Here is a 264,554-nt window from a genome sequence, read left to right on the forward strand (position 1 = left end):
CCCTGAAGAAACAGAGCTGGCAGCCTTTGGATTTTGAGGCCTCTGGGCGTTAATTCAGAGAAGCCATATTTAAAGAGAGACAAATATCAAAGAATAGCAGAACTCAGCTCACAGGGCAATGCTTATGAAATTAGAAAATATTTTTTGAGTACTTATTGTGCTCTAGTCACTAGAGAAAACCTTGGGAATACAAACATAAATACTGTATGTGTGGATGCTACAGTGTGCCACCTAGTTCTCTATTCAGGAATGAAGGATTAGTACCCCGGCTGCCTGGAGTGCTGTTGGCAGAAAGCCCTCAGTGGCCAGGCCCCTGCAGGGACTGCCTGATCACAAAAGGCCACACCTCATTCTCAGAGAAGCCCACATTGCATAGCTGACCAAAAGAAGGGCCCAGCATTCTCACCCCAATATGGAACAAGTCAGAAGTCATTCCAACCACAGGACTGCCCATAGGTGGGACTGAGGCCTCCATTCAAACTACATTGCAGCCCTGGCTGATGCGGCACAGTAGACTGAGTGCAAGCCTGCGAACTACAAGTTCCTGGTTCAGGCACGTGCCTGGGTTGTGGGCCCAGTCCCCAGATGGTGGTGTGCGAGGGGCACCTGGTTTATATGTTTCTTGTACATTGATGTCTCTCTCTCTCTCTCTCTCTCTCTCTTTCTCCCTCCCTTACCCTCTTTCTAAAAATAAATAAATAAAATCATTATTAAAAATCTGCATTGCTGTGCAACTTCTCCTTCTTCCCATTCTTCCTGTCCTTCTCTTCCCTTCACGCCTATAGGAATTGACCCTAAGAGAACTCAACCAGTCAACCTGTTATTGGAGGAAACACGTTCTTTGGAGGTGTTTCAAGAAAAGAATTTCTGGGCCACTCATATAGGAGGCATTTTAAGAAATAGTGACAAGATTTATCAGAGCAAAAACTGAGAGGTGGCAGTACGTTCCCGGAGAGGCAGAGAAAAAGCAGCCTACAGGTGGCAGCTGCACTTCAGTCAAGATGGCAGCATAGGCAGACATAACTTGCCTCTTTGAAAAACCACACCAAAATTACAGCTAAAATACAGAACAATCATCACTCAGAACCACCAGATATCAAGCTGAATGGGAGTCTGACAACTACAAAATTAAAGAAACCATACCCATTAAGACAGGTAGGAGGGGCGCAGATGCAGAATGGACTGGTCTTTCACCCACATGTGGTAGATAAAAATTTGAAAGGCATATCTCAGGAGCAAGGAGTTCCAGCCCAGGGTTCCAGTGCCAGGAAGACAAGTCCCCACAACTTCTGGCTGCAAAACCAGTGGGGATTGAGTAGGCTGAAGAAACTTCTGGAGTCCCAAGCAGTTCCTCTTAAAGAATGCACACATGGACTCACCTATTCAGACTCACTCCCTCTGAGCTCCAGCAATGGGGTAGCAGCTTGAAAGGTGCCAGTAACATAAGGGGAGAAACTGAAGTGTCTAGCATCAAGGTGAGCAGATGCTATTATCCATTTTATAAACCCTCCCCAAACAAAGCCGACAAGGTGGTACCATATCTGAAATTCCATCAACCTGACTAGCACTGTTTGACCCACCTTGGAGATCCCCAGACACTCCGCTCCACCCATATTTTGTACCCACCATGTGAATGGCTGGTGTTAGCTCATGCTGTACAGATTCCTAAATCCTGTCATAAAAGCAACAGCTGGCCTCAGTGAGCACCAGGCCTGGCACTAGCAGCAGCCAACCTAGATTTACTGCTTGGCTTTACCTAGGAATCTCCAAGCTCAGCACAAGTAGCAGCCATCTCAGATTGCTTTATAGCTCAGGCAGGGTGGCCCTGGGAAGAACACAGGTTGGGGCTGACCTTGCCCAACACCATCCAGGAAACCCGCGAGCCTGCATATTCAGTAGACAGCTATAGACCATGTCAGAGTACTACCACCCTTCCCCTGCACAGCTGATCCTCCATGGAGGGTGGAGGGTGGTGGTCAGTGGTCACAGCCAGTCCTTGCAGTAGACTGGTCTGGATGAATCCCTCTCATTGACCTGCCAACAGCAACCAGGGCTCAACTACAAGAGGAGGGTGTACTCAGTCCACACGAAGGGCACACCTTGAGTACCCAGCTTGGGTGATAGGGAAGGCTGTGCCACTGGAACTTATATGACAACTACTATATTAGGCTACAGTACAAGATGGGAAGTCATAGCAGCTCTACCTAATACATAGAACAAACACAGGGAAGCTGCCAAAGTGAGGAGACATAGAAGCAGGGCCCAAATGAAATAACAGATCAAAACTCCAGAAAAAGAACTAAGCAAAATGGAGATAAACAAAATATCACATGCAGAGTTCAAAACACTGTTTATAAGGATGCTCAAGGAACTTAGTGAGGACCTCAACAGAATAAAAAATATCCAGTCAGAAACAACGGATACATTAATTGAAATAAAGAACAATTTACAGGGAAACAATAGTAGAATGGATGAAGCCAAGAATAAAATCCATGACTTGGAACATAAGGAAGCAAAAAACAATCAATCAGAACAACAAACTGATAAAAGAATCCAAGGAAACATGGATAGTGTAAGTAGTCTCTGGGACAACTTCAAGCATTCCAATATTTGCATCATAGGAGTGCCATAAGGAGAAGAAAAGAAGCAAGAAACTAGACATCTATTAGAAAAAAATGATGAAAGAAAACTTTCCTAATTTGGTGAAGGAAATAGACATGCAAGTCCAGGAAGCACAGAGTCCCAAACAAGATGGTTGCAAAGAGACATACTCCAAGACACACCATAATTAAAATGCCAAAGATTAAAGATAAAGAAGAATCTTAAAAGCAGCAGGAAAAAAGCAGTTAGTTACCTTCAGGGGAGTTCCCTTAAGATTGTCAGCTGATTTTTCAAAAGAAATTTTGCAGGCTAGAAGGAATTGGCAAGAAATACTCAAAGTCATGAAAAGTAGGGACCTACAGCCAAGATTGTTCTACCCAGCAAAGCTACCATTTAGACTCGAAGGACAGATAAAGAGCTTCCCAGACAAGAAAAAACTAAAGGAATTCATCATCACCAAACTATTTTATATGAAATGTTACAGGGGCTTATTAAAAAAAAAGAAGATCAAAACTATAAACAATAAAATGGCAATAAACACATACCTGTCAACTGTTGAATCTAAAAACAAATTAAGTAAATAAGGAGAACGAAGAGCATACAGAGAGCATTTTGATGGTTGTCACATGGGAAGGAAGGTGGGGGAATGGATCAGAAGGTGAGGGGATTAAAAAGTAGAAATAGGTAGTTATAGCACAGCCATGGGATGTAAAATACAATATAGAAAATGGAGTAGCCAAAGAACTTATATGCATGACCCATGGATGTGAACAATGGTGGGGGGGATTGCCTGAGGGAGTTGGGGTGCTGGGTGCAGAAGGGCAAAGGGGAAAAATCAGGACAACTGTAATAGTATAATCAATAAAAAAGGAAGTAAATAAAAGGTAGCAGCTGCTTGGGTTCATGAAAGGAAGTTACAGAGGAAAAAGGAGACTCCTATGCCTTTGCTCCCTGCTCCCCTGGTTGTTAAGTCTCATGGGGACCCTTAGAGTTTAGGAGAAAAGAAGGCAAAAGTTAAATGCCTGTGAGTAGGAAGGGCATGGTATGCTACAAGGAAGGTGCTCCCTGGGTTCTTTGTCTAGTTTCTATTTATTTCCTTGGGTTGGGGAAAGAGCAGGCTTCTTTCAGACTGCCCAGTCTCTTTCCTGTCTTTTTCCTGGCTTGTGCTGGTGCCCTCCCCCAATCCAATCACTTTCCGGGGCTCTCTGGGGCTTGTGACATTCCCAAATCTGATCTTTTCCCCAGACTTCTGCAGGTTAGTCTCCTCCCCCTTGTATGGTCACCATTTCGGCTTCTACTTCACATGCCTCACAGTTCTGCTTGTAATTTGACTTCTATGGATCACGGACTTAGTAAAAGGAATTCCCCCTTCTCATTTTCTCCCTCCCTCATTAATGAGGCTGAATTATGTCTATTACCCACCACCAGGGTGGGTGTAAATCTCTTTCCTACCTAGCTGACTAGGCAGGATTTTTTTGTTTGTTTGTTTGAGTGCTAGCTTAGTAACTCCTACTGTTTTGTTTTTGTTTTTGTTTTTTTGCACAATTGTTTTATTTATTGTTTTTCTCTATTACAGTTGTCCACTTTTCCCCCCATTGCTTCCCCACCATGCCACCTACCCCTTCTCCCACAGTCAATCCCCACCTCATTGTCCATGTCCATGGGTCATTTATACTAGTTCCTTGACTAAACCCTTTCTTTCCCTTCTTTTCCCCTTCCCCCCTCCCCCCTGGTCACTTTCAGTCTGATCCTTGTTTACTTGCCTCTGGTTTTATTTCGCCCATTTGTTTGTGTTGTTCATTAATGTCCTGTGTTAGGTGATATCATATGGCATTTGTCTTTCATTGCCTGGCTTATTTCGCTAAGCATAATACTCTCCAGTTCCATCCAGGTTGTTGCAAATGGTAAGGGTTCCTTCTTTCTTTCTGCTGCACAGTATTCCATTCTGTATCACAGTTTTTTGATCCACTCATTTACTGACGGACACTTAGGCTGTTTCCAGCACTTGGCTATTGTAAATAGCGCTGCTGTGAATGTAGGGGTGCATAGGTTCTTTTGAATTGGTGTTGGGCGCAGGATGTTCTGTTCTGGTGGAATGATATCGGTTACTCCCCAGAGTGACTGAAAAGTTAATCAGGCTTAATCAGATGTGTCTAGCTCTGTTCATTCCCTTTTCTTTGTTAATACCTAACTAACAGCCTACTCTAACAAACCAACTGCATATTGATTTCTACCTCAGAGTCTGCATCCTGGAGAACCCAACCTGCAACAGTGGTAGCAGAAGTACCTACAACCTGGGATGGGGTTCTGGAGCTGGATCACCCACCACCCAGTTAGAAATGAAGACCCTATCACTGGTGGTTGATGGAGTACAGAGAGCCCCAGCACAGGTAGCACAGTAATAAAATGGAACAGTATTTTTGTAGATGTTATGCACTAGCACTAGGTGGTGTATCAGTTATTTGATAAATATGAGGAGAAACAGTAACTTATGGGTATCTCTTGTTAAGGAGGAGTGATGTTTTGGAAAAAGAAAACAAAAGGCCAAAAGTAACTAAGAGTTTAGTGTGGAGACTAGAGGGCCTCCTTTGTAGCATATAAGGAGGTTCTCGTTGCCTGTGGTGAGAAAGCAGAGAAAGCCAAGGTCCAGACCCAAGACTTAATCGTAAGAAGAGCTGAGCTTAAAAAGGGACTTGTCTGCTATGCCAAGATAAAGGGTCTGGTTGGGAAAGGCTAGATCCCTCATATGTGATGAGATTCATATGAGATGATGATCCCCAAATCTGAGCCTTCAGAGGATGCCCACCCATCCTATTAGGAGCTAGCACTCCTCACTTTCTTGAGGATAGTGCAGAGGTCTCTCCCCTGAAGACAATCCCCTCTTGCTTCCCCCTCCCCAAGATCTATACCTACCTAACATCTGGCTTCAAAAGTAATAACTAAATTAAGTCACAACATAACACAGATGGGATCATGTTGATAAAAAGGAAAAGAAACTACTATAAAACAGCTGCAGGTCCTAGTCGGAATATGTTTGCAGTAGCCAGGAGACTGTCCTCGAGATTGAATTAAGGAGACTGGAGCATAAGGATGAGTAAAAAATAGTTTAGAGTTTATCAACTTGGATCAAAATATAGAACTTAACACCCTGTAAAAGACTTCAGGAGGTGTTGAAGATATGCTAATGGATGGCTCCTAGACACATGGAAAAAGTGAAGCCCACACTGAGTGAAGTAGACATGCCAAAAGTGGAAGATGAGATTAAAAGGCAGAGAAATGGGCATGCTGGTGAGGATAGATCATATAAAGCTGAAAAACCTGTCAGAGCACAATGTTGCATGGAAAAGCCAAAGGATATAGCACTTACTAAAGCAATGAGGAATGCACTGGCAATAGGGGCACTAGCATCACTGGAAAGGTCAGAGGTGGCTCTTCTCTCTAGGCCAGAACTGATGGTGGGAGATGTCATTACAGAATAAGGATCACTAACAGCCATGGGAATATTAGGACTGCCTTCCAACAATAGAGACCAGGTGGAAGGGATTAGATATTAAAAAGCAAGGGGATGTAGTTATTGTCATAAGTGCAAGATTGAAGGGGCAGCCAGGGAAGCCTGACCCACAGAGTAATGTAGCTGGTTAATGAAACACAGCCTCCATAGAGGGGGGGAAAAAAAAAAAGATGGGTAGCCAACAAGAGTACTTCTCAATCTATATAACTAAAAGAAATCAAGGACAGATAAAGAGGAGGCTGAGGACAGTTAGCTCAGCAAAAAGTCACAATTCTTTGTCAAGTTTCTGAACCTGAACCGCTTTTCCAACTTGTAACCCACTGACTGAAAGAGGGCTTAAGTCCCTAAGAGGACGAGTCCTGAAGTACCACGGTACATATACATGGTAAAGATTCCCCTAGCCCAAGAGACCAGTAGCCACTGACTCAAGGGGCTGCACACTAGGAAAAGAGAATAACTAGCTATTTCAAGAACCACTGGACACTGGGTCTGATCTGAAATTGAACTCAGAGAATTGAAGCAATGGCATGGATCCCTTTGCAGAGTGAGGCATGTGGGGATGAAGTATAAAATTGAGTTCAACTCACAGTCAGTCCACTGGCTCCGCAGGCCCATTGCAGTGTCCATTTCCCTGTTCCATAATGTATCAGTGGAATAGACACACTTGTAAAAACCCACAATGAGTGTTAGGCCTGTCGGGTAAAACTACCTTAGTGGGGAAGACCTAGTACAAGCTCCTAAAAGTGCCCTCCCTTCACTCCCAACCAAGATACGAAGTCAAAAACAGTATCTCCTAAGTAGGAAAATGGCATTGATTAGAGAACACTCCATGTCAAAGGGACATGAGTGTTATGGAAAATAAGTATGGTTAAGGTGGCAATTTAAAATACTGCTCATAGTCTGGAAAGGACTCAAGGAGATGACATTTGAGCAAAGACTTGAGGAATGTGAGAGCTTGAGGTGAAAGGAAGAAATTGACTCCACTGTTGTTGGTTTGCCCATCTGAAAGGATAGCATTGTTATTTACTGAGATGTAGAGGAGAGAGAATGGGGGTTTTGGTGAGCAGCTAGATATAAAAGTCTGTAGTTCAAGAGAGAATTCTGGGCTAGAGGTAGGAAGTTAGGAGATGAAAACATATACTGGTAGGTGGGACTGAATGTTATCAACAAGAGATTGGAACAAGAAGACCAAAGACTGAATCTTTGTGATGTAAGAAGGGAAGCAAGGAAATTGGGAAAGAGAAGCCAACAAGGCAGGAGGGAATCAGAAACCTTGCAGTGTCTTGGAACAAAGTAGAGAAAGTTTTCAAGGAGTTGAATCTGACTTACTGTGTCAAACTATGCTTATGCATCAACTAAGATGAGGGCTGAAAACCATCTGCCAGATGTGGCAATGTGGAGATTCATTGGTAACCTTGACAAAAGCAGTTTTAAGGCCAAGACCATGATTAGAATATGTTCAAGGAAGAGCCAAATTAATGACAATGAGCATGGACAACTCTAAGTAGCTTTCCTTTACAGAGAAATGGAGCTGTAACCAGGGGAAACAAGGGTCAACAGAGAGTATTTTTATAGTGCCAGAAATGCTCATCCTATTGTTTGTTTGTGATGAGAATGGTCCTATAAAGAGGGTGAAATTGATGATATAGAAAAAAAAGTTGAGGGAAGATTGATAGAGTGATGTGTTTGAGGGATCCAACGTACCAGTGGAAGTGCTGGCTTAGGTAGGAGCGTGGGCAGTTCATGCGGAAAAGCACAAGGCAAGACAGTCTACGGCACAAATGCAGCCACGTGTGTAGTTAAAATTGGTGAATGTCAACATTCTCTTTTGATTGCTTCTATTTGTCCAATGAAATAGGAAATAAGGATATCAGGTTAGAGTCATAGATGTTTAGGTTTTATCCTCTGTGGAATAAGGTTATAGCATGATCAGATGTGGATCTAGTGATTCCTAAGAATGAGGTCCTCATCTGATGATATTAGTGTCCTTTTTAGGAGGAACACCAGAGAGCTTGCTCTTCTCTCTCCACCATGTGAGGTCACAGCAAAAATGCACCTATCTGAAGCCAGGAAGAGCGCTCTCGCCAGAAACTGACCATGCTGGCACCCTGACCTCGGACTTCCAGCCTCCAGAACTGTGAGAAAACTAATTTCTGTTGTTAAAGCCACCTACTCTAAGGCATTTTGTGAGGACAGCCTGAGCGGACTAATACAATACAAAATCAGAAAAATCTAGTTTGTGATCATCACTGTAATGTTTTTATTCCTGGATATGAGCAATACTAGTTACAGCTCCTTCGAGGCCTATTCTATAAAGCTTTCTCACGACTTCTCAGTAGGATGTGTCTCTTTGTTAATATTTCTCTATGGAATACTCAGTTATGACAGCTTTTTGTGTGTAGGTGAGTTATCTCCAACTAAGGCATAATGCCTTTGAAGAAAAGGAATATTTTTATTTTACCCTTGATATTGTGTTGAAAGGAAAAAGCAAGCAAAACAAAAAGCTGAACTTAGGGCTTGCTAGACAAGGCAGAGTGATGCAGTCTCTCCCTAAACAAAGCAGAGACCTAGAATTAAAGATATAGATATATATATATATTGCTTTTTGAGGTATGATTGACAAATAAAAAGTGTATATTTTTCGTATATACACTTTTGATATACATATACATTGTAAAATAACCACCACAAGCAAATGATTTTTAGAACTATCGCCTCACATAGTTACCATTAACTTTTTGTGTTTGTTTTAGAGTTAATTGTATATAGATTTTTGGGAAGTGTGGACTTGAGGGACTAGCAGACTTTTAGAAGTGGAAATGTATGTAGGGATAGATTGATCTTGAGCTGTGAAAAGTGTGGTTACTGGAATGAGACTATAGCTCATTGGCTTACTTTAGAAGCGTGAGGCTCTCACCAACTTATGGTTTTCAGAGGTGTGGTAACTAACATTGTCATCGATTAGTTGAAATGAGTTTAAAATGGTCTGGCAGTTTTGCTGGTGTTAGGACCAAAAAAAAAATTATACCTTTCTTTGAAACCTTTTATTCTTGGTACCTAACATGGTATCTTACTCACTAAGCATTTGTTGAGTGAATTAATAAATTAGTTTTTCTCCCTCATTTTAAGTCCAGAAGAAACAATATACTTTAGAAGTCCACAAGCCCTGGCCAGGTAGCTGAATTGATTAGGGCATCCTCCCCAATACGCCAAGGTTGCAGGTTCAATCCCCGGTCAGGATTGAAATACAAGGATCAACCAATGAATATATATATAAATGGAACAACAAATTGATATTTCTCTCTCTCTTCCTCTCTCTCAAATCAATTTTTAAACTAAAAAATAAATAAAGGTTTATAAAAACAATATCTTAAAAAGATAAAAATAAAATGTTCAAAGCTACGTAAATGTCCAATAATAAGGTAAGAAAAGTATGATTCATTCAGTCACTAGATTACTGTGTACCCTCTGAAAATAATTATCAAGACAGTATCATAACATGAAACATGTTTTTAATATAACAGTAAGTTTAAAAAATATATACAAAATATATAAGAAAGCAAAAGCATACAAATAAAAAGAAAATACACCAAAATAATAACATTCATTGTGGTTTAGGTTATTAGCTGATTTGTTTTTCTTTTTCTATTTTCTAAGTGTTTTCAGGTGTGTCTCTATTACTAATTATAATTACTTTAAAATATTTTAAAGCTGCATTCATTATTTTCTCCTTACCTGTGGTACTTAAAAATAGACCCATAGGGTTGGAAAGAACTTTACACTTCATCTAACTCTACTAACAAAGCTAGTTTCATCACTATCATGCAAGATGTCTCCTGAGTCACTGATACAGAAAAAGAGAAAGCAGATTTAGACAGAAAACGAGGATGAAAAAGAAAAAAATGCCTGCCCTAAATTCATTAAGTCAGATTCTCCCAAGTATGCTAGGGAAGACAAAAAGAAACATTTGCCTTAGTCTTCATCTTATATTCCCCATCTAGTCAAACTTGATTCTTTTCTCCCTCCCTCCTCCTGTTCCCCATTCTCCCCACTGGCGTCCAGACTTAAACAAGTCCCCAAACCAGCACTGGTGCAGCCTGAGTGTAAATTAATAACATCCTCTGTCCCTTCTATTTTCAGAATTGGGAAGACTTAATACTATTACTTGGAAGGCCAATCACACATGCCAAACCTATTATTGTCTGAGTTTCTTATCTTACACCACCCCTTCACCATCCTCCACAGCTTGGGTCCCATGTTTTGAACAAGTCCTGGATGTTCCTCTATCCTAAAAGTCCTCCCCTTTCCCCACCCCCCTGGTGCTGTCAACATAAGAAACATCCAATCCTGTAAGAATTTTTATGAGTTTATTTAAGCCAAACTGAGAACAACTACTGGGAAGCAAAACCTCAATGGATTGAGAAAATGCTCTGCAAAATGACAGTTTTACCACTCATTTTATACATTAGAATCCAAGGGCAAGAGGTAAAGGGGTTACATGAAATTCACTGGTGACAGATTAGGGAGGTGGGAGAAAGCAAAGCAGGGAGATCTCTGGGATTGGATAAAAAGTAAAACAAATAGACACATACTTCTTTTACATATGTATATATGTGATAGTTAACAGTCAATAATTAACATGATAACAATAACAAGAAGAGGATTTGTGGTCTCCCTCCTGGTTTTACTAGAAGGGTCAGAAAAAGGGAAGTTACCTTGACATTCCAAAGGTATGATATAATATTAATGGATGCAAAAAGACAACAGACAGGCTCAGTTAAGTAAGATTGACCTTTGTCAGGGAAGATTCTAGCCTAGGACATGACTATCTTCCATGAATTGATTATAGTTAGAAAGTTTCAGTTAGTCCGTCCCATGTGGTTACTTTGATCTCTGAGTTTGTAAGGGCACCATGCAGGCCTCGCCTGAACTTGCCAGGTTTAGTGTGTGGCCTTCTTTTCATCCACAGTGTCCAACACTAAGGATGCTTGGGGGTCAGAGAGATACCTGACTTAAGCTATGATAATAGCCACTATTTGTGGTGTTAAGCTGAAGTGAGTATAGGAAATTGTCTTACATATATATTTTTATATACAGTAGTCCCTCTCTATATCGTGGTTCACTTATCGCAGCCTCACTGTATCGCAGGATTTTAAAAAATATTATATTTAATTATTTATCACAGATTTTTCTCTGTATCATGGGATTTTGCCATACTCTATATGTATGTTGTTAAAGTTATGTAGGTTTAACAGTGTAGAATATGTTTAAGAACATAAGTAGTGTTTATAAAAGTGTGGAAAAGGTTAATAAGGAAGTTGGAAAGGTTAATAAGGGACTGAGAATGGTTTATAAGTGTGTGGGAAGGGTTTATAAAGCCTTAAAATATATATATAAATACTAAAATAAATGTAAGGTTCCTACTTCATGGATTTTCACCTATCGCGGGGGGTCTAGAACGTAATACCCATGATAAGTGAGGGAGTACTGTATGATGAATATATAAAATTGTTATATATTTATATATGACCATCATGTGCATGATTGATCATCACTATATAATATAGGTACATTTATTTATATAATTCAAATATATAATTTATAAAATAAATAATATATATACTACTTTAATACGGGAAAAGCTACTGCTTAAAACAATGCCAATTAGTAGGCAAAATATATTTTTTAAATGAGGACCATGAGAGACGTATTAGGAAATAAATCTCTTTGGTGGCAGAGTTTACAATATACTAATAATATTCAACACACGGTGTTAGCCATCTTAAATCCTTTTGAAAGAAGGTGCTAAATTAATAAATACGGGAGATATTGGTGTCCAAAATGGCCATAAAGGCGACCAAGTTTTGCTTTTTGGGATACTGATTTTAAGCTCGTTATTAAGAAACAAAAGACTTCAAAAGACATTTTGACACTCCCCTCTTTCTGTTTTTCAAGATTCAGGTGTAAAGGTCTGCATCAGAAAAGAAATCTTAGGACAGTGATTTTAGCCTAAAATTAATTGTGTTTCCGGGTTGCCTGATGAAACTTGCCCTGCCTGGTGTGTTCTGCTCTTCCTCAATTACTGTAAAGCACCCATTCACACTTTTGAAATCTAAGATCCCATTCCCTTCTTTCTCCTTAGCCCAGATGACAAATATACCCAATTTTGCTCATTGTCATTGCTATTTTCATACTTATGTGAATTCCTCATGTGCACATGTTACAGAGTGGGGGTCTCCAAAAAAATCCCCAGAGCCTGCAGATTGGGGGATGGGGAAAAGGGAACAGCTTTTAAGATGCCTTTGTATGACTATGGCTAGTAGCTAGTGTCTTAGTTATGCAAATGGCTTTGGTTCTTCCAAAGCCCCAAGGAGATGGGAGGGGTATTGACCATGGAATGGTGGGAAAGAGCATACAGAGCCTGCGCAAGATTCTGTGAGTGGTCAGAACAGGTTACTGCGCCCACTGCATCACAGAACGCAGTTAGGGATTTAAAAATAGGCGGCAACCATTTTAGAGAAGAAAGAGAGGAGATCTGTGCGGTTTGCAAGGAGGGAAGAAGAGAACTCCATGGGGCTTAGCAAGGAAAGAGAGAACTCCATGCTTCTTTGAAAGGGAGAGTACCGTGTGGCTGTGAAAGGGCAAAGCACATGTTTTCCTGGACTGTTATATGGAGGTTGATGACATCGTACCCCAGATCCTGAAGGAGATAGCTGACAGATAAGGGATGGAGAATTTCTGGGAATGTTTTTGGCTTCTAGCCTTTTGGGGAGCCAGGGAAGTGCTAGGGCCTGTGGGAGAACAGGGCTCTGAGATAAAGTGCTCACTGTCCTCCCCAGGTTGGAATACTGTAAATTAAGATCTGTTTTCCTCAACACTAGTTGTTGGGTTTTACACCAAGGCACCACATGAAAGAACCCCCTTTTGCTCTGTCACACACATAGTAAAATTTTATTTTTTCCTGTTAATCTGTCTCTGTTAATTTCATCATTAGCCCAGCTAGAACTTAAAATGTAGGAGGAGAAATATTTTTTTTAGCCTGCACAGCCACCTAAAATGGACTTTAATAGAGAACCAAAATTTCATAGGAAAAAAAGTTTGCTTTTTATGTTGAAAAACATAATGAAATTATAAAAATAACTATACTTATCTTAGTTTGTAATTCCAAAAATCAAGAAATTACTATCTTACTAGTATCACTTTCTGATGTCCATCATTATGTTTGATTTTTGCAGCATGATTATGGGATCATTCTTACAAAAATGTCAATGAATTTAACCAATTTTTCCTAAAGGTTGCTATTAAATCTTTTACTAGTGTTGACAAGAGGCCACATACTAAAGCTGACAAGCTCAGGGGAAGCCTACATGGTGGGTCTTACAGACTCAGGAACCTAAAGTAACCACATAGGATGATCTGAAATTAAAAGTTCCTAACTAAAAGCAAGTGTGGTGGGTAGTCACATCCTAGGGCAGTATCTTCCTTGATTGATAAAGGTTACTCTTTACTGTAATTTAGCCTATCTATTGTTTTTTGTTTGTTTTTGTTTTTTTACACCTAAGGTGAAATAGGAAGGTCTGGGTAATTTTCTTAGTCCAGACCCTCAAAGTACAATTTTGAACCAGAGCAGAGACCACAAAACCTATTATTGTTATTGTTATTATATTAATTGTTAACTGTTAACTATCCTATACCAACGTAAAAGAAGTATGTGTCTATTTGTTTTATTTTTTGTACAATCCCAGGGATTTCCCTGCTTTGCTTTCTCCCACCTCCCTAATCTACCATCAGTAGATTTCATGTAACCCCCTTATGCCTCCTCTTTTGATTGTAATGTATAAAATGAGGTGTAAAACTGTCATTCTCTGGAGCATTTTCTCAATCCATTGAGGTTTTGCTTCCTAGCAATTGTTATCAGTTTGGCTCACATAAACTCATAAAAATTCTCTCAGGTTTAGACATTTCTTACCTCAACACTAGCTAAATAATCCTCTTTGGAATCACTTGCCTTGTCACTAAAGTTGTTAATGTTTTCTTCAGTTTTTAGGGACTCTGATCTGGTTAACTCCTTGTTTGTCAAAAGCTTTGCCATCTCCAACATTACTTTCCTCAACTTTATGTAATCCTGTATATTTGACAAGGTTTGCAATTTTACTTAGAAATCAATTTGCAAAGATAAGAAGACTGATTGACAGGCTAAGATGTCGGCCCACAGGACTGCTTGAGGAGTGTTTGTTATAGTTTCATGCTTTACCTTTAAATGCAATGGTGCAATGTTACTGGCTGCTCTAATGACTGAACCCTCCTAGAGCCGGAAGGAAACCTCTAACAGTTAGCCAAATTTTCTCACTTTATAATTAAGCCTCAGAGAATGAAAGAACTAATCCCAGATCATGGAACAAATTAGGAGCAGCTCAAAACTAAATTTTAGATCTGCATTGTGTACCATATAATCACCTGGAAAAAAATAGCAGATGTTGACAAGACATTCTCTTACAACTCCCTCACCTGGAGGATCTCTCGGAAGGCAAATAACTCATCCCCAAACCCGCTCAGTCATCCTCCCCAAGCAAGTCTACAGCTAGGTGGAGAGAACCTGAAGTCTGCATTGTGCAATCTAAGATTAAATCACTGTTCACTAGGTTTGAAAGAGGCCTACAGCATGGTTATTAGCTAATCCCGCAAACTGCTCTTTCAAAAGCAATGTTCCTGGGCAAATCACTTAAATTAAAAAAACAAAAAAACCAAAAACCCAACTCACTATTACTTAACAGGAAACAAAGTGAGAGGAACAACCCCACTAACTTGTTTAGGGCTTCTAATCCCCAAGCCAGCCTGCAAGCCTGAGCCTGAAGCCGAAGCCCTACCCAACTCCACCTCTTTTGGCTTTTTCTCCAGGACATCTTCAGGGAGGGGCTGGTCTTATGTAAGTCTGATAACACTTTTTCATTATGCCTTCTGGCTTTTTGATCCCAGCAGCAAGGCACGTGGAGGTGAGTGAAAAAGCAAGTTTATGAAGAAGCAGTTGAAAAATGTAGGTATAAAAGCTTTGATTTTTTTCCCCTACCAAGCAATAAAATTGGCCCAAGCCTGGTACATAGAGAGGATATTAAAACCCAACTCAATCTCACTTGTAGAGAAAGAACTAACAAATCCTTCTAGTCTTTTCTAACTTCTCAGGATTACTTGGCCTGACCAAAAAATCCCAAATAGTTTGTTAGACTCTAGAAGAATTCCTCATTTGGCCCTCTAATGAACCTGCCAATGAAGAGGGATTTGGAAGTTAAATACTACCTTGCTTCTGTGCAATCTCTACTCAGAGGAATCTTTCTAAAATTCAAATCAGATCATGTAAGTTTCTTGGTTAAGATACTTCAGTGGTTTCCCTTTCCTTCAAGATAAAAATCTAGTCACTAAAATTTTATAATTTGGGAGTTCTTTCATGATCTGATCCTCCAGGCAGTATGAACTACTTATAGATTCCACTGTCTGCTCTCACCCTACCTCTGATCTCTGCAACCTCTTCCCCCTCCATTAGTGTAGATAGCTAGATATTAATAATGGAGGGGAGCAAAGGAAATCAGACATTATTAAGCATAATAAAGGGGGAAAGCATAAGCCTGCTTGCTCTTCAGGAAGTTATAGTTTCACACACTCTGCAGGGAACCATAGATCTGTTCCCAGCAGATCACAGGGGCAAAGAATAGAACAATAAAGTGGGAGGTAAGCATATGCACAGTAGGAGCCAAAATGGTGACCTTAGAGTCTATCTTGGGAAAAGGATCAGAAGGATAACAGACACAACCCAGGAAGATCTAGAAAATAGACTTCTGATCAAGATGGCGGCATAGGTAAACACAGCTCCTCTCCTAACACAACCACATCAAAATTACAACTAAATTATACAGAAACTATCACTAACAATCAGCAGAAATCAAGTTGAATGGAAGTCTGAAAAATATGGAATTAAAGATGCCACATCCATCCAGACAGGAAGGAGGAGCAGATGTGGAACGGGCTGATCCCACATACACGTGTGGTGGATAAATTTTGGAAGGAAAATCTTGGGAACAAGGATCCCCAGCCCCACATTAGGCTCCCCCAGCCCAGGGACCAGTGCCAGGAGGTCAGTGATCACAGCCAATCCTTGCAGCTCACTGGCCTGGGTAAATCCTTCATTGACCTGCCAACAGCAACCAAGGCTCAACTACAAGAGGAGGGTGTATTCAGTTCACACAAAGGGCACACCTCAAGTACCCAGCTTGGGTAATAGTGGAGGCTGTGTCACGATACTAAGATGGGGATTCATATAGCAGCTCTACCTAATATGTAGAAATAAACATAGGGAGGCTGCCAAAACAAGGAGACAAACATGGCCCAAGTGAAGGAATAGGTCAAAATACCAGAAAAATAACTAAACAAATGGAGATAAGCAATCTATCAGATGCAGAGTTCAAAACACTGGTTATAAGACTGCTCAACAAACTTAGTAAGGACCTCAAGGGCATAAAAAAGATCCAGTCAAAAATGAAGGATACACTAATTGAAATAAAGATCAACTCATTGGGAAATAACAGTAGAGTGAATATAGCCGAGACTCAAGTCAATGATTTGGAACATAAGGAAGCAGATAATAACCAATCAGAACAAGAAAATGAAAAGAGAATAAAAAAGAAAGAGGATAGTATAAGCAGCCTCTGGGACAACTTCAAGCATTCCAACATTCACATCATAGGCGTGCCAGGAAGAGAAGAGAAAGAGCAAGAAATTGGAATCTGTTTGAAAAATAATGAAAGAAAACTTCCCTAATTTGGTGAAGAACTACACATACCAATCCAGGAAGCACAGAGTCCCAAACAAGATGGATGTAAACATGCCCATTCCAAGACACATCATAACACCGGGGAAAACAATTCTCGTTGAGTTAGATCTGACCCTTGTTTTTGACTAACTTTTGGCATCTGAATCCAAAAATGACCCTAGTTTTTCTCTATTATGTCAACTTTTTAAGGTAGAGGATACCCTCCCTGTGTCCCCAAAATTATACAAAATATACATACAAAGGAAAATAAAGAAAAAATTACCTGTATGCACTGTTTATTTTGAGTTACTTTATTCATATAAAAGCTATATATTGTTACTGTAAGTCAAATTGTGTACAAGTAGTAAAGTTTTGCCAGCAAACATACATATTAACATATTTTATTTTTTCAAACAGCAGGCTAGGAAATGCCAAAAAGAGACAATTGAAACAGCCTCCTGCAGTTGTCAAAGCTTTCACAAATTGCTTCATGAGACTCAGTTTTATGTGCAGAGGTGGGATAATAATGCTCTTTCTGTCAACAAGTGACTCATGTAGAATGTTTGGGTTACCAGGTTCGAGGTCAGATCTTGGAGGCCAATTCAACTCCACCCAATGCTTCTCACAAGCTCTGCTGTCCCACATACACAGAAAACAGGGATACTTGGTGTATTCATGTTGCTGACCAAGAAGGAAGCAGACCATTTGAAGGTCAACACAGATGATCCAATGGTGCTTGTGATATTGCAACAGATCAGTGACTCTCTTTATGTCTTCATATTCTTCACAAAAACAAACTGAATGGCCAATTGAGACTGCACCAAATAAATTGCCATTGTGGAGGAGGACACACTTCAAGCTCTGCTTTGAGCTATCAATGAACAGTCGCCATTCAGTTGTGTTCTAGATTGGAATTTCCAATTCCTCCATTAAACCTTGTACATTATGGCAATACACAGAACCACCATCACTATGAAAGTGCTGCAGAAATGCACTTTCTCTTGATTGAAAGTAGGATGCTTTCATTCTTTTTTCAAGTAAATTTTTCTTGTGCAATCTTGATGCTAGGAATTCTGAAGCCTTTTTGGACAGTCCCAAATCTCATGATGAACTGAGTCATCTTCAACTTCAAAATCTTCATCGTTGCTGTCACTTTGTTTTTCACCATACTTCTGTTTTTTGAAAGAGGGTAGTTCAGTGAAAACTGGCACTGGGATTTCAGCTGAATGAGGCACTGGGCATATAGCTGATGGTAGACTAGAATATTCTCTTTTACATTTATTTTTTTTGTTATATCCTGACGTTTTCACTATACAAAAGTAACAGTCACTTGAATGATCTCTTGGCTCTCACCAAACCATAGGTATACCAAATGGCAATTTATCACATGTTCCCTTCATTCACATCCATAAACTCTTGACACACTGCTTGCACACCTTGTGAGGGGCCCAAGACTTATCTTGATCACCAAGTTTTACTTTAAAACATGCAAAATAGGTTTGCCTGACAAATGCGCTGATGTTTGTTGTTTGACTGGGAATGGTGAAACCGCCACAGATATAACAAAATGAATCAGGGTTGTTTAGGCACTTACAACAAGAAATAGCAGAGGCAGACATGATCTAAAGGAAAGGAAATAAGTACATATGTAAATACAAGAATAAATTCTGCTAACACCTTGTAAACAGACAAGAACTCAGATTACACTTCGGAATACAATTCACTACACAGAGCGGCACACAACCTCTCACCACACTGTTTCATGTGTAACTGAATAGCCTAGACAAGTATGAACCTGTTGCTGGTCTCCAAGGCCATGCCCCACTTGTCCCCACTCGAGGGAGGTTTGCTCTCAGCCAAGAGGAGAGCACTAGTGCTTCCCTCGATCCAGGCTCGATCCAGCCTAGATAAGCTGTAGAGAAAAAGCTTTAAGATAAGCTGTAGAGAAAAAGCTTTTTGTGATAGAAGAAAACCAACTGCAGTTTTGAAATCAGCATGTCGATTTAAGTCTAAAACAGCTGAAAAATAGAACTGAACAGGAATTATGTTAAAAATTGTTCCGTTGTGTAATTAAAGTGCCAAAGATTAAAGATAAAGAGAGAATCTTCAAAGTAGCAAAAGAAAAGCAGTTAGTTACCTACAGGGGAGTTCCATAAGACTGACAGCTGATTTCTCAAAAGATATTTTGCAGGCTAGAAGAGATTGGGAAGAAATACTCAAAGTCATGAAAAGCAGGGACCTACAACCAAAATTGCTCTATGCAGCAAAGCTATCATTTAGAATTGAAGGGCAGATAAAGAGCTTCCCAGACAAGAAAAAAACTAAAGGAGTTCATCATCACCAAACCATTATTATATGAAATGTTAAAGGGACTTACTTAAGAAAAGAAGATCAAAAGTATGAACAATAAAATGGCAATAAATACGTACCTGTCAACAATTGAATCTAAAAAACAAACTAAGCAAACAAGAACAGAGACACAATCATGGATTTGGAGAGCGTTTTAATGTTTGTCAGATGGGAAGATGGTATAGGGTAATGGTTCAAAAGGTGAGGGGATTAAAAAGTAGAGATAGGTAGTTATAGATTAGCCATGGAAATGTAAAGTACAGTATAGGAAATGGAGTAGCCAGAGAACTTATACACATGACCCATGGACATGAAGTATAGTGTGGGGATTGCTTGAGGGAATAAGGGGTACTGGATGGAGGGGGGGACAAAGGAGGAAAAATTGGGAAAACTGTAATAGCACAATCAATAAAATATAATAATAAAAAAAGAAAATAGAGGCCCTGGCTGCTGTGGCTCAGTGGATTGAACGTTGGCCTGCGCGCCAAGTGTCGCTGGTTCGATTCCCAGTCAGGACACATGACTAGGCTGCATGTCAGGTCCCCAGTTGGGGGCGCAAGTGAGAGGCAACCACACAGTAATGTTTTTCTCCCTCTCTTTCTCCTTTCCCCTCTCTCTAAAAATAAAATAAGTAAATAAACAAACAAACAAATAAATAATTTTCTTTTTTTTTAAAGAAAATAGATAGTTTAGCCAGTGGACACATCCAAAGCCCATGAAACCTCAGGAAGTTGATTGGTTATTTTGAAAAGCACACTCTCCTTTCCAAGCCCAAGAAAATATTATCCCAGCTAACAAGAGCTCCCCTTCTCTTTCTCTCTCTCCCCCAGTAACAAACACTCGCCACCCTACCTGTTCGCGCATTGTCCCTCCATAGCAGCCATGTGGGACTAGCAGCTGCCTGTGGACTCTGAACGTAGTCCCTAGCCAAGGTGCAGTCAGGAGAAAAGCTAAGCTAGCCAGAAGGTGAGGAAGGATGGACTTGATTAGCTTTGGCATGGCATACAATATCTGAACACTGGCCCTATTCCTGGGCTTGATGAAGGCAAGATTGGACGTTTTCCATGGCGGGATGGATGGAGATGGATATTGGGAACCCAAGGGAATTCCTTTGATTTTGCTTCTGGTGCCACAAATAAATCTTATATCACCAGACTGCATCCTCCCTTGTTGGTCTCCTGGAATGCTTTCCCTGTGACACTGCAAGAACTCTAACCAGCAACACCTCCACAGCCCCCTCTGCCTGGCCATCACCTTCTGGATTTTTTTTTCCCTGTGACAAAGCTCCCCTGATGTTCTGAAACCAGCTTAGGAGCCTCTCTCTAGTGCTTCTGAGGAGACCCAGCAATTCTGCCATCAATGCATTCCCACTGCCTGTTTTTACTTGTTCATCTTCTCCACTAGACAATAAGCTTCTTGAGGGTTATCTTACATTACACCCCCAGGGCCCGTAAACTATAAACCCTCTGTAGCTATGAGTTCAATCAGATTGGAAATCCAGAATTTGTAAAGAAACTAACACTGATGAACAGCTACCAGTTCTAGGCACATAGGTAATTTAAATACATCTTTATTTTAAACCTCAAACATCTCTGAAATGTAAGGATCATTAACCCCATTTTACAGATGAGGAAATTAAGCCTCTAGAGTTCATCCACTTTAGCCAGGTAGACATTGGGTAGGAGTACAGTTGTCCACAGTGAGTCTAATGCTCTTCCAAAGTGAGGTGGCTGCTGCCTGACAGGCTGGGTGGGGACGCTGGAGCCCCAGGGACCCTGAAGCAGGATGCCAGGAGGAATTGGTGCACAGGCCCATCCACCATCACCAGGTGTCCTGCCCAACCTTTAGCTGGTGGGGAGGTGGGACCCCCACACCTCTTCCCCACCCTGGTGTTAGGAGGAGTGAAGCCACAGAGCTTGCCCCAGTAGAAATGCAGTGGGACTCAGGGATACTTTAGTTTCAGGTTGTTTAAGGGGCATGGCAAGTGACAATGTGGGAGAGGTGTTCACTGAAAAGGAGTCACCCACAAATTCAACACCCACCATTTCCCCTCAGTCAAACACGAGGACATAGATTGCCTGGCAGAAGCCAGGCAGTAGAGCTGGAAGCTCCTCAAACTCTCCTCCAGCTTAAGCCTGAGGGTGGTTCTAAGCCCCAACCGTCACGACAAGTTTTTTCCTACACTATTCCAACTCCACCAGGCTGTAAACAATGACTTTGCCTTAGAAGTTGCAGTCAAATAGGAAGAGCTTGGAAGAGCCTTTTGACTTGAATTGCCAAGTCTGGGCTTTTGAAGCTCCTCAGAAGTTGACTTGAATTGCAGCCTGAAATACATCTTTTCACAAGGGCTGGATACGGTTCAGGAATCTGGTGCTTCCTTGGAGAATGTTTTCCTCTCCCTGAACTGGAAGCTGCTCTCCATCTCTGCCCCTCTTTGCTCCTTCCCATCAGTTGAAACTGACCTTGTCTAGGTCAGGCAGAGCCCACCCTGTGTGGAGCAAGCGTGCGGTATGACAGTGGCCAAAGCCAAACACGCTCTTTTCTGATGGCAGCTCAAGATCTCACCAGGACACTCACCAGGGCATTTTGGAATCCAAGGCCTTGGTTCTGAATCTTCTCTGAGTCTGCCTTCTAGGGCACCTACTATTACATTTGGTGTCCTTCTCTGTGGCCCCAAATACCCTGTACATTTCTACCTGGAAGAGAGAACTCACCTTTTATAAACATTTATTGACCCACCTCCTACTCTGGACTGCGAACTCCCTAGGTCGTAGGTGTTCTTCTGTGGTTGTGTCAGCACAGTCCCTGGTGCTCCAAAACGTGCTGTGGGAATGAGTGAGTTCCTTTAGCAGTCCAGGAGGAAGGCTTCCCAAGCTTCTCCTTGGCCTGTGGAGGACTGTGGAAAACAGATCTGAAGGAACCATCAATCCAGATAAAGCATGAGGCATTGGAAACAAGCAGGGAACACTTCTGTAATTTGATATTTTATACAGTGAAGCGACTCAGCCAGATTTTCAGGCAAATGACTACACATTATTGCAATTTTAAATCCACCATCCTTTCCTCCCTCCTCTAACCCACGCACATGTACATATACATTACTCTGGTTATTCTGAAATTAAGTTATATTCAATTAAGAGAGTTTTATCTTTATCAAGTTTCCCTTCTCCACATATTTCAGTGCAGAACTGATATTGGGTCATATAGGGATATTGAGTAGTATAGTTTTCGTGGACATAGAGGCTTCAGTATGATTTTTCATTTTTCAAAAGAAGGAATTCATGCTTAACCTCATCTCTGAGATTCATTCAGTTACAAATTTTTAAATTTTAATTTAAATAATTCAAATTAGTGTTCCCTTTTCTTGGGAGGTTTTATGTTTATTTAACCATGCTGTCATTTAGAACATAAGAAAAGCAGACTTGTTTCCTTATTGTAGCAAGTCAAATACCCCAGAATTCTGAAGGCAATTGAGCAAGCAGCCTTGGGGTTCCCACTGCCCTCCAAATGTCTTAAATTCACAATTAGTGTTTTTTCAACATGAGCAGACTAAAATATCTCAGTTTTCTGCAACAAAGAGGAACAGGATTTATTGACCTTACTTAACCAGAGGAAACACATGGTGTCATTTAGCACTAACTCCAGATTTGGATCAAATTTTTAGAGTGAGCAATGCCTCTGATTGAAATAAGCATCTCTTGCCAGTAAGGAGTCATGCAAAGCTCCGTTTGTTCAACTGAGAACAGAGCAGGCCAAAGTTTAAAATTATATTCCCTGGGTTTCTACAGGTTAGTAAAATATTTGGCTAAATGGCTGAATACACTTAACTGAAAGTCACAATATTTTCAGATACAATATTTGGAATTGAACTAATTGCTGTTCATCTGTTTCTCAGACAGATAGTGCAGCCTCCTTGGAGGTTCCCATGGCAATGGGCCATGGGCTTTGCAAAACCATAGACTAAGAGAAACACAATTTCTGGGAGCACCAATTTTGCTGAATGGTCATTAGCTTAAAATATTTTCTATTAAAAAGACATTATGAATAGAATGCAACATTTGTACAATTTTTAAAAATAAAACAGAAAATGTTGTTAAAGATTTATTTGTGGTGCCAGCATCAGCTCTCCAGTTGCCTGAGGATATGTACTCCCTTTCCTTTTCCTTAAGTTTGTTTGGGAGAACTTTGAGATGCTCTACCTAGTATGTTAATCTCAGAACTCACTAAATGACTGTGAGGAAGGCTAGCTAACCTTGACCTTGGCTGTGTTTTGGTCTTTATCATTTTAGTTCTTCTCTGGCTCTCCCCACCCCCGCCCCCTTCCTTTCTTTGTCTGTCTCCTACACATGCTAACAACAAAAGGAGCTTGTTATACTACTTTTTAAAGGGTGCCTCCTTTCTTGGCTGTACATGAGGACTAAAAGAAGAGGCCAAACTGTCATGAATTCTCTTTACAAAAATGTTGTCTATAAATACCTAAGTATTATGCGCAAGGCTCACAGTTTTGGGCCATGCTGGTTATCTGCTGTTGGGTGCCCCTTTCCTGAGAGTACCAGTTCCCGCACGTCCACCTGCTATCTCTCACTGGACACCTTTACCTCTGACTCAGATCTGTTCCCTTAAATACTCCCTCTGCAGCACCTGTGATTCTCCTGCCACTTTCCTCCCATGAATGTCCCAGCTGCTTCTTCTACTTTCCTATAGAGACAAAATGTGATGGCATGAGTGGTTTTGTACTAAAATCCAATGTGCCATTGCTGTGGTTTTCAAGTTGGCTATGGTGCACACAGTGCATGATACATTTTATTTAACTTTAAAAGTGCTATGTTTTCTTTATTTTTTCCCCAATTATTTCAACTCCTTTATTTTTTGCACAAAGCTTGGCAAAATCTCTAAGGACCATGCTCTAAAATTACTTGGAATATGAAGAGATGATAGTCTGAATGACAAATATATTTCAAAGATACAGTTAAAAACTTAACCACTGCCCATCCTGTTCCCAACATGAGAGAGAGTAACAGGAGGGAAGCCACCAGCCCAACAAGAGAGAAAAGAAAGATACTTACTCAACAGACTTCTCATTATATTCTAGGGAATCAAAAGGCAGGGTCCAGGAATAGAGCAGAACAGGGTGAAGAGACCCATCTACGGATAGATTTATGGTCCCCTCATGTAGTGAAGATGTTATTTATAAGGAACATGCGATCAAGCAAGTGGAGAGTATGAGAATGCATGACTATGGACTTGGCTCTAAACCTCGTCATTAATTACGACACAAATCCTGTTTCCCATTCGAGTACACAGAGACTTAATGCTGGGTCTCAAAGGTGTGCAATTAAGCCATACCAGTGTTGGGCAGAAGTTTTAAATTAAACAGATGTGATGTATATTAATGGCCTAATGTGACATCAAAGGAGCAGTTTAGGATTATTTTCCTTCTCTCTCCAAATAGACTTTGATCTGGCTCTCTCTCATATTGCCAGGATTAGTGTGATGTCTAGAGGCTCAGTGTTAGAAACAGACCACCAGTTAAGGCCTCATTGTGTGGCTGCGGCTGCCACTCACTGAATCCAATTTCCTGCAAAGAGATGGGACCATCATCAGTTCTCCTTGAAACAAAGCAAAACAAACTCAGAAGGCTTATGACATTGTACCAACAAATATCAGGAATAAAACTTTCTTTAGAGAGTCTGTTTCTATTATAATTTTATGACTGGATATTTTTCAAACATAGAAGAGACAAAAAATGGAATTACTCTGTATGAAACTTCATATTTAAAAACAAAATAGGTTCAATATATCAGTAAATTACAAAGATAAAAATCAAATAATTTGATTTTAAAATATCCTCCCATGCTTTATGGTCCTATTCAATGCAAGCAAAGAAAGATGAGCAAATATGCATTCTAGGCTAGTACATAAAATGGAGACCTTGAATGCCCTTTTTTAAATGTTGAGGAGTTTGACAGAGAAATTTCTTTCTTTCTTTCTTTTTTTTTGTAAATGTCAATTGATCTTACAAGCTAAATTGACATTGGTCATTCCTTTGGCTTCCCAGCTTCCAAACACCACTTGCTATATTTGCAGAAACCCCAATTCCATTACAGAAGCTGAAGATGTTGGATGTTTGCATTCGCAGTTGACTCTACATAGTGTGGAGGCATATGACTAAGGTCCTCTCCACTAGGTGCCCCTCTCCAGAACTTTGAATTGGAAGCTAGTGATACAAAAGAGTAGAGACCATACTGACTCTATTCTGGCAAGGATGGCCACAGTGCTGACTCCTGAAGCCACTTCCTGAGGTATCAGGGATGGACATTTAATGTTATTGCCCAACACTGATGTTAGTGGTGCAAATGGCAGTGTGTGTGCCCAACAGACTCCCTCTGTGGCATCAGCTTGGGCAAGGTTTTCAGCTCTTCTGATTTTCTGGTTTCTACATAGTCTTTTTTTTTTCTCTCTCTCTCTCTCCATATATACACACATATATAGGTATATTTATGTATATGCATATATATGTATATTTATCTGTTCTCTGTTTAAAATAGCTTGAGTTTATTTCTGTTGCCTATAACAAAAGCCTCGATTCATATAGAAACCAATGACAGGAGCAACTGCACACAATAGCCTTTCAAGAAATAATCAGAACTTGGGATTCATTCTTTGAAATCTGTAGTAACAGCAATATAAATCCATTTAGTGTTAAAAGACAGAACTCTTGGAGCCCCAATGGCAAACTGTTAACCAGAAAAACATCTGAAGTGCTCATTAAAGGCAAAACTGAGGAAACAAGTGGTGACTGACATGGAACAAACAAGAGCCACGAGGGACTACAGAACTGTAGGAGTGGGCAGTTACTGCTGGACAGCTTAAAGATAAAGAAAGTCCAGCTCAGGGTCCTAAATTGTTGACTAAGGATGAGCTAAAAACAAAAGACTTTCTATGATGATACTTAAAAGAAAACTTGTCTCTTGCAACTATTGGGCTAAAGTAAGTAAAACTGAACTCCAGGCTGGATCTTACTGATTGCCAAATGATATTAGTTGAATTCATAGGTTCCACAGTTATAAAAAATGAATTTCTGTCTGTGAAAGAATGTTGTCCAAATAACTGAAATAGATAATGCCTGGAATCTTCAACATATTCTGAGCCTCCTTTGCTAGAGGAGGTTGCTATGTTTCTCTTCTTATGAATCCATCTTGGCTTACTTGAAGACCCTGATGCAATTTAGCCTGCTTGTAACAGTAAGCCAGCTTCACTTGCTCTCTCCGTTCCATTGTTTGCCACACCATAACTAGAATCAGAGCTCAGCATGCCCTGAGTGTCCATTGATAAAGTCAGACTGAGGGGACATTATTTGCTAATTTATTTCAAAGGGGAAAAAGATGCAATACCTACGTGGTATTCTTATGGTGCTAGATAAAGTAGGAAAAAATGGAAGTATTAAGTTAGACTGAAATTTTCAATGTGGGCTAAATTACCAGAGATTCTGAAATCACTGGGTTGGTTTAAACAGCTGGGAGTAATTCTTGTTGTATGCTCAATTTTTACATTAAAATCTGGTCCACTGAGGCTCACTCTGGCAAACCGTTGCCCAGGCCAGCTACAACAAAGCTTCAAGTAGGCCTGATGATACAGAAAGCAGCAGGAACCAGATTTTCTGCAGTTGACAGCAATTTCTTTTATGGAACTAGGTGGACCCCTGATTAATTATATGAGTTATCATTCTTTCAGCCTAAAATGATATGAAAGACAGCCAGCCACATTTCTAAATGCAGCTGACCTGTGAATTCATTACTCTGTGAGGGCATTGGGACCACCAAATTTAGAGTACACCTCTGTGATTAACAATGAAGATACTGAAGTGTTTGTCTACTCACACCACATATATTCTTAATTATTTGAGTGTATTTTGAAGCAATTGTACAACCAAGTGAGAGAAGTCTTAGCCAGGTCCAAATTGTCATTCTCACCAATGTACAAAGACAAACCCACCTTTGTGGTCTGCCCTAGCTTACCCATGCTAATTGAAGTTGAGATGTTAGAAATTCCTTCGCATAATGTGAAAAAAATAATCAAAGATTTAGGGAGATAGGAATGTTGGAGTAAATTTTTAATGTTAAAATGCTCACTCATCTCCTAGCTATGTTTCTTGAACAGCTAGAAGACACTGTTCACCAAGTGCTTTGAGAAAATGCCAAGACCTTGAGAAATATTGGAAAAGAGAGCACCAGCATCTTTGAATATTGCTATAGTAGCTGTCAGAAAATACCCTAATTGAAATGAGCATGCTGATTTCTGTGGGGAGAAAAAAATATGATCCACAGGTGGCAGAGGCTAGGTAGAAGCCATTAATGAACAAATACAAAGTGGGTGTCATGACAAAAATAGGCAACCGGGTCAGGGTCCTTTACAGGATAGTCTGACCTATAACACTCAGCAGTGGCTGATAATTATTAGTTCCCTATGGTCAAATTATAGGGCAACCCATGCAGGTTCTTGCTCAATCTTTATAATAATAACAAACAAAAAAGCCAAAAATAAAATCTCTAGGCTTGGTGAACAGAGGCCTGACTTGCATCACTCTTACAGTGATTTGTGGATTCATAAGTAATAGGACCTGGTAAGCAGGAAATAGTATATGACCCACATGCCTTGGTAAGATACTTGCTCCCAGAAGGGTAGAAAAATCCCACAAAGACACAGGGGCCTGATACCACTTGAGGCTTCTACTGATCTAGAGTACTGGAGCAGGTTGAGATATTTTCTCCTAAGTAAAGCTTAAAATTATTGACAGATACAACTATAAAAATATATTCAATGTCAACATATTATTTTAAGCAGAATCAAAGGACTAGTGACAGATTTCCAGTCAATGTGTCAGCATAGGTAAATGTAGTATTGGCATCCTCCCACCACCACATCAAAATTACAACTAAATTACAGAACAACCATCATTCAGAGTCACTGGAAATCTAGCTGAACAGAAGTCCTATAAGAATATAAAGAAGAAGCCACCTTGAGACTGGTAGGAGGGGCAGAGAAACAGAGGGAGCTGGTCCTACACCCATATGTGGTGGTTAAAAATCAGGAGGGATATCTTGGCTGCTGAGTTCTGCCCCGAGGAGTGAGGAGTCCCAGACCTATACCAGGCCCCCCAGCCCAGGGTTTCAGTGTTGGGAAGAGAAGCCCGCATAACTTCTGGTTGTAAAAATCAGCAGGGATTATGGCTGAGTGAGATGGAGGACTTCTGGAGTCCCAGATGTTCTTCTTAAAGGACATATGGACTTACTTGAACTCACTTGCTCTGATCTCCAGAGCCGGAACAGTGCTCAGAAGTTTCTGTAGGGGCATATAGAAGAAACTGAATGGTCTAGTTTTGGGGTAAGAGTTGGAGGGTTAGCTTTATTCCAGACAGAAATGCTGGCAGAGGATATTATTCCTTTCCTGAGCCCTCCTCGCCACAGAGCAGTTTGGGGGCCATATCTGAGTCTCCATCAACCTAGCTAACACAGTTCACCTTGCCCTGGTTATTCCCTGAGACCCTGCCTCACTCAACTTACAGAACTGCACAAGCTATTTTTAGTGGCCTTTCCATAAAAACAGTTTATCTTGGCTCATGCTTTAGACTTTCCTAAACTCTCTCCAAGGATCACAAACCCCAACCAAGCAGCACTGAACCTCAGCATACCTTGTACTTCTTGCTAAGTGTCCTCAGGCCCGGCACTGTCAACAGCTGACCTTGGTTTGAAGCTCGGCCTCTTCCAGGTACCTCCAAGTCCAGCAAAAGTAGCAGCCAACTGCAGAACACTTTATAGCTTAAGCATGGTGGCCCCAGGAAAGGCACAGATGAGGGCTGATCTTGGTGTGCAGCCAACTTGAGGTCCCAGGGCCAGTGCACCTGGTGGCCAACTATAGTTGCAGCCAGTCCTTGCAGCCTATTGGACTGGGAATAAATCCTTCCCATTGACATGCCAACAGCAATTCAGGCTTAACTACAACAGGATGGTGTTCACAGCCCAGATGGGGGGAAGAAGAGAGGGCACACCTGGAACACTCAGCTGAGACAACTAGGGAGGCTGTGCCACTGGGCACTACAGGACATCTACTACATAAGACCACTTTACCAAGACTGAGAGGTGTAGCAACTCTACCTAATACATAAAAAAAAACGCATGGAGGGAGCCAAAATGAGAAGACAAGGAAACATGTCCCAAGTGAAAGAATGGAACAAAAACACCATAAAAAGAGCAAAACAAAATTCAGACAAGCAATCTATCCAATGCAGAGTTCAAAACACTGGTTATAAGGATGCTCATTGAATTTAGGGAAAGGTAGATGAACTTAGAAGTTCAACGAAGAGGTAAGAAACATAAAAATGGAGCTATAAAAATTACAAAGAACCAGTCACAAATGAATACAGTAACTCCAATGAAGAATACACTACAGATAATTAACACTGGAATAGACAAAGTAGAGAATTAAACCAGTGATTTGGAAGATAAGGAAGCAAAAAACATCCAATCAGAACAGAACAAAAAAAAATCCCCCCAAATAAGGATGGTATAAAGAGCCTCTGGGATCTCAAACTTCAAACATACCAATATTTGCATCATGGGGGTGTCAAAGGAGAAGAGAGAGAGCAAGAAATTGGAAACCTATTTGATAAAATAATGACAGAAAAACTTCCCTAACCTGGTAAAGAAAATAGACATACAAGTCCAAGAAGCACAAAGAATCCCAAACAAGATTAACCCAAAGAGGCCTACACCAAGACACATCATAATTAAAATGCCAGATTAAAGATGACAGAGTTTTATTTTTATTTTTATTTTAGGCTTCCAGATCTTTTGCTCTTTTTTTAAAAGTATATTTTATTGATTATATTGTTACAATAGTTCCAATTTTTTCCCCTTTGCCCCCCTCTGCCCAGCACCACCCCTTGGCCAACTGGCTCAGTTGGTTGGATCATCGTTCCAAACACCAGAAGTCTGCGGATTCAATTCCCAGTTAGGGCACATACTTAGGCAGTGTGTTTGAAATCTCGTCAGAGTGCATACTGGAGGCAACCCATCAATGTTTCTCTCTCTTTCTCTCCTCTCTCCTTTTCTCTCTCCAATCAATAAACATATCCTTGGGTGAGAATAAAAATTTAAAAAGAGTATTCTTTAAGAAGAAGAAAAAGATAAAAGTATGAATAATAAAATGGTAATAAATACATATCTATCACAATTACTTTATTTACTTATTTATTATTATATTTTTAATTGAAGGGACGGGGAGAGAGAGAGAGAGAAACATTGATTTGCTACTCCATTACAGTATCATAAAGAGTTTATCATCTAGTGCCCTGGCAAGGTAGCTCAGTTGGTTAGAGTCTTGACCTCATACACCAAAGTTGTGGATTCAATTCCTGGTTAGGGCATATACAAGAAGCAATCAATAAATGCATAAATAAGTGGAAAAACAAACTGATGTTTGTCTCTTGCTCTCTCTCAAATTAATCAATAAAAATTTTTAAAAAAAAATTCATCACTCTAAAAAATCCAAAAGTTTTAAAAACAGCTTTTTCAGATATAAATCACATGTAATAACTGTACTTACTCAAAGCAAGTGACATAGTTTCAGACTGGAAATGCATTCATTTACAGGCCTTCAGAAATATGAATCCCCTGAAGGAATATCACCTACTCAAACCCATCATACTTTAGAGATTTATATATCACAAGTCCAAAGATTTTATATTTTTATTCTTAACTTAACAATAGTAACATATGCTCACTATAAAAACAAATGAGCAGAGATAAATAAAAAAATAAAAGCCACATATAATCCTGACACTCACAGATAATGTCTGTAACCACTTTAATATACATATTTTTCTCTAAAAATGTATTTTCCTAGTTTTTCAACAAAAAATATGTATAATATTGTTTTGCTACTCATGGCTGCTTTATGTTAGTCATGAAGTTAGTCTCTAGCAACAAAATTTTGTAACTTTCCTTTTCATCAGAGTATAGAATATTATAAACATCTTTCCATCTCAATCAATATGCTTCTTCAACCTCATTCATAATGGTTGTGTAATATTTCATTTTACAGATACAATGTAATTAATTTAACTGTTCTCCCATTTTTGGAAAATAAATTATTCCCATAGAATTTGTGCCTATTTTGCTAACTTTTTGCACAAATCCTCAATTATTTTCTCAGGATAATGCCCTAGAAGTGGAAGCTACCAGGAATCTTGCTAGACAGCTTCAATTGGGGTCTTCCATCACTTTTCTTGAGGTCTCTGGGCTCTGAGCTTCCCTGCAGTGTGCAGCCCAGAGAAGGTCTGCACACCCACCATCTCACCTCCAGGACTGAAGGCCATTCAGAGTGAGGACAGGGGTTTCATCTTTTGTCATTGGTGACTGGTTTGCTTTCAAATATTCAAAAGACGTCAATGGAAAGGTAGGCTGAAGAGTTTAAAGTATTAGTCAGTTTGCCAAGTGCTTTCAAGTAAAAATTTAACCCAGCATCCTCCTCCCATTTTATTGCATGTGTTAAACAATTAAGTGTATTACACATTGATGTAGTTAGGCCAAAGATGGATTTTATTTATTTATTTATAAACCAAACTCTGGCCAGTTTTATCAAAGAAAAATTTGCTTGATTTCCTTTTCATAGTCTGTTCTGGCTTGCTCTAATGATATCCGAATCACCTGATCAGTGATAGCCAGTGTGCACACTCTGTAGTATTTTCCACATGCTGTGCCCAGTCCAGTATCATTGCCACTGTGGTGATGGGTCCCGGTCCTGGCCAGCATGGCCTCATGCTCTATTTCAGATCTCCTCAAGGCTGGACAGTGGTTGGCCAGGATGACCAGTTCCGTTTTGCCTTCTCTGATCATCTTCAGAGTCTGCCTGTACCGCAGCACGTACTTCCCAGTTCTCATAATGAGTTGGAGCCTAGAATTGATCAACTCCAGCGACTTTTTTGTCTTCTTTGTGGCCACCACCTTCCTGACTTCAGTGTGGGATGGTCCCCAACCAAGAGCAGCAGCGAAGGTGTCCAGGGAGTGAGAAAGGGACAAATGTGGATTTAAAAAAATATATATTTTTTATATTGCATACCCACTTTCTTTATCAGTTCTAATTAATATCTTGGATTATAATGTATACTATATAGACTCAATTTCCATTGCTGGATTATATTCTAAGAGTTCTTTGCCAGTTGGTTATTTGGAACCGGAATGAATTTATGTATCAAAAGCAAATTATGAATAGTTCTCAAGTGCCAAACTAGCTCATAAAATCCATTTCCTCTATTGTGTAGCTATAATATTATTCAGGAATTCTGTGTTCAAGACCCCAAATCTTACCTAAAGATTATGCTGGATTAAGGAAGGTTATGCAAAAAAGAGGAGGTTCTTCAAACAAGCCGGCTCCCTTCTCCTGATTCCCAGTGTTGATCAGTCCCTCCTGGGGACAGAGGCTCCACTGCTGAACCTTGAACCGGGCAGAGAACAGTCACCTCCTCTTGGGTGTGGAAACCAGTGCCTGGCCTCATGGAGAGAAATTTTATGCTCAGAAGTGCTAGTTTGACCATAACTGTCTCAGAGTCTTTTTTGTTTGTTTGTTTGTTTTTAACATTTTTTAAATGTATTTTTAGAGAGCGGAAGGAAAGGAGAAAGAGAGAGGGAAAAACATGGATCGTTTGGTTTCCTCTCATACACTCCCCAACCAGGGACTGGGTTGTAACCCAGGCACATAACCTGACCGGAATCTACTGGCAACCTTTGGCTTTGCAGAATTACACTTAACCAACTGAGCCACACCGGTCAAAGACTGGCTCAGAGTCTTTATAACTGATAGGTTCCATCTGGGACAGGGCCATCTGGGTAGCTGTGAGTCGGAGTCATGATGGAAACAAACTCTCCTTGAACACACCTTGGTCAGTGATAGGCCCAGAGTTACCTTTGTCACATTTCACTTACTCTGTGAATCTCTTCCTTACCCTTCATATCTGGGTCAGGTGTCTCACCTGTGGTCTCCCTTAACAAACAGGGCACACTCACCTGTCACTGCCAGTTTACCTGTCTGCTTCCTTTACCCTGGCTCAGTGGTTCTCAATCCTGGCTGCACATACAAGTTACCTGGAGAGCTTTGAAATAAACCCTGAGGCTCAGGCTCTATCCCTGTCCAATTAAGGCAAAATCTCTGGGATGGAGCCCACACATCACAGTGTTTTAAAATCTCCCCAAGAGATTCTAATATTCAACCATGATTTAGAACCACTTGCCTAAACAAGGAGCTCTTTAAAAGCAGGGCACATGCTTGCTTATTCATCATGGGTATTAAATGACTTAATACACCTCTAAGAATAGTGCCTGGCTGACATACATTCAGCTCTTAATAGTTTTTTATTTCATTATTATTATTATTATTAGTAGTAGTCTGTACAGTTCCTGACCGGTAGGCAACTTACCACTCATTTAACTTACATAAATTAAACTATTTATGCTGAAAACAAAGAGGAGAGGCAGCAAGAGAAAAATACTATTTTAGAAGCCTGGGTGATTCCATGGACAGTCCACTCAGTACTCAAGGGCCCCAGAATAAGCCTGAAACAGGCAATCTGGATCTGCTTTTGCTTCCTAAGTGCCTTCCAAAGTGTGAGCATTTTGCCACAGTATATACAATACAGTTACACCTTGAACAATGCTGGCGTTAGTGGTGCCAACCCTCGCGTAGCAGAAAATCCACATAAACTTTTGATTCCCCCAAAACTTTACTAATAGCCTACTTTTGACCAAAAGCCTTATGGACAACATAAACAATTAACACATATTTTGTGCTATATGTACTATATACTGGATTCTTATAAAGTAAGCTAGAGAAATGAAAATGTTAAGAAAATCATATGAGCCCTGGCTGGTGTGGCTCAGTGGATTGAGTGCCGGCCAGTGAACTGAAATGTCACTGGTTTGACTCCCAGTCCAGGCACATGCCTGGGTTGCAGGCCAGATCCCTAGTTGGAAGTATGTGAGAGGCAACCCATCGATGTATCTCACACATCCATATTTCTCTCTCTTTCTCCCTCCTCTCCTCTCTCTCTAAAAATATATAAATGCAATATTAAAAAAAAAGAAAATCAGACTTCTGGCCAAGATGAAGTGTAGACAGACACTCTGTGTCTCCCTCCACAACTAAGAAGGAATACAACTACCTCAAAACTAGAAACAACCAGAAGTTCCAGAAAATCAAACTACATGGAAGTCCAGCAAACAAAGATATAAAGAAGAAATACTCACCCAGACAGGTAGGAAGGGCAGAGCTGGGGTGGAAAGGATGTGGTATGGTGGCAGCAGCAGCGGCAGCAGCAGCGGACCAGCGGAAAGTGCAGTCACATGTTTTAAAAAGTCAGGAGGGATACCTGGGGAGCGTTCCCAGCTCCTCACTGGACCTAGCAGCTCACAGTCTCAGCACTGGGGAAAAGCAAGCCTCATTGCTTCTGACTGTGCAGACCAGTGTGGGGGTTGGGGTGGAGGCAGAAATTGCCAATCTCAGCAGAGCCTGCTTGTATAAAGGAACTCCACGGTCCTAGAATGTCCACAGACTCACCCACTCTGGGAACGATGGCCAGGGCAGCAGCTAGAGGGGTGCCAGTCTGGTGCGGAAGTGAAAAGGGTGCCTGGAAAAGGGGCAAGTGCTGGGCAGGCGGCATTGTTCCCTCTCAGACCCCTCCCCCATATACAGTGCCACAATGTGGTGAAACAGATCGCCCTATACTGACGAATCTCTAAGGCTCCTCCCCTGACAACATAACAGGAGCGACAGCTCTACCTGGGATGCAAAGGCAAACAAACACAGGAGCCTGTCAGAATGAGGAGACAGAGAAGTATGGCCCAAAAGGGGAAATGAATCAAGGTTCCAGTGGGAGAACTAAGTGACGAGGAGATAGCCAACCTAACAGATGAGGAGATTGACAACCTAACAGATGCAGAATTCAAAACACTGGTGATAAAGATGCTCACAGGCTTGACAGATATGCTTAAATATGGCAAATGCATAAGAGAAGAAGTGAAGGCTATGTTAAGTGAAACAAAGGAAAATCCACACAAAACCAATGGTGAAGGGAAGGAAACTTGGGTTCAAATCAATGATTTGGAACAGAAGGAAGAAAAAAGTAGTCAACCAGTGCAGAATGAGGAAGCAAGAATTGAAAAAAATGAGGAAAACTTCCCAAATTTTACAAAACAGATGGACATACAGGTCCAGGAAGCACGGAGGGTCCCGGGCGAGCTGGACCCAGAGGGGACCACACCAGGACACATCATGACTGAGATGCCAAAGGTGAAAGATAAAGACAGAGTCCTGGGGGCAGCAAGAGAGAGGCCGAGAGTTGCCTCCAGGGGGGTGCCTATAGGACTATCAACTGATTTCTCGGAGGACACTTTGCAGGCAAGAAGGAACTGGCAAGCAGTATTCAATATGATGAAAGGCAACCTGCAACCAGATTACTCTATCCAGCAAAGCTATCATTTGGAGTGGAAGGGCAGACGAAGTGCTTCCCAAACAAGGTAGAGCTAAAGGATCTCATCATCACCAAGCCATTATTATATGAAATGTCAAAGGGACTTACTTAAGAAAAGGAAGATCAAAACTATGAACACTAAGATGACAACAAATTCAGAACTATCAACAACTGAACCTAAAAAATAAAAACAAAATCCAACTATGCAAACCAGAATAGAATAGGATCATAGGTATGGGGATCATTTGGAGGGTTATCAGCTGGGGGGTGGTGGTGGGGGCGGAAAAATGGGGAAATGGTTCAGGGACTAAGAAGCATAATCGGTTGGTACAAAATAGACAGGGGGATGTTAAGAATAATATAGGAAATGGTGAAGCCAAAGAACTTATATGCACGACCCATGGACATGAACTAAGGGGGATGGGATTGCTGGAGGGAAGGGGTTACTGGGCAGAGGGGAGCAAAGGGGAAAAAAATTGGAGCTACTGTAACAACATAATCAATAAAATATCCTTAGAAAAAAAGAAAATCATAAGAAACAAAATACATTTACAGTATTATACATATTTATTGAAAAATACCCCTCTGGGTCCCATTCTTCTACTGAGGGTTCTTCTAGTCTCTGATTTTGAAATTTGGATTAACCCTGTCTTACACCATCTTGTCTGCCTCTGACCCTGATAGATCAGTGTGTGCCTCACTCCTGGCTGCCTGGCCCAGCTGCCCATCAAGGCTTTCACACCACCAATGCCCCATGAAACATCCCCATGCCTGGGATAGTGCTGGGGAGGTGGTTACATCGGCTCTGAATAGTTCGGCCTCTGTGTGTGTTGAGTAAGTGGTCTTGAAAACTGTTGCCATTTACACCTTAGTCTAAAGGAAGAGCAATGTTGTGGTATTCTTTTTTGGACGCTGGTTCTGGGGAATAAAGAGAGCTCTAGGAGTCCAGCTCAGGCTTTGGGGTGTTTCTTTAAGTAAAAAAAAAAAAAAGGACCATCTGACATTTCACTCAGTCTGCCTGGCCTTTGGCCCAATTTTTCCAATCAAGGGAGGTTTCTCAGCCTGGCAGCTCATCAGGAACAGCTGAACTGATGCCAGTAACAGTCTCCCTCCCCCACGTTGTAAACAAGGTGTGAAGTGCTAATCAAACACACATGGCTGTCCAGTTAATTTAAAAATACACAAAATCAATTGGAGAAATGAGGTCAATTCCTGTTAGAGATGAAATAATAGAATTGCCAACATTCTGCTTTTATACTTACATTATTTTAAGTGAGAGTCTTTGGGTAGGACCAGGGATTATTTTAACCATGTACAGATACGTTCTAATGAGATTTGACCTATATTTAAAAATAGTGAAGTGACAAATTTTTAAAATCTAGATTGTGCATTTGAGATTGTTGTATGTTAGTTTTGGTTTCTTTTGGTTTTGTTCTTAATTTTACAGGGGTCATGGACTGGTCTTGTACTTGTGAAGTTTCCTGGGTGTCATGTTAAGAGTTGAAAGAGATCAGATATACTCAAGAGTTGCCCACTAACTTCATCTAAATCTGTTGCCCTTCGTAAAAACACAGGATTGACAGAGCAGCAGCCTCTTTGGACCAGGTAGCAACATTTAATGTCTATCTGCACTTAACAACACATATTTTGTCAGGTATATTTTCCCTCCAAACCTCCCCCTCCTCTATTGTTTTATACCACTCTCTTCTTCTCTCTGACACCTACTCAGTTATCTAGCCTGTTGCTTTTATCTGCTCCCTACACAGCCATAACCCTGGTGCTAGCCACCGTCTCTCCTGGGGATGACCACTGGAGTTTCCCAACTGGTCCCCTGCACCACACTCATGTACCCGCTAGTTCAATGTTACACAGCAGCTAGAGCAATCTTCTAAGCACACTATTGTGATCATATCATTCCTCTTATGTAAAACTTCAATGACTTCCTTTTCTATTTTAATTTTCCATTACAGTTAACCTTCAGTATTATTTTATATTAGTCTCAGGCATACAGCATTGTGGTTAGGTGAAATGATCCCCCAATAATTCAAGTACTCACCTGGCACCATACATAGTTATTACAATATTATTGACTATATTTCCTATACTGAACTTATATTCCTGTGACTAGTTTGTAACTACCAATTTGTACTTCATAATCCCTTCACCTTGTTCACCCAGCTCCTCCAACCTTCCTTCCCTCTGGCAACCATCAGTTTGTTCTCTGCATCTATGAGTCTGTTGCTGTTTTGTTTGTTTATTTGGTTCTTTAGATTCCACTTATAAGTGAAATCATAAGGTATTTGTCCAACTTATTTTACTTAGCATAATACTCTCTAGGTCCATTGTGTTGTTTCAAATGGTAAGATTTCATTCTTTTTCATGGCCAAATAATTTTCCATTGTATATATGTACCACAAGTTTTGACCCAATTTTTTATTGATGGGCACTAGGATGGCTCCTATATTTCAGCTTTTGTAAATAATGTTGTAATTGGATGAGAGAAGTGAAAGAAAAAATAAACAAATGCGACTACATCAAACTAAAAAGTTATTGCATAGCACAGGAAACGATCAACAAAATGAAAAGAAAATCTACTGAGTGGGAGAACATAGTCATCATTAATACATCTGATAAGAGATTCATTTCTGAAATTTATAAAGAACTCATACAACTTAATGCAAAAAAAAAACCCCAAAAATTCAATTAGAAAATGGACAGAGGACCTGAATAGACACTTCTACAAAGAGGACCTACAGATGACCAATAGACATATGCAAAGATTCTCAACATCATTAATCATGAGAGAAATGCAAATTAAAACCACAATGAGATATCACTTCACACCTATCAGAATTACTATCATCAATAAATCAACAAACAAATGTTGGCGAGGATGTGGAGAAAAGGAAACCCTTGTATACAATGGGCAGAAATGCAAATTGGTGCAGCTACTATGGAAAACAGTATGGAGTTTCCTGAGAAAATTAAAAATGGAACTGCCTTGCCCTGGCCAGTGTAACTCAGTTGGTTGAGCGTCATCCCACAAATCTAAAGGTTGCCGGTTTAATTCCTGGTCAGGGCACATGCCTGGGTTGCGGGTTCAGTCCCTGGTCAGGAGTGTACAGAAGGCAACCAATTGATCTTTTTCCCTCCTTCTCTTTCTCCCTCCCTTCAACTCTTTCTAAAAATAAATAAAATATTTTTAAAAATTGAAACTGCCTTAATAATCCAGCAATTCCACTTCCAGGTACATATCCAAAGAAATGACTAAACACTTATTCAAAAAGATATATGTACCTGTATGTTCATTGCAACTTCAATGATATTCCATTGCTGTTAGGATTGAATTGCAAATCCTCAGCATGGCTGAAGAGCCCTGCTGAGCCAACTCTGTCTACCACATAGTCCTCTCACAGCGCTCCACCCACACCAGGCTTTGATTTTTGTTTGTAGTTTCTTCAGGGCTGATAGAAGCTTCTTTCCATCCTAAGATTGTGAGGACATGCTGTTCCATCTACGTGGCATGAGCAGCTCCCTGCTTCAGCTCCCAGCCAGCTGTCTTTCCCTGTACTGTGTCTCCTCCTCAGAGAAGCCTTCCTTCACTCCCTTAACCAGATTAGGTATCTACACATTTTCAAGGCTCCCAAACATGTTATGGGTTAACAATGACCACAATCATAGTTAGATAACTAAAACATTTCAGGTTGGCTTCTCCCCCAAAACTGTAAGTTCCATGAGGGCAGAGATGTTATTCTATTCATTGCTGTAATTCCACACCCTGCAGAATACCTTATACCTAGTAGGTGTTCTATATATTGACTGAATAAAGTACTAGTTTCTCCTAAAAGGGTTGGTTTACTCTCTGGTATATATTTTATTCTCCCTTTACAAATTCATTTCTTTTATTTTTAAGTACATTTTATTGATTATGTTGTTACAGTAGTTTCAATTTTTTTCCCCTTTGCTCCCCTCTGCCCAGTAATCCCCTAGTTCATCTCCATGGGTCATTCATATAAGTTCTTTGGCTTCACCCTTTCCTATATTATTCTTAATTTCCCCCTATTTGTACCAACCGATTATGCTTCTTAGTCCCTGAACCATTTCCCCATTTCTCCCCTGCCTCCCAGCTGATAACTCTGCAAATGATCCCCATACCTATGATTCTGTTTCTATTCTGGTTTGCTTAGTTGGATTTTGTTTTTATATTTTAGATTCAGTTGTTGATAGTTGTGAGTTTGTTGTCATTTTAGTGTTCATAGTTTTGATCTTCCTTTTCTTAAGTAAGTCCCTTCGACATTTCATATAATAATGGCTTAGAGATGATGAACTCTTTTAGCTCTACCTTGTCTGGGACGTACTTCATCTGTCCTTCCATTCCAAATGATAGCTTTGCTGAATAGATTAATCTTGGTTGTAGGTCCTTGCTTTTCATCACATTGAATACTGCTTGCCAGTCCCTTTTTGCCTGAAAAGTTTCTTTTGAAAAATCAGCTGATAGTCCTATAGGAACCCCTTTGTAGGCAACTCTCTGCTTCTCTCTTGCTGCTTTTAGGATTCTCTCTTTATCTTTCACCTTTGGCATTTTAATCATGATGTGTCTTGGTGTGGTCCCCTCTGGGTCCATCTTGCCCGGGACTCTCCATGCTTCCTAGACTTTTATGTCTATTTCCTTCGCAAAATTTGAGAAGTTTTCCTCCATTATTTGTTCACATAAGTTTTCAATTTTTTTCTCTTCCTCTTCTCCTTCTGGCACCCCTATGACTCAGATGTTGGCACATTTAAAGTTGTCCCAGAAGTTCTCAAGCCTCTCCTCATTTTTTTCAATTCTTGTTTCCTCATTCTGTACTGGTTGACTGTTTTTTTTTCTTCCTTATATTTCAAATCATTGATTTGAACCCCGGTTTCCTTCCCTTCACCATTGGTTTTGTGTGGATTTCACTTTGTTTCACTTAGCATAGCTTTCACTTCTTATGTGTTTGCCGTACTCAAGCATATCTGTCAAGACTGTGAGCATCTTTATCACCAGTGTTTGGAATTCTGCATCTGTTAGGTTGGCTATCTCCTCATCTGTTAGATTGGTTATTCCCTCATCACTTAGTTCTCTCACTGGAACCTTGATCCATTCCGTCTGTCTCCTCATCTTGCCAGGCTCCTGTGTTTGTTTGTCTCTGTGTCTTAGGTAGAGCTGTCGCTCCTGTTACATTGTAAGGGGCAGAACCTTGGGGATCTGTCAGTATAGGGCAACCTGTTTCACCACGTTGTGGTGCTGTATGTGGGGGAGGGGTCCGAGAGGGAACAATGACTTTTGCCCAGCACTTGCCCCTTTTCCAGGCACTTCTCCCACTTCTGTATGGGACTGGCACCTCTCTAGCTGTTGCCCTGGTCGTCGTTCCAAGAGTGGGTGGGTCTGTGGATGTTCTAGGACCATGGGAGCCCTTTAAACAAGCGGACTCTGCAGAGAGACCAGCAGTTTCTGCTCCCACCCCAACCCCGACTGGTTTGCACAGTCAGAAGCAATGAGGCTTGATTTTCCCCAGTGCTCAGACCGTGAGCTGTGAAGTCTGGTCAGGAGCTGGGAACACTCCCCAGGTGTCCCTCCTGACTTTTTAAAACATGTAACTGTGCTTTCTGCCAGCCTGCCACTGTCGCTAATGCTGCCACCACCATACCCCGTCCTCTCCACCCCGGCTCCGCCCCTCCTACCTGTCTGGATGAGTATTTCTTCTTTATACCTTTGTTTGCTGGACTTCCATGCAGCTCAATTTTCTGGAACTTCTGGTTGTTTCTAGTTTTTAGTAGTTGTATTCCTTCTTAGTTGTGGAGGGAGACACAGCGTGTCTGTCTACGCCTCCATCTTGGCTGGAAGTCTCATTATCTTCATTATGATATGATTCAGTCTCTCTCCTTGAATGGAGAGGCTGAGACAATTCCTTCAGGAATCAGCCCTCTGTGGGAGTGAATTGTGAAGGGTACTGGGAACTGGTCAACAGTGCACCACTGAGGTCCTGTTCCCTTTGGGATTCTGCCATAGGTAGCCATTTTGAGGTCTTCTGGAACAGCCTGTCTTTGTATTACACCTAACTCCATTGATCTTTCTGTTGCTGCTGGTCTCCAGTGAGCCACACAGAAGCAGGTTAATACTGAGGTAATACTTTAAGATACTTTTCAAGTGTCACTTCTGCTCATAATGGCTCATGGGTACTGCACAATAGCTCAGATGTTGGCACATCACTCAAGTGCCAACATTACATCTCTTCTCATGGACAATGAAGAATAGTTTAGATTGGAATTTTGCTTTAGCACATATGGAGGTACTACTCTTGCTGACATGAGCCAGGCTATGACTTCAGTTTTCTTTAGGCCTTTATTTAGTCCATTCTTGTTCAATGATCACCTAACCCACCACCCTACCCCCAAATGGGCTCACAATCTTTGCATAGCTGCTCTTGATGTGGCCTCATGAGATTAGATTTTCCATAGTTTTTCTTTTCTTGACCCAAGTTTCACAAGTTAAGAATCTGTTCAGATAACAGCTTTCCTAACTTCTTCCTCTATAAATAGAATTATTTCTATTCTATAGTAATTCACTGCCTGAGCAGATGTTTGATTATACTATTGGAGAAATCAATTCAGTTGCCTTCAAAATCATCACCTCCCTGTCCTGTTTTCCATCCGCCAGGTAGGAAAAAGTTGTAGTACTATGAGAATATTATGGGAGCAAATCAGAGGTACCCTGAGTTCACTATTAATGTTTGGAAATGTGTATGAAGATATCTACATATATTTTTCTCTCTCCACTTGTACATCTAGCCCATTTTTGGTAACCCTATAGGTAAGTTCAATCATAATTCCCTTAAAATTTGACTCAATAGCCTGTACTTTAAATATTTTTTGATAGTATTGTCCTCTTCTTTAAAAGACCTTCAAAGATTTCCATTAGATATTCGAACTTCTCATCCAGTACATGGTGGTAAGAGATCGAGTTCTGGAGCCGGACTGCCCAAACTCACTACTCAGAGATGTGTGACCTCTATGCCAGTTCTCATCTGCAAAACGATGACAGTACCTACCTCACTGGGTTTTCGCCAGGATTAAATGAGTAAATCCAGTGAAGGTGCCCGGCACACATGAGTGCTCAGTACATATTAACATCATCAGGAGTGCTCCACGAGGGCAGGGATTTGTGTCTGTTTTGCTCATTATTGTATTCTCAGGGCCTGGAATAGTGCCTGGTACATTAAGACACTCAAATTTATGTATTGAATGGGTTAATCCATTACATGTTTACAGCCCAGCCAAATTGAAATACTCCTCATTCCCACACATTGTTTTCCTGTTTTGTGCCTTTTCCTTCCTCTAATACTTCTTTGTGTATGTTTATTTTTATTAATTTTTCTTATTGTTCTTCTATTACAGTTGTTCCATTTTCCCCCGTTGCTCTCCCCTGCCCCCCCCCCCCCACAATCCCCACCCTGTTGTCCATGTCCATGGGTCATTTATACTGGTTTTTTTCTTATACCACTTCTGTTGGTTAGTCATAACCACTCAATGTCCAGTTTGATACAACCTGTATGAGGCTTTTCCTAATCATCCCAGGAGGAAATCTGTCTGTAAACAATGCTCTCATGGTACATTGCATGGATTACTCTTCAGCAGTTAACAGTTTTATTTCTTCTGCTCTTCAGCAGTTGTCTTATTTCTTCTATATTGTAAGCAACTTGAAGGAGTCATCCTATATTACTGGACAGGGTGTTTGTTGAACATTTTATTAAATGGACAGACTGAATAACCTATTAAAGCACTCTCATTGTTGGGGCCGTCTTTCTAGGATTATCTGCGTGGAGATCAAAGTCCCACTTGCCAAGGGACAGAGGGTAGGGAAGTTAAGAGCCAATAAACATAGTTGAGCCTCAGTGAATATGGTTCGCCTTGTACACTAGTTTCCCAGGTGTGGGCTACCTCCTCAACTTCCTCAACTTCCAATTACGTCACTACTACAGGGTGGGATTTGGACCTAGGTTTGAAGCATACAGTAATAATACCTATATCTTACATAATTTGGTATAATCAAATAAGGTATTAAGTGGAAGTTTTTAAAAAATATATTATTTATTTTTAGAGAGGGGGGAAGGGAGGGAGAAAGGGAGAGAACCATCAGTGTGTGGCTGCCTCTCACACAACCCCGCCTGGGGACTTGGCCCACAACCCAGGCATGTGCCCTGACTGGGAATTGAACATGCGACCCTTTGGTTTGTGGGCTGGCACTCAATCCAGTGAGCCACCTGGCTGGAAGTGCTTTAATATTAGTGAATATTAAGATATTCATTGTTATTGAAATACACAGCATACTTATATAAAATGGGGAAGGTTAAGTTATTGTTGTGCAATACTAATGAGAGCAAGGCACAGCTTTGCCTGAACCTATGCAAATACCGAGCAGACCTACTCAAGTTTGAAGGACAATCTGAATTATCAGTACCAATATGTTTCTAAACAATACTGAGAAAAATCATGGGCATATTAATAAAACAATTTTGCTTTTAAAGTATGTTAACAGTTCTCCAGTTAACTCTTGTATTTTGTTTTGGTCCTTGTAACCAGTGTCAGCTTGTGTATATTATAGTATTTTCACTTTACGCTTAATGCAAGAAGTTTTTGTTTTCAAGTCACACAGTAAAGGATGGCAGTGGGACATCAATCTGTTTGGAATAACTTGCTTCATTTAGCAGGTTACAACAGTGAAACTGCTGGAAATGTTTAGGCCTGGAGAATTTTGCTTTAAGGACTTTGGATGACCGGTAGAGGTTTGGTCTACTTATTTTTCAGTTTGAATCCGTGTTAAATTTCTTAAACAATATTCCAAATTTGGCCAGGACTTGCTACTCCATTCCATCAACAATGTGCCCTCAAAAGGGAGTTCTGAGCTGGTTAACACACACAAGCCTGGTGAGTCATCAGCTGTTTTTCTATTGGACAGTTTATGGGCTCATGCTGTTCTGCAAGTCTCACTGCAGACTTCTGCCCAGATTCCTTTGGCCTAGAATGCAGAACTACATTGTTGTACATGGTTTAGATTGTAAAACAGCTAAATTTCAAGTCCACATTCTCCTCTGGCCAGTCCCATTGAGATTATTTTATAGGGAACAAGAGATTTCATGGTGCCCAGAGAAAACACTTCAGAAAATACTGTACAAGTGGTTTTGCACAGTGTGATTTCAAACTAATCATGATCTGGCTGCTCACACATGACTTTTTGTCTCTCTCATAAAACTAAGGTCTTGATTCATCATCACTCCAGAAATCAGAATCATATAGTTGAGATATTCTGATCCATCTTTTAGATCCTGTCGAAGAGATGCTTCTCTTGAACACTGGCTGCATATGCTTAGCTCTTAATCAGTAAAAGGAGGTGCGTAAATACAAGATGATACAAGGTTTACTTAAAGAGAAAGTATCTTCAGCCAAGTTTTGTACTGCATTCATCACTATGTTTGCTTTGAGTAGCTGCCTTCAACAGCTCACGGGAGATAGTACTGAACTGAAATGCAACAGTGCTTTTTCTCAAATTCTGCCATGTAACCCATAGCTTTGAGAATATGAATTTTTTTTACAATTGTCTAGACAGAGCAGAGCATCATTTTAATCTTGTATAAACCCACTATAACACAATAACTTGATTTGTAATGGAACAAATGGCCTTAAAAGGAACTGAGATGTTTCTATAATATTCCACAAAAAAAATTAAATCCCTAAAGAGATCTTTTATATAAATTCTGTGGAGGTCATGGGAACAATAGTCTCATCATAAAATATACTTGGGACAAGACATGTAGAAATATGGGTAAAGGTGTATCATAACCCTAAAAAATAACTTGGCAATCTTAAATATACCAAGGGTATCATCCTGCTTTTGATTTTATTTTTTTTGTTTCTTAGAGAGGTTCTTTTTACTAAGAATCTAGCTCTGTCCAGTCACTTACTTTTACAAACCATATCAACTTTTCAAAGTTACAGTAACTCGTTTTTAATAGCTTTACATTAAAAACAAATTCCAAGTACCAGATTAGCTGTTCAGGGGTTTTACAGAAGTAGACTCTTTGCTCAGTTATGTCTAAGTACTGTTTTGAGCATCACATAGATACCAGTTAATGTCACAGGATTCTCATCTGATTTCTAATTTGGTAATAAACTTTTAATCATAAGACTTTATCAAGTTTCTCATGGTTATTAGAATATGGCGACTATATGCCAACAGTTTAAAGTGGGATAGGGAAAACATGGCATACATCCTGCTAGAAATGTTTAATTCCAGCAGCACATGAATTTACTTCTAACTGCCAAATAAAGCCAGATTTTCAATATAATTGCATATAAACTTAACATAACTTATGGTTGCCCGGACCAGGAAGGTCTGGTTGCCATTAAAGAAAGTAAGAAAATGTGATGGGGTCCTTGGGCCTGTTCTTCTGCAACCTCATCTGCTGGCAAGATGGAAACCAGGGGGTATTAAACATAACTCACTGGTCTACTGACCATTCTGGCAGTTACCATCTAGGTTTCCTTTTATTATTAGTTGTTATTCTTTCTCTCTCTAAAAAAAAAACATTTGTCTGCTTAGGCAAGCTGGACGATTCATTTACTAAGCTATTTTATTTTAGTTTTGGGTCTAAGAAAAAATTATGTAAATTACTCACTAGCAGGCTCTAGAAAAGACTACTATACTTCTCAAATATTTAGAATGCCACTCCTTGTTCTTTCTAGAGGCTTTTCTTCTCAAATACAAATTAATATACAGGAGTGGGCAAAAGTATTAATTGTTCGGCCACCCGTATTCTTCTGATTATTCTGCTGAATCAGTTGCCTAAAGGTTGTACCATTCTGGCTCACAGGATCCAGAATGAAGATAACTGGGCTTCAAGTTATCCAATATGAGGTGCACTGCTTATAGACATAAGATAGTTTTGAGCTAAGATGTACAACCCTAAATTTTGCACATGATAAGGAAGACAATAAATTTCAAGCTCTACAATGAGTGTTCTTCTATTGAAAAGAAATTATACAGAAGTTTTCAGATTTGCTTTTCCAAAACTGACCTGTCAATAATTGAAGATACTTTATAAACACAGAAATAATTTTCAAAGACAAACGTACTTTTTAATAAAAGTTCAGAACCTACCACTTAAATTTGTGTGTGTTTTTATTTATAAAGAAAACTAATGATTTTCACTAATGTGTTATATCTTGGATACCATGAGACAGTATTTTGGAGTAATAAAACCAAAGGGTATTTTGAAATACCATGTCAACTTCTTCCATTTCTTCTGTCCTTTTACATGTAGTAAGTCATTTAAGAATGGAGACAATTGTGCTTACACACTGCCATCAATGGGGATGATCTACATGACAAGTACAGAACATAAAGTTTAAAGAATTATATCTGTACTTCAGAAGTTCCAAATGCCAAACCAACCTTCAGTTTCATCTGTGTACCAGTTACTACTGTAATCATCTTTTATTTTCTTTTACCACTAGAATTGTTATATCAGAAGACCACTAAGAAGTCAAAAAGTTTTAAATATATTAACCATTAAAAACAACAAAGAAGAGTTTAAAGAATATATTTGAACCACATAAACAAACAAAAAGGTATTACATAAGAAAAAATGTAACAATTTATGTAAGTACCTAACATATGATGAGCATGCTCTTACATCTAAAACAAAAAAGGTAACATTGGTACTATATATATATATATATATATATATATATATATATATATATATATATATTTGACAAGGGTGCATTAAAGAATTCTGTAATATAAAACATTTAAAACGTGGAGAATATTTTTTCAAATACAGAAAACAATTGTTAAGATACGCACACCCACAATTCTTATAAAAACATGCTGGCGGAAGATAAAACTCATTTGAGCACTCATTTCTCAGATGTGCAAAAGCTATGAAGTTGTTAAATCACTGGATATTGGCTCCCACTTTGCATGGTTTGAGTTACAACACTGATTGGTATGAATTATGAATCACACAATTAATTACTGTTATTTTCAGTGTTTCTGCCAAGGTTCCATATAGAATGCATCAACATTATTTGTTTATAAAAGTCACTTCCTTTGTTCTTTTTTTTTTTAAAAAGGCACTAAACTTAGAAAATAGTTTTTATAGCAAATAGCGCTTTGGAAAATCTGAAATTCTAAATCAACATGCTCCATCAACTGTAAGTAGATCTTAGAAGCCCTAACTGAAAAGAACATGAATGTAAAAAGCTGATAAATGTAAAATTATAAAAACTGGTTTATTGTAAAAGCAATTCAAGAATACCCAGTTAAAATCTTATCCCAATGCTACCCAAAACAACCAAGAAGCAGTTAAACACTTTTACATTAGGAACAAAGACATAGAACAAGACCACACTGAGACTGATTAAAACTCAGAAAGGACTCTCAGGTCTCCCCTCAGGTCAGTACAGAGACTGTAAGAACAAGCACTGCATATGTCAGCTACCACAGTGCTGCTACAACATTGAGGTATAACTGGGCAAATGAAAGTTGAGGGGAAATGAAGAACTCCATATTCTTATTTTGTGGGTGTACTTAAGTAATTGAAATTTTTGGAACAACTGCCTGTAATGACAGCAAGATGTAAGATAAGTCTTTATTGAAGAAAAAGAAAGTCACAAAGTTCTCTATCAAAGTCCCACTAAAGTCTTCACAACCCCCCGCCCCTCCCTCTCCCTTACCTAGAGCTACTCTGCTGATATATGACACGATCTTGATTTTTAGCCTACTGGCAAATTATAGGCACTCCTCCCTTTCATCTTGTGCACATTAAAAAGCCAACATGCTCTCGCTTCTCGACCTTTTGGCTAAGATCGAGTATAAAAACCCAACATGCTCTATCATCCATGTACTCAATTACGCATTCTAGGTAGAATTTCATTATTGCTCTTAAAAAAAAAAAAAAAAAATCAATGGATCTGCACAGTGGCCATTTTCCCCCAGACTTGATTCAAGATTTAATCTTTCTGCTGTATTCTTAATAAAAACCTTAAGAGTCAATTATTATGAATGATTGACCTATGAATCATTATATACAACAGTGATTGGTTTCTTTTTTTGAGCTCTGAAAATACTCAATATACAACTTCTTACTTTGAACTTTTTGCACTCTTCTAAATTGAAGGGTCAAAATACTTAATTTTTTAATTAGAAAAAAAGAATCTACCTTCCCAAGCTGAGGCTTTTCATAGCAGTTATAGCCAGGAAGAGATTTTATGCTTGTTATAAACCCTTGAAAATAAGGGCTTACTCTAGAAACACTGAAAGACCCTTAATCACAGAGGTGCTAGCTGGTGCCACTATAATTCACAACTATTACTTCATAGCTTATACTGAAGAGTTGATTCATGCTCTTTTTTTTTTTTCCTTTAAAAAATAGTCTTTGGAAACCATTATTAGTCCTGTAGACACATACTCTAGTTATATCTCTTTCTGTAAAAATAAAAGTATAATCATGATTATTTCTATTTCTTTGCTAAATTCAACTACCAATATACATTTATTAATCTGATCACTTTTCCAGCTAATGCATGACCTTACAGTATTATACTGTCCAGGGTCAATTCTCAGTATACAGAAGTAGGAGCAAGTATTCTAAGAATAGTCTTGTAGGCAATATTTCAATGTAGTCTTTAATGTGTTCATTACAAATGACAACTAAAATACTAGAATTTACTTCCAAAACTAAGGTGAAGGTAAAACTTCCAAAGCTAAAGGAAGGTGAATGACCACATAAAGCTTACTTCTATCATGTACTTTATAAACCTATTCAGTGATTTCCCATCAGTACTTAAAATTAGCCCAAGGGAGTAACAAGGGGAAAATAAAGCCATTTCTTGTTTGCTTCTTCCAAATTCATAAGCTAATATTCACTGTGTGCCCAGAGGGCAGATATTACTCCTCTAGGCACTATCTGCAACAGCTCTTTCTAGAACACTAAACTACCTTCAACATCTGTAGACTGCCCCAACCAGATTTAAACTACCCGTGAAACAGAAACTATTAGTCATGTATTCTAAATGCATACATTCAAAGCTACCATTTTAAAATAAATTGGAAAATAGGGGAGCCTAAAAAAAATACATTCTGCTATCACACTATCATATAAACATTATAAGTGTGTAGGGGTATATATATAGAGAGAACAGATACTCAAGATTTAAATAAGGTAAAAAAAAAAAAAAAAAGAAAATGTAGATTTTATCAAAGAAACTACAATAACTGTCCCAGCTACAACGATAGACAGGTTCACTAATATGGTAATTTGCCTTGGTTCCAGGAAAAAAAAACACCACCACAAAAAACCCCAACCAACCAAGCAAAACAATTCCACAATAAAGCCCACCAAAACCTATACTAGAGTATGTGGCAATAATTAATATATTTCTATGGAAATTGTTTCATGCCTTATTAGATCCTAAAATAAAATCAAGGTCACTATGTGACTAATGATATAGCACTAGGAATTTAAAAAAACACTGACAATAAAACAGTCTTCAGCCTTGGTTTCAGCTATCTCTCCAAATCAGCGTTAAGTACTTAGTATCAGACACAACATTTTTGGCTTGTCAGACCAGTAAGTCATGTTTTTCACTGGCCAAAGGCAGCTTAAGAAATAATTGCTTAAACAAACTAAATGCTGTGACATAAAGCATTTGACTTGCAAGTCTATTTGTTAAAATGACTGGTGAACATCTAACTGGGCAAAAGGAATGGCATCCATTATCCAAACAGGCTCACTTCCCCCAGCCCCCAAAATAAACAGTAGTTATAATAGCAAAAGAAACAAAAAGATTTTTTTTTCTTTTTTTGATTCTTTAGGGCCAACTATGAAAGAGGTCAGCAATATATTAACAGCAGCAATGGACAAGGAAGAACAAAATAGTGGATGAAAGAATCTTGCTGGACGTTTGTTCATCTTTCTCTGTATCAGCCAGAAGATCACAACTGGCTTATTTAAAAATTTCTGGTATGTGTGTCTTAACTCCTTAGATCCTTCACAGATTTAGAATTCAGTCTACCTGAGGGCTCTATAACCATGTAAGAAAACTTTCTTTATCTAGCTTGGTGGCAGCCAAAACAGACTCCATGTCATTAAGGATGTCAGAACTCAAAGCTTCCTGAAGACTTGGCATCAACTCCTCTCCTTCTATGTTCATTCCGTCTCCCTCCAGTGTTCCAAGGTCCACATTTGTCCCGGGAATGGCTTCAAGGTAGTCTGGAAAACGATTCTGCTGTGAGGGTAGGGTGCTTTGGTTGATAGTATCACCTAGTTGGAACAGAGAGACAGAGAGGGAGAGAGAGAATAAGGTTCTTTTGAAAAGCTAACATCAGAGTTGTACCACATGAGAGCACAGAGAAATGCATAAAGCATTCCTGACTGACCTGAAATGATGCCCGGTTTATTTCAGACCAAACAACTCATAAATAACAACACCAAGATTACTTCTGCTTCAACATACATCTATATACTTAACCAACAACTTGATTGCTTATTACTATGTACCAAACGTTAAAGGGAGAGGGAGGTCATAAAAAAGTAAAAAAACCCTGAAAAATTATATACAGCAAGAGAGAAGGAACAAGCACATTACGCAAAAGCATCACTAGTTGATCCTCTTCTAAATATGAACCACCCAAATAAGGTAAAATATGAAAATGAATGGTATAGTCCCACCTTTCCCCTAAGTACACTTTGGAGAGCACTACAATAAAATAAAAAGACTGGATTAAAACTCTATTCCACTCTTAGAGATTCACATTTCATAATAGCAAAACAAGCCTTCCAGAAGCTCTTCAATAAATAAATCTTCCAAGCTTTGCTTTGAGGTTTTTCAAATTTACCTGGCCCTAAAACCCTTTTTTCCTTTGGGTGGGATGGGGGTGGGGGGCACATAACAACATTAACATTCCTTAGAGCTTCAAGGAACATGCTTTCAGAAGAACGAATATAAACCATTAAAGTGCTGTAGGGGTTTGGGGAAAAGGCAAATGGGGGACAAGGGTAAGGAAATATGTTTGAATGAGATAGGTTGAAGTGACTTCTAAGGATGATTTAAGATTTAGATAAGCAGAGACAAAGGGGGATACTAGGAAGCATCAAAGACAAGAGCTGGATGAGCACAGGCACAAAAGACTTGCCAAACACTTCCAGAAGTTGTCAGCTAAAGAACCAGCTAACTGGAGAACTGTTTCATTTCCCTGCCAGTTCATGCCCTGGGACAGTGCCAAGTCCAGGGCAATCAGTGGTTGCCAGGTAAGCCACCGGAGAAATGATTCCTTAATGACCCTGTGAGGCAGGTATTTCTTAGCCCCTGGCAAGACCCCTGTAACTATTCTAACAATAAAGTAGGTGAGCCCCACCACCAAGCCTTTTCCACTTGGGCTCCTGAGACCTGTAACACCTAAGTTGGGCCGAAAATCCTCACAGAAAAGAGGGAGGCAGACACCGAATCACATATAGAAATCACTCCAAAGTTAAGAATATAAATCTGTATTAATAGAGAATTCTAATAGGGTCCTCAATTGTCCTGCCCACTTAGTATTTTAAATGCTAAAATAAGTCATGTCACCAGTTTTGTTCAAGTAGAGCTAAGATTCCATGACATTTAAAAACGGAAGAAAGACTTGAATTACAAACTGCCATATAGAAGCAAAGAAGACACAATATGAATCAAAGTTTATGGTATTTGAATGGCTTTCTTCTAATAGTCTGCTCACAGTGGTTTATTAGACCCGGTGATAAAATGATGGTATCTGCCAGAAAGTCAGACTCCTCAGAGGAATAAAGAATACAAACCTGTATCCATTTCATCAACACTGTTCAGGAAGTCGTCTGGGGTTCTAGGGACACTGTAGCTGCTCATGCTTAGTCCACTGTCTGTACTCTCATCTCGGGAGTGATAGGTGCCACTACAACGAGAGTTAGAGACCAATACAAAATTTTAAAAAATGATTTCAAGGTAAAAATAAATACCTGCTGAATACTAACATGATTCTCAAAGAGGGTCAGTGAAAATTCCTGCCCTGCAACGTCTGCAACAAGCACCCTCCTTCCGGGCCCATGCACAGACAGCCCTTGGTCTATGTAGTGAGATAGACAGGGTAATCCGAATCGAAGCTGGCAGTTCTAAGGGGCCATGATCTCTCCGAGATTTATGGACCTGATGGTTATAAGGAGTGAAAAAGATACTCAGTTTTCCTGGCTGACAGAAAATTTTCTGCGTAGGTCTTCTCTCTGTAATGCCATTTTGAATCTGGGGGTCCACACAGCTCACGTGTTTCGAAGTCTCAACTCCTCGAGTGGTGGTAGCACAGGTGGAGGTCAAAATATAAACTCTAGGTGGGCAGTGAGACATGCCTGCACTAGACTCACATTAAATTCCTAGCTCTTATGCAGAGAGCTTAAGCCAAGAAAAAAGGTAATGCAAAATAAAGAACCAGAATGCCTTTTTGGGCTAGGCCAGAACAGATAAGCCCCTGCCGATAAGATAAGAACTCACATAGCTTGATCTTCTTGCTTCTGTTTAGGAGAAAAAAACCCAAATACCTCAGCATAAGATAGGAGTCCTTTGAGTTCCAACTGAAGAAAAGATTAATTAAAAAGCAAACAAAAACAAAAAAACAAAAAAACTACAAGGCACACACCTGGAGAAAAACAGAAAAACATGCCATGACAGATTTTTACTTTAGGCTAAATGAAGTTTCCCAGATTTACATACAAGGATGGTAAATATATTGAAGACATTACTTTCATAATCAGAACACTTTCCTAGGCTAATAGCACTGTAGATAGCAGCTGGTATTGACGGTAAAATTTTGGGTTCTACTGCCCTAGCCACTGTGGCTCCGTGGATTGGGAGCTGGCCTGCCAACCAAAGGGTCACTGGTTTGATTTCCGGTCAGGGCACAGGCCTAGGTTTAGGGCTGGGTCCCTGGCTGGGGCCGGGTAAGAGGAAGCCACACATTGATGCTTCTCTTCCTCTCTTTCTCCCTTCCTCACCCTCACTTTAAAAATAAATAAATAATTTTTTTTAAAACTGGGGTTCTACTAATTATAGAAAATTTTATGGCAAAGTATGAAATAAAGGCAATTGTTCAAAGCTCTGTGACCATGATGTGAACTTTAACTTACCTCACTGCTTGGACATTTAAGCAGCTATTTAGCTTGCATAAAAGTTAAAAAACTAAGCTTTAAAAGGAAGCTTTTAACAGTTGCTTTAGGTTGAAAGCTCGTCTCTGCCAAACTCCTTCCCTAAACTACTAACACTGCGTTTGCTTTATCCATGTCCCCTCTCACTCCGTATACTGTAGCCACTGGCTTACTCTAAAGCCTCTGCCAGACTCTTTCAGAATAGCTGATTTACACAGTTGTGTGGGGTTCTTACCAAGCCACAGGGGAAGCACATGAGCATTCCTGAGGACAGAGTTCACAGAGCAATTACCCTGACAAGGACCTGCTCCCTGCAGAACCCCACTGCTTGCAGCCCCCACTCAACCAACAAACATGCACTAGCACCTGCTACTACAGTACATGATAGGCATGAGACCGGGTTCAGAGGGTTCAGAGGTTAAAAACCACCACCACCACCTACAACAGATCCTTTCTGAGAGGCTCAGAACCTTAGGAATGGAGATGAACAAAAACATTCAATACATTATGAATCATGTAAAGGGCCATGTGAGCACAGTGCTTTTAGAACAAAGAAGAGAGAGCTCAAAAAGTACAGTAGGAAGGTTTTGTGGAGGGCGACGTCAAAGATGGCCTTGAAGGCTCTCAGGGTAAAAGGGAGATAAGGGATCTTGCACCACTACTAAGAGTCAACTCCATAGCAAGTTAGGGAAACAAGTGTTTAGAGCTTAAGAGATCTGTATGAATCAAGTAACAGGCAATGAGGAAATCACCAAGTTTTTGAAAAAGAAATGTTATAGCCAGAAGTGTGTTTTAGAAACTGGGGGAAATAGAGAGAGTGGACATAGCATTCTGCCCTTACACTAATAACACTGATGATTTACCAGAAATTACAATTTCAAACTGCAGCCCCGCTTTCATCAAAGGTCTTAAGAAAGAATCTTCACAAATGACTATCAGAAGGACACACATTCTATCCATTTTTCTAAATAGCCTAATTTTATACCTGGATTAATATAGGCCTTCAATAGATGAGAACTGGAATTATATTGATATGCAATTCCCCTTGTGGAGAAGAAGTTCTGTGGCTATGACCTTTCCTAATTAACTTCAGTTTAAGTTCAGAACTGTAATGTTGTATAAATACACTCAATTGTTGGCAGAACTTGAAACTGTATGTGTTAGAAGAGTAAATTTTGTTTTTCTTAAGATCATGAAGTTTTCAACTCAACTGGTGAAAACTAAACGAGTAGCATAACAGCTTTCCTAAACCTTTAAACACTGTAAAAACTGCAGTTTAAAACTTGTTAAAAAAAAATCAAAGCAAAAAGACCAGAAAGTATTTATTCTTTACTTTTAAAAATTTAAACTCCAGGGTAGGTAGGATGACGACCATGTCCAGCTTGAAGCAGCTAGAGGAGCTCGAGACCTTCGCCCATTGTCCTTTATAAGATTGTAAAGGGTCTTAAGTCTGAGAGGGAGGGATTGTTATTTTTTATTGTTAAATTATTTATTTATTTATTTAAAAAAAGAAGAAAGGGTGAAGTGGGAGAGCTTGTATGTACGATCCATGGGCATGAACTTGGTGGGGGACTGCTGGGGCTGGGGAGGTGCTGGGTGGACGGGAGCAAAGGGGAAAAAAATGGACTATTGTAACAATATAATCAATAAAATATACTTAAAAAAAATTTAAACTCCAAAATATTTTATAACCTAGAAGAACGAATTGTAGTCCAATCTTAATTATAAATGGCTTTCTAGGCAAAGAATATGACCTGTTTCAGTGGTAACTCACTAACCTGCATCCTTCAGCAATGCTTCAAATGTTGTTGCCTTTAATAACAATGCATTTCTTGAAAAAGGCACAACTTGCCATTTTATCTCCTTGAACTATATAGCCTTATAGTGCTGCTGGAGTGGAAAGCTCAGATTGAACACCTATGTAGAAAATTCCTTCTAATCATCCTTACAATGTAGTCCTAAGTCGGTTTAAGATGCAGTTCATTTGTTTTCATAGAAAGGCATTCATGTGTTTCCTCACAATTCTGTAATTTTAAGTAACTGTTAGTCAACAGTATAGGCAGAAGCAAGCATGTGACTTTGAATTAAGTATCCCCTCTACAAGTCTGAACAGTTCACTTGGTCTCACAGAAACTGACTTTTAGTCCTCATTTTATTGTACTTGCCATTTATGGAAAGATTGCTTTACAACTATGATTTCTGGCCCACCCAGATGTTCAAAGAGCTTATTACAAGTACTAAGGAGAATAATCTCAAAACCAGGATCTTTTTTAGATAACTGGTCAGTGACAACTCTCACCAACCTGTTCAGGAAGGGATCTGAGCTATTGGTCGTCATTGTTCTCAATTCCTGAGACATCCCAGGAGAAGATACTGGATTTTGAGTCCCACCATCCTGCTCCAGTGTTGGTAACTGGCTCCGGAGAGCTAATTCCTAGAAAAAACAAACACAAACAGAATCAGTCTACTGATTAACACATTTATTGTTAGGTTTAAAGATATAAAATGCACATTAGGGTAACCATGTGTATATAAAGTTGAAGTAGTAATATCTATTTCAAAGTGAGTAAGTTCCCAGTCAGAAAGACCAGGTTCTCCTATTTCAGGTGATTGAAAATTAAATCCTATAAATTGAAAGTTTATCTAGTCTTATTAACCCCCAAACTTTATTACCTAATTTCATTTTGTTATTTTCCTTACTTTGGTAGATACTCACAAATCCTCCCTTTTGGGTAGAATGGCAAATCTGGTCTTTTAAAAGGCAACTCCTCTTAAAGTTTACTTTTACTCACCAACCCTCATTATGGTTTTGTGTGTTCAGCACCAATAATAAAAAATAAAGCAGAAGAACATTCGATGATTTACTATAAGACAACCCTCCACCCCACCGTATTGTTTTACGCTTTGCTATCAAGTGTCTCATTTTGATTTCAGGTTTTCCTGTCTTGAGCACCAAACAATTTTTCAGCAGGACTCTTACTTGGAAACTTGAGTAAAGGCTATGGGCTGATGGTTCCGGAAGGCCTGCCTCAACAGGCCTCCAAACATCCCAGGCCTCAGCCTTACATTTGCCCTAGACCCCGAGGCTAGTTACCTCACTGTGGCCAGCCCCTTAACACCTTCATTTCTATTCTGTCCTTTTCCTCACTCTTTCATCAGTTCACCATTCCCCTTCCTGAATTTCCACTGTGTCTCCCCAGCTCTTACAAACATCATCTCTGCTAGGGCACCAGCTTTCTCCTCCTCTAACTTTTTTGGTTTGACTTGAGATAAGGCTTTTTGTCACAAAGGACACTGCAGTTTTTTTGGGCCACATGGTTACCATCTCCAGTCCTCCCACTCCCACAGTCACCACTGGGGCCAGAGGCAGAGGAGACATTCTGAGCTCTGCACCACCACTTCTAAACTGTGAAGTCTTCCTCATGCAAACACCACTTTTAAAAATCTGGGCTTATGCCTTCTGGATATATAGCATCCCTCAAAATGGGGTTTCTTAACCAGAGGATCATGACAGAATGAAGAGGGCCCATGAACTTGGATGGAGGAAAGAAAAATCACACCTTTAATTTCACTAACTTCTAAGTGAAATTTAGCATTTTCTTGAATTACAAATATAAGCAAAAGACAGTAGTATTTAGTATATCATTGACTTTTCATCAATAGACAGCATTTTCATATTACATTGCAGTTGTGTCAAATATCTTAAAATACCATTTATACTCATGACTGCTTCAATGTTCTAGTAGTTGTAAGACATAATGCTCTATCTTCTTATTTACACATTAGTCAGGTGATTCACTCAACATCACAGCTCCCTGACCTTCTGGATTTCAATGACCGTCTTCTACACCCACCTCAATCATCCCCTTGCACAGTCAGGACCTTGCTGTTTAAAACCAAACCTACCCCTAAATCCCTTAACATGCTTGTTTCACTTCACTACATCCATCACCCTGGAATTATCAACATCCATGCACAAAACCTATACAATAATCTAGCATTGAAATTTCTGGATCTCTAAATTGCATTGATATTGACTACTTCACCATTATTCAATTAACTCTTCTCTCTCAGTCACACCCTGGAACTGGCTTAGAAATTTCTCCTCGAGAAATCTTACATGCACTCATCATACTTTCTGGGACCATAATTTTTCTTTTTACTTAGTTTCTTGCACAATGTGATTCCTACTTTTCTAAATCTATAATCTCAGGACTCCCGTTCCTTCTCTCTCCTACTATTGTAGTCTGTTTGCTTCCTTTTGTTTTGTTTGTTTTGAATTGAGATATAATTGACATATAAATATAACATGATATTAGGTTCAGGTGCACAACATGATTCAATATTTGCTTACACTGTGAAATGATCACCATAGTAAGTCTAGTTACCAGTCACTCCCTTACATAGTTACAAATATTTGCTTTTTCTTGTAATGAGGACTTTTAAGATTTACTCTTAGCAACTTTCAGATATGTAATACAGAATTATTAACTAGTCACCAAGCTGTACACTATATCCTCATGACTTATTTATAACTGGGATTGTGTACCTTTTGACTCCGCTCACCCTTTCAAACACTTAATTCACCCTTCATCACCTCCCCTCTGGCAACCACCAATCTGTTCTCTATCTATAAGCTTGGGTGTTTTTGCTTGTTTGTTGGTTTTTTTAATTCCACTTACAAGTGGGAATAAACAGTACTTGGCTTTCTCTGACTTATTTCACTTAACGTGATGCCCTCAAGGTCCATCCATGTTGTTGTAAATGGCAAGATTCATTCTTTTTTATAAATATAGTATTCCATTGTGCTTATATACCATACCTTCTTTATTCATGGATGGACACTTAGGGTTGTTTCCATATCCTGGTTATTGTGAATAATGCTGCAATGAACATGGGAGTGCAGATATCTTTTTAAATTAGTGTTTTCTTTTTCATTATTTTAAATTTTTTAATCATTCATTGAATTTATTGAGGTAACATTGGCTAATGAAATTATATAGGTTTCAGGTATAAAATTATTAGTGCCTTCATTTTCTTTGGATTAAATACCTAGAAACAGAATTGCTGGATCATATGGTAGTTCTATTTTTAATTTTTTGAGAAACCTCTATACTGTTTTCCCTTGTGGCTACAGCAATTTACAGTCCCACCAACTGTGTACAAGGGTTCCTTTTTCTCCGTATCCTTGCCAACACTTGTTATTTTTGATAACAGCCATTCTGACAGGTGTGAGATGACACCTCATGGTACTTTTGACTTGCATTTCCCTGATGATTAGTGATGTTGAGCATCTTTTCATGCGTCTGTTTGGCCATCTGTTGGGTTTGTCCCCACAAGGCTAATCAGCTGAAATACGCAAGCACCTTCAACATTCCTCATATACACATAATTTTATCTCGATATAGCAAATTTCAAATATGCTTGCTTAATTTCTATACTGAGACTGCTAAGAAATGCTTGAGAAAAATCATACAATCATCCAACCTGTTTTTATAAATTAAGTCTTTGGCCGTGGCTTGGCCTTTTGTACCACCCATTGATTTTTTTTATTCTTGGTCAGTTTTTCTTACATTCCCATGGTCACTACTCCAAATTACGCACACTCTCTCAAGTCCCTATTCAGTCAGTCCATTTTCATCTCTCTCTCATTTAAATAAGAACACTGAGGCCATAAAGCACAATTTTCTGGCTCCTCCTATTCCCCACAAAGCTATCTTCACTCATATTCATCTTTTTCAGTCTCAGGAAATGGGGTTTTCCCCTTCTTCCTGTTAAAGGCCAACCTACTCTCCCAGTAGCTTCTGGAAATCCATTTTATTTCTTTTCTCTGTATCCTGTATCTTTGATCCCTCCCCTTCTCTTGCAAAGTGACAAGTGACTTTAAAACAATGACAGTACACTCCACACAGGTCTGTATTAAGACAGTCTGCCTCCTGGTACCAGGTCTTTCCATATGCTCTTCCTGACTAGAATACTTTTCTTCCTTCTTTATTATTTAAGACCTTCTCTAGGTAACTCTCCACGATGATCCCATTTCCAGATGTTTTCTTTAATACCCTGAGCATATATATGTAACACGATCTTAGTACCTATCACACAATATTCTAATTGTTTCTTTATTCTCTGTCCCTTAAGGGCACATTGAATGAATGAATGAATGGACCGTTTTGGAGCGTAAACCAATAATTTCTAATATTTTCAAGAATTTATGTTGCTATTGAAATATGAGAATATAAACAGAAATAACTTTTAGAATGAATAAAATTCTGGATGAGGCTGATAGCGAGGGTTCTGAGAGAAAACTGAGGGCTTTCAAACATGAAAGTGATTTGTGAATATCTTGAAATGAGCTTCATTTGCTTTCTGTCAAAGAAGGCATGTTCATGTTTGTGTACCTATTTTGAATTCCTTGTAGCACAAAGCAAGTATACGCCATAACACTAACCAGTAAATCATTACTGAAATAACTGAATAAATTGGCTGTCATTTTCATTTTACAACTTTTTATTTTACCCTTTTTTGATAAAGTTTTCACTTTTTCATGATTGTTTTATAAAGTTAAAACTAATTGCCATGTGCAGGTTCTACACGTTTTTGCTTCGAATTTTGTCACTTTGTTCAAAGTTGTCAAAGTTTTACTTTTTGTTGTCTTTAACAACTAAATTTCTACTATTAGCAGAACCAACTTATCCACGTTTATAAAGAAAGGGAATTTAGAGATGAAAATAAGAAGGGAAATCATTACAAGTTGCCTAAGTAAATATCCACTCCCTGAATGGCTATGGAACACACTTTTCATCAAATCCACAGTTGAGCCATGCATGACTAAAAGTAGCTAACCTAAAAATTCATCTATACTGAACTTGAAAAAAATGCCACTTTATTTACTGGTGGTAGTAGGAGGGTGTTAGCATTATCAATCATATAGGAAAGAATCTGTCATGAAAACAAACATAATGTGACAAGGCCAATGATAAAAATTATCATATACAGATTATAGAAACCATATTCAAAGTATGGATGTTCAACTCACTTTTGATACTTCCAGTTATAGCAAAAATAGTGTTGATTACGTGCCCTTAGTAATTTTTGAACAGCCTGATGTATAACTGATGTATAATAACTTTCATGCATATTATCCAAAAATGAATACATTCTTGTCTAGCTCAGTATTTGCTAAAGACAAACTAACTTTATATAATTAAAATTGACTTGGTAACCCCCACCTCAAGTCATTAATTCCTAGGTTAGTATTTTTACCTGCTGTGAATATGATTTATTTTACTGGGTTTAATAAAGATGAAAAGTTTCTGTTGCTATTTTAAAGAAATTTTCAAAACTGGGAAAGGGAACTTCTTATTTAGGTAAGAAAACAAGCCAAACTTATCCCTCTTCTTAGCCCTATGTCTTCGGAATTCAACTGAGTATAAAAACAGTTAACTTCTATTTCCCACATAAACATACCCACACCCATACAGAGGTTGTTTTAAAGGCAGACTTTAGAAGTGAAATGGAAATTTGGGGAAGTGTCCTACCACTGCTTTACCTACTCAGATACTGAAGGAGGCTGAACACGGAATCAGAGCTAACCGAAAGAGTTCTTCTATAAGCTGTCCGCTTCCACCGAGGAGTAGTTAAATCGTGGATTTTCTTGGGAGTAAGTTTTATTGGTAACCAAGGATTATAAATATGAATTTTGAAAGACATATAAAAGATATATAAAATTCAGAATTTTAGAAATAAAATATTGAAAATTCGTTTCAGAGTTCTAAAGATATTTTGCTCGTGACTCTAGAAAAAGATAACTTTTAATATGAATAAGTATGAAATGAAGTTATGTAATCTGAATTTTTTGATAAAAATGTATTTCATATGAACTTTCTAAATTACATTGCATTAAAATGGCTATATATACTTATATACATGTAAAATAACCCCATTTTATTGCAATAAATTAATTTTATCAAAACACATTTTGGATGAAAATGAGCATTATTTTATAATTGGATAAATCTGGCCTGTTTAAAAATAAGCCTTGGGACATAACTGGATTGTCTACAAAAACTGATTTCAGTTGAAACATGTCAGTCATGTTGAAAGTTATGTCTACCTCTAAAAAGTTTTTATATCCTGAACAAATGCCTAAAACTAGAATACTGAGCTAAAAATATGTTTGTTAAGCTTTTCTTTTCCCCAAGGTAGTTATGAAAAAAAAAAAAAGAGTTTGACAGACTTTCAAAAACGGAGAAGCAAGTTGATAGGAAATTTGGCCAAAATTTAATCATGCTTCTGTATTTCAAAGGTCAAAAAAAATTTTTTTTTGGAGTAGTATTTGACTTTTTCTAAGTGAAGCAAGTATTTTTAGCTTACTTTCTTCTGTAATAATACAAAAATGTGGTGGCTTTTCCCACTGAGCTTGTAAATCTTAGCTAATCTGGGACGCACTGAGTCAGAGCTATCTGCACTATAAGTAAAACCAATGGTCCCAGCTTGGTCTGGAGGAAACTTTCCAGGACGGTTTGTAAAGGAAAGCACAAGTTTTCCGGCTTTATGGACTCAGGATCTAGCCATAAGCCACTGACCTTTTTCATACTGCCCTCCTTTCATTTAAATAGCAATATGATTTCCCATAGGGTAAAAAGACACTTAAAGATAATATGACTGCTGGTTAAAGTATTTTGGCCCCATATAAAATGGATGTCTGGGTTCATATCATTTAGATAATGAGAAAGGCAATAGTAGTAGTTAGTAGTCTAAGAACATTTAGAAAATTTCTAGGTTATTAAGTTCTTGTATCCCAGAGAATTGAAAGCATATATCTATACAAAGTCACATCATTCAGCAACAACTCAAATGTCCATCAATAGGTGAATGGATAGTTATTGCAGTATACTCCTATAATAGAATGCTAGCTAAGCAGTAAAAAGGAATGAACTACAGATGCAACATGAATAAATTTCAAAATAATAACGCTGGTGAAAAAGTTATGATTCTATTTACAGAAAACCTAAAAAATACATGTCAACTTTAATTTCTTTTTTTTTAATGCCAATACTTTTATTTACTTATTATTTTTTAAAAATCTTATTTTATTTTTAGAGATGGGAAAGGAGGGAGAGAAGCAGAAATATGCATGAAAGAAATCAATTGCTTGCCTCTCACATGCCCCCAACTGGCATGTGCCCTGACTGGGACTTGAACCAGATACCTTTTAGTTCATTTTGGTTTGCAGGCCAGAGCTCAATCCACTGAGCTACACCAGCCAGGGCTAATTAATTTTCTAAAGCAATTTTGTCTTTAGCAAATACTAAGCTATGTAAGAGTATGTCCATTTTTTAATAATACATGGCACATAAGTGAAGCCTACTCCCTCCCCATAATCAAAAGGAAGGTTAGTTCAGTAAATTAGAAGTCCAAATTTAGAAATGAAGAATAACTCTAAAAACATACATTTTACACATAGTTTGTCATGATGATAGCAGTTTATGGCAAAAACAGGGGGGGAAAAGCCATTTCTTCCAACTATTTAAGATAGGCCCTGCCTTATCCCATTTTCCAACACAGTTTTAAACAGTCACAGATATTTCATTATGCCTACAGTTGAGCCAATGTTTAGAATACTTTTTGTTTTTTAATGTTTGTGCCATTTACCAAACTATCTTCAACTTCAGAAACATTTTTGACTAAAAAGATGTGTATAGATGAATTTGGGGATAGTTATAATAACTGTATGATAACCCTAAACTCAGAAAAGTAATATACAGAATAATTTGCAGTTTGGTGTGCCCAGCATTATCTTGAGTCACACTCTTTCTGACAGACCTCTGGAGTTAAGTCTTTTGTAATTTGTATTACTTAGTAAAGAAATAGAAGTCATTATAGCATTCTTCAGATTATGGTGACAAAAACAAACAAACAAACAAAGAACCTATTAAGTGCATGCAGGGTGTAAGGCTAAATCTCCTACCACCCATAAAAGATTTCCAACATGCTCATTAAAAGTAAAATATAAAAGTCACAGGAAAACACCTAAATGAATCTATGGTTTATATTCAGTATTAGGACTTCAAAAAGAAGACAGATAATCTTAGGAGAAGCATTAACTGGATTCTGAAACTGTTTTTCCAGCACCTGCTAACAAGAAAGAAATTCAGGGGAAAAAAAAGATGGATGGTAATCTTTTTCACAGGGCTGACATGTTATTATTTTGCTCCATTTGACTAAAATTATGGATATCTGAACCTTTTTACCATTGTGGGCTAATGGTGTAGCACAGTATCTTCAACAGTAATATTGTGGGTTTTATCACTCTTTAAACCAGTGACTGACCTAACATATATTTATTACTACTCATAAGGAGTGGCAACTATACAATATTCATTATTTTAAAAAGTTATGGCTGTAATTTCAATGAAAGATTATAGCAATTATTTGCTTATTAAAAAGTATCTATACACAACAGTCTTACATCTATTTTCTGGGAAGTTTCAAGAATTCTGATGAGGCCACGTAAGGATGAGTTTTGACCTAGGTCTTATAAGGGAAACAGAGAACCTTAACTGGTAAAAGGCAGAAGAAAAGCTCCTGAGCAGAATCGCAGCAACATTACAGAAGAGAGAACTTAGCAGAAAAAAAGAGTAAACTGGATGAACCAGCCTACCGACCACAGACCATGAAACAGGTTGCAGAGTGTAGACTAATATCATAGGTATTAGGAAACCACAGGTATTAAGAACTGCATTCTTAAAGCAGAAGAGAAGGTAAAAACATTCATACTCAGAGCTGACTATCTGTTCTTAAAGTGTCTGTTTCAAAAGACCTTGAAACAGAAGCTGGGATACATTCTCCACCCTCTCTCTCAAAAGGTCTCCAATTTACAAAGGCGCAATTGATGTACTAGACAAAGATATTAACTAGAAAATTACCCATTCCATGCTCAATCTCACAGAGCAATGATGATATTTATAGTTTCAAAGTTTGTCCTGAGAATAGAAATTGCTTTTGAAACATGAAATAGTGAATAATCAAAATGAAATTAAAAAGTGAAAGCTCTATGAGGTCAAGTTCCTCAAGTTCTCTGAACAAACTCTAACAAATTAAAGTGACAATTTTCATCTTTAACTAAGAAGACATACTACTGCCTTTGAAGCTGCCTTAATTTTTCATTATTTCAAGAAAGTTAAAAATGCAACTGAAACACAAAAACATAAAAATTAAAAAAAAATTGTGCGGTGTATGGAGAAGGTGCCATGATTGATTGAATGTGTTAAAAGAGGTTTGTGAAGTTTCTTGGTACTATCGACATTTTGGCCAAATAAGTTTGCTGTGGGGCTGTCTTAAACATTGGAATGTAATGTTTAGCGGCACCCCTGGCCTCTACCCACTAGAAGTCAACAGCAGGAGATAGCCTACATACTAAAAAAATCCAAATCAATAGTTATTGGTGAAAGTGAAAAACGAGTCTTTTATTTTACAGAAAACACATAATGGACTTTTTGGCCAACCCAATATTTCAAGACATTCTTTGAAATGAGTAATATATAAACATTTTTAAAGGTGGTACCTTCTCACATCCCAAAGCATACGAGGTACAGAATTATAAAATAATGACACCAATTTCACATTGCTTGTTAATTCATCTGCACTAATTTCTATTAGAAAAGTAAAAAATAAACTTTGAACAACAATGCCTGGCACGCATACTGAATGGATCCATCCCCATTTCTCTATTATTCCTCAATGGTACTACATTTTCTTCCTGAGAATGCAATGCTCTTCCTGACTTTCTTGATTTTCCTGGTAACCTTATCTTCACTTAAAATATGACCTTTCTTTGTGCACTCTTTCCTGACATCTATCTTAAGGTCATCTAGAAAATACGTAGAATAAGAAAAACACAAATGCTTGCTTGATACAAACCTACCAGATTCCATGTATGTGAGCTACTCCAAATTCAACCCTCTACTGGCATTTCAAACATTTATTGACATTTTTACAATTGTGCCAGTGACAACTAAAACTTATGTAACAAATCAATATTTTATTTTCCAACAAATACAAAATTTATTTCAAAAAACTATCTTTTTTTAGGTTGCTTGCTCTTACACACTAAGAAATCGACTTTGTATTTTTTAATACATATAAATTAAATAAAATTTTTATTACTTGTAAGACTTATCTTTCTTAAAGTTTTAGTAGCAAAAAAAGGAACTAGGACCTGGCTGGGTAGCTCAGTTCGTTAGAGCTTTGTCCCAATACACCATGGCTGCGGGCACATGCAAGTATCAACCAGTGAATGCATAAATAAGTGGAACAACAAATTGATATCTCTCTTTCTCTAATCAATAACATTTAAAAAATACCTGTCATTTAAAAAAGTAACTAAGAACTGATGAGAATTTTAACAAGAGCAACTATTTACACTTATACTCAAGTATAAAATAAAAACTTAGAAATACTTAATATATTTATCAGATTTAAGGTTTAGAATCTCAGACTGGGGAAAAAAGAAGCAATTTCAAAATATTTTTGGCACGAACCCAAATTTGGTGTTAATTTCTGTTCCTACGTTACTAGTTTCCACTTCATTTAACACAAATAAAAGCCTTCTTTCAGGAACACTTCAGAGAAAAAGCATTGAAAAAAATCTCTTCACTGTATAAAGATCCAATGCTATGATGCTCTTCCCAGACAAATATGGTATTAGTGTCCCTCATTCCAAGAATGCCTATGTTCTCTACTTTAGCAAAGATGACTTCCATGAGTTATTCCCGTACTTGATCTCTTGATTAAAAGAGGTATTAATGGGATAAAGAACAGAGTTTTTCCTCTCACAAAGTTAACTGGTCTCTGAGTCAGATATCTGACTTTATCAGCACAGTACTCAAATGGACAAGTTAACAGTACCCAAAATAAGTGAAATTCTGTCAACTCTCACTTCTACAGCTGATTCTAGCACAAAGTGCTTACTTTGCCTAGTGCAGAAGAGCAATATATTGTATTTATGGTTGCTTCTGCCCACCTGAGGAAAGTGCATTGATCTTTGGTTTCAAGAATGAGTTTCTTCCCACAAGTCAGATAAGTGCCTGTATTAGAGGGAAAAATGGCCACAACCTTCCCCTCTAAATAAGATAGCTTCACAACCACTGCTACCTGGGGTTCATCAGGGAGAAATATGTTGATAAAAGCCAACAAAGAAACCCAACACTACCCAGGCAGATCCTTCTCTCATAGTAATTTTGATATTCTTCCTTTGGAATGTCCACTAGAATAACTTTTTCCTTTTCTAACAGTACCATTATGACTCTTAATAAAATTTTCTATAGTTGCCTACCCAAGTAACTAATTCATGTTGTTACTATTAAAATTATTAACTTAATACTACTTTAAGCTATACAATATAAAAATTAGACTTCAGGGCTGACAGAATGTACAACGGAGACATAATACATTTCAAATGTGGAATAAAAAAAGACCTCCATGGAATCATAACAAATACTAGCAGGTCTATGGGAGGAACAGGAAGGGAGCAGATAGTGTAAACTTTCTGGGAAGAGCAATGTTTAACTTAAGTATCTTGGTTGAAAGATGGTTCAACTGTCTTCAGTGAGGACAGGCCTCAGGAGCACAAGTTTCTCTCTATCCTAATATCTTTTTCTTTTTTAATGCTAAAACATCAGATAAGAGCCTACCTGACATTTTGGAGAATTTGCTGTGCTGGGATTGATATTCCGCATTGCCTAAGAGTAAAAAATAAGATGGATAAAAATTACTTCAAGCCACATGGTTTGGCTATGTAGGCTAACTTACAAATTGTATCCAGACATATCACCATAGCACAGAATTCCCAAGCTAGCCCAAGCAGCAGCAGACTGACGCAGACAGGAGCCAACGGAGTCACCACAAAACAAACTGAAACTTCTGAAATGCTGAACAGCATTGAGGATAGGACAGCAAGATTTAGGTGTCAGGACTCAAATAAAATTTGATATTGGCCAGGTAGGTTCTTTGCTTCTGAGTATTAGATGAAGCAGGAAAAAAAATAATTTGACGTTTTAGTGATAAGAGAAGCTGTCGATGGAAGAAGTTCACAAAAGACTTAAGATAAATTGAATTTATGCTGAGCGCTAAAACACAAAAACAGAAAAAAATCCTAAAAAATATAGACTATTAGTATAAGAGCAGAGCAGGTCTGTCATTCAATGTAAGAAAAAAAGACAACACAGTTTGTAGTAAAGAAGAAGGAGTTTCAGACATTACCTTTAAAGGAAGTGAAGCTATTCTGTCAAGGACCCATCACCCAGAGTAAGAGTGAAAATGAGACTCAGAAAGATTCTTTGGAAGGAAGAGTTTTATAAGTAGCAGCATTTTGCCCATCAAAACACCAAAAAAACACCAAAAAACAAACCAGGCTGATCTATAGCATACAACAAAATGACAAATGGCCCTTTCTAGACTTTACATATAAAAATTATAAAAAGCAAGACTTTGACATTAGTAATTAAATCATTTTTCTTAATAAGATTTCTTGGTATTCATAGTCTTCAATTCATATCTGAAACTAATACTTATATTTACTTAGACTATCAGTAGCAACAAAGTGAAAAGCAAGCAATGAAAACAGGCTGTGTAAAACATATTCTTAAATTGCTTTATTTCTTCTAATAGCTACATAATTATATTCTTGATGATGCTTCCTTGCTCTAATCATCAAGTTGTATTTAAATGAGAAATCTTTCCTTTATAGTAACTTGTTAGAAAGTCAGAGACATATGCTTCCGGTCCCCACCCTCTTAATGGCAGATGAAGAATTATTTAAAGGCCACTTCCTGACGTCATACTGAGACTAAATCTCTTGCTCCTATCAGGGCCACCTTTGGTGCCAACCACACTTACTACACTGAGAGATTGCTGAAAGCACAGTTTAAGGGTGAGGCTGAGTTTTCATGGCTTAGTTTAATTCCTCAGGTACCAGTTTCTTAAATCCCAAGTCACAGTTCAATGACTGTATCAAGTTCATGTATTTCCATTAACACTCCAATGACACTTTTAAAATACAGCTGTCATTAAAAAAAAAAAAAAAAAAAGGTACCATGTTTCAATGCCTACTTCCTGGTAACAGAAATGTGGAGTATTACAGTTTTTTAATGTCTATACTTAGTATGCTATGATTCAGGTGTGTGTGGGGGCAGGGAGGATGGCTACATGTATTTAATGTTTGTAAACAGATAGCGTCTCTGAAAAAAAACATCACTACCCCATTATCTAAACCTAGACTTTACCACTCTCAATCAAGATAAAAGTAAAAACTGATTTTTAGATGAGGGATTATCCATTCTTATGGAACATAAAGACCAACAGTACTTTCTGAAAGAAAACTGATGTAAAAATCATAAACGGTTTCAAGATCTCTCCTGTCCTATTCTTCCCAACATTAAAAAAAAAAATCCATATGCAGGTAATTTTAAGGCACTTTGGGACCTTCCAAACTTAGGATAAGTTGTGTTATGCTTTAAATAAAACACCACAGACTCGGCAATAATGAAAGATATTTGTCATATGAGAAATATCATATTGGTGTATTCCTCCAGATAAATAATTAATTTAAAGTAAAAGATGTTTTTCCCCAAGTGATGTCCTGGAGTTTCCTCCTTAGTGAAATCTTCAGAAGTACAGTAATCTAAATCCCATGTACATTTGAGGAAGCACACTTGCTTCCTGCAATTTTTTGCTTGGCTGCAATGACAACGCCAAAACACCTCTTTGGGATACAGATGTGCATGTTACAGCCCATGTGATCAAAAGCCAGTCAAGAAATTAAACTAAGACAAGGATAGAGCTGGCTAGTGTTTCTGTGTCACTCTAGTTTTAGAGAAACAACATTCCTCTAACTAATAAATGCTAAAATGAAACATACCCAACTTCATGTAGGAAAAGAGACCCCGAAAAGTGGAAGTCTGGTTTCTAACCTGTGGCCTCACCTGCCGAAGCAGTTCTTGCTGCTTCAGTCGCAGTCTCTCTTTCTCCATCTGCAGCTGCTGCAGCCGCATCTGTTGCTGCTGGCTGGAGTTGCCACCACCCATGACTCCTCCCTGAGGGCTCTGGGGAGCCAGGGGTGGTGGCTGCTTCACTGGAGCACTTTGACTGATTCTCTGGTTCATGGCTGAAATGAAACAAAAGATCTGTCCTAAAAAACTAGCAAAGGAAAGGATATTTAGTTATTCAAAGCAATTGGGGATATTCAACTTAGTCTTCTGTAGTAAGACTGGAAATAACCTAAAAATCCATCAATAATACAATGGTTGCATTAATTTATTACTATTGTTATTGTCATCGTTGTTACAAGCTGCAAGGCAGACACAAAGAGGAGAAACAAGAGGTAGCTCTAACATGCAATGAATGACACGGAACAGTCTAAGACTTATTAAGTGAAAAGCTAAGTGCAGAGCAGAGTATAAAAAGGAGGGTGGAGGGAGATCTACATTACAGGCATGTCCAAAGAATATGAACCGAAGAACAGTCAAGAAGCAATAACATGTTATATGTTGGCTCCAGAGCTGGGAAACTGAGTGCCTAAAGGAATGAGTTGAAGAGAGCCATTTTTTAAAAGTTTGAATGGTGTGAATACATTTACAAAATAGAAATATATACTTAATTAAAAATACATCTCCCAAAGCAAATGAGACAAAACATTCTGAGCAGTAAAGCCCATCAAAATGATCAATCCTTAATATATCCTAAAATATATACACACCTCTAATAAAGCAAGTAGATTAAAATGACCTGATGCACACTAATAAAATAAGCCCACAAACATGTGGATGACAGAGATCTGTCTCATTCAACATGATACCCTCATACAGCTCAGGTAGTCCCTATTTTTCTGGCTGAACCTAAATTACAGCATTTGACAATTAGAAATGGACTGGATTCTTATACTAGTGAATTTCTGTCACTGATACAACACTGATCAAACTGTGGATTGTGGTGACCTCAATGAGCAGATGGAAGCTTATTTATATGAAAATGATATACGTATCACCTTTTCAGACATTCAATTTTTTAAGGTCAAATGTTGGGTCATTATTTCTCCTAAGTGTTTAATGCATACTGACCAAAGAAAACTTCAGGCCCAAACAACTTCATAAACATTTAAGGAAGGAATAATACCAATCTTAAACAACCTTTCCCAGAGAACAGCAAAAAAGGAATACTCCATAACACTTTTATGAGGCTAGCATGATCCTGGTACCTTAACAAGGACATTAGAAGAAAGGGAAATCAAACCAATCCCTTTCATGAACCTTGTTACCAAAATCTGAAATAACATACACTACAGCTCTTGTGACTTACTGGCCTTGCAGCCACAGTGAACTCCTTGTGGTGATATTTCATGTGTCCTCTTCCGTTCCACAGAAAATGCGTGGTAAATGCTCTATGTAAAACCCTCATTGAGAATATGCTTTTATTGATTTTAGAGAGGGAAGAAAGGGAGGGAAGGGTAGAGTGGGGAATGCAAGGGAAGGGGAGAGGGAGGGAGGGAGAGAGAGAGGGAGGGAGGGAAAGAAAGGGAGGGAGGGAGAGAGAGAGAGAGAGAGATTGAGATTGGCTGCTTTCCGTACATGTTCTTACTGTGCATTGAACCCATAACCTTTTGGTGCCTGGTATGATGCTCCAACAGTGCCTTTCTGGTTTACTTGACCAACCTCTCCAGCCTTTCCCAGAGTCCATTATGAAATTAAGAATTATCTTACCTCTCAGGGCACTACCTCCAGAGTTTTCCATTTTGCTTACTGACATTTCTCACCTGACCATAATTTTTTACAAATTTGTATACTCTCTTAGACTGAAGCACTACAGGAGTGGGGAAAATATTCTAATCACATATATATCCTCAGTACCTAGCACAGGGTCTGACACAAAATCTGTGCTGAAAAACCACTAAAACATTCCTAAGTTGAGTACTCACTGAGGCAGAAATTTAACCATTTCAGATATGACAATACAGACATCCCAATTTTCCTTTAGACTGCCCAACTCTCGAGTCTAGCGTGACATCAATAGGAACAAGGATGCCAGAAGAAAAATTACAGACCAACCTCTCTCAGATGCCTTAATTCAATTCAACCTACTGAGTTTCCATAATTTTGATTTTGGGGGTCATTTTTTTGTCCTTAAGATACTTCATTAGGTGTATACAGTCATCACTGTGGTTAAAAGTTACCTGAAATAACTCCTTTCTGCACGATTCAGCCACCAGTTCGACATACTATTTACTTTTTAATTTTAGAGACTTTACTTCCTACCCTTACCCTGGCTGGTTTGGCTCAGTGGATTGAGCGTCGGCCTGCGAGCTAAGTGTTGCTGGTTCGATCTTCCAGTCAGGGCACATCAGAGAAGGAAAACTCTGACTCCAAAAAACCTCCGCTGCCTTGCGGCATACCTCTTCAGGGGAAAGGCTAAGGGAGTAAACCCCGACAGAAAATCCAGAGCCGGAGTCCCTAAGGCGGTTTGACGTTGTAGTCAACACCGGCAACTCCTGCGGCGCACCTGAAGCCAAGCTGTATTGACTCCGTCTTTCCCTTGGATCCTTCAGCTGCGAAGAGAGGGGGGGTCTGCTGCATGGGCAACAGCAGACCCTCCATATCACCCTGCCCAGGCTCTGTAGCTTCAGCTTCACTGAAGAGGACACTCCAGCGTCATCGCAAGATGTCGATTCAACACGGGAGGAGACAGATACCGTGTCACTCCCGAGTCGGACTGCACAGCCATTCTCGGCGGTGCAGATAGACTCTTAAGAAGCTACACCATCGTCTCTCGAGACGGACGGCTGCCGACGACTTCCTACCCTCAAGAGGTAACTGTTACCATTTTGTTTATTCTCTTTTTAAAAACTTAAGCAAACACACAGAGAATTCTTAAACAGTATTCTATGAATACTTTACCTTTTTCTATTTAATAATGTATCTGTGAGATTACTCCAAAGCTGTATACAGAGGTTTTCCTTCATTTTCTTTTTAAAATAGCTGATTAGTAAAGTATTCCATTTAACCGATTTTCCATTAGGTTTTTACTATTACTAAAGAGTACCAAATAGAAGTAGTTCACAGATACATAATTTTGTATTTTTGCTACTGTATCTTCGGGATAGTCTTAGATTGGAGAGATTACCAAGGTAATAATTAAAAACATAAGTAAACATTGCCAACTCTCCGCCTCCTTCCCACTTATATAGGGGTTTTACTGTGTTGTATCCCTACCAGTAATATACAAAGAGTGTCTATTCATCACAGCCGTGCCAAACTTGGGTTTTTGCCATCCTGAACGATGAGAAATAGTTTCGCAGTGTGATTTTATTTTGCTATGTCTTACTGGGTTGGCCAAAAAGTCCATTTAGTTTTTTTTCTGTAAAATAAAAGACACATTTTTCATTTTCACCAATAACTATTGATTTGGGTATTTTGAGTATGTCGGCTATTTCCCATATGGTAATTGCTCTCAATTAATGTTTCAATTTGAGCACTATTGACTTCAACTCATCTACCCAACCAGGAGCATAGTCCAGCAGGAAATCTCCAGCATAAAACTACAAAAACCACTTTTGACGTTTGATCTGTCACAGTACCTTCTGCATCTACTGCACAAATCTTTTCTTGCGTTTCAGTTGCATTTTTACCTTTCTTGAAAAAATAAAGCATAATATGCCAAAAATGTTGTTTATTTTCTTCCATCTTCAATATTAAAATGGCTGCACAAAAAGTCACCAATTTTGGTAAGTTTTTTCAAAACATGTATGCTGATATGACAGCTGTCACAATACAATCTAACAAAATTGTTTTGAATGAAGTTAAAGACATATAAGCACTTACTAGAGCCATCTTATGGAAGAAACCAAACCAACTTTTTGGCCAACCTAATATTACAAGTTTGGTCAATTTCCACATTTTAAAGGGCTATTTGCACTTTTTATGTGAAGTGTGTTTATTTTTTACTATAGGGTTACTGATCTATTCCTATTTAGAAAATTTTTATATACTAAGGATTAAAAAAACCTTTGTCATATATAAGTTAAAAATATTTTCGCTCAGCTTGTCTTTTTAGTTTATTTTTTCCACATTTTTTGAGATTTGAGCTATAGTTTCCCCCATTCCCAGGTGACAAATGAATTAATCAATTTTTAAATTCAAAATTATATGGTTCCACTTTATACACTGTATATGTACTTACTTGGACATTCAATCCATTTGGAATTTACACCAATATATGGCATGAATGGATCTAATTTTACCTTCATGACTATCCATTAGTCCTGACACCACTCATGTAAACTGTATCCTTCCTCCAATCATCTTTATCAGATTAAATTTCCATATTTTGTTATTTTATTTCTGGATTTTCTGTCCTGGTCATTAATCTAACTACTCATATACTGGGTACCACACTTGAAATTGGTAACCTGACAGGTGGTCAACCCTTGCTTTTGTATTAGGCTAAGGCCAGTCCGTTCTATGCATCATTTTCACTGCTGGGCCTGCTGCTATACTTCCTTCTTAGTTATTAAGTCTGAGTTCCTCATATCCTCAGGAGCTGAATGGCTCCTAAACCTGGCGAGCCCCTAGTCTTGCCCTTGCTCACTGCTTTGTTTGGTTTTATTTTCTGATCCAGAGAGATTATGACTCTAAGTAATGTCTTTTTGGTTATCTCTTTCAAATATTTGGTCTGGAAGAGCAGAGAAGGGATGTCAAAAAATGACTCATTACTCCATATCGTTCAAAGCCTTAATAATCTCTTATATGAAAAAAAGGGTCAGACTTATTATGAATTGTCTTTACAAAGAACGGCTAAAACATCCATAATTATGGTTTATAGCTTAGTATTTTATAGGGGAATGTATAGAGAAAAAGCCAAAAATATATATATGACAGCTAACATTTGCCAGGCACCAATCAACAACCTCATTTAATATAATTGCTTGTATCTACCTATCACCAACAATTAGATGCACAAACAACAGTCACTGTAGTATGATTTAAAAAGCATGGCCTGTAGAGTCAAACACACCACAATTAGATTGAACACACCAATTCAGTACTTCATCTAATTCTCTGTTTCCTCTACTACAGGGGCCGGCAAAAGTAGGTTCACGGTTGTTGAATACACAAAATACAAAGCTTATTCTTGTATTATTATTTATTGACTATTGCATCATTTTCCGTATGAACAACTGTAAACCTGTTGTTGCCCACCCCTCTATACCTGGGGATATTAACATCTCCCTTTTGGAGTCATGGTGAGGATTAAGTAATATATGTAAAGCATCTATTGTAATCCTGGAATACAGTAGATGTTCCATAAAGGTTACTCTCCTCCCTTTTCCAGAATAGTTTTTTTAAACTTTAAGATTAGTACTCCTACAGATAATCATCATGGCTTGAGTTCTCCTACCTCCCTTTCCCTCCTCCCACTTTACTATGCCATTCACGGCTTCAAAGTATTCTATAATTTACAAAGATATGTATACTTATCTCTCCTGTAAGATCTGAATGGAAAAAAAATGGGTGGTGGAGATTGAGCCTTAGCTCAACCCCCTTAGGGATCCTTTTCTTTTGGTGAAACATGTTCCTGGCATTCCAGACACTCAACATATTTCCCATAGAGATGTTTTTATACATTGTGCTATGTCAAGTTTGATAATATGAATTAAATATGAATCAGGGGGCTGATCTGAGAATCCACCACATACATGGAACATCTCATAGACTGAGGCCTAGAGTAAACAACTATGTTGGGGATAATTTTTTTGCAGTTCCAAGCAAATTAAATAAAAAAAATTGAAAAAAATAATTGCTTGGAAATGGCTCATCAGCAAATTGAGGAATGTTGGAATTGTAAAACATGATTAATTTCAAAAAGATTCTAGAGCTATATATACACTTAGATAAACATTCTCAGCTTTCCACATTAGATTTTTATTAAGTATTATAGCATTTAATAAATTAATACAATGTATATTCCTTGTGAAAACTAATTGGACAATAATTTAATAACTGATGAAAATAAAGAGGTAAATATCCTCTGCTTCCCGCCAGTTTCCTAGGATTAGAAACCATAAGCAGTGATCATTAAGGATGGTGACCACTGCTGATGGCATACTGAATTGGTAGTCTTTTGCAAATCTTATCTTATCTGACTAGTCAAAACCACAGAAAAGTAAAAATAGGATATCAAAAGATAAAAGGACAACTCTGCAGAATTAAACAGAAATTTCCACAAAATATGCAATAGCAAAGCCTCTCTGGCTAATGATAGTGAACGTTTTTAGGATTTGTTTACTTAAATGCTGTTACCTATGGCTGGAAGCAGTGCTACAAGTTTCCATATAAAGAGCTCACATAAATGACCAATTCAAACAATCTTGTTTTATCTACTGAAGCTGGGATTTATCCCTCTGCAGAAGCATCCTGTTCTTTACCTTCTGAATATCTCAAGCATTTCGAACAAAGCACAGAACAGTGCACCCACATGGGGTGCAGCGGAGACCTCACAAGCAGGCAGGAAACAGAACAGGCTTTGTTTCCCCGGGCAAAGGGGGCAGGGCAGTTAGAAAAGAAAAGAACAGCCTTACCAACTTCTTTCCCTCCATGATCAACTACTGAAAATCAATGTTTCCAGTTTTAATAAAATTTCTAAAAGGCAAAGAGAAAAAAAAATCCCTGAAATATGACAGAATTTAAAGTTTCATATGCTATCTTTTAAAATTCAGATTCTGTGCAGCCTGGACTATGAAATAGTAACCGTCTCAAGTTTTACTTAAATCAATCCTGACAGCTTTATGGTAGCAAACCATCCACTCAGCAATTACAGAAAAACAAGAGATGAGCCTCTCAGAAAGAAAGGAGGTCATCACCATGTGTCTCTTCCCAAATTTCATTCTAAACATCTGAGTTGTAAAACTTCAGACAATCTTCACATTTACATAATTTGTAACCTCGACTGTGGAATATTACAAAGAACTACAGATCTAGTAATCAAACAGACTTCAGATAAAAATTTAAATCCTGCTCTTCCTGAAAGTGACCAGAGATGACCTCTGAAAATGGTCATCACAATGGTGGAGTTGGTAGGTGTGCCCAGGCTAAACCGTGGGGCTGGACATAGGGTCGGTTGGCCCAAAAAGTCCCGAGTTTTTGCTGCACATGCTTAAAAATGCAGAGTAATGATGAATTTAAGCGTTTAGATGTAGATTCTCTGGTCACTGAGCACATCCAGGTGAACAAAGCTCCCAAAATGAGGTGCAGAACTTACAGGTTAATCCACCCATGAGCTCTCCCTGCCACACTGAGATGATCCTACTAAAAAAGAGTAGGTTGATCCTAAACCAGAAGAAGAGGTTGTGCAGAAGAAAAATATATTCCCGAAGAAATTGAAGAAACAAAAGCTTATGGCCTAGGAGTAAATTCAGCATAAAATATATACTAATAAAAGTAAAAAAAAAAAAAAAAAAAAAAAAAAAAAAGGAATAAAAGAAATTAAATCCTGATAAAGTATAAATTTAAAAGAAATATTTTTTGAACTTATAAACATTATTTTATAACAAATCTCCTGCAACAACAAAAAAAGCACTTCTTTCCTTTGTTATCAAGTCTCAGACACTACATTTTTACATACTTAACATGGCTATATTAGTTTGTTCATAACATTTAGAAACAAAATGATAAGGGTACTCAAGACTGTAAAGTAGTAGACTTGCTAAAAGAAATGAATGTGTTTCTAAAAACACAAACTAATAGGCCATCTCTCGGTCTTAAAATAGTAAAAATAAAACACAGAACACCCACTGGTAGCTGAGTGTCTACTACATGACCTAGGGGACTGAATCACCTACTATTCACATAACCTATATACATATTTATGTGTAAAATTATGGTTCTTCAGTGTAATTTCTCACTATTTGATTCACACTGAAAATCTGTCTCTTACAAGAGGAGCAAGAGACCCGGGTCCTAATTTAATGACTCGTTATATCTTTTCATTATCAATATGCAACAGATGTTTCCCAGCACTTGATGACGATGCCATGACAGGAATGATTTTTTAAAAAATGTTTTATTGAGACTGAGATATTTCACATACAATAAAACTCACTTTTAACAGTTTTTATATATCTACAGAATTCTGTAACCATCGCCACTTATCTAATTTCTAAACATTTTCATCACCCTAAAAAGAAACCCCATATCCTTAGCAGGACACTTCCTATTGCCCCTTCCCCAGTCCCTGGCAAGCACGAATTACTTTGTCTTTATGGATTTGCCTGTTCTGGACACGTCATATAAATGGAATCAAATAATATGTGGCCTTCTGTGACTGGCTTGTTTTACACAGCATGATGTTTTCAAGATTCACCCTTGTGATATCAGCATTTCATTCCTTTTTATTGGCAAATAATATTCCACTGTATGGATATATCACATTTTGTTAGTCCATTTATCAACTGATGGACATTTGTGTTATTTTTATGTTTTCGCTATTATGAATAATGATGCTCTAAGCATTCATGTACAGGTTCTTGTGTAGATGTATGGTTTCAATTTTTTTTGCATATCTATCTAGGAATGGAATTTGATGGGTCATATGGTATCTTTCTGTTTAACTTTTTGAGGACCTGCCAAATGTTTCCAAAGTGGCTGCACCATTTTTCAATCCCACCAGCAATGTATGAGAATTCCAGTTTCTTCGGTCTAGTGAACACTTGTTATGGTCTCTTTGATTTTAGCCATTCTACTGGGGATAAAGGGGTATCTCACTGTTGTTTTGCTTTGCATTATATGTTAACAGTCCACCTACTGTATGACTTTGTCTTGTCACAAGTAAAGGAATCTCTCTCTCCCACACTTTGCACTTCTTTCCCTTTCCAAGCACCAACCTCAAGAGCCCCAAAACTGGGTTAAAATTATAGCAGGTCCTCGAAAAATCAATGTCATTTTGTTATAATGTTGATAAGATGCTGTAGGAACTTAACTCTTGTTTATATCAATTAGTCCATAGTAAATGATTTCCTTATAAGTCGTTTCACTTAAAGTCGTAGAACCTAGTGACCACTTAACTGTATTTAAGTCTTGAAACTGCTGAAAAAATACCAATAACATCATTATTTCAGTAAATTTCTTCTTAATTCAATGGTCTATCAAAAGACTAGCATGAAAATTCATTATAATGGTATTTCTCAAACAATACTATTATGGATGGAGCTTTAAAAAACTCAAGAGAACATTTTCTCCTCATCACCTCATTAAGCATTTTGGGGCAGGACTCTGGGGTTGCTAAATGAGGTGAGGAGGAGAAGGAAAAAAGTGTTCTGACTGGCTTTCAAGCTCTCTGTCCCCAGAGTACAGCCATGGTTTTTTCCTCTCCTATGAAAATAAAGTATAAAGTCTAGTTTGGAGAGAAAGTTCAGATAATAAGACTACTGGTCTAAAGAGAAGCAGAATTATATTTAAAAATGTAAACTTGCCATCATGAATTCATGTTAGATTAGTGAGTAAACAGTTCCATTACAAATAGCTTTATTTATGATTACATATTATCTATTACGGTTAATGCTTTCACAGAGGAAGTTATAATTTAGAAGACATGCGTATCTTAGCTTTCACAAATAAGCACAAAAGGTGCTTATATAGTCTAAAACATGACAGACTTTTTCTTGTCCTTTAATGTCCCTCTTCAAAATAGCCTTCCCAGATCACAGACACTCAACAGGTTTCCTCCAGCCCACATTATTCCCTTTCATGGCACACCTTGTTTATTCTCCTTCATTGTATTTAGCATATTTTATAATGATTTATTTGTTTAGTAGCCTGCAACCCCTTCCCTGATGGTTAGTATGGTGCCTGGTACATAACTGGCACTCAATTATTTGTTGAATAAATAAATACTGGAATAGTTTCTATCCCTAGTTGGTAGGATACTATTAGTAACGCACAGGAGAATCTCCAAGTTGAAGCAAGTCCAAAATGCATTCTAAAATGACCTCAGCAATCAGGTTAGCAGAACAAAATGAATATAAATTAAAACAAAAAATATGAACCAGTCTTCTTTCTAAACCATTCTGATTTATTTCAACAGGAATCTATTTGACTTATCCCTCGATAAGTCTATATAATGGCTTTCTCTGGACTGGCACTAAAAGTGGCATCACCAAATGGCTCTTTTCTCCAGTACATTTTATAAAATACTTGCTATTAATGCAGTTGATAAAAATATAACTTGCAACTTGTTTTTTTAAAAAAAGTATGTTAAGGTTTTAGTAACACAAACCATTAATGCAAATTATCATTCAGTGACTTTGGCAATCTTAAGCTTTCAAGTTTAAAAAATTCTATATGAATAAATTTCGTAAATGAAGACAAAAATATTTCTTTGCTATACAATTATTTGCATAATCAAATCACTGTCAAGCAGAAACTATATCCTAATTTACCTTCATTAACATTTCTACTCACCCTTGGCAAGTAGTGGAGAGATTGCTTACCATGACTGATAAACTATTTTGGCACCATCCTCTTGAATTTAACATAGATTAAAAAAAAAAGAAAAGAAAAGAATACAACTGCAAACCTTGAGTATTAAGCTGATTATGATATTCTATAATCTTAGGCAATAAAATACTCATTTCAATAAATGCTTGTTTTGAAGTAAAAAAAAAAAAAAGAAAAATGGATGAGGGCAACAATTAGAAACAATCCCTAACAGTATATTTAAAATCAGGATTAAAGTAAGTGCATAGCCTGGAACTATACCTCACATCAGCTTACACCAAGCTTTCCATTATGCAACTCTGAATTTTAGAAACAAAGCATACCCAAATGCACTATCTTTAAGGCAGTGAAGCTGAACCCTGCTAATACAAGCATGTTTAAATTCCTATGTTTTCCAGAGTGAGACTGTAGACAAAACTTAACTACTCCACCCAGCACTGCCCATCCCCTATCAGCTTTGTTAGCCTGGGCATACTCACCATGCAATAAGGCTTATCTTTAGATTAAAGGTTGCAAGGTTTCCCTGTCTCCTCTTCAAAAATAATTCCCAGGGAACCAAAAGCTCAACTTAAAATGGTACAATAAATAGTTCAAAAGTATCTCTGAAACTTTAATGAACTCAAATCCGTATGGATACCAAGAAGTAACCTCAAACAAGGATCCAAAGCAGTCACTGAAGAATTAATAATATAGCATATTCTATTTAATTAAGGACTGGAAATATTCTTAAAAGCATCCAGTATGTCACATTTTACAGATGTGACCAATTAAGGAAGTCAGGTATCTTTTTGAATAAGCTGGTTACCAGAGGAACTTGAGTCTCTTAACTCTAAATTGTGTAGGTAAATTTTTCTACATCATGATTTAATTCTTTTGAATGCAGTACATTACAAGCTGGAGCAAAAGTAGGTTTACAGTTGTTCGTATGAAAAATAATGCAATGATTAATAAATAACAATACAAGAATAAACTGTTTCATGTACTTACTATTGTAAACCTACTTTTGCCCACCCTGTATATAACTACCAGATAGAAAACTGGATGCTAACTAACTTCTGTAGATTTTTCAAAATGGGTTTTTTGGAGGGTACATAAAATAAAACACCAAGTCAAAGCAATGCCATAATTATTTTTCTCACTGGATAATATACATATAAAACACTATAATGAAAGGAATCCAGAGAAGAAGAGTGAAGTGATAAAAAGTACCCAGAACTTCTAAACATGAAAAAACAAACAAACAAATAAAACACCAGAGAAACCAGTTAGAAAAGAATACTGCTGGGATTAGAACTGTATCCCAAATTTGAAAGGATGTACATTTCTGGGTAATAAAGCATCACATACTTTCTGGTCATTGGAACTGCCTTAAATAGAATGAATTGCTTATAAATGTGGTAAACTTCCAGTCAAAGGAGAGGTGAAAAGATAATCTCTTAAGAATATGATAAGAGGTTAAGCATAGCTTCTCAGTCTGCTCCAATCATATCTCTCTTAATTTTCTTCTGTAATTGGAAGCTCATTATCTTTGAGTAATTTCCTCAAGAGTCACAATATAGCAAAGAAGTAAATGCATTAACCACTGTCATTTCCCCTCTGAAATTGCCATGTATTAGTATTGGTGAATTGGCTATATTTCTGAAAGATTAACTAAGCTTAATCTAAACTTTAAATTTCTAGGTGTCAAAAGATCAAGTTCAGATCCTTGTGCTGTCACTTAATTATATAACCTTGGATTGGTCACAATTTCCCTAGATCTCAGAGCTCAGACTGGGGGCAATATCCCTACTTCTCCCAGCATTAAAAAAAACACATGTTAATTGGTGGAGTCACAATGACTGGTTGGCACTATGGCATTTAGTGGGCAAGAGCCAGGGATGCTGACTGTCCTGCAGTGCCCAGAATACACCCCTCCGCTTTTGAGAAATGTTGATTAGAGGAATTATAAATTCCTTTTCAGGGCCAAATTTTGTGAGGTTTTTCTGTTAAAAAATTTTTAGTTAGCAACAGCTCTTCTTACCTAAAACACAGTGAAACACCTTTCCCTCCCCTATCGTAAGTAGTAAATATAGTCCACAACCAAATTCTGACAATTTAGGATAACCAGGAAAGATTATAAGAGGATAAAAACAAAAACAAACAAAAAACTCGTTTTTAATGCATAAATAAGCAACTTACTTTAATAAAATTCAAATGATTAGATGTTGACATTCTATCTATCCAAGACTCCATTAGAAGAGTTACAAGTTTAGTTCCTACAGCCTTTAGTGTTTGTTTTTCCATCTCTAACAGAACAGACTTAGGTATTTAATTGGTCATTAGGTGAACATTCATCAAAAGTAAAATATTACTCATAACAGCTATTAGAAATATTTGGTCTTAAAGGGAAAAGACTAATGAATGTCTAAACAGTTAAAACTGTTAATAAACCTCTATTCATGCAAAATATTTAACTTTGATAAGATAGGCTAAACAACTTTTGGCTTTAGGACTTAAGTTATATATAGATATACATTTACTTATTCTTTTAATTTTATATCTTAATATTTTAGGAAATTATATCTCACACACACACAGCACATGGTTAAGTTTTGGGAAACTGAAACAAAGAACCAAAATCAGCATCTTGATTTTAATTATCTTTGACATTTCCATGAATTTCTAGGCACAGAATTGTAATTAGGAATTAAAGGATATTTTGTTTTTGCCATACTAGATTGTTCATTGATACACTTTTTAGCCCAAATCTCTGGCTCCAATATTTTATTTACACTAAAAAATGTCTTTATCCCAGTGGTGTTATCAGCACTTATTTCCAGAAACAGATATTGCTAACACTATTTAACATCCTTTATATAAATAATAGGAACAATAACATTACATTACAAGTCAGTTCATTGACTTTGGAGTAGATCTTTCATTCTAAAGAAATTATACTCTTTGGTGTTTTCATTAGGGATTTTACTGGAAAATATTCATATGAATGTATCATATAAAGCAATAATTCTACAATGTACAAAGAAATGTTTAAACCTGAGACTCCATGTTTACAAGTAAAAAATCTCTAGAAAGAGTGTTTATATGAAATAATGTAATGGCCCACATAATACTCAAGCATCAATTTTCTTTAATACAAGTTAAAAAACATTCCTAATATGGTTCCTTAAAAACAAGCAAACAAAAGCCCTCCTTTTTTCAAAGTCAATAAATTATCAGAGTCCTTATTGCCATTGGATGTTACTTCATGATTCATTACAAATTACTAATCAATTCTCTAAAATATAAATGTCAAAAATATACTGTTTTTAAATGTTAAAGAACAATAAAATCAGATTAAAAAACCCAATCCACAGCAAGTTACTATTTAATTTACTGAAATTACATGGTAATTTATTAACTTCATTTGGGATGTGAAGAACTGATAAATTGTTCGAAATGTAATCTAAAACATCTGATAAAGAATAGAAATATAAAAGAGACTGGTGTTTGAAGGAGCTGAGTGGTAAAGTTAAGCTTGTACAGGGATGTTTTTTCCATTCTAAAAAGTCAAAAGACATAGGTCAGCTTGATTTAAGTTAAGAATTGGTCGTCGCTGGGTAGTGACGACAAAGGGCCACAGAGCAGCGAAAAAGGTTGCGGATCGCCGCCGGTCGCTGGGTTATGACGAGTACACAGGCACTGCCCCCTATAGGCGGCCCAAGAAAGCAAAATGCATCTGTCAAAATGAGGCAGACAACTATAGAAATCCCGGTGGCGCAGCTCACCAGGCAACAGATGAAGAACCTGACAGATGAACAAATAAGAAACCTGTCAAGAGTCTCGGTTCAGGGCCATTGTTATCAGGTGGCTTACAGAATTAACAAAATACCTGGAAAAAGATGAGAAAGAATTGAAAAACACTCATACTGAAAGCAACAAAACCTCATACAAGACAGATGGTGAGGAAATAAAATCCAGAGTTCAAATCAACAAACCAGAACATAGAGAAGGAACAAACAGTCAACCAGTGCAGAGAGAAAAAATGGGAAGCAAGGATGAGAGGATCAGAAACCTCTGGGACAGCTATAAGAGATCGAATATACGGATCATAGGATTGCCAGAGGGCAAAGAAGAAGAACTAGAAATTGAAAAATTAAGTGAAAATATAATAAAGGAGAACTTCCCAAACTTGGGGAAGGAAATAGACTTACAGGTCCAGGAAGCACAGAGAGTTCCAAAACAACTGGACCCAGGGAGAACCACTCCAAGACACATTATAATCAAAATGTCAAAAGTTAAATATAAAGAGAGAATCTTAAAAGCAGCAAGAGAGAAGAAAAGAATCATGTACAAAGGGGTCCCAATTAGACTATCAGCTGACTTCTCAAGGGAGACCCTGCAGGCAAGAAGGGACTGGCAAGAAATATTCAAAGTAATGAAAATCCAAAACCTACAACCACGAATACTTTATCCAGCAAAGCTGTCATTCAGAATAGAAGGGCAGAGAAAGTGTTTCCAGGACAAAATAAAACTGAAAGAGTTCATTAGATCCAAACCACTGTTATATGAGAAGTTAAAGGGACTGGTTTAGAAAAAGGAGGATCAAAACTATGAAATCTAAAATGAAAACTGCATCACAACAACCAACAACAGAAGCTAGGGAACTGAAACAAAGGCAAACTAAGTAGGCAATGAGAGTGGAAAAAGAACTATAGGTATCGGGAACATATTGGGGGGGAGGTCAGCAGGGAAGGGGAAGGGGGAGAGGGAGGGAGATGGTATAGGAATTAAGAAACATCGTAGGAGGGAATGGAATAGACAGAGGTTGAGAAGAACTATATGTACAACCAATGGACATGGACTAAAGGGGGGACAAGGGGAGGGAGGGGGGCCACCGGGTGGAGGGGAGCAGAGGGAAGGGAAATTGGAACAAATGTAACACTGTAATCAATAAAACACATTAAAAAAAAAAAGAATTGGTAAATATTTTAATATAGTTTTGGGGTATATAGGAAAGCAAATCCAAAACGATGAAAGCAATAACCTACCATTTGTTTGTGTCTGCATGGCTCAAAAGGTCAGAAAGGGGATAGTTTATATATATATTTTTGGCAGAGATAAAACACAATCCAATATAGAACTGCAGATTTCAAGGAAAACTCCTTCAAACTCAGCAGCTAACAGCTCGTCTCTATTCGCTGTCACTCTAGATTAGAGAAACACACACTTCTTTTTCTTTCCTGCCCCCCCCCCCCCTTCAGTTACACTTGAGCTCTCTGACTGAAAAGGTCTGGAACAGATTAAAAGTCGGGCTACAAAATAAAAAGCTTTGGCATGTTGTCAAGCCTGTCTGGAATACACATACACAGTGGGCCCAGAAAGGGAAACGTAAGGCAATAAGACAATTTTATGAAACTTTTTTGGCACATCTAATTGTACACTTGTGTGTACATATGTGTTGGAGGTAAGGAGTGAGAATATTTTTTTTGTACTTTCTCTGATTTGAAACAAAACAACAAGCTGTGGGTGTAATTAATGAATGTACATTAATTAGCCAAACTGTTTTATTTCAGTTGTAATTAAAAATACTTTAAGAAAAAAAAAAAATAAAACAGAAAAGAAAAAACCAGCTTTGTTCCAATTCCTGATTCTGCAGTTAGCTAAGAGTTCATCATCATCTTTCATAACCTTAGGTTGGGGGCTGGGGTAAAAAAAAAAAAAAAAAAAAAACCATAGTACCATTTTAAAAAGTTTCCAAAATGTGGACAAGTTGAATTCATTAAAGATGATTTAAGGAAACATGGCTGTTATCGTTCTAGTTCATACAAATGGCAACAGTTATTAAATTCTCTACCTTACTCGGTTTCCTGTTTCAACCACAAGGACTTATTCAAATATTAAATAGAATCAGAAGTTGCAAATTATTAACATGCCACATAACTTTTTTAACACCCAAATAGGTCTTGAAGCTCAAAAGGGCAGACTTAAGCCAAGCTGGATATCTGTCAAAATGACAGTCTCTGCCCTGATCCCACCTTTGACTTCACTTGAACAGGGGGTGGAATCCATAAAGCTGACCAATCAGTTTTGGGCAAACCCAAATGTTGGGGTTATTTAAAGGTATATATAAAGACATAGGAGAAACGTGCATAAAGTTCCTGACAGGGAAGTTATTTTACCCCACCAGCTCCGGGCAGTTTTTTCTCCCCGCCCCAGGATCGTGTTCTGATGGCATTCACAGAGTTAATTCCTCTTTCCCGTAAGGGCCCCACAGTTGTTGTTAGGTCAACCCCTGTAAAACTTCAAAGGTTCCATGTCCCCTCAGTCTGACCTACTCAGTGATCTGCACATTGTTTTCATTTAGCTGCATTCAGTCCAAGACGAAAACTTTGAAACCACAATGATCTGCTCCTTTTTACAAGTCATTTTTCCATGGCTTTGGAAAAATATCTCAGAAACCTAACTGAAGAAACTGAAAATGGTGAAAAAAAATTGGATAAAAAGGCATTTAAAGGTTTGTACACTATTATTAGAATGTGCACATTTGGGAGAGAAGTATTCCTTTGTGCAAATTGATGATTTACTCACGTGATTTGAGAGAGGAATACGGCTTTGCCTTTTATTCCCTAAATTTAAAACAAAAAAGGCCAGAAGAGTAGGAAAAAAAAATGCTGTTATTGGTCTTCTTTCTAGGTGATAGCCCCTGCCCCTCCTTTAGGTTTGAAAACACTACAGTATCCAGGCCACAAGGTGTACTCATTGCTCTCCGAAATTAAGCGTAGGCAGACACCGGGTCACTAACAAAAGCTGGAATCCCAGGCTTTAGATGCAGCAAGACAGCCTGATTATTACTGGAGCTAGAAAGATCATTTTAAACACATCACTGTGTCTCCCAAAAATGTGAAAGGAACAGTGATTGTGGTTAGTCAGGCACCACAACATTCCCTCAATCCAATCCCAAAGAATCTAAACTAAAAAGCTGATTTAGACCTTAATTTCTCAGGTTTAAAGTAAAATGTATAAAAAAGTACTGGAAAAGTTGGGTGGGCAGTCATTTTTTTAATTCTATAAAGCAGTGCAATTTTATTTAAATGTACCTTCCCAAATTCACATACAAAAAATTGTAATCAAAAATATCTATAAAGGTTTTGAGGTGAACCTTTACCAAAACGAGGGTCAAGCCTTGGGTCTAGCCAAGAGGTGGTCTTGTTCTTATGGTTTATATAGTAAATTTCTCCATCCTGAGTCATGGCTTGTTCCCATCCATCAGGAAGAGGACCTATAAATACAGGAAAAAAAAAAATCATGGTTGGTTTTTATTTGGTGCACCTAAAAAAGTTGGGGGGGGGTGTAATAATTTAAAAAGAAAATACATCTTAACATAAAACAATTCATTAAAACAAATTCAGAGAAGAAAGGTAAATCAGATTTTTAAAAATTCCTTTTGGAAATCATGACCTAAACAATTATTATTATTGTTAATACAAGATATGAAATGCTACAGCTCAGGCACTACCCCCCAATCCAGTTTTGTGACAGTACCTTCCTAGGGACTCCAACATTCTTTAATAAGGAATATATCCAAGTATTTTCAGAACATTTAAAATATCATAAACATTCTGTTTAAAATAAAGCACACCGTAGCTAAGCCTGCCAAGCTCCATTTATTTCCATTATTTATGTGACAGGTTCACACCAAGAAAACTGTAATGGGAGAAAATTATAGCTCAAAAAAAGTTTATTTTTAAGCAGCCCAAAAGTTGCTAAAAGGTAGGGGTTGTGGGGTTGTGGCTGGGAGTTTAAATTTGTCAGTTTTGAAACAGGACAAGTAAGTACTACAATTGCTAGGAAGGCAAATTTCTCAGGAAGAAGCTGTGGAGGGAAGAAACATCATCTGGGAGATAGGACTAAAAAACACTCTACCTAGGAAGTCTAAGAAGATATCTTTATGAGGGTATGGAACCTAGACAATTGCTTTTGGGAGGTAACAACTACAAAAAGAGACCCAAAATTAATTACTAAATTCAAGTATATTTCCTCCTCAATTCTTTTTCTCCCTCAGCATCCCCCTCTTTCCACCTCCCATCCCCACCAGGAGTCAGGAGAGGCAAGTACAAATTGGAAAGAGTCCGAGTAAATGTTTAAAACTTTTAAAATCTGTGGACCAACATGAATTGAGTGCTTCCTGCAAGCCAGTCACTGTTCTGAGTATATCAAATACACCAACTCATTTAACCCTTACAACAACCAATGACATAAGCATCAATATTATCTCTTATTTTAATGAGGAAACTGAGGCACAGGTTGTTGGTACAGCCTCACAAGCCAATTAGTGTCAAAGTGATACTCAAAACACAGCAGCCTAATTCCTGAGCCTTTGTTCATTATATAACTACATTTCTTTTGATCCATGTCCCACATCTAAGACAAGAGAGTGAGTATGCTTCTTGTGCAAAAACAGAACAAGTTCCTTTTTTCTATATTGGCAGTTCAAGACAGCCTTAGGAGTGATGCTGAATAAGTAACTTTGGTTAAACAGACCATTCACATAAGCCTGTGGGACCCAAAGGTCTAATTCGAGGCCAGTTCCATGTGTATCAGGAACAGCCCCACTTGTTACACTGGGGAACACAATTTTCACTGCGTTAGATATGACACTTGTTTTTGGCTAACTTTTGGCATCTGAATCCAAAAATTACCCCAGTTTTTCTCTATCATGTCAACTTTTTATGGGACAGGATACACTCCCTTTGTCCCCAAATCATACAAAATGTACATACAAAGGAAAATAAAAGAATTACTTGAATATACTGTTTATTTATTTTATTCATATAAAGGCTATATATTGTTACTGTAAGTCAAATTGTGTACAAGTAGTAAAGTTCTGCTACCAAACATACATATTAAGGTATTTTATCTTTTTAAACGACAGGCTAGGAAATGCCAAAAGGAGATACTTGAAATAGACTCTTTCAGTTGGCAAAGCTTTCTTTCACAAATTGCTTCATGAGACTCAGTTTTATGTGCAGAGGTGGGATAATAATGCTCTTTCTGTCAACAAGTGGCTCATGTAGAATGTTTGGATCACTAGGTTTGAGGTCAGATCTTAGAGGCTAATTCGACTCCACCCAATGCTTCTCACAAGCTCTGCTGTCCCACATACACAGAAAACAGGGATACTTGGTGTATCCATGTTGCTGACCAAGAAGGAAGCAGACCATTTGAAGGTCAACACAGATGATCCAATGGTGCTTGTGATATTGCAACAGATCAATGACTCTCTTTATATCTTCATATTCTTCACAAAAACAAACTGAATGGCCAACTAGGACTGCACCAAATAAATTGCCATTGTGGAGGAGGACACACTTCAAGCTCCACTTTGAGCTATCGATGAACCGTCACCATTCAGTTGCGTTCTAGATTGGAATTCCCAATTCCTTCATTAAACCTTGTACGTTACGGCAATACACAGAACCACCATCACTACGAAAGTACTGCAGAAATGCACTTCTCTTGATAGAAAGTAAGATGCCTTCGCTCCTTTTTCAAGCAAGTTTTTCTTGTGCAGTCCTGATGCTAGGAGTTCTGAAGCCTTTTTGGACAGTCCCAAATCTCGTGCCAAATCATTCAACTCATGCTGATCAAATCCCTGATGAACTGAGTCATCTTCAACTTCAAAATCTTCGTCATTGCTGTCACTTTGTTCTTCACCATACTCCTGTTTTTCGAAAGAAGGTAGTTCAATGAAAACTGGCACTGGAATTTCAGCTGAAGGAGGCACTGGGTGTATAACTGATGGTAGACTAGGATACTATATTTTACATTTATTTTTCTTGTTATATCCTGACGTTTTCACTATACAAAAGTAACAGTCACTTGAATGATCTTTGGGCTCTCGCCAAACCATAGGTATACCAAATGGCAATTTATCACGTGTTTCCTTCATCCACATCTGTAAACTCTCAACACTCTGCTTGTACACCGTGTGAGGGGCCCAAGACTTATCTTGATCACCAAGTTTTACTTTAAAACATGCAAAATAGGTTTGCCTGACAAATACACTGATATTTATCCTTTGACTGGGAATGGTGAAACTGACACAGATATAACAAAACGAAGGTTTGTTTAGGCACTTATAACGAGAAATAGAGGCAGACATGATCTGAAGGAAAGGAAGTAAGTACATATGTAAATAAAAAAAATTCTGCTAACTCCTTGTATATAGACAAGAACTCAGACTACACTTCGGAATACGATTTACTACACAGAGTGGCACACAACCTTTCACCACACTGTCTCATGTGTAACTGAATAGCCTAGACAAGTATGAAGCTGTCGCTGGTCTCCAAAGTCATCCCCCAGCCCTCCCCACTCAAGAGAGGTTTGCTCTCAGCCAGTAGGAGAGCACTAGTGCTTCCCTTCATCCAGGCTCGATCCAGCCTAGAGTGGTCACGTTAAGATAAGCTGTACAGAAAAACTTGATGTGATAGAAAAAAACTAACTGCAGTTTTGAAATCAGCATGCTGATTTAAGTCTAAAACAGCTGAAAAATCGAACTCACTAGGAATTATGTTAAAAATTGTTCCCCTGTGATTATCAAAGGGCTGCTTTGACAGGGTGCGGGGGCAGAATAGCGGCCGCACAAAATCCTGTTAGGTAACATATACACTTGAGACCCTGGAGAAGCCACTGGGAGAAGACCCTCCTCCAGTCCTGGATGTGGAGTTGCGTACACAATGCTAACCATGTCCAGAGTTGAAGTCTGCTGTATGAGATCCCATGTTTACTAAAAGGTGAATGGAAGCAAACTTGTTTAACACACATAAATCAAACCACTTTGCTAAGCAGCTTTTACTATCACTTTGGGCTCTATTTCCCCACCAGGAAGACACAACCTCCAAAACTTTCTACTAATGGTTTGTTACTACCTTTAAATATGAAGATGGCTCACCTGAAAAATGCTTTTGAAAAACAAGTAACTAAAATTCTAAGTTCCTAAAATATTCTGACGAATAAGTCAAGAGCAGTCACTGGATGCCTTTGGAAGCCACACGCAAACAAAAACACAGTATCACTCTCCACCTTAGCTGTCTGAGTTAGAACCAAGAGCAGTATCTTGAATACAAAACCTTTCCTGCCTGCTCACCCATGCCACTTATGTTCTCTCTGACTGATCTGTTCTAGTCCCTCTCTAAATAAGAGTTCAGTCATAACCAGACACCAGCTTTTCCTTGCTGCTGCTATACAGCTTCCTTCCTTGGTGCCCGACTTCTCATCTCCTCCTCCCATCCAAGTGTCTTCATTAAACACCACCAGGGTTTTCTTCTTACAATATTTTACCTAATCAACTTTTATATGTCACTCGTTGCCTTTAAAACCATTTCCCTTGCTCTATACCATCAAAAGGTAAAAGCCAGCAGGCCACATTTTCCTCAATAAGTCTTCTCCACACACCCAATTCCCACACCCACTCCAACTTTTCTCAAAATTATGCCACCTTCTTGCATGTGCTGTTTCTGTTATCACATTCTACCCACCCCTCATAAACTTATTAGAGCTCAGACGATACCTTTTCAATTCAGCCTTCCCTGGTTACCTTACACAAAATTATCAGTTTCCTCTTCTACTCTGTATTAACATTTAACAGATAAGAGCTGAAATTACTTGTTTACATGTCTGTCCTCCTGGCATTGACCAGGCCACTTACATTTTAACTTGTAGGCTAGTATCTCAGTAATTGCTCAATAAATATTTAATGGAAGAATAAATGTCCTGTCCTTTAATACTTTGAACCTTCTATAAATTAGCTTAAAATCGTGTATGTATATTATTTTCAATTAATGTTTGTAAACAGAATATGCAAATGATGTTATTAATCTAGCGCCTTTCACTCCTTAAACTTTATGTTCATAAGTGTATTCATTCTTGCAGTTTATTTAAAATTACAAAATGTTAAAAATTGCAGAAATGCATAATGAATAAAGCAAAAACTTCCCCTACTCCCCAGGTGACAAAACTAAGCAGCTTCAGTTTTGTGATAGGTTCTGGGTTTTTCCTGTGCACCCTGCACAGCATGTGCATGCCCACTGATGTCATGCTCTACCGCAGCACACCTGCTTTATTCTTTATTCACGTGATGTATTTATTATGGGCATCTTTTCCTCGCACAACACATATGCCCCGCATGCTTTTTAATGGCTTCATATATCTTACAGTATGGATATATTAGAATTCATTTATCCCCTTTTCCAGTGTTGGATATCAGAGTTTTCTAATTTTCTTTTTTTTACCGTTATACATAATAATGCAAGGCATAACCCCTGGGATACTGATGCAGCAGCACCTCTACCACTGCCAGCTCCCTTCCTATCATCACACTGGGGCGACATAATCACATCTCAGCTGACACAGTGGGCTCTATTGCTAGGCACTGTTCTTATCCCTAGCATACACATGAAACACTATGCAGAAAGATAACTTGCCTGAAGTAGAGGGAAGATTTGAATCCAGGCAGTTTTAATTCAGAGCTTCTGATTTTAAACCATAATATGTGCTGCTTCCCAAAGATATAAATAAATACCTTCCCCAAAACATATGCAGGTGTTTCCATGCATTAATTCAAAGTGAAATTGTGACTCTATCTCTTTATACACAAGTTTAAAAATCATTAAGTATTTATCACATAAGTCATATATCAAGTATTTATCATCCATAAATCATTAAGTATTTAGTATTTCACTAAAAACAGTAGATTTCAAAAATTAAATCCAGGAACCTTTTCACCAATAATGTTCTTATAGACCATAAACAATCAAAAACAAACCTCTAAATGTGCTAGTTTTAGAAATGAAGATATAAAGGAGAGACAAACCCAGTACAAATGAAGCAATGCTGCCTATTTTCTCACCATATTTCTAATTAAAAAAATAATATGCAGAGGAAATAGAATAATTACTATACAATTAATTTGATAAGCACTCAAATTTATAGCAAACTCAATATGCTAAACAGAAAAGAATGCTTTATATATTCATCTATGTCTTTCACTTAACATTCTGGTAAAAACATGGGGTGGACAAAAGTAGGTTTAGAGTTGTAATACAAAAAAATATGGTAATTAATAAATAATACAAGAATAAACTATTTCACATATTCACAACTGTAAGCCTACTTTTTGCCCAGACCTGTATAATGTTGTGTAAAAAGAGATGGTACAAAATGGTATGTTTCTTTACATAAGAAGAAAGCTATGGACCAAAGGCAAAGGAGTAGATAAGGAAAGATTACTGCCCCCCCGCCCACTTTTTAAATTATTGTTCTATTACAGCTGTTCCATCCCCCCCTCCCCGTTGCTCTCCTCTGCCCTGCCCACCTCCCCCCTATCCCACAGTCAATCCCCAATCTGTTGTCCATGTCCATGGGTCATTTATACTAGTTCTTTGACTAGACCCTTCCCCTTTTTTTCCCCCTCCCCGCTCCCAGAAACATTACTTTCTAAACAGCTTTGAACCACAACTGAATCTTAAGTATCAGAAAAGAAAACTAAAAAGAACTCTTCAACCTTAAATGTGAATTAAATAAAACAATATAGATCTGGGCTTTATTCACTAGAAAAAAAAATTTTTTAAAACTTAATCCGTCCTTAGAAGAAATTCAGTGACTTAATATTAAGTAAACATGTTAAACTAAGCTAACTGTTGAATAACCATGAAAAGCAGAAAAAGCAAGACTGATATAGTTTCTGAATCATCAAGTTGCAGAGACTACTGAAAGTCTGATCTGAGGATCTGTTTGGGATAGCGTTAGAATGGAGGAGAGTCAGTAAGTTCAAGGAAGAAAGGAAATCTGGGCTTCTCACAAAACTACGTTTATAAGAGGAGACCACAGGGTTTGATGTCTTTGAGTTCAATCTATAATCTGATTTTAGTGTGTCATAAATATTATAATTTCTTCAATATGGAGTATATAAAATGAAGTAGCAACATTTTATTTACACTAAACAGTGGCTCTCAAACTTTAGTATGCATTCAAAATCACATGGACGATATGTTAAAACAGACACCCCACACTTAGAATTTCTAATTCAGTCAGTAACTTGCTCTGAATTAAAATAAAAATACCAACTTAGAATTCTTTAGCTAGTACAGAGCTGCTTCTTGAATGTAACTTAGTGTGTGTTTTCTTCCAGGCCAGACTGCGAAATACCTGAACACCGGTAAATATATTATGCATTTTTCTATTTTACTGTCTAGTAGAGTGCCTACTACTCTCAGAAAGGGTGGGAATAAATGTTGGCTGAAATTAATGCAATCAAATAAAGTTCAATTAAAATCCTTTATTTATGTTTGTGAAACAAAATATTGTTTTACTCTTTCCATGTAAGTTCAATTTCTCTATTATTTGGTACCACTTAAACTGAAGGCATTGGAACATAGCAAATTCTTTTGTTCAATAAGTATTTATTGATCCCCTACTATATTCAGGCACTATTTTAGGCCCTGGAGATAGCAGTAAGCAAATTAGTTCATGTTTCATGAAATGTATATTCTAGCCAGTAAGACAAACAGATATGTATAATACCATATTGGCTAATGGTAAGTGCAGTGAAAATGGGGCAGGCAGGAGGGAGCAGCATGAATGCAAAAAAAAAAAAGAAAAGAAACTGGTCTCAAGCCGTGGCTGGGTGGTTTAATTGGTCAAAACATCATTCCATGTACCAAAAGGTTGTGGATTTGATCCCTAGTCAGAGTGTATACAGGAGGCAAGCAATCAATGTTTCTCATATCAATTCTCTCTCTCAAATGAATAACCATATCCTTGAGTGAGAACTTAAAAAAAAAAAAAAAGGACGTGGACTAAGAATGGCCTCACTCAGAATGTGACCTTAAAGCTGAGACCCCAACACAATCCAGGTCCAAGCATTGATGATGTGGAGCATGAGCATTCCAGTCAGGTGAAACACTGAGGAGGCCAGTATGGAGGGGGCATATAAGCAAGGAATGAGGTACAGTGGCCTATTTTGTTTTTATTATCCAGACTCAACCAGAAAAGAAAACCCCCTGTCATTTCAAACAGAGTTGAACAGGCAAGACCTAAAAGGGATTGCCAAGACTAACAGGTAACACCAATTTCTCCAAACTCACGAAGAAGTCAAAGTTGGCAATAAACACGTTCGTTCCATATCACATTTATATACACTTAAGGTAGGCCTTTAGAAATGGGAAAGACACCAGAGTTTGTCAAGGCTGGAACATTATGCCTGACCACCACACCAAAGTCTTTTAGGGAAAGAAGAGGAGATAAAACATAGGCTGTGAATCAAGACAACAGTAAGAAATAGGTGAGCATTTCAATGAGATGTAAAAGGGTAAGATATTTGAATTAGGATAAGGAAGAGAGTAGTAGGCTATTAACTAAAGTAATTCATAAATGAGAATTACCTATCCCTTGGGGAAAATAAATTTTTATGTAGGATTTACTACTACTGGTTAAATGATAACTTATCTACTATAGCAAATACTAACTTCCTGCAATATTTAAAAAACAAACAAAATACTCCAGGTCATAACATTGAAGATGATTCAACACCAGCTTCCTGCTTTTGACATTGAAGGTGACTCAACACCAACTTCCTGCTTTTGCCTAAGGATCCTTTTGTATTAGTAATGACTTAACAAACCAGTTGCAATATCTTATCAAACAAGAAAGTCTTGATTACACCACAAGTTAAACGATCAACCTCTCCTTCTTACCCGCCCCACAATTCAGAAACAAGGAAGTCACCCCCAGGATACTGAAAGCTTACTAAACACACCGTGATGAGTGGGTCAAATACAGGATTATGAACATGTAGTTCCTTAGAATGTAAGAGGAGCTGGAAAAATAGATGCAATGATCTTGTAAAGGTATCTAATTCTGATCAATTTCAGGTTTTTTGAAGTTCTAGTCTGTATTTATGATGAATCACAAACTTATTATTATACGCAGGACATTGTTCAAAGTTCTTCATAAGTAAATATTAACTTAATTAACAGCCCCATGACATAGGTACTATTATTATCCTCACTTCATACAGATGAGAAAATTAAGGAAGAGGAAAACAGCCCCAAATCACTTAGCCCAGAGTAATAAGTGGAAGAGCTGGGATTCAAACCCAGACAGTTCTAGCTCTTCAGAACCCATGCTCTTAAGTACTGTTACAGAGTGGGGGTCCCCCCAAATCCTTGGAACCTGCAGGTTGGGGGATGGGGAGAAGGGAAGAGCTTTTTTTTATTTTTTAAGTATGTTTTATTATGTTCTTACAGTAGTTCCAATTCTTTTCCCCTTTGCTCCCCTCTGCCCAGTACCCCCCTATCCTCCAGTAACCCCACCCCCCTTAGTTCATGTCCATGGGTCATGCATATAAGTTCTTTGGCTTCATCCTTTCCTATATTATTCTTAACTTCCCCCTATTTTGTACCCATCGATTATACTTCTTAATCCCTGTACCATAACCCCATTTCTCCCCCTCCCAGCTGATAACCCTCCAAATGATCCCCATACCTATGATCCTATTCCTATTCTGGTTTGCTTAGTTGGATTTTGTTTTTATTTTTTAGATTCAGTTGTTGATAGTTGAGTTTGTTGTCATTTCAGTGTTCATAGTTTTGATCTTCTTTTTCTTAAGTAAGTCCCTTTGACATTTCATATAATAACAGCTTGATGATGATGAGCTCCTTTAGCTTCACCTTGTCTGGGAAGCACTTCATCAGCCCTTCCATTCCAAATGATAGCCTTGCTGGATAGTCCTGGTTGCAGGTTGCCTTTCATCACATTGAATACTGCTTGCCAGTCCCTTCTTGCCTGCAAAGTGTCCTCTGAGAAATCAGCTGATAGTCCTATAGGCACCCCCCTGGAGGCAACTCTCTGCTTCTCCCTTGCTGCCCCCAGGACTCCCTCTTTATCTTTCACCTTTGGCATCTCAGTCATAATGTGTCCTGGTGTGGTTCCCTCTGGGTCCAGCTCGCCCGGGACCCTCCGTGCTTCCCAGACCTGTATGTCCATCTCCTTCACAAAATTTGGGAAGTTTTCCTCATTTTCTTCAATTCTTGCTTCCTCATTCTGCACTGGTTGACTATTTTTTTCTTCCTTATGTTCCAAATCATTGATTTGAACCCCAGTTTCCTTCCCTTCACCATTGGTTTTGTGTGGATTTTCGTTTCACTTAGCATAGCCTTCACTTCTTCTCTTATGCGTTTGCCATACTCATGCATATTTGTCAAGCCTGTGAGCATCTTTATCACCAGTGTTTTGAATTCTGCGTCTGTTAGGTTGTTGATCTCCTCATCTTTTAGGTTGGCTATCTCCTCGTCACTTAGTTCTCCCTCTGGAACCTTGATTCCATTCCCCCTTTTGGGCCATACTCCTCTGTCTCCTCATTCTGACAGGCTCCTGTGTTTGTTTGCCTTTGCATCCCAGGTAGAGCTGTCGCTCCTGTTACGTTGTAGGGGCGGAGCCTTAGGGATTCATCAGTACAGGGTGACCTGTTTCACCACATTGTGGCACTGTATGTGGGGGAGGGGTCAGAGAGGGAACAATGCCGCCAGCCCAGCACTCGCCCCTTTTCCATGCACCTCTCCCACTTCCGCACCAGACTGGCACCCCTCTAGCTGCTGCCCTGGCCGTCGTTCCCAGAGTGGGTGGGTCTGCGGACGTTTTAGGACTGTGGGGGCCCTTTAAACAAGCGGACTCTGCTGAGAGACTGGCAGTTTCTGCCTTCACTGCAACCCCCACTGGTCTGCACAGTCAGAAGCAATGAAGCTTGATTTTTCCCCAGTGCTGGGACCGTGAGCTGCAGGGTCCGGTGAGGAGCTAGGAATGCTCCCCACGTGTCCCTCCTGACTTTAAAACATGTGACTGCGCTTTCTGCTGGCCTGCTGTTGCTACCGCCACTGCTGCTGCCAGCATACGGAGTCCTCTCCACCCCGGCTCCGCCCCTCCTACCTGTCTGGATGAGTATTTCTTCTTTATATCTTTGTTTGCTGCACTTCCATGCAGTTTGTCTGGAACTTCTGGTTGTTTCTAGTTTTGAGGTAGTTGTATTCCTTCTTAGTGTGGAGGGAAAGGTAGCGTGTCTGTCTACGCCTCCATCTTGGCCGGAAGAGGGAAACAGCTTTTAAGATGTCTTTGCGTAACTGTGGCTGGTAGCTAGTGTCTTAGTTATGCAAATGGCTTTGGTTCTTCCAAGGCCCCAAGGAGATAGGAGGGGTTTTGATTATGAAATAGAGAAAGAGCATACAGAGCCTGCGCAAGGTTCTGTGAATGGTCTGAACCAGTTACCACACCTACTGCGTCACAGGACGCAGTCAGGGATTTAAAAATAGGCGGCAGACATTTTAGCTAAGAGAACTCCATGTGGCTTAGAAAGGAAAGGGAGGAGAACTCCATGCGGCTTTGAAAGGGCAAAGAGAGAATCATGCATGATCCAGTGCAACATGGCACATGTTTTCCTGGACTGTTATATGGAGGCTGATGACATCGTACCCCAGATTCTGAAAGAAAGAGCTGACAGATAAGGGATGGGGAACTTCTGGGCATGTTTTTGGCTTCTAGCCTTTTGGGGATCAAGGGCAGTGCTGGGTCCCGTGGGAGAATGGGCTCTGAGCTGAAGTGCTCACTGCCCTCCCCCAGGTTGGAATATTGTAAATAAAGACCTGTTTTCCTCAGCACTAGTTGTTGGGTTTTACACCAAGATGCCATGTGAAAGAACCCCCTTTCGCTCTGTAACAGCTTCATACAGCAAATATGACAAATATTAATCAAAAGAAGTGTTTTTTAAAAGTTTTCTCTTCCTAGAACTTTCATGAAACCCCATTAACTTCAGTCATATTCATGTAGATGATTCCTACATTTTAAGCTTCTCAGTGTCTACACTGGTTTCTCTTCTCCATCAACTGGACATCACAAAATATGTCCAATATTAAGTGGATTTTACTTTAAAATAACAACTGCATCTGTTCCTCAAATAAAACTTTTAGACTTTCACATTTCCATGACTAAATTTTAACAGTACCCCCAAATGGTCTTAGTCCACTGTGACATTAAACACTATGTGCCCCAAGATCATCTTGCATCACCTCCTCTGAGGAAATAGCTTTCTGGCTCAGGGCTCTCCAAAGCCCACAGGAAAAATTCTCGTATCTTTATTGGGTTATTTATTCAAGGTCCTCTGTGTCAGGCATTACACAGAACTGCATAGGTCCTGAAAACACTCGCCACTACCATTCATACCCCTCCTTCTCTTCTCTCTAGAGCTTCCATGCAGGAACTCTTCTAACCCACCCTCCCTGCTTTGCTAACTCCTACTCATTCCTCCTCAGTGTGAATGCCACTTCCTCAAGAGGGCTGAACCTCCTACATAGTTTCCTCTCCTATGTGTCAGGTACTTTCTCTTTGGTAAGATGATTCCATCACATAAGTAATTTAGCAATTCATTCCATGTTAGTTCCTCCAGCTGCATGGCCAATATAGGCATACCTGGCTTTACTGTGCTTTGCTTCATTGTACTTCACAGATGTGCTTTTTACAAATAGAAGGAAAGACCCTCCACCAGCAAAGAGATTAGCATTTGCTTTACTGCAACACACTTCATTGTGGTGTGGAACCAAACACACAGTACATCTGAGGTCTTCCTGTACTTAGTAGTGTCATGGGCTTTTGACCTCCACAGACATCCCCAATGTACCTCAACCCCCAACTGTCTCCTCCTAGCCTCCACTGTTTTTACCCACTGAAATTCTACTCTATTCTCATACTATATCTTTGTGATGCTTTTTTTCAACTCTGTTCTACCAGTAAGTCTCTTCCCCACCTGTCTATTGAAATTGCACTTGTTTGGATTTTTTGGATGCTTACCGCACACTGTCTTGTATCTGCTCTTCTACCCTGAGTTAAATATAGACCAGGTAGTAATATGGGAAGAATTTATCATTCTGCTATAGAATATAGAAAAAGAGTTCTTTATTTCAAGACTGAAAATGTTCATTTTGCAAGGTTGCTAAGAACAAAATGGCAACATTAGAAACTATCACTGGGTCAGTTTTGATCTGCAGAATTACAGTTTTCAGAATACACAGGACATCACTCAAATATATTCACCCCTGACTCTTCTGCAGTTTTGTTTACAAAAGTCTTACACAAATATAAATATCTAAAATTCATATGCTTGACCTTATAAGCTCATAAAGTTCTGCCCACACTACTAAAAATTTTAGGCAGACAGAATGGAAAATGTTGTCCTGTACAACAAATATTAAATACTACTGTCACTAACTCTTTAGTGGCTTCAATAAGCTAAGTAAGCATGGGGTAAGTGTACATAAATGCATTTATTGAAGAAAAAGCAGTTTATAAGATCAAGTCTTGGTAACAAATATGATTTCTCTTCTTGTTTCCACAGTAACAGTTTTATTCTCAGGGTGAAAATTAACTTAAAGCATGCAGCTCTAAACCATGAGCTCAAGGTATGTCACTTTTGCGTACAGACTTATCTGATTCAGAGTGATGGCCAGCTCCTTTCTTTTTCCCCCTCAAGTTCAGGTGTTCTCCTATGTCTTATAGGTAGCTAGAAGATTCTTCTGCCTAACTACTGAGACCACAATGAACAGTGTAGTACATTAAGATGAAACTCTGGACCATACAACTGAAATCCTGGCACTGCTACTTACTTGCACTCTCCTCACCAACATACTGTGCCCCCAAATACTGTGCTCATCTCCCCTTCACAGCAGATGCTTCTCTGTACCCTAATCATTTGCTCACACCCACCCACCCCCATCAGCCTCTAAAGCCTGCAATAAACACCTTGACTTGTTTTGTCTTGGTATCCCCAGAGCTCAGCACTGCCACCAAACACAACCAAGTTTGTTGAGCTGCAATAATGAAGAAATAATCTGTGGCAAGAATACTGATTGATTTTGGTCAAGTCACAATCTCTTAGACCCTCAGTTTTTAAAAAGTTGATAGCATTTTGCAGGATTTTTATATTGAGTATGATCTCATGAAATAAAAGTGAGTCACATGTATTAGGCACTTAGTAAAGGGTTTATTCCAATTGAAAATAGGAATAATAAAATAGATCATTAATGTTTCTATGGGTTTTAAGTTTCCATTCTAGAGTTTTCTATGTGTGTAATCCATAAACCAGCAGTATCAGCACCACATAGAAACTTATTAGAAATGCAGAATCTCACTCGGGTTCCATTCCAGACTAATTAATCAAAAGCTGCACTTTACAAATCTTCAGGCAATTCTTCCACACATGGCAAACCGAACATCACTGATCTAAAAATATAAAATACTAGTAAGGTTCACTTGTTTTATTAAACTCCTTTTATAACAACCTACCACTGATTCAAATTTTACCAGTATAAGAAACAACCATTTGGTGGGTTACTTGGTTAAAAAAAAGATTATCTTTGATGCATTTTAAATGAAATTAAATTTTAGCCTCATAATAAACTCTAGAAAGACAGCATAGTTAAGAAAAAATATTGTAAAAGGTTTAGATTCAGAAAGGCCTTGGTTCAAAACCTTGGATCCAATATTTATTGGCCTTCTAACCATGAACAAGTTCCTTAATCTGTTGGATTCTCACTTTCCTTAACTAGAAAATTGAGATGAACACTCTTCTCAATTAATTGTTGAGAGGGTTAAAGAAAAAAAATGCTTGACACAGGGCAGGGTTTACAGTAGGTACTTTTTAAAAGTCAGTTCCCTACTCTTTCCTGGAATAGTTATGCCATTTGGTTGCAATGTATTTAACTTCCAAAACCCAAATATAATATAAGGAGGTAGGTTTATGAAAAAACGTACCTAGGCCTCAAACATGAAATAATTAGGTAACAAATAAAGGGAACCCATAGAAGGTTCTCCCTTGGGAAGGACCCCAGAAAAGTCAAATTTTTAATGGCTTCCCCAAATTTTTCAGGATAAAGCTCAAACTCTTTCGCACAAAAATTTTCTGTAAATGACTTCAGTCTCATCTCTTCACCGTTCCACTAGTTATGTGGTGCTGGGGGTTTCAGGCCCCAGTAATCTCTCACATACCACACTACCTTTATCTTCCCTTTTCTTCAGCAAACTTAACTCCTACTCATCTACTAAAATTCAGGTCCTGAATCCAACCACTTCCACCTACCTTCACCACACTGGTCCATCCTTTCCCCTGAATTACTGCAACTGTCCCCTTAACTAATCTACCTACTTTTAAAGAAACTTAAGATTATATCACTCCTCTGTTCAAAACCTACAAGTCCCTGTACAATATGGCTTCCATTCTACCTTTCACCAACTGTTCTGGTTGCAGTGGCCTCTGTGTAGTTCCCTAAACAAGCCTCTGCACCTCTGAATTGCCTGTTGTGTTATGCATGGAACATTCTTCCCCTTTCCCCTAGATATCTGCACGATCTCATTCAGATCTCTGCTCAAAAGACATCAATTACAGAGGCCTTTCCTGGAGAATCTATATAAAATATATCTTTTTAACAAATTAGGTTTATTTTTCTCTTTCCATTTTAAATATCTGACACATACATTTATTTATATTCTGTATTCTCATGATTTGGTATAGTGCCTAGCACATTTAAGTATTCAATATTTGTTGAAGGAATAAATGAACCTCTGGCTTTTTAAAGACATCTCTACCCTCTGGGCTATTTCACATGTTCCTCCTCTACTTTCTTAACACTTGGTCCATACGAGTGTCTGTCTGCCATAACACTTATTGTTATAATTATATGGGGGAAAAAACTGTTTGAACTTGGCTCTTCAATCCCTGTGGCCATTACAGTGCCGAAAAGAAAGTAGAGCATTTTTGTGGAGTCAATGATTTAGAAAGGGAACAACTCTATTGCCTCAAGGTGAAATGATGAGATTTTGTAAAAAATCATTTTCCTGTTTGTCTATTACAGGCTGGATGAACTTCTTAGAGAAAAAGGCCAAGTATAAGCTCAGAGAACTTTCTAATATGCAACAGTTCAGACTTTCTTCAGTGCAACTTGATTCCTTTAGATTTTAACTTAATACCTTATATTTTAATAAGTACATTTAAAAAGACTAGCTTTCTGTTAAGCTTGTTTAGGCTTCAGAATGTTCAAATACAGCAACAACCTTCTGTTAAAATTTTAACCTGAAGTAAGTTTTATTACCTCCTTACCTTACTGACATCAAAAGAAAATAATATTTTGGAAAACTCTTATCTACTGTTGCAGGATATTTTTCATTTCACTGATGCTGCCTATATATGGTAGTTTATGGATATCATTTTTAAAGAATTAGCATCTTAATCTTTCATACAAATATTCTTCTTATGAGTCATACAGTTATTGTAGCAATAGAGTAACCAGAAGGATTTAGAAATCAGTAGGAAAGACAAAAATAATATTCTAACATCAGGAGAAAAAATAAAAGACATTTATTTGTTCTTAAATGTAAATAATTTGTAATCTCTTTTTCATCCTCTCTACTCCAAAGCAAAGTTTCCAAAACTATACAAATAATCATGGAAGAAAAGTTGAACAGAGATAATTCTATTTTTAAACATTACTAGTAACCGATATTACTAAGACAACTGGTGGCAATGATACTAATGTATGAAGAAAAAAATTTTTTTTCTTCATACTCTTTAAATAACCTTTTACTCTTCTAATTTAGTTTGCTGGTTAAAATAACAAATAACCTTATATCCTTTTCTTCATTAGGTTCAGATCCTTACACTAAAACCTTAGTAACTTTAAGAATTCAAATTCAAATGAACTTCACCAAACAATTAATTACTTCAGAATGACACATAATTTCTATTTTATAATAACCAGTAACTTCCAGAAAATCAGAAATATTCTGACTCATGTAAATTCGTTAAATGTAACCCAGGGGCAATGTGGTAACAGATTTTAAAAATTATTTTAAATGAAGAAACAGTGCTTACCAGTTCATACAAACTGATTAAATTATAAAATATCAGATCAAATCACGTTTACTTATCTATTACATGAGTATATGCAATATATCATACCAAGCACCAAGCATTATATTTTGTTATTATTTCTAACTATGTGCTGATCACTTTATAGATGTTGTGTCATTTAATCTTCACAGTAGCCCTGTCTGTTGAATGTTATATTATTGTTATCCCCATTTTCCATGTGAAGAGACTGAGGCACAGGTAGCAAGAGTGATTTGTCCAAAATCTCACAGGCAATAAGTGACAGAAGTGGGACTCAGATCCATGTTCACTAGACTCCAAGAGCCCTCGATTTTAACCCCTTACTCCAGATTCTTTTCAGTTCACACGAAAGGTGAAAAGTAGAACTTAAAAGTTTGTTAATTACAACATACAAAGTAGGCATTATCAACTCCTAAAACCTGCTGTTAGCTTTCCAACTTCTCACATGTCCTTGCCCCTTTCTGTGCTTTTTAAACTTAAAAATTTTATACTCACTTAAAAAAAAAAGTTTATTTGTTTGCTTATTTACTTATTTTTAGAGAGAGGGGAAAGGAGAAAGAGAGGGAGAGAAACATCACTGTGTGGTTGCCTCTCACTCGCGCCCCCAACTGGGGACCTGACGTGCAACCTACTCATGTGCCCTGATTGGGAATCGAACCAGTGACATGTGGCTCGCAGGCCAATGCTCAATCCACTGAGCCACAGCAGCCAGGGCTACACTTACTTTTTATCTGTCATTTTTACATTTCACATCTGTTCTCTGTCATTTTTCTTGGTAACAATTTTTCTTTCCCATTTGGTCTTTTGTGCTCTAACAGATATTACACAAAGCAGGAGTAACAGAGCAGGCAAACACTGAGGCAGCTCTGTACTACTCTGAGTGTGCTCCTAAACATTTCCCTCACTGTAATGATTGGTGTTTAGCACATTCCTCTAACATCTATCATCTTTCTCCACTGAGGGCATGTTCTCCACCCATTTTGAGGTACTTCCTAGGAATTCCGTGCACGTTTATAAGGAAATCTGAAAAGTGCTGCATTGGTAGGATTAGTAAAAAAAAAAAAAAAAAAGCCTGAGTTTAAAACACAAAAATAATGGATCCTTTAAAATGTACCAGTAATAAAACATTTGACTGTAGATTGTTATCAAAGGCACATTTTTAAAAAGCAGATAATTGGGTTAATTGATTTTGCTTAATTTAAATCACAGCATGTAATTTTCAATGTTCCTAGCCAGCTTTTAGCATCAAGTTATTTTTGAATTATCATGGTATACTTTCATGACTTTATTGCTGTTTTAAGATTGAGCAATCTTGTTTCACTGTTAACAAATTACTACTAAAAAAGAAAATTTACTATCTTCATTTAAATAGGGCTGATTAAAGGAAAAGTATCACTTTTCTCTCCCCAAGTTCTTATTTTCTAATGTCTAAATAAGAATCATTAATGTTTATCCAACTTTCAGTATGTACAACTATTTAATTGATTTTCTTAGATTTTATTTATTTATTTTTAGAGAGGAAGGGAGGGAGAAAGGGAGAGAAACATCAATTGGCTGCTGCCTCTCATATGCACCCCAACCAGGGACCGAACCTGCAAATCAGACCAGCGACCCCTCATTTTGCAGAACAACGTTCAACCAACTGAGCCAGGGCTGTACAGCTATTTTATATAGATCCCAAGTGTACATCAAAAGGCTGTTAAATCAATATGCTATAAACATAATACATTTAACAGAACTGCTATAGGACAATCATCTCAAACAATTTAATAGAATAGTTTATATATGTATATACTATATATTTTAAAGTAAAATAGAACCATTATCTTACTGAATTCTTCATATTTCCTTTTATTTTTATTTTTCTCACCTTTCAAATTCTTTTCAGAAGTTCAGTTACTTAATTGCTAATTAAATGAAAAAAATATATAAATTAATCTTCTTTATAGGATCTGGCAAGTCTTGCCTCTAGAACCCTTTCCAGGTACACCTTTAAGTGATTACTCGATTATATATACTCCTCCAACCTCACATTTTGAAAAACAACTTCTAAAACCAATGCACACTGATTATTTTTGCTAAACAGAATTAAAGTGAATAAAAGAAATAGAATTTCATAATATCTTAGAACTGGAGAGACTCTTAAAAGATCATTCACTCCAGCCAACCATTAAAAAGCAGGCCTGAAGCCCTGGCTGCTATGGCTCAGTGGATTGAGCGTCGACCTGCGAGCCAAGTGTCGCTGGTTCGATTCCCAGTCAGGGCACATGACTAGGTTACACGTCAGGTCCCCAGAAAAATGACAATATTTTAAGGAAAGTGGTATGATTAGAAATAATTAGAGCAGAACATAATGCTGGACTCAAATATCTGAATGAGAATTCTTTAAAAAGAGCAAAACTAGAAACTTCTAGTTAAATTAATTAATGATAAAAAATGTAAAACAAGTTGCATTTATTTTGATTAACCAAGTAAAATGCTTCAAAAGAGCTGTGTAGCTTTCTTTTATCTGAAGGCTTCAGATAAACAGAAGGCATTCCCTTCAGGGTGAAAATTGTCTGTAGATAACCTGCTTTACTGCAAGCCATGTGCTGCTTTGTTCAAGTAGATGCCCCCGAAATTTAAATACCCTCACAAATCTCCTTCCTCACTATCTCCAGATTCTAAAAACGCCTTAAGAGATTATTTTCCAAGCACAGACAAGGGTCACTTTTGCTGCTTTTTTTCAAGTAGAATGTCCTGACAGAGAGAGAGCTATCTGAGAAAACTTGCTGTGTATGTACTTCACTGTGGGTGCTTTTCAGATGGAGAAAAAGAGCCCCAGGTTGAAAACTTATTAACATGAGGTATGTCAAGATTACAGTTCCTGTGACATTCATTCCAAAGCATTCCAACACCATGTAGAAGTCCTCTATTTACTCTTTAAATGTCCACTGAAGTGGAAGAAGTAAAATACAACAATCTTGTGCATGTAATTCAGAGTAAAAAGAGGCATTTACTGTAGATATTATCAGTAGCCTCAATTTGATTTGGTAGTTAAGCCTCCATTTTTAACTGTGAACATATTTAGAATCCACACTTGAATTTTCATATATACTTAATTTAACACCTTACTCTCATTTTAACATCAATCAACTGCCTCTCCCACACCCCCAACTGGGGATGTGGTCCACAACCCAGGCATGTGCCCTGACTGGGAATCGAACCAGCCACCTTTCGGTCTGCAGACTGGTGCTCAATCCACTGAGCAATACCACCTAGGGCTCTCTCTTTTTAAACATAGTGATTATTGACTACTAAGCATCCTTGCTTTTGTGCACATAAACAAGACAAATATACAAAATGCCCTTCGACTGGTTTAGCCATGTGATGGGAAACTTTGCTACTATTAAGGTGAAACTTAGACATTCATGGGTACAGATCCCAGGAGCAAACATCCTATGGGGAAGTTCTTTTCCAACTTGAGTGTACATAAGGATCACCTAGGGGTTTTGTCAAGCTGTGGAACCCATGTTGAACTACACAGGGGTCAGAATAAAGCTAAGGACCCCTCCCCAGAAATCATACATAAAGACATTGAAGCCAGTTTGCATACATGATTCAGGGATCTAATTTCTGTTCTAATGGGTATGCTCAAAAATCCTAGAGTATAAAGTAACTCTAAGTAGTATAGGGATTTATACAACTGCATAGGGATTTATACAACTGCAGAGAAGGGGAAGATCACTGCAGGAGAAGATAGGAATGAATGAATGGGAATGAACTTGTAAAGAAGATGTAGTTTGAATTTCTATTGGCAGAGTGAAAAAAAAATTCAAACCCAGTGGGTGGGGGCAGGGATAGAATAATTTGAAGCCACAGAGGGAAAGATAGGAATAAAAATAATAAATTTCTCAGCAGGCTACACTGAACCCTTCAAGGCATTTAAAGAGGAAGTGATGTAATAAAAATAGTATGGACTGAGTTAAAGGGATAAAGTCTATGTTTTAACATATAAACATATACTATGTTTATTATATATTTAATATGGGAGGATTGAGCGTCGGCCTGCGAGCTAAGTGTCGCTGGTTTGATCTTCCAGTCAGGGCACATCAGAGAAGGAAAACGCTGACTCCAAAAAACCTCCGCTGCCTTGCGGCATACCTCTTCAGGGGAAAGGCTAAGGGAGTAAACCCCGACAGAAAATCCGGAGCCGGAGTCCCTAAGGCGGTTTGACGTTGTAGTCAACACCGGCAACTCCTGCGGCGCACCTGAAGCCAAGCTGTATTGACTCCGTCTTTCCCTTGGATCCTTCAGCTGCGAAGAGAGGGGGGGTCTGCTGCATGGGCAACAGCAGACCCTCCATATCACCCTGCCCAGGCTCTGTAGCTTCAGCTTCACTGGAGAGGACACTCCAGCGTCATCGCAAGATGTCGATTCAACACGGGAGGAGACAGATACCGTGTCACTCCCGAGTCGGACTGCACAACCATTCTCGGCGGTGCAGATAGACTCTTAAGAAGCTACACCATCGTCTCTCGAGACGGACGGCTGCCGACGACGACTCTCATTTTGAACCTTTGCTGACTGCTTTTCTTTTTTACAACCTGTTTGTTTGTCTGAAAGCTTTTTGGTTTCACCATACCTGTCTTTTCCTTTAACTCATATTGTCTGACCTTCCCAACAAAGACAATGACTACAGTATTTTCTTTAAATATTCTTTATTTGAGGTACAGTGTTCATTTTATTAGACACAAAATCTCCTTAAGCAAGTATCTCCCCAACACCCAAACACCTTCAGCAGAAAGAATTCTCCAGTGTTTCTACTTACATTTTAAAATAGTGCCTCCAGTGCCTGCACAGATCCTACTCTGCCCGTTTTCTGAGGCTTTACTCTCTGCCACTTACCCTAACCCTGGTCACATGTACAATAAGGGCAGGGGCCCTGGAACCCCATTCATTACCATTTAAAGTTGTGTAATTTGGGGAAAGTTACTCAAGTTTTCTCATATGTGAAGTGAGACTCATCATAGTACCTAACTTAAATGGTCATTATGAGAATTAAATTAAACCAATTTGATATATACTTTCCATTTTAAAAATAAACTTTGTACTCAAAATGAGCTTAGCAGACAGAATGCCTGGCATATAATTAGGGCTTATTATTATTTAATAAGTCTCTTTGAGAATGGTTTTCCCCATTTCAGGTCCTCCCTCCAACTTTATCTACAACCTTCTCTTCATACTTTTCCCCCTCTCACTCCTAACCCATTACAATCATGCTTCTTCCCACTCTACGCCAACTATTCCTGCCAAAGACACCACCTCTCTTGACTAAATACAGCTGTTCCAGGTGGCAGAAGGGTTACAGAGATGGGTGAAAAGGTGAAAGGGACTAAGAACAAATTGCCAGTTATAAAATTAGTCACAGTGCCCTGACCAATGTGGCTAGGTTAGTTGGGTGTCGTCCTGCAGAGTAAAAGGTCACCAGTTCAATTCCTGGCTGCGACACATGCCTGGGTTGTAGGTTCAGTCCACGGTTGGGGCACATGCAAAAGGAAACTGATCGATGTTCCCCCCTCTCTCTTTCTCCCTCCCTTCCCCTCTCGCTAAAAATAAGTAAGTAACATCTTTAAAAATAAATAAATAAAAATTAGTCATGAGGATGTAAAAGAACATAAGGACTGTAGTCAATAATATTATAATAACTATGTATAGTGTCATGTGAGTACTAGATTTATCAGGGTTATCACTTCTTAAGGTATGTAAATGTCTAATCACTATGTTGTACACCTGAAACTAATATAATACTGCATGTCATCTGTGATTGAAAAATAAATTAATTTTAAAGATACACCTGTTAATTAAGCATGCTTATGCCTAATTTATGCCATATATAAAAACAATTTCATATTTTATAAATAAAATACAGCGTAAAATATACACAAATATTCTAAAACCTCCTAAAACTAATTTGATACTTTTGATTTTAAAATTAAATTTGAATACAGTATTCCATTTCCATTGACCATTACCATTAGAAAATTTAATAGGAAAAAAATTCAATGTTCTAAAAGAATCACAATCAACCACTACAGATGCAAAATACCTAATTTCCCAAAATAAAATTTCAATTAAGGAAGGAGTTATTTGTTACTAATTTCCTATGTATAGTTTTAGATGGAGCATGACAAAACGAATAATCTCAACCATCTTCTTTGGACTATAAATACAAGGCAACTTGTATGTTGAAATTTGATAATTAAAAAAATTTAACTGTCAAGTAAAAATATTGGTCAAATACTTAATTTTTAAAAATATTTTTAATTGATTTTAGAGAGGGGGAGGGAGGGAGGGAGGGAGGAAGGGAGAGATTTGCTGTTCCACTTATATATGCATGTGTCCTGACCAGATTGAACCTACAATCTTGGAGTAGTGGCTCGATACTCTAATCAACTTAAGTATTTGGTCAGGCAATACTTGCGTACTTTTGCCTTTTTTTTTTTTTTTTAATTTAAATAAAATGTCACACATAAAACCGATGATGAGAATAAGTAAATGCATTCATATTAAAATAAGCTAAAATGGAAGATTTAAGAAATTAATCTTACTTCAAGAGTTCATATAAACAAAGTTTATGACAACAGAAGCTCACTCATGAACCTTGCCTAAATTTTCATTTTCAGATTTTAACTCTTTAGACAAGTGTTTAATCCAACAAAAGAAGAGCAGACTTATGGACAGTAGAAACATTCCAACACACTGGCATCATCTTCAGGGGCAAAGACATTTCAAATTCTGTGCACTCTCAAGTCAAAGATTCAATACTCTTGTCAACTAACTTTACCACCTTCCCCACCTCCATCAATCCCTTTCCAAAGGCTGCTGCTGTTTAAGAAATACAATAGTGCAGCTATAATATTGTATAATTGGTCTGTTGGATATGGAAGATGTATGAGTTGTAAAGAAAAAAGCCATCAAGGCCACTAGAGCTGCCATTACTGTTGCTGTTTATACCTTGAACCAGCATACTAAGCAAAGAGGGTAAAGTGTAGGAGGTAGAGGAGTGGTCAGAAATCAGGCCCAAATCCAGGCCCTGATGCTAGACATAGGTTTGCATGTTCCCAGAGGAACATCTTTTTCTATAAGCATAAAGATGCATAATGGGGTAACTATGGACTTGAGCCCACGTAACAAAGAAAGCCAGACAGTATCTAACTTACTAGGGAAGAAGGAACTAAGCCTTTACTTCTGCGTACTATGTAGTAGAACTGTAATAAAAGCTTTATATGTATTATATCATTTCCTTTAATATCTTCCCCTCTATAGAAGGAGGTATTATCACTCTTCATTATGTATATGACAAAAATGGCAGATTTAAGTAAATTGCCAAATAAGAGGCAGGAAAAAGATTTATACTCAGATTTATCTCCTATGAAAAAGGTGGAAATGTGTTCATAACACACACTAGACCTAAGAAAGATGGCTTGGGATTTATAAATTGTAATCTTCCAGTTAATCTTATGATAGAACAAATAACTACTTTAAAAGGTAGGGGGTTAGAAACACCACAACTTAGTTTCCCATCCAACCACAAAAGGAAGGGGCAAACCTTCAACACAAGAAAGCAGGAGAAAATGCAAGCATGTCAAAATTAATCAGCGTAGGAATTGGCAATACTCACTTCAGAAGTGAAACTTTAAAAACTGTTGGCTTTTAGTCACCAGCCCCTTTATGAATTAATGACTAAACAATGCTCTGGCATACAACATTGTTATTTTGAAATAAAGTAAGTACTCCTCTCCCTATGAAACTGCAAGAAAATAACGATCACCCATGATCCGGTTTCCTTAGAAGAATAATTACTGTTTTCCACAGAAAGTTTTACCAATGCACAAGCATTACTTCGTGTGGTCTAATTATAGTGTCTCACTCACCTGAGGCCGAGTTCATCAGATTCTGCTGCACTGGTGGACTGGTGGGGGCTGTAACATTTATCTGGGAGAGCATAGCCTTCCTGGGGTCCTGCCATGTTGTTGTCTGATCGATGTGACTGAGACAAAACAAAGAGCTGCATTAGATCACAAATACCAGGTCCTAAAAACAACACTCCCATGTACGAAAACAAGGCAGATTATACATGGGCTAATAGGCAAAGGTGTCCAAACTAGCTCTGCAAAAGCATATAGTCAAGACATCTCACTGCTCCAACCCTTCCTCTGCAACCCTTTTTTCATCTTCATATCATTTAACTTTCACTTCTTAGATCTTACAAAATTTGAAAAAGCTATGCCTGAAATTTTCAACTAGTAGGCAATTATTATCCACTTTTAATTTAAAGATAAAATATGATTTATTGCCCTGGATGGTGCGACTCAGTTGGTTGGAGCATCAGCCTGTGGACCAAAAGATCGCTGGTTCGATTCCCAATCAGAGCCCATGCCCAGGTTGCAGGTTCAGTCCCCAGTCGGGGCACGTATGGGAAGGCAACCAACTGATTATTTCTCTAACACATTAATGTCTCTCCCCCCACCCTCAATGAAAAAATATCCTCGGATAAGGATAAAAAAAGAAAAGATAAAACATGATTTATAAATTAATTGTCTATAACAGTGGTCATGTGATTAAAACCTAAAATCTGCAAGGGAATGATCCATGTTTTTTCTCCTAAGCTAAGAATGCCAATTAACATAAAAATTTTAAACCTAAAAGCCTTTAAGTAAACACAAAGATATTAAGTCTTATTATAATATATACACCAAAGACAAAATAGAATTAAAAACTTCATCTGTAAGTTTTTGTCTTCTTGTGACTGTCGTGAGCCTTTATTTGCTAAACAAAGGTTATATGCACTTAACCTACTGCGAAACATCTACATATACTTAACTTACTGCAAAATATCTTAGACATATGCATATAGAGTTCTTCATCTATAAAACTGGTATGAAAACAGCTAAAGATTCTATGAGATGTAAGATTACAAGTTACCTAGCACAGTATCTGGTGTATGAGCATTCAATAAATGTTAGTTTCCTTCTTCCAGCAAATGTTTCAGTAAAACAACTAAAAATATACAAATGAAACTACCTAAAATATTATCCTGAAAACATAGACAGAGAAGAATTATGCAAGGTTCTCTTCTGCATAATTTATAAAAGCAAAAACTTGAAAGCCATCTAACATCTAATGATAGGGATTGGTTATATAAATAGTTTAATATGATGGATTATAATGCAGCTACTGAAATATTTTAGAGCATTTAATAACATGGAAAATAATCATAATATAGTTTTTTAAGTCAGCAGTGAGACAGTATGTAAAGTATAAGGCTTATTGTTTAAATACGTGTGTATACTGAAAACATATGGTAAGGATAAGACATCAAAATGTAACAGTGTTTATTTCTAAATGGCAAAATTACAGGACTCTGCTTTCCTAGGTTTTCCTATTATTAAACAAGCACGAACTCATTGTTTTTGAAACTGGTGAGGTGGAATGGCCAGAAATAAGACTTGTTTATAAATGTTTCAATTTCAAATCTGAGTTCTCTCTTCTTGAATCTTTCCATGATAAATACTTATGTAAGTGGTTAGGAAATGCTGTTTATTTACTTTCCAGACATGGAATCAGAACGCTATCTTCATCAATAACGTTATCAATAGCACAGTTAAAAGGATCATTGACTCTGGCTTGAACAGACCAAAAATATTATCTACTGGAGATGAGCGAAGAATTCCTGTAGGCCCTAGGCAGCAAGTAGAAAGGGATGAAAACAAGGAGGTAACAATGTGGAAGATGTGTACACTTGGGAACGACAACGGTACCTGTCAATTCAGCATTTCATCTTCCACTGGTCATATATGCTTTTTAGCAGTAGCACTAGTATTTGCTCAGGTCTAGACAGTATAGGCAAAACCTTATTCAAGTCTTGCTATGTAAGCACCTCAATCCAAAATATCAAGTCCTTGTCAAGCCCGGTAAGAGCTTATTCCTCTTCCTTTTCACTCCTCCATGAGTCAATGAAAAAATTAAACCATAAAATGTTCTCTAGATCTACAGCCGTTCTCATGCTTATGGGTGGCAAGCAATCCACATATAGTAATTAACATAGTCACACACAAGCAAAGAAATTTAAAACCCATAAGACCAAAATTTAGAGAAGTGTCTCTCACTGCTTCTTATAATGTTAAGCAATCAGGAAAGGAAATGGCCAGTAACTCATTATTAGTGGTTCTTAAATTTCAATGAAAGTGTGTGCCACTGCCTATTCCTTGTCTTCTGGCCTTTTAAAAATCCCTAATATTTGTGAAGGGTAAAGGAGAAGAGGGAGGTAAAAAAGCAAGTTTATGATTCTGACTGCTGAAGATTTTCTATTATCAGCTGGGTTTCTCTAAAAACTAATTGCATAAATCATATTAATCTATTCATAATTAGATAGAGCTCCACCCAAGAGTTTACGAAGACAGCATTCTGAACTACTAACCTTCCCAAATATTGTAGCCAATCCATAAATCTGTTCTCAAGGATTCTTTCTCCTTTAAATAAATTAGAAATTTTAATATAATTCAGAGAATGTATAGTTTTACTTCTCTCAAAATATTATTTTGCTGAAACGATGTTAAGTACAAATGCTAAAATTTCTCCTCCTGAAAAAGCTGTTGAACCTCACTAAGAGTCTCGTAGAGCTGTACTATGTTAACCTCAGTTAATGTTCCACTGATTTAAAAAATATCCACATCTCTTTATGGAACAAAAATGCCATTATCTAAGTTGTCCAATTATAAAAGCATGCAACCATTTAGATGCCTAAAAAAATGTGAAATAAATTACCTTTACAATTTTTGTCTTCATTTAATCATGAAAAATACTGTTTTATCCTAGTAATTTGCAACAGTATACCCCCAAATACCCAGCCCTTCCTTTTAATCACAAGAACAAGAATCTTTATAAAAACATTGTATGCCACAAAAAAGTATTTTTGCTAAGACCAAAGTAACAGTTTGCTAGGCCCACTCTTCCCCCGGTATCTACATGGTACATTCCCTTACCACCTTCTGGTCTTTGCTCAAGTGTCATATTCTTAGTGGGGCCTTCCCTGGCCATGTCATCTAAAATCTACCCTACCCTTAGGTCTACCCTCTTCTTCGCTTTATTTTTGCTTGATAATCCTTTATCATTATCTGATATATATATTTTACTTATTTTGTTTGCCTGATTCACCCAACTAACATAAGGTGCAGGGATATAGGGACTTTTTGTCATATTATTAACTACTGTACCTTCAATGATTATGTAAGTGTTGACAAATACTTGTCAACAAATTAATCATTTTCTGCCCTAAGAATATCAAACTTTCTCCTAAAGTCCTTGTAGCCCTACTGACTTTATCAACATACACATTTTCCATAAAAATGAAATTATATTGAGCGCTGGCCTGCGAAAAAAGTGTCGCTGGTTCGATTCCCAGTCAGGGCACATGACTAGGTTGCACGTCAGGTCCCCAGCTGGGGGCGCGAATGAGAGGCAACCACACAGTGATGTTTCTCTCCTTCTCTTTCTTCTTTCCCCTCTTAAAAATAAATAAATAAATAAACAATCCTGCAATAAAGCACCTGTACAACTTTAAGAAAAAAAATGAAATGAAATTATAGGAAAGGACCATCGATCCACTAGAATTAGCAATAAGATCATTGGTGACATTAAGGAGGTAAGGAAGCAGATAAATTTAGTTGTGTAAAGGGAGGGAAAATGCAACTGGATGGACATATGTTTTTGTTTTTTCAAGAGGAAGAGACATACATGTTTAAATGTAAATAAAAACAGAATAACTGAAGATACACAAAGGTATCACTGAAGAATTACAGTCATACATCAGCTGGTGGAAAGAAACAATGCAGACATTGCTTCCACTGTAAAGGAAGGCGGGAGAGGATAAGGCAGAAGCAAGTAACTTCACTGGCTGGTGATAGTTGAGTGATTTCTGGTATAACTTCTACTCTCTTAACCTAAGAGGTGTAACATTAAGATAATTAATGCAGCTGCCATTATTGGTTCCTCCCTTAGGGACTTACACAAAAGGACTGCATCTGATACCCAAGAATCATGAAAACAATTTCAGTATAACACACATATATAAAAAAGATAATAAAACATTTAAATTCTTTTTAATATATTGAATAACAAATATATTACACACATACTAAGAAGGAATAGAATAAAAAGGTATGGGTACTGAACATTCAATAAAAGATACCAGAATATTAACATAATTTCTATTCCCACCAGATTGAAGCTTCTTGCGGAAGGTGAAACTGGGAGAGTGCCTGGTACACAGTCGGGTCAATAAATACATGTTGAATTGGATGAATATTAAAAGTAGTGTGTACTATTTAAGAATGTGATGACTAAGAAGTTCATATAAATGCTAATCTGGAAAAGTGCTAAAAGTTTTTTTCACTCTGATTCTTAGAAATGTCAAATTATAGATAACAATAAAAATGTACAGACCAAGGAGATAAAATTAAGGAAAAATCGTACAACAGTATTTCCAGTTAAAACATGAGTGGTTATATATAATACAAAATAATTAAAGATTTAGTTGATCTTGTTCCTAAGAATAGTTTAGCTGATGAACTTACTTGAGGAAAATAAGAAGCGTGAAATCCTACAGCCCCTTCAATACATGTAAATAAATTATTCTTTCCATTTCTTTGGGAAAGAAAAGGTGATTGGGTTTACGACTAAGGTAAACCCACTGATCTCACTCTACAGCAGCTAAGGCTGGGAAACAATGAACACGTCAAAGTTCAGACTGATGAAACAAAGTCTGATCAAGGTCCATGTCTAACAGCAGTTTCTTCTGTGTACAGAGCCACCTCTCCTATTGACTTTTCTCTCTTATTTTACACTGCAGAACTTGGTCTTACATATTGGATGACTTAGTAGAATGTATATACACAGAACCCTGAAAAGTGCAGAAATCCTGAAGAGAAGTATGAGAAAACTGACTTTTGGCATAATATCACAGGTTGATTCAGGCTCTGATATATAACAGTATTTAAAGAGTTTTATATCCTCCTATGAAATGTCAATCTTACGCAACTCAAACCTGGGCCTTGAACATCCAGGGATTTTTACCTTATGCAGCATAACAATACTGGACTTCCGGCCAAGAGGCTTAGACAGACATGCTGAGTCTCCCTCCACAACTAAGAAGGAATACAACTACCTCAAAACTAGAGACAACCAGAAATTCCAGAAAATCAAGCTGCACAGAAGTCCAACAAAGAAATAAAGAAGAAATACTCATCCAGACAGGTAGGAGGGGCGGAGCCGGGTCAGAGGGGATGTGGTATAGTGGCGGCAGAAGCAGGCTGGCAGAAAGTCACACATTTTAGAAAGTCGGGAAGGACACCTGGAGAGCGCCCCCAGCACGAGACCAGACCACGCAGCTCACGATTCCAGCACTGGGGAAACCCACAAGCCTGGCAAGATGAGGAGACAGAGAAGTATGGCCCAAAAGAGGGAATGGATCAAGGTTCCAGTGGGAGAGCCAAGCAATGAGGAGATAGCCAACCTAACAGATGAGGAGAGGCTTAGTAACCTCTGGGACTTTAAATGTGCCAACATCCGAATCATAAGCATGCCAGAAAGAGACGAGGAAGAGCAAGAAATTGAAAGCTTATGCGAAAAAATAATGAAGGAAAACTTCCATAATTTGGTGAAGGAAATAGACATACAAAACCAGGAAGCAAAGAGAGTCCCAAACAGACTAGACCCAGAGGACCACACCAAGACAACATCATAATTAAAATGCCAGAGGTTCAAGATAAAGAGAGAATCTTAAAAGCAGCAAGAGAAAAGCACAGAGTTACTTACAAAAGGGTGCCTATAAGACTATCAGCTGATTTCTTAAAAGAAACTTTGCAGGCAAGAAGTATTCAATGTGATGAAATGCAAGGACCTACAACCTAGATTACTTTATCTAGCAAAGCTATCATTTAGAATGGAAGGGCACATAAAGTGCTTCCCAGACAAGGTAAAGCTAAGAGAGTTCATCATCAACAAGCCATTATTTCATGAAATGTTAAAGGGACTTACCTAAGAAAAAGAAGATCAAAACTATGAACATTAAAATGACAACAAACTCACAACTATCAACAACTGAATCTAAAAAATAAAAACAAAATCCAACGAAGCAAACCAGAATAGGAACAGAATCATAGGTATGAGGATCATTTTCAGGGTTATCAGCTGGGAGGGGGAAGAGGGAGCAACAGGAAAACGGTGCAGGGATTAAGAAGCATAATTGGCTGGTACAAAATAGACAGAGGGAAGATAAGAATATAGAAAAGGGTGAAGCCAAATAACCTATATGCATGACCCATGGACATGAACTAAGGGGGGTGGGATTGCTGGAGGAAAGGGGGGTACTAGATGGAGGGGAGCAAAGGGAAAGAAAATTGGGACTACTGTAACAACATAATCAATAAATATACTTTAAAAACTTTAAAAAAATATTATTGCCACATCTTGAAATTACTGAGGAAATCCTAACAACACTAAATGCTACCTGAAGCTACAATGCTGAGACCCAAAGCACTTATCTCCCCAGGACCAATTCAGAGAATAAAAATTGCCATTGTTTTATAAGTCTCTTGCAAAAGTTGAAAAAAATCACTTAAGACCTACAGAACACTAAAATGACAACAAATCCACAACTATCAAAAACTGAATCTAAAAAATAAAAACAAAATCCAGCTAAGCAAACCAGAATAGGAACAGAAGCATAGGTATAGGGATCATATGGAGGGTTATCAGCTGGGAGGGGGAACAGGGAGAAATGGGGAAATGGTGCAGGGATTAAGAAGCATAATTGGTTGATACAAAATAGACAGGAGGAAGTTAAGAATAATATAGGAAAGGGTGAAGCCAAAGAACTTATATGCACGACCCATGGACATGAACTAAGGGGGGTGGGATTGCCAGGGGAAGAGGGATACTGGGCAGAGGGGAGCAAAGGGGGAAAAATTGGGACTACTCTAACAACATAATTAATAAAATATACTTAAAAAGAAAACAAACCTACAATGTATTAAGTGATATGTCTAAGGGCAGCTAACTAGTACGTAACTATTCTGGGATTTAAATTCATATGTGTCACGAAATCTACACTTTTTACTACATGAGACTTCCTCTTATCTTATAAGGGCATTTTGGATGTTGTTTAGGTTTCTTAAGACTAACCTCTATATCACTACTTCCCCTCCTCCAACCCTTGCAATAATTTGGTACAAGGAGACAAAAATCTCCTCTTCAATAACACCCAGTAGACCAAAATCCAGGATTCACCCCTTTGCATCTCTCCCACTCAAACACAATGGGAATATGGTAATTGAGAAGTTTCCAGGGCTTTTCTTTTTTCTTAATTTTTTTTTTTTTTTTTAAATTTGAGGTATAATTGACAGTCCCAGGGAATCTTAGATAGGATCCATGATAGCAAATCATATCTTCTCACAGATCACTTGGACCGACATATAAGATACATTTGCTACCTCCACAGCAAAACCCAGGGAGTTACTGTACAGCAGAAAGTTTCCAACATCCGTTAACTGCTCTCAGGGTGATGTGGCTCTTCCAAAGAATGGGCCAATGACAGCAGACAATAAAAATGGACTAAAGAATCTAGTATTGGGATAATGAGAAGCAGAGACTGGGTACAGTTAAGACTTGCCTACCTGAGATCAGAAACCTATCACAACAGTTCTCAGGTCTCAGAAAAATTGAGTAACTGGCCTTCATCACACTGCTAGTAAGCAGTATTGCCAGGTTCAAAATGTCTTCTAGCTTTTAGCTCTGTGCTCTTTTCACTCAATCTTACTAGTCTAAGTGGAAAAGGGTTTTCTAAAATGATAATTTGTAACTCTAGCAGAATATAATTTTTTTCAGGAAATATAATTTAAAAGGAGAATCAGAATCCCTTTAGATGTGTTCTTTTAAAATTTATCGACTATTACAACTAATCCAGAACTAGCAAATGAGCCAAGAATAACAAATCAGATGGAAAGCTATCTTTACCATACAAAATGCACAATCATTAAAAAATGTTAATGATTTGTCAACTGATGGCACTGGTAAAGAGATAAACTGGTTATGGTGGATATTATGTGTACTATCTCTTTTCCTTTAAATTGGTCTGCAGTTCTAAAGAGTTATACAGGTTTTGTTCTTTCTACTTTGTTTCTTACTTTAGAAGCAACATTTATGGCACTGATATAAATTGATATAGATGTGATAACCTGCAAATTGCTTGCCTATCTATTCACTTCTTGTTATACTGTAGTGTCTAATCTCCTGTAAAAGTTGGTTTCAAAGACTCCTGCTGTTAAGCCACCTCTCAGAATTTACCAAAAGTAACTCCATATTGTTTACTTCAATATATATTGTCATAATGCAACACAAACACATGTTTTTTAAAGAAGAGTAGTGAATCCATTTTGGAAGTGGATCACCTAAAGATTTAGACTAAGTATGTTACTTAAGAAAATCAAGTGCTATCATAGTTACATAGACTTAGATGTAACTGATTCTTTTGAAACATTTAGTACATTTCCTGAGACTCCCGTTCTTACTCAGGTAATCTTTTCCCCAACTGGTCCACAAAACACTTAATTTCTACCTAATCTTTCTAAACCCTGATCCCTCCCCTTTTAAAAGCCTCCTCTGTGGAATAGTAAGAAAAGTAAGGAAGACATCGATTAAAATCCCAGTTTTGCCATGAAAATCTGGGTAGTACAGGCAGGTAATTTTATCAGTTGGTTTTACGTTCAGTAGAATAGGATGGTTTATTTACTTCCTTCCCAGATTTGTGAGGATTAATTTGGTAACATATATAAAGGAAACTAGTACCGTGGCTCCTGGTATATATAAAAGACTCTCAAATATTTTTCCTGACTTCTTTCCTGTTCAAGTCCAATATTTAAAATAGGAAATACTACATGGTGAACAGGCCAAGTCAAGAAAATGTTTAAGAATGAGATATGAGTTCAGCTTTCACCTTAGAGATGATGAAGAGATACAGTAGGCAGACACTATAGGTTTCAGGGCAGCAAACTGAAATGATAAAAATGTTTCTGGACCATTAGATCAACTTTCACAGACCTATCAGCTTAGAGTAAGAATGAACTAGAAAAGAAATCATGCAAGTATAGGGAAAGAGCAGCAAAATAATTTGTGTATAATAATCACATTCCTATAACCAAATGTCTCAAAATATTCATTGTTGAAAATCTCATCATACAATTTTTAATTTTTACTTAAGCCACAAGATAGTCAACACTGTCAATCTAAACCAAGGCAAAGAAAGAGCAAAAGTTCTTATGTACCAGTCAAAGACCATCCCAACAAAGTCTAACATGTTCTTGAAATTCTTTGTTGTATGTTTTATTACCTAATACAGAATCCATAACCTTTATTTAGGGAAAATTCATTAACATAATGGGAAATGGGTTCTATAATAATTAAAAAATATTGATTACTTTCTTTTATCTAGCCTCAAAGTTTAGGATTAATGATGCTGCTCATTAGTGAAAGCATTAGAAAACTAAGCTAATGTAGTTCATTTAATAAAAATTTTACTAATTAACATTGTCATTGATACTATGATAAAGTTTAGAAACCTCAAGGAATAAATTACAATTCCCTTACCCCTTGTTCCTTAAGAGTGTGGGCTTCCAGCCAGCAGCATCAACACCTGGGAGGGAGCTTGTCAGAAATGCAGAACCTCATGTTCCACCCAACCCACTAAGAACCTGCAGCTAAGAAGACCCACAGGAGACGCGTGTGCACATTCACGTTTGAGAAGAGCTGCCTTAGAAATTCCTTTGAGACTTGAGCATTGACACTGTTTTAATGTCTGGAGAGTAAAGATTCTGTTTAGATCTCAGACTTAAAGAAAGCAAAATCAATACCTGCAGTAAAAAAATCAAAGTTTAATTTGCATCATTACTGCAGAAGGGGACACCAAAAGCCATTAGCCACTGACTGTACCACAAATAAGTACCACTTAAGTCACCAGTAATAGCATCCTCATGCTTGTTATATCACTGGCTGCACTGGTGATAGTTTACTCCTTCGTGTTTACTTTTAATTAAAAAAATAAAACCATTCAAAAATCGATTAGACATCACACAGTAGTCCCTCTCTATATCGCGGTTCACTTATCGTGGCCTCACTGTATTGCAGAATTTTAAAAAATATATTTAATTATTTATCGCGGATTTTTCACTATAAGGTTAATAAGGGACTGGGAACGGTTTATACGTGTGTGGGAAGGGTTTATAAAGCCTTAAAATATATATAAATACTAAAATATATGTAAGGTTCCTACTTCGCGGATTTTCACCTTTCGCGAGGGGAGGCGGGCATCTAGAACGTTATACCCATGATAAGTGAGGGAATACTGTACTAACATTTTTATTCAGGGCAGTAATTTTCAACCGTTCTCATCTCATGGCACACATAAACTAATTAACTAAAATTGTGTGGCATACCAAAAAATGTATTTTTTGCCAACCTGACAAAAGATAGGCATAATTTTGATTCATTCACACTGGATAGCTGTTGTTGTGCAGGCTGTTGTCATTTTTTATTTGACAATCTAAGAGAAAAGAGGTCAGTGCCCCTGACTAAGCAGTCAGGTACTGCATGTTTTAAAAATTCTTGCAGCATATGGGGTGAAAACCACTGGTTTAGAGCAATGGTTATCAATTTAGAAAGTGGAGGTGCATTTATGGTCATTACAGTCCTACAAACATTTAATAGGGAGACAGTACTGAATGCTAGATTCTGGCAATGCAGTATAGTATATGTGCTGCCGAAGCGAGCACCTGGCAATGCAGTATAGTATATTCCCTCACTTATCATGGGTATTACGTTCTAGACCCCCGCCCTTGTGATAGGTGAAAATCCGCGAAGTAGAGACCTTACATTTATTTTAGTATTTATATACATTTTAAGTCTTTATAAACCCTTCCCACCTTACAAACCATTCCCAGTCCCTTATTAACCTTTCCCACTCCCTTATTAACCTTTTCCACACTTTTATAAACACTACTTATGTTCTTAAACATATTCTACACTCTTAAACCTACGTAACTTTAACAACATACATATACAGTACTGCAAAATTTTATATGGGTACTCACCAGTGAAGTATACACAACTTGAATGATGAAGATGATGAATTAGCTGTGCAGTACTGATGGCGATGAAGGTGATGAAGGTGAGATGAACATACTGCACAGCACAGAAGAGCATTACAGCTCTTTCTAAAGGCACCACTTCATCAGGCGCTTCTTCAGGTGGTGCAGTAGTATCTTCGGCCTCGTCCATAACTTCTACTTCCACTAAAGGCATAGGCGTAACCAACCTCTTTGTTTGAGTGATGAACATAGTTATGGGGAGTTGCTGGTGCTGCTTCTTCTTCTGATTGAGAATGTTTTTGTAAACTGACATGGCACTGTCAATTGAATTTGCAAACTGCAATGAACGAACCATATGGGGGTCCCGTTCTTCAGCCACTCGTTGAAGTTCTTTGGCCATTCTGACCATGGTTGCAAGGCAATCAAGTGTTAGGCCAACCTCCTCCATTGTTCGTCTTGTTCCTTATCCTCTTCTTCACCTGCTGACTTAGTCAGCTCCTCTAGTCAACGGTTGAGAGTGCACATCGATCAGGGTATTTACGTCTTCAGTAGTCATGTCATTGAAGCCCTCTCCTCCCAGTATTTTTGCCAGCTTCACGGCCTTATCCACTGCAGAGTGGTGGATTTCATCAGGAGAGAATCCCTTGTAATCACGGACCACTTCTGGCCACATTTTTTTCCAGCTGGCATTCAAAGTCTCACTCTTCATCTCCATTATGGCCTTTTAAATATTTTAGAGACATGATGCAAATGTGTACTCACACCAGTACGCCTTTAGCAAGAAGTCTTCATCCGAGTCCACAGCTTCAATGAGGTTTTGCAGGGCGTTTCAGGTGTAGAGCACCTTAAAAGTGTGAATAACGCCTTGATATATTGGCTGAATGGTGATGTGGTGTTTGGCAGCAAGAAGTCTATCTGGATGCCATCATACATCAGGTCAATAGCATGGCCTCCAGCATTGCCCATTATCAGAAGCAGTTTGAAATCAAGGCCTTTCTCTGACAGATAAACCTTAGCCTCTGGGATAAAACATTGATGAAACCTATCAGTCGTGAGGAGTTTCGTGATCCAAGGCTTAGGGTTGTACATCCAGTACACAGGCAACACATTCTTATTTTTATTTTTTAGGGCCCTTGGGTTCTTGGACTTAAGCCCTGGCTTTATCACAATGCCCGCAGCAGGATTAAAGTTGCCCTATCTTTCTGGGCCTTGAAACCAGGGGCTTTTGCTTCTTCCTTCATAATGAAAGTGCAAGATGGCATCCGTTTCCAGAATAAGCTCATTTCATCCATGTTGAAAACTTGTTCAGGCTTATAGCCTCCTTCCTTGATGATGTCTTTGAATGTGATGTTCACGTACTCCTCGGCTCTGGCTTTATCCGCAGAGGCAGCCTCTTTGTGCAGAGAAACGCTCTTGAGTCCAAAGCGTTTCTGAAATTTGTCAAACCAGCCCTTGGTGGCACCGAATGGGGTTGGTCTGGTTGGAGAAGCACTTGAAGATCCTGCTTCAGCATCGTTGTTGTCGTCCTCTTCTTCATTCGCATCACTGTCGTGATCATCCCTTTTTGCTGCTAAATGATCATAAAGTTGCTTGGCCTTTGTCTGGATGGTGTTTATATCCAGCAAGATAATTCTTTTTTCTGCAATCCTTTATCCACACAGATAATGCAGACTCCATCTTCACAATGATCTACTGCGGGAAGTAACCACCTTCTTTGCTGTTCTGCTGAAAGTCACTGATGCCATAGACCTGATATTCTTCTCGTCCTTTTTTATATAGCAAACCGTAGATTTGTTGATCCCGTAATGGCAGCCAACAGATGCATAGCTTCTCCCTTCCTTCAACATGTTGAGAAGTTCCACCTTCTCTTTTATGGTAAGCACCTTCCTCTGGCGCTTGGGTTCACTGCCAGAATCCTTAGAAGATGCAGAACATTTGGGTGGCATCATAAGGCTTGAAATAAATTCAGTCTTTAAGGAAAATTTCACCAAACACAACACCACAGAGCAAAACTGTGCACAGCGATCGGAGGTAGGAGTGAAGTGGACAAGGCAAGATGCTGAACATATGCGCACAGTGCGGGATAGCAGACAGACTGATGCTATGGTTACTGAGCTAATCAGCACCCAGGATACACAAGACAAGGCTCTGGTTGGTCGCCTTCCATCAATCAGCCAATCGTGTGCCGTGCACAATCTCACGTAGGCAAACGAGCTCAAGTACACATCTCGTTTTCAGCATAATGTGTTTGCCCACCCCAAAAATACATACTGTAAACAGTGTACAGTATTTTATTTCGATTTAATACTTTTAATGTTAGAATCATGTAATATTTTTAAAATATATTTTTTGAAAAATTTTAGGCAAAAATCATTAAAATCCTAAATACTACGCGTATAAATACGTATACAGTACCGCAAAATCCTGTGAAATAGCAAAAAATCTGCATAATATAATATTTTAAAAAATCCTGCGATACAGTGAGGCTGTGGTAAGTGAACCACGATATAGAGAGGGACGACTGTAGTAGGTCTTCCACAACTTTGGAGTGCCTTGCCAGATATTCACGTAGGTAAAAGACACATTTACACATAAAACTCCACTTTATACACAGACAACATATGTTTTGCACAATTTTAATTACATAATAAGCTATTCTGGAAGTCAATCAATTATACTTAGTTTTGTTTGGAAATCTGTTAATACTATATCCTTTTTGGATAATCACAACAATTTTTAGTTACCAACTCAACACAGTCTTTATTCAAAACTTCATGTTCACGGCAATTATAGGTATAGATGCATGTGACTATTATTTTATAACTTCTAATATAGTCATGCCCAAGCATTTATATATTAATATTCATATTATTTTACCACAAATTACTTCTCCACATTATAGACTGATACTCTTGATTTTTAAAATTATGTACTTAGTTATATTAGAATAAACACTTTCCAAAATAATTCTTACTAAAAGGGGCTGATGGGGCTGATAAGGTTAAAAAAACATTGCCTTAAGAAACAAAAACTACAAATAGTGTTTTCTGTAATACAAATCTAATGTCTCCCATACGATTGTTATGGGTAGACAGTCAAGAGTGCCAGGGGAGTCTTGTCCATCATCAGCCAAGATGGCGGCAGGGAGAGGAAGCAGAAAGCTAGATATATCAATGGATAGGGCCAAAGTGCAGGAAAAGCTAGCAAGATAATTAGATAGAAAAAAGCCCTCCCCCACATCAGATTGGGGGTGGGACCAGGGGAAAGCAGGCACGTGGCCATAGAAGTCAAAATGGCGCAGGTAGAGGTGCTAGACCAAAGAGGCCTGTCAGTCTAGCCCACGGAAAGAAGAGACTGGTTGGGAGGTGGAGCTACGCAAAGTGCGCAAGAGCACCTGTCTGTCCAGAAGACCAAAACTAACATAATCCCAGGGTACAGAGGCTGGCTTGCTGGTTCACTGTGACCTGCACTTGCACAGTGCATTCGCCCATGGCCTCCAGTAGGGAGCTTCACTCTCCTGCCCATCTGGTGATGCACTGGTCACGCACTCTCTCTCCTTGGAGCACGCATCTCTGTGAACTAATCTTTGCTGCACGGGCTTGTAATATAACTGTTATGGGAACTGTTAGAAATTCCTAATTTTCCTCAATAAAGGTGAACAAAGATGATTCTGCTTTTAAACGAGTTATCTTGGCAACCAAATCACCACCATTCCTGAAGAAAGTCAGAAAATTTGAACTGGAGTATATGTAAGACCACAAAAGCTAACTAAATGATTGTTTTTATTAAATAAATAAATAAATAAATAAATAAATAAATAAGCGAGCGTCTTTTAGGAAACAAAAAAATAAGCTTAAAACTGGAAAACCAGGAATAATACAAAATAGACATAAGGGATGTTTTAATATTAAAATTTGTTACTGCTGTCAGGCACTCGAAATTCTATGATGGCAAGGCTGGTTTTAAAATTTAGAAGAGTGGGCAGTCAGCCCAGATTTATTACTCACTTATCAAGCCCATGTTTGTTGTGCAAGTGTTATTTATAGTCACATGCTAGAGGCTGTACCCAAGCTAGCTAAACCTACACGCTTAATTGACTCTAGGAACAATGACACATTGTTCAATCTAATCCTTCTATAAACTGCAGTTCCTAAGCCACAACCATATGGTTTTTATATTTGTATTATGACTACAATGAACTATCTTTAGAACCCTCAAAAGTTGCACATACTATAATTTTTTAATACGGATGAGAATACTCACAAACTTTGCCTCAATGAGAACATAGTTCTTATATTACTGGAAATTAAAATATTAAAATGTAAATAATCTGGCTATCACTCAAGGCTATTAAAAAATGGGTTAAAATATTGAACCAATGCAGGCAGAAAAACACACAAAAGCAAACGTGAACACTGATTATACTCTACAATTTGTGCACCACACTGTAATTTGACCCTATAGCCTTAGGGTGAACAAAATTAATGTTGTTCACAAGTATGAAGTCATTTTAAATACAATTTGACCATGTTGCCGTACAAGAGTGACATTCTTATACTATACATCTCTCCTCAGAAATGATTATTCCCCAAGGAAGGGGTGAGGATGGAGCAGCTATGAGAATAATGCCAAAGCTCAAGAAGAGGCTTCCTGTAACAAACAGTTCTCTCAATCTAGTTCCAGACTGCTTTTGTGCTTAGCAATATTCTTTTCATAATGTCCCAACGACTGAGAACATTCTCTGCAAGTTAAAGAAATGTATTTATTTGTCCTTATTTCATGATCTAGAAAAAGACTGATGTCATCACTGTATGAATGGTGACTCATGGTTGTATTACTAGATCAAAGACCAAAAATCAAGTCTCTTGATTCTCAATTATAAAGTCTACCTAGATCCTTTCATAAGAGTCAACTTAAAAAAAAAAAAGGTAAATAGAAACATCAGAATTATGACCAAAAACCCAAAACAAGAAAGCTCTATGGTATTTTAAAACACAGAAAATCTATAATTATTCAAAATGTGATCCTTAACCACCTGCATCAGAATGATCTGAAAGACTCATTAGCTCCTCTGTATTTCTTTTTTCTTCTTTTTTTTTTTATAATTTATTTGTTTGTTTATTTTATTTTTAGAGAGAGGGGAAAGGAGAAAGAGAGGGAGAGAAACATCACTGTGTGGTTGCCTCTCACTCCCGCCCCCAACTGGGGACCTGATGTGCAACCTAATAATGTGCACTGACTGGGAATCGAACCAGCGACACTTAGCTCGCAGGTCGAGGATGCTCCTCTGTATTTCTAAGCACGGTAAGATTGGAGCATAACTGATCCAACAATTTTCCATATTCTTTCACAATCTGAGATCATTACATACAACAAACCATTTATTTACCCAGATGAGCCAGATAAAGAATGCCATCTCTTCAAAAGATAGGTTTTTTCCCTCATATTTCACTGCTTTGCTTAAATTGGTACTCCTAAGCAAGGAAGTATTTTAAATGAAACTACTACATGACAGATGTCAAAGACAAGCAAACTTTTTATCCATGATAAAACCTTGGCAGTGTTATTCTTTCATTTTATAATTGCGGCTCTAGAGGTAGAAAAAAAAGACACTGAAGAGAAGGCAACAAATGTGTTGAGTACCAATTCTGACCTCATTTGCTGTGACATGACTTAGTCCTGTGGCCCTCAATGAAGAACGAAGAAGCGAGACAGGTTTTGGCAGCCACATAAAGCTATAATCAACTTTCGGTGTCTCATCAGACACCAGTAGCTTCGAAATAAGGATCTGTTCAGTCTGTTGGCGCATGTGTCTACTGTGAGAAAATCACATTTAGTTCAAAACCTGGAACCATATTCATATTTATGGCTACATTCAAGTTTTCAACTGTTATCAACACAACAGGGCTTCAGTCTCCTAAAATATTAATATAGGACGAAACAGCCTTGGAAACATATCCAAAATGGTAAATCACCAGGAAGGCAGTCAAAAAAAAAAAAAACATAATAAACACTTCTAAGTCAAGTGGGTAAATGTCCGTACTAGAACAAAACACATATGGAACTTTTAATATAAACTGCCAGCCTTCCCTACACCTGCCATTAAAACAATTTAACTGATTGATTTTAGAGCAAAGAAGGGTGAGGGTGAGGGTGAGAAAGAAAGAGAAACATCGATTTGTTGCTCTATCCATTTTATGCATGCATTGGTTGATTCTTGTATGTGCCCTGACCAGATGGAACCTTGCGACCCTGGCGTTTGGGGATGATGCTGTAACCAACTAAGCTACCTGGCCAGGCCCATTTTGCTAAAAATAATACAATTAGTTAAAGAATCTTACATATTTTCTCTTTAATTATCATTTGGCTTTAAAAAGTAGTTTAATAACAGTGTATGTAGTGTCTTCAATCATCTAAAAATATATTGGAATTAGCAAAATAATTGGGAGAAAGACCCCAAAATCCGAAACAGTTAACCTTTATACATTCTACACCGCATTTTCAGAATGAATGTGGCAAAGAGGGAGTAGAATTCTTTCATTTATGGCCAAGTAGTCATCCACCTTCCTTCTAGCCATTAAAAGTGATCTCTGCATGGTCATGCTATGCTGGTAAAAAAGGAAGGAAGGAAGGAAGGAAGGAAGGAAGGAAGGAAGGAAGGAAGGAAGGAAGGAAGGAAGGAAGGAAAGAAGGAAGGAAGGAAGGAAGGAAGGAAGGAAGGAAGGAAGGGAGGGAGGGAGGAAGGGAGGGAGGGAGGGAGGGAGGGAAGAGAAGAAGGAAAGAAGGAAAGAAGGAAAGAAGAAAAGGGAAAGAAGGAAATAGAAAGAAGGAAATAAAGAGAAAGAAAGAAAGAAAGAAAGAAAGAAAGAAAGAAAGAAAGAAAGAAAGAAAGAAAGAAAGAAAGAAAGAAAGAAAGAAAGAAAGAAAAAGAAAGAAAAGAAGTAAAGAAAATGAATGCCACATACTCATCCAGGGCTGACTTACATACAATACTCAGTAGTTTATCAACACTAACTTATAAACACAGATTAAATGTTGCCTTCGTCTCCTGTGGGCTTAACATGTTCATTGAAAGAGATGTATGCACACCTAAAACTTATGTAATGTTATTATCAATTTTACCTCAACTAAAAAAAAGTCATTTTGCAAATCCTCCAGTTCACCAGAATCATAACATTTGTTCAGGTTGAAAACTAGAATTGCTTCTTATAAGCTGTAATTGAAATGTGCTTCTGTCAGTGAAAATAGTGTTCTTCTTGGAATCTTTCAAGTTAAATAACTATGAAATTCAATTATACTGTAAAATACATTAACACCTTTTTGAAAGAGATTTTTATAGATATTGGTAGAATATGTTACAAATATTCACATGGTCATTAAAAGGAAATTAACAAAAAGCTTATACTGTAAACACTAAGTAACCTGATCACTTAAGAAGACATTTGAGATCCTGCTAGAAGGTTGGATCCTCAATTTTACACGAGATATTGCCCAAGGAGTATTTCACATTAGTTTCTAGTTCTGAGGGTTTTTGTTTGTTTTATTTTTAAGGAGTTCTTAAGCACAAAGTGAGCACATCAAATATTTACCAGCTCACTGAGAACAAATCCAAGCTCTAGGAATCTAAAAAGTTAATGAAGAGGCTGTTTACTAGATTGGGAATTTCACTGAAAGTTTCTGTAAAATTCTATTTCGATAATAAAATTAATAACTGAAAATGGTTCCCCAAAGCAGAAACTTACTTTGGTTATCTATGGAGCTCATTTTATTGATCTCCTAATTCACATTAGTGTACATACAGAAAGCAACCAATTCTTTAAAACAGTATTAAGGACAAACTTGGATTTTAAGGTGAGAAGCCTGAAACACCTGAATTAGAAAATAAAAATTACTTTGCATCTTTAAAAAGAAAAACCTACGTAAGAGTTTTCATAAAATATTTTGGTGGGAAGGAGCAGTGGCTGAATGACAGAGTGGCCAATAATGTCTGCCTATTATGAATTACTCCTATATGTGAAATTTTTGTCACTATTGCTCAAGACTGACATTATGGAGCTGCTATACAAAGACAAGCTTAATTGGAATGCTTAAGTCTATAAAGGTGAAGCCCAAGTGGAGATACAATTAAAAAAATTACAAATGGAAAGGAAGATTATGAAGTTCTCAAAATATAAAAAACACTTCACAACAAAGGAAAACTTCAGTGATCAATCACTGTATGATCTCACTTATAGGAAGAATCTTAAAAAGAAAAAAAGAAAAAAAAACACACAAAAAACCCAAACTCCTAGAAAAAGATCAGATGTGTGGTGATCGGGGGCAGGGGTAAGGGTAGGGGAGGGAACAATTGGATGAAGTGGTCAAATGGTACAAATTTCCATTTGTAAAATAAATAAGTACTAGGAATGTAATGTACAGCACAACCTATTTCTACTAACTGAAGCAGACCCTAAATTACCTTCAGATCATTCAATTATGTTCTAGGCATTACCCAAATCTCTTCAATAACTAACTGGAGATTAAGTCAATACAAAAAAAAAAAAAAATTTGTTAAAACCAAAAGGCAAACTTACATAGAATAGTGCCACATTTGAGCTACAAGGAAAATTGTAGACCATCTGGCCAATTATGTCCCTTTTATAGATGAGAATGGATAGTCATTAAAGTAAGTACTTACAATGGGACTATGTAGAACAGATTTTCTGACTCATAGAATAGTGTGATTTCCTTAGGCAAAACCCAGGCTGATCTCTTAAATCAAAGAGCCTGATCCAGAGAGGCCAGAGTGAAAGGTACCCGGGCACTGCCTACCTGTCAAACAACTGCTAACATCAAGGTCACTGGTAGAAGCAGCATCTACAATTGCTCTGATGTCAATGACTCAGAGGTTGAAAAACAATTCACAACAAAGCCATTTCATCAGCATAAGGCAGCTCTTCATTAGCGAGGTGAAAGATACTGAAGAATGTATGTGAACCAGATTAAATGAACATACTTCACTTATCCAGGACATCAATAAAAGTATACCCTAAAACTTACTTCACAGGTAAGTGAAGGGATGTCTTCATTCGGACTCTCAGTGCTTGCTATTTATTTACTATTAACTACTACTTGTTATCCCGTCTTCAATTTGGGGAAAATACCTGTAAGTTACACTCTTCTTTTTACTCTTGGACACATAGCTGTGCTCAGTAAGGTTGTCTAGACTCCTGTTAAATGTATTGTGATACACTGCTCACAGGGTGAGTGCTATTCTTGATCCTGTAAATTCAATCCTCCCTCTGTCGATGACAGAATTTGAGGCTCAAAAGCCTAAAATCATGATACTAAGTGGGTAGTAGAGGCAAAACTAGAATTCAAGTCTCCTGTCAATCAGCTTCTCTTTCCACAACTCCAATTCTCTCCCATACCAACTCCCTTCCCTGCCCCAAACTAAACCCAAGCCAAACAGTATTACCTGAGCTACAGTTCATTTAAAACACTGTAATCTCTGTCTATGTGTTACGTATATGTTTTTTTGCTAATCCCTGGTGATAGGCAGAGGGAAAGGGGGATGGCAACGAAAAGAGACTCTGCTTGAGGTGATGAGCGTATGATACAGTGTGCAGATGATGTTTTATTGAGTCGTACAATTGAAGCCTGTATGGGCTTTTATTTTTTTAACCCTCACCTAAGGATATTTTTTAATATTGATTTTAAAGAGGGGGGGGGGGAGAGAGAAAAAAGACATTAATCGCCTGCCTCCCATTTGCACCCCAAAAGGGATTAAACACACAAGCTAGGTATGTGTCCTGACTGGGAATCAACCCTGCCACCTTTTTGTGAATGGGAGGAAGGACACTCAAACCAACTGACCCACCTGGCCTGGGCGAAAACTGTGTGGTTTTGTGAATCAATGTCACGCCAATGGAGAGAAAGAAGGGAAGGAAGGAAGGGAAGGAACAAAAGGAACGAAAGGAAGGAAGGAAGGAAGGAAGGAAGGAAGGAAGGAAGGAAACACTTATTGTTTACCTACTAAGTGGCAAGTGCTGCTCACATCAAAATGAATAAGACATAGTTCCTGACCTGGAGAAGTTTCCTTCTAGTGGTGAAGATATAGAAAGATAAAATTTTAATAAAAAATTATCCAGAGGCTCACAATGTTTGTGGAAAGTTCTTGGTCTAACCTATGACTACAAAGGGCACATAGAAGAAATAACATAACCTCTGACCCTAGTGCTGAAGAATCTATAAAATTAGCTAGTTGAAGAGGATGGAAAAGCATTCCATAAAGCTGAGGAAGAATGGCCTAACTAAATCACTGAGGTGTGATTTTTGTCCAATTAGAGTCAAAGTAGATTTCAATTAACCTTGAGGAGGTCATGGTCAAAAAAATTACAGCGCAGGTCATGTGTATGAGAAATACGTTCATTACTAGTATGTGTTGAAATGTGAAAAAAAATTTAAACACTGAAAATTTGCATTTATTATATTTATATAATAAAATGATTTTTATTTATTTTCCATTACAATCTAGAAATTATTAAAGAAACATAAAAAAATAAAAAATTTTCTTTCCAAATAATGGAAACATGGATCCTGCTAAAAAACACAACCAAAAAAGTTTTTAAACATTAATCAGAATCTTCTATAGTTGGCTTTGCAAACCGTTTCTAACAGTCATTGCAAACAATATTGCTATGCTCGACATACTTTCACAACACTTGCAAAAATACTTTAATACAATTTACTATCAAATATCATACACGCTTACAAAACACATGTTATAACCAAATTGACAGCTTAAATGTTATGGCTTTACATTAGTCATGTACAAATGTGTAGCAAGTCATGACCTTGAACCTATGCACCCTATGTATGTTAACAATATTTAAGAAAATTAAGAGTTTGTTTGGATCTCTCAGATCAGCCACAACCTCCACAGGTTAAACAAAACCCTCTGACTGAAAATGATTTCATGATTCTAGCAACCAAATTATGTCTCCAAACATGATCACATGCTCCAGGAAGAGGACAAACCAACCCTGGTTGCAAAGTACTGCTCTGCTGTAGTCTTAAGAATAAAGATTATGTTCTATTCATCTTTGCACCTCTTGTTCCTAAGCGTTCCTTATATATGCAATAACGTTACTTCAACTAAGTTATCTTAATTGAATAACTAACATGTTACATTAAAATGTTATCAATTAATATAAGGCATAAAAATATATATGTAAAGCAAATATATTTTAGTGTTCTAGAATGTTTATAATATATAACAAATACTAGGCGTACACACACACACAAATTAAAAATATAAGAATGGATTCAGGAATACATGAATCACCAGAATAAGGATGGCTACAGGCTTCTAAAGAGTATACACAGAACATCCATAATAGTAAGAACCGATATGGTTCAATTTCCATTACTACAGATAAAAAACATTAATGATCTTAATACTTATTTATAAAAATGGCATACTACAACTTCAATTCCAAATTTGGAAGTCCCTATTATCTCTATGTGGCAGAAACATTTACTGATAACCAAAAGGGTCCCCAAACACTCCCACACACTTCCTATGCCCCTTACAGTGAGGAGGGAACTAGTGACTCACTCTTGCCAATGGGCCATAAGAAGTTCTGTTTCATTTTCAAACCAAAGCATAGAACAGTGTGAATTTTCTGTTTCTCTTTTCTTTATATGATGACAATAAAGGCAACATGTAAAAATGGCACTGTCACAGATACATACATCTGGGATGCCTGAAATGCCATTAAGAAGGAAAGCCACAAAAAGTATTTTTTGAATGAGAATTAAAATGTTTACTGAGATTTTTAGATTGTCACGGCAATGCACAGCCTGTCCTAATGTAATACAAAGTACAGAGGGTCCCTGATATATGAAGATTCATCTTATGATTGTGCCAAGCAATAGGCATTTGTAAAACCCAGCTAGGCTAAGCTATGTTTGGTAGGTTAGGTGTATTACATGTTTTTTCAATTTACAATGCTTTCAACTTACGATAGTTTTAATTGGGACATAACCGTAACCCCATCATAAGTAGAAGAGCAACATGCCCATTCAGATGTTTAAGACCTGAGAGTACTCCTGTAGTATTTTAATAGGCTCTAAACTCCTTACCTATCACATAGAAATGAGTTCAAATTTGTCACTGATTACCATCTTTAATTAAAAAGTAAAAAGGGTGAAGATGAATAAGACATTTCTCCAAAAAAGAGACACAGTCAATAAGTACAGGAAAAGATGTTCAATACACTAGTCATTAGATAAATAAAATCAAAGCTCAATAAAATACCACCTCACATTCATTATGATGTCTACAATCAACAAAGAGAAAACAACACTTGACAAAGATGTGGAACACTTACGAACCTTTGTGTATTACTGATACGAATGTCAACTGGCATAACCACTGTGGAAATATTTGGGAGGTCCTTAACAACTTAAACATAAAATTACCATGTGATTAAGCAATTCCACTTCAAGATATAAACCCTAAAGAACTGAATCCATGGACTCAAACAGATACATGTTACCACCATTCAAAGCAGTATTAGTCACAATAGACAAAAAGTGGAAAAAAACCCAGTGTCCATCAACACATAAATGGATGAACAAAATGTGACATACAAATACAATGGAACATAACTGAGCTATAAAAGGAATGAAAGTCTGATATATAGAACAAATGTTGTATTATTCTACTAAATACCGTTAAAAGGCAAATTCATAGAGAGAAAGCAGAATAAAAATTTCCCCCAGAGCCTTGAACAGTGTGGCTCAGTTGGATGGATAACATCCCGCAAAACTAAAGATCGCTGGTTTGATTCCCAGTCAGGGCACATGCCTGGGTTGTGGGTTCCGTCCCTGGTTGGGGTGTGTACAAAAAGCAACCAATCAATGTTGGTCTCTTACATCAATGTTTCTCTCCCTTTCTCCCTCCTTTCCTCCTCTCTACAAATAAATAAAATCTTAAAAAAAAAAAAAAAGATTTCCCCCAGAGGCTGGAGAAGAGGGAAGAATGAAGCATTACTATTTCACATAATAAAGAACTTCTATTTGGGATGATGGACAGATTTTGGAAATGAATATTGGTGATGGTTGCATAACGCTGAGAATGTACTTAATGCCACTAAACTACACTAGAACTGCATTTTCAATTCTGCCTTCCAAGAACTGTAACCAGCTTGAATTCAAAGTAATCTGCAAATGGGTAAATCCAAGAAAATCAAGACGACTTCACAAATCCACCTGATACCTACCACTGGCAAATCTAGGCTTTGGTAGCTACAAACAAGTATAGCACACAAATAAAGCAGCAGCAATTCTCTAGCTACAAACTAGAAAGGAAGACAGGCCAGCCTTGTGGGCAATCAACAATGAAATATATTCTGTTTAGGTAAAGATTTTAGGCTCATTACTTATCTCCAAAAAGGAATACTTTTTTAATTGACTGTGAAAATATTAGATTTAGGCACAAGTCAAAGTAGAATATTATGCTGTGCAGGGTGAAAGATTTGCTATATTGTTCTATGACATTCTCACATAATTATTAAACATGTAAAAGCCTCCTAAATTGGCCCTGGCTGGTTTAGCTCAGTGGATTGAGCGTCGGCCTGCGAGCTAAGTGTCGCTGGTTCGATCTTCCAGTCAGGGTACATCAGAGAAGGAAAACTCTGACTCCAAAAAACCTCCGCTGCCTTGCGGCATACCTCTTCAGGGGAAAGGCTAAGGGAGTAAACCCCGACAGAAAATCCGGAGCCGGAGTCCCTAAGGCGGTTTGACGTTGTAGTCAACACCGGCAACTCCTGCGGCGCACCTGAAGCCAAGCTGTATTGACTCCGTCTTTCCCTTGGACCCTTCAGCTGCGAAGAGAGGGGGGGTCTGCTGCAGGGGGAGGTCTGCTGCATGGGCAACAGCAGACCCTCCATATCACCCTGCCCAGGCTCTGTAGCTTCAGCGTCATCGCAAGATGTCGATTCAACACGGGAGGAGACAGATACGATGTCACTCCCGAGTCGGACTGCACAGCCATTCTCGGCGGTGCAGATAGACTCTTAAGAAGCTACACCATCGTCTCTCGAGACGGACGGCTGCCGACGAAAAGCCTCCTAAATGGAACCCTATGCCATTAAAAGTGGCAAACATAAAAATATCTATGTAGATTGGAAATGTCTGATAATCTCATCAAGCTAAAGAAAATAAAGCTTTACACTATGATTACAACTGCATAAAAGAAATACTATTCGGGTATATGTATTTTCATACGGAAATGTAGATCTTTAAGTTTTGTTACCTTTCTTAATATTATAAAATAAAGCATTTTAGGGAGTAAAACATTTATCAGTCCAGTATATCCGATATTTTTTAATTACTGTAGACCATGCCAAATTCTACAGACATTGTGGGAACACCAAAATAAATAGAAGACAGAACCCTTCTCTTCTGAGGATGCCATCTAAAAGGAGGAGTAGGATGAAATTAGTAGATAACCAAATACATCATTATCAGGCTTAACCTAATAACTAAAGCTATTTGTCATTAGATTTTATATCTCAACAATCTGCCACACAGGTTTCCAAAATATTGGCTGGAAATTCTTCAGCTGACCAAAGATCATAACAACCTGAGACCTTTTGTAAGACAGACAAAAGACAAGGGACACTAAAATGACACTCTTAAGCACACCACCTGCAATCTTAATTAACCAATAGTAGTAAAGGAGTTAAAAAAAAAAAAAAGAACTGTAAAGAAAACAAGTGTGTCCTCAGATCTGTAAGCTTTGTGGGAAGATTCAAGAATTCTCTTTGGCACTGACCATCTGGTCTCATGGCTATCTTCTCACTTCATTTATGTCACTTTGTCATGATTGTTTAGCTTTGAGAAATTGTATGCAATGATAACCTCATGTCCCTCCACAGGATCATCTTGATGTTGAAATATCCCCTAGTAATATATATTCTTTCATTTATGCAAGCAATTGATGAATGCTCCTGAACAACAACTATGGGCAAAGTTATTATGCATGCTTATGCGGGGTATAAATAAGGGAGACCCAATCTCCAATCATAGTCCCAAGTCTCAACAGAAGAAGGGCTAAGAGGAAAATAAATTTAATGTTTTATTGGGTTGGCCAAAAAGTTTGTTTAGTTTTTTCTATAAGATGGCTCTAGTAGCATTTAGTTGTCTTTAACTTCATTCGTAACAATTTTGTTCATACTGTATTGTGACAGGTGTCATATCAACTTGAGTTTAAAAACAACTTATCAACATTGGTGAATTTTTGTGTAGCCATTTTAATACTGAAGATGGAAAAACATATGCAACATTTCTGGCATATTATGCTTTATTATTCAAGAAAGGTAAAAATGCAACTGAAATGCAAAAAAAAAGATTTGTGCAGTGTATGGAGAAGATGCTGTGATTGAGTGAATGTGTCAAAAGTGGTTTGTGAAGTTTCATGCTGGAGATCTCTTGCTGGATGATGCTCCACGGTCTGGTAGACCAGTTGAAGCTGACAGCAATCAAATTGAGATATTACTTGAGAACACTCAACATTATACCACCGGGGAGATAACAGGACATACTCAAAATGTCCAAATCAATCAAGTTATTAGTGAACATAAAAAATGTGTCTTTTATTTTACAGAAAAAAACTAAAGACTTTTTGGCCAACACGATACGTAACTGCAAACAGAAGTAATCATTTAACTTTTCCAAAGAAATTCTTCCCACTCTCCATAATCATAAAAATAACAGTAAATCATTTACATACTCAGCAATAACAACTCTGGTTATCATTTCACATCTATCTTAAAAGATTTAAACTCGACTCCCTGCCTCACGGGCCACCTTCCATACAGTTGCTAGGCCAGCTTCACTGAAACATAATTCATTATCTAGTCTCTCCCCTCACTTTACCACAATAAATCTGGCTTCCCCTTTCATCTGTTCCCTGGATTAACACTCAATTTGACCCCTGCCCCACCCTTATGTCCCCAGCTTCCCTTCTCTCTTGTACTTAATACTGTCTATTTCTTATCCAGCACACAGGTCATGCTCATCTTATATTCCATCCCCCCTGTACAAACCACGCTTCTTCTTTTTCTTATCCTATAGACACTTCAATTCTGACTTCAAAACAGCTTGTTCAGAAGCTGTACATTGGTTCCCTGGCTAGTGATCATCCTATCTGAATGTGCTCAAATTGGATAACATTAATATTTAACTTGTTGCTTTCTTTACAGGGACAATCTCAAGGTTTCCTCCATATCCTGTAGTGTGGTCTTTGGCCCAGAGTGATAAATTTAGTAACCTCGAGAACTCACACTTCGGACTTCCTGCCAAGATGGAGGCCTAGACCGACACGCTCTGTTTCCCTCCACAACTAAGAAGGACTACAACTACCGCAAAACCAGAAACAACCAGAAGTTTCAGAAAATAAAGCTACATGGAAGTCCAACGTATGAAGTTATAAAGAAGTGGTGTTCGTCCGGACGGGTAGGAGGGGCAAAGCCAGGGTGGAGAGGTCAAGCTATCTTGGTAGCAGTGGCAGCTGCGGCGAAGGTGGCGGGACCACAGTAAACACAGACACTCGTGTTTAAGGGGAGGCAAGAAGAGCCTGGGGAGCACCCCTGGCTGCAGACTAAACTCGTCAGCTTGAGATTCCAATGCTGGGGAAGGCAGACCCCATTGCTTTGGATTGTGAGGGCTGGAGGGCGTGGGGACAGAAGAGGAGGTTCCCAGTCTCTCAGCAGAGAGTGAACGGCAGGAATCCATCTTGGACCCCTGCACCCCACACAAAGCGCCAGTGTGTTGAGATGGGTAGCCTGGTAGTGACGAGTGCACGGGGCTCCGTCCCCTATAGCGTAGGAGGTGTGACAGCCCTGCCCAGGAAGCAAAGGTAAACAAAAACTGTCAGGATGACACAGATCATGATAGAGATTCTGGTGACGCAGCTGACCAGACAGTAAATATATGATCTATTGGACTAGCAGATAGGAAATCTTTCTGAGGCTCAGTTCAGAGCTCTGGTTGTAAGAAAGCTTACAGAGCTAACAGTGGATCTTAAACAAGACAGGGAAGAAATGATGGCTAGTCTTGCTGAAATGAACGAAAATACATACAAAACAAGTGGTGAGGGCAAGAAAACCAGGAATCAAATCAACAAATCGGTACATAGGAATGGAACAGTCAACCAGTGCAGAAAGAGGAAATGAAAAGTGAAGAAAATGAGGAGAGGCTCAGAAACCTATGGGACATCTATAAGTGGGCCAACATCCGAATCATAGGGTTGCCAGAAGGTGAAGAAGAAGAACCAGTAATGGAAAAATTATGTGAAAAAATAATGAAGCAGAACTTCCCTAACTTGGGGAAGGAAACAGACTTACAAGTCCAGGAAGCACAGAGAGTTCCAAATAAACTGGACCCAGGGAGAACCACATCAAGACACATTATAATCAAAATGTCAAAAATTAAGGATAAAGAGAAAATCTTAAAAGCAGCAAGAGAAAAGAAGAGAACTATATACAAGGGGGTCCCAATAAGACTTTCAGCTGATTTCTCAAAAGAAACTCTGCAGGCAAGAATGGACTGGCAAGAAATATTCAAAGTAATGAAAAGCAAAAACCTACAACCACGATTACTCTACCTAGCAAAGCTGTCATTCAGAATAGAAGGGCAGAGAAAGTGCTTCCAGGACAAAGTAAAACTAAAGGAGTTCATTAGATCCAAACCACGGTTATATGAGATGTTATATGGACTTGTTTAGGAGAAGGATCAAAACTATGAACATTAAAATGAAAACTGTATCACAAGAGCCAACAACAGAAGCTAGGAAATTGAAACAAAGGCAAACTAAGTAGGCAGCGAGAGTGGAAAAAGAATTACAGGTATGCAAACATACTGGGGGGAGGTCAGTGGGGAGGGGGAAAGGGGAAAGGGAGGGAGATGGTACAGGAATTAAGAAGCATAGTAGGAGGAAGTGGAGTAGACAGGAAGATGTTGAGAAGAACTATATGCACAACCAATGGGCATGGATTAAGGGGGGTGACCACTAGAGGGAGGGGGAATCACTGGGTGGAGGGGAACAAAGGGAAAAGAAATTGGGACAACTGTAACAGCATAATCAAGAAAGCATATTAAAAAAAACCTCATACTTCAAAATATAATTAAATAACATCTACATAGCAATATGTGAAGAACTAAAAATCAATAGCAATGAAATTCTAACTCAATGCTTCTAGGAGGAAGACAAATAGTCCTAACTTTACTGAAGAGTTGTTGGCAATATCCAAAGACTATAGTGCAAATAGTCTGAAAATATATAACCAAAGTGTTATCGATGGGTAGTGAGGTTATGGGTAATTTATTTGTTCTTTTGGCGTTTCTGCATTTTCTAATCTGTGCCCCCACACCCACACATTAAACCTCCATTACCAGTGCAGTAAAAATGTAATTTGCATTTGTTTTAAAAAGTGGATTGAGCCCTGGCTGGTGTGGTTCAGTGGATTTGAGTGCTGGGCTGTGAACCAAAAGGTGGAAAGTTTGATTCCTGGTCAGGGTACATGCCTGGGTTGTGGGGCAGGTCTCCAGATGGGGGCATGTGTGAGGCGACCGGTCATGTATTTCTCACACATTGATGTTTCTCTCCCTCTTTCTGCCTCCCTTTTCATTTCTCTCAAAAATAAATAAATAAAAAGTGGACTGATATAATGATCAGGAATGGGCAGAAGATGAAGGAAGACATTTCAGACGTTTGTGTGCAATCCAAAGAATAGTACTTAAAAATGTCTATCAAATAAATACTCTATAATGGTTCTAGTGCCGCACAGCGACCCCAAATTTGATACCAACACTGAGTAGGTATAATCCATTGGTGTGTGGCACAAAGTGAGCAAACAGGATTTACTGAATTTAAAGAACCACTGCTAAACTATGTATAGATGCAGGTCTTATTTTTTCAGTTACTTATTACATAAGATTTTTCAGACAGATAAACTGAATCTAAACCTACTGTCCTTTCGCAGAAACACAGGCTGTCATAAATGTATACTTATCTCAGCTTTCAAATCAATGGTCTTAGGCTCCCCAAAGCCCTGAAACCAGGTATGTACAGACAAGTAAGATATTTACCTGCAGTCTGCAGCTCAAAGCTGCAATCTCTTACAAGTCAACTAAGAAACAAAGATTCCTGGGTTAAGCATGTAGTTATTTTCATATGTTAAGAAAAGGGCTATACTCTAAAACAGAGTAAAGACAATCAAAAATCTTGTTTATAATACAGACTGTACTCTGCTAATTATTCTAAATAATCAAAAATAGTCAGCATAAACTTAGAAAATTCACAAGGGTGCCTATTAAAGACTTTTCTGAAGCTTTAGTATACCAAAATTCCACAATATTTTTTAAAACCTAAATAGTAAACATCATCTCCTTTTACATGACTATCATTCTAATTTTATTAAAGTTTCAAAATTATTTTTATTTCATCTTTATTGTATTTTTTTCCATCACCATTTAGTCCCTTGTAATCACCACACTGCTGTCCATATCCATGAGTCCTTTTTCCTTTTCGCTCAATTCCACCATCCCCTAACCTGTCCCCACCCAGGTGTCATCCTGCTTTCTATCTTTGAGTCTCTCTATTTTGCTTGTTAGCTCAGTTTTTTCATTAGATTCCACATATGAGAGAAATCATATGGTATTTGTCTTTCTCTGACTGGCTTATTTCACTTAGCATAATGTTCTCCAGGTCCATCCATGCTGTCAAAAAAGGTAAATTTTCTTCTTTGTTACAGCCAAGCAGTATTTCATTGTGTAAATGTCCCATATTTGTTTTATCTACTCATCTAACTAATGGACATTTGAGCTGCTTCCGTATCTTGGTAATTGTAAAGAAAGCTGCAATGAACATAGGGGTACTATGTTCTTTTGAATTAGTGTATTGGGTTCCTTTGGATATTCCCAGAAGTGAAATTACTGGGTCAAAAGGCAGGTCCATTTTTAATTCTTTGAGGTATCTCCCATTACTTTCCATAGTGGCTGCACCAGTCTGCATTCCCACCAACAGTGCAGTAGGGTTCCCATTTCTTTACATCCTCGCCAGCACTTGTTGTTTGTTGATTTGTTGATGATGGCCATTCTGACAGGTGTGAGATGGTATCTCATTGAGGTTTTAATTTGCATTTCTCTGATGATTAGTGACTGGAGCATCTTTTCAAAGGTCTGTTGCCATCTGTATGTCCTCTTTGAAGAATTGTCTTTTCAGGTCCTTTGCCCATTTTTTAATTGGGCTGTTTGTTTTTTTTGGTGTTGAGTTTTATAAGTTCTTTATAAATTTTGGATATTGACCCCTTATCTAAATGGGTGAATATGTTCTCCCATTCTATGGGTTCTCTTTTTATTTTGTTGATGATTTTCTTTAATGTGCATAAACGTTTTAGTTTGATGTAGTCCCATTTGCTCACTTTTTTCTTTTCTTTCCCTTGCCTGGGGAGATTATAGCAATGTCTGAGATTTTGATGCCTGTGTTTACTCCTACAATTTTTCTGATCTCAGGCTTAACATTTAAGTCTTTGATACATTTTAAACTTATTCTTGTGTGTGGTATAAGAAAGTGGTCTAGTTTCACTTTTCTGCATGTATCTGTACAATTTTCCCAGCATTATTTATTGAATAATTTTCCTGGCTGGTTTGGCTCAGTGGATTGAGCGTCGGCCTGCGAGCTAAGTGTCACTGGTTCGATCTTCCAGTCAGGGCACATCAGAGAAGGAAAACTGACTCCAAAAAACCTCCGCTGCCTTGCGGCATACCTCTTCAGGGGAAAGGCTAAGAGAGTAAATCCCGACAGAAAATCCGGAGCCGGAGTCCCTAAGGCGGTTTGACGTTGTAGTCAATACCGGCAACTCCTGCGGCGCACCTGAAACCAAGCTGTATTGACTCCGTCTTTCCCTTGGACCCTTCAGCTGCGAAGAGAGGGGGGGTCTGCTGCATGGGCAACAGCAGACCCTCCATATCACCCTGCCCAGGCTCTGTAGCTTCAGCTTCACTGGAGAGGACACTCCAGCGTCATCGCAAGATGTCGATTCAACACGGGAGGAGACAGATACCGTGTCACTCCCGAGTCGGACTGCACAGCCATTCTCGGCGGTGCAGATAGACTCTTAAGAAGCTACACCATCGTCTCTCGAGAAGGACGGCTGCCGACGACGACGACCGACGATTTATTGAATAAACTATCTTTAGTCCATTGTATGTGTTTGCTTCCTCTGTAGAATATTATTGACTATAAAATGTGGGTTTATTTCTGGGCTCTCTATTCTGTTCCATTGATCTGTCTGTTTTTGTCAGTACCATGCTTCTTGATTACTATGGTTCTAATTTTTTTTTTTTTTTTTTTATGTTTTTAAAGTCCATGTATGGCTGACAGAAAAAAACTATGTGGCTAATATTAAATATAAATATAATGTTATGAATGTTTTGGTAATAGTTATTGAATGAGTTTTAGGATAACTCTTTGGTAGAATAAAAGGATGGTGGAAAAAAAACTTCCTAAAAACCCTAAGGTAAAAATAAAAGAACACCACAGAAAACCTGTCGGTCTAGATGGCAGAGATCCAATACTGAAATTGAATTCTGCTTGTACTTCTTATTCAATCAGTTGGTTAAGTTATTTAATCTCTTTGAACCTTAGTTTCCTCCTTTATAAACAGTGATGATGTCCATTTTCCTGAAGTGTAGAAGGTGCTCAATGTTGGTTCATTTCATTTAGAGACTGGAGTTATTTCAGCAATTAAACTTAATAATTTCAAAAGGTGAAAGAGACCTAGAAAGATAATGTACACTCATTAATGGTAAGAAATTACTTTATCTTGTTTATCTCTTTACAGTGCCAAACAGGGACTAGAACTTATGTCTAGAGATGGTCAGTGGGAGTATTCTTTCCTATTACATTATAAATCCTCATGGGTTTGTGATGAGTATTATATGAAAATGCAGCTAAGCACAGAGCATAGTGCCTGGTTAAATAAAGATTCAATTATATTTTAGTAAAGAATAGTGGTAAGGGGCATGGACTTTGGTACCAGATTGAGAGTTGGAATCCTGGCTGTGCTATCTATTGGCTATATGACCTTGGAGGAACTGTGCCTTAGTTTCCTCATCAATAACAGAGTTGTGAGGATTTAAACCAGTACCAGCACATAATAAACACTTAACTATGCTAGACATTATTGTTGATATATTTTAGAACAAATCATGCCCTTGAAATTTAACTAAATATAATAAAAGCCAAGTGAGGTATTTCAATTTCATTCAACAACATTTGAGCAGAAACTATTGGGTGTTATGCTGGCAGAGGAATTAAAGATATGGCCCCAACAAAGAGTGCAAGTCCCAGAAGGGAGGCAACCACAGAACCTCAATTCTCTCTAATGAGTACTGGAACAAAGAGGTACCTTGTTTAATCAAATCTAAGGTCCCATTAGTTGTTAGAAGTACCCTAATATCACAGGTTAAAATGTGAAAAAATACATATATTAGAATCAAAAATCCCCTGGCTGGTTTGGCTCAGTGGACTGAGCGTCGGCCTGCGAGCTAAGTGTCGCTGGTTCGATCTTCCAGTCAGGGCACATCAGAGAAGGAAAACTCTGACTCCAAAAAACCTCCGCTGCCTTGCAGCATACCTCTTCAGAGGAAAGGCTAAGGGAGTAAACCCCGACAGAAAATCCGGAGCCGGAGTCCCTAAGGCGGTTTGACGTTGTAGTCAACACCGGCAACTCCTGCAGCGCACCTGAAGCCAAGCTGTATTGACTCTGTCTTTCCCTTGGATCCTTCAGCTGCGAAGAGAGGGGGGGTCTGCTGCATGGGCAACAGCAGACCCTCCATATCACCCTGCCCAGGCTCTGTAGCTTCAGCTTCACTGGAAAGGACACTCCAGCGTCATCGCAAGATGTCGATTCAACACGGGAGGAGACAGATACCGTGTCTCTCCCGAGTCGGACTGCACAGCCATTCTCGGCGGTGCAGATAGACTCTTAAGAAGCTACACCATCGTCTCTCGAGGCTCTGTAGCTTCAGCTTCACTGGAGAGGACACTCCAGCGTCATCGCAAGATGTCGATTCAACACGGGAGGAGACAGATACCGTGTCTCTCCCGAGTCGGACTGCACAACCATTCTCGGCGGTGCAGATAGACTCTTAAGAAGCTACACCATCGTCTCTCGAGACGGACGGCTGCCGACGAGAATCAAAGACATACTACTGGAATAAAAATGAGTGACGTTAACACCACAAAAGTTGAAATGGGAGGTTCAAATACTGTCAATGAAAACTATAGGACATTTTGTGCCAATATCTGAGCAGGAGCTGAGCCTTAAATGATAAAATACAAATGGAGACGTTGGGGAGACCTTTCCGGATAAGTAGCCCAAACAGTGGAAACACGCCATGAAAAGCCACAAATATGTGAACATGCATCATCACTGCAGTACAACTGAATGGCGGTGCACAGTGGGCAGGGAGAGAAGGTGAGGGGAAGAGGTGGTAGACAGAGGCTGTTAGGAGGTTTGGGGCCAGGCTATGGACCTTAATCTCCAGGCTAATGGTTTCACGGACTTGCACAAGGACATTACATAAATGTGACTTAACTAATTTAACTAACCAAACTAATTCCTTGACATAACTGATCCAACTAATTCAACTTAATTGAGTTTTGATTAAGTGATCTACCTATCTTAACTACCTGGGTCAGGTAATAGGGCTTCTCTATCTCTCTGGTAGACTATGGTTTCACAATCGCTTTTGTCCTGAAAAGACTAAAATATTCATACATGAAAATAATATAAATTTTGAAAAGAATAAAGAATAAGATGAGTAAGCAAAGGAGTAGGAAAAGTAGAAATAGAGATAAGGCAGCTTAGATCTGAGAACAAGAATCTTGAATTCATTAAGTACTATTAATCTTGCCCATAAGATGAAGACCTATGAGGTCTGTTGTGTTTTAATTTTGAACAGTTCAAACTAATAGGTTGAAAAATATGGCCAACATTTTATAAATATTCTGTGCCTCACAGGTGAACCTCTTTCTTCATGCTTCCTAACAATCTTTCTTTAGTTCCTATTTGTTTTCCTCAGTTCAATTATTTATAGTTTCTAGGGCTTAAGTTTCCAAGGATGAAAGACTTAGATGATACATTTATTACATGTTTCTTTTCAAGTTACTTATAGTTAATGTAAAAATGGATGCTTCTTTCCTTGTTTGAAGACAACATCTAGGGGATGAGGGTAGAGGCAGGTCTTGGGTATCAGTGGTATTTCTGGTACACTTGAATTCCTTCCCAATCAATCTGAAGCAATTATTCACATTCTGCCTCTTCTCTCCCTACAAAGAAATACTTGCTTGTCCACTCAAAAACATACAAAACCAACATGTGTATCTGGGATTCTAACCAATTATTGGTGAACACCATAAACACTGAGTCAAACCCCAATCATTAAGCAGAGTACTTCTATTCTTAGGAAACAGCAGGGTTTGGTTCAGTTGGCAACACTCCTGGCCTTTGGATCAAGAGGTCACGCAATCTCACATTTCACATAAGAAAAACCCTTGCTAACACTCCTACAGAATAATTCAAGAGGCATTAAATAACAATCCTATCAAAAACCAAGTATCAGAAAAACTTCAAATCTGGAAATATGGAAATAAATTAGACATACAAATCCTTCTTTTAAGCAAAAGACTGTGTGCTTAGAAATAGTAGTGAGAGAGAGAGAGTGAATGTGAGTGTGTGTGTATGTGAGTGCCCAAGTATTTTGGCTAAAGGTACGAAAAATGAATATTTCATACGTTCATTGACATTTGCTTTTAAACACTGCCCTGTTCCAAAAAGGCTAGTGTACACCTGCAGTAAAGACTGTATTAAAAGTAAGCTTCTGGTCTCAAAATATTTCTATTAACTAAGATAGCTTCATACTGGGGCGGTAGGCTAAAAATACAGGAAAATTTTTTGCAGAAATAAAGAAGCTGTATCAAGTGATTTCATGTAGACAATTCACAAGCACACAACTCAGACAGGGTGGCACCAAGTGATTAACAGCCTTTTATAAAAATAGATAAATAATGTTGCAATACATGAGCTCTTATTTGAAGCACTAGGCTGAATTCTTAAAAGCAGAAGCTTAATTCTGATACTTAAAATTAAGTATCCTAGTAAAATCAATAACCCTTATTTAAAATTCATACAACAGGTATCTTTAATTTAAATAGAGGTCCTAAAACATCATAAGGCAAATTTCCTTAGTAAAACTATTTTCCCTACTTAAAATCATACAATTAAATAATTTACTCCCATAAAAATAATTCAGCCCTAAGATCATAATGAAAACTACATAACCTGAACTGATCTTCTATATAGCTGGAAAAAAATTATCTGTGTATGGGTATAATTAATCTTTTATAATGCCATAAATTTTCAGTTTTCATTTAAATGGGCAGGTCTGGTATCATCATTTTCAGTGTTCAAATGGCTTTAGTTATAAACTTCTGATCACAAGTCTGGATCCAGAAGACACCCAGAAGGTCATCCTGTTTTCACACTGAATTGCCAGTGCTGGAATGCCCTCTATCACACACCTGCCAGTCTGCACATTTGCTTAGTCTTCTTTACAGGTCCTTAAGAAGGCCACTTTCTCTTAATCAGGTACTATGAAAAAAATCGTTCTTACTGCTTAACATTCCTAGAAGTGAGAAATTCCAATTAGGACAGTTCCATTAAGGAAGTTATAATGGGTGATTTCAATTTGCTACTGTTTTCACAGTTATTATATAAAAGCAGAGCAGCATGAGCCTAAATGAAATCCTTAACAAAGTCTAATCCAATGTGCAAGTACTAACATGTAATTTGTTTAACTAAAGTACTGGTTTTTAGATAAGGCAAGATGTCTATGCAACCTTCTCTCCCTCAGTGCCTATACCATGTGACCTAGTCTTAGCAATAAATAAGGCCTGGTAATAAAGAACAACATTTACACAGTCTTTTACAGTTAGTACTCTCACATACATTATCACAAATTTATATAAAATAATAAAGGGAACTTAAATTAGCAGCATTTGGGGGGGGCGGGATATAGCTAAACTTTCACATCTGTAAAACGAGGATCCACCCATTTCAGAGCATGATGTATGTGTTTAATGATTTCAAGTATATGATATGTTGAAACTGAAGTCTTTTCAATTCATTCAACAACTATTTGTTAAGTAGATGTATACATCAAAACCACTCAGGAAGCTTTTGAACCAGCAGATAATTCTCCTTACTGGTATCATTTCTTCAAGCAAATGTGGTAAAGGAATTTAAACATCTTAATTAAATTTGAGTGTTCAATTATCACCGAGTGTGCAATATTGAATGAGACTATGAGAAACACAGCATAAATTTAACTCAGTCTGCAAAAAATTTTTATTGATGATAGAAACAACCATAAATTTAATAGAAATAACTAGTGCTATGGAATGACACAGGCACGGATGAGTATAAATTACTTCACTCTTCAAAGCAGACACCCAATCTATAAAATATGTTAATATTTACATATTTGAGACTATAGAGAAGATTAAATGAGGTAAGGAATGGTGAGTCGTCGTCGTCGGCAGCCATCCGTCTCGAGAGACGATGGTGTAGCTTCTTAAGAGTCTATCTGCACCGCCGAGAATGGTTGTGCAGTCCGACTCGGGAGTGACACGGTATCTGTCTCCTCCCGTGTTGAATCGACATCTTGCGATGACGCTGGAGTGTCCTCTCCAGTGAAGCTGAAGCTACAGAGCCTGGGCAGGGTGATATGGAGGGTCTGCTGTTGCCCATGCAGCAGACCCCCCCCCTCTTCGCAGCTGAAGGGTCCAAGGGAAAGACGGAGTCAATACAGCTTGGCTTCAGGTGCGCCGCAGGAGTTGCCGGTGTTGACTACAACGTCAAACCGCCTTAGGGACTCTGGCTCCGGATTTTCTGTCGGGGTTTACTCCCTTAGCCTTTCCCCTGAAGAGGTATGCCGCAAGGCAGCGGAGGTTTTTTGGAATCAGAGTTTTCCTTCTCTGGAATGGTGAGTATTCACACAGCAAATATTCAAGATGTGGTTACTCTAACTTTAAAGTTATGTCAAATATAGTACATGAAACAATTTTTACATGTTCAAAAGGAAGCTTAAATGTTTTTCTTTGAAATTAAATCTAAACATAAACCACTATTCACAAAATATTAATATTCTTCCACACATGGAATGAATAAAGCAACTAAACAATCATCAGCAATCTGCATTATTAGCTACAATGGGTTAAAAAATTTCTAAATTGTATGTGACAATCAAAACAGTCCAAAATTAAAACTGATTGTAAAAAAGAGTTTCCAAAAGATATGGGAAATGTCTGGAAATGCTATAGCTCTTCTCTCAGAAGAGTATAAAAAGCCTTTTTTGGAGCTAAGAGACAGTGATTGCCTCTTAAGTTTTTGTGCTAACAAAGAAGATACAAATAAGAAGGAGCTGGGAGTTTAAATCTTGAATTTCTTTTTCCTAATATCTTTCTTCACAGTTCAATAGATAACAAACAACTTGAGATACGTTGGTATTTCCTCAACAGAACCAATATTTCTTAAAATCACTGCACTCTTGCGAAAACTACACCACCAAACTAATCACAGACTCTGTATCTAGGAAAGTCAGCCCTTTCTTTTCTAGTTCTTTCAGCCCTAAATGTAAATTCCATCTTAATTTCTACCTAGATCACTTAATGTTATTAGAGCCTTTTTACTTTTCATTTTCCTCCAGTTAAGTCACAATCAGAAAAAAATCCCTTCTCTAAAATATCCCTCCTGTTGCCAACATTACTGTTTTTGCTTAATAGTAGTATTTATATATTAAGCTTAGTATATTTTATGCTAAACTAAAATTATTGTAAATTCAACATCACATCAGAAAATACTTAATTTGACATTTATATATAGACCTGGGAATTCATGTGAATTTTTTCATTGATTTTCACAGCATTTTGGAGCTGAAAAAGTTCTTAGAAATCATATATTTCAATCCACTGATTTTATAGATAAGGAAACCCAGGCTCCTGGAATTAATTATTGGGTTGGTCAAGAAGCTTTAGTTTTTTTTCCCATTCGATGACTTTAGTAGTGCTTGGTTGTCTTTAATAATATTCAAAACAATTTTGTTAGATTGCATTGTGACAGCTGTCATATCAGTGTGCATTTAAAAAGAACCTATCAGTAACTTCTGTGCAGCCATTTTAATACTGAAGATGGAAAAAATACACAACATTTTTGGCATATTATGCTTTATTATTTCAAGAAAGGTAAAAACACACCTAAAATGCAACAAAAAGATTTGTGCCGTGTATGGAGAAGGTGTTGTGACTTATCAAATGTGTCAAAAGTGGTTTTTGAAGTTTCTTGGTACTATTGACATTTTGACCAAATACTTCGTTGCTGTGGGTTTGTCTTATGCATTGGGAGATGTTTAGCCGCACCCCTGGCACCTACCTACCATAAGCCAATAGCGGGAGATAGGTGACACACTAAAATACCCAAATAAAAAAAATTGGCGAAAATGAAAAATGCGTCTTTTCTTTTACAGAAAAAAACTAAATAGACTTTTTGGCCAACCCAATAAATCAGCTATCCAACCAGCCAGACTATTAAGCATTTATTATGTGCAAGACACTATGTTAAGTGCTTAAGACATAATGGTGAACCGAATGGGCCTTGCAATATCCAGTGGGGGTGACAAGCAACCAGGCAATAGAAATTCAAATAAGAGGAAAATATTTGTTTTTTTTAAATCAGACAGGATTTTACTAAAAAGTCACATATTGCCAAGTTACAAAGCCATTCACCAAAAAGCAAAGTCAAGAAAAGGTTTCAGTATTCAGTATAGAATAAAATCCTATTCTATCTAATCCTACCCATCTTTCAAATACAACCACACCAAACTCCTCCACAAACCTTCTCCGACAACTCCAACACAGAAAGCAATCTCTTCTTTTTCTGGATTACTAACATAGTAACTACTTAGTACTCAAAGCTTACCACATCGTTTAGCAGTCAACAAGATATTTTCTTATCCATTTCTGTTTCACACACCTTGCCTCCTAACTGAGGACAGGGACGACTCGCTCTGAATCTCGATGTTCTGTAGCTCTGAGCATGCTGCTGAAGCTTTCTGAAGGCATCAAAACATGAAAATAACTTAAGCTTCTGAAATGTCTAGGAAAACATGTAAAAGCCAATTCTAAATATTGGTGAGCAGTTAGTATGTGCTGGCCCTATGCTAGGTGCAGGGTATACAACACAACAATTCTCTAAGTTAAAACATATCCCCAATGCAGCAATGTTCATGGGAAACAGAAGAGGAGACTAACTCCAAAGCAGATATGGGACTAGGAAAATTCTGGGAAGACACTCAAGCGCAGCGGTTCTCAACCTGTGGGTCGTGACCCCTTTGGGGGTCGAATGACCCTTTCACAGGGGTCGCCTAAGACCATCGGAAAACACATGTAATTACATAGTTTTTGTGATTAATCACTATGCTTTAATTATGTTCAATTTGTAACAATGAAAATACATCCCACATATCAGATATTTACATTATGATTCATAACAGTAGCAAAATTACAGTTATGAAATAGCAACGAAAATAATTTTATGGTTGGGGGTCACCACGACATGAGGAACTATATATTAAGGGGTCACGGCATTAGGAAGGTTGAGAACCACTGCTCTAGGGAATTAAAATCTGAGCTGAATCTTGAAGGATTTTGTATTTCATTTAAATAGTTTCCGGGGGTTGGAGGAGCAGTGTAAAAAAAAAAAAAAAAAAAATCAAAAAAGCATTTCCCAAAGACTATCATTTAGCTAAATACTATAGAAATGCTCTAAATAACCAATTTAAGTTATAGAACAGGAAAATTTCTCTCAATTATAACTGCCAAGTTAAGAAACTCACTATTCCACCCATTCTGTGAAACTCAAATATTCAGGGATTAGGCTGCCATTTTGTAAAAGTGTAGTAATTTGGTGGGTATTCTATAAGGGCACTATTCTTTTTCCTTTTAGTCTATGTTGTTAATAATCATGGGTTGTTGGAAGGGGAAGGGAAAGGGAGAGTTATAGAGACAGTAAATTAGGAAATACTTATATATAATGCTCACAACCAAAATGCCATCTCAAAGAATCTGAATTAAAAGCACACTTCAATTCTTAAAACATAATTCCTGATTTTATCAACTGGTGCTTTCTTAAAATTAAAATTATAGGTATAGCTAAAACCATTTTTTTCTTAGACGTTAAAAAATTTCCTGACGCTGAATCTAGAACAATACAGATTTTTAAATAGAGGACAGAGGAAATTCTGTGAAACAATGCTTAATTTTTTTAGACACCAGAATATAATATAGAAAAGGTGCTAAGTTTTAAAAGTTTGACACCAAAGAGTGGAAAGGTTGTAAAATTCACGGATTATTAGTGTCCTGTTTAAGATAAAACCACTACCAGTAATTTTATTCCTGAGCAAACTGAAGCTCATTGGTTTTCACTTCATCATGTGCTTTAATCAAACACAAACAAGACCATTTAATGTATTTTCCATCACTATTAAAAACAAAAAAAAACTCTATAGAGAAATGATGTTTTCATAGGTAGGCAACAAAGTTACCTAAAATCTGAAAATCAAACTATTCTCAAATATAGACTCCAGGTCTACAGGATGTATACATTTAGTTGAAATCCCTCTGATAGATAACTCCCTAACATCTGTTTTCGTGAGCTGAAGCAAAACTACTGGACAAGATCTGCATTTGATAAGATGACCTGATTTTAATTAACTAAAAGGGAGTGGGGGATGGAGGAAATCATATTCTTGAAGGCTGAACTATTTCCTGAAAACTCAAAAACTAGCTTATATCCTATAACCACTTACTAATCTAACTATTAAGAAAGTGGGTTTAGAATGCATAAAACCCACCTGCTCTTTAAAAAGTAACAAAGTAAAAAGTAAAAAGTCTCTCTGACAATAACCAAAGAGAGCAAACTTTGCACAGCAGTAGTCCTGAACTCTTATCCACACAGGCTGCAGGGTGGGGGCCTCAGTGACTGCTGGCATGTAATCACTGACTTGCTCAGCAACTTTGCTGTAATGGCTTCAAATTGCAGGCCTGAGGAAATGCTCCATAAATAGCTGCTCTCTTTTCTTGTGAAGACTCTTCATAGACCCAATACAACTCCACTACCAAAAATGGAGGAGTCTCCATGAACCTTAAAAAAAAAAAAGTCAAGAGAACAACTAGAGATATCCTGCTAACCACATTACCGATTGTAGGAGTATGAATCACAGTGCTAAAATCTAATTCACTGTTTAAATTCAACTTTTAGGTAACAATTTATGAAGAATCAAATCAGTTTTTTATAATCAAAATTTCATGAAGAGGAAAAACACTTTGTTTTTATAAGTGTTTAGAAAGGGTGATAGATGCTTAGTTTTGAAGTTAAATGTTTGAAAATCTTCATTAACTTCCCAAGAAGTGATCCTCGAGTATTCCTTCATAAGAAATTTAGAAACCTAAACACATGTGGTGTGGCCATAGAAAGCACTCCAGGAAGGAGAACAACATAAATACAAACATTCTAAAATCACTGAGAATTCTCACCAACTGCATTACTTACATATATTATAGACACATATAGCTTGATAATTCAGATAACCTACTAGTCTGCAAATTAACAAAAATTCAATAAATGGCCAATTAATAAAGTCAAATCTACTAGCAATAACAATACAGATTTTTCTCAACTTAATTGAATTCAGATAGGTAAAGGAAGCAGGAAATCCAGGTTCCATTTCTGCTGCATGTTCCATGTGAATTTACGCCTAAATTAATCTAAAGATAAATAATGTAAAAGAGAATTTTTTTGGTAGTCAGCTTCTACAGGATAATTACAATTACTTGTCAATTACAATTCATGGTCTTGAGCCGTAAATGTACATTGTAACCCCAAAGCCTATATTTTGTCTAACCTACTGAAAGGCTTAAAAATAACTTGATTTGATAGCATTTCAAGAGAAAAACACCTATCAACTTGTATTTCATTATTCACAAAAAAATGAGATTTTACTTCTTAACACTATAAACTTTTACAGTGACATTTTGTTCTACCCTGAGTTTTTTAGGTCCCAGATGGTAATTCCTCTATATTGAACACTATTTTTAAAAAACTTTCCATTTAAGTGTGCTAGACTTAAAAACACACCCACCGTATTTCGCAGCTCCTTCTATCAAAAGGCAGAATCTACTCCCCAACTCTCTGAATCTGAGCTGACTCTGTCAAATGTTCAGACCAGCAATTTTCAACCAGTGTGCCATGGGAGGCAGGCACAGGTGTGCTGCAAGAATTTTTAAAACATGCAATACTTGACTGTTTAGTCAGGGCCACTTAGATTGTCAAATAAAAAAAATGACAAGAGTCGTAACAACAGCCATCCAGTGTGAATGAAAAAATTATACCTTTTTGTCAGATTGGGAAAAAAACCTATTTTTTCGTGTGTCACAGAATTTTAATAATTAGTTTATGTGTGCCATGAGATGAAAAGACTGAAAATTGCTGGCTTAGACCTACAGAATATAGAAGTGACAGAATGTAAAAGCTTCGGGAGGTCTTTGCAGCTTCTGCCTTCATCCTTTTAAAAGCCTTCCACCAACATATAAGGAAACCTTTGTGCACACACAAGAGGTCAGGAGAGCACACAGCAAGAGGCAGTTGCCTATTAGCAAAGAGAACAAGCCTCAGAATAAAATCTACCTTGCTGGGCACCTTGATTTTGAACTTCATAGCCTCCAAAATTGTGAGAAATACTGGATGCTGTTTAAACCACCCAATCTGTGATTTGTTAATGGCAGCCCAGCTTACAAAGAAAAACAGTAACAGTAAATGACCTGCCTCCATGTGACATACTATGAAACAGAGTTGAGATCTTAACTCTTACAATCTTAAAAGACTAATATGTTGTTGTCAACTGTATTCACTTCTTAATTACTAGCATTGTTGAAACTCCTAACTTCCTTCCAAAATCAAATTAAACTCTACTCTGAGTTTAGGTAAAGAATTCTGACTGCCCCATGTCCCAGGAAAGTTATATTAATAAATTTTAAATCCTAGATTGTTTAAAGACAAAATTTAGTTTCCACAGTAACTTCTAATGGTAATAGAGTATCAGATTGGCTTTATAATTTATTTTAATATAGCTGATTAATAAACAACCTCTCAAATATTTATCTGGTTTTGGTAATTTAAATAAACTAAACCATCTGATTCTGCCTGTCTTAAACAAATTCTAAAACTGAATTTAAAAAATTCTTTAAATCTCTGAAAGAAAATGTTTCAGACATCAGCTTTCCTATGCAACTTTAAAAATTAAAAAATTGTAGTTTTTACACTATTTTACTATTAATTCAATTTGTGCAGTGATAGGTAAAGCAGAAATAATCAATGCATGAAGAGTTTATATTTACTTTGCAGAATTCTAATAAAGTTTACTTGATAAACAAGTGAACATTAAGCTAAATTTAAACAGTAACAAAAAAATGAAAAGAATCACTTTCAACTAGCATTTCCTGACAAATAACAGTGTCAAAAAATAGCAAAATAATTCTTAAATAGGCTACAATATCTAAATAAAGTTAGAAGTGCAGAGCATACAAATTGTATTTGACACTGTTCATGTAATAGATGGTCCTCACTTATAAAAATTTTTTTTCAAACACTAAATAAAAACAAGTCATTTTATAGTTTTTCAAGTATTTTGATATTAGAACTGTTTTAAATGCTCAGAGTGAGAGGACAGATTTAACTACAATTAACAGCTTCATTTTGATGAAGGGAAGAATCTCTTAAGATATGATACAAATGCCATCCAGGTAGAAAGAGCAAAAACTCTTGTTATCAGAAAACCTTTCTACAGCTCAGTCTTTGACCCCACCTCCTCTACCCTGCATTCATTGAATTGAAAATGCTAATTCCTGGCACACCTTCCTCCAAAGAAGCCCTTTTTTCCCTAATGTGGGACATTGAAAAATTAATCCCTGCCTTTTGTCATCTAGTGGTGATGGACTGAACGATGTCTTTTAACCCTGTTGCCAAATCTGTTGACCCCAGAATACAGCAAGGATGCCAGCCTGTTAAATCATGCACACCGTCGTCCGGGACAGCCAACTGACCTGGAGTCTGCACGATCCTTCCTCGTGTGGGAAGGCCACCCTCCCCTCCACACTCCCACTCTTATTAGGGATTTCTGGACCCAAGGGTAGGTAGGACGACGACCGTGTCCAGCTTGAAGCAGCTAGAGGAGCTCAAGACATTCACCCATAGTCCTTTATAAGATTATATAGGGTCTTAAGTCCGAGAGGGAGGGATTGTTATTTTTTATTGTTAAAATATTTATTTATTTTTTAAAAAAGGAAGCAGAAGAATATATGAAAGGGTGACGCAGGAGAGCTTGTATGTATGACCCATAGGCATGAACTTGGGGGGAGGTTGCTGGGGGAGGGGGTTGCTGGGCTGAGGGGAGCAAAGGGGAAAAATTGGAACTATTGTAACAATATAATCAATAAAACATACTTAAAAAAAAAAAAAGAAAATGTTAATTCCATAAATATAACTTGAGTACCATCTCTTCACCTGAGCTCCCATAGTAGACTACTCATTGGTACCACTTTTACAACAGAATTTAATGTCTTATTTAATTCTAAAGCAGTGCATGGAAGGGACTTATAATACCCTATGTAGAACTGTTATTCATTTATATCCAGAAAACAAGTATGTGTTTTAAAAAGTCCTAGTTAACAGTATTTGAGTTCAGAATAACTTCAAACTTGTAAAATTAACTTTACAATACACAAGGCAAATAGCATCTTTTTAGCATTGCATGAATTATGCAGGGACTGCAGGCATTGATCACAGTGACTATTGACCAACAGACTCTGAAATAAATGAGCACTCTAAGGGATGTCATCTGCCAATAAGTACATCAAGAGCTACATACATAAAACTGAACAAAAAGGACAAAAATCTGTTTACTGAGTTTATAATCAGTTAGCCTCAAAAGGTTCTCCAACGAGAGACAGTTAACATACTATGAATTTTGTCCCAACTCCACAGAGTAGGACCTAGAGAATCCTTTTTATGAAATATCAAGAGCTCACTAAGCACAGAGTGAATTCAAAGAAAGTAACTTTTAAAAGCCAGGAGAATGAAACTATGTCCCCATCCATGCAAGTGACCCAACACATAATATCCAGAACCAAGTAGATCTTTCTTGAGAAAAATCACCCTGTGTTTGAAGGAGAAGTAGTCAGGACAGTGACAGATAAGTGTGCACATTCTTATCTGTCGTGTGATGGGCACTAAATGAAAACTTAAGAAAAGACAGGTACACAAAGGGGTATGCTTTGTCTTCATATACAGAAGAAAATGATAATAATTTTATATCACTGTCTGGAAACAGTGATTATTTTGTCACCCATAAGGAGATTTGTACCAGTTCTAACAAGAAAGTCTGTACACCCTCCAGCTGGGAGGGGATAAAAGTGATCCTATTACATCATCTGGAGCCCATCCAAACTACACAATTTTTGAAACATAACCTATATCAGTCTGAACATGTGTAGAGGAAAAAGAGAAACATCTGTATTTTAGCCAACTTTTCCCCAAGGGGCGGGGGCGGGGGGGGGGTATGTGTGTACCTGTGTGTGTGTTTAGATTTTTTTTAAAAAGTCATCCAGGTGAGCTTGGTAAACTAACTGTGACTCTATCACTGGAAAGTTTCGAGTCAGGGTCTCAGAAATCGCCATTTATTTAGCTCATTTCTAACCTTAGCACTTGGCTATTTTAACACACTTCCTTACGCTACACAATTAACAGCAAAGGGTCCTAAGACATCTCAGTCACCACCTCTGGGTGAATCTGTTTTAACCTATACCCAGTTTTCATGAAATCCTCACTACTTACATCTCCATGGTTAGTTTATAGGTAAAGAAAATACTCTCTCCAAAATAATATTAAATGTAAACTGTAATTGAAAAAATTTTTGAGTTAAAAAAAGTAAAAAAGAAAATTGTCCTGTGAAAAAATGAAAATTCTTTATATTAATATTATTCTATGACATTGACAATGGCCTATTACAAACACACAGGCTACTTCTCTAAGCTATTAAAAAAAAAAACCTATACTAAAATAAAACCAAGTTATATACTGCTGGGAATTAACCTACATAAGTATACCAATAATTATTGAACCAATTTAGATATGCATATTTCCCTTATCCTACTACCAACTATGTTGATGAAAACTAGATGGAAGGAAGGAATGTAGGAAGATGCTAACTTCATAAAGCTGTTTTGCTTTAAAGCCCTACTTTTAAAAGTCGTGACTACTAGACAAATGACATACAGATATGATTATCTCCAGTATCATAAATAATAGGAATTAAGTCTCTAGTGTCCCTGCCTCCTCACACTATTTCAGAACCCAAACCCTCTGAACAAACTCCGTGCACTGTACAACGCCAGCCACCCTTGTGTCACAGTATACAGCTCCCCTTTAGGAAAATCTAACACATGAAGATGTGAACTAGTAAAATTGACACTAAATGGGACAAATGTAATTGAATTAATCATTTGCCTGGTAAAAGCATTTACATAAGTATTCGTATACAGTATACAGCTCCCCTTTAGGAAAATCTAACACATGAAGATGTGAACTAGTAAAATTGACACTAAATGGGACAAATGTAATTGAATTAATCATTTGCCTGGTAAAAGCATTTACATAAGTATTCGTTAAAAAAAGATGCTGCAGTATTTAAGTCAAATCATATGAAATTGTCTAGTTACTGTTTTGGGCTTAGAAAACTGAAACTTTACATAGTCAATCTAATAATCACAAACTGGATTTACAAAAATTCAGCTTACATATAATTTTTTAAAAACCTATTGCAAACCAACCCCTCCCTGGCCCAAGGAGAAGGGAAATATTATGCTCCAGAGAAATGGAGGCACAGGCTTTGGATTCAGACCCCTGGCACAGCCAGGAGCAGGGATGAAGCCCACACTGGTCAGCTCTAAAATGTCAGCAGTCAGTCTCAACACCCATCACCACCAATGCTCTCTGTAAACAGGACTGCAGATTTTCATCTGAAGAAACTGGTCACTACAAGAGAACCTAACTAAGATACTGACATTCAGGGCCCCTACAACTTCAGGGCCTGATTGGTCCCCGTTATATCACTCTTCGGTGATGCCCACTAGACACTGAAAGTAGCAGAACATTAAAAAAGACATACCAACAATATGAGGGGGGACCAAAAAAAAAAAAAAATGGAATTCATTTATAAAAAATTGTTTATTTATTCTTACATGTTTAAATTTCAGTCACCTTCAAAGTACCCTCCATTTAACACAATATACCTATCGAGACGTTTTTCCCCACTGCTCAAAACAGTTTTTGAAGCCATTGATTTTGATGTCTTTTAGCACTTGTGCCATTTTTTGTTTTTCATTTTCCATATCAGCAAAATGTTTCCCTCCGAGGAAGTTTTTCATCCAGGAAAACAAACAAAAAAAAAGTCACTTGGGGTGAGATTGGGTGAATAGGGAGGGTGGAGCACAGGGGTCATGCCATTTTGGGTCAAAAACTGCTGAACATTCACCCCAGTGTGGGCAGGTACACTAGTAAATCACCCATCATGAAATTGGCAAATATGTTGAGTCTTCAAAAAAGAAAAATTCACTGAAGCCAAATGCAGCCTCTCACAACAATGCCAGCTGGTACACTGATACAGATGGGTTCCTAGAACACTCACTTAGCACAAGAACCTGTACAAGGGCCCCTGTCCAGAAGATAATTTTGTTTTGGGTGGCTTCCCTTTGTATTCTCAGAGAGATATTTTATTATTACATCCATGAAATAATAACTTCATGTCATTTAAAAAAAAATGAGTTCAGAAAAGGATCCCTGGAAATTCTGAATGAGAAACAGGATTTTTGGGGGGGAAAGCCACTGAAAAGTAAAAAGCTCAAGTTGAAGGAATCTCCCAGAAGGCATAACAAAAGGCTAAGTGAAAGAAAATAGGGGTAAAGGTAAGAAAATTAAGAAATTATTTTGACTAGCCATTCCAGGAAAAGAGAACAGATAAAAAAGACTGGAAGAAATTATACAAAAACTAATAAAATAAAAAAAAATTTTTCCCAGGACCGCAAGGCAGTCAGGACAACTGCACTGCAAAATGTTCAGAGGCACCATTCACACTGAAGACAGTTTCCAAGCCATGCGTGCAATCCTGACAGTGAATAAAGGAAGGTACCTATCGAGGCACATCATGAAATTGAAGACTCTGCCCCCCAAAAACAAAGAAAAAAATACTAAAATCCCCAAGGAAGCAAATTGGGTTTAACTGCTCAATAAAAAAACTAGAAGCTAGAATAAAGTGGCATGTTGACTTTAAAACTCAAAAAAAAGGTAACTAAACCTTGAATTCTACAACCAAACTGCCCATCAAAAGTTAACAGATATTTTTAAACATGAAAGATCTTAATGCCGCTACCTACCATGTACTTTTTTCCCCAGCAAATTCCTGTGGGATAAGGCAACTCTATGAGTGAGCAAATCAAGAAAGAGAAAAACGGTAAATAGGGTAACCAACCAACAAGAGTGCTGTGGGGACTTGCCATGATAAGAGTGAAAGAGAGTCCAGTATGAACAATATGAACATGTTACTTTTATAATAAAAAATACACCTTATTTAAAAACTATAAAATCTGATACACAGGGGAAAAAGAAGAGGGAGGGAGGACAATTTCATTAATATCATAATAGCACTAGCCAGAAGCAAAGCATTGTAAATACTTGGTGAAAGCAGACAGTGATAATTTAACATACTTCTATTTGCATTATTTTGTTAATTTGCAACATTATTCAGAGAAACAACATATCATTTGATGTATTAATGATTATGATTTTTCTCATGCTAAAAATAAAATGAAAATTCAAATACTGACCACTTTTTCTTGTCTAAAATATTAAAAGGGAGGGGTATGAGGAGGAGGAGGAAAAACCTTTGTGATTTATAACTGCTTTGTTTGCTTTTAGAAGGGGTCAAGCCCTGCCCAAATAGAAGTGTTTCCAGTATGGCAGTACTTGTTCCCAAGAAACTGGGTGCTACAGTACTTGAGCAACTATAACTGTGAAGCAATTCTTCTTTATAAAAACAGCAATGCCCCTTTCATAGCTTGAAGTTACGATTAATCCTAGAATCAGATGCCCTTTTTGTAAGAACTGCATCCCTTAGTAACCATAGTTATAGAACCACATGGCCCTTTAAGAACTCTTTTTATAAATTGCTACTTAACTATTATTAAACTTTCAAGCCATAATTAACAGCTAAATTATGCTATTACTGAAGGTAGCAAATTAAGTTTGAATAATCTTAAGTCTTTAACAACTGATTTTTAAAATGACTTCACTTTGATTTGCCCTAAGCCTAAACTTCACTATACATTTTGACAGCCTAAAGGTTAGGTATCCAGTTTACCTCTTCCCCAAAGCCTTAAGGTAAGAGATAATTCAGAGTTATTAGCATAATATTAGCATTACTATTTTAGAATGCTAATTTGCATGATTTTTCTAACTATAAAGTAAAACCTATTTTTCTACATTACTGGTGAGGACTAATCTCAGGGAATCAAAAACACTTTTTAAAATGTTTCAATTATTCAAAAACCACCTAGGTTTTTTTTCTTAATAGTTAACATTAGACTTTTGGGGAGGAATATTTTTTAATTTTTTTTTTTTTAATTAAGTTACCATCTTATAGCCCACTGAGAGTTTGCTGCATTTAAACATCTACTTTGTTAACTAAACATCCTTCTTAGTTCACACTTAAAATACTCATTATTTTCCCCAGGAAATAAATTAACGTGAATGTTCTATTTACTCTGCCACATTCACTATCTTCTGACTGTTTTTCTTCTGTCACTGTATTCAACAGTTCCTCCAGAGTTTTTCTGTCTAAATCATTGTGGCACGGCAGGCCATTCTTCCCTGGGATGCCCACCCACTGAGCAGAAGCAGAATTTTTTTCTTTAAGCTGAGGGCAAACTTTAATCTTCTCTCCCCACTCAACCTCAATAGCAAGACAAACAGGCAGAGACTGGCCCTCCCCTCACACAGGGAAATATGTTGTGATCACAACTTGAATTGTTTTTTTTCCCCCCAACTTAATCAATATTAAATGGTAATATTAAAGCTTTTTACTTTTGAAAGGAAATCATATCAAATTACACCAGATGTATAGTAAAACAAAAAACAAAAGACCCAGTGTAGCTTTATTCCTTATGAAATTGTTCCTTTTAAAAATATCTAATCTTTATTATGATAACAATACACACAGCCAAGTGTTTACAGTCTTCGGGGAAGGAGACACGTGTTTGGGCAAAGCAATTATAACAAGATAGAGTTTAATTCTTCTCCTTTAATTGATATATTTCTAATGTAACTTAATTAGGGCAGTGGTGCATTAACGTCTGAAATAACATGTAACAAAAAAGAAATCAAACTATTTATAGGGATCAATAACATTTGCTGCAAGGTAAATTCATTTAATGTTGTAAAACTGGCTAACTGATACTATGTGCAATGCTGAAAATCTCTGGAAAAAATAAAAACCTTTAAGCTGTGAATCAAGATACTCAATATAACCTTTACATAGATCACAGCTGCAAGATATTTTGAATTTTCAAGGTTTAAAAACACTGTGGCCAGTTACTCAGAAAGTGATAAACAGTTACTCAGAAAGTGATAAATAAAATGATCCTTTAAAAATTAGAACATTATTAAAACAATGCAAATCTACAAATTTTTAAAATCACTGGATCATATTTCTTAAGTCAAAGTATAAAGTCCCATATCATACGTTATATACAAGAAGTTCTTTGAACATGGAAATAGTTACAAGGTATCAGATTCAATAAAATAAATCTGAGAAAAACACTCCTTGTAACCAGACATATTATAGAATACTAATTCAGGAAGTTATTCAGCAGCTTATAAAGAAATAGGAAGTTGTTGACCAACTACTTGAAGAACTATTTCCTGTAGGAAAACTATAAGACAGCTGAAGAAGGCAATAATTTTCAGAGTAATAAAGAGAAAGGATTCTTTTAAAACAGAAGCTCAATATACAACTTTAAAGAAATTAGTTTTAAACAGTAAATTCTATAGAACAGATATTACATATAATATACAGGCTAAACTTTTTTTACATACTTCACAATCATACCAGAGCTTTAATATGTATCACTGAAAAAACAGCTAGTACCACCATAATTCCACTTTATCACCTGACAAGCTAAGGTGTGTCTTCTCCAGAAAGTCTCACTTACTTAGGAAGGGCTTTAAAAATACCAATGATTGCCTGTCTATAATCCTTCAGTCATTAAGCTGCCTTGAAACTATAGAGGATAGGCCAATTGATTTCAAAAGGCCATTCATCTGTTGTTACAAGGCAACAATTAGTTGTTTCCAAAGCCAACATTTATAAATTTTCAATCAAATTAATAACCTCCCAAGTCTGAACCGTTTATGGTAACATTTCTTCATGACAAGTATAAATCTCAATAAATTATGTACATGTAACTTAAAAGTTAGTTCTGACAAGTATCTAAAAAGATGTTTAGTAAGATATAATTTTTTCATATACAACTAGTTTAAGTCTTCATTCTAATCTAGTGGCAACAAGAATCTTCTGTAGATACAAGGGGAAAATATATAAGCATTGATTGCAGAGTCTGATTTTAAAGTATTAAAACTAGAATAAAAAGAGAACTTTGTTTGATAGAAGCAACTTGGCTCCAAAAGTTTCATTCAACATCTTTGACCCAGACTCAGGACAGATATTAATCATTTACCTGTGCGGTATACAAAAATAAGTTGTTTATGACAACTCACAGAGCCCACATCATCATGGAAGTAGCTAACAACTGGATGTAAACTAATCTTTTTTTAAGTCTTGCCAAATTGCATACTATTCATAAAGCAGATACCCTTTAGAAGAATAATATCCATCTTCTATATCCAATTTTTAGGAGACCCCTCTATAATTCCTGGCAGGTACCAATAAATTCGTAATTTTTCCTGCTTTTATTGACCAAGACCTATTGATCAAAACCCGTCTATTTCTGAAAGGTATGATATAAAAAAATGATTCCACTGAGTCAAAAATCCTCCCATTTCTTAACATATAATAAGCCTAATTTTAGTTCCCCCACTTTTTAAGTCTATTTACCATCTGTTGCCATACATAGGTACAGAATTTGTTTTTCTTATGAGAACTTTTAAGATTTACCCTATTAGTAACTTTCAAATACCGAAGTAAAAAAAATCTTGAAGAACAATCATGTTTACCTCTCTTTTTTCCCAGTTTTGTCCCCCCCCCCCCTTTCTTTTCCAGTTAAGCTTCTGTCCACTCCTGCAACATTCATTCTTATGGTATAACTTCCGTATCACTTTGGCCTGGTTTACCCCCCTTATAGGACCCCACTCAACATGGGGTGTTCAGAGTGATGTGTATACACTCTTTATTAATCCATCTTGATCAGTATTTTTAAGAGAAACACTTCTGCTCAAAGGAAGAACCACTGGAGACTTTAAAAACAAATTATATAACATTTATTTCAGCTCAAAACAAAAAGATCACTCAAGATGAAAATGTAGGTAGATGTCACCAATATTAGAAGATACAAAAGACTAAGGAAAGCTAAATGATGTTGCTCTTTAACCTTTTATTTTGAGCTACAGAATCAACTAAAGAAAGAAGGCAAGCAGGCTACTAAGCTGTTTAAAAATCTCCCCAGGTCAGCATGTGATCCAGCAGGAAGAAGTTCAAAAAGTACAGCCTTTCTTTTTTTTTTTTTTTCCGCCTAACAACACAGTTTGTTTCCACTCCTTTCCCCTTAAAGACACATCCTCACAGCTAGCAGCTCTTTCAATCATTTACTTTGGATGTCTGCTTGAGAAGAAATGATCTTGCTCACGCAGATGAGTTTGCCAGACTTGTATGTACTTTCCAGTCTTAGGCCCTTTATTGTTCTGGTTGAAACCTGACCCTTTGAAATGGATACCAGGACACCAGAAAACGAATTAGAAGAAGAAAAAAGTTGCAGGAAAGGGGGCGAAAACTGTAAAACCTTTTCAAGATCAAACTTTTTCCTGTGCTCACCTCCTAAATATGCCTGTCACAAAACTGTATCTTATATTACCAACTAGCAACCTACTCTAAAAGTGAATTAATATAAAATACTAAGGCTCACACAATAAAACATCATTAATTGCATGATCTGATCTAATAAATAAATGTTATATTTGTCTTAGGAGTAGACTGTCAAGACATCTCAACTGAAACACAGATTATTTTTCACCTCATTATCTCGTCCTAATTAAATACTACCAAGTAAGCTACACTTTTAAAACAACAATTTTGGTCTGTAATAACTACTTTTGAAAAATTTTGAATACACTTAAACATGCCAGATAAAAATATTAAGGTCTTATCTATAATTTCAAAGCGAAGGGGATAAAATTCTATTTCGATCTTTTCAGCTTCAATGGAAGTTTACAATTTTGTTAAAGACAAAAAGTCTGATAAAAATAAATGACCCAATGGCCTTGTTTTTGTTTTCCCTGAGAGGAGGGATTCTATTTTGAAGACGTGTTAGCTTGAAAGAAGTTTGCCAGTAAGAGATTATATTATCAAACCTGAAAATTCAGTTTCTTGTTACATTTTGTGAGGTGAAGGGGCCTGGAACCTTATAAATCACATCAAACTGCAGCTAAAGGGCTTGTCATTTCACAATCTAAAATACTGTAAAATTAGACTCCCAAAGAAGTCCTACTTATTTTGTAGTTCTTGTCTAATAAAATGTTTAAAAGATATGAGTAGTATTATACATATTTCATAGGACTATGTGAGCCCTTTAATTCTCACAGTTTGAAATTTTTTCATGATATTCTTTCAGTTTTGAGCTAGGCTAATTAATAGGTCTGCACAAACTCAAAATGAGAATATCCAAATTGCACAAAAAAAAGGGCTCTGAAACAAGAATCAATCAAACTTTCAAAATTTATCCAAGCTAAAGCAGGTATTTACATCATACCAAACTGAAAAAGAAAAATTACAGAAGATATAACTGAACTTGACAGAAAGATTTAAGTAAGATATAAAAATAAATAACATTTTAATTCCTGATACCATTTTACTGTGTTTTTCAAAACAAATTTTCCTTATAAAACTATCTCCCACCATTATTTTAACTTACTTTAAGAAGTATCTCTGACCAGAAGATGTCTTCGCCATCTCCCAGCCTGCTGGCAGAGGTACATCATCAGGTATTTCAAAAGAAGACTGTCGCAGGTGTTGAGCAGTGGGTGCTGCTGCTGGGCCAGAGACTACTCCAGTAGGGGTCAGTGTCCCTGGAGACACGGCTCCCAGCTGCAGGGAAGCTGGAGAGGAATGAGCTCGAACATGCTGTGGAGTCAGGGCTCCTGCAGTGCCTGCATCAGTACTGGCCTACAGGAATATTAAAATGAAAATTTCTTCAAAATTTTATGTTTTTAATTTCTTATAAATTGATTTGAGAGAGAGAGGAACATCAATACGTTGTTCCACTTATTTATCCATTCATTGGTTGATTCTGTATGTGCCCTGACCGGGGATGGAACTCTTAACCTTGGCATATCAGGAGGATGCACCAACCCATAATGAGCTACCCTTTTAAATAGTCCCTTGAAATTTCCTAGATAGACTTTCACTGCAACCAAATATCTAAGCACCAATGGCGCATTTCAACATTTAATATCTAACACAGAGGAACACAGGTTTGCAGATGGATATTTTGAAATCTTTTATGTGATTTTAATATGTACTCTTACACACTTGTAATTTTATTAATAAGCAGTCCATGTTAGTGAATTTTCTCCCCACTACACATCTGACGTGCTTTTAACATATTTTAGAGGCAAATAGTACAGAATAAATGAAACATCCATAAAATAATAAATGTTGGATTTTAAAACTTAATTTCTGCAAGGCCAATGCAGTATGGGTGTTTTTCCAAGTTCTAAAATGTCCCAGGGCCCTGGCCAGGTAGCTCAGTTGGTTAGCAGCAGTCCCAGTCTTTTTGGCACCAGGGATTGATTTCGTGGAAGACAATTCTTCCACAGACAGCGGGTGAGGGGTGGGGGTGAGGGATGATTCAAGTGCATTACATTCAAGCTCACCTCCTGCGGTGCGGCCCGGTTCCTAACAGGCCATGGATCAGGACTGGTAGGGCCCAGGGGTTGGGGATCCCTGGGTTAGAGCATCCTCCCAATAAGCCAAAATTGCAAGTTCAATCCCCAGTCAGGGAACATTATTTATGAATGCATAAATAAGTGGAACAACAAAACCATGTTTCTCTCTCAAATCAATAAATAAAAATTTTTAAAAATGTTTCAGGTATAAACACAACCCAAAGAATATAATAACTATCTAGTTTTTTTTACTAGTCTTTAAATAGTAAATTTTTTTTCCTAAGCTAAGCCCTAAACACAACTGTCATTTTTCCTCATCACAAATGCCAGCAATAAAACAATAATCAACAGTGATACAACTTTTAACGAATGCAAAAGATTTAGTACTAGCAAAGCCACCTAATGGTGAAATAAAAACCCAACCATATATTTGTATCTAGATGATAAAGATATCAACAGTTCAATTACAATATAACTTAAGAACTTAACACAGTTACATATTTATCACTGTGTAACAGCAGAAAAAGTTCTGCACTCAGAGCCCACAGGTCTAGGTTCCAGTCAAAACTGGCTTGTGCAACTATCTTAATCTCTGTGAGTCTCAGTTTTCTCATTTGTAAAACAGTTTTTTTCATGATGAAAAAAACAGAGATATACAAATGAATTTATAGCCAACAGTTTGTGGATAATAGTGTTTGAAACCCATATTCACACTATTCATAATTCAGTTATTTAAATTCCATTATTAGAATTACTGGTTGATTTTCTCAAAGTTAGAATTTCCTAGCTTCATGTATGCAAGGAAGGGAAACTGGAAGCAATCAGTAGAGGCATTTATGCTTTAATGTCATGTACATTTCTGAGTTTCCAATCAGAATATATTTGAATCAGGAAATCATTAGCAGAAATAAAAGTCAAACTTAGAGGTACACAACAGTTAAGACACTATAAACAAACAGAACTAAGACAATCAATAGTATAAATCCTTAAATTCTTGGATATACGTTATTGTGCAATTATTTACTAGAAGAGTTAAGTATACTTTTCAGTTGCAATTGTTTTTGGCTTATAGGTGCCACAAAGTGGGGAATTCAATCTCTTATGTGTATTATACTTTCAAAACATATTAACTAGCAACAGAGCTGTGTGGCCTGTAGGGTGCAATGCCAACACACACTGACCCGTAATGAGTCCAGAAACCCACTTCCAGGGATAAGAGAAAAAGACAAAGTCTTCTTCTTACAAATCGAAGTGTTTAGGAAAGCAGCTAAATTGTTTTTACTTCCTCCTTCTTAACCCAGGTTTTTGTCAGCAGGTCGAGTTTTTCTGAGTTCCAAAACCCCTTGGTGTTCGGGAGGAGACCATACAACAGGCTTGCAAATAAGTGGGGGGAGTGGGAATGGGGGCGATAACTCTCCTTTTCACTCAAGTTACAGCCCAAGCGGACTAACTACATTGCAGTATTTGGAAAAACCAATTAACTTTTGGGCAAAGTTCCTAAGCTGAAGTTTAGCCTGAAGCAAGTTCTTAAAAAAAAAAAAAAAAAAACTTAAGAAAGAAAAACCTACGCTAAACAAATCTACTGAGACCTGTCGGAATGTTAACACTTTTATAATAGTTTCACCTCCTGTTGCATCAAGTTGACAAAATAATCGAACGCCGTGATGCGTAACAGCAATGTTCATATTCTCTAAGAATTAAAAAGTAATGGCGAGCCTCGAATTAGTCATCGCTTCCCAAACAGTAACTTTTAATCACAGTTGAACTAGGCAGGACTCGGCCTATGAGTCAACCTGCAATGTATCATCAAAGGCTTGTGTTAAAACCAAGGCACTGTAAAGCGCAACTGAGGCCCTGCGCAACGTGCAGATGTGGCTAATGTAACAGCATTTCAGCAGACTGTAAATAATAGCCTACAATTGGGAAACCAACACGTGAACCTACTAAGTTTGATAAGAGCGAGCCTGCCCGAGTTCCAAGGCACAAGGGAAGCAAAGGGGTGAAAGTACTAATTCTATAAACAACTTCCAGGAAAGTCTGGCTCCAGTATCCAGAAAGAGCCGGGGCCGCGAGGAAAAGAAATGTTTTCGGGAGGGGGAAGGGGAGAAAGAGCAAGGAACCGAAGGGACTAGTTCTACCCCCAACCCTAATCAACACTGGAAAACAAGAGAACAATTATTTGACTCCCCAGGAGACTGAAGCGGACCGAGAGGCCCCGAAGGAAAGGGGGGTGGGGGGTGTCGAGGCTCAACTTCACAAACTCGGCCGCCGCTGGCAACTCACCCACACACAAATGCCAAAGGCCCCCCTCCCCCTCCCCCAGCCGGCGGCGGCGGGAGCGAAGGTGCTGAGCGCGCGGAGGCGCGCGCATTGTGCAAGCCCACCGCGGCCCGGGCCGAGTCTCCCCACCCCCTTCCTTCCTACCCACCTCCCCCGCCACTCCCGCCAACCTCCCGGGAACCCCAGGAAGAAAGAAAGAAAAAAAGAAAGAAAGAAGGGGGAAAGCACGCCCCCCGCGGCTGCAACCGCAGAGAGAAACTCCGAGGGGAAAAACAAATCTCGGTCCCGGACTCCGGGAGGTGGGAAGCCGGTAACCGTGGCCCAGCGGATGCCTCCAGTTTCTCCACTTCTTCGGAGAACACCCCACCCCCACCCCCGACCCGCTAGAGGTCTCGGACCCCGTCTCCCGGCCAGAGCTGGCCGGCCCCGCTTCCAAGCGCCCCGGGCCCGGGACCCGCCCAACGGAGAAGTGGGCAGACGAGCGGCGAGCTTACCTGTCGGGAGTGGGATTTGGGCTCTGGCGGCTTGAAGAAGGAGTCAGGAAGCTTCCGGAGCCTCATAGGCACGGTCTGGGGCACGTTGGCCGTCTTGGGGTTCATGACGGCGTTGAAAAGCGCCTCCAGGTCGGTCTCAGAGTCCCCTCGGACGTGCACGATCTGGTGTCCGGCCGGGGGGGCCTGCGGCGCCGCCTGGGACCCTGGGGGTGCCGACTGCCCGGGCCCGGACGGCGGGCCCTGCCCCTGTGGGGGCTGCGCGGGCGGCTGCCCTTGGCCCTGGGGGGCCGGCTGAGGCGGCGGCTGCTGCCCGGGATCCATGATTTCTGCCTCCCCCGACGCGCACCCCGACCAGGCGGGTGAGGGCTCCGCCCGGGCGCCCCGGCTCGACGGGCCCAGACGCGAGAAGCGACGAGGGCGGCGGGCCGGGCTGCTCTGGGTGGCGGGAGGGACGCTCTCCTCGCTCTCAGGGCCGGGGGGCTGCGCGGCGGCCCCGCATCCCCCGCCCCGGCGCCTCCGCCCCCGCCCTGCGCCCCGGCTCCACTGGTCTGGCGGCTGCGTCTCGGGAGGGGCTGCGAGAAACCGGGACCTGCGGCGCCTGAGAACTTTTTTCCTTCACCTCCTAGACGGATGCCGGACAGCTTGTTGCCTCTCCCCTCCCCCCTTCGATTTTACTTCCTTTTCTTCTTCCTTCCTTCCTTCCTCCCTTTCTTTTCCCCGGCGGCGGCTGCGCCCGACTGAGACAGAAACTCGCCTCAGACGCCAAAAACTAAAGTTGAGAGAACCGCCCGCCCGACCCGCTCACCGGCTCCGCCTCCTCCCGGCTCTTCCTTCCTCTGCGCGCCCGCCCGCACAGGATCCGGGCCGGCCGCCGAGGGAAACTTTCCCCTGCAAGTTACTACATTCCAGCAGACTCCCGGCCACCAACGCCCCTCCTGGCCGCAAGTGACCAACTCGCTTTCAGCCCAGGCCTCCGCCGGGGCTTCCCGGGGCCCGGCCAGAGTGCTCCTGTGAAGACCCGACGATCAACGTGGAGTCCAGTCTGGGTCGGAGCTCTGGTCTCAGCGGAGAGGACACCCGCCCTTGGCCGCAGGAAGTCCTCCCGCCCAGCCTGATCGTTTCCCGGCCAGTTCCTTGGGAAAGGCTGAAGGGCTTCCAGTTAGCTTCGAGATGCGAAATGGCTAAGGGCAAAAGGAGTCGGGGGTAGGGGGTGGGGGGGATGGTCGTGTAAATCCATTTAAACCCCGCGTTAGCCTAACTGGGCCAGCAGGAGGGCCATGCGGGCTTAAAGCCGGAAGGATAGGTTGGAGTTAAAATAGATATTCTTAACAGGCACTGACTTTAATAAGGGTCTTTATTTTTTAACATTAACTTGACTTTCTCACTTCGTGGTATACAAATCCTCCCGTCAAAGGGATAACCGATTAGGGTAATTTGAAGCTTTGAGATTACTGGAAAAACAAAATTGCCTTTTTTAAAAATGAAAACTTTTGGCAGTGAAACTTTCAACACAGTCATGAAAACCTCAGCGGAAAAAAAATCAGTGCTTAACTTCGGTTACAAGCATTCCTCTGTATACCTGCCTCTCTCATCCTCAAGGGGATGGGAATCCACTCCCCCACCCCGTCTTTCTTATCCTTGTGCCTGGCACAAGGGTGGACTCAATGAATGCCGACCGAATAAGAAATGAATGGGAGAGGAGCTTACCCCAGGCACCTGATTCTCTGTGGCGGTGCAAGGAGCCCACTTGAAATCATTAAAAGCAATGGAAAGAAAAAAAGTTTAATTCTTGCATTCTGATTCTTAAATAAGTAGCTTTATTGAGATATAAACATGCTCTACAGTTTATCTACTGAAGCAATTCGGTGTTTTTAGTAGATTTACAGGATTGTGCAACACCACTCTGATTTTAAATCCACTAACCCATTCCAAAGAAACCTAGTTTCTTGTTTTAATGAGTTTGTCTGCAATGCTAGTGGGGCAAATGTATAAATAGGTTTAAGCTAGAAAAGGTCCCCTGGGAAAAGATAATCTCCCTCTCTAGCCAGGACATGCCCAGGAGAATTCTGAGAAAGGATCGGTATCACTTGGTGTGAGAGGGCGGGGTCAGCAGAAGAGGCTTCAGGCCCTGGAGATTCTAAAGCAGGGTCTAATCAACCACTGTGGACCTCAATTTCATCTGAAGACAGGATCCCCCTCAATGATGCCCCTAATGCTCCTTAGATTTATCTCCACCCCCCTATACCAAAACATCAAGTGCATTTAATTATAAACTTGTGAGTTCTGGAGTTACAGAGGTCTGAGTTCAGACCCTGGTTCCACCATCAATGAGCTGTGAGACATTGAACAGTTGCTTATTTCCTGTTCTTTAATATTGTGGACAGGGGGTATAACAGCTACTTTATATATTGAGGCATTAAACGAGTCAATGGACATAAAGTACTTAGCCGAGGTTTTGGCCTGTAATGAGTTCTGTATAAATGTTAACTATCATTGTCCATGTTCACATGCAGTGACATGGCCACTCCTTTGCAGCAACCCCCCTCAGGATCCTGTTGGCAGTCTCTTTCTCTCATGTCCAATAAGCAATCCACATAAAGCCTTTGGACAGAAACTATATGTTAGAAACTTCACCTGAAAAAAAATGTTTAAGAACCTGGGATTGTAATAGAAGCTGTCCCTTAACTAGAGCATTTACTACTATGAACACTATAATTAAAGGGCTTAGGGTACTGCAGAGGTTGCTTTGTTCAATATTGTTTCACCTGCCATTAAAATGAGAACAAAATTGCTTTGATAAGTGGATTGAAAGACTGTTTGGAGTGATTTTATATTCTCTAAGTGCCTTTGTAGCATCAACCAAGATTTTGCAATTTACTATTCCTCATCTATAAAATTTCAGTCTCAGATTAGTATGGGATAACAATAACATGTATTCAATCCTTTGTCCCCTCTCTTCTGCTCCCGTCCTGCTTTTGGAGCAATTATCCATTTAAGGCACTTTGGAATAGGGAGTCACCTTCTTCATGCAAAGACTCACCATTATCCTGGGCCATTTTCAGTGTTCACGTAGGTCCCTGTGTTTAAGTGCTACCTTTCTCAACTACAAAAGACCCTCATCTCCACTCCATGTTAACCACCTACTCCGATGTCCATGCCACATCATCATCCAGAAATACTTAAGCTGGGAACTCAAACTATGCTATATTATTCTCTTAATAGCCATTTGGTTCTCTGGTTTCGTTACTCACACCTAATTTATTATTAACCTCTCTCTTACCCACCAACCTATCACTCCCTCCGGTTTTCACTTCTTTCCCAATTCAGCTTAGAAATCATAACTTGTTGCTTCAACCTCTCTTAATCATCTATGCCCTCAATTCCATTGCCCCGTGTATTTCAATGAACCGAATCTCTTTAAGTGCATTAATCCAGCCATCTATCTTTTCCATTCCAACATTTCAGGCTTATGGGGGCCTGAGCCCCACATATATTAAAAGCTTCAATGGAACACTTATGACGTTTTGTCGAACTGAGATTATACTATCGTTCCAGAGATATACCAACACAATTACAAGAAAACATTCATTGTGGAACTTTAAACTTTGTGACACTAATGCATTATGAATTAATATTTTAAGTAAGTTCTGTAATTATCTGGTAAATAGCACAATTACATTGCATTATAATCATTGTGTGTTAAAGCTTTAATTTGTTAAATGTAAACATTTGAAACATACATTGGTTTTGTAACCCTCTCTTGGCGTTCCAGCACACTTGAGTATACTGGGGGTTTGAAAAGAAGTATCCAGCCCTCTCTCAGTCTCTGAAAAGCCTGGCTGACACCCAGGCTCCTGAAGAAAGCTGTAGGGAATCAGGTGAGTGAAGTGGTGTACTCCACATTTATAGTCTCTAACCATGTTTCCCTGTGTCTGCAATCAACTTCTCACTCATATGACATGGTTATTCAAAACTTTACCACTCCTCATCATGGTTATTCATCATCTGTCTACCCTTCAGAAAATCACATTGGCTCCAACTGTTCAGAGAATGGAGGCCACCATGCACAAAAGCCCTAAAAATCTTCCCCTGAACCTATAGAAACATTCATACAAGCCTTTCCCTGCAAATGTACATTTTTGGAAAGAGCAGTCCACATGCTCTTTCTTCACTTCCTCACCTTTTGTTCATTTATCCTCTGACTCAACACATCCAAAACTGAACTCTTTACCCCTACCCTCTTCCACCTCCAACCACACACACACCCTCCCATGCCACGTCCTCCTTCTGATTCACCATTTCAGTGACCCACTCCCTTATTCAAGCTATAAAACAGTGTCCTCTTAATTACTTCCCTTAACCATCGCTTACATCCAGCCAGTTAACAATGTGTGTTAATGTTCTTTCAGATCTCTGAAAGCCTGCTGCCCAGCTCCATGTCCATTTCTACTTCGCATCATTTTTTATAGAGCTTCCAAATTTATGACCCTGCTTCTAGTTTTACATGGCTCCATCAGACTTCTATTCTGATGTCAGAGTGATCTTTTCATCAAGCAAGTCTGATCATGATGTGAAATCATTCAAGACAAAGTCAAACCCCTTAACATGGTATATGAGTCCCTGAGCCATTCTAGTCCTTGCTTCTCAGTTGATCTCTTGCAACTCATCTATAAAGTGTTATGTTTTCCAGGCATACTGAACCACTTGTGGTTCCTTGAATAAGCCATTTTTCCTCTCATCCTTTGCTCTCTGAAGATGTTATTCTTGTTGCTTGGAACTCCCTTTTCACCTGGTTGCCCTTAGTACTCAGCTTTCAACCTACGTTATCTACCTATAACAAAAAGCCCTCCTTGACTCTCCCCTTCTCACTAGTCCTCACCCCACACACTAGGTGAGAGGCTTCTTGGGGATCTCACAGAATCCATCCACCACCTCCATCATGGCATTCACCATAGTTTGTTATAGTTGTGTATGTGTCTGTGTCCCTAACACCACTCTGGGTGCTTCTGCAACAATGTCTCCCATCTCTTTATCCCCGCGCCAGCAACAGTTATCAAAAGGTGCTTATTATGGAAAAGAAGGAGGGGAGAAAGCTAAGGAGGTATCCCAGAGCCCAAGAGTAGAGGTATGGGTTTGAGTTTCAAACAACTAACTTGCTGCCATGATTCCAATTGTGAAAATTCAGTTTGCACAGGCCAGACAGATGTTTATCATATATCTCTAAGACTTCACAACATATAATAAATACTAATAAATTGTTTTATGTTCTTGATGGAGTAAAAGTAACAGCATTGTGCCAAACATTGTGCTAAGTACTCTAAATGTAGTATCTCTTTTAATCCTTGTAACAATTCTTTAAAATTAAAATTAAAAACATCTTATAGATGAAGAAACAGGGACAAATAAGTTAAATAACCTGCCCAAAGTTGTACCACTAGTATGTGATAGAACTAAATTTAGTTTGAATTTGCATTTCTGATTCCAGAGCTCAAACTCCTGATCAGAAATATGTTTAATTTGAGACAGTTCAAAAGAGTTATTGACAAAGTTATGTATGTAGGATAAGGGAGTGTAAGAATTCTGTCATTAAAAGAGAAGAGCATAGGAACCCTGTCATTTAAGAAGTATTTTATTATTTTTGTTGACCAATAAATGCTGGTTTAGGGCTATGTAGTCTTAATGTCAAACATTAAGGACAAAGCTGGGTTGCTCTCTGGATAGTCAGGTTGGAAGTGTGAAGAGAGTCTTTCATTCCAAAGAAGTTTAGAAAAACAATACTTGGCAATATACTTTTTAGGGTTTTTCATACCACAAGGGACGTAGGTTAGTTACCTCAGTTAATGAGGGTCTAACTTAAGAATTTGCAGGAGATAGGGAGAAACAGTCCTAGCACATGTTCCTGGGCTTCGTGAAGCTCTATGTCTTGCTGAAGATTCACTGTAGTTCTGACTACGTTGATGGTGATCTCCTAATCCCCCAGAATCAATCACTCTCTGTAAACTCCCGTCATAGTGACCCACTATTGGGAATCAATTTCCTTGCTGCTAAAACTAGAGAAGTCCTTGTCTCTCTTCCTCATGACTTTTGTTCACTCTTAGTTTCAATAGCCTTAAAGTTTCTGCTTATTCCCTTCTGTCTCTGGATCTTCTTACTGTCTGTTAACTATACGTTTGGCATTGAGTGGATAAAATGAAGATGAAACAATTGTATAAGTACTTATAAAGTGCTGATTATATGTAAGGAATTGGCAGTAATTGGTATAATAATGCCTATTTCACTGGATAATAATGAGGATTAAATAAAATAAGAAGTGCGAATGAGTTTCTATTTTATTATGTGGATTAAGAAAGCCGGGGATTGACTTGGTATAATTACATGATGAGAAATTAAGAATTTGCTGAAGAAAGTTCTCCTTGACCTGATAGAATCTGACTATTCAACCCAGAGTTATTATTTCACAGTTCTCTACTTTAACATTTAGAAGACATTTTGTGAATTCTTGTGAATTAACATAGCCCTGAAATTATTTTCACTCTAATTCATGTTCTGAATTCTCAAATATAAAAAGTTTATTACCACAGCCTTTGGTGATTCTTATGCATGTTCCACATTAGACACTAATCAGTAATTATGACTCTGGCTTGAAGAAGATTCCTCTGAAATAGCTAGAAAGAACTATGAACAATAAGCGCATATGGTAGTGATCAGGAACCTTGCTGGTTTTAAAATCTGTTTTTCAGTCTAGTTATAGGTAGAAGAGAATCTCAATCTCATAGCCCTACCTCTATTTTATAGCTGTAAACTACCCACTATAAAATAAATTTCAAAAACTAGTACAAGTTATTGTTCTTCTTGATAGATACTATCAGAATTGAAAAAGAAAGTTAGCATAAGGACACAGGTATACCCCGTATAACATGGTACCTCTATAACATGGTTTCACTCTAACACAGTTAGAAAATTGGGGAAACCCCCCATATAATATGGTACTTCTATAACACAGTTTTGCTCTAACACGGTTAGAGACTTGGGGAAAACTCCTGTATAACACGAAATTGGGGAAATCCCGATACAATACTGAATGTGATAAAAGCTTTTAAGAGCAAAAGATAACTCATTTAAAATTTTTCATTTGAGCACATACATCGTATCAGATTTGCCTGTAGAATTTTAAAATTAATCAAAGCCAGCATAAAACAGGATGGATGCAATAGTAGAACTTGCTAAGTCTTTAGGAGGGGAAGGTTTTGATGTTATGACTGTAGAAGATATCCAAGAATTGTTGGTAGAAGAAGAAACTGATGAAGCAATTTTGGCGGAAATTACATCTGGAATGTGCCAAGATAACAGCACTTTGAGTGCCATATGTAATTCGAAATTTGGATCAACATGAGAAGAAGTTATATCAATATATAACCTGAGGTACAAAAAAAAAAAAAAAGAGAACAAAACATAAAATACGAATTATTCCATTGTTATTTACATTTATAGCCATCAAAAAAAGTCGCTAGGAGCGACGCCGGCACTTTTGGGAAAATTTGTCAGTGTCTCTCACAGTGATGTTGGCACTCAAAGGACGATAGCACTAATGAAAACAAAGAACTTAAACAGTTCACTATAAAAAGCATAAAGAAAAGCCTAGACTTAGTCAAACAGTTAGAGTCATATTTCTTAAATGAAGATCCTTGCACTAAAAGGAGCACAAAGTTTAAGAGAGAACTTCAAAAGTGCTTAGCACCGTATAATGAAATTTATAAAGATCTCTCAGCTAAAAGTAAGCAATCTAAAACAATAGATTTTTTGCAAAAAGTAGAGTATAGAAATCAAGATAATGCTGAAGAAAGTTCAGAGGATGAGGATATCTTGTCAAAAAGAAAATGCATTCGGTTAATGGAGCTTAATAGTGATGATGAAAACATTACTTAATTCATATTAATATGTAATACTTTTGATGAAAATTGCTTTAATAAAGACATTTCTATTAATTAAAAAATATAATAGTATGTTTTCAAAATTTTTGGAACCTAACCCCCCTTTTTGTACTAGTTCTTTGTTTCGTATAACATGGATTTGCATAACATGGCATTTGTTAGGAACCTAACAAGTGTGTTATATGGGAGTTACTTGTAGATATTTGAAGACAGGGTCCCTGCAAAGCTAAACTAAACTCAACCAAAGGGTAGATTTTACAACTCCTTTATTCAGAATCCATTACTTTGAGATATATGACAATAAGTGGTGTAAGACTGGTTTTTTTTCCCTAGGCTATAGCTATGATAAGTCTAAGTAAGAAATGCAAGCAACACTCTGTGGCAGGTGACCAAATCTGCCTGCCACAATTTGCGCTTGCTACAGCAACCGAGTCTAATCTATTCCGGTGCTCTCTGCTCTGTGAGACTGGCTGTTATATGGACTTAGACAGCGTTAAAAAAAAAAAAAAGAAAGAAAGAAAGAAATGCTTACTTAGTAAGAAACTAAGTAAGTCAAAGTGTTGTCTATTTTTACTTTGTTTTATTTTTATTTTCAATTTTTGTTATTTTTTTATTTTAGAAAGAGAGGAAGGGAGAGACAGAGAAGGAGTGAGAAACATAGATTTGTTGTTCCATTTATTTCTGCATTTATTGATTGATTCTTGTATATACTCTTTGAATAGGAATTACACCCACAACCTTTGTGTATTGGGACAATGCTCTAACCAACTGAGCTACCCAGCCAGGGCTTTATTTTTTACGAATTTTAGAGAACAGGCATTTTTAAAGCACTTTAGAAATGAACATCTACATGTAAACAGTCATTTAAAATATCAAGACCACATTCAACCTTGTTTAATTAAACAGTATCAGTTGGTGTGGGGAGCAGGGGTTAGAAGAGAGATAAGCCTCAATCTATAACAATAGTTCTTTGTAAAAAAATTATGCCAACTTTTCACTCATTTAAATTGGTGTCTCTGACTCTGGTTTTACAGTGGACATTTTTCCCTGATAGCAGAAAAAAATATTTATGAGCAGCTTGACTCACGTTACTATCTGGGTGAGCTAGTTGCCTGAACTGATAAGCATTACACCAAGGAATGGCAATCTTCCAGAAAGGGTTGGGGGCACAGGTAACTTGCTCAATCCTGTTCTTTTGGTATGTTGGAGGACCTGTCAGGCCTATTACAGAAAGACTCACTCCTTTCAAATGCTCTCTCTATATATTACATATTATACCACAATAGATGCATTTTGGTTAATAACCCTTTTTAAATATAAAATCGTATATACTGCAGTAAAAAATTTTTTTAAATCGGATTTTTTTTTCTTCTAAATCTAGCTAAAGTTATCCACGTGGGAGAATTTAGTTTGTTCTGAAAGCTGGATGTGAAGAATGTCAGAGTGTAAGCCCTTCAGGCTTGGGTGGAAGCAGGTGCAGCATGTAAGGGAGGCCCCTGGCGGGCCTCTCCAGTGCAGTAAGCAAGACAGATTGTCAAATTCAGGCTTGTGCCTTCTACATCAGGGCTTGAAAGTAAAGGTTACTACATCTCATCATTAACTATACTAAATTATACAAAAATGAAAGTTGTCTTCTAAAAAGACTAAACATATTACATTACCTACCAATGGTTCTCAAGGTGTGATCCTCAAACCAGCATCGGTGTTAGTGAAAACTTGTTAGAAATGTACATTTTCAGGCTATAATCCAGATCTACTGAATCAGAAACTCTTGAGGTAGACACAGCAATCTGGGTTGTAACAAGTTCCTGTTGGTGATTCTGATGCAATTTTATGTTTGAGAACACTATATTATATTCCACATTTTGTTTTTATTCTATAAATATTAAATACATTGTTTTGTAAATACTATGCATCACGGTAAATATATGCACTGTTTTATAGATAAATATCTCTTTAATCTTGTTACTTATTCCATAAATATCTTATATCTAGTATATAACATGTGTTTGATAATTGAAAATAATCTATTTGGTCACATTCATATTGTAAAGGATTTCAAAAAGTGATGTCTTGAATCTTGCCTGAAAGCTGATAATCCTATTTTAAAAGATCTCTTAAATAGTGATTCCAATTTGTTGATAGTTTTAACACTCTGTGACTCGTTTTGACATATGCATGTCTACAACATGACATTTGACACAAACATGTTTTTAAAACCAGTAAATTAAAGAGGAAATAAGTTAGATAATAAAAGGCACTTCAGAGAGTTTGGTATAGTCTCAAAAGAAATTTAATTTTTGATTTAATGGTTTTTAAAACATTTTTTGCATGTGTGCTACATGTCATGTTAAGGAGAATATTACCAAATCACTTCAAGTGGGTTGCTGCCTATATAGGTTGTGGCAGTTGTTTCAGTGACATCTCCCTTCTGGCCTCCAGTTATTTAATGTATATATGTATGTAAATGGATGTGCATGTGTGTGTGTGTGTGTGTTTACTGAAATGTCTCCAGTCCCTCTGACCTTCCCAGAAGCATGAGACACTTTTCAGCTCACACCTCAGTTCCTGGCTAGTCTCCCAGGCTCCATCCGGTCTTTCCTACTCCCATCAATCTTCTATGATTCTACCCCATTTCCCTCAAGTACCATTTTCACCCTTGCTCTCCAACTCAAAACCTCAGGAAATTTCATAAAGGCAGCAACCAACCTAAAATAATTTTCTTAAAATCTTGTTGAGGTCAGGATCCATCCATAGCATAATGGTCTGTACAAAAACTTAAATGTTACAGATAAGTAATCTATCATATTTTGCCTTTTAAAAAAGGTATAGTGGGATTTCTGGACCAGGAACTGGAAGTTCTGGTTCTGTCACTGAAGAGCTTCATGGCTTAGGGCAAGTCATTTAACCCAGTGCTTCCCAACAGAACTTTCTGTGATGAGGGGAATGTGCTATATCTGTGCTAATACGGAGCTACTAGCCACATGTGTAGCTACTGAGCACTTGAAATGTGGCTAGTGTGACTAAGGAATAGAACATTTTATTTCATATGTGGCTAGTGACTATCATGTTAGACAAAGCAAAATACCCTCTCAAGACCTCAAATTTTTGTATAAAAGAGAGATCTGGGCTAAGTGATCTCTTTTGCCTTTTAGTTCTAAACTGTTGTTATTGTAATTCAGCACAACAAATTCATGTGCTCATTTTAAGAGTTCAAATTTTGACTTCCTAAATTAAATTTCTAAAGAATGTTAAATTATACACTTTTACACACAGAAATTATATAAATAATGATCATCACAAAATTTAATCACTTGTGTATAAATTACTTTTTGGACAGGATATAGCCTATATTGTGACATTGGCAACTGGAGAAGAACATGGGGTGCTTGGAGAGGACTCACATGACTGAAATAGATGATTAAAAAATTGAGAAACAAGACATTGAATAAAGGTTAAGGAAATAAAATTATTTAGAGAAAAAGACTGAGGGAAGACAATTATATTCAAGTATATGAAAGGTTATTATCAATAGATAGATATGACGTCTAGTCAGTCTCTGTTTATTAAACACAGTAGACATTAGTTGATCTACTTTTCTAAGCACATCTGCTGCTCTGTTCAAGGAAGTTTGTAATACCACATGTATTTTCTATCTCTACACTATAGCAAGGAACATTCCCTCTGCCTAGAAAGCATTCCTTCCCTAAGCCAGTCCATTACTGTCATTTCTTTTAAGATGTACTTCAATTCCCTTCTCAAGGAAGCCTTCCCTTATGGATTGTCCTTGACTCTGATCACTCCAGGTTCCCTCAGAACTTCAATGATATATTTAACCTTATTAAATATGTATGAAGTATTTTAAAAATAAAAGTTTCATTCTACAATATGTTAGGGGAATAAAGGATGACAGTTGATCAAAAATTTGGTTGAATAGAAGTTCATTTATATTGTCATAGTTGGTTTCCATTTTATTATTTCTCTCACGAATCTTCCTAGTAATGAAAAAGATAAAAAAAAAAAAGTAACTTACAGATTTTTTAGTGTTTGTTAAAGCCCAGTGACATTTTTTCTCTTTACAAAAAAGAAAGACAGAAAAAGAAGTAAAGGAAGAAAGAGAAAAAAAGGATAAGATAAACAGGAATGGTAACTTTCAACCTTATTTAAATCCAGTTTAGCCTGCCTATTCAAATGAACTTTAACATGTGTGCCAAGTCAGGAGATTGAAGACTTACATTAGAAGATATCAGGTATACCAGCTGCGAGTCTGCCAGTTGGACACTGCTAAATGTGGCACTAAATACAGCTTTTAGTGCTAATTAATGCAGCTTTTACTGGAAGAGACAGCATAATTCCCTGTCTTTTCTTTTTTTTCTTTCTTTTACCTATTCCCCACCACCTTTTTTTACACTAGGAAAGAAGCAGAGTGTAACAGTGGTTTCCAGCCCTGACATTGCCCACCAGAATCAATGCATATTTATGGAAATATATAAAATAATGCTCTACTTTATATAAAAAGTCAGAGCAATTAAAATACTAAGTACTATTTCACACTTACCAGATTGAAAAATATTTTAAAATGTAGCATGTCATGTCTCCAACAAAACTTCAAGTTTCTTGAGAATAATTGGGTATTTCTATCTTTCATTGCACCTAACACTGCTTATGAACACTGGAAGGTACACTCCCAAATACAGAAATTTTTGTCTGTTTTGTTCATTACTGTATTTGCAGTGCCTGGAAAGTACCCAGCACATAGTAGGTAATCAATAAACATTTGTGGAAGAATGAATGATATTAATTCTTAACAAATATTTGCTGATTAATTTGATGATTAAGAAGCCCTCAGGACCTTCTAACCAAGATGGAGGCCTAGACTGACATGCTCCATCTCCCTCTACAACTAAGAAGGAATACAACTACTGCAAAACCACAATTAACCAGAAATTCCAGAAAATAAATGGAAGTCCAACATATGAAGTTATAAAGAAGTGGTACTCGTCCGATGGGTAGGAGGAGCGAAGCCGGGGCAGAGGGGTCAAGCTGTGCTGTCAGCGGCAGCAGCGGCAAAGGCGGTGGGACAGCGGTAAGCACAGACACCCGTATTTAAGGTATTTAAGGGAAGGTAAGAAGCACCTGAGGAGCACCCCTGGCTGCAGACCAGACCTGTCAGCTTGCGATTCCAACATTGGGAAATGCAGACCCCCATTGCCTTGAACTGTGAGGCCTGGAGGGGGTGGGGATGGAGGAGGAGGCTCCTAGTCTCTCAGGGGAGAGTGCACAGCAGGAATCCATCTTCAACCCCCACCCCACAGAAAACACCACAGCGTGGTGAGAAGGGTTGCCTGGTTGTGACAAGGGCAAAGGGCTCCACCCCCTATAGCGTAGGAGGTGTGACAGCCCTGCCCTGGAAGCAAAGGTAAACACAAAACTGTCAGGATGGCACAGTTCATGATAGAGATCCGGGTGATGCAGCTGATAAGCCAGGAAAAATCTAATCTAACGAAGCAGCAGATAGGAAATCTTTCTGAGGTACAGTTCAGAGCTTTGGTTATACAAATGCTTACAGACCTAACAGCAGATCTTAAACAAGACAGGGAAGGAATGAAGGTTAGTCCTGCTGAAATGAATGAAAACACATATGAAACTAGTGGTGAGGGAAAGAAAACTGGAGATCAAATCAGCAAATCGGAACATAGGGAAGGAACAGTCAACCAATGCAGAAAGAGGAAACAAAAAGTGAGGAAAATAAGGAGAGGCTCAGAAACCTATGGGACAGCTATAAGCAGGCCAATATCTGAATCACAGGGTTGCCAGAAGGTGAAGAAGAAGAACTAGAAATTAAAAAATTATGTGAAAAAATAATGAAGAGAACTTCCCGAACTTGGGGAAGGAAATAGACTTACAGGTCCAGGAAGAACAGAGAGTTCCAAAAAAACTGGACCCAGGAAGAACCACACCAAGACACATTATAATCAAAATGTCAACAATTAAGGATAAAGAGAGAATCTTAAAAGCAGCAAGAGAGAACTATGTAGAAAGGGGTTCCAATAAGACTATCAGCTAATTTCTCAAAAGAAACTCTGCAGGCAAGAAGGGACTGGCAAGAAATATTCAAAGTAATGAAAAGCAAAAACCTACAACCATGATTACTCTATACAGTGAAGCTGTCATTCAGAATAGAAGGGCAGAGAAAGTGCTTCCGAGACCAAGTAAAACCGAAGGAGTTCATCAGATCTGAACCACTGTTATGTGAAATGTTAAGGGGACTTGCTTAGGAGAAAGAGGAACAGAACTATGAACATTAAAATGAAAACTGTATCACAACAACCAACAACAGAAGCTAGGTAATTGAAACAAAGGCAAGCTAAGTAGGCAACGAGAGTGGGAAAAGAATTATAAGTATGGGGAAGCTTATAGGGGGAGGTCAGCGGGGAGGGGGAAGGAGGGAAAGAAAGGGAGATGGTGCAGGAATTAAGAAGCATAGTACGAAGGAATGGAGTAGACAGGGAGATGTTGAGAAGAACTATATGCACAACCAACTGGAATGGACTAAGTGGGGGGCAACTGGGGAAGGGGTCACTTGGTGGAGGGGAACAAAGGGAAAAGAAATTGGGACAATTGTAACAGCATAATCAATAATGCATATTAAAAAAAAAAAAAAAAAAGGAAGCCCTCCGGACTAAGTTTTCCTAAGAAGACTCTAGTCAGTTTTTAGAAACGTCAGACCTAGGTTTTCAAAGTTGTAAAGGACCAAAGTTGGTGGATTGGGACAGGGATGAAAGGCAGGGCGAGGGATTTCCCCTCTCTGACCACATCTTCCTACCACAGTTCCCACTTCCCAGTTCTCAGTACCTCAAATACCCAACACTTCATAATTCACCTAGTCGCTAACCTTTTTGGGACCCATATTTCATTTTTTTCTAATATGCATTGCATTGTCACATACTTCATGATTCCCCAAAAGGTTTCCATTGCTATTAATTTAGATCAGTCAGTTCTGTGCTTTGACAACTACTATAATCTTCTTTTTGATCTTTGGACTTTGGACTTTACTCACCCCAATTCATCACTGTCAGACTATAATCTTTTCAGAATATCACTTTCATGATGCTACTACCCTGCTCAAAAGTCTTAAAGACTGTTATATGTCATCTGCTTAAAAGATTTAAATTTTTTAGCTTTGTACCCACAGCCCTCAGTGACAAGCTTCCCATTAATCTGTCTTCTCTTGTGCTATTACCCAGAGCTCCTGAACAGGACTCCTCAGTTCCAGCTAGTCAGATGTCCCCTCAAACCACCTTGTCCCCCTAAATCACTTTGTGTTCTTCTGCTTCTGTATTTTTTTGCTCATGAGACCTAAGTGTCCCAAGTTCTCCAGTCTTCATCCAAAATCCCTTTTTTTAAATGTCTAAATTATAATTCTGTAAGCTTTCTCTTATTATTTCCAGAATTTCTGAAAACTACTCTCAAAACCATTGTGCTGTCACTCATCACCATGGTCAGTTTCTCACTGCAGAATAATCCTATTCCCTCTGTTGATCACAGCTTGCTCTTTCAAAGCTGGCTTCTACAGGCTGCTGCTGTTCTGCAGGAATAATTCTGTCCCAGGAATGCTCCCAGGCTGCATAGCTAATTCCACACAGTACAACTACATCCAGATTATACTTGTTTGCAAATTTTACACAAGGCTTAGGGATAACTAGAACTACTGATGCCCTGTGACCTTAGTCACCAATCCTTCTCTGCTCCCTCACTCTCCACACCTGCAGTCACACTTCAGAGGCCAGCTTCTCTCCATCAGATAGACTCAGTCAGGTAGGGAACATATATTGTGTGTCAGTTATGTGCCGGGCAATATGCTAGGTATTGAGGATACAAGGGTGAGGCAAATAGACACAGTTCCTGTTTTCATGATAGACATTAAATAATTACAAATAGTTGAGCAAATAATGCTGTGTGCAAGATGCTGCTAAAGAAATATCTGGAGCCCAAGCTTAGATTCTCTACATTTTCTGGGGGTCAGAGAAAGATAAAAAAACGTACTCCCACCTCTTATATCTAGTCCAATTAATAATAAAATAATCCTTAGAAAAGCAATTCTGATCTTCAGGAAGCTTTTTTTTTTTTTTTACATTATGCTGTTTAGCTCTTGACTTTTTTCATATTTCCTCAAAAAAAAAAAAGAACCAAAATTCAGGAACACTTATTAAACTATGTGCGTGGCACCATTCTAAACCTAATATATACACTGGGTTGGTCAAAAAGTTTGTTGATTTCTTCCATATGATGGTTCTAGTACTGCTTAATTGTCTTTAACATAATTTGAGACAATTTTGTTAGATGGTATTGTGATGGCTGCCCTTATTAACGTGCATTTAAAAAAAACTTACCAAAATTAGTGGATTTTTGTGTAGCCATTTTAAGATGGAAGAAAATACCCAACATTTTTGGCATATTATGCTCTATTTCTTTCAAGAAAGGTAAAACACAACTGAAAAGCAAAAAAAAAAAAAAAAAAATTTGTTCAATATATGGAGAAGGTGCTGTGACTGATCAAACGTATGAAAAGTGGCTTGTGGTTTCATGCTGGAGATTTCTCACTGATGATGCTCCACAGTTGGGTAAAGCACAGATGAAGTTGATAGCAATCAAATCGAGACATTAATCAAGAACAATCAACGTTATACCACTTGGGTATAACAGCTGACATACTCAAAATATCCAAATCAATAAAGTTATTTGTGAAAATAAAAAATGTGTCTTATTTTACAGAAAAAAAGTAGACCTTTTGGCCAACCCAATAATTTTCACAATACCCCATGAAGGAGTCCTATTAATTTCCCCATTTTACAGATGAGGCAACTAAGCCACAGGAAGGTTATAATTAGCTCAAAGTCACACAACAAGTAATGGCAGAATTAAGAATCCAGGCAATCTGACTGCCTAGCTCAAATTCTTTATTACTACCTCTTAATACAGAAAACTTGTATAATCACAGATAAGTCATTAAAATGATTTTCCCAAAACAATGACTCTTTCTTCAAAGTGCTATTCTACCTCCACCTTTAAAGCAAAGAAAAAATATTGGCAACCCCTCAGAATCAATTCCCCCTCTTCTGCCTCTGAGCTTTCAGCCTAGAGTGAGGCTCTGGGCACCCTGCAACATCATGATTCTCTACTCAGTTGGACTGCTCTCCTTTTCAGTTGTTGAAACCACATCCATTCTTCTGTAGAAGACAGACCAAGCTCTTCCCAGGGAGAGTTCATAGTGACCTTTTCCATCTCTGAATTTATGTAACAATCACTGTTCATAGACATGCTCTTACAGGTGACTCTACTAAGTTTATAGGGAGTATATATTTCCCCAAAGTAAATAGTACAGTGCCTTGCACAAAACTGGTACTCAAAAAGAATTGATTGACTGATTGATTCAGAGAGGGTCCCCAGATTGTAGAGGGTCTGTGTGGCAGGTGGCAAGACTGGTAGCAAGTAGGCATTTTAGTTCTTGATTTTATGTTTTTTAAAAATCTATGGATATTATGAACATATCTGAAAAATATTCATTCAATAAGCATATAATGTGCTAGGTGTTAAAAGTAAAATAAACTCTCCTGTCCTCCACACCCAAACTGCCAGCTGCCTTCCAGATATATCCACAAGTTCAAATCCAAGATTATCATCCTTATCTCTACAACACAGAAACAAATATTCCAAACTTGCCCCTCCTTAAGGTCTCAACAGTTCTTGCAAGCTCTCCATCACCTTTGGAATACATGCCAATTATTTTCCCCTTAAAAAAATCTAAGTTCTATATTCATTCTATGAATGTAATGAAGAAACAGTACTAAGAGACCCTGTTCTTAACTCTTGCCACCTTAATAATACCATCAGGGCACTCTTTCTGTTTACATGTAGATCTTGTATTAGCTGTGGGGAAGATGCAATTTCAATTTATTATATACCAAGAGTGTACAATCACTTTCAGAACATTATTATTTTTAAAATATTTTATTTATTTTTAGAGAGAGGGCAAGAAAGGGAGAAAGAGATGGAGAGAAACATTGATGTGTAAGAGAAACATCCATCAGTGGCTTCTTGTATGCCCCCAACTAGGGTCCCAGCCTGCAACCCTGGCATGTGCCCTGACTGGGAATCAAACAGACACCTTCTGGTTTGTAGGACAATGCCCAACCCACTGGGTCACACCAGTCAGGGCCAGAACATTATTTTTTAACTGAGAATTTTAAGTGGGACAGGTGAAACAGAGGAATTGTTATGCTTTTCACAACCCTCAAGATATAAATCTTTATGTAATGTAGAAATATAATCAAATAAAATTAAAATTAGAAATGCTAACAATTCACATTAATAACCAGTTGTAGAGATGTTTAGTTTTCTGCCACTATTTCAATCCAGAATTAATTAGTTTCTAAAATAAAATACATGGAATATTAAGTACTCCCTTGAATCTTAATGGAACAAATATAAAATAGAGTTTTAGTCCTTTATAACTTTCTGTAAAAATTCTCCAAATGTATTGGTATAGATTATGTTAGGAATGAAATCTGGTTCCTAGGTTAGCTTTCCAGACAAATGTAAAGAAAGGCATCTTAGCATTTGTTTGATTCTGCTCTAAGTGGGTTCTTTATACTTTACTTGAATTAACTTGCAAAGTAATTTTTTATCTATAAATCAGGATTAAAATAAAAAACTGGTAAATGAAATATATTGAATATAGATAATCTGAAAGAACTGTTAAGACATTTCTCCAACACCATAACAGTGGTATAAAACATGCAGATGACGCTTGATGGGATCCACAATAAAGTAAGAAAATGTCTGTTCATGACTCTTTGTTGAAGGGTAGCACACACCAGCAGAATCCTGAAAAAGATAAACTTAAAATTACCTAGTATACAACTGCATTTAAATAATAACCAAATGGACATGGTCTAAAAGGGGGGACAACTGGAGGGAGGGGTCCACTGGGTAGAGGGGAGAAGAGGGAAGGGAAATTGGGACAAATGTAACATTATAATCAATAAAACACATTTAAAAAAATAAAATAAATAATAACCAACATATTTAACTAATACATTTTCTGTTAGAATGTCATGAAACACATCAAATCTTTGACAATAAATTGGCAGTTAACTAATTTAAAAAAATCATCAGCAGTCTACTATGCTAACCAAACATATGTACAGTACAACACAAACATATGTAATTCTTTACCTTAAGGAAATCCCATTTTTAAAAAAAGTACTTATAAAGTGCTAATATTGCAAAAATTTCTATTTTGCAATTTTCTTCAATCTTTGCTTTTTTTAAAAACATAGTCCATATCTACTGTGAGGGTCTGTTTCTTTGGTTTATCAACAGAAAGTACCTATCCCAGCACAGAAGCTAACACATAGAACTCAATAAATATTGAACTGACTGAATGAAGATACTTACTTAGCAAGTGCTTCTTTTGTGCCAATACAGTAGTCCCTCTCTATATTGCAGTTCACTTATCGCAGCCTCACTGTATCGCGGGATTTTTAAAAATATTATATTTAATTATTTATCATGGATTTTTTGCTATATCACAGGATTTTGTGGTACTGTATACATATGTTTAAGTTACATAGGTTTAAGAGTGTAGAATATGTTTAAGAACATAAGTAGTGTTTGTAAAAGTGTGGAAAAGGTTAATAAGAGAGTGGGAAAGTTTAATAAGGGACTAGGAATGGTTTATAAGTGTGTGGAAAGGGTTTACAAAGCCTTAAAATATATATATATATAAATACTAAAATAAATGTAAGGTTCCTACTTCGCGGATTTTCACCTATCGTATGGGGTGGGGGTGTCTAGAACATAATACCTGTGATAAGTGAGGGAATACCGTAATCTTTTGTATACTAAATTTCAAGCTTCTGATTCTGTGATATAAAGACCTTTATGGCATTCTTACTTATTTGACCTATAAATTGTGGTTTCACAGAGAACTATGTTTTACTCCACTTGAGTCACAGATTTAGCTCTTAACTAAGGGCTATTATTAGACATGTATGACAGAAAGGAAGCTAGTGAAAAAATTCAGTGTTTCTCAAATAAAAGCATGCCTTATCAACTTTTAATTTAAAAAAAATTAAATATCATCACTTTTTTTTCTTAGGTATAACACAGCCCTAGTTGCTAACTTCAGTTGTAATAACCCTACTAATAGCAAGTCGTCGTCGGCAGCCGTCCGTCTCGAGAGACGATGGTGTGGCTTCTTAAGAGTCTATCTGCACCGCCGAGAATGGCTGTGCAGTCCGACTCGGGAGTGACACGGTATCTGTCTCCTCCCGTGTTGAATCGACATCTTGCGATGACGCTGGAGTGTCCTCTCCAGTGAAGCTGAAGCTACAGAGCCTGGGCAGGGTGATATGGAGGGTCTGCTGTTGCCCATGCAGCAGACCCCCCCTCTCTTCGCAGCTGAAGGGTCCAAGGGAAAGACGGAGTCAATACAGCTTGGCTTCAGGTGCGCCGCAGGAGTTTGCCGGTGTTGACTACAACGTCAAACCGCCTTAGGGACTCTGGCTCCGGATTTTCTGTCGGGGTTTACTCCCTTAGCCTTTCCCTGAAGAGGTATGCCGCAAGGCAGCGGAGGTTTTTTGGAGTCAGAGTTTTCCTTCTCTGATGTGCCCTGACTGGAAGATCGAACCAGCGACACTTAGCTCGCAGGCCGACGCTCGATTCACTGAGCCAAACCAGCCAGGGCTATAATAGCAAGTAATTCAATTCATTGGTAGAAAATTTCTCCCCCACTTACATATGCTGTAACTTTAAAGATGAAAGAGGTAATCTGTATTTCCTTTGTTTGGGGATGCTTTCGAACACTAAAATAGAGGGGAAAGGTACATTTTAAATATAACATGCATTGGAATAATACATTTAAAACCCTGATACCTTTCAGTATTCAGGTGTTCTTAATCAAATATAACATGGAAATACATACAATCAAACTAAAGTGGTTCATAAAGGATGGCCTCTACAGTGTCATTCAACGATGATGCAAAGTCAACTAAGTTAAAATTGGAGAAAATTGAATTTTATAAGGTTGAGGTCAGTCTGAGATTCAAATGATGAAATGACTCTTAGGCCAGAGATAATTACTGGAAAAGAAGAATTGGTAAAAGTCAAATTGAAGTGTAGACAGCTGTAAGGGGTATATAAATGCATACCAAACTAAGCAATTACAAAACCTAAACACAAATGTTAGTTTTGCCACCAATTTGTGACTTAACTTTGGGCAAGATTAACCTTTCTGAACCCTAATTTTCTCATATGTAAACAAGGCATACTATGATTCTTTTAAGGATTATAGGAGAATTAAATGGGTATAGGAGAATTAAATGGGATGATATATATGGAAACTTTGTTAAATTATGTGTTACTAAATTATAGAATATTAAAAGCATTTTCTCTCAGTAACTCTTTCAGTTACACTCCCCACAAAAGATTACCTATGGCAATACAGTGAGGAAGCAAATTGAGGATTGAGGAAATAAGCTACAGATAGATATCTACATATAAATATATACAGATTATGTTTATAATGCTTTATAATCTGCAAAATACCTTTATGTAATTTATCTCATAAAAATCACACAACTCAGTGAAGTAGGCATTATTCTGCTGATTTTATAAATAATAGGACTAGAAAAGTTAAATGATATATTTAATACATTCCAACTAAAAGTGGTATTTCTGGCAATAGAACTTAGGTGACAAGAGTTCAGTTCTGTTTCCCTGCACATCACCTATTTATCCTATACTTACACTCTATAGATAAATATGCATCACAGGTACTGTTCAGGTATGACAGGTGTAGGTTAAGTTTAAAAAAAGATATCCTTCTTCTTCACTTTGTCAGGTGAAAGCATTGCTTCTCCCTCACTACTTATGTAAAAGTAATGGGGGAGAGAGAGAGAAAGAGGAAGGAAGAAGGAATTGTGTGGACAGTGTATGTGTGTGCGCGTGTGTGTGCGTGTGCGCCTACGGGGGATGGCCAGATCTAAGCTATTTCAGGGTTCAAGACTCTTAGTCAGTTTTTATCTCTAAAATATTTCATTCTGATTTAAACCCAGGACTCACATAATTAAATTGATTTCCATATGTTTCTATGACATGGGTTGAGGTCATTTTATTTCTCTAATGCCCAAGACATACTTTTTAAAAGTTGAAGACTACTGACTTCTGGACAAGATGGAGGCATAGGTGGACACGCTTTGCCTCTTTTCACAACTGTAAGAAGGATTACATCTATCTCAAAACAGAAAACAACAAGAACAGAAAATTAAAAAGCATGGAAGTCCAACAATGATATAAAGAAGCAATACTCATCCAGAGAGGTGTGATAGCTCTACCTACGACACAGAGGCAAACACAGGAGGCTGTCAAGTTGAGGAGAAAGAGAAGTACGGCCCAAAGGAGGGAGAACTAAGCGACGAGGAAATAGCCAACCTAACAGAAGCAGGTTCAAAACATTGGTGATAAAGATGCTCACAGACTTGACAGACATGATTGAGAACAGCAAATGCATAATAGAAGAAGTGAAAGCTATACTAAGTGAAATGAAGAAAAATTTGTACAAAACCAATGGTGAAAGGAAGGAAGCTGCGTTTCAAATCAATGATTTGGAACATAAGGAAGAGACAAACAGTCAGCCAGTACAGAATGAAGAAACAAGAACTGAAAAAAAAAAAGAGTCTTAGGAACCTCTGGGACTTTATATGTACCAACATACAAATCATAGGGGTGCCAGAAGGAGATGAGGAAGAGCAAGAAATTGAAAAATTATGTGAAAAATAATGAAGGCAAACTTCCCTAACTTAGCAAAGGAGATAGACATACAAGTCCAGGAAGCACAGAGGATCTCAAACAAGCTAGACCCAAAGAGGACCACACCAAGACACATCATAATTAAAATGCCAAAGGGTAAAGATAAAGAGAGAATTTTAAAAGCAGCAAGAGAAAAGCAGAGAGTTACCTACAAAGGCATTCCTGTAAGACTGTCAGCTGACTTCTCAAAAGAAACTTTTCAGGCAAGAAGGGACTGGCAAGAAGTATTCAATGTGATGAAAAGCAAGGGCCTACAACCAAGATTACTGTATGCAACAAAGCTATCATTTAGAATGGAAGGGCACATAAAGTGCTTCCCAGACAAGGTAAAGCTAAAGGAGTTCATCATCACCAAGTCCTTATTATATGAAATGTTAAAGGGACACCTTTAAGAAAAAGAAGAACATAACTATGAACAATAAAATGACAACAAACTCACAACTATCAACAAATGAGTCTGAAAAAAACAAAACAAACTAATAAAACAACTAGCATAGGAACAGAACAATAGATATGGAGATCATATGGAGGATTATTGGTGGGAAGAGGGAAAGGGAGAATGGGGGAAAAGGTGCGGGGATCAAGAAGCATAACTGGTAGGTACAAAATAAACGGGGATATTAAGAATGGTATAGGAAATGGAGAAATCAAATAACTTATATGCATGACCCATGGACATGAACTAAAGGAGGGGTGGGGATCGCCAGAGGGAAGGGAATTACTGGGAAGAGGTGGGTAAATGGGAAAAAATTGGGACAACTATAATAGTATAATCAATAGAATATAATTTAAAAAAAGTTGAAGTCTATATTTAAAATGCTGTGCTATAACAACTACACATAAAACACTTGTATATACCTACATAACCATCCAGATCAAAATACAGAAGATATTTACAGTTATATCTAATTTTAAGCATTGATTTGGAGTTGTTTATATGAGTGTAAACATATATAAAAATTCACCAACCTGTATGTACACTATGACTTGTTCACATTACTGTATGTAAATTACCCCTCAGTTTAAGAGAATCTAAATAAAAACCCCTTGTAAAATTTGTGCTTTTCAAATAAACTTAAGAGGAAAATTTAGTATTTGATACTTCATCTAACAATCACTTAACATATATTAACATGTACCTAAGTGTATTATTTAAAAAAAGAATGTATGATTTATAAATTAATAATTGGTTCCTAATAGAAATAAATTGTATTACTCCATTTTATTACCTTTAATCTTATATTGCTATTGCTTTAAAATATCTCATAAGATAATTTGTCTAAATTTTTATATGTCAAGTACAGTATCACCTGTCTGATATCTCTGAAGAAAAAAAAAAGGAAATGTAAAGTGATATTCTTTAGTGTCCTCAGATATGGTACTAATCATTGCCTTGTATCAGATTTTTGGCAATTACTAAGTCACTCTACAGATAACTATGGTTTTAAAGGATGCTGGGACATAATTTCCATACAGTTCTTTTCAAAGTGTGATTATATTAATGGTCTAGAAATAAAATAATATAATAAATGGTTTCCTATTAATATCATTTGTGCTAATTTCTGAGGATCAGTCCCATATTGACTCTAAACACGGTATACAGACCATTCTAGGTAACTCTGCTCATTTTAAGAAACGAGAATCCCACTGCTTAATTAGCATCCAAAGTCCATAATATAAGCCTCTCTGTTCAAATAATAAAATTTCACATCTGGGACAGATATGGAGTTTGGGGAACCTTTCCAGAAACTTTGACAAGTGCATGTGTTTAATGTCTAAAGTAGAAAAGACACAGGTACCATTAGTAACTGTTAAATTATCTCTGTATAGATATTTTTGAAATGTAATGGAACAACTGACCATTTACTAATAAATGGGTCTCAAGTATTGTCTATGTTATTTAAGAAACCATAAAACTTAAAAAGAAGACATTTCCCAAAGCTTTTAAAAGGTGTATTTCATAGTGCTTGTAATAATGATAAGGGATAAAATATCTTAAGAATGTTTTAATCCATTTGAGTCAGAGATTCCTAAAATCAGGCTCTGTAATGTGTCCCCAACATCCACAAACATAAGAATGCACTCCTTTTTCAGAATGGATTAGTGATGACATTTATCTGCATGGGCAGTTTAAATATTGTAAAGCAGATACTGCATGTATAACTAGGAAGATAGCAGACAGATGTTTTTCTAAATAATGTAAAAGCATTCAAAATTCAGGTAAAGAAACAGGAAAAAATATCCTTCTTGGTTAAATTAGCTTGTACAAATGATTTGATTGGATATGTGGCTCACAACTCTTAAGAAATTACAAATGATACCTCAAGTTCTACCTACATGTCCTCAATTTACAGAGGCATGTCCAGAAAGTATCCAGCCACGTAAAATGAAAAATAGAGATGTTTATTGGAGAAGATAAAAGATACAGGAAACATTGTATACAGGACAATGATGCCTCAGTCCTCTTCAAAGCAGGCACCTTGAAATATCACACAGTTCTCCCAATCTCCATCAGCTGCCCTGCCACATTTTCCTAAATTTCATCAATTGAGGCTGAGCAGCCTCCAATGCCCTGGCTCGGTTGGAAACTCCCTGTCCAGCAGAGGTTTCATGACCATGGTGGAACAAATTCATCCAGGACACTGTATTTTGTCTGGGGGGAATGGGAGGTGGCTAATCTCTCTAGTGGAGAAGAGCACAAGATTCCCGTTCTCTGTGCCTTTTATTGAGGAGGGGATTTGGGTGATACAAGGTCAAGATTTATGAATCATCAATAAGTTTTCAGACACTTGGGTTACAGTTGACAGTTACTGATTACATATATCAATACAGAACACAGTGACCAGTCTGTGTCAGGGTTTGCTAAACATCCCGATACCATGCTGATGTTAGGTGCAAGGCTTCATACATTTTTAGCTACTAAGATACACGAAAAGTGGAGCAAGCTCTAAGGCATAATATGCATTCTTTAAATCCAATTCCCATGGGAACCCTCTGAGTGGCCTTTGGTTCTGTCTGCTGCACAACCTTTCAGTTTCCTGCTGAGACTTAGAGGCCTTCCCAGGGGTGGGATCTGGCTCACGGTTTGGGCTACAATTCCCGAAACCACAAGGAGCGGTTCCCCACAATCAATGATCTGAACTCTCTTCCCTTTCAAAAGTGATTTTAGTTTTGGAAAAAGCCAAAAGTTGCAGAGTGCCAAATCTGGGCTGTAGGGGAGCTGAGTCACTTGAGTGATTTGATGTTTCACCAAAAAACTGCATGAGATGTGATGCATGAACAGGTGTGCTATCATGATGAAGATGCCAATCACGAATTGCCCGTAACTGTGGCCTTCTGAGTCATCCAAATAGTTTCCACAGAGGAAAGTTCAGGCTTAATGCAAAATTTAATGCAGATTTGATGCTCTACTTGCTCAGTCATTTTGAATGTGATGGCCACACAGTATACATGCTTATTCAACATCTACTGCTCCCACTGACTAGTACAGTGAAGTTGTCATTATTCATGCATGCGCATTCCAGTCCACTCTCCTTGGCTGCCAGGTTACATCAACGTCATGCAAACTGTTCTCGTTATATTAACAATGGTTGGACTTTTCCCAGACAGACCTTGTATTCCTTAATAACTCCTATATTGATCCACTCTACATCTTTACCTTAACCAATGACACAGCATGCGACCCAAATCAGCACAACCAATATGAGAAAAGCCACAAGCAGTGCATATGATAAGCAAACCAGTATAGCTTTTAAGGGATTCTGAGATAATTTATTCTATTTAATTGCTTTGTGTTGGCATGTAAGCCACCTTAATCAAAATTCATTCTAATTATAATTTTCTACTGAAGTTGCTCTGGAAAAACAATTTCGTATCCCATTCTTGTTGAGCCAAGAAATTTTTAATAAACATGCTTAAATTTGGATCATCAGAGAAATATTTTTGGTTCTTAAACAATAAGTTATGCCATAATTGGGCTTTGCTCCTTCGCAGCCTCCCCGGGCATAAGAACTTGTGGTGCATCTCCCCTGGACGGGGAACAGACTGCCGTCCTCTTTACTGGCACTCATGGACTCTATTTGAATCAAGACTTCCCTGACTGCTGACATTGACAATTTCCTCTTTTCAATTTCTTGAGTACTTATTAACGTGTAAAGGGCTATAAACATTTGCCATAATTAACTGAACATTTGATTACATAGTAATTTTATTTATAAAAGGTTTTAAACAACTACTTCATTATTATTTAATGTTAGTTTGTTGTAATTTCCTTAAGGCTAAGGACTGTGTGACGCTCCTCTTGTAGACTCTTTAGAGTTTGGCAGAGTTTTGGGCACAATATTAACACTTGCTGGCTGTCTGATTAAGTGATTCCATGGACCCAATTCCTATTTGCCTATGAAATGTCATGAATTTTGCCTACTCACTTAATGAATGGCCATTACTCTTGGAGTCATACTTTTTCTTAGCACCCAAAGAGTGTAGAAGAGAATCACAGGTGAGAATCCAAGGAAGGGAATGTTGGGGAAAGCAGAAGTTTCTTTAATGTTTAGGTTCTAAACTTATATTTCAAATATCTCCAACAGAATTTCCTCCTCCACAGTGCATGGTAGTGAGGAATTCCACAGGTTCATGTGGCTGATGAGGGACAACACACTTTGGTGGCAGTTTGTGTGTCTAGGATGTAATGAGAAGTATCTACAGGGAGTGCTAGAAGTAGTTTTGAAAGTTTTCATGAGTGGTGAATGATAAGGACAGAATGTGTTTGATGTAGGTATGTGTATGTGTTTTCTGAAATTCTATTTCTAACATATCTCTTCCAACAACCTTTATTAATTTTTTTATAAAAATCAGACCTATAGAAATATTTTTGTTTTTAAAACCATATATCAGAAATTAACTAAATAAAATAGCTAAGTCATGCAGTTTGCTGTGTAGCTGTATGACACATGGAATGGATAAGAGAATTGAGGTGTTGAGTATAGGTAACAGTCAAGAGTTCGATAAGAAGCAAATTCTGTTGTTTTCCTAGTAAAGCATATTTTATAACTAAACTCTAGGATCATTTGTTTTACTTGTTCCTATCCTCTTTGCCTATAAAGATGATCCAATATCATCATCACTGAAAAACCCAACCAAAGAACTTTCACTTCATTTAAAATCAAAGTATAAATAAAAGGCATAAGTTTTTTATCCTCATTTGATCTTTAAAAAGAAAAATAAAACTAGTAAAGTAGTTAAAACAAAGTGGGATTTGGGATTAGTTTGAAAAAGTAAAGATTACACCTAGATGAAAATTCTTCTGTCTCTTTAGAACAAAGGTAATCATTTTTTTCTACTATTAGTCAAGCAAATTCAAACATCCTGAGGGAATGTTGTTTTCTTCAGATTTAAAAGGAGCACTGGGGTGAAAAAAGGAGACCTGGAAGATTGCAGTTGCTAATGAGGAATGGAGCAGGTAACAGGTCTGAATGAGGAAACAAGGAGAAGAGACAGATGAAGAAGAATGAGCGGACTGAGCACCAAAAGAGGGTCAGGGAAATCTAGACATTCTCTTCTAGCCTGGAAGAGGAGGAGGATATAATAGGGGGGTCAGGGTAGTGCCATTTTTATACATTTTGGTTACTAACGGGATCACAAACATATGCTGTGTAAGCCCACCATAGTTAAATTATTTACTCTATTAACCAGATGTTCACTTTTTGTAATCTAGCAGCAACATTACCTCAGTAGATCCTTATAGATAAGCTTTGTTGTTTCCAGATATGGATTAAGCACATCCTCATATTGACAAAGGGCTCCACCAAGGCAAAGATGTTTGAAAAGACAAAACAGGAACTCTTCTCTATCTGGCTGGCTGAATATTTCATATTTTTCCGAGTCTTCTACTAGCAAAACCTATGTAAGATGACAAAATTCATCTTAATGTAACATAATTCAAGGTTCTAATTTTTTATTTTTGAAAGTTTCAACTTACATATTTAAAAATAATCTTAGTCCTATTTTAATAACCAATCCTGAGGCAATTGGAGAGCGTGATCTGAGACCTCCAGCACTTGTTTTCACCCCATTTTATCGTTACTGATCTTCAATGAAAGAAATAAATCTAAATCTAAGCCTTCTCTTCTACTTCATTTTTTTTTTTTTTTTTTTTTGGATCTAGTTTTTATCTTCAGTAATTGTTTTAGTCTATGGCAAATTAGTGTTGAGTCACCTTAAATCTTATTTGGAAACAATAGGAGCACAAATAAACAGAGAAATTTCTCCATCGCATTACGTCTATAGTCTTTGGTTCTATGGATGCTAAACACAACAGTCATTTTCTAAGTCCTTTCACCTTAGTGTTTGGATCACTACTTTCCTAACCACCCCAAGTTACTCCATTTTTAACTATTCATGTAATCAGAACCCCATAACCACCTCTCCCTTTCCTGCTCTTCTCTAACAGTATCACCTCACGTATCACCAAGCTACACTGACTTTGCTGTCTTGAGACCTTGCTACCACTTTCAGAAAATAGTGTGACTAGTTCTGATGTTGGCGATTTTTTTATACCATTGGGTATTACAGGCAATTGATTAATTTGCTGACTGGTGAAAATGAGCAAGGTAATGAATGTATGCTATAACATATGTCTTTTATTAAATTTACACCCCACCTACTTTTAAAAATAAGGTGAAATAGCTAACAGTAAACCATAGATAAGATAAAAATAATAAAGGAAAAAACTGTTACCAAGAAACAAAATGCGAAGAAAAAATCAGTATACACAAGAAACTCTAAGTGGAGAAAAGCTATAAAAATCGTACATGCACTTAATACTACCCTACAGATAAAAGAGAAAAACATAAGTTATACAGTATTCCCTCACTTATTGCGGGTGTTACATTCTAGACCCGGCCCTGCGCGATAGGTGAAAATCCACGAAGTAGGAACCTTACATTTATTTTAGTATTTACATATATTTTAAGGCTCTATAAACCCTTCCCATAGACTTATAAGCCATTCCCAGTCCCTTATTAACCTTACAGCAAAAAATCCGTGATAAATAATTAAATATATTTTAAAAAATACTGCAATACAGTGAGGCCGCGGTAAGTGAACTGCGATATAGAGAGGGACTATGTACAGCAATTCCTGTCTAGTAGCAAGAAGTACACTTAATTATAAAAATTGATTAAGCTTAATGCTTTATTTAATCCAACCTCAAATGAAACTCCATCACAAGATCATTATATGAGTCATTTTAAAACATAATAAACTCTATGGTGTTGTCTATGTACAGTTTACTTATAATGACTTGATGAAAGTTAAAGTCATATATAGTAAAAGATAGGTAAGGAAAAGTGGCCCATAGTTTACTGCCCTCTGGGTGTGCCACTTGCACATCTCCCATCTCTCCACCCCCCGGTAAGGAATGATGTGATACTAAAGCCCAAGTTTGTAGCTACTTAAATATCTGGCTTAATACAGGGTGACTAAAGCCCTTAAGAATGAATAGTTTAAATATATGATGATGGAAGATGATTTGAGTTTGGGTGGTGGGCACAAAATGGAATATACAGATCTTATTAATCAATGTCACCCAATAAGCTTAATTTAAAAAAAGAATGAATAGTTAACACATTTCTTATGAATTCAATTGATTAGGCTGTGCTATTTAAAAATTACAATTAGAAAAATTTTTGGAATGAATGTTAAAACAATATCATCCTACAGCTGATCACCCTCTCCATTCACATATAGATCTAGTTGTATAGCCCTAAGAGATTTGTATGCAATGGTTAATGAGCCAAACTTCTGAGCCGCAGTCAGGAAGGAGGTTATTATTATCAGTAGTTATGCTGCACACACAGTGTGCCAACAGAATCTGAGTTGCTGCATGATGGGGGGGCCCTTCTAATTTCAGGCTATATCTGGATGCTATTAATTTATTTTTCAGTCAGAAAGCAACCAAGTTAAAACTTTCCCCATTGCCACAGAGTGGCAAAGAACACAAGGAAAAATATACAGGCAACTGCAGAGAAACAGAGTCCCGGCACTTCCTGGATAGAGGTGCTATTTGTGGTATAAATAAGACAGGCCACAGCAGGCAGTTTTAAACAGAGTATTCTGTTAAAAAGCAAATACTCCTTTTCAAAAAGTCCATTGCTGAGGCTCTCTCTGTAGAAGTGTTGGTGAGCTCTTCAAAATTAGGGGTAAGGGCCTTGAGATAAAAAAGTTAAGTATGGTAACACAAATCAGTGACAAAGAGAAGAGCTGAAATTAGTTGTACCCAAAGGAGAGAAACCCAGATTAGACCACTTTCTGAATGATAATTTCCAATCCTTGGTAAGGAGTAGAAATTAATACCAGATCCCCACTGTATAGTATTTATATTAGCTTGTGATACATAAATACACTTCACTTAAGATCAAACTAAAGAGTCTCATTCAATCTGGTGAGTTTTGGTTATTCTCAATTAGTTCATTTTATTTTCTTAAACTAAGAGTTCTCTTAGGTATTGTACTAGTGTAGATCAATGTATAGACTAGCTGGATGCCTCCTGGTCTCCTACAGGCAAGATTGCTATGTCCATTATGGTGCCTCAGTAGCTTCCCTGGTTTATTCCCATCTGAATTTGCAATATATTAGACTTGTACATCTCCTGTCTCCCTTAATGTAGAATAGTAATAGTAATTAGTAGTAGTTAATATTATCAAAAGCTTACTAAGTGCCAGGTATTGTGCTAAGCACTTTAAGTGCATTATGTCACATAATTCTTACACTGTTCCCATTTTATAGATAAAGAAACTGATGCTTAGAGAGGTCAAATACCAGTTATTAAGTGGTAGAGCCTGGATTTGAACCTATGTGTATTTGATAACAAAGTCCTAATTTTTAACCACTTTGTAAATACTTTTTCAATAATTAAAATAACGATAGTATTTTAACAGCATTTCATACTTTTTAAAAAGTGATTTAAATGCTTTCTCATTTTCTCAAAACTTTCAGGGTAGAATGGATATTTTTAAAAAATTTTATTTATTGATTTTAGAGAGAGCAAGGGATGGGGAGAGAGAAACATCAATTTGTTGTTCCACTTATTTATGCATTCATTGGCTGATTCTTATATGTGCCCTGACCAGGGATCAAACCCATAAACATGGCATATCAAGACGATGCTCTAATCAACTGAACTTACTGGCCAGGGACCAGAATGAACAATTTAATCTCCATGTTGTACAGGTAAGAGCTTGAGGCTCAAGATCTTGAATGATTTGCCTATGGTTATCATTATCTTGTAAATAAAACATAACTCAGAAATTAGGTAAATAATCTGATTCCAAGTTCAGTACACCTCTCATTAAAACAAAACTAACTTTATCAAATGACATTTTTGCTCTCAGTGATGAGATAAAAAGATTCTTTTACTCCAGGTATGTTTTACTAATTTGATATGTTAAGAGACCCACATTGAAGAAAAATAGCCGTCAATTACACAGGCAGGGTTTCTCTACCACAGCATTACTGACATTTTGGGCCAGATAACTTTGTTGTGAGGGGCTGTCCTATGTATTGTATGATGTTTAGCAGTATCCTTGGCCTCAACCCATTAGATGTCATAGCACCTGGTTGAGAATGTCTGAAAGACACAAATAATTAAGTTGGTAGTAAAACTCTCATCCAAGAAGAAACCTACCAATATAATAATTACTACTGATCATGATTCATTGATAAGATGTATTTTATGTGTTTTAGGCAAATGTTTTTGACAAAGAAGCATTTCCGGAAATAAAATTCTATTGTGAAATTTAAAAATTCTGTACTTACCTTTCGTAACTCATCAGAAATGAGAAAGGGATCACAAAAAGAATCTAAACATTTAACAATATGTCCACTGTCTCGTACAATATCTTCATTGTATAATCGTCTAAAAAATGACATTGAAATCTGTGTGCAAGGAACGTTTATAGCTTCAATTTTTTTTACTTCAGTTCCTGAAAAAAGATATTTTATAAATACACATATACAACTTAATTAAGCATTCTCAATTATTTTCAAAACAAGTATTAGTATGCAGAGGTTTAAAGTAATAAAATCTAACACGTTCTGATGTATTTAAAAAATACAAGTAAAAAATTTTGTTAAATTCTTATTTTGCAACTTTTAAAGTTTTATTAATCATTAAAAGTTTATAACGAAATTTCATCATTTCAGGCCTAGATGAAGGATATGCAAATAACAAAGTGCTTTAAAATGAAAAATTGTTTTTATTGTGTGTGTAAGTACAGGGTTCTTAGATCACTTTTAATGCATACGAGGTCTGTCCAAAAAGTATCCAGCCACATACTATGAAAAAATATAAAGTTATTATTGAAGAAGATACAAGATATGAGAAACACTGTACATAGGACGATGACCCCTCAGTCTCCTTCAAAGCAGGCACCTTGGGCCTTACACAGTTCTCCTAGGATCTCTTCCACTGTTCAAAACACTGCAAAATCCTTTGTTGAAATTGCGACCAGCGGCCCTGTTGTATTTTCCTGAATCTTATCAACAGTCTGAAATCTCTTCCCTTTTAAAGGTGATTCTAGTCTTGGGAATGAAAAGCCAGAAGTTGCAGGATGCCAAATCTAGGCTGTAGGGGTGCTGAGTCACTTGGGTGATTTGATGTTTTGCCAAAAATCTCTGCTTGAGACATGAGCACGTGCGTTGTCATGACGAGGCTGCCAGTCAACAGTTGCCCACAGCTGTGGTCATTTTCACTGTATTGCATATCTCAACTGACGAAGAACACTGAAGTAGTAGTACTCCTTATTAACTGTTTGGCCTGGAGGGGTGTACTCATGAGTGGCAACACTTTGCCAATCCAAAAACATAATTAACATGGTCTTGATCTTGCTGTGACTTCGCTGCACCTTCTTTGGGCAAGGAGAACCAGGTGATTTCCATTGGGAGGACTGGGATTTTGTTTCTGGATCATAGCCATAGACCCATGATTCATCTTCAGTTCTGACCTTCTTGAGGAGATCTGGTTCACTGGTAACGGTCTGAATCAAGTCATTAGCAACTGCAGCATGATGTTCCTTCTGCTTTCACAGCAGAAGCTGTGGAATGAATTTTGCCATGACATTTCATGCCAAGATCTTGTGTCAAAATCTTGGACCAGTAGTTTTTGGAATCCCCAGATCAGCTTATGATTTTCACAATCAGTGGCTGATCTTTGTTGATTGTAGCCATACACGTTCAACATTCTCAGGTGTTCTGCTTGTTGCAGGCCTTCCAGAATGTGGATCACTTTCAAGAGATTTTTGGCCATCTTTGTGGCATTTGTGCCACATTTTTATTTGCACTGCACTCATTGCATTGTCCACAAAAGCCTTCTGAATCATCTGAAAAGCTTCCGTGGCGGAATGTTCAAGCTTAACACAAAACTTGATGCAGATTCGTTGCTCTACTTGCTCATTTTGAACGCAACGGCCACATAGTACACATGCTCACTCAACAGCACCTACCACCCCCACTGACTAGTACAGTGAAGTTGTCACTGTTCATGCATGTGCATTCCAGTCCACTCTCCTTGGCTGCCAGGTTACATCAATGTTGCGCAAACTGTTCCTATTATATTAACAATGGCTGGACTTTTTCAGGACAGACTTCGTATATCAGAATTGCTTATATAAGCACAGGAGTTATTTTCTATGATTTTGGATTTGCATTATGCTTAATGCATATTACAAAAATTTTAATTACTATAACTAAAGGGTATTTCTAAAGTCCTTAAGGGTGTCTTGAAAATGTTCTCCACCTAAAAATGTCTTCATTATGACCTTATTTACAGTGTTTATTGCAAAAAAGGTTTCCTTTTTAAGGTAAATTTCAAACCAGGCTCTCATTAAGTTATCACAAGTTTGGAATTAAGAGAAATTTGATATCACAGTGTTTTGTCTATATTTCACTTGTAGTTTGAGTTCTTCCCCTTCCCCATTCCACACTTATTTCCTGAATATGTCTTTCAGGGATTGATTTTTCATTACTACAAGTTCTATTAAATTACAGAAATACATAAAAATTAAAGTGAATATTTTTGTTATTGATTCAATGAATCACTCAACTTCTCTCTTATTTTTGCACCAATATATATACATGCTTTCACTCAGATATAGAGGTGTGGTGCTCTTCTTTCTTTAAAGTTCTAGGGAGATTGTAGACCGAGATGTGGTGGCCCTTGGTATATTCTCTCCCAATACATTTGCCAGCTCTTTGACCCTAGAAGTTGCCAGAGATTCAGAAGAGTAATACTGGTGATTATTTGCACTTCTACTCTCTGGCTGTTTTCCTAGAGTCCTGCTAGGACTTGAGCTGGGCTAGTGTAAAGGCAAGAAGGATGCCCAGAGCCAGGAACTGTATATGCCTCAGTAATTTCAAAAGCAATGCTGCCAAGAATAATTCCTTTTGTTTAAGAGGCAAAATCTTCTGGGGTGTAGATTACAGTGAAAAGACCACAGAAAGTAATAGAGTAAATCCAAGATGTTACAAGACCAAAGAAACAAGAGCAGTGAAGAGCAAGACAGTCTTCGATGATGGGCTGGTGGCCACAGAATGAGAAATTAACATTGGGCAACCTGCCGTTTTAACAAATGTACCCAAGCTCTGATTTGAGAAGTGACAGGAGGTTTGGATGGCGAGAGAAGGTAGTTAAATACAGACTACTTAATCTGAGGCACAGAAATAGCATTTGCTATGGACTGAATTGTGTCTGCCTAAAATTAGTATGTTGAAGCCCTAATCCTCGATGTAATGGTATTTGGACACAGGGCCCCTGGGAAGTAATTAGGGTTAGATGAGGTCGTGGGTAAGGTTAGGACTTTAACATATGAATTTGAAGGGGCACAATTCAGTCCATAGCATCTGCCCCTGGACCCCAAATTTCATGTCCTTTTCATATACAAAGTACATTTATTTTATCCAAACAGCACCAAAAGTCTTAATCATTCTAGCATCAACTCTAAAAGTCTAAAAGTCCAAAGTTTCATTTAAGTATCATCTAAATCAGGTATGGGTGAGACTAGAGGTAAGAGTCATCCTGAGGCAAAATTCCTCTCCAGCTCCTCTGAAACTAGACAAGTTATGTGCTTCCAAAATACAGTGGTAAGACAGGCCTAGGGAGACATTTTCATTCCAAAAGGAAGAAACAAAAGAAGAAATGATGGTTCCAAACAAGCCTAATACTTCTCAAGGCAAATTCCAATAGATTTTAAGGCCCAATACTCTTTGGTTCAATTTATTGCCTTCCAGATCCACTAGGGCAGTGGCTCCGTCTCTGTGATTCTCTCCCCAAGGCACAGTGTGTTGTTGAAACTGAGAGGGTGGTCCTGACGATCTTTGAATTGCATTTCTCAGTTCTCTTTTCTTGCAGCCGAATGGCTCTATGGTATGGTCCCGTAGGATATAAGATATTTTGACAGTCTTCACTTCATCTCACTTTTTTTTTCTGTTCCGTTTAGTTCTAACTGGCATGTCTTTGCTGGTAAAATCCCCATCTCTGTTCCTGGCTTCTGCTGAAATGTCTGATTAAGTCCATAAACTGAACCTGTGCTCTCTTTATCCAACGGCAACTCAGCCACTCTTAGTGTTCTCTTCAGAACAAGCTTTCCCATTATTTTGCAATATGGATATGCTGAGAATTTTCCAAATCTTCAAGTTCTGATTCCTTTTTGCTTAACCATTTCTTGTTCAATTTATCTCTCTTTTCATATTATACTGTAAGCTTTCTAGAGGAACTAAGGTGATTCTTTGACACTTTGCTTAGAAGTCTCCTCAATTAAATATCCAATTTTATCACTTGTAAGTTCTGCCTTCCATAAAAGAGTTGTCAAGTTCTCCACCATTTTATGACAAGGGTTGCCTTTCCACCAGTTTCCAATAACATGTTGCTTATTTCCATCTAAAAACTCACTAGAATCAACCTTAACATCCATATTTAAGCATGCATCTCAAAAGTCATTCAGCCTATACCCATTACCATTATGCGGTTTCAAAGCCACTTCCACATTTTTAGGTATTTTGTTATAGCAGCACTCCACTTCCAACATCTGTATTAGTAAGATTGTGTTGCTATCACAAAATACCATAGACTGAGTGTTTTAATCAACAGACATTTGTTTCTCACAGCTCTGGAGGCTAGGAAGTCCAAGATCAAGATGCTGGCTGATCTGATTCCTGTTGAAGACTCTTCTTGGTTTGCAGATTGCTGCCTTCTACCTTTGTTCACATATTGCAGAGGGCTCTATTTCCTTCTCTCTTAATTGAGGGCACTAATCCCATCATGCAGGCCCCTCAAGACCTTGTATAAACCTAACTTCTCCTCAAGGTCTCATCTCCCAATACCATCACAATGAAGGAAGGTTAAGGCTTAAATTAAGAATTCTGGAGGGATGATTCAGTCCTTAGCACGTTATCTGTTATGTAGGAACTTGGTTAAATTATGTCTCCAGCCTTTATTAGATATATAATGCATCACTCTGATCACACAGAAGATTAAAATGTATTATATTTTCCCCCTTGATACTAGCATTATGATACACTGGGTGTCTTGTTTTTATTTCGTGTCCAAGTTGGTGCTTTTCTGGCAACCTCGTTAACATAGGAGTGGCTGAGGCAGGATGGTGCAGTGGTCAAGGCCCTGAATTCTGGGGCCTGGATTTGAATCTCTACTCTATCCAGAATAGCATGATTACTTTGCTCATGCATCAGACCTCTCATTTGTGAGAGGCTGTTTTCAGAATTAATAATGTGTATAATGTTCTTAGCTGAGCACATAGAAAGGATCCATTATATGTTAGTCAAAAAGGGCAAAGAGTGGGTAAATGCAGGGGGGCTATGGCAGCTGGCTGAGAGGACGAAGCAGCACTCACAACTGGCAATCAAGGCAGTGCAGTCAGTAGTAAAGGAGGTTCCATCTCACTCTCTTTAACATTGACTCACTTGCTGGAAGAATGTTCTTGTTCTCATTTAAAAGCCGTTTCTTTGTTTATCAAAGCCCCCAGAGGAAAACTAGAGGGAAGATGACCATATTTCCGAAGAAGAAAAGTAAGCAGGGAGAGATAAAAACAAGTTAATGGGAGAATACTAGCAGTCCACTAGAAACTTCTGAAATAAGTGCTACCTCTTCTGCCCCATTTTTCAACTTCTATTTGATTCTGACAGGCACAGGTGGAGTTTTAGAACCTTTCTTTCTGCAATGCCTTTTTAAAAAAATTTAAAGAAGTGTTTTTTGAAATATGTACCAACACGGGGAGAAAGCTGAACTTTTTTTTTTTTTTTCCCAATGGATCTTCTTTTTTGTAAGTGAATTGACTGGTTACTGTGAACATGCTTTATAAACACTGTGATACTGGCTCCTTATTTCCTTTTGAAGAGTTTGAATTGGTAAGTTTTGCTCAGATCTTCAGTTTAACTTTGTAAGTAGTCTGAAGATCGTGCAGTACCAGCTTTTTACTCTGTAAATTTTGCAGTAGTCCTTTAGCCAAAAGCAATAAACTCTGACCTCTTAAGTCTAATATCATGAACTGTTTATAATCTTGTTTTTGATTAACACTAAGAAAAGTTATTTTTGTGCAATGCTACTAGAATTCCATAAAAATGCAATGTAAGAATTCACAAAAACAACCCCATCCAATTTAAAATCAACTTGCTTTTTCTTGAGCACAATTCACATTTCCAACCAGATTTTCCTTCTAAATGGAATGATTATTATTAAGAGACCTCAATCTAAAATTTAAAATATAGTGTTCATATACAAATTGATGGTTGACAGATTGGCGGGGCAATTGGGGGATAGGTGAAAAAGATGAAGGGATTAAGAAGTACAGATGCCCAGTAATAAAAACAGCCATGGGGATATAAAGTACAGCATTGGGAATATAGCCAATAATACTGTAATGCTTATGTTTTGTATCACATGGGTACTAGACTTATTAGGATGATCACTTCATGAGTTATATAAATGTCTAATCATAGATACACTTGAAACTAAAATAATATTGTATGTCAACTGTAATTATAAAAATAAAACATGAATGAAAATATATATTCATATTTTTTGTTTTCAAAATAACCTTCTATAACTCTTTGATTTATTCTTTAAATTAAGAGTTATTTAGAGATTTGAGTGTCCCTAAGTGTTTAGGTAATTTTCGTGTTTCAATGTACCATGAAAACATTAGCTATATAAAGTTCTTGTGAGAATTTAAAACTCTTCTGAGATTTAATGTATTATTATTTTTAATTAAATTATTGGGGTTATAGGTATTATTATTTTTTAAAGAATATTCCACAGTGACTAGTTCCCATCAGAAGTCCATTACCCTGCCCCAAATGACCCCCTTTCCCATATAGAATTGACTACTCCCCTCCTTTTGCTCCCACTGTTATAGTAGCACCTGTGATACATTATTGCATATATTTTTTCACATATTGAGCTCTTTAAGTACAGGTTTTATCTTACTCAATTTAATATTACCTGTATCTGGCAGTCCATGGAAGGTTAAAAAAAAAAAAAGTACTTTCCAAATTAATGAAAGGAGAAAAATTGCTCTTATGTGCTAAGTCAGGAGAAAAGATGCAGGACAGGCCTGGCACAGCTAATCATATTTGACCTCGATGTTATCAAACAATTGACTATTCACAATTAACGTTTTAATAAAAATTCCTGAGACAAAATTTTGTTATAATAGTAAAATAGTCATCTGAAAAGATAAAAAATAAATTTTATTTACCTAATGTAATCCACTGTCCAGAATCTGAAAGTAACTTCAAATTGGGAATAACATTTGGGTCTTTGAAAAAAGCCTAAAATACAAATTTGAGTGAAATAAGTTAGATGCTTTATTATAAACAGTAATAAGAACTAATTTTTAAAATAACTATAGTAAAATCTCATTTGTCAATTGGGGAAAGACAATTTTAAATTGGAAAAATGTCTAAGTAATAAATGCTTCAAAAAGAAATGAGGTTTTGTTACCTTCAAGTTGGAACAATATGAACAACACTGTATATCAAATTATAGATATCTTTGACACTTAAATAGAAAACAATGATTAGCAGTGAAAAGGAGGAGGTTATATGACATTTGAAAATTCTGTTTTCTTTCATTCATGTTTTCCCAATTAATTATCTTGGTTATCACCACCACCCTTCCCCAATTAGAACTAAATCTAAAAGTGATTGTCAATTTCATTCTACCCAGGGAGCACCATAAGTCATGGATTTGTCTTCCTAAAAATACAAAATTTTCTATATGGTAGAAGAAAACAAAGTAATCAAGTTTTAGTTTCAAGCACCAGCAGATGATTCTGGCTGAAATGATCAGAAGAGAAGCTTATTAAAGTATCTCAGGCAATCCACATAATTTTCAGGAGATGGAAAGAATCACCTAAAGGCTGGGCCCTGAGAACAATCCAAAATCATATGTAGAACTGCCCTGATGAGGACACAGTCTTCCTTGCTGCAGTCCCATCAAGCACTAAAGAAAGCTATCACCACTCATTCTCCTCACTAAGGCCACTGCTGTGTCAGGACTGCCCTGTCTGAAAGCTGAAGGTCTCTGCCATCACCTTTGACAGTGAAGTGGATTCTCTTTCCTAAAGTCGCTCACTTTGAATTCTCGGTCCTACATACACTGATAAGTTTGATTGATAAACCTGGACCCCAGGTTTGGGCTCTGAGTGCAAAGGAGACCAGTGTTTTAAGTTCTTCTTTGGACTTCCTAAAAATAAAATTACCGCCATATCACATGTATGTTCAGACGAGATCAGGCACGTTCAGGGTGGTATGGCTGTAGACTACATGTATGTTCAAAAGGGGCTAGGCAGTCAGTAAAGATAATGATGTCCATGATGAGCAATAAAAGAAAAGAAAAACAATAGATTGGGAGAAAATATTTGCAACGAATATGATTTTTTAAAGCACAGGAAATAGCGTCCCCAATGGTTAAGATTTTTTAAACAGCTTGATTTAAACATGGCCTAAGGATATAAAAAGTCACATAACAAATACAAATAGCCAGTAAACTTATGAAAAGATGTTCAAGTTCTAGACCAGTGAGAGAAATGAAAATAAAAACCAGAACACAGTTCTTTTACCTATTACATTGGCAAGGTTTAAAGACTGGTAACTTTGGTGAAAGTATCAGGAACTATGCACGCACCCACTGCTGGTAGAAGTATGAATTTTTACTATCTTTCAGGGAGTAACAAGATATTAATCTTGAACATTAAAAACATACATATCTTATGATCCAACAAATTCCACTTTTGGGCTGTGTCCTGCAGAAATAAAACCACTAACAGATTAAGATTTTTGTACAATGTAAGAAATTTTTTTAATAGTATTGTTTGCAGTGTCAAAACCTGGAAACAGGTTCAATGTCCATCAATAGAAGAAAGGTGGAATAAAATACAGTACATTTACACTAGATGGCATTCCATTATTGAAAAGAAAGTACATATTAGAATAGAATGGAAGCTTCACAAAATAGGAGCCTTGTTTTTCTTATTGCTATAGCTCCAGGACTTAGCACGGGGCATAGTACATAGCAGTTATTCAATAAATATCTGCTGTATTAATTCTGAAGGAAAACCATAAGCATTTTGAGTAGAAAAAAGAATAAAGAGTAATGTGTGATAAAAAACAAGATATAGCCTCTAGTTATATGAATATAAAGAAAAGTATGTAGCCTCTATAGTTATATGAACATAAAGAAAAGTATGGAAGAATATATACCAAAACATTAACAATAGTTACCTCAGAAGATGCGGTTGTAGCGTTATGGGAAGGGGTGGGGTGGGTGGAGAAGGTAGGGGATTAGATTAGAGAAAGATTGTTGATTCTATGAATTGTTCTTTGTGCTTAGGTTGTTGAAATAAATATATATTTTTTATTTCAACATTCCTTTCAAGCTATCACTCTTTTCCTAAATAGCTTCTTGAAAGCAGAATCTTTCACTTCTCTACCAGTTATTCATCTGTATCTGACTCCTGCTCCCATTACTCAACTGAAAATACATTTGACTTCCTAATTCCAAAATCAAAAGGACAGTCCCTGCCCTCATGGAGTTTACAGACTAAGAGGAGAGATACTACTAACATGCCATGATCTTTCTGAAGAAGTGCCAGGTGTTACAGAAGTACAAAATGGGAAGAGCTAATCTAATGACGTTGGGAAGAAAGGTTAATGCAGAAAGAACATTTAGGTTTAGATTGAAAACGTGAGTAGAAGTTAGCTGGTCAAAGGGGCATACTGGCAAATGTTTCACAACTGATACCCCGTCCTCCTCCACAAAAGCCCTGATTCATAGCATCTGCTGATTTCCATGGTGGATTCTAAGCTGCTAGTAGTTTAGCACTCAGCAAAAAAAAAAAAGATTCCTGAAAATTTAGAAGTCAAACTGTCCTGATCTGGTCCTAGCATGACACTGGAAAGATTCTATTTTTTAAGGTGGGAAAATGGCAAATTTAAGGTTCTTAATGTAAAAAAGGAGGGGTCACCCCATTCGAGAAAAGTAAAGAGGTTCAGTGTAACCAGAGTCCAAGGGGTAATGGTCAGCTGAGTTTGGGGAGTTAAAAAGTAGACCTTGTAGGTCAAGTCAAAAATTTTGGTCTTGATCTAAGACTGACTTAGATTGATCAATATTTTGATCTAAGGGCAGTAAGACACTAAAGGGATTTAAACAGAGAAAAGGTGATTTAGAGTAATTTTTATAAGTTTATTCTGGTTTTAGTAAAGAGAATGAATTCAAGGGCTATAGACACTGGTTAGGAAGGACGTTCTGCTGTAATCTAGGAAGGTATGATATTCACAAGAGTCAAGCCCATAGCAAGTAAGGAGGTATAGAATAATATGAATTAAATAAATATTTAGGAGGCAGGGACAAAGGGAGCCAGAGGAATCTACGATGGCTCCTGGAAATTTTGCATGAAAACAGCAGGCAGAATGTACATCATTTAATGAGAAAGGGAACAGTGAAGAGGATCGTGTGTGGGGTGAAGAACAATACATTCAACAAGTATTTGTGAATGTCTACATTATGCCAAGCAAAACAAAGTCCCTGTTCCCACAGAGTTTACATTTAGTGATGGAGGACAAAGGTAAATATATTACAGGTATTATACATACCCAATTATAAAAAGTTAAGTTTTCCCCAAAATTATTTCTGAGGAAAAAAAAAAGTTGCCTTATAACTTTACGAAGTCTTTCACAGTAAAGAGTGTTTGTGCAACTATTTTAGTTTATGTAACATACATCTTGGAAAAGCAAAAAGCAGGAATTAACCTCAATCAGTACTGGTTTTGAATGCTTTTTAGAAGTCTTCTGAACAAATCAGTAAAAGGGTGGAATTTAATTAAGATTTAGTAACCTTTCCCGGGGATTATCAATTTACAATTACATTTAGGTATCATTATAAATGGGAGTAGGCTAAGTGGCCTGCAGTGAATTGATCTGGAGCCAACGGAAGTAAGTCTTCATAAAGGTCCCTCAAATAAAGCAATATGATAGTTATGTTATTGGGATTAAAATTATACACCTAAAGAATGAATTAAAAAAATCCTTATCCTAATGTATGCAAATTGTATTTGGGGTTTGTTAGAGAATTTCCAGTGACCCAGTAGAAGGGATTCTCTGTATCTCAAATAACTTTAGGAAACTTCATGTGTTTTGGAAAAATATTAGATGACTCATGAACTAATTAGTGATGACAAAGATACTGATGATAAAATGCATGTGAAGATTTGAATAAATTTGTTTCATAAAATGTTTGAAAAGTATTGCTAAATTAATATTTTAATATAATACTTAATGTATGTCTATTGTATGCCACACATATGAAATATAAGCAGATATTTGACTATATCATCTATAATACATACTGCTGGTTTCTGATCCAATATCAATTCTCTCCTCTCCCTTACAGAATCCCAATTTCACGCAGGACAGTCACTTGCTCAGCTAAAAGTCTGTACTTCTAGTCTCTGTGGTATGTGATCATGAGGTTTATGTAGTCTGGTCATGAAATGTAAGCAGAAGTGTGTGAGACCCTAGGAGAGTTCTGTAAATTAAGGAACTTCCTTGCAGTGTATGTGGAAGGCTCTCCTCATCCCTAACCCTATGGTGAAGATGCCAGCACTATACTGAGCCCAGTGCTCTCTTGAGACTCAAAGTGAGATCTTATATCCAACTATCTAGGATACTGCCACCTAGATACACTTAATACACTGCATGCTTAAAACTGAACTCACTGTTTGCATTTTCTATGCATTTATGGCATCATCTGCTACTCCAGCCAATAAAATCAGAAACTTAAGTCATCCTACGTGTCCCCACCTCTGCCTTACTCCTTACTCTCAGGATTTTATCAGTACTCGTGTATTGCTTTCCTCCTAAACATCTCGACAGGCCATTCTCGTATTTTTTTTTTTTTGATGTTAGTCTTGAGACCATTGTCATGTACTGTTTCAGTGCTTCCAGACTCAGTCCTAACTATCTGCGCTCCACACTTCTGCCACAGTGATTTCAGTATTGTCCATTTTGCTGTCTTACTGAAAACCTTTCAGTTACTCATTAGCTAAAGTTCAAACTCCTTTGCATGGCTCAAAAGGGTCTTCTAAGTATCGTTCCACCAATCTCACACTGTCCCCCCAGTTTGTCTACCTGACAAACTTCTCCACATCTTTCAAGCGTCTTGTCTTTTGTAAACTCTCCTCTGACCACCTCAGTAGAAAACAATCACTTTCCTTTTTGTGCCACCACAGTACCTTGTCCATATGGTGTGTGATATCATTGCTCACTTTGCAATGCAACATTTTGGTGTTTTCCTTTTCTTAACTGTCTTGTTTAGCTGTACAGATCTAGGAACTAAAGAAATGTTTGCTGGATGAATGTTTCCTTCCTTTTTTCCAACCATTTACTACTTCACAAATGAACTTTGGAACATAATGTGTTTTTTTGTTTTAATTAATTTGGTTTGTTTGTTTTTTAGAGAGAGGGGAAAGGAGAAAGTGAGGGAGAGAAACATCACTGTGTGGTTGCCTCTCACTCGTGCCCCCAACTGGGGACCTGATGTGCAACTTAGTCATGTGCCCTGACTGGGACTCGAACCAGCGACACTTGGTTTGCAGGCTGACACTCAATCCACTGAGCCACAGCAGCCAGGTCATAATGTGTTTTTAAATTGAAAGGAAAAAGTCCAAAATCTGGAATTCTGGTTTAAGGGATACCCTTTGTTTAGTTATGACGTTTTTTAGTATTGTAGAAATGACATGGATGTTTAAAATCAGAAGGCCCGGATTTTGCCATTTACTGGGCATTCTTGCACAAGTTATTTACCCATTCTGAACTTTAGTTTCCTCAGCTATAAAATGAGGATCGAAACACCCAATTTACCAGATTGTTGTAAAGAGTAGTGACAAATGTATAAAATGTGCTGAAAGCTAATCTGGCAAATAGGAATCACTATTGCTACAGAAAAACACTTTATAAAGTAGTATACAAATGTTAACAATATTAACCAGGTATTTGTGATGTATTTTGTATATATTATTCCCTTTAATTTTCATAAAAATTCTCAGATATTCAGAATTATTTTTATATTTAAAAATACTTATGTGTCATTTTGCAGAAAAGTAAACGATTGCCAAAGAAGGTTAAGTAACTTGCCCAATGTCATATAAGTGGCAGAGTTGGAATTTGAACACAGACAGCTAACTAGAGTTCAAATTAAGAGGATCCCGGTTTTAGAGAGCCTTAGGCTTACACAATTTTAGGGGCTTTAAGAATACAAAAACACCTGTTTTTGAAAATTTTCAAAAACATATGGCCATGTGACCATATTGATAGAGTCAAGAGTTCCTCAGAAGGGGCTTTCCCATGTGAGGAGCTTGAGCCAGTATGGGGACCTGAAGATTAATTAGTTTCACTATGAATCCCCTTCTGGGCCATGCCACAATGCTTTATTTCCTCCAAATTAGCTACATGAGTAAAAATAATGATTGTAAGAGTACATTTCTTTGAAATGAAATATGGGAATAATACAGGAAAAAAATTAGGATAAAAAAACATAAAAATTTTGAATATTGAAAAAAGTTTCCTGGCATTAAGGAAATTGGTTGTGCATCATGGATGAGTCTTGAATCTACTGATGGACTCTGTGTCTACTGTACAACCCAAATGAATTCTACACTGTCCTCCATGAAATTTTTACCAACACCAATGCTCTTCCATTGAGTGGTCTTTCTTCCTGTTCCTAGGGCACCTTATATGTCCTCCATAAGAGCAATTATGTTATTGTGTTATAAAGAATATTTTACATTTCTAGCTTCCAAAACTGTATATGCTTTGCAATCTGGGATCAGATCTTTTCAACAACCCCAAGCAGGGACATAGGAAAAATAAGTGACTTACATTAAAATTTTTATAGCACTCTCAAATTCAGTGAATTAAATCCTGATCTTCTTCTTTAAAAAACAAAAAATCATTAATTTGAGAGCCAGTGTTAGAATAAAAAATATAAAACTATAAAAATTTAACCATGAACATTTGAGAAATGTCATTAATGTAATCATCAGTAGCATAATAGTATTATATAAACATTATAACACTATCTTAGGGCAATAGAAATAGACATTTAACACATTTACCCTCTGTTTAGGGTTGAATTAGGGTGCCCACCAAAATTCATGTCCTTCCTGGAACCTCAGAAAGTGATCTTAGTTGGAAACAGGGCTGTTGCACATATAATTAGTTAAAATGATGTTTTACTGGAGTAGGGTGGGCCCTTAACATTTACTGGTGTTCTTATAAAAACAGAAGAGACACAGACATAGACTCTTGAAGGGAGAGAGCTAAGTGATTTTGACCGGTAGAGACCGAAGTTCTGCAGATGCAAGCCAAGAAGTGCCAAGGATTGCTGACAATCACTAGAAGCTAGGAAAAGGTTAGGAAGGATTCTTCCCTACAGATTTCAGAAGGAGCATAACCCTTCACTTTCGAAACTGTGAAATAATACATTTCTGTTGTATTAAGCCATCTCTTGTGACACTGCTACAGAAGCCGTGGGAAACTAATACACTTTCACAGCAAAAGTTTTGTTTTATTAATCAGGTTATTATTTTCTTCACTGCCCTTATTGATAGTCTTGCCACAGGCCTGTAAGATCCCCGAGTGCCAGGCTTCTGTCTGTCTTGTTAGGTCTTGTATCCTCAGCACTTGACAGAATTTCTAGCACACGGTAGGCCCTGAGGAAGTGTTTGAGAATGAGTGAATAAATCAATGCCTGAAGGACAAGGACGGCAATGATAATATTATAGACCACAACATTATTTTCCATTTCACCAAGGAGAAAAAACCCAAGAATTAAAATAACGTGAATGAATTTTAACTAATGCACCCGAATTTGTACTTTCAAGTGTTTCCCTTTTCAAAGCACTCATTAGTAGTAAAGACTTATTCCATTTGGGGGGGAATTCCTCATTTGGAACTGCTCTTAGAGCCTGCTCTCACAAAGGTGAATTTGATTTTGAGAAACCGCCAAAAGTACGTAATATGAAGTTAAGCACGGTAATTAAAGCTGGTGATAAAGCTGGGTAATAATACTAAAAAAATGAGGTGTGCTTATTAAAAATATAGACCGATTTGCCAGAGAGAGGGACTGACTTTCCAAAACTGTAAAGATCTCTAGGGACGGATACAGAAAATGAGCAAATGTATGGTGATGGGAAATGTTAAGGATTCTTTTAAAATTCATCACCTGCATCTTTCAGTATTCTCAAACTCCAAGAAAATGACGTCACTAAGTAATCGAGTGTTCACAAGAATCTATGCCTAAGTGGAGGAAAAAAAATCAGTAGAGACGCAAGGAACTCTCCAACGCCCATACTAACCATAACGAAATCATCCTTTCGATAGGTCCGAAACACCTGGTCAAACCCGAACGCCTGTGCCTTGATTCTGCCCAGCATGGACCTGGAGCAGAGGAGGAAAAACAAGGTCAGCTTCGGACTGGCACCCTCTGAGAGCACATTCGGCCAGTCCCACCCACGGAATCCTCCCCTGCGGTGTGTCACTGCTGCCTCGGGGCTTCCCTCAGGCTGGGGCCGCCGCAACCCCGCCCGCCTCGACGCCCGGCCGGCGTCTCCACGGCCGCGACGGACAAGCGGCTTGTCTGTCCTGCCCCTCGGCCTCTCTCACCACTGGCAGAGACGGTTGGTGGTCTCTTTGGTGCTTAACGACTGGAAGGTTTTCTGAGGCAGGAACCTGAAGTAGTAGCCTCCCAAATCCCCCGACTCCCCTTCCGCCATTATGGTCTCCGCTGCGCCCAAGTGGGGGCCGTTTCCATCGAGACGCGGCGGCCGACGCTGTGGGGGCGGGGCCACGCGCCCAGCTAGACCGCGGCGTCCAGCCTCGCTGCAGGGCGTGGGCTGTCAGGAGAAATCTGCTTCAGCTTTCTGGGGCCTGGGGCCGCGCTCTTCCCTCGTCCCAGGGCACTGGCCCTCCTCCACCTATGACCCGGCGGTAACGAGGGGTGCGAGACGAAGAAAATTTGCCAATACCTTCTTGTAGAAATGAACTGTTAATAATAATTACTGTGCATGGGTTGATTTACTATCTCAAATGCTGTAATCTTGGATTTATAGTTATCTAAGTTTGATGACTCAAACATTTCTGAAGAAAATTTATTCTGAATTAATTAGGTTTATCTATTTTGGAAGACAAATGTCTATGTGACTACTTGGGAAACTATTCTGTTATACCACCTGACTCTTTTTTTGTGAAGTTGCACCTGAAGGCTAAAACAATTTTTCCATATATACTGCAGTACAATATGCTATTTAATAGAAACAAATATTTCTCACTTTGTATTGAAAATTACCTTTTGTATCTATAATTATTGTTTTGTTTTGTCTAATTGCAGTGTATCTGGCTTCAGAATGAGGGTATATATTTTTCTCACCTCTTTGCTAATTCCCTTTTCTTTCCCCATAGTCTTCTTGGTTATTCCTTAGTCTGCAATAGTAGGAGAGGTGGGGAGAGAAACACACACACACACACACACACACACACACACAAAATATTTTTTTTCCATCATTGATTAGTACTCCATTGTATTACTATACCACAATTTAACCTTTTGTGTTGTTTGATGCTTGTAGCCTTGAGGATGTTCTGAAAGTAGCTGTGAATATTCAGGTGCATATCTTTCGATGGATTTATGCACTCATTCCTGTTGGAAATATATTCAAGATTGGAAGTGCACAGTCACAGGGGATTCTGGTTTTACGAGATACTGCCAAAAAGTTTTCTAAAGTAGATCAATTTACACCCCAGCCAGCCTTGTGTGAGATTTCCAGTTGTTTTACATTTTTGCAAACACATAGCCGTTCTGGTGAGTTTGTATTAATTTTTCATTGTGATTTTAGGTTTGCATTTCCTTGATAGTTAATGTTGTCCAGCAATTTTTTAAATGCATGCTGGCCATTTGAATACCTTCTTCAGTGATGTGCGTATTCAAGTGTTTTGTTCATGAAGCGTTGTCAGTCTCTTTTTCATTTATAGGAGGTTTATAATAGTCTGGATATGTCTACTGCCAGAAATATGAGGTCTGTTTAGAAGCTATCCAGCCATGTAATAAAAAAATAGAGACACTTTTTGAAGAAGATACAAGATACAAGAAACATTGTACATAGAACAATGACACTTTAGTCCCCTTCAAAGTAGGCACCTTGGGACCTCACACGGTTCTCCCAATCGCCATCAGCTGCCCTGTCGTATCTTCTTGAATCTCAACAGTCTGAAATCTCTTTCTTTTCAAAGGTGATTTTAGTTTTGGGAAAAGCGAGAAGTCGCAAGGTGCCAAATCTGGGCTGTAGTGGGGCCGAGTCACCTGGGTGATGATTTGATGTTCCGCCAAAAAACTCTGCAAAAGATGTTATGCATGAGCAGTTGTGTTGTTGTGATGAAACTGCCAATCATCAGTTGCCCGGAGCTCCAGCCTTCTAAATCATCTGAATTGTTTTTGCAGAGCAATGTTCAAACTTAATGCAAAATGTGATGCAGATTCATTGCTCTACTCGCTCAGTCATTTTGAATGCAATGGCCACACAGTACACATACTCACTCAATGGCATCTACCACCCCCACTGACTAGTACAGTGAAGTCTTCATTGTTCACCCATATGCATTCCAGCCCATGCGCCTTGGCTGCCAGGTTACATTGATATTGTGTAAACCATTCTTTTATATTAACAATGGCTGGACTTTTTTTTCCAGACAGACATTGTATATGTTGCAAATATTTTACTTTTTGTCTGTAGCTTGCTTGTAGCTTTGATGCTCAGAAAGTCTTCATTTTAATGAAGCCCAATTAAGTTTCTTTTAAGTACCATGTTTGCTTTTTGCTTACACAGACTCATAGAGATATTCTAACATTTATGTCCATGATTCAGCTCAAAATAACTTTTTTAAAGCTTATTTCATTTTTTCACATGGTTTTCTATTTGACCTAGCTCTATATATTTATAGAACATTGAATATTTCTATTCCACTGAATTTCAGCGACCCTTAAAAAAATCTGCTAATTGTTTCTGCTTAATACTTTCTAAAAGCATTTTCCACAGGACCTAACCACATAGTAATTTTTTCTAGGTTTCTCCAACTTTACTGAGATATAATTGACATACAAAAAACTGCACATATTAAAAATGTACACTGTGATGAAGTTTGATATATGTTCTTTGTGTTTTTTTAATCTCAAAATAAAAATATAGGTATAATAATTTTCATTTTGGGTTTAAGATGCTCATTTAGTCTGACTGGTGTGCTCAGTTGGTTGGGCATCACCCCCAAAGCAAAAGGTTGTTGGTTTGATTCCTGGTCAGGGCACATGCCTGGCTTGTGGGTTCTGTCCCCTGTTGGGGCATGTATGAGAGACATCCAACTGATGTTACTCTCTGACAGCAATGTTTCTCTCCTTCTTTTTCTCCCTTCCTCTTCCTCTCTCTGAAAATAAGTAAATAAATTTTTTTGGAAAAAAGATGCTAATTTAAGTTTAGGAACTTCTTTGCTTACGTTTTGCATTACTTCAAAAGTAAATCATTTTTACTGTGTTGATGAAATTCATCATCTTTTTTTCAACCTTATAATCAGTGATTATATTTTGAGTATATAGTCTTTTTTTTTTTCAGATTTAATGTGTTTTATTGATTAAAATATTACATTTGTGCCAATTTCCCTTCCCTCTGCTCCCCTCCACCCGGTGGCCCCCCTCCCTCCAGTTGTCCCCCCCTTTTAGATTATGTCCATTAGTTGTGCATACAGTTCCTCCCAACCTCTCTCCGTCTATTCCATTCCCTCCTACCATGATCCCCAATTCCTATATCATCTCCCTCCCTCTCCCCACTCCCCCTCCCTGTTGACCTCCCCCCAATATGCTTCCCGTACCCACAGTTCCTTTTCCACTCTCATTGCCTATTTAGTTTGCCTTTGTTTCATCTCCCTAGCTTCTGTTTTTTTAAACCAGTCCCTTTAACATCTCATATAACAGTGGTTTGGATCTAATGAACTCTTTCAGTTTTATTTTGTCCTGGAAACACTTTCTCTGTCCTTCTATTCTGAATGACAATTTCGCTGGATAGAGTATTCGTGGTTGTAGGTTTTGGATTTTCATTACTTTGAATATTTCTTGCCAGTCTCTTCTTGCCTGTAGGGTCTCCCTTGAGAAGTCAGCTGATAGTCTAATTGGGACCCCTTTGTACATAATTCTTTTCTTCTCTCTTGCTGCTTTTAAGATTCTCTCTTTATCTTTAATTTTTGACATTTTGATTATAATGTGTCTTGGAGTGGTTCTCCCTGGGTCCAGTCTCTTGGGAACTCTCCTTGCTTCCTGGACCTGCAAGTCTATTCCCTTCCCCAAGTCTGGGAAGTTCTCCTTTATTATATTTTCACTCAATTTTTCAAGTTCTAGTTCATCTTCCTCACTCTCTGGCAAACCAATGATTCTTATGTTGGGCCTTTTATAGCTGTCCCAGAGGTTTCTGATCCTCTCATTGTTGCTTCCCATTTCCTCTCTCTACATTGGTTGACTGCTTGTTCCTTCTCCATATTCCAGTTTGTTGAAATGAACTCTGGATTTTTTTTCCTCACCATCTGTCTCGTATGTGGTTTTGTTCCTTTCGTTATGAATGTTTTTCGCTTCTTTCTTATCTTTTTCCTGCTCTTTTGTGAATTCTGTAAGCCACCTGATAACAATGGCCCAGAACTGAGCCTCTGACAGGTTTCTTATCTGTTCATCTGTCAGGTTCTCTATCTGTTGCCTGGTGAGCTGTGCCACCGGGATTTCTATAGTTGTCTGCCTCATTTTGACAGATGCGTTTTGTTTTCTTGGGCTGGCTATAGGGGGCAGTGCCTGTGTACGCGTCACAATTCAGCGACCGGCGCCTGTCCGCGCCCTATTTCACAGCCCTGTGGTGCTTTCTTTGGGGGCGGGGGTCCAATATGGATTCACACAGTTATTCAGCTAGGAGACCGGGATCCGTCCTCCCGCCCCCCTGGGCCTCACTGTTCAAGGCGATGCGGTGGCCGCTCTCCCCAGCGCTGGGGTCGCGCACTGCCAGGGGCTTGACTGCAGCCGGAATTTTTCGCCGCCCCGCCGCTGTCCCAGGTGCGACTGCAAACAGCGCTGCCCTCTTTAACTCTTACCTGCCCAAATGGCACCGCTGGTTTATAACTTCATATGTTGGGCTTCCGTGTAGTTTTATTTTCTGGAATTTCTAGTTATCCTTTGTTTTGAAGTAGTTGTATTCCTCTCTAGTTGTAGAGGGAGACCTAGCGTGTCCGTCTAAGCCTCCATCTTGGCCGGAACTGAGTATATAGTCTTAAAGTTCAATGTTTACTTGGAAATTAATAGTTTTCTAATTGTTAGTTGTCATTTAAATATGCATGATTGGAATATATTCTATACGACCAACCTTTATTAATTCAAGCTTGACAATTGTATTTTTTTTTAGTATCTCTCAATCATTGTTAAATTTAAAATATCACAGAAACAACACATGTTTAATAGAGAAAAAACAAAGAAGCAAAAAGAATACAAATGCCTATAATCCCAGATATATAATTTTTCAAGTTTTTGGAACAATGAAGAATATTTTCCATAAGGAGATTTACCAGATAAAGATGTCTTTAGTCTAAATTTCATTGACTCACACTTTAAGAAACCTTGGCCAGCAAGTATATGTGGGGGGAAAAAAACCCTTTCACATTTATTATTTAGTTTTTTATTTTTTAATATTTTTCTTTATTTTTATTGCTTACAATATTACACATGTCCCCATTCCCTCCAAAAACCTTTCATATTTACAAAGCAGTTCTCACATTGTGTTTAGTTTTACACATTTGTTATTTCTTTTATCTTTATTGACTTTTTGATCAGTTTTGGCATTTTCACAGTATAACTATGTTTAAGAGCATGGAAACATAGTTAGATCAGAACTCCAATTGAGCTCTAGTGACTAGGTTTCCTCATATGTAAATTGAAAAAATAGATATGTATATATTTTTACCTCATGAGGTTATCATGAAGATTAAATTAGTTACTTGGTATGAAATGCTTATCACAATGACTGACACTTAAAATTAAAACATAGGGTAGTCATTAATGTTCATCGCTATTTCATATGGCCTTCTAAGAACAGAATCTCAATATATGGTTTATGTATACAGGACATAAAGTTTGAGTTGACATATCTCAATTTATGGCTATTCCCTAGAACAGCAATTTTCAACTGGTGTGATGCAAGGATTTTTTAAACATGCAATACTTGACTATTTAGTCAGAGACACTGACCTCTTTTTTCTTAGATTATCAAATAAAAAAATTACAACAGCCAACACAACAATAGCTGTCTGGTGTAAATTAATCAAAATTATACTTATTTTTTTTGGCAGATGGGCAAAAAATATAATATATATTTTGATGTGCCACAGAATTTTAGTAATTAGTTTATGTGTGTCACAAGATGAAAAAGGTTGAAAATCACTGCTCTAGAGACATTAGATTAGAAATGATTGTTTTCTCTATTAGCTGTTTCTAGTTTAAATCACCTAATTTCTGTGAACCTGTTTTGCAACCTTAAAATATAGACACTTAATACTGACTGTCTCATTAGATTGTAAATTGGCACTACAAGATAAATATGTTAATTATACTGCTGCTCCTCTGTCACTTCATTTAACTGTAAAATTTTACGAAGTGAGACATCATTTTGTCACTAGCTGTTATTATTCCTTCGGGTTTTACATTCCCTTCTTCTGGCCAATGAGCACATACCTTGCACATTACGAGGCACCATGGGAGTTCCAAAATGTATAAAATACTGATCCTGCCTGCAAAGCCCTTAGAAACTAATTGGAATTTATTGAACAATTTTTGTCATATCGCTTCTTCTTGTATTTAAACTCTACTTAGTCCTTTTTATCCTTTTAAAATTCAATACTACTATTCTCACTGACCATTGTTCTCTAGTTACTGTTTAAAGTTGCCAAGCTACTAGCTTTTATCTAATAATTGAGAATACATACATATTTAACCTAAAGTAAATCTGATTTAAAAACTTTAATAAAATGAAGAGGGAGCTAATTCTAATATCAATTTATATCAATGTTCCAAAACAGCACTTACTTTCTACGGGTGTAAACTTTCCACGATCCTAGTGATTTGAAAAAGATCTACCTGAAAACTTAGATGCCAAGAACAATATTAGGCTGATTCTAGTGGTTGTATGTCCCTGATAAATAATGATAGATTTTTCACTTTTATAGAAGAATTGTTACCATGAGTATTTAGCTAGAAAAGGGGAGCAAAAGGAACTAGACATTGAGCTTAATAAAATGGAGAGAATGAGCCTGCTTGCTTAGCCAGGAAACTACAGCTTCATATCCTAGGGGAATACGACCTTGCTCCACCATGGGGATTCACACTCCTCCCTTTATGCCTGGCCTCTGTACTGGATTGTGTGTGTGTGTGTGTGGGAGGGGGCAGGGGATGGGCCTGGACCATAGAGGCCTGTCAGTCTAACCAGGGGATGTAAACCCATCCAAAGCCCATGAAAACTTGGGAAGTTCATTGGCCAATTTGAAAACCTGGTCTGTCCAAGCCCAATCACTTCTAATCCCAGGAGAACAAAGAAGTGTGCACTTGCTCTCTCTCTCTCTCTGCCCCTGTCCTCTCTCCTGATGACCTGCACTTGCATGGTGCACATGCCTGTTCTTCTCCATGGTCATGTGTCCCTCGCAGCTGCATAGACCATGGCCATGCTGACCCCACATGCAGGCTCCAGGAGGAAGCTTCCATACTGCAATATAGCAATGGATTGCAGCTGGAAACATAAGCTAATCTAGCTGGATGCTGGATTGGACTTTAATATGTCCCTGGAACCCTGGACACTGGCTTTTTTCTTGGCCTTGCTGAGGACAAGACTGGACTTTTTCCATGGCAAGACAGACAGAGACAGGACATTGGGAAGTCAGGAAGGGAACCCCCTTAATTTTATAACATCGATAAATTTTCCCTGGAACCCCACCCTCCTGTGCAGGTCCCAGGAAAGTCTTCCTCACGATACTGCAAGAACTAGTTTTCCATCAATAACAGAATGAAATAATTATCACAATTTTTTGAAACTTGAAAATCTTGTTCATCAACAAGTTATTTTGTTTAGATCAGTGGCTATTCAAAGTCAGTCCATAATAAAATAATTAACTTCATCTGTGTCCAAATGAAAAGTAAGAGTGCTGTACTTTTATAAAATTAATCTATTTCTATTACAGAACTTTCTTCATTTTTAAATTATTCTCTCCTTTTTGTAATTAAAATATGCTTTCTTTAGAAAGTCATGCTAATTAAATTTAAAAATCTTTAAAAAAAATTTGGCAAAAGGTTTACAACCTTGTGTGTATAAGGTTGCTAGAGTATAACTTTGCTACTCAAAATGTTGTTGACAGACCAACAGCATTATCATTTGGGAGCTCATAAAAATGCAGTATCTCTGGCTTCGCCTCAGGCTTACCTACTGAATCAGAATCTGCACATGAACAAGATTCCTCTGGTGATTCACATACACATTAAATGAGAGGCACTGGCATAGGTAATATTCATCCATTGTACCTACCGGTCTCACCCTCTTTTACTAGTATTTTCAAAATATACTATATGTCTCCATCTGCCCTGTTGCTCAATTCAGAACCCTGGTCCTTATCTTTGATCCCACTCTGTCCCACTCCTTTCCCATTTTCTCCCATATCAAATTCATCACTAAATCTTACAATAATCTAAATGTGTATACAGTCTGTCCCCTTTGCTCCAAGTTCCACTGTTGCCACTTTAGTCCAAGCCACCACTTTCTTTTTACTTGGATGACTGTAAGTAAAACTTCCTAACTAGTCTCTTCCACTCTTGTCCTCCTGACATCTATTCTGCACACAGCAGCCAGGTTGAGTTTTTAAAAATGATAAATCAGATTCTAAAACTAAGGTAAAATATAAACTTCTGTTAGTTCTTCCTTTCCAACCTTATTACCATCTCCTTCCTGTGTTCCCTACTCAGGGATCATTTGTCTGGAAAGAGCCAAACTTTTCTTGCTCAGAGCCTTGGCAGAAAGTATGTCTTCTGCCTGGAACACCTTCTTCCCCTTACCTTTAGCCTAGCTACTTCCTGAGCATCCTGCCAGTTGCAGATTAGAGATCTTCCTGACTTTCCAGTTAATATTGATTTCCTGGTTATTCTCTCATAACACATACTGTTACAGAGCAAACCTGGCTACAGGTTCCATTAGTCCCATCTGGGGTCGCCAAAACTGTTACGGAGTGAAAGGGGGTTCTTTCACATGGTGCCTTGGTGTAAAACCCAACAACTAGTGTTGAAGAAAACAGGTCTTTATTTACAATATTCCAACACGGGGAGGGCAGTGAGCACTTCAGCTCAGAGCCCTGTTCTCCCACGGGACCCAGCACTTCCCCTGCTCCCCAAAAGGCTAGAAGCCAAAAACATTCCCAGAAGTTCCCCATCCCTTATCGGTCAGCTGTCTCCTTCAGGATCTGAGGTACGATGTCATCAGCCTCCATATAACAGTCCAGGAAAACATGTGCCATGTTGCACTGGATCATGCATGATTCTCCCTTTCCTTTCAAAGCCCCATGGAGTTCTCGCTCCTTGCAAATGGTGTGGATCGTCTCTCCTCCTCTCAAAGGGACGTAGAGATCTTTTCTTCTCAAAGCCACATGGAGTTCTACTAGCCAAAATGTCTGCTGCCTGTTTTTAAACCCCTGACTGCATCCTGTGATGCAGTGGGCGTGGTAACCAGTTCTGACCATTCACAGAACCTTGTGCAGGCTCTGTATGCTCTTTCCGCACCATTCCATGGTCAAAACCCCTCCCATCTTCTTGGGGCTTTGGAAGAACCAAAGTCATTTGCATAACTGAAGACACTAAGCTCCTTGCCATAGTCATGCAAAGGCATCTTAAAACCTGTTCCCTTTTACCCATCCCTCAACCCTCAGGTTCTGGGGATTTTTGGAGAGACCCCCACTCTGTAACAATACTAAGTCCTCACAGCTTTGTGCAATTATTTCTATATTTGTGTGCTTCTGTAGTTAATGTTTATGTACTTCACTAGCCAGTAAAATTCAAGAGATCAGAGATTGATAATTCTATTCAATATTGCATTCTTGGTAACTGGTATATGGGAGGAAATTCCAAAAAATTTATTGAGTAAATAAGTCAACAATTATGATTTTGCTGATCTGTATTATATTATACAGGGGGGGGGCAAAAGTAAGTTCTTAAGGAAAATAGTAAGTAGTAATACAAGAATAAACTGTGTTTTGTGTACTCGCAGCAATAAACCTACTTTTGCCCCACCCTGTATATTATGCGTGAAAAAGACATAATTTGACTAGGTTGACCAGTTACATTTTTCTTATAAGCGTTAAGTTTAGTCAGAGGCACACTTGCTGTCTGGATATATTTAATTTAAAACAATTTGAGTTATTAAGGGTTAAAAAGCCTATTTAAAAGCAACATTTTATTAATTTAATTTATAGATTGTGAATAGATTTTAGGGTCAGTCAAGCCAACCTGCTCTTCACTGTGCCACTTACTAATTGTGTAAGGGTCACTTAGCAAGTCACTTTCCCTAAGCCTGTCCCTCACCTGGGTTGTTGCAAGAATTTACTGAGGAAATGTATGCATGTGCTTATCACAATGCCTCGTATGTGCTGACTAAATGATTATTTTTATTATTTGCTTATTGACTTTGACTACGTTTAGTACAGCAGCAGCCTGTCATTCATCATGTTGTATATCTCCTGGCAGTTAAAAGGACTTGTGGTAAAGGAAAGGGTTAAATCTGACCACTATTCGTTTCTGGAAGATGTCTTCCTTGGGGATGGTATGGAGGGGGGATGGGTGAGGTGGAGTTATGGCCCCAGGAAGATATAAACAAGTAAGGGCTGGAACTTCTCTGTTTTGGGACAGACCTCCTGTCTTTGACATTAATTTAAAGCTTCTTAGGGCTATCAAGAAAAACAGTTCCTTTGCCTTCCTAATGGTTGGGTATAACTCATGCTAGTCTTGTTTGATTTCTAGAAAAATACTTTTTATTGCAAAATCCTGGTTACACTTGTTTAAACAAAGTTTATGGAATCTTATAAAGCAAGGTACCCAATTTTCTACTCAAATGAGTCCACCACTCCTTCAGCACTGAGAGGGAGATAAGTCCCAGCCAAGGGCTCTGACTGCTGCCTGCAATGGAGAGCACTAGAGACAAATCAGGGGGTTCAATTTTAGGGAAACTGGTGCTCAGAAATAAGGCTCTAAGCTCAAGTGGGGCAGGGTGTGGCTCTTGATGATCATTTATATGCCTTTCTTTATGGGTAAACCTATAGCTAAACTTGTACTTAATCCAAGAATTTAGTGTTTTGGATTGCTTGAGTAAAAGGACCACTAAGCTGTTTCATGCTTGTTTTGTATTAAAATAGAATTCTGGTCAAAGATCCTCCCTATTAATGGCCCTTTACCGGACAGTGCCGTTCTCATGCTTTACTGCTTTTCCTCATCTTCTGAGATGTCCTGGCTCGCTGTGTTTTTTCTCGTTTGGAAATAGAAATGTACCTATGAGGTTCAGTCTGTGACTGTTTCTTGGTGCCCCGCCATATGTAATATTGATTTAACTTTTCAAGTGGGCACAACCCATCTTTCAAGGCCACAGGGGAGTCTTTCTTTGTGTGTTGCAATATCAGGGAGCCGTGGGGTCTCCAGTCAGGCAGGCCTCTTTACAAATTCTGGGTGACAAATTCTCGAGATTTAAAAAATTTATATTTTTCTGTGAAGGATGGACTATTGTTGATGTTTTATGAGATTGTTATGATTTGTAATAAGTTGCTCCTCAGAATGCACAATCTTTTTTTAAATCCTCACTTGAGGACATTTTTTCGTTGCTTTTAGAGAGAGAGGAAGAGAGGAAGAAAAATCTTTGGGGAGAGAAGCATTGTTTGGTTGCGTCCCTGAGGCACCTGAATCCAAGATCATACATGCCCAGACCAGGGATGGAACCTGCAACCTAGGTTTGTGCCCTGACCGGTAATTGAACCTGCAACTTTCCGGTTACAGTACAATGCTCCAACCAACTGAGCTACCGTGGCCAGGAGACACAATCATTTTGATAAATGGTTCATTATGTTCTATAGACATACACTTCAATAATTATTAATGTAGATGATACAATGGGGGTCTTTGAAATGCTCAAATGTGTATACCAGTCTTTCCTGGCTATAGAATATGCCATTTTCATGTCCATGTATTTATCTTTGTAGTTCTATGTGAATGTTTTTAAATGATTTAGTTTGAATAACATATGACTAAGAAATCCATATGGAACTGTGCATATGGTATTTTGATTTGTTTTCTCCGCTCCTTCCCTATCTCCCTACCACACAGAGTAATTCTGTAGATTAACAGATGTGTCCAGGTTCCAGTGCTCTAAATATATAAGCATACCTCTTCTCATTCAGTGAGTAAACTGAGATGGTGGGTCATGAGGATTGATGATTTAATACACAGAATGTGTTTAGATCAGTCTCCTGCACATAAAAAACAATTAAGTATTAGCCATTGTTATTTATTGGGTGTCCACTTTTTACAAAGGGGACTATGTGCTTATTAGTTATAGAGTAATATTTAAAAAGTTTACAATATAGTAGGAGAGAAGGACATGTAGAATACAGTCAGAGAGACTTTATTTAAAAAAGCAATCTGAGTACAGCATGGGGAATATAGTCAGTAATACTGCAATAACTATGTATGGTGCCAGGTGGGTCCTGGAAATATCAAGGTGAACACTTCGTAAAGTATATGATTGTCTAACCACTAGTTGTACACCTGAAACCAATACAAAGCAATATTGAGAGTAAACTGTAATTGAAAAAAAAAAAAAAGAAAGCAATCTGACAAGTCCTATGATATTAAAATCTTCAAATTCTTACCAGGCCACTAGTTGTCTGTTCTACTTACCTTAACAGCCCCATCTTGCACTACTTTCTCCTTTGTTCTCTAAACATTAGCTATATTGGAGTCTTTCATTTCTCAGAATGTAAACTCAATGGAGGGGAGGAGGAAGTTTATTGTTTTGTTTAGTGATGGAACTCCAGCCCCTAAGATGATGTCTGGCACCTAGGAAGAGATCAATGTGTTTATATTTGTTAAATAAATGTCAACATTAACATTTGCAGCTCTCTCTTATTTAAATACAACCCACTCCTTATCCCTGCCACATTTTTTTACTGAACTATTCTCTATTTATCCTTTTGCATTTAATATCACTTCTTTAGAGAGTCAGTCCCTGACACCTTTGTTTGAATTAAATTCTGTTCTACATGCTCTCTTACTACTATGAACTCTTTAACTTCCAAATATTTGTTTATAGTATGAAGAGGATCTTTTGTTTACTCTATGTCCCCAGGTCCTAGTTGATTGCCTGTATCACTGAGCGTTCTCAATTCATTAAAATGAAAAATTGGTATAATGGAAGGTAAATGAAGACAAATGCCATAGTGCCATAAGAGGAATATAGTTACAGTGCTTGAAATTTAGAGAAGAAAAATATTATTTATAATGACAAGAATCAGGGAATATTAATGGAGGATATAGTATTTGGGCTAGGCTTAATGAGTTGATAGAATTCGGAGGTGGTGAGAAATGTTATCCTTGACAAAATAGCCTGAGCCAATGCATACAAGTGTAGGTGCTGTGTGTACCATTCAGATTCCCTTGAAAAACTGAGGCACTCATCCCTCCAACTAATGGAATTGTGGTCTGTGGATGGTTTACATTTCTGAGTCTCTCTCCAGGAACTGCCCACAACCAAAGAGAGCTCCTTTTCCCAAGTTTATATTACTCATCAGGGCAGCCCCAATCCCATGATTGGACAATGCTGCCCCCTTACCTCAATTTGGGGCATCTCATCCAAGCTTCAGAGTTCCTTCTAATGGACTGGGTTTTCTGTGTAGCTGCTTCATAGTACCAACACCTCTGCTTAGTTTTTCTTCTTTACTCCTTAATAGGGTGTGTGCCTCAATAAACCTCTGTGGAACTTGATTTATGATAAGCAGACATTTTGAGACTTGCATAGGAGGATCAATTGGCCTAGAGAAGCGTCTTTTTTTTTTCTTTCTTCTTTTAAAGCATTTGAATCTCCAATAAAATTCTTGTCTGGAAGCATCAACATGTAAACTAGGTGAAAAGGGAGTTTCTGTGCTTGATGTGGAAGTAAGTGTTGAGGTCTTTACGTGTTTGGTTCCCTTATTTTATGCCAAGATGTTTTTCAGAGGCTTCACACACTCCTGAGGTCTCATCTGAGTGCAGTTGGAAAAACAGAAAGAAAATCAGAACCCATGAAATAGGGCAGGGAATAAATAGGATCAGGAAATATGGACATATTTTGGAGCTAAGGTTAGCAGAGTAGGCACACTACTGACAGTATCTAATTAGAGAACTAACATGATCAGGGCTGCACTGAGGCAAATGGCTGAACCTACAGAAAAAATTTAAATCTACTGGGTGGGGGGGGCAATGGGGGAAAAATGGGACAACTGTAATTGAAAAACCAAATAATAAAAGAAAAAAACACTTATTTAAAAAAATATTTAAATCTACCTCACATTGTGTAACAATTAAAGATAAAGATATAGTACCGTAAAAATATATAAATTATTTACCAAACTTGGGGTTTCTCTCAAAGCATGACACCATAGGAGTTACCTGTGCATTCTTTTTTGGCATGACATACAAGAAAGAAAAAGTTTGACAGATGTCAATGAAAATTAGAAACATTTTCACATGTAAAACACCATAACCAAAAAAGAAAGCCAAATGACAATTTTGAAATGAATAAAATAGATTAAGGATTGTGATTCGGAATACCGAAAAGGCTCATAAAGATCAATTTAAAAATAGAAAGTTGGGTGAAGTACATGATGATCCAATTCACAAAAGAAAAAATATTAAATAACCAACCAAAGTGAAAAAAATCAATATTCCTAATAATCAAAGAAATAAGTGCAAATTAAAGTGGTGATGTCCTTTTTCTTCACTTAGCAACTTGGCCTTTTCCTTGCTAACAGAATTATACATTTTCAGACTGGGTAGAAGTCAATGTTCTCAATGAAGGCAGTTCTAGTCCTTGGGTTAGAGGTAAATCTGAAGTTTATTTAGGCTGTTGAAATAGAAGACCAAGTCATCTGGAAGCTTTTTAGGGAAGATGTTCCTCCTTGGACTCTTAACATTGCTGGGCAATCCTAGGAGAGTTCTGTAGTATGTTCACTTCTCTACTTTTGTTTTTTTTTTTTACCATTTAGTTTTTATTGTATTTTTTCCATTATCATTTATTCCTCCTGACCATTTCCCCATCCCCCGCTGACCAAGACCTGTCAGCCTATGAGTCTGTCACTATTTTCCCTGTTAGTTCAGTTTGTTCATTAAATTCCACATATGAGTGAAATTATATGGTATTTATCTTTCTTTGAGTGGCTTATTTCACTTAGCATAATGTTCTCCAGGTCCATTTATGCTGTTGCAAGAGGTAAAATTTTCTTCTTTTTTATATCTTAGTAGTATTCCATTGTGTAATTGGTATAGTAACTGTGGAAAGCAGTATGCAGATACCACTTATTTAAGAAAAAGCAGATCAGAACTATGAACATTAAAGTGAAAACAGAATTACAACTATCAACAACAGAAGCTAGGGAATGGAAACAAAGGCAAATGAAGCAGACAACCAGAGTGGGAACAGTATCATAGGTATGGGGAGTATGGGGGCAGGGAGGTCAGCTGGGAGGGGGAAGAAGGGAGAGGGAGGAAAATGGTGCAGGAATTAAGAAACATAGTAGGAGGGTGCAGAATAGACAGGGGGATGTAGAGAAGAACTTATATGCATTACACATGGACATGGACTAAGAGGGGTGGGACTGCTGGAGGGAGGGTGGTGTGGGTGGAGGGGAGCAAAGGGAAAAGAAATTGGGACTACTGTAACAGCATAATTAGTAAAACATACAAAAAGAAAAAAGTAAAAATAAAGATCTTTTTAAATGATCTTACAGCTGCATGACCTTGTTTAAGAGATCTTTTCAGCCCTGGCCAGGTACCTCAGTTGCTTGGAGCATTGTCCTGATACACCAAGATTGTAGGTTCAGTCCTCAATCAGGGAACATACAAGAACCAACCAATGGATGCACATATAGCTAGAACAACATATTACTGTTTCTGTCTCTGTCTCTCTCTCAAGTGAATGATAAAAATAAAAAAGATCTTTTTATTCCTCTGCTTAACACCTTCCAATGAATCATAGAACTACATGTAAAAACATCTAGGGAAATGATTTGAATAGACACTTCACCAGAGGTATTAAATGAATGACAAATAAAAACATGAATATGCTCGGCATCACTAACATTAGGGAAATGCCAATTAAACAATGAGGTCTCACCACTCTTCTGCTTAAAATCCTGCAGTAAATATTAGATATAAATAAAATACAATGACAACAAAAGAGCATATAGTTTGAACAGACACCTCACCAGAGATGATAAGTGACTGGCAAATAAGCACATGAAAAATGCTCAACGTCACTGGTCATTAGGAAAATGTCGGTTAAAACCACAATGAGATCTTGTCATTTCTCTGCTGAAAACCAGTCCAAAACTTTCATCATTTCTCAACTGTACTCTAAAATAGTCTCCTACTGACCTCCCTGCTTCCACTTTTGCTTCATTGTAACCCATTCTCCTCATACGAACTGCATGACCTTGTTAGAAAATCTCCATCATTCCTCTGTTTAAAGCCCTTTAATGGATCATAGACCTAAATATAAGTGCATAGGCAATTCAGTGGAAAAGGATGGCTTTTTCTACAAATGGAGCTGGAAAAATTAAATATCCATATACCAACAAACAAACAAACATGCAACCCAAACTCTGAATCACACTTTTCCCCCAAATGTACAAGTAACTCAAAATGAAGAAGACTAAACAGAAAACCTAAAATTATGAAACTTTTGACAGAAAACATGGGAGAAAATCTTTGTTACCTTGGGTAAAGATTTCTTAGAACACAGAAAGGGTGAGCCATAAAAAAAATTGATCAATTGGAACTCATCAATATTACATTTTTCCCTTCAAAAAACATCACACAAAGACTGGTATTTGAATGTTCACAGCAGTTTATTCATAATAGCTCCAAACTGAATACACAAATGTTCATCCACTAGTAGATAAATAAATTGCGGCACATTCATACAATAGCAATAATTTAAACTACTCAGCAATAAAAGAGGATGAACTACAAAAACACACAACATGAATAACTCTCCATGCTAAGTGAAAGAAGCCAGACACACAAACTGCATTCTGAACGCAGGTCTGGCTTTATGGTTGTGTGATCTGTGCAGTCACACAGGACCTTGTGTGACTTGGTTTATGCTCTGTTTTTTGCTGCTATGTTTTAAATCACTTTTTAACAAGGGACCCCACAAATTTGTTTTGCTCTGGGCCCTGCAAATTGGGTAGTTGTTTTGACTGCATGATTTCATTAAAAAGACATTCTAGGAAAGTTAAAGTTCTAGTGGTGGTTCAGTGGTAGGGGGAGTGAAGGGATTGACTACAAAGAGGCAAGAAGGAACTTTCTGAAGTGCTGAAAATGTTTTATATCATAGATTGTGGTGTTGATTACACAACCATATACATTTTATCAAATTGTAGACTTACACTTGGGAGGACTTAATTGTGTATAAATTATATCTCAATAAAGCACACATGCACACACACATGCACACACACACACAGACACACACACTCTTTTGGCTTCCCTTCACATTTGGAATAGAACTCCACACTCTTCTCATCTCTGTTAGGGGACCCAGGCCTTCCCAATCTCTGCAACCTCATCTCCCCTCCTCACTATACTCAGCCACCCTACCCTTCTGTTTCTTGCATGGACTGAGTTTTGTTTCTGCCTTAAGCTTTTGCCCTAGCTTTCTACTTGTCTGGAATACTCTTACCCTAATCTTTCAATGGATGGCTCTTGTCATAAGACCTCAATTTCAGATCTCTTCAGTGAGGCCTCCTCTGACCATCCAATTGACAGTAGTCTCAGACACTCAATCACATCAACCTGTTTTAATCCTTTGTATAGCACCTACCAGCCCTGGCATTTTCATTTTCTCTTTGTTATTTGTTGATTTTCTCCCCCACCAGACTGAGATCTCTGTGAGACTGGGAACCTCATTTGTGATATTCACCACTGTATCCTTAGGGTCTAAGATGCATCTGAGACACAGTATGTGCTCAGTAAATATTTGTTGAATGAATGAAACATTTGATAAAGCACAGGAAGAGCTTCTCGATATATTGTTAGGCAAGAATAGCTAAGGGAAACTATATACTGTAAGTCCTGGTCCAGCTGCTCCTTAAATGCAAGCTGCTCTGGAAGGGGTAATCTTCACTGGTGGACACTTCCTGCTAGGGGACATAGAGATCTATAAAATTTTTCCATAGTCCTAACCGGGTCGATTCCTGGCCAGGGCACATTGTGGGTTTGGTCCCTGGTCAGGGCATGTATGAGAAGCAGTTGATCGATGTTACTCTCACGCATTGATGTTTCTCTTCCCCTCTTTTTCCCTCCCTACCCCATTGAAAAATAAATAAATAAGTAAAATCTTAAAAAAAAATGTCCCCATAAATTATACATGAGATTAGAATATTAGTTTCACAAATAACAGTTGGATATGTTTTCCTCTAGATCTTAGTCTTTCCTGCCTGGAAACTCACACTCTACTCTTTCTTCACATCTGAATGCTGCCAAAGCATTATCTAGGACTCTTACAAACTCTCATATAATCTCCCTGTCCATCAGATTCCCAACCCACATGGGCCTTGAATCCTGAGCAAAGGTTACTTTCCAAAGGGTATTTTCAGACTTTTTGGGAATGAAAGTGATCCCCTAAATTGGGCTCATTAAAAAGAGAGCTGGTGGTCACAGTGTGAATTGTGTGTTTCCTATCCAAGTCCAAAACAAAGTGTATCCATACTTACCTAGTTGCAAACTTGTAGGGATTTCATCTGACACTCTACCTCCTTAGAACTCTTTTTGTGCCACCGTTACTGAGACATTAATTTAATGAGCATCCTAGATCATCACCGGCTCTTACTCTGATCTCCAACCTAGACAAACTCTAGAGCCTAGGCCTACAGGAAACATCAGCACTCATTTGGTCCACAGAGGGCGATTAATAGAAGACACACCTAAGGCAGTTGAAATCAATTTTTAAAATGGTATTCATATATCTTCTAGACCTAGCCTTGCCCTTAGCCCAGCTCTAGGCTGCAACGCTCCTATTTCATGGTGCCATGATCTCTCTATACCACCATCTCAGTAGCTGGCCAGTAATTGAAGGATTTATAGGCTGCTGAAGAGGATTGGTAGGTGCCAGGATGATGATCATAATGATAATATAACAATAAAACAATAGCTAATATTTTTTAGCATGTACTGTTTTTACCAGGAATTTTTCTAAACACTTTCCATGGATTATCACTTAATTCTCTCAAAAACATTCATGTGGGTATTACTAATAGTACAAAGCACAGACCTATTGTTACTGGGCAACGAGCAAGACACTTTACCTTTCCTTCCAACATGTATGCATTGCCTTCCTATAAAGAATAACCACAAAGACAGCAAAAATTGGACATTAGCTCTTTCATCTTTGTGGAATTCACTAATGCTATGCTATTCCCATGGTAATTCCTGTCTTCCACAGTTATCTGCCCCATCTTTCATCACCTCCTTGCTTCACCTGGCCAGCTGAAACCCTGCCCTCTACCCCACACTCTGTTAGTCTGAGATGTGGAACTAAATTGCAGAGTGGAAAAGCATCAGATGGCTTTTGACACCAACTCAGCTAAGTACTTAATGCATTTATAATAGCTTTTGGGGAATTCAAAGAGATCATATAAACATGCATTCACCTCAAGAACAGCCTGGAACTTATTACCACTCCCCACTGGGATAACTAGGAAAATGCTGACTCCACCCTACCTTGGAGAGAATGGTGTCTATTTTGACTCTGGACCTTTAAACTCGGCTGTCAACCTTTGCTCTATACCCTGGTCAGTTTATATAAGCAAAACAAAAGAACAATATTTGACCGAGACCTCTCTTTGTGATTCATGGATCAATTATTGCCTTTTTCTCTGGTGTTTGTATTCTTCCTGGTGCATTACACTGATTTTAGTATCTGTCTGTAGAAAACTTAATTGGTAGTTCACTCAGGCTTCTTGAAGTTTAGTTTTCTGTTTTTTTGATTTTGGCATTCCCCGTGGTCTTGTGAGAAATCCATTTCTGCAGACTGGAAAGGAGGACAGGAATTCATGCAACTGGAAAGTTAACTCTGTGTAAGGAAGGAGGAAGGTTAACTTCTGGGTTTATTAATTTTGAGATGAAATCTTGAATGATTTGACCCCTTCAAGGGTCTACTGCTACATACTGGGTATCACCAAAAAATATTTCTGTGGAAAATATTCAGCAATTTAAAATGAATATTTATGAACTGCGTGTAGTTCACACTTTCTTTGATTATGTTTAGTGACAACACAGGAGAATAATTTTTAACATAATTCCTGATGAGTTCAATTTTTCAGCTGTTTTAGACTTAAATAGGCATGCTGATTTCAAAACTGCAGTTAGTTTTCTTCTATCACATCGAGTTTTTCAGTACAGCTTATCTTAATGTGACCGCTCTAGGCTGGATCGAGCCTGGATCGAGGGAAGCACTAGTGCTCTCCTCTTTGCTGAGAGCAAATCTCCTTCAAGTGGGGAGGGATAGGAGCTGACCTTGGAGACCAGTGACAGGTTCATACTTGTCTAGACTGTTCAGCTACACATGAGACAGTGTGGTGAGAGGGTGTGTGCCGCTCTATATAGTGAATCGTTTTCCGAAGTGTAGTCTGAGTTCTTGTCTGTATACAAGGAGTTAGCAGAATTTATTATTTTATTTACATACATACTTATTTCCTTTCCTTCAGATCATGTCTGCCTCTGCTATTTCTTGTTGTAAGTGCCTAAACAACCCTGACTCGTTTTGTTATATCTGTGGCAGTTTCACCATTCCCAGTCAAAGGACAAACATCAGCGCATTTGTCAGGCAAGCCTATTTTGCACATTTTAAAGTAAAACTTGGTGATCAAGATAAGTCTTGGGTCCCTCACAAGGTGTGCAAGCAGTGTGTCGAGAGTTTATGGATGTGGATGAAGGGAACATGTAATGAATTGCCATTTGGTATACCTATGGCTTGGTGAGAGCCCAGAGATCATTCAAGTGACTGTTACTTTTGTATAGTGGAAACGTCAGGATATAACAAGAAAAATAAATGTAAAATAGAGTATCCTAGTCTGCCATCAGCTATATGCCCAGTGCCTCATTCAGCTGAAATCCCAGTGCCAGTTTTCATTGAACTACCTTCTTTCGAAAAACAGGAGTATAGTGAGAACTAAGTGGCAACAACGATAAAGATTTTGAAATTGAAGATGACTCAGTTCATAAGGGATTTGATCAGCATGAGTTGAATGATTTGGCGTGAGATTTGGGACTGTCCAAAAAGGCTTCAGAACTCCTAGCATCAAGACTGCATGAGAAAAACTTGCTTGAAAAAGAAGCAAAGGTATCCTACTTTTGATCAACAGAAAGTGCATTTCTGCAGTACTTTCAAAGTGATGGTGGCTTTCTGTATTGCCATAACATAAATGGTTTAATGGAGGAATTGGGAATTCCAATTTAGAAGCAATTGAATGGTGACTGTTCATCAATAGCTCAAAGTGGAGCTTGAAGTGTGTCCTTCTCCCTAATGGCAATTTATTTGGTGTAGTCCCAATTGGCCATTCAGTTTGTTTTTGTGAAGAATATGCAGACATAAAGAGAGTCATTGATCTGTTGTAATATCACAAGCACGATTGGATAATCTATGTTGACCTTCAAATGGGCTGCTTCTTTCTTTGTCAACAATGCAGATTCCCCAAGTATCCCTGTTTTCTGTGTATGTGGGACAGCAGAGCTCATGAGAAGCATTGGGTGGAGTCGAATTGGCCTTCAAGTTCTGACCTCAAACCTGGTGATCAAAACATTCTACATGAGCCACTTGTTGACAGAAATAACATTATATTCTCACCTCTGCACATAAAACTGGGTCTCATGAAGCAATCTGTAAAAGCTTTGCCCACTGAAGGAGACTGTTTCAAGTATCTCCTTTTGGCATTTCCTAGCCTGTCATTTGAAAAGATAAAATACCTTAATATGTATGTTTGGTAGGAGAACTTTATTAATTGTATACAATTTGACTTACAGTAACAATATATAGCCTTTATATGCATAAAATAATTCTAAATAAACAATATGTGCAGGTAATTTTTTCTTTATTTCCTTTGTATGTATATTTTGTATGATTTTGGGGCCAAAGGGAGGGCATGCTGTACCTTAAAAAGTTGATGGGATAGAGAAAAACTGGGGTAATTTTTGGATTCAGATGCCAAAACTTAGTCAAAAACAAGTGTCAGATCTAACTCAATGAAAATTGTGTTCCCCATTATTACAACTGTTTTACATTTTGTTGCATGGGCATATTTTTTATGACTTTATTCAAGTTATTGATAAAAAATGTTGATGGGACCAGATACAAAGTCCTCTGGCATGACACTAAAGACCTTCGATTAGATCGGCAAATAACTATACTATCTTACAAATCATATTTATCTACTTTGTCTACAAGAACATACTTTAAGACCCACTAGGTCAATGGCAATCTGTCTACTTTAATCTCCTTCAGTCTGTTTTCCTTGGAATCCTGAATTTTTTGGAAGTATCTTATGCTCTATTCTGGAGAATGGAGGAAGGAGCATATGGCTTTTTCTTTCCCATTTCAGTTTACTCTTATCTGTTTAAGAAATTGAAGTGCTGGGTAGCATTTCACTTGCAAAGAGGATTCTTTGGCTTTAAAATGTTTTAAAACTTTTTTTTTCAACTAATGACCATTGCTAAAAATAGATATAAAATACTCTCTTGCTACCAATTCCTTCTGTGTCTGAATTGGCTCACCAGTCATTCAAGTCCAGTTAAGTGTGTATAGTCTACTGTCTAGACATGTTTCTAGGTTTTTCATACTAGCTTGTGAAACTAATTACAGTTACAATATGGTTCCAAAGGAAAATTCATTTTGAATTTCAAGAGGTAGTAGTATATTATAAGTCCTGGACTCAGATCGCCTGATTTAGAATTCTAGCCTGTCATCCTTTCTGTGTGGCTTTGGGCAAGTTTATCTTCTCTATACTTCACACTTTCCATTTGTTAAAAGGAGAAAGACTGTCCCACCTACACTGAGGTTCTAAGAGCATTAAATAATATTATCATGTACTGCACTTATAAACACTTGGTAAGTGTTAAATAAATTGTCATTAAAGTATCATTGTCAATATCAATTGGCATCAATTATAAATGTCAATAAATTATAATTGATGTAACTTGTTCAAAATTTTCCCATGACTGCACACCACTGTTCCCTTCTGAAAAATTATCTAGAGTATCTTAATTTTTGAGGGCTTAACATAAAGTGGGTCCTCAGTCAAAGTGGACTGAAATTTAGTTGAATCTTTCTTGTCTTTCTGTCTATGGGGTACCTGAATCTAGTGTCAGGTCATGTATATTAAAACAACTCAAATTATTTTTATTTTGTTGCTTTAATCTTTTTAAAAAAGGTATATAAAATATTTCATTAGTAGGAAGTTTGAATTTTATCTTAAAATTAAATGTATTTTGGAAATTGTAGAATATAAACATGGTCATTCTTTTTGAAAGTAGAAAATTCTCAAAATGGTATACCTGAATAGAAATATTTAAAATTATTTTAACAGAAGTGTGGACATAATATGCAAATTTTAATATTGCTATTGCATTTCTGATTCATAACAATAAAAACAGACTTGACACAAATATATTAGCTAGGCTTAGAGGCTTACACGCAGTCCTGCCTTCCAAATATCTGAATTACCCTATTCCTTTGTTCCTTTTCTTTAAAAACAGTATTTGTGTTTATTTGATGTTTATTTAGGTTGTCAAGCTGAAAGATGAGGTTACACGAACTATTTAAGAATTGATTTGACCCAGAGAATGTGTCAATGAAAGTTCCATGTAGGACAAATGCTCTAGCAGATGTTTTTAGGAGATTACCTTTTGTTCATGTCTGACTTGTAAATATGACTTAAATGATAAAAAACTAACCTTGCCAATTATTATAAATTGCATGTAATTTCTAGCTTGTCATGAAAATAAACTGGAAATTGAGGAGATGGTTTTATGGAAGAAATGGATTCCATTCTCTCCCATTTAAAATGATGTTTTTGGCTCATGATTCATTTGGATTAAAGGTCCTCTTGGCTTCTTAGACATGCACACCTTCCAAGTCTTTTCTTGTAACACTCTGATAGCATCTCTGGGTCTTTGATGATATTTTTGCTTTCCAAATCCATTTGGCAAAAAGCCATTTGAAAACCTTACTCTCTTCAGGTAATACATGCATTTAGAAAGAAACCTAAATAGGTACAATGGAATATTTTTTGTTGGGATAGATCAGCAAGATTATCCTAGAAATGTGGTATCTTCTTTCTAAGCCTGTGGCTTTAACAGTTTTTAAAAAAATCCCACTTTGTTTTTTTCCCTCAAGCCAAGGAGAAAACAACCCTACTTCTCTTTGTTGATGAAATAGATTCTGTGATATGTTTTTATTTTAATCCTAGTCCTTAAAAGAAAACTATCTTGAGCTATCTGAATTTTTTTTGTGTGTGTGGTAATAGGAATGTAAAATAAAATATTTTGTCTACAGAAATAACACATTAAAAGGAACATAACCCTTATACTCATTGTGTGCAAATTGGAGACATAAACTTTAATGTGTGACCCCTTGAGAATCTCTATAATTTATCACTTGTTTTTTTAACCATGAAATACATTTGCTTAAATTGTGTGTGTGTGTTATTTTTGGTTTTCTTCTCTTTCTTCCTCTTTTAATTTCACTATTTTCTTCTGCTCTACAATTCTCTCTCTCTCTTTTTTTTTTTTTGGTATTTTTAATGTTCTTTGTGGTTTTATTTTTCACAATAGTTTTATTGAGATATAATTCACATACTATTTACCTTTGTAAAGTATACAATTCAGTGAGTCATAATACATTAATAGAGTTGTGCAGTCATTACCACTACCTAATTTTAGACTGTTTTTATAACTCCATAAAAAAAACTTCATACCCAATAGCAGTCACTCCGTTTCTCCCTCCACCAGCCTCTGGCAACCACTGAGCTATTTTCTGCATCTGTGGATTTGTCTATTCTGAAAATTTTATATTAATGGAATCATACAACATGTGGCCATTTTTTGACTGTCATATTTCATTTAGTATAATGTTTCCAAGATTCACCCATTTTGTAGGATGTATCAGAACGTCATTCTTCTTTATTGCTGGATAATATTCTATTATGTGGTATATACCATGTTGTATTTATCTGTTCATTGACCCTGGCTGGTTTGGCTCAGTGGATTGAGCGTCGGCCTGCGAGCTAAGTGTCGCTGGTTCGATCTTCCAGTCAGGGTACATCAGAGAAGGAAAACTCTGATTCCAAAAAACCTCCGCTGCCTTGCAGCATACCTCTTCAGGGGAAAGGCTAAGGGAGTAAACCCTGACAGAAAATCCGGAGCCGGAGTCCCTAAGGCGGTTTGACGTTGTAGTCAACACCGGCAACTCCTGCGGCGCACCTGAAGCCAAACTGTATTGACTCCGTCTTTCCCTTGGGTCCTTTAGCTGCGAAGAGAGGGGGGGTCTGCTGCATGGGCAACAGCAGACCCTCCATATCACCCCGCCCAGGCTCTGTAGCTTCAGCTTCACTGGAGAGGACACTCCAGCGTCATCGCAAGATGTCGATTCAACACGGGAGGAGACAGATACTGTGTCACTCCCGAGTCGGACTGCACAGCCATTCTCGGTGGTGCAGATAGACTCTTAAGAAGCTACACCATCGTCTCTCGAGACGGACGGCTGCCGACGACGATTTATCTGTTCATTAGTTGATGAACATTTGGGTCCATCGATTTTTTTTAGCTATTATGAATAATGCTGATATGGACATTTGTGTACAAATTTTTGCATGGACATATATGTTCAATTCTCTTGGGTATATATCTAGTAGTCTTATTTCTTTTTTAATTTTCACTTAATTCTGAAATTAAATGATTTTATGTTCTTATTCACATTTTTAGTTTATTAATCACACATATTTACAACATGGTGTTTGCCTTTTATTGATTTCTAAGAACTCTTTATATTTTTTACATATAGTTGTCAACTGTTGCAATCTCATTGATTTTTAAATAATTATTTTAAAGTAAAACTTTACCAAAGTTAGACAAGCTTAAAAATCTACATGTTATGTTCTGACCAGGTGGTTCAATTGGTTGGAGTGTTGTCCCAATACATATGTCAAGTTTGTGGGTTTGATCCCTGGTCAGGGCAAATACAAGAAACAACCAGCCCTGGCTGGTTTGACTAAGTGGATTGAGTGCTGGCCTGTGAACCAAAGGGATGCTGGTTTCATTCCCAGTCAGGGCACATGCCTGGGTTATGGGTCAGGTCCCCAGTTGGGGGTATGTGAGAGGCAACCACACATTGACATTTCTCTCCCTTTCTCCCTCCCTCTCTCTCTAAAAATAAATAAATAAAAGCTTTTTAAAAATAAAAGAAACAACCAATGAATGCATAAATAAGTGCGACAATAAATTCATGTTTCTTTCTTTCCTTTCTTCACTCTCTCTAAAATCAATAAATTAAAAAAAATCTACATGTTATGAAACATTAGAGAATCCATCTTAATCCTTTCCCCAGAGATATCTTTTAATTCATTTAGCTTTTTCTTTTAGTATTTACCTCCATATTTCTAAACAACATGCTATACTTTCATTCTTGATATTTTAGTTTCATGTGTGATATATTAACCTCTTACTATATATTATTTCATATACCATTCTCTACTCTTCTCCCCACACTTTCTTTTCTTTCAACCCACTAAAGTACTTACCAAATATAATTTTTAAAGTATATTTTATTATGTTGTTACATTAGTCCCAATTTTTTCCCCCTTTTCTCTCCTCTGCCCAGTACCCCCATTCCCTCCAGAAATCCCACACCCCCTTAGTTCATGTCCATGGGTCGTGCATATAAGTTCTTTGGCTTAACCCTTTACTATATTATTCTTAACTTCTCCCTTTCTATTTTGTACCAACAAATTATGCTTCTCAATCCCTGCACCATTTCCCCATTTCTCCCCCTTCCCCCTCCCAGCTGATAACCCTACAAATGATTCCCATACCTATGATTCCATTCCTATTCTGGTTTGCTTAGTTGGATTTGTTTTTATTTTATGGATTCAGTTGTTGATAGTTGTGAATTTTTTTGTCCTTTTAGAGGTCATAATTTTGATCTTATTTCTCTTAAATAAGTCCCTGTAACATTTCAGATAATAATGGCTTGGTGATAACGAACTCCTTTAGCTTTACCTTGTCTGGGAAGCACTTCATCTGCCCTTCCATTCTAAATGATAGCTTTGCTGGATAGAGTAATCTTGGTTGTAGGTCCTTGCTTTTCATCACATTGAATACTTCTTGCCAGTCCCTTTTTGCCTGAGAAGTTTCTTTTGAGAAATCAGCTGATAGTCTTATAGGCACCTCTTTGTAGGTAACTGTGCTTTTCTCTTGCTGCTTTTAAGATTCTCTCTTTATCTTGAACCTTTGGCATTTTAATGATGATGTGTCTTGGTGTGGTCCTCTTTGTGTGTAGCTTGTTTGCAACTCTCTGTGCTTCCTGGACTTGTATGTCAATTTCCTTTACCAAATTTGGGGAATTTTCCTTCATTATTTTTTCACATAAGCTTTCAATTTCTTGCTCTTCCTCTTCTCCTTTTGGCACCCCTAAAATTTGGATGTTGGCATGTTTAAAGTTGTCCCAGAAGTTCCTAAGCCTCTCTTCATTTTCCTTCAATTCTTGTTTCCTCATTCTGTACTGGTTGACTGTTTTTTTCTTCCTTATGTTCCAAATCATTGATTTGAACCCCAGTTTCCTCCCCTTCACCATTGGTTTTGTGTGGATTTTCCTTTGTTTCACTTAGCATAGCCTTCACTTCTTCCCTTATGTGTCTGCCAGTCTCAAGCATATCTGTCAAGCCTGTGAGCATCTTTATCACCAGTACTTTGAATTCTGTCTGTTAGGTTGGCTATCTCCTCCTCGCTTAGTTCTCCCACTGGAACCTTGATTCGTTCCCTCTTTTGGGCCATATTTTTCTGTCTCCTCATCTTGCCAGGCTCCTATGTTTGTTTGCCTCTGTGTCTTAGGTAAAGCTGTCACACCTCTTACGTTGTACAGGGTGACCTGTCTCACCACGTTGTGGTGCTGTATATGGGGGAGGGGTCTGAGAGGGAACAACGCTGCTTGCTCAGCACTGGTCCCTTTTCCAGGCACTTCTCCCATTTCCATATGTAACAGGCATCTCTCTAGGCTATTGTCCTGGCTGTCGTTCCCAGAGTGGGTGGGTCTGTGGATGTTCTAGGACCGTAGGGGCCCTTTAAACAAGTGGACTCTGCTGAGAGACCAGCAGTTTCTTCCTCCACCCCAACCCCCACTGGTTTGTACAATCAGAAGCAATGAGGCTTGATTTTCCCCAATGCTGGGACCATGAGCTGCACAGTCTGTCTGGTCAGGAGCTGGAAATGCTCCCCAGGTGTCCTTCCCAACTTTTTAAAATGTGTAACTGCACTTTCCGCTGGCCTGCTGCTGCTACCACCACACCACATTCTCTCCACCCTGGCTCCACCCCTCCTACCTGTCTGGATGAGTATTTCTTCTTTATATCTTTGTTTGTTGGACTTCCATGCAGCTTGATTTTCTGGAACTTCTGGTTGTCTCTAGTTTTGAGGTAGTTTTGTTCCTTCTTAGTAGTGGAGGGAGATGCAGCGTGTCTGTCTAGGCCTCCATCTTGGCTGGAAGTCCTTTACTAACATATAATTTTGACTATGTAAATATAATTTCTAGCTGTTGTCATCTAGTATACTATTAATATATTTTCTTTGTTGTTCAACTTTTTGTTTTGGTTATTATAAATTATGACTTTCAATTTAGTTTTTAATGTAATTTATTGCTAATTCCTACTCTGTCCAAGTGCAGAGCAAGCAATAACATTCAAATACAATAGGTTTTCTATCACTTTAATTTTCTTGTAGTCCTTCCTTCTGTATTTGTCTTGGCTGGTTGCTTTCTATGGTCAGTGCTTAGAATTTTCCTTTACCATAATCCAGGGGATTTTTTAAAGCCTTCTCCTGTTGGTGCTTGGTCCTCTAAGAACCAGATGCCAAGATGGGGTTAAGTGAAGAAAGATTTTATTAGGGAAATGCCTGTGAGCAAATATGGAGTGGGAACTGGGAGAAGCTGAGGAATCCATGAGACCAAAAGGCAAGTCTGACTCTGAATGTAGGATGGTTGAATGGAAGTGTCTTGGATCCCTGTGTAGTCTGATGAAAATGAAGCCAGTCTTCAAGCGGCCCATCAGAAGTTCTGTCTCCCAGGAACATGCCTGCTTTGGTAACAGAGTCATTTACTGGGACCAATGCATGGGAAGTGTGGACGTGGCTGGATTTCAGAGCACAGCAGCTAGGGCCCTTGGGGCAATTCTACTCCTGTAATTGGAGGGCTGCAAAGTACATTGTAATGGTTACCACAGTCATCTTGTTTCTTAGATTTCATATCTTTGTTTTCTCAGTTTACTCCGTTGTTTTTGTAGATCACATCCTCTAGTAGCTTATGATCACTGTGCACTAAGAGGCTGGGTCCAATATTCCTTAAATATTTTGTTATTCCCCTTTCTTTAATGTCAATTCAATGAAATGATTATAGGTAACTTTAACAAGAACTAAAAGAATCTTTATATACCTGTCACATTAGTTTTCTGGCTTCTCTTTCTCTGTTTGTTTGTTTCCTCTCATGGTTAAGACACTGAAAGTGCAGCTCCATAGCCGCCTTCTTGCACTTAGCAATGAGTCATTGCTATTTCTCTACTTTATTAAGTATTCTTTAAAAACATGATTTTAGTGGTTGTGTAATAGTCATCATATGAATGTACCTAATTTGACAAATTTTCTATTGTCATGTAGAATGCTTTATTAATTTTTATTATTATAACAATAAGCTTTATTACATATATTTGTCTTGTTATCCTTGAGGATATTCAGTCTTTAACTCTGAAGAATAAAAGTAGAATTTGTAGTAGAGGCTTGACATCCTACACGTGAAATGTATACAAATTTGAAAAATAGTATATTACTCTGTTTAATTATTTGTATTAGTGTGTGGGAAATTTTATTTATATTATTCATATTATTAAACTTAACCAACTTACTATTTGAGAAAAAGTTAGATCATATCTACTTTCAGAATGAATTATCTAATGAACTATAGTCTATGTGACATAAAGATATATTCATATATAAATATAAAACAATATTTTAAAATAAAACAATTAATATCAGAAACCACTGACTTTCAGACTCAGTGGCGAGCTATTGGTAAGTGAAGATATCTTATTGATTGTACCCAGCATTATTAAAACTTGAGATATAATTGACATATATTATTCTATTATTTTTAGGTGTACAACACAATTTTGATATATGTATAAATTGCAAAATGATTACCACATATAGTTAACATCCAAGTTACTTTCAAATTCCTTAAAAAATTAAAAATAGAATTAGCATGTGATCCAACAGTTCCACCTCTTAGTATTTATCTAAAGGAATCAAAAGCACTACCTCAAAAAGGTATCTGTACCCCTATGTTCATTGCAGCATTATTTACAATAGCCAAGAAATGGAAACAACCAGTATTGTTTAAAGAGTGAAAGCTGCTGGTTATTGACTGTTATGGAAAAGGCCATTGTTTTATAACCACTAGAGGGCAGTATATTACATTAGTTAAAAAAAACGAAAAACAATTCAGACATTAATAGCTTAATACATAATGACCTAGTTTTACAACTGATTTTGATAGACATAAAATTATACTTAGAAACATGTTGGGCATTAATTTAATGTTATTTGAGGAGATACTATGTGGCATATATCAAGTTAGTGATATACTGATGTATTAAAACATGTTCTGTAATTTAGTAAAAAGAAAACCGTGATAACAGAAGGCAGTTATCCACGTGTTTTTGGCATATGTCTGCCTTTCTAACCTCATGTCCTGCTCCTACTTAACTTGCAATATGAACTGCAGTCATGCTGAACTATTTGCAGTTGCCTTGCACATACTGTTCTCTCTTCCTGGAATATTATTCGTGCTTCTCTCTGCGTGGTGAACCCCAACTTACACCTGAAGCCCCGGTGCCCTATCTTTTCCAGGCAGAGAAAAATGTAGGTACATTCTTTCTCCACTCCACTCCTTTGGGTCCAAGTTTAGCCCTTTTACAGTTGATTACTTATGCCTCTTTATCCCAGGAAACTGAGCTGCTGGGAGGCAGAGCATGTGTTATTTTTTTTCCCCTAGCTTTGGTAGAGCCTGTCACATAGTGCTTAAAATAAATATTTAATCAATGAGCAAATAAAAGTGCTGTGAACAGATGATATAGTGATATAATTTTCAATCTAATCTCTCCATCCTCTCTTCCACCCTCTCCTGCAGCACACACTACTAAAAAGCAGCTATCAACCACCAAAGCAAACCAAAGATAGTGTTTTGATTTGCTGATGGTGAAGGAGAATTAGGCTTTGCCAAATAAGAAAGGGAAAGGGAATTTAGGAGGACAATTGAGGTTTCCATAATTATTTCCCTCCTGACACCTTGGGGGATGATATGCATTTTAGAAATCCATGACTGGGACTAAATAATCCTTGTTCTTTCATTCCTTAATTACTAGCATTATTTACTTGGTCAAGTGAGTCAAGTGCTTTTGTTTGCTAGTTGGCTAGCAAGCTTTATTCTACAATAGAATTCTCCCTTTCTTGAAAAGGTAAAATTAAAAGAACAAAAAATGGATCAGCAGATGGCCAGGACTACATAAGATAATTTTTTGGCTTGACACATTCTTCATGATACAGTGGTAATGGATACATATCCCTAACTCTATGTGTTTGTCAATTCCTATAGAATTGTATACCATAAAAAGTGAATTTTACTGTATGCAAATTAAAAAAGATTAGTCAAGATGTTGGACTCAGCAAGGAATGCAGATTATGATGAATACATCTAACTATATTAAAGTTAATGACATAACCCCACTGAAGAGGGTGGGGAAGAAAAGAGCTGACCTAAGTAATTTTGGAAAACAGTCTATTGCGTAAATTAATAAAGCTGAAAACAAAAAGAATGGTTTAAACACTGTACTTTCATTGGTAAATTTGTTTCTCATAGGTACCAGTTAGAAAATCTGAAAGTACTTTTTATTGTATACTAGGGTTAAACAAATTAGTGCATGTATTGTGAATAATAAGAGCCAGGTTTCTCAATGTCAAAGAAAAAGGGAAATAAATATTTTTGGAATTTTTCATATAAAAGATTGATAGAGACATAAAAGCTAAATTATATTTAGTAATTCATTTAAAGAATTATTTTTATTGAAAAAGTTTGAGTTACATGTAATATTTTGTCAAAATATATACACACACTTTCATATACATATATATAAAATGTAGTTTTTCTAAGTCTCAATAGACACAGGTACAGAGGCATTGCCATTCTGGTTTAAACTAATGAGGTTTTAACAAGTTGTCTCTAAGTTGTTTTATTTATTTATTTATTTACTTATTTTGCAAGGCAGTAAAGCTTTTTTCTCCATTTGTTCTTTGGAAATTCCATTAGAGAATTCCAGAAGGCACATGAATGACATAATTTCTTACAACAGAAATCTCAAATGGAACCCCTGTCTGCATCATGTTTCTGATGGAAGATATTTTATGTGTTTAAGGCTATGTTTTACATCTCATTTAAATAACGGTTTAATATTCTTAAATACTACCACAAGTAGATTACAATGCATGAAGATCACAGGAAATAAACTTCAGTTCTCAGCATCACAAACATTTGGAATACAACACATCCAGGGATGGATATTATACGAGTAAGTAGTGAAAGTACAAAAGAAGTGTGCCTAAAAATATAATGAAAAAAGTTCAAAAATTGACTTTCCCCCAAAGTCCAAATAATTGTGGTCTAACCATCAGAGTAAAGGCTTCATTAGTTCATTCGTTTGATAAAAATGAGTTCATGCAAAACTCTTTATCCAAGTGTGTGTGCAAGAGACAAGCACATGCATTACACACACCTGCACATATGCCCACAAAGACACACAGCTGTGCAGGTCTTTGTTGTTCTAGGCACTTCATATCCAAGTTCTTAAGTCTGCCACCTGCCCATTGCATTTAGTAAGTTACTTCTTTGGAGACAGGACATTTTCTTAGAAGAAGCCCAGGTTGAGGACATTCCCTCTTGGGAAGTGTCTAGCTATACCAAGGAGGAGTCATCACTTGCAGATTTCTTCACTTCCACCTCATTTGTATTCTTCCATACTATGGCTGTAAAATATCCAGTCCCCGAGTTGAGGCCAGGCTGCTGGAAGTTGTAGTTCTTAATATCCGTTACCTCCTTTCTGATCATAGGATTCCCAGGCCAGGTTCTCTCTGCAGTGGCCGTGACTGGGTTCTGGACTGTGTTTGAGGACCCTGGTGCTGGCCATGGCCTCTGAATACTGCTGAGGCTCCTGATTGAGCTTCTTACAGAGAGCTTCAGTGGGGAGGACACCATGCTGGTGCTGGTGCTACTTGTGGGCCTTCAGGATGTTTGTAAGCTGACTTTCCCATGGCCAGCTCAGTTCGCTACGCTCCTAGGCTCAGCGCTTTTGTGCTCTCTGGCCAGCTGCGCCGCTAGGGTAGCCTAGGAGGAGGTCTGGTGGCCGCAGCCCCTCCTCTAGGTATTTTTTTTATTGAGTAGTGTTGGTGCATTTTATTGTCAACATGGATTTAAAGTGAGGTCATGGAAATCATGTCTGATGCCTATTTTATTTTATTATTTCCTAAGTATGATTTCATTTATATAAAGGACCAAAGCAGACAAATCTCTGGTGATGGGGTCAGAACAGCAGTTATTTTGGGGGAGTAACTTGTGGCACTTCTGTGGTGCTAGTGATGCTCCCTATCTTAATCTGGGTGGTGGTTACACAGGTGTGTCAACTTCATAGAATCTTGTCAAGTTATATATGCATATTATTTGTTCACCCTTTATATATGTTACACTTTAATTAAAATATTTACCTAAAAATTTTCCAGGACACATCCTTAGATATTCAGACATCCAAATGTTTTCATGTTCTCTTGCAAGCAAGTAAACCTCCTTGATTCCAGTTTTAAAGATAAGTCTGTCTAAATTTCTCTTATCAGCTCTTAGAAGCTCTGCCTTTCACAAATGTATCCAAACTTTCCTTTTGATTTTTTGATATCTTTTGCCCAAGAGATTACTATCACTTGTAATGAGTTTTATAATTATATTAAGGAAAGTGATGCTTTCTTTGATTTCCTCTTAACTTCTCAATTTGAAAGGGAATTCTTTTTTCTTAAAAGTTAAAACTGATTGTATAAGGCATTTTTCTTCCTTACATTATTTAAAAATGTTATGCATATGTATTTTATCACATTCTCACTTAGTCTTCACTTTTATAGCATGCAAAATGCTATTCTCTTCCACTTTATTTCACAAGAAATCTTTACTCTTCATTTGTCTACTTTTGGTCACTTTTATTTATTTTTAAAAATACATTTTATTCATTATGCTATTACAGTTGTCCCAGCTTTTCCCCCTTAGCTCTACTCCACCCAGTACATCCATTCCCTCCAGCAATCTCCCCCTTAGTTCATGTCCATGGGTCATGAATATAAGCTCTTTGGTTTCACATTTCCTATACTATTCTTAACATTCACTGACTATTTTGTACCTACCAATTGATGCTTCTTAATCCCTGTACCGTTTCCCTTTTCCCTCCCAGCTGATAACCCTCCAAGTTATCCCCACATCTATGATTCTGTTCCTGTTCTGGTTGTTTGTTTGCTTTATTTTATTTTATTTTATTTTTAGCTCAGTTGTTGATACTTGTGACTTTCTTGCAATTTTACTGTTCATAATTTTGATCTTTCTTTTTCTTAAATAAGTCCCTTTAACATTTCATTAATAATAAATTGGTGATGATGAACTCCTTTAGCTTTAGCTTGTTTGGGCTTTATCTACCCTTCCATTCTAAATGCTAGCTTTGCTGGATAGAGTAATCTTGGTTGTAGGTCTTTGCTTTTCAACACTTCTTGCCAGTCCCTTCTTGCATGCAAAGTTTCTTTTGAGAAATCAGCTTATATATAGTCTTCTGGGAACTCCTTTGTAGGTTACTCTCTGCTTTTCTTTTGCTTATTTAACTTTTGGCATTTTAATTATGATGTGTGTTGGTGTGGTCCTCTTTGGGTCCAACTTTTTGGGGACTCTTTGTGCTTCCTGAACTTATATGTCTATTTCTTTTGCCAAATCAGGGATGTTTTCTTTCATTATTTTTTCAAATTAAGTTTACAATTTCTTGTTCTTCTTCTTCTGGCATCCACATGATTCAGATGTTGAAATGTTTGGAGATGTCCCAGAGGCTTCTTATTCTATCTTTGTTTTTTTGAATTCTTTTTTCTTCTTGCTGTTATGATTGAGTCTTTTTCTTCCTTACGTTCCAAATTATGGTTTGATTCTCAGTTTCATCTACTCCACTGTTGGTTCCATGTAGATTTTTATTCATTTCACTTAATATAACCTTCATTTCTGCCTGGGTCTTTTTTATGCCGTTGTTGTATTCAGTGAGTTCTTTGAGCATCCTGATAACCAGTGCTTCCAACTCTGCATCTGATAGGTTGGTTATCTCCATTTTGTTTAATTCTTTTCCTGGAGTTCTGTTCTGTTCTTTCAATTGGGCCATATTTCTTTGTCTCCCCAATTTGGCAGCCTCCCTGAGTTTGTTTCTGTGTATTAGGTAGAGCTTCTTTGGCTCCCTGTCTTAGTAGTGTGGCCTATTGTAGAAGAGCTGACCTGTCTGGATGAATGTGGTTTCTTTTAACCTTGGTTGTTGGACTTCCATACAGCTTGGTTTTCTGAAGGTTCTGGTGATATTTGTTTTGTAGTCTAGTTGTGATTTTTTTCTGTAGTTGTGGGAGGAGGTGAAGTGTGTTTACCTATGCCTCTGTCTTGACCAGAAGCAGTCTTTTTATCATTTTTAATGAACTCACTTTGATTGTACTAGAAGTCTAACATCTCTTTCTGGAGGAGTTACAGCCAATATCGCACAGGGATTATCGTCATACCATAGTTTTATAAAAAGAAAATGTCATGAAGTACAAGTACTAATAAAATACAAATCTTGTCCTGCTCTATTAGTTTACTAGTTAAGGTTTTTTGGCCTTGCCTGACTTCAGATTTTAACTAATTTTAACCATCCTTTGGTTAGAGATATTCTTTGGTGTACTAATAGAGATTATTAATGGTGAAGATGGGTTGGCATGAAGGATGCCGCTGAGTACATCTATAATACCATATAAATATAAAACATTGAAAAAAAGAAAAAGATAAAAGCCCTGGCTCAGTGGATTGAGCACTGGTCTGTGAACCAAAGGGTCCGCTGGTTTGATTCCTGGTTGGGGTACATGCCTGGGTTGGGGGCCAGGTCCGTCGTTGCAACCACACATTGATGTTTCTCTCTCTTTCTCCCTCCCTTTCCTTCTCTCTAAAAATAAATAAAATATTTAAAAAATATGTAGGTGGGTTTTTATTTGATGTGCTTGGGATGCTTCACAAATACTCCTTTGGCCTATTTACCCCATTGGAATGTCATTTGATAAATTTTATAAATGACATCCAAATTCACACATTCAGGGTACTTCAGAAGGAAACCTATGGAGCACTTCAGTCCCTGCTTCCCTTTCCAGCTTTTTTCTCTCACTTTTTCCTGGCTCTTTGTCTCATCTAGGCCTGGGACATTCTTTTCTTCTTTTCACTTTCTGAAGCAATAATCATTTGGCAAATTCTGAAGCTCTTTTTTAGATTTAAGAATTTCTTCTCTCATGTGATTGCATAGCTTGTAAAGTTAGCACTTTTTACACTGATTTACAAGTGCCTACTAATTTGTGTGTCTTCTCCATTGGACTGTATCCATTAGGAAAACAAAGCAATTATAAGAATTATGGGAGTAAGGGATTTATTACAGAAATGGCATTTTGCTAAATACACAAGGAGCTGAGAAAATGAAGGTCTGTAAGGGGAGAATTGGGGAACCAAAGTACAGGGGGCAGGGTATCAAAATCTAGCCTGCATTAATGAGCTTTTCCTCATATTCCTCCCTTTTTGTTTCCTCTTTCTGCACTGGTTGACTGCTCCTTTCCTATGTTCCGATTTGTTGATATGTTCTCTGGTTTTCATTTCCTCACCACTTGTCTCGTATGTGTTTTCGTTCGTTTCAGTATGACTAGCTTTCATTCCTTCCCTGTCTTGTTCCAAATCTTTTGTTAATTCTGTAAGCCACCTATCACTATAGCTCTGAACTGAGCCTCAGAAAGATATCCTATTTGCTCATCGGTTAGGTCCCTCATCTGCTGCCTGGTGAGCTGTGTCACCGGGATTTCAATCATGGTCTGCTTCATCCTGACAGTTTTCTGTTTACCTTTGCTTCCTGGGCGGGCTGTAGGGGGCGGAACCCTGTGCACTCGTCACTACCGGGCGACCAGTGACCTTTTTCACCACGCTGTGGCACTTTGTGTGGGGGTGGGGGTCCAAGATGGATTCCTGCTGTTACTCTCCACTGAGAGACCAGGAGCCTCCTTCCCAACGCCCTCTGGGCCTCACAGTCCAAGGCAATGGGGGTCTGCCTTCCCCAGCATTGGAATCGTGAACTTCCGGGTCTCAACTGCAGCCGGGATTGCTCCCCTGGTATTTCTCGCAGTTCCGCTGTTAGTCCCGCCGCTATCCCCGCTGCTACCGCGGACAGCACAGCCTTACCTTTCCATCCCGATTCCGATTTTGCCTCTCCTACCCGTCCAGAAAACCAATTTTTAGATGTATTATGCCTATTAGCTATGCAAGTGGTGACACTGAATAGACAATTAAATACACAAGTCTGGAATTCAGGTGTGAGGTCCTGGCTGAACATATAATTTGGGAATTATCAATGTTTAGATGGTATTTAAAGCATGAATTTGGATAAAATCACTTGGAGAGAGAGTGTTGATCTGAGGAGCCAAGCAAAGAAGGGAAGAATTAACTGGATCAAAAGCTGATAAGTTTGAGCTAGATTAAGACTGAGAAACTCCCATTGGATTTGGTTACCTGCAGGTCTCTGGTGATTCCAGTGCCTAATTGGGATAAAAACCTAATTGAAATGGGTTCAAGAGAGAATAGGAAAAAAAAATAGGATATTATTAACAATTTTATAGTAATAAACAAAAAAGTTAGACAAAAATAGAATATCTAGGCAAAATAATGGTCCCCCAAGATGTCTATGTTTCTCCTTGAACTTGTGAATATACTGTATTTACTTTACATGGCAAAAGGAACTTTGCAGACATGACTAAGGTAAGGATTTTGAGGAGGGGATATTATCCCAGATTATCAGGGTGTGCCCAGTGTAATCATGAGAATCCTCATGCGTGAAATGGAAGGCACAAGAGCCAGTGTCAGAGTCAGAGCAAGATCTGAATATGCTAAGTCTCTAGCTTTGGGAGGGAGGAATGAGGGTGGCCCCTAGAAGTGGGAAGAGGTAAGGGAACACATTCCCCCCTAGAGCCTACCAAAGTAACTAAGCCCAGAATTTAGTCCACTGGAACACATTTTACATTTCTGACCTTCTTAACTATGAAGTAATAAATTTGTATTGTTTGAAGTCACTAAGTTTGTGGTAATTTGTAATAGCAACATAGGAAACTCATACACCATTTTACATATTCATGAGTTCTGGGGATTAGAATGTGTACGTCTTTGGGGAATCATTATTCTACCTACCATAACCTACCTTCTGGTCCCCAAAGGTACATATCCATCCCTCATGCAAAATACATTCACCCCCTCCTAAGGTTCCCAAAGATCTCATTAGATTACAACATTAACTCATATTCAAAAGTTTCATCTAAATCGCACTAGATCAAAAGTCTCAAATTTCATCATCTAAATTAAGTATGAGTGGGACACAATTCCTCTCCATCTGTTTACCTGTGAAACTCAAAACCCAAGCTACCTGCTTTCCAAATGGTAGGACACACATACTGTATTAGTAGTAGGTATTTTCATTTAAGGGGAGCTGAAGGAAAAAAAGAGTCACTAGTCCCAAGAAATTTCAAAACCCAGCTGGACAAACTCCATTAGGTTTCAAGGCCTGAGAATAATCTGTTGTTCAAGGCCCTATCCTCTGGCTCTCTTCTCCACAGTCTGGGCTATACTATCTCTCTCATGAAAGGTAGCATGTGTTTTCTGCCTAGTAATCTTATCAGCCTGTTTCATGCCTGTAGAGTTTAGGGTATCAGACAGCCTTCTTTCATTTCATATTCTCTCTGCCCTTTTTGGTCCAAGTTGACACTGTCTTTTTCTGATACAAAATTCTCAAAAACACTGTGGGTATCCTGAGTATGTTATAGGAATTCACTTCATTTGATGTCACACCAGTATTTTTGGCTTCTGCTGAGATAGTGGATGGGGATCTGTAAGTCACACAATCTCTTTACAAAGGCACTTTTGTGACTGAATACTGTAATCTTTTCATCTTTCTATGATATTTGGGAAAGATTGTAGAGCCACATCCTTAGCTTTTACTATTCTGACAGTAAATCTCTTAAATCTTAAATTTGGTCAGGTTGAGAATTTCTCATCAAGTCATATTTCCTTTTTCTTTAATGGTTCTTCCCTAAATCTCTTTCCCCTGGCATTTTACTATAAGCAGCAAGGAGAATTCAGGCTTTGCCTTTAATACTTAGAAATGTCAACAGAATGGTTTCTTGTAGGCAAAGGTGTCAGATGAGGGCACTCTATGTCCCTATTTGTTTAATCTGTACACAGAACATTTCATACAGAAAAAAAAAAACTAGGCTAGATTTAGAGGAAGGAGTAAAAACTGATGGGGAAATATCAATAACATAAGATATGTAGATGACACCATTTTACTGGAAGAAAGCAACAATGGTTTGAAACAATTTCTGATGAAAGTGAAAGAATAAAATGCAAAAGTAAACTGCATTTGCACATCAAGAAGACAAAAATCATAACTACAGAAGAAATATAAAACTTTAACATAAATAATGAAGATGTTGCAATTGCTAAAAATTTCACTTACTTTGGTTCAGTCATCAGTTCAAATGAAGACTGGAGCCAAGAAATCAAGAGAAGGCCAAGACTCAGAAAGGCAACAAAGAGGATGTGTCATTAGAGACCAAGGCTAAGATCATCCACACCCTCATATTCCCAATTACTATGTACATGAGAAAGTGAGACAGTGAAGGAGACTGATATGAAAAAAATTGATTCATGTGAAATGTCATATTGGAGCAGAGCACTAAAGATACCCTGGACCACCAGAAACAAGTGGACTCTACGGTAAATTAAGTTTGAAACATTGCTAGAGGCAATTACAAAATTGAAGTTGTTCTACTTTGGGTACGTCATGAGAAGGCAGGATTCTTTGGAAAAAACAATCATCCTATGACTTCCGGCCAAGATGGAGGCTTAGACTGACATGCTCTGTCTCCCTCCATAACTGAGTAGGAATACGACTACCTCAAAACCAAAGATAACCAGAAATTCCCAAAAATAAAACTACATGGAAGCCCAACAAATGAAGTTATAAACCAGCAGTGCTCATCTGGACAGGTAGGAGGGGTGAAATCTGAATCAGGATGGAAAAGTTGGGCTGTGCTGTCCGCGGTAGCAGTGGGGATAGCGGCGGGACTAACAGCGGAACTGCGAGAAACACCAGGGGAGCAATCCCGGCTGCAGTTGAGACCCAGAAGTTTGCAATTCCAATGCTGGGGAAGGCAGACCCCCATTGCCTTGGACTGTGAGGCCCAGAGGGCATGGGGAAGGAGGCTCCTGGTCTCTCAGTGGAGAGTAACAGCAGGAATCCATCTTGGACGCCCACCCCCACACAAAGTGCCACAGCGTGGTGAAAAAGGTCACTGGTCGCCCGGTAGTGACGAGTGCACAGGGTTCCGCCCCCTACAGCCCGCCCAGGAAGCAAAGGTAAACAGAAAACTGTCAGGATGAAGCAGACCATGATTGAAATCCCGGTGACACAGCTCACCAGGCAGCAGATGAGGGACCTAACCGATGAGCAAATAGGATATCTTTCTGAGGCTCAGTTCAGAGCTATAGTGATAAGGTGGCTTACAGAATTAACAAAAGATTTGGAACAAGACAGGGAAGGAATGAAAGCTAGTCATACTGAAACGAACGAAAACACATACGAGACAAGTGGTGAGGAAATGAAAACCAGAGAACATATCAACAAATCGGAACATAGGAAAGGAGCAGTCAACCAGTGCAGAAAGAGGAAACAAAAAGGGAGGAATATGAGGAGAAGCTCAGAAACCTATGGGACATCTATAAGTGAACGAACATTAGAATTATAGGATTGCCAGAGGGCAAAGAAGAAGAACTAGAAATTGAAAAATTATGTGAAAAAATAATGAAGCAGAACTTCCCGAACTTGGGGAAGGAAATAGACTTACAGGTCCAGGAAGCACAGAGAGTTCCAGAAAAACTGGACCCAGGGAGAACCACTCCAAGACACATTATAGTCAAATTGTCAAAAATTAAAGACAAAGAGAGAATCTTAAAAGCAGCAAGAGAGAAGAAAAGAATCATGTACAGAGGGATCCCAATTCGACTATTAGCTGACTTCTCAAAGGAGACCCTGCAGGCAAGAAGGGACTGTCAAGAAATATTCAAAGTAATGAAAATAAAAAACCTACAGCCACAAATACTCTATCCAGCAAAACTGTCATTCAGAATAGAAGGGCAGAGAAAGTGCTTCCAGGACAAAGTGAAACTGAAAGAGTTCATTAGATCCAAACCACTATTATATGAGATGTTAAAGTGACTGGTTTAGAAGAAGGAGGATCAAAACTATGAACATTAAAATGAAAACTGCATCACAACAACCAACAACAGAAGCTAGGGAATCGAAACAAAGGCAAACTAAGTAGGCAATGAGAATGGAAAAAGAATTATAGGTAAGGGGAACATATTGGGGGGAGGTCAACAGGGAGAGGGGAGGGAGAAAGGGGAAAGGGAGGGAGATGGTATAGGAATTAAGAAGCATAGTAGGAGGGAGTGGAGTAGACAGAAAGAGGTTGAGAAGAACTATATGCACAACCAATGGACATGGACTAAAAGGGGGGACAACTGGAGGGAGGGGGGTCACTGGGTGGAGGGGAGCAGAGGGAAAAGAAATTGGGACAACTGTAACAGTATAATCAATAAAACATATTAAAAAAATTGATTTTCAACCAAAACCTGCTTCTCCCCTTGTATTCTCCATCTCAGTAAATGGTTCTATCATTCACATAGCCACTCAGGCTGAAAAAACACTGGAATTATCTGTGATTCCTCCTTTTCTTCCATACTTCACATCCAATCCATCATAAGGATTTCAAAATATATCCTGCATCTGACCATTTATTTCCACCACCGTTACTAACGTGATCCAAGCCATAAACCTCTCTCATTTAGGTTATTGCAAAATCTCTTTAATTGGTCCCATTCCTTAAATACTTGCCCCCCACCTCCCCTTTCCGGACACTATAGTGATCCTTTAAGAGAATCACATCCTTCTCTTACTCTAAACCCTGCAAAGGATTCATTCTCTGTACTCCACAATCCCTCCTATGATTTGCAAGCCCTACACGACCCTCTTGTGGCCACCTCCATAACTTCATTTCCACTAATTTTGCCTTGCTCATTGCTCACTAGCCATGCTAGCCCTGTCTATTCCTTAAACAGATCAAGCATGTTCTTGTACAAGGTCCTTTGCACTGATTCCCTCTGTGTAGAATGCTATTCTCCTACTGCCACTAAGGTAAGCTCTTACTTCATGCAGATATTTACTCAGATGTCACCTTCCCAGAGATCTTCTCTGACACTCCACCTCTCTACTGAAAATAGTACTGCCATCACTCGCTGTCCCCTTACTGTGCTCTGGTTCCCATTCAGTGTACTTTATAAGTATCTGATGGTATATTATTTTTTAATGGTATATTCTTATGTTTTAAAATCTGTATTCACCACTAAAATTTAAGCTCCATGATGGCCAATACTTAGTTTTATATTTTATTATATCCCTAGCACATAAGTCAGTATCTAGAACATAATAGGAGCTTGATAATTGAAAAATGAAATTTTCCTTCATTATTTTGATCTGCTACTATCTGCCACATTTTAATTCCAAAGGTCATAGAAATGAAAGACAATCTATCTTTACCTTCCAGGAGCTCTTAATCTAGAACATACATATATACACACAGAAAAATTATGATTCAGAGTACAAAGGATGTAATTTATATAGAGTAGGTAGTAGGGAGGATTATTAGAAAAACCTGGAGAAAGTTCAATATGAGAAGAATTTAAAATAATAAATAGTTTATTAGGCAGGTGCAGGTAGAATGAGAGGGAAGGCATTCCAAGCTAAGGGTATACACTAGTATGCCCCGGCAGAGAGGCAGGAAATAGCAGGTGGTATTTAGGGAACTATAAAGCATTTGGTGTTAGGGTAAATGATGTGGTGGGAAAGCTGTGAAGATGATGCTAGGTAAGCAGTGTGGACTCAGAATGTGAAAAGCCTTATGCCCATGTTAAGGAGTGCATTTTTTTTTCCCCAGTAGCTGAAGGGGAAGCTCTAAAAACTTTTAAGATAAACTTGATAAGACAGATTTTTACTCTGGTCATTTTGCTCACTTTAGAAATGCCATTCTTGCAGTCTTATTGGCACCAAAGGTAAGAAATTCAGCTTGAAAAAGTACAGATGAGAAATAATAATGTGATACAATAGTAAGAATCTAGGAAAAGTCCTGGGCAATTGGAATAGGGAGACTGAGACAAGAAAATTAAACAAGGTCAAATGATTGGAACAACTTACAGCCAGCTAGTGAATCACAAGACCTTATCTTCCTTAACCAAAGACATTTAAGAGCAAATGGTTTATATCTCTCCTCTCTAGCCAGAGAATATATAGCTTAAATCACCCTGTTCTGGGAAATAGAGCACAGAGACCCAGTGAATGCCATTTGTGCCAGCTAAACCCAAGGACAGATGAAGTCAGGGGAATAAGTAACTAAAACCCCATTAGAGCCAAACAGGTCCAAGATAAAACAGTAAAGCAGACCAAAAAAATAATCCCCAACTCCCCTATGAGCTCATTTTGATGCCTCAACATATTAAAAATATACCTGGAAAGCTAATGAATATTCTGCTTAAACCTTCCTTTAAGGTTCTCAACTGAAAAAAAAGAGATTGAAATTCTCAAGACAAAGACTGGATGTGGGGCTCACTCTAGAGCACGCCCATGCCCCTTCTTGGGCATGAACTTTTTACTTCCTCATAAACATTAAGGGTCCCCACAAGACTTGCAACCAGTAGAGCAGAAGACAGTGGCAGCTCATCCCAGGCTAACCCCCGATCCGGTCTTCAAGGCCCCTCTTTACTGTGACTTCCCAGTGAGCTAATAGCAGCCCCACCTTGGCTCACTTCTTTCCTATAACATTTCTAGAGAGCGAAAGCAGCCTCACCTAGGCTCTATCCTCTTGCTTCTTCTACCCTAAGTCTTTCCTTTCTTTTGCTGTCCCCAGCTGTAATAAATGTATTCTCAAAATCAGGTGGACATGTGATGTGAAATCTTTCCTGCATTAATTCAGAACCCACACACTACAGGCTGACCTGAGGCAAACCTGCTCTGGGCCAGTCCCTGTCTGTTAACAAAAAGAGCCTGGAGTAGAGGGAAAATAAAAGGATTATTAGACTGTCTAATTCTATAATATTTTTTGAAATTATACAACTTTTAACATTGTTTCTATACTTTAAAAAACAACCTTCTAATATAAACCTGGTTTCCTCAGTAGACATTTCTACTGGGAAAA

General features: G+C 37.8%; 2 protein-coding genes, 1 non-coding gene and 1 pseudogene across 10 annotated transcripts; 1 reads left to right on the forward strand and 3 right to left on the reverse strand.

Annotated features, from left to right (window-relative positions):
* Positions 1 to 50,037: 50,037 nt before the first annotated feature.
* On the reverse strand, positions 50,038 to 172,943 carry YAP1 (Yes1 associated transcriptional regulator). Of its 8 annotated transcripts, none has more exons than XM_090265821.1 (9): positions 171,867 to 172,943; positions 168,120 to 168,370; positions 112,433 to 112,548; positions 87,696 to 87,809; positions 69,995 to 70,176; positions 67,706 to 67,753; positions 56,315 to 56,445; positions 52,659 to 52,771; positions 50,038 to 51,128 (listed from the first exon to the last, which is right to left on the reverse strand). In XM_090265821.1, the coding sequence occupies exons 1-9, from the start codon at positions 172,185 to 172,187 to the stop codon at positions 50,890 to 50,892; spliced, it is 1,515 nt and encodes a 504-aa protein (XP_090121947.1). In that variant the 5' UTR covers positions 172,188 to 172,943; the 3' UTR covers positions 50,038 to 50,889. The 8 variants fall into 8 exon arrangements, with proteins under 8 accessions (XP_090121947.1, XP_090121945.1, XP_090121946.1 ...); XM_090265819.1 differs by having other exon boundaries at positions 69,983 to 70,176; XM_090265820.1 differs by having other exon boundaries at positions 87,690 to 87,809.
* A 7,220-nt stretch (positions 172,944 to 180,163) lies between these two features.
* LOC150018723 (small nucleolar RNA SNORA28) lies at positions 180,164 to 180,289 on the forward strand. Its single transcript, XR_016509540.1, has one exon. It is a non-coding gene; the product is annotated as a small nucleolar RNA SNORA28 (small nucleolar RNA).
* Positions 180,290 to 190,490: 10,201 nt separating this feature from the next.
* CFAP300 (cilia and flagella associated protein 300) lies at positions 190,491 to 220,224 on the reverse strand. The gene is made up of 7 exons (XM_090267825.1): positions 219,899 to 220,224; positions 219,592 to 219,673; positions 211,435 to 211,507; positions 204,485 to 204,651; positions 200,397 to 200,569; positions 192,600 to 192,666; positions 190,491 to 190,684 (listed from the first exon to the last, which is right to left on the reverse strand). Exons 1-7 carry the CDS (start codon positions 220,006 to 220,008, stop codon positions 190,556 to 190,558), a joined length of 801 nt encoding a protein of 266 aa, XP_090123951.1. The 5' UTR covers positions 220,009 to 220,224; the 3' UTR covers positions 190,491 to 190,555.
* A 32,349-nt stretch (positions 220,225 to 252,573) lies between these two features.
* Positions 252,574 to 257,450, reverse strand: LOC150018725 (Golgi-associated plant pathogenesis-related protein 1 pseudogene; annotated as a pseudogene).
* Between the last annotated feature and the right edge of the window lie 7,104 nt (positions 257,451 to 264,554).

Source organism: Furipterus horrens, unplaced genomic scaffold, assembly GCF_987537825.1.
Source record: "Furipterus horrens unplaced genomic scaffold, mFurHor1.1.pri manual_scaffold_2, whole genome shotgun sequence".
Classification (NCBI taxonomy): Eukaryota; Metazoa; Chordata; class Mammalia; order Chiroptera; family Furipteridae; genus Furipterus; species Furipterus horrens.

Excerpts from the sequence above, each read along its gene's own strand:
- YAP1 (XM_090265818.1), bottom strand. The coding sequence starts at position 172,187 with ATGGATCCCGGGCAGCAGCCGCCGCCTCAGCCGGCCCCCCAGGGCCAA. Across the intron at positions 87,810-112,432 it reads TCTGATGAACTCGGCCTCAG|GTCCTCTTCCTGATGGATGG; the intron begins GTGAGTGAGACA and ends CTGTATTTATAG. Across the intron at positions 52,772-56,314 it reads TCAGATCCCTTCCTGAACAG|TGGCACCTATCACTCCCGAG; the intron begins GTTGGTGAGAGT and ends CTCTCGTTGTAG.
- CFAP300 (XM_090267825.1), bottom strand. The coding sequence starts at position 220,008 with ATGGCGGAAGGGGAGTCGGGGGATTTGGGAGGCTACTACTTCAGGTTC. Across the intron at positions 204,652-211,434 it reads TGGACAGTGGATTACATTAG|GAACTGAAGTAAAAAAAATT; the intron begins GTAAATAAAATT and ends ATCTTTTTTCAG. Across the intron at positions 190,685-192,599 it reads TCTTTAAAGTTACAGCATAT|GATTCTGCTGGTGTGTGCTA; the intron begins GTAAGTGGGGGA and ends TATCTTTTTCAG.